The sequence below is a fragment of the Cherax quadricarinatus genome, chromosome 89, assembly GCF_038502225.1.
Source record: "Cherax quadricarinatus isolate ZL_2023a chromosome 89, ASM3850222v1, whole genome shotgun sequence".
In the NCBI taxonomy this organism is placed as follows: domain Eukaryota; kingdom Metazoa; phylum Arthropoda; class Malacostraca; order Decapoda; family Parastacidae; genus Cherax; species Cherax quadricarinatus.
In genome coordinates this window covers 9,698,219-9,932,492 of record NC_091380.1, presented here as the reverse complement: position 1 = coordinate 9,932,492, position 234,274 = coordinate 9,698,219, and the positions used below count along the sequence as shown (strand labels likewise).

The window sequence follows — 234,274 nt, the reverse complement described above, 5'->3', positions numbered from 1 at the left end:
TATTCTGGGTGGATCACCCTCCCTACCCTGGGTTATTCTGGGTGGATCACCCTCCCTACCCTGGGTGGATCACCCTCCCTACCCTGGGTGAATCACCCTCCCTACCCTGAGTTATTCTGGGTGAATCACACTCCCTACCCTGGGTTATCCTGGGTGGTCCTTCCTCCCAACCCTGGGTTATTCTGGGTGGATCGCCCTCCCTACCCTGGGTTATTCTGGGTGGATCACCCTCCCTACCCTGGGTTATTCTGGGTGGATCACCCTCCCTACCCTGGGTTATTCTGTGTGGATCACCCTCCCTACCCTGGGTTATTCTGGGTGGATCACCCTCCCTACCCTGGGTTATTCAGGGTGGATCACCCTCCCTACCCTGGGTTATTCTGGGTGGATCACCCTCCCTACCCTGGGTTATTCTGGGTGGATCACCCTCCCTACCCTGGGTTATTCTGGGTGGATCACCCTCCCTACCCTGGGTTATTCTGGGTGGATCACCCTCCCTACCCTGGGTTATTCTGGGTGGATCACCCTCCCTACCCTGGGTTATTCTGGGTGGATCACCCTCCCTACCCTGGGTTATTCTGGGTGGATCACCCTCCCTACCCTGGGTTATTCTGGATGGATCACCCTCCCTACCCTGGGATATTCTGGGTGGATCACCCTCCCTACCCTGGGTTATTCTAGGTGCATCACCCTCCCTACCCTGGGTTATTCTGGGTGGATCACCCTCCCTACCCTGGGTTATTCTGGGTGGATCACCCTCCCTACCCTGGGTTATTCTGGGTGGATCACCCTCCCAACCCTGGGTTATTCTGGGTGGATCACCCTCCCTACCCTGGGTTATTCTGGGTGGATCACCCTCCCTACCCTGGGTTTTTCTAGGTGGATCACCCTCCCTACCCTGGGTTATTCTGGGTGGATCACCCTCCCTACCCTGGGTTATTCTGGATGGATCACCCTCCCTACCCTGGGTTATTCTGGGTGGATCACCCTCCCTACCCTGGGTTATTCTGGGTGGATCACCCTCCCTACCCTGGGTTATTCTGGGTGGATCACCTTCCCTACCCTGGGTTATTCAGGGTGGATCACCCTCCCTACCCTGGGTTATTCTGGGTGGATCCCCCTCCCTACCCTGGGTTATTCTGGGTGGATCACCCTCCCTACCCTGGGTTATTCTGGGTGGATCACCCTCCCTACCCTGGGTTATTCTGGGTGGATCACCCTCCCTACCCTGGGTGGATCACCCTCCCTACCCTGAGTTATTCTGGGTGAATCACACTCCCTACCCTGGGTTATCCTGGGTGGTCCTTCCTCCCTACCCTGGGTTATTCTGGGTGGATCTCCCTCCCTACCCTGGGTTCTTCTGGGTGGATCACCCTCCCTACCCTGGGTTATTCTGGGTGGATCACCCTCCCTACCCTGGGTAATTCTGGGTGAATCACCCTCCCTACCCTGGGTTATTCTGGGTGGATCACCCTCCCTACCCTGGGTTATTCTGGGTGGATCACCCTCCCTACCCTGGGTTATTCTGGGTGGATTACCCTCCCTACCCTGGGTTATTCTGGGTGGATTACCCTCCCTACCCTGGGTTATTCTGGGTGGATCACCCTCCCTACCCTGGGTTATTCTGGGTGGATCACCCTCCCTACCCTGGGTTATTCTGGGTGGATTACCCTCCCTACCCTGGGTTATTCTGGGTGGATTACCCTCCCTACCCTGGGTTATTCTGGGTGGATCACCCTCCCTACCCTGGGTTATTCTGGGTGGATCACCCTCCCTACCCTGGGTTATTCTGGGTGGATCACCCTCCCTACCCTGGGTTATTCTGGGTGGATCACACTCCCTACCCTGGGTTATCCTGGGTGGTCCTTCCTCCCTACCCTGGGTTATTCTTGGTGGATCACACTCCCTACCCTGGGTTATCCTGGGTGGTCCTTCCTCCCTCCCCTGGGTTATTCTGGGTGGATCGCCCTCCCTACCCTGGGTAATTCTGGGTGGATCACCCTCCCTACCCTGGTTTATTCTGTGTGGATCACCCTCCCTACCCTGGTTTATTCTGTGTGGATCACCCTCCCTACCCTGCGTAATTCTGGGTGGATCACACTCCCTACCCTGGGTTATTCTGGGTGCATCACCCTCCCTACCCTGGGTAATTCTTGGTGGATCACACTCCCTACCCTGGGTTATCCTGGGTGGTCCTTCCTCCCTACCCTGGGTTATTCTGGGTGAATCACCCTCCCTACCCTGGGTAATTCTGGTTGGATCACCCTCCCTACCCTGGGTAATTCTGGGTGGATCACCCTCCTTACCTGGGTTATTCTGGGTGGATCACCCTCCCTACCCTGGGTTATTCTGGGTGGATCACCCTCCCTACCCTGGGTTATTCTGGGTGGATCATCCTCCCTACCCTGGGTTATTCTGGGTGGATCACCCTCCCTACCCTGGTTATTCTGGGTGGATCGCCCTCCCTACCCTGGGTTATTCTGGGTGGATCGCCCTCCCTACCCTGGGTTATTCTGGGTGGATCACCCTCCCTACCCTGGGTTATTCTGGGTGGATCACCCTCCCTACCCTGGGTTATTGTGGGTGGATCACCCTCCCTACCCTGGGTTATTCTGGGTGGATCACCCTCCCTACCCTGGGTTATTCTGGGTGGATCACCCTCCCTACCCTGGGTTATTCTGGGTGGATCACCCTCCCTACCCTGGGTTATTCTGGGTGGATCACCCTCCTTACCCTGGGTTATTCTGGGTGGATCACCCTCCCTACCCTGGGTTATTCGGGGTGGATCACCCTCCCTACCCTGGGTTATTCTGGGTGGATCACCCTCCCTGGGTTATTCTGGGTGGATCACTCTCCCTACCCTGGGTTATTCTGGGTGGATCACCCTCCCTACCCTGGGTTATTCTGGGTGCATCACCCTCCCTACCCTGGGTTATTCTGGGTGGATCACCCTCCCTACCCTGGGTTATTCTGGGTGGATCACACTCCCTACCCTGGGTGGATCACACTCCCTACCCTGGGTGGATCACCCTCCCTACCCTGGGTTATTGTGGGTGGATCACACTCCCTACCCTGGGTGGTCCTTCCTCCCTACCCTGGGTTATTCTGGGTGGATCACCCTCCCTACCCTGGGTTATTCTGGGTGGATCACCCTCCCTACCCTGGGTTATTCTAGGTGGATCACCCTCCCTACCCTGGGTTATTCTGGGTGGATCACCCTCCCTACCCTGGGTTATTCTGGGTGGATCACCCTCCCTACCCTGGGTTATTCTGGGTGGATCACCCTCCCTACCCTGAGTTATTCTGGGTGGATCACCTTCCCTACCCTGGGTTATTCTGGGTGGATCACACTCCCTACCCTGGGTTATCCTGGGTGGTTCTTCCTCCCTACCCTGGGTTATTCTGGGTGGATCACCCTCCCTACCCTGGGTTATTCTGGGTGGATCACACTCCCTACCCTGGGTTATCCTGGGTGGTCCTTCCTCCCTTCCCTGGGTTATTCTGGGTGGATCGCCCTCCCTACCCTGGGTAATTCTGGGTGGATCACCCTCCCTACCCTGGTTTATTCTGGGTGGATCACCCTCCCTACCCTGGGTAATTCTGGGTGGATCACACTCCCTACCCTGGGTTATTCTGGGTGGATCACCCTCCCTACCCTGGGTAATTCTTGGTGGATCACACTCCCTACCCTAGGTGGTCCTTCCTCCCTACCCTGGGTTATTCTGGGTGAATCACCCTCCCTACCCTGGGTAATTCTGGGTGGATCACCCTCCCTACCCTGGGTAATTCTGGGTGGATCACCCTCCCTACCCTGGGTTATTCTGGGTGGATCACCCTCCCTACCCTGGGTAATTCTGGGTGAATCACCCTCCCTACCCTGGGTTATTCTGGGTGGATCACCCTCCCTACCCTGGGTAATTCTGGGTGGATCACACTACCTACCCTGGGTAATTCTGGGTGGATCACACTCCCTACCCTGGGTTTTCCTGGGTGGTCCTACCTCCCTACCCTGGGTTATTCTGGGTGGATCCCACTCCCTACCCTGGGTTATCCTGGGTGGTCCTTCCTCCCTACCCTGGGTTTTTCTGTGTGGATCACACTCCCTACCCTGGGTTATTCTGGGTGGATCACCCTCCCTACCCTGGGTTATCCTGGGTGGATCACACTCCCTACCCTGGGTTATTCTGGGTGGATCACACTCCCTACCCTGGGTTATTCTGGGTGGATCACACTCCCTACACTGGGTTATTCTGGGTGGATCAAACTCCCTACCCTGGGTTATCCTGGGTGGTCCTTCCTCCCTTCCCTAGGTTATTCTGGGTGGATCGCCCTCCCTACCCTGGGTTATTCTGGGTGGATCACACTCCCTACCCTGGGTAATTCTGGGTGGATCACATTCCCTACCCTGGGTTATTCTGGGTGGAACACACTCCCTACCCTGGGTTATCCTGGGGGGTCCTTCCTCCCTACCCTGGGTTATTCTGGGTGGATCACCCTCCCTACCCTGGGTTATCCTAGGTGGATCACCCTCCGTACTCTGGGTTATCCTGGGTGATAAAACACCTCAATTACTGGGAGCGCTTGAGGTTTCTAAACCTGTATTCCCTGGAACGCAGGAGGGAGAGATACATGATTATATACACCTGGAAAATCCTAGAGTGACTAGTACCGAACTTGCACACGAAAATCACTCACTACGAAAGCAAAAGACTTGGCAGACGATGCACCATCCCCCCAATGAAAAGCAGGGGTGTCACTAGCACGTTAAGAGACCATACAATAAGTGTCAGGGGCCCGAGACTGTTCAACTGCCTCCCAGCACACATAAGGGGGATTACCAACAGACCCCTGGCAGAGTTCAAGCTGGCACTGGACAAGCACCTAAAGTCAGTTCCTGATCAGCCGGGCTGTGGCTCGTACGTTGGTTTGCGTGCAGCCAGCAGCAACAGCCTGGTTGATCAGGCGCTGATCCACCAGGAGGCCTGGTCACAGACCGGGCCGCGGGGGCGTTGACCCCCGAAACTCTCTCCAGGTAAACTCCAGGTAAACTCCAGGGTGGCTCAACCTCCCTACCCTGGGTTATTCTGGGTGGATCACCCTCCCTACACTGGCTTATTCTGGGTGGATGAACGTCCCTACCCTGGGTTATTCTGGGTGGATCACCCTCCCTACCCTGGGTTATTCTGGGTGGATCACCCTACCTCCCCTGGGTTATTCTGGGTGGATCACCCTCCCTACCCTGGGTTATTCTGGGTGGATCACCCTCCCTACCCTGGGTTATTCTGGGTGGATCACCCTCCCTACCCTGGGTTATTCTGGGTGGATCACCCTCCCTACCCTGGGTGGATCACCCTCCCTACCCTGGGTTATTCTGGGTGGATCACCCTACCTACCCTGGGTTATTCTGGGTGGATCACCCTCCCTACCCTTGGTTATTCTGGGTGGATCACCCTCCCTACCCTGGGTTATTCTGGGTGGATCACTCTCCCTACCCTGGGTTATTCTGGGTGGATCACCCTCCCTACCCTGGGTTATTCTGGGTGGATCACACTCCTTACCCTGGGTTATCCTGGGTGGTCCTTCCTCTCTACCCTGGGTTATTCTGGGTGAATCACCCTCCCTACCCTGGGTTATTCTGGGTGGATCACACTCCTTACCCTGGGTTATCCTGGGTGGTCCTTCCTCCCTACCCTGGTTTATTCTGGGTGGATCACCCTCCCTACCCTGGGTAATTCTGGATGGATCACACTTCCTACCCTGGGTTATTCTGGGTGGATCACCCTCCCTACCCTGGGTAATTCTTGGTGGATCACACTCCCTACCCTGGGTTATCCTGGGTGGTCCTTCCTCTCTACCCTGGGTTATTCTGGGTGAATCACCCTCCCTACCCTGGGTAATTCTGGGTGGATCACCCTCCCTACCCTGGGTTATTCTGGGTGGATCACCCTCCCTACCCTGGGTAATTCTGGGTGAATCACCCTCCCTACCCTGGGTTATTCTGGGTGGATCACCCTCCCTACCCTGGGTAATTCTGGGTGGATCACACTCCCTACCCTGGGTAATTCTGGGTGGATCACACTCCCTACCCTGGGTTATCCTGGGTGGTCCTTCCTCCCTACCCTGGGTTATTCTGGGTGGATCACACTCCCTACCCTGGGTTATTCTGGGTGGATCACAATCCCTACCCTGGGTTATTCTGGGTGGATCACCCTCCCTACCCTGGGTAATTCTTGGTGGATCACACTCCCTACCCTGGGTGGTCCTTCCTCCCTACCCTGGGTTATTCTGGGTGAATCACCCTCCCTACCCTGGGTAATTCTGGGTGGATCACCCTCCCTACCCTGGGTTATTCTGGGTGGATCACCCTCCCTACCCTGGGTAATTCTGGGTGGATCACACTACCTACCCTGGGTAATTCTGGGTGGATCACACTCCCTACCCTGGGTTTTCCTGGGTGGTCCTACCTCCCTACCCTGGGTTATTCTGGGTGGATCCCACTCCCTACCCTGGGTTATCCTGGGTGGTCCTTCCTCCCTACCCTGGGTTTTTCTGTGTGGATCACACTCCCTACCCTGGGTTATTCTGGGTGGATCACCCTCCCTACCCTGGGTTATCCTGGGTGGATCACACTCCCTACCCTGGGTTATTCTGGGTGGATCACACTCCCTACCCTGGGTTATTCTGGGTGGATCACACTCCCTACACTGGGTTATTCTGGGTGGATCACACTCCCTACCCTGGGTTATCCTGGGTGGTCCTTCCTCCCTACCCTGGGTTATTCTGGGTGGATCACACTCCCTACCCTGGGTAATTCTGGGTGGATCACACTCCCTACCCTGGGTTATTCTGGGTGGAACACACTCCCTACCCTGGGTTATCCTGGGTGGTCCTTCCTCCCTACCCTGGGTTATTCTGGGTGGATCACACTACCTACCCTGGGTAATTCTGGGTGGATCACACTCCCTACCCTGGGTTATTCTGGGTGGAACACACTCCCTACCCTGGGTTATCCTGGGTGGTCCTTCCTCCCTACCCTGGGTAATTCTGGGTGGATCACACTACCTACCCTGGGTAATTCTGGGTGGATCACACTCCCTACCCTGGGTTTTCCTGGGTGGTCCTACCTCCCTACCCTGGGTTATTCTGGGTGGATCCCACTCCCTACCCTGGGTTATCCTGGGTGGTCCTTCCTCCCTACCCTGGGTTTTTCTGTGTGGATCACACTCCCTACCCTGGGTTATTCTGGGTGGATCACCCTCCCTACCCTGGGTTATCCTGGGTGGATCACACTCCCTACCCTGGGTTATTCTGGGTGGATCACACTCCCTACCCTGGGTTATTCTGGGTGGATCACCCTCCCTACCCTGGGTTATTCTGGGTGGATCACACTCCCTACCCTGGGTTATTCTGGGTGGATCACACTCCCTACCCTGGGTTATCCTGGGTGGATCACACTCCCTACCCTGGGTTATTCTGGGTGGATCACCCTCCCTACCCTGGGTTATTCTGGGTGGATCACACTCCCTACCCTGGGTTATCCTGGGTGGATCACCCTCCCTACCCTGGGTTATTCTGGGTGGATCACACTCCCTACCCTGGGTTATCCTGGGTGGATCACACTCCCTACCCTGGGTTATCCTGGGTGGATCACACTCCCTACCCTGGGTTATCCTGGGTGGTCCTTCCTCCCTTCCCTAGGTTATTCTGGGTGGATCACACTCCCTACCCTTGGTTATTCTGGGTGGATCACCCTCTCTACCCTGGGTTATTCTGGGTGGATCACACTCCCTACCCTGGGTTATTCTGGGTGGATCACACTCCCTACCCTGGGTTATCCTGGGTGGTCCTTCCTCCCTTCCCTAGGTTATTCTGGGTGGATCACCCTCCCTACCCTGGGTTATTCTGGGTGGATCACACTCCCTACCCTGGGTTATTCTGGGTGGATCACACTCCCTACCCTGGGTTATTCTGGGTGGATCACACTCCCTACCCTGGGTTATTCTGGGTGGATCACACTCCCTACCCTGGGTTATTCTGGGTGGATCACCCTCCCTACCCTGGGTTATTCTGGGTGGTCCTTCCTCCCTACCCTGGGTTATTCTGGGTGGATCACACTCCCTACCCTGGGTTATCCTGGGTGGTCCTTCCTCCCTTCCCTAGGTTATTCTGGGTGGATCACCCTCCCTACCCTGGGTTATTCTGGGTGGATCACCCTCCCTACCCTGGGTTATTCTGGGTGGATCACCCTCCCTACCCTGGGTTATTCTGGGTGGATCACACTCCCTACCCTGGGTTATTCTGGGTGGATCACACTCCCTACCCTGGGTTATTCTGGGTGGATCACACTCCCTACCCTGGGTTATTCTGGGTGGATCACACTCCCTACCCTGGGTTATCCTGGGTGGTCCTTCCTCCCTTCCCTAGGTTATTCTGGGTGGATCACACTCCCTACCCTGGGTTATTCTGGGTGGATCACACTCCCTACCCTGGGTTATTCTGGGTGGATCACACTCCCTACCCTGGGTTATTCTGGGTGGATCACACTCCCTACCCTGGGTTATTCTGGGTGGATCACACTCCCTACCCTGGGTTATTCTGGGTGGATCACACTCCCTACCCTGGGTTATTCTGGGTGGATCACACTCCCTACCCTGGGTTATTCTGGGTGGTTCACACTCCCTACCCTGGGTTATTCTGGGTGGATCACACTCCCTACCCTGGGTTATTCTGGGTGGATCACACTCCCTACCCTGGGTTATCCTGGGTGGTCCTTCCTCCCTACCCTGGGTTATTCTGGGTGGATCACACTCCCTACCCTGGGTTATTCTGGGTGGATCACACTCCCTACCCTGGGTTATTCTGGGTGGTCCTTCCTCCCTTCCCTAGGTTATTCTGGGTGGATCACACTCCCTACCCTGGGTTATTCTGGGTGGATCACACTCCCTACCCTGGGTTATTCTGGGTGGTTCACACTCCCTACCCTGGGTTATTCTGGGTGGATCACACTCCCTACCCTGGGTTATTCTGGGTGGATCACACTCCCTACCCTGGGTTATTCTGGGTGGTCCTTCCTCCCTTCCCTAGGTTATTCTGGGTGGATCACACTCCCTACCCTGGGTTATTCTGGGTGGATCACACTCCCTACCCTGGGTTATTCTGGGTGGTTCACACTCCCTACCCTGGGTTATTCTGGGTGGATCACACTCCCTACCCTGGGTTATTCTGGGTGGATCACACTCCCTACCCTGGGTTATTCTGGGTGGATCACCCTCCCTACCCTGGGTTATTCTGGGTGGATCACACTCCCTACCCTGGGTTATTCTGGGTGGTCCTTCCTCCCTTCCCTAGGTTATTCTGGGTGGATCACACTCCCTACCCTGGGTTATTCTGGGTGGATCACACTCCCTACCCTGGGTTATTCTGGGTGGTCCTTCCTCCCTTCCCTAGGTTATTCTGGGTGGATCACACTCCCTACCCTGGGTTATTCTGGGTGGATCACACTCCCTACCCTGGGTTATTCTGGGTGGATCACACTCCCTACCCTGGGTTATTCTGGGTGGTCCTTCCTCCCTTCCCTAGGTTATTCTGGGTGGATCACACTCCCTACCCTGGGTTATTCTGGGTGGATCACACTCCCTACCCTGGGTTATTCTGGGTGGTCCTTCCTCCCTTCCCTAGGTTATTCTGGGTGGATCACACTCCCTACCCTGGGTTATTCTGGGTGGATCACACTCCCTACCCTGGGTTATTCTGGGTGGATCACACTCCCTACCCTGGGTTATTCTGGGTGGTCCTTCCTCCCTTCCCTAGGTTATTCTGGGTGGATCACACTCCCTACCCTGGGTTATTCTGGGTGGATCACACTCCCTACCCTGGGTTATTCTGGGTGGTCCTTCCTCCCTTCCCTAGGTTATTCTGGGTGGATCACACTCCCTACCCTGGGTTATTCTGGGTGGATCACACTCCCTACCCTGGGTTATTCTGGGTGGATCACACTCCCTACCCTGGGTTATTCTGGGTGGTCCTTCCTCCCTTCCCTAGGTTATTCTGGGTGGATCACACTCCCTACCCTGGGTTATTCTGGGTGGATCACACTCCCTACCCTGGGTTATTCTGGGTGGTCCTTCCTCCCTTCCCTAGGTTATTCTGGGTGGATCACACTCCCTACCCTGGGTTATTTTGGGTGGATCACACTCCCTACCCTGGGTTATTCTGGGTGGATCACACTCCCTACCCTGGGTTATTCTGGGTGGTCCTTCCTCCCTTCCCTAGGTTATTCTGGGTGGATCACACTCCCTACCCTGGGTTATTCTGGGTGGATCACACTCCCTACCCTGGGTTATTCTGGGTGGTCCTTCCTCCCTTCCCTAGGTTATTCTGGGTGGATCACACTCCCTACCCTGGGTTATTCTGGGTGGATCACACTCCCTACCCTGGGTTATTCTGGGTGGTCCTTCCTCCCTTCCCTAGGTTATTCTGGGTGGATCACACTCCCTACCCTGGGTTATTCTGGGTGGATCACACTCCCTACCCTGGGTTATTCTGGGTGGATCACACTCCCTACCCTGGGTTATCCTGGGTGGTCCTTCCTCCCTTCCCTAGGTTATTCTGGGTGGATCACACTCCCTACCCTGGGTTATTCTGGGTGGATCACACTCCCTACCCTGGGTTATCCTGGGTGGATCACACTCCCTACCCTGGGTTATTCTGGGTGGTCCTTCCTCCCTTCCCTAGGTTATTCTGGGTGGATCACACTCCCTACCCTGGGTTATTCTGGGTGGATCACACTCCCTACCCTGGGTTATTCTGGGTGGTCCTTCCTCCCTTCCCTAGGTTATTCTGGGTGGATCACACTCCCTACCCTGGGTTATTCTGGGTGGATCACCCTCCCTACCCTGGGTTATTCTGGGTGGATCACACTCCCTACCCTGGGTTATTCTGGGTGGATCACACTCCCTACCCTGGGTTATTCTGGGTGGATCACACTCCCTACCCTGGGTTATTCTGGGTGGATCACACTCCCTACCCTGGGTTATCCTGGGTGGTCCTTCCTCCCTTCCCTAGGTTATTCTGGGTGGATCACACTCCCTACCCTGGGTTATTCTGGGTGGATCACCCTCCCTACCATGGGTTATTCTGGGTGGATCACACTCCCTACCCTGGGTTATCCTGGGTGGTCCTTCCTCCCTTCCCTAGGTTATTCTGGGTGGATCACACTCCCTACCCTGGGTTATTCTGGGTGGATCACACTCCCTACCCTGGGTTATTCTGGGTGGTTCACACTCCCTACCCTGGGTTATTCTGGGTGGTCCTTCCTCCCTTCCCTAGGTTATTCTGGGTGGATCACACTCCCTACCCTGGGTTATTCTGGGTGGATCACACTCCCTACCCTAGGTTATTCTGGGTGGATCACACTCCCTACCCTGGGTTATTCTGGGTGGTTCACACTCCCTACCCTGGGTTATTCTGGGTGGATCACACTCCCTACCCTGGGTTATTCTGGGTGGATCACACTCCCTACCCTGGGTTATTCTGGGTGGATCACCCTCCCTACCCTGGGTTATTCTGGGTGGATCACACTCCCTACCCTGGGTTATTCTGGGTGGTCCTTCCTCCCTTCCCTAGGTTATTCTGGGTGGATCACACTCCCTACCCTGGGTTATTCTGGGTGGATCACACTCCCTACCCTGGGTTATTCTGGGTGGTCCTTCCTCCCTTCCCTAGGTTATTCTGGGTGGATCACACTCCCTACCCTGGGTTATTCTGGGTGGATCACACTCCCTACCCTGGGTTATTCTGGGTGGTCCTTCCTCCCTTCCCTAGGTTATTCTGGGTGGATCACACTCCCTACCCTGGGTTATTCTGGGTGGATCACACTCCCTACCCTGGGTTATTCTGGGTGGATCACACTCCCTACCCTGGGTTATTCTGGGTGGATCACACTCCCTACCCTGGGTTATCCTGGGTGGTCCTTCCTCCCTACCCTGGGTTATTCTGGGTGGATCACACTCCCTACCCTGGGTTATCCTGGGTGGTCCTTCCTCCCTACCCTGGGTTATTCTGGGTGGATCACACTCCCTACCCTGGGTTATTCTGGGTGGTTCACACTCCCTACCCTGGGTTATTCTGGGTGGATCACACTCCCTACCCTGGGTTATTCTGGGTGGATCACACTCCCTACCCTGGGTTATTCTGGGTGGATCACACTCCCTACCCTGGGTTATCCTGGGTGGTCCTTCCTCCCTTCCCTAGGTTATTCTGGGTGGATCACACTCCCTACCCTGGGTTATTCTGGGTGGTTCTTCCTCCCTTCCCTAGGTTATTCTGGGTGGATCACACTCCCTACCCTGGGTTATTCTGGGTGGATCACACTCCCTACCCTGGGTTATTCTGTGTGGATCACACTCCCTACCCTGGGTTATCCTGGGTGGATCACACTCCCTACCCTGGGTTATCCTGGGTGGATCACACTCCCTACCCTGGGTTATTCTGGGTGGTCCTTCCTCCCTTCCCTAGGTTATTCTGGGTGGATCACACTCCCTACCCTGGGTTATCCTGGGTGGATCACACTCCCTACCCTGGGTTATTCTGGGTGGTCCTTCCTCCCTTCCCTAGGTTATTCTGGGTGGATCACACTCCCTACCCTGGGTTATTCTGGGTGGATCACACTCCCTACCCTGGGTTATCCTGGGTGGTCCTTCCTCCCTACCCTGGGTTATTCTGGGTGGATCACACTCCCTACCCTGGGTTATTCTGGGTGGTTCACACTCCCTACCCTGGGTTATTCTGGGTGGATCACACTCCCTACCCTGGGTTATTCTGGGTGGATCACACTCCCTACCCTGGGTTATCCTGGGTGGTCCTTCCTCCCTTCCCTAGGTTATTCTGGGTGGATCACACTCCCTACCCTGGGTTATTCTGGGTGGATCACACTCCCTACCCTGGGTTATTCTGGGTGGATCACACTCCCTACCCTGGGTTATCCTGGGTGGATCACACTCCCTACCCTGGGTTATTCTGGGTGGATCACACTCCCTACCCTGGGTTATCCTGGGTGGATCACACTCCCTACCCTGGGTTATCCTGGGTGGATCACACTCCCTACCCTGGGTTATCCTGGGTGGATCACACTCCCTACCCTGGGTTATTCTGGGTGGATCACACTCCCTACCCTGGGTTATCCTGGGTGGATCACACTCCCTACCCTGGGTTATTCTGGGTGGATCACACTCCCTACCCTGGGTTATTCTGGGTGGATCACACTCCCTACCCTGGGTTATTCTGGGTGGATCACACTCCCTACCCTGGGTTATTCTGGGTGGATCACACTCCCTACCCTGGGTTATTCTGGGTGGATCACACTCCCTACCCTGGGTTATCCTGGGTGGATCACACTCCCTACCCTGGGTTATTCTGGGTGGATCACACTCCCTACCCTGGGTTATCCTGGGTGGATCACACTCCCTACCCTGGGTTATCCTGGGTGGATCACACTCCCTACCCTGGGTTATCCTGGGTGGTCCTTCCTCCCTTCCCTAGGTTATTCTGGGTGGATCACACTCCCTACCCTGGGTTATTCTGGGTGGATCACACTCCCTACCCTGGGTTATCCTGGGTGGTCCTTCCTCCCTTCCCTAGGTTATTCTGGGTGGATCACACTCCCTACCCTAGGTTATTCTGGGTGGATCACACTCCCTACCCTGGGTTATTCTGGGTGGATCACACTCCCTACCCTGGGTTATCCTGGGTGGTCCTTCCTCCCTTCCCTAGGTTATTCTGGGTGGATCACACTCCCTACCCTGGGTTATTCTGGGTGGATCACACTCCCTACCCTGGGTTATTCTGGGTGGATCACACTCCCTACCCTGGGTTATCCTGGGTGGTCCTTCCTCCCTACCCTGGGTTATTCTGGGTGGATCACACTCCCTACCCTGGGTTATTCTGGGTGGATCACACTCCCTACCCTGGGTTATTCTGGGTGGATCACACTCCCTACCCTGGGTTATCCTGGGTGGTCCTTCCTCCCTACCCTGGGTTATTCTGGGTGGATCACACTCCCTACCCTGGGTTATTCTGGGTGGATCACACTCCCTACCCTGGGTTATTCTGGGTGGATCACACTCCCTACCCTGGGTTATTCTGGGTGGATCACACTCCCTACCCTGGGTTATCCTGGGTGGATCACACTCCCTACCCTGGGTTATCCTGGGGGGTCCTTCCTCCCTTCCCTAGGTTATTCTGGGTGGATCACACTCCCTACCCTGGGTTATTCTGGGTGGATCACACTCCCTACCCTGGGTTATTCTGGGTGGATCACACTCCCTACCCTGGGTTATTCTGGGTGGTCCTTCCTCCCTTCCCTAGGTTATTCTGGGTGGATCACACTCCCTACCCTGGGTTATTCTGGGTGGATCACACTCCCTACCCTGGGTTATTCTGGGTGGTCCTTCCTCCCTACCCTGGGTTATTCTGGGTGGATCACACTCCCTACCCTGGGTTATTCTGGGTGGATCACACTCCCTACCCTGGGTTATTCTGGGTGGTCCTTCCTCCCTTCCCTAGGTTATCCTGGGTGGATCACACTCCCTACCCTGGGTTATTCTGGGTGGATCACACTCCCTACCCTAGGTTATCCTGGGTGGTCCTTCCTCCCTTCCCTAGGTTATTCTGGGTGGATCACCCTCCCTACCCTGGGTTATTCTGGGTGGATCACACTCCCTACCCTGGGTTATTCTGGGTGGATCACACTCCCTACCCTGGGTTATTCTGGGTGGATCACACTCCCTACCCTGGGTTATTCTGGGTGGATCACACTCCCTACCCTGGGTTATTCTGGGTGGTCCTTCCTCCCTTCCCTAGGTTATTCTGGGTGGATCACACTCCCTACCCTGGGTTATTCTGGGTGGTCCTTCCTCCCTTCCCTAGGTTATTCTGGGTGGATCACACTCCCTACCCTGGGTTATTCTGGGTGGATCACACTCCCTACCCTGGGTTATTCTGGGTGGATCACACTCCCTACCCTGGGTTATTCTGGGTGGATCACACTCCCTACCCTGGGTTATTCTGGGTGGATCACACTCCCTACCCTGGGTTATCCTGGGTGGATCACACTCCCTACCCTGGGTTATTCTGGGTGGATCACACTCCCTACCCTGGGTTATCCTGGGTGGATCACACTCCCTACCCTGGGTTATCCTGGGTGGTCCTTCCTCCCTTCCCTAGGTTATTCTGGGTGGATCACACTCCCTACCCTGGGTTATTCTGGGTGGATCACACTCCCTACCCTGGGTTATTCTGGGTGGTCCTTCCTCCCTTCCCTAGGTTATTCTGGGTGGATCACACTCCCTACCCTGGGTTATTCTGGGTGGATCACACTCCCTACCCTGGGTTATTCTGGGTGGTCCTTCCTCCCTTCCCTAGGTTATTCTGGGTGGATCACACTCCCTACCCTGGGTTATTCTGGGTGGATCACACTCCCTACCCTGGGTTATTCTGGGTGGATCACACTCCCTACCCTGGGTTATTCTGGGTGGATCACACTCCCTACCCTGGGTTATTCTGGGTGGATCACAATCCCTACCCTGGGTTATCCTGGGTGGATCACACTCCCTACCCTGGGTTATTCTGGGTGGATCACACTCCCTACCCTGGGTTATCCTGGGTGGATCACACTCCCTACCCTGGGTTATCCTGGGTGGTCCTTCCTCCCTTCCCTAGGTTATTCTGGGTGGATCACACTCCCTACCCTGGGTTATTCTGGGTGGATCACACTCCCTACCCTGGGTTATTCTGGGTGGTCCTTCCTCCCTTCCCTAGGTTATTCTGGGTGGATCACACTCCCTACCCTGGGTTATTCTGGGTGGATCACACTCCCTACCCTGGGTTATTCTGGGTGGATCACACTCCCTACCCTGGGTTATTCTGGGTGGATCACACTCCCTACCCTGGGTTATCCTGGGTGGTCCTTCCTCCCTTCCCTAGGTTATTCTGGGTGGATCACACTCCCTACCCTGGGTTATTCTGGGTGGATCACCCTCCCTACCCTGGGTTATTCTGGGTGGATCACACTCCCTACCCTGGGTTATCCTGGGTGGTCCTTCCTCCCTTCCCTAGGTTATTCTGGGTGGATCACACTCCCTACCCTGGGTTATTCTGGGTGGATCACACTCCCTACCCTGGGTTATTCTGGGTGGTCCTTCCTCCCTTCCCTAGGTTATTCTGGGTGGATCACCCTCCCTACCCTGGGTTATTCTGGGTGGATCACCCTCCCTACCCTGGGTTATTCTGGGTGGATCACACTCCCTACCCTGGGTTATTCTGGGTGGATCACACTCCCTACCCTGGGTTATTCTGGGTGGATCACACTCCCTACCCTGGGTTATTCTGGGTGGATCACACTCCCTACCCTGGGTTATTCTGGGTGGATCACACTCCCTACCCTGGGTTATTCTGGGTGGTCCTTCCTCCCTTCCCTAGGTTATTCTGTGTGGATCACACTCCCTACCCTGGGTTATTCTGGGTGGTCCCTCCTCCCTTCCCTAGGTTATTCTGGGTGGATCACACTCCCTACCCTGGGTTATTCTGGGTGGTCCTTCCTCCCTTCCCTAGGTTATTCTGGGTGGATCACACTCCCTACCCTGGGTTATTCTGGGTGGATCACACTCCCTACCCTGGGTTATTCTGGGTGGTCCTTCCTCCCTTCCCTAGGTTATTCTGGGTGGATCACCCTCCCTACCCTGGGTTATTCTGGGTGGATCACCCTCCCTACCCTGGGTTATTCTGGGTGGATCACACTCCCTACCCTGGGTTATTCTGGGTGGATCACACTCCCTACCCTGGGTTATTCTGGGTGGATCACACTCCCTACCCTGGGTTATTCTGGGTGGATCACACTCCCTACCCTGGGTTATTCTGGGTGGATCACACTCCCTACCCTGGGTTATTCTGGGTGGATCACACTCCCTACCCTGGGTTATTCTGGGTGGTCCTTCCTCCCTTCCCTAGGTTATTCTGGGTGGATCACACTCCCTACCCTGGGTTATTCTGGGTGGATCACACTCCCTACCCTGGGTTATTCTGGGTGGATCACACTCCCTACCCTGGGTTATTTTGGGTGGATCACACTCCCTACCCTGGGTTATTCTGGGTGGTCCTTCCTCCCTTCCCTAGGTTATTCTGGGTGGATCACACTCCCTACCCTGGGTTATTCTGGGTGGATCACACTCCCTACCCTGGGTTATCCTGGGTGGTCCTTCCTCCCTTCCCTAGGTTATTCTGGGTGGATCACCCTCCCTACCCTGGGTTATTCTGGGTGGATCACACTCCCTACCCTGGGTTATCCTGGGTGGTCCTTCCTCCCTTCCCTAGGTTATTCTGGGTGGATCACCCTCCCTACCCTGGGTTATTCTGGGTGGATCACACTCCCTACCCTGGGTTATTCTGGGTGGATCACACTCCCTACACTGGGTTATTCTGGGTGGATCACACTCCCTACCCTGGGTTATCCTGGGTGGTCCTTCCTCCCTACCCTGGGTTATTCTGGGTGGATCACCCTCCCTACCCTGGGTAATTCTGGGTGGATCACACTACCTACCCTGGGTAATTCTGGGTGGATCACACTCCCTACCCTGGGTTTTCCTGGGTGGTCCTACCTCCCTACCCTGGGTTATTCTGGGTGGATCCCACTCCCTACCCTGGGTTATCCTGGGTGGTCCTTCCTCCCTACCCTGGGTTTTTCTGTGTGGATCACACTCCCTACCCTGGGTTATTCTGGGTGGATCACCCTCCCTACCCTGGGTTATCCTGGGTGGATCACACTCCCTACCCTGGGTTATTCTGGGTGGATCACACTCCCTACCCTGGGTTATTCTGGGTGGATCACCCTCCCTACCCTGGGTTATTCTGGGTGGATCACACTCCCTACCCTGGGTTATTCTGGGTGGATCACACTCCCTACACTGGGTTATTCTGGGTGGATCACACTCCCTACCCTGGGTTATTCTGGGTGGATCATCCTCCCTACCCTGGGTTATTCTGGGTGGATCACACTCCCTACCCTGGGTTATTCTGGGTGGATCACCCTCCCTACCCTGGGTTATTCTGGGTGGATCACACTCCCTACCCTGGGTTATCCTGGGTGGTCCTTCCTCCCTTCCCTAGGTTATTCTGGGTGGATCACACTCCCTACACTGGGTTATTCTGGGTGGATCACACTCCCTACCCTGGGTTATCCTGGGTGGTCCTTCCTCCCTACCCTGGGTTATTCTGGGTGGATCACACTCCCTACCCTGGGTAATTCTGGGTGGATCACACTCCCTACCCTGGGTTATTCTGGGTGGAACACACTCCCTACCCTGGGTTATCCTGGGTGGTCCTTCCTCCCTACCCTAGGTTATTCTGGGTGGATCACCCTCCCTACCCTGGGTTATCCTAGGTGGATCACCCTCCCTACTCTGGGTTATCCTGGGTGGATCAACCTCCCTACCCAGGGTTATTCTGGGTGGATCACCCTCCCTACCCTGGCTTATTCTGGGTGGATGAACGTCCCTACCCTGGGTTATTCTGGGTGGATCACCCTCCCTACCCTGGGTTATTCTGGGTGGATCACCCTACCTCCCCTGGGTTATTCTGGGTGGATCACCCTCCCTACCCTGGGTTATTCTGGGTGGATCACCCTCCCTACCCTGGGTTATTCTGGGTGGATCACCCTCCCTACCCTGGGTTATTCTGGGTGGATCACCCTCCCTACCCTGGGTGGATCACCCTCCCTACCCTGGGTTATTCTGGGTGGATCACCCTACCTACCCTGGGTTATTCTGGGTGGATCACCCTCCCTACCCTTGGTTATTCTGGGTGGATCCCCCTCCCTACCCTGGGTTATTCTGGGTGGATCACCCTCCCTACCCTGGGTTATTCTGGGTGGATCACACTCCTTACCCTGGGTTATCCTGGGTGGTCCTTCCTCCCTACCCTGGGTTATTCTGGGTGGATTGCCCTCCCTACCATGGGTAATTCTGGGTGGATCACCCTCCCTACCCTGGTTTATTCTGGGTGGATCACCCTCCCTACCCTGGGTAATTCTGGGTGGATCACACTTCCTACCCTGGGTTATTCTGGGTGGATCACTCTCCCTACCCTGGGTAATTCTTGGTGGATCACACTCCCTACCCTGGGTTATCCTGGGTGGTCCTTCCTCTCTACCCTGGGTTATTCTGGGTGAATCACCCTCCCTACCCTGGGTAATTCTGGGTGGATCACCCTCCCTACCCTGGGTTATTCTGGGTGGATCACCCTCCCTACCCTGGGTAATTCTGAGTGAATCACCCTCCCTACCCTGGGTTATTCTGGGTGGATCACCCTCCCTACCCTGGGTAATTCTGGGTGGATCACACTCCCTACCCTGGGTAATTCTGGGTGGATCACACTCCCTACCCTGGGTTATCCTGGGTGGTCCTTCCTCCCTACCCTGGGTGGTCCTTCCTCCCTACCCTGGGTTATTCTGGGTGGATCACACTCCCTACCCTGGGTTATTCTGGGTGGATCACAATCCCTACCCTGGGTTATTCTGGGTGGATCACACTCCCTACCCTGGGGTATCCTGGGTGGTCCTTCCTCCCTACCCTGGGTTTTTCTGGGTGGATCACACTCCCTACCCTGGGTTATTCTGGGTGGATCACCCTCCCTACCCTGGGTTATCCTGGGTGGATCACACTCCCTACCCTGGGTTATTCTGGGTGGATCACACTTCCTACCCTGGGTTATTCTGGGTGGATCACACTCCCTACACTGGGTTATTCTGGGTGGATCAAACTCCCTACCCTGGGTTATCCTGGGTGGTCCTTCCTCCCTACCCTGGGTTATTCTGGGTGGATCACACTCCCTACCCTGGGTAATTCTGGGTGGATCACACTCCCTACCCTGGGTTATTCTGGGTGGAACACACTCCCTACCCTGGGTTATCCTGGGTGGTCCTTCCTCCCAACCCTGGGTTATTCTGGGTGGATCACCCTTTCTACCCTGGGTTATCCTAGGTGGATCACCCTACCCTGGGTTATCTTGGGTGGATCACCCTCCCTACCCTGGGTTATTCTGGGTGGATCACCCTCCCTACCCTGGGTTATTCTGGGTGGATCACCCTCCCTACCCTGGGTTATTCTGGGTGGATCACCCTACCCTGGCTTATTCTGGGTGGATCACCGTCCCTACCCTGTGTTATTCTGTGAGGATCACCCTCCCTACCCTGGGTTATTCTGGGTGGATCACCCTACCTCCCCTGGGTTATTCTGGGTGGATCACCCTCCCTACCCTGGGTTATTCTGGGTGGATCACCCTCCCTACCCTGGGTTATTCTGGGTGGATCACCCTCCCTACCCTTGGTTATTCTGGGTGGATCACCCTCCCTACCCTGGGTGGATCACCCTCCCTACCCTGGGTTATTCTGGGTGGATCACCTTACCTACCCTGGGTTATTCTGGGTGGATCACTCTCCCTACCCTGGGTTATTCTGGGTGGATCACCCTCCCTACCCTGGGTTATTCTGGGTGGATCACACTTCCTACCCTGGGTTATCCTGGGTGGTCCTTCCTCCCTACCCTGGGTTATTCTGGGTGGATCGCCCTCCCTACCCTGGGTAATTCTGGATGGATCACACTCCCTACCCTGGGTTATTCTGGGTGGATCACCCTCCCTACCCTGGGTTATTCTGGGTGGATCACCCTCCCTACCCTGGGTTATTCTGGGTGGATCACCCTCCCTACCCTGGGTTATTCTGGGTGGATCACCCTCCCTACCCTGGGTGGATCACCCTCCCTACCCTTGGTTATTCTTGGTGGATCACCCTCCCTACCCTGGGTTATTCTGGGTGGATCACTCTCCCTACCCTGGGTTATTCTGGGTGGATCACCCTCCCTACCCTGGGTTATTCTGGGTGGATCACACTTTCTACCCTGGGTTATGCTGGGTGGTCCTTCCTCCCTACCCTGGGTTATTCTGGGTGGATCGCCCTCCCTACCCTGGGTAATTCTGGATGGATCACACTCCCTACCCTGGGTTATTCTGGGTGGATCACCCTCCCTACCCTGGGTAATTCTTGGTGGATCACACTCCCTACCCTGGGTTATGCTGGGTGGTCCTTCCTCCCTACCCTGGGTAATTCTGGATGGATCACACTCCCTACCCTGGGTTATTCTGGGTGGAACACACTCCCTACCCTGGGTTATTCTGGGTGGATCACACTCCCTACCCTGGGTTATTCTGGGTGGATCACACTCCCTACCCTGGGTAATTCTGGGTGGATCACACTCCCTACCCTGGGTTATTCTGGGTGGAACACACTCCATACCCTGGGTTATCCTGGGTGGTCCTTCCTCCCTACCCTGGGTTATTCTGGGTGGATCACCCTCCCTACCCTGGGTTATCCTAGGTGGATCACCCTCCCTACTCTGGGTTATCCTGGGTGGATCAACCTCCCTACCCAGGGTTATTCTGGGTGGATCACCCTCCCTACCCTGGCTTATTCTGGGTGGATGAACGTCCCTACCCTGGGTTATTCTGGGTGGATCACCCTCCCTACCCTGGGTTATTCTGGGTGGATCACCCTACCTCCCCTGGGTTATTCTGGGTGGATCACCCTCCCTACCCTGGGTTATTCTGGGTGGATCACCCTCCCTACCCTGGGTTATTCTGGGTGGATCACCCTCCCTACCCTGGGTTATTCTGGGTGGATCACCCTCCCTACCCTGGGTGGATCACCCTCCCTACCCTGGGTTATTCTGGGTGGATCACCCTACCTACCCTGGGTTATTCTGGGTGGATCACCCTCCCTACCCTTGGTTATTCTGGGTGGATCCCCCTCCCTACCCTGGGTTATTCTGGGTGGATCACTCTCCCTACCCTGGGTTATTCTGGGTGGATCACCCTCCCTACCCTGGGTTATTCTGGGTGGATCACACTCCTTACCCTGGGTTATCCTGGGTGGTCCTTCCTCCCTACCCTGGGTTATTCTGGGTGGATTGCCTTCCCTACCATGGGTAATTCTGGGTGGATCACCCTCCCTACCCTGGTTTATTCTGGGTGGATCACCCTCCCTACCCTGGGTAATTCTGGGTGGATCACACTTCCTACCCTGGGTTATTCTGGGTGGATCACCCTCCCTACCCTGGGTAATTCTTGGTGGATCACACTCCCTACCCTGGGTTATCCTGGGTGGTCCTTCCTCTCTACCCTGGGTTATTCTGGGTGAATCACCCTCCCTACCCTGGGTAATTCTGGGTGGATCACCCTCCCTACCCTGGGTTATTCTGGGTGGATCACCCTCCCTACCCTGGGTAATTCTGAGTGAATCACCCTCCCTACCCTGGGTTATTCTGGGTGGATCACCCTCCCTACCCTGGGTAATTCTGGGTGGATCACACTCCCTACCCTGGGTAATTCTGGGTGGATCACACTCCCTACCCTGGGTTATCCTGGGTGGTCCTTCCTCCCTACCCTGGGTGGTCCTTCCTCCCTACCCTGGGTTATTCTGGGTGGATCACACTCCCTACCCTGGGTTATTCTGGGTGGATCACAATCCCTACCCTGGGTTATTCTGGGTGGATCACACTCCCTACCCTGGGTTATTCTGGGTGGATCACACTTCCTACCCTGGGTTATTCTGGGTGGATCACACTCCCTACACTGGGTTATTCTGGGTGGATCAAACTCCCTACCCTGGGTTATCCTGGGTGGTCCTTCCTCCCTACCCTGGGTTATTCTGGGTGGATCACACTCCCTACCCTGGGTAATTCTGGGTGGATCACACTCCCTACCCTGGGTTATTCTGGGTGGAACACACTCCCTACCCTGGGTTATCCTGGGTGGTCCTTCCTCCCAACCCTGGGTTATTCTGGGTGGATCACCCTTTCTACCCTGGGTTATCCTAGGTGGATCACCCTACCCTGGGTTATCTTGGGTGGATCACCCTCCCTACCCTGGGTTATTCTGGGTGGATCACCCTCCCTACCCTGGGTTATTCTGGGTGGATCACCCTCCCTACCCTGGGTTATTCTGGGTGGATCACCCTACCCTGGCTTATTCTGGGTGGATCACCGTCCCTACCCTGTGTTATTCTGTGAGGATCACCCTCCCTACCCTGGGTTATTCTGGGTGGATCACCCTACCTCCCCTGGGTTATTCTGGGTGGATCACCCTCCCTACCCTGGGTTATTCTGGGTGGATCACCCTCCCTACCCTGGGTTATTCTGGGTGGATCACCCTCCCTACCCTGGGTTATTCTGGGTGGATCACCCTCCCTACCCTGGGTGGATCACCCTCCCTACCCTGGGTTATTCTGGGTGGATCACCCTACCTACCCTGGGTTATTCTGGGTGGATCACTCTCCCTACCCTGGGTTATTCTGGGTGGATCACCCTCCCTACCCTGGGTTATTCTGGGTGGATCACACTTCCTACCCTGGGTTATCCTGGGTGGTCCTTCCTCCCTACCCTGGGTTATTCTGGGTGGATCGCCCTCCCTACCCTGGGTAATTCTGGATGGATCACACTCCCTACCCTGGGTTATTCTGGGTGGATCACCCTCCCTACCCTGGGTTATTCTGGGTGGATCACCCTCCCTACCCTGGGTTATTCTTGGTGGATCACCCTCCCTACCCTGGGTTATTCTGGGTGGATCACCCTCCCTACCCTGGGTGGATCACCCTCCCTACCCTTGGTTATTCTTGGTGGATCACCCTCCCTACCCTGGGTTATTCTGGGTGGATCACTCTCCCTACCCTGGGTTATTCTGGGTGGATCACCCTCCCTACCCTGGGTTATTCTGGGTGGATCACACTTTCTACCCTGGGTTATGCTGGGTGGTCCTTCCTCCCTACCCTGGGTTATTCTGGGTGGATCGCCCTCCCTACCCTGGGTAATTCTGGATGGATCACACTCCCTACCCTGGGTTATTCTGGGTGGATCACCCTCCCTACCCTGGGTAATTCTTGGTGGATCACACTGCCTACCCTGGGTTATCCTGGGTGGTCCTTCCTCCCTACCCTGGGTAATTCTGTGTGGATCACCCTCCCTACCCTGGGTTATTCTGGGTGGATCACCCTCCCTACCCTGGGTAATTCTGGGTGAATCACCCTCCCTACCCTGGGTTATTCTGGGTGGATCACCCTCCCTACCCTGGGTAATTCTGGGTGGATCACACTCCCTACCCTGGGTAATTCTGGGTGGATCACACTCCATACCCTGGGTTATCCTGGGTGGATCACCCTCCCTACCCTGGGTTATTCTGGGTGGATCACCCTCCCTACCCTGGCTTATTCTGGGTGGATCACCCTCCCTACCCTGGGTTATTCTGGGTGGATCACCCTACCTACCCTGGGTTATTCTGGGTGGATCACTCTCCCTACCCTGGGTTATTCTGGGTGGATCACCCTCCCTACCCTGGGTTATTCTGGGTGGATCACACTTCCTACCCTGGGTTATCCTGGGTGGTCCTTCCTCCCTACCCTGGGTTATTCTGGGTGGATCTCCCTCCCTACCCTGGGTAATTCTGGATGGATCACACTCCCTACCCTGGGTTATTCTGGGTGGATCACCCTCCCTACCCTGGGTTATTCTGGGTGGATCACCCTCCCTACCCTGGGTTATTCTTGGTGGATCACCCTCCCTACCCTGGGTTATTCTGGGTGGATCACCCTCCCTACCCTGGGTGGATCACCCTCCCTACCCTTGGTTATTCTTGGTGGATCACCCTCCCTACCCTGGGTTATTCTGGGTGGATCACTCTCCCTACCCTGGGTTATTCTGGGTGGATCACCCTCCCTACCCTGGGTTATTCTGGGTGGATCACACTTTCTACCCTGGGTTATGCTGGGTGGTCCTTCCTCCCTACCCTGGGTTATTCTGGGTGGATCGCCCTCCCTACCCTGGGTAATTCTGGATGGATCACACTCCCTACCCTGGGTTATTCTGGGTGGATCACCCTCCCTACCCTGGGTAATTCTTGGTGGATCACACTGCCTACCCTGGGTTATCCTGGGTGGTCCTTCCTCCCTACCCTGGGTAATTCTGTGTGGATCACCCTCCCTACCCTGGGTTATTCTGGGTGGATCACCCTCCCTACCCTGGGTAATTCTGGGTGAATCACCCTCCCTACCCTGGGTTATTCTGGGTGGATCACCCTCCCTACCCTGGGTAATTCTGGGTGGATCACACTCCCTACCCTGGGTAATTCTGGGTGGATCACACTCCATACCCTGGGTTATCCTGGGTGGATCACCCTCCCTACCCTGGGTTATTCTGGGTGGATCACCCTCCCTACCCTGGCTTATTCTGGGTGGATCACCCTCCCTACCCTGGCTTATTCTGGGTGGATCACCGTCCCTACCCTGGGTTATTCTGGGTGGATCACCCTCCCTACCCTGGGTTATTCTGGGTGGATCACCCTCCCTACCCTGGGTTATTCTGGGTGGATCACCCTCCCTACCCTGGGTTATTCTAGGTGGATCACCCTCCCTACCCTGGGTTATTCTGGGTGGATCACCCTTCCTACCCTGGGTTATTCTGGGTGGATCACCCTCCCTACCCTGGGTTATTCTGGGTGGATCACCCTCCCTACCCTGGGTTATTCTGGGTGGATCACCCTCCCTACCCTGGGTTATTATGGGTGGATCACCCTCCCTACCCTGGGTTATTCTGGGTGGATCACCCTCCCTACCCTGGGTTATTCTGGGTGGATCACCCTCCCTACCCTTGGTTATTCTGGGTGGATCACCCTCCCTACCCTGGGTTATTCTGGGTGGATCACCCTCCTTACCCTGGGTTATTCTGGGTGGATCACCCTCCCTCCCCTGGGTTATTCTGGGTGGATCACCCTCTCTCCCCTGGGTTATTCTGGGTGGATCACCCTCCCTACCCTGGGTTATTCTGGGTGGATCACCCTCCCTACCCTGGGTTATTCTGGGTGGATCACCCTCCCTAATCTGGGTTATTCTGGGTGAATCACCCTCCCTACCCAGGGTTATTCTGGGTGGATCACCCTCCCTCCCCTGGGTTATTCTGGGTGGATCACCCTCCCTCCCCTGGGTTATTCTGTGTGGATCACCCTCCCTACCCTGGGTTATTCTGGGTGGATCACCCTCCCTACCCTGGGTTATTCTGGGTGGATCACCCTCCCTACCCTGGGTTATTCTGGGTGGATCGCCCTCCCTACCCTGGGTTATTCTGGGTGGATCGCTTTCCCTACCCTGGGTTTTTCTGAGTGGATCGCCCTCCCTACCCTGGGTTATTCTGGGTGGATCACCTTCCCTACCCTGGGTTATTCTGGGTGGATCACCCTCCCTACCCTGGGTTATTCTGGGTGGATCACCCTCCCTACCCTGGGTTATTCTGGGTGGATCACCCTCCCTACCCTGGGTTTTTCTGGGTGGATCACTCTCCCTACCCTGGGTTATTCTGGGTGGATCACCCTCCCTACCCTGGGTTATTCTAGGTGGAACACCCTCCCTACCCTGGGTTATTCTGGGTGGATCACCCTCCCTACCCTGGGTTATTCTGGGTGGATCACCCTCCCTACCCTGGGTTATTCTGGGTGGATCACCCTCACTACCCTGGGTTATTCTGGGTGGATCACCCTCCCTCCCCTGGGTTATTCTGGGTGGATCACCCTCCGTACCCTGGGTTATTCTCGGTGGATCATCCTCCCTACCCTGCGTTGTTCTGGGTGGATCGCCCTCCCTATCCTGGGTTATTCTGGGTGGATTGCCCTCCCTACCCTGGGTTATTCTGGGTGGATCGCCCTCCCTACCCTGGGTTATTCTGGTTGGAGCGCCTCTCTACCCTGGGTTATTCTGGGTGGATCACCCTCCCTACCCTGGGTTATTCTGGGCGGATCACCCTCCCTACCCTGGGTTATTCTGGGTGGATCACCCTCCCTACCCTGGGTTATTCTGGGTGGATCACCCTCCCTACCCTGCGTTATTCTAGGTGTATCACCCTCCCTCCCCTGGGTTATTCTGGGTGGATCACCCTCCCTACCCTGGGTTATTCTGGGTGGATCACCCTCCCTACCCTGGGTTATTCTGGGTGGATCGCCCTCCCTACCCCGGGTTATTCTGGGTGGATCGCTTTCCCTACCCTGGGTTTTTCTGGGTGGATCGCCCTCCCTACCCTGGGTTATTCTGGGTGGATCACCCTCCCTACCCTGGGTTATTCTGGGTGGATCACTCTCCCTACCCTGGGTTATTCTGGGTGGATCACTCTCCCTACCCTGGGTTATTCTGTGTGGATCACCCTCCCTACCCTGGGTTATTCTGTGTGGATCACCCTCCCTACCCTGGGTTATTCTGGGTGGATCACCCTCCCTACCCTGGGTTATTCTGGGTGGATCACCCTCCCTACCCTGGGTTTTTCAGGGTGGATCACTCTCCCTACCCTGGGTTATTCTGGGTGGATCACCCTCCCTACCCTGGGTTATTCTGGGTGGAACACCCTCCCTACCCTGGGTTATTCTGTGTGGATCACCCTCCCTACCCTGGGTTATTCTGGGTGGATTACCCTCCCTACCCTGGGTTATTCTGGGTGGATCACCCTCACTACCCTGGGTTATTCTGGGTGGATCATCCTCCCTCCCCTGGGTTATTCTGGGTGGATCACCCTCCGTACCCTGGGTTATTCTGGGTGGATCATCCTCCCTACCCAGGGTTGTTCTGGGTGGATCACCCTCCCTATCCTGGGTTATTCTGGGTGGATCGCCCTACCTACCCTGGGTTATTCTGGGTGGATCGCCCTCCCTACCCTGGGTTATTCTGGGTGGATCGCCTCTCTACCCTGGGTTATTCTGGGTGGATCACCCTCCCTACCCTGGGTTATTCTGGGCGGATCACCCTCCCTACCCTGGGTTATTCTGGGTGGATCACCCTCCCTACCCTGGGTTATTCTGGGTGGATCACCCTCCCTACCCTGGGTTATTCTGGGTGGATCACCCTCCCTACCCTGGGTTATTCTGGGTGGATCACCCTCCCTACCCTGGGTTATTCTGGGTGGATCACCCTCCCTACCCTGGGTTATTCTGGGTGGATCACCCTCCCTACCCTGGGTTATTCTGGGTGGATCACCCTCCCTACCCTGGGTTATTCTGGGTGGATCACCCTCCCTACCCTGGGTTATTCTGGGTGGATCACCCTCCCTACCCTGGGTTATTCTGGGTGGATCACCCTCCCTTCCCTGGGTTATTCTGGGTGGATTATCCTCTTTACCCTGGGTTATTCTGGGTGGATCACCCTCTTTACCCTGGGTTATTCTGTGTGGCTCACACTCCCTACCCTGGGTTATCCTGGGTGGTCCTTCCTCCCTACCCTGGGTTATTCTGGGTGGATCACCCTCCCTACCCTGGGTTATTCTGGGTGGATCACCCTCCCTACCCTTGGTTATTCTGGGTGGATCACCCTCCCTACCCTGGGTTATTGTGGGTGGATCATCCTCCCTACCCTGGGTTATTCTGGGTGGATCACCCTCCCTACCCTGGGTTATTCTGGGTGGATCACCCTCCCTACCCTGGATTATTCTGGGTGGATCACACTCCCTACCCTGGGTGGTCCTTTCTCCCTACCCTGGGTTATTCTGCGTGGATCACCCTCCCTACCCTGGGTTATTCTGCGTGGATCACCCTCCGTACCCTGGGTTATTCTGGTTGGATCACCCTCCCTACCCTGGGTTATTCTGGGTGGATCACTCTCCCTACCCTGGGTTATTCTGGGTGGATCACCCTCCCTACCCTGGGTTATTCTGGGTGGATCGCTCTCCCTACCTTGGGTAATTCTGGGTGGATCACCCTCCCTACCCTGGTTTATTCTGGGTGGATCACCCTCCCTACCCTGGGTAATTCTGGGTGGATCACACTCACTACCCTGGGTTATTCTGGGTGGATCACCCTCCCTACCCTGGGTAATTCTTGGTGGATCACACTCCCTACCCTGGGTTATCCTGGGTGCTCCTTCCTCCCTACCCTGGGTTATTCTGGGTGAATCACCCTCCCTACCCTGGGTAATTCTGGGTGGATCACCCTCCCTACCCTGGGTAATTCTGGGTTGATCACCCTCCCTACCCTGGGTTATTCTGGGTGGATCACCCTCCCTACCCTGGGTAATTCTGGGTGGATCACCCTCCATACCATGGGTTATTCTGGGTGGATCACCCTCCCTACCCTGGGTAATTCTGGGTGGATCACACTCCCTACGCTGGGTTATCCTGGGTGGTCCTTCCTCCCTACCCTGGGTTATTTTGGGTGGATCACACTCCCTACCCTGGGTTATTCTGGGTGGATCACACTCCCTACCCTGGGTTATCCTGGGTGGTCATTCCTCCCTACCCTGGGTTTTTCTGGGTGGATCACACTCCCTACCCTGGGTTATTCTGGGTGGATCACCCTCCCTACACTGGGTTATTCTGGGTGGATCACACTCCCTACCCTGGGTTATTCTGGGTGGATCACACTCCCTACCCTGGGTTATTCTGGGTGGATCACACTCCCTACACTGGGTTATTCTGGGTGGATCAAACTCCCTACCCTGGGTTATCCTGGGTGGTCCTTCCTCCCTACCCTGGGTTTTTCTGGGTGGATCACACTCCCTACCCTGGGTTATTCTGGGTGGATCACCCTCCCTACCCTGGGTTATTCTGGGTGGATCACACTCCCTACCCTGGATTATTCTGGGTGGATCACACTCCCTACCCTGGGTTATTCTGGGTGGATCACCCTCCCTACCCTGGGTTATTCTGTGTGGATCACACTCCCTACCCTGGATTATTCTGGGTGGATCACACTCCCTACCCTGGGTTATTCTGGGTGGATCACAATCCCTACCCTGGGTGGATCACACTCCCTACACTGGGTTATTCTGGGTGGATCACACTCCCTACCCTGGGTTATTCTGGGTGGATCACATTCCTTACCCTAGGTTATTCTGGGTGGATCACCCTCCCTACCCTGGGTTATTCTGGGTGGATCACACTCCCTACCCTGGGTAATTCTGGGTGGAACACACTCCCTACCCTGGGTAATTCGGGGTGGATCACACTCCCTACCCTGGGTAATTCGGGGTGGATCACACTCCCTACCCTGGGTAATTCTGGGTGGATCACACTCCCTACCCTGGGTAATTCTGGGTGGAACACACTCCCTACCCTGGGTTATTCTGGGTGGATCACACTCTCTACCCTGGGTAATTCTGGGTGGATCACATTCCTTACCCTAGGTTATTCTGGGTGGATCACCCTCCCTACCCTGGGTTATTCTGGGTGGATCACACTCCCTACCCTGGGTAATTCTGGGTGGATCACCCTCCCTACCCTGGGTTATTCTGGGTGGAACACACTCCCTACCCTGGGTTATCCTGGGTGGTCCTTCCTCCCTACCCTGGGTTATTCTGGGTGGATCACACTCCCTACCCTGGGTTATCGTGGGTGGATCACCCTCCCTACCCTGGGTTATCCTGGATGGGTCACCCTCCCTACCCTGATTTATCCTGGGTGGCTCACCCTCCCTACCCTGGGTTATCCTGGGTGGATCACCCTCCCTACCCTGGGTTATCCTAGGTGGATCATCCTCCTTTCCCTGGGTTATCCTGGGTGGATCACCCTCCCTACCCTGGGTTATCCTAGGTGGATCATCCTACCCTGGGTTATCCTGGGTGGATCACCGTCCCTACCCTGGGTTATCCTGGGTGGATCACCCTCCCTACCCTGGGTTATCCTGGGTGGATCACCCTCCCTACCCTGGGTTATCCTGGGTGGCTCACCCTCTCTACCCTGGGTTATCCTGGGTGGATCACCCTCCCTACCCTGGGTTATACTGGGTGGATCACCCTCCCTACCCTGGGTTGTCCTCGGTGGATCACCCTCCCTACCCTGGGTTGTCCTAGGTGGATCACCCTCCCTACTCTGGGTTAGACTAGGTGGATCACCCTCCCTACCCTGGGTTATCCTAGGTGAATCACCCTCCCTACCCTGGGTTATGCTAGGTGGATCACCCTCCCTACCCTGGGTTATCCTAGGTGGATCACCCTCCCTACTTTGGGTTATCCTGGGTGGGTCACCCTCCCTACCCAGGGTTATCCCGGGTGGGTCACCCTCGTTACCCTGGGTTATCCTGGGTGGGTCACCCTCCCTACCCAGGGTTATCCTGGGTGGGTCACCCTCGTTACCCTGGGTTATCCTAGGTGGATAACCCTCCCTACCCTAGGTTAAAAAATCCCACCAATCTTATCCGGTGTCCAGGTTCCTCCCTGGAGTCGGACACCAGGTGTCCAGGTTCCTCCCTGGAGTCGGACACTGGGTGGCCGGGTTCCTCCTTGGAGTGGGACACCGGGTGGCCGGGTTCCTCCCTGGAGTCGGACACCAGGTGTCCAGGTTCCTACCTGGAATCGGACACCGGGTGTCCAGGTTCCTCCCTGGAGTCGGACACTGGGTGTCCAGGTTCCTCCCTGGAGTCGGACACCGGGTTCCCAGGTTCCTCCCTGGAGTCGGACACCAGGTGGCCGGGTTCCTGCTTGGAGTCGGACAACGGGTGTCTAGGTTCCTCCCTGGAGTCAGACACCGGATGTCCAGGTTCCTCCCTGGAGTCGGACACCGGGTGGCCGGGTTCCTCCTTGGAGTCGGACACTGGGTGTCCAGGTTCCTCCCTGGAGTCGGACGCCGGGTTCCTCCCTGGATTCGGACACCAGGTGTCCAGGTTCCACCCTGGAGTCGGACTCCGGGTGGCCGGGTTCCTCCCTGGAGTCGGACACCAGGTGTCCAGGTTCCTCCTTGGAGTTGGACTACGGGTGGCCGGGTTCCTCCCTGGAGTTGGACTCCGGGTGGCCGGGTTCCTCCCTGGAGTTGGACTCCGGGTGGCCGGGTTCCTCCCTGGAGTCGGACAAAAGGTGTCCAGGTTCCTCCCTGGAGTCGGACTCCGGGTGGCCGGGTTCCTCCCTGGAGTCGGACACCAGGTGTCCAGGTTTCTCCTTGGAGTTGGACACCGGGTGGCCGGGTTTCTCCCTGGAGTCGGACACCGGGTGGCCGGGTTCCACCCTGGAGTCGGACTCCGGGTGGCCGGGTTCCACCCCGGAGTCGGACTCCGGGTGGCCGGGTTCCACCCTGGAGTCGGACACCGGGTGGCCGAGTTCCACCCTGGAGTCGGATTCCGGGTGGCCGGTTTCCACCCTGGAGTCGGACACCGGGTGGCAGGGTTCCACCCTGGAGTCGGACACCGGGTGGCAGGGTTCCACCCTGGAGTCGGACTCCGGGTGGCAGGGTTCCACCCTTGAGTCGGACACCGGGTGGCCGGGTTCCACCCTGGAGTCGGACACCGGGTGGCAGGGTTCCACCCTGGAGTTGGACTCCGGATGGCCGGGTTCGTTACGACTCACCACACAGTCGCCCTTAACAACAACAACAACAACAACCCATCAACAACATCGACGGTACAATTATTATTACTATTAAAACTAAGCTGTAAACTCGCATGGGTCATACAGCAGTGCAGGGAGGGATGTGTTAATGAAATGTATGAAGATCAGAGACCAGTGAAGATCAGGATATTGCAAGAACAATGGAAATATCACGAGAATTTACATGTCTTCAAGACTCCTGGTTGTCTTCAAGACTTCTGGTTGTCTTCAAGACTCCTGGTTGTCTTCAAGACTCCTGGTTGTCTTCAAGACTCCTGGTTGTCTTCAAGACTCCTGGTTGTCTTCAAGACTCCTGGTTGTCTTCAAGACTCCTGGTTGTCTTCAAGACTCCTGGTTGTCTTCAAGACTCCTGGTTGTCTTCAAGACTCCTGGTTGTCTTCAAGACTCCTGGTTGTCTTCAAGACTCCTGGTTGTCTTCAAGACTTCTGGTTGTCTTCAAGACTCCTGGTTGTCTTCAAGACTCCTGGTTGTCTTCAAGACTCCTGGTTGTCTTCAAGACTCCTGGCTGTCTTCAAGACTCCTGGCTGTCTTCAAGACTCCTGGTTGTCTTCAAGACTCCTGGTTGTCTTCACGACTCCTGGTTGTCTTCAAGACTCCTGGTTGTCTTCAAGACTCCTGGTTGTCTTCAAGACTCCTGGTTGTCTTCAAGACTTCTGGTTGTCTTCAAGACTCCTGGCTGTCTTCAAGACTCCTGGTTGTCTTCAAGACCCCTGGTTGTCTTCAAGACTTCTGGTTGTCTTCAAGACTCCTGGTTGTCTTCAAGACCCCTGGTTGTCTTCAAGACCCCTGGCTGTCTTCAAGACTTCTGGTTGTCTTCAAGACTCCTGGTTGTCTTCAAGACTCCTGGTTGTCTTCAAGACTCCTGGTTGTCTTCAAGACTCCTGGCTGTCTTCAAGACTCCTGGTTGTCTTCAAGACCCCTGGTTGTCTTCAAGACCCCTGGTTGTCTTCAAGACTCCTGGCTGTCTTCAAGACTCCTGGCTGTCTTCAAGACTCCTGGTTGTCTTCAAGACTCCTGGTTGTCTTCAAGACTCCTGGTTGTCTTCAAGACTCCTGGTTGTCTTCAAGACTTCTGGTTGTCTTCAAGACTCCTGGCTGTCTTCAAGACTCCTGGTTGTCTTCAAGACTCCTGGTTGTCTTCAAGACTTCTGGTTGTCTTCAAGACTCCTGGCTGTCTTCAAGACTCCTGGTTGTCTTCAAGACTCCTGGTTGTCTTCAAGACTCCTGGTTGTTTTCAAGACTCCTGGCTGTCTTCAAGACTCCTGGTTGTTTTCAAGACTTCTGGTTGTCTTCAAGACTCCTGGTTGTCTTCAAGACTATTGGTTGTCTTCAAGACTCCTGGTTGTCTTCAAGACTCTTGGTTGTCTTCAAGACTCCTGGCTGTCTTCAAGATTCCTGGTTGTCTTCAAGACTCTTGGTTGTCTTCAAGACTCCTGGTTGTCTTCAAGACTCCTGGTTGTCTTCAAGACCCCTGGTTGTCTTCAAGACTCCTGGTTGTCTTCAAGACCCCTGGTTGTCTTCAAGACCCCTGGTTGTCTTCAAGACTCCTGGTTGTCTTCAAGACCCCTGGTTGTCTTCAAGACCCCTGGTTGTCTTCAAGACTCCTGGTTGTCTTCAAGACTCCTGGTTGTCTTCAAGACTCCTGGTTGTCTTCAAGACTCCTGGTTGTCTTCAAGACTTCTGGTTGTCTTCAAGACCCCTGGTTGTCTTCAAGACTCCTGGTTGTCTTCAAGACTTCTGGTTGTCTTCAAGACCCCTGGTTGTCTTCAAGACTCCTGGTTGTCTTCAAGACCCCTGGTTGTCTTCACGACCCCTGGTTGTCTTCAAGACTCCTGGTTGTCTTCAAGACCCCTGGTTGTCTTCAAGACTCCTGGTTGTCTTCAAGACTCCTGGTTGTCTTCAAGACTTCTGGTTGTCTTCAAGACTCCTGGTTGTCTTCAAGACTCCTGGTTGTCTTCAAGACTCCTGGTTGTCTTCAAGACTCCTGGTTGTCTTCAAGACTCCTGGCTGTCTTCAAGACTCCTGGTTGTCTTCAAGACTTCTGGTTGTCTTCAAGACTCCTGGTTGTCTTCAAGACTCTTGGTTGTCTTCAAGACTCCTGGTTGTCTTCAAGACTCCTGGTTGTCTTCAAGACTCCTGGTTGTCTTCAAGACCTCTGGTTGTCAAGACCCCTGGTTGTCTTCAAGATCCCCTGGTTGTCTTCAAGACCCCTGGTTGTCTTTGAAGACCACTGGTTGTCTTCAAGACCCCTAGTTGTCTTTAAAGACCCCTCGTTGTCTTTCAAGACCCTTGTTTGTCAAGACCCCTGGTTGTCTTTCAAGACCCCTGGTTGTCTTCAAGACCCCTGGTTGTCTTCTAAATCCCCTGGTTGTCTTCAAAACCCCTGGTTGTCTTCTAGACCCCTGGTTGTCTTCTAGACCCCTGGTTGTCTTTGAAGACCCCTGGTTGTCTTTCAAGACCCCTGGTTGTCTTTCAAGACCCCTGGTTGTCTTTCAAGACCCCTGGTTGTCTATCAAGATATCTGGTTGTCTTTGAAGACCCCTGGTTGTCTTTGAAGACCCCTGGTTGTCTTTCAAGACCCCTGATTGTCTTTCAAGGCCCCTGGTTGTCTTCAAGACCCCTGGTTGTCTTTCAAGATCCCTGGTTGTCTTCAAGACCCCTGGTTGTCTTCAAGACTCCTGGTTGTCTTCAAGACCCCTGGTTGTCAAGACTCCTGGTTGTCTTCAAGACCCCTGGCTGTCTTTCAAGACCCCTGGCTGTCTTTCAAGGCCCCTGGCTGTCTTTCAAGACCCCTAGTTGTCTTTCAAGATCCCTGGCTGTCTTTTAAGACTCCTGGTTGTCTTTCAAGACCCCTGGTTGTCTTCAAGACCCCTGGTTCTCTTTCAAGACCCTTGGTTGTCTTTCAAGACCCCTGGTTGTCTTCAAGATCCCCTGGTTGTCAAGACCCCAGGCTGTCTTTCAAGACCTCAGGTTGTCTTTCAAGACCCCTAGTTGTCTTTCAAGATCCCTGGTTGTCTTTCAAGACCCCTGGTTGTCTTTCAAGACCCCTAGTTGTCTTTCAAGACCCCTAGTTGTCTTTCAAGACCCCTGGTTGTCTTCAAGACCCCAGGTTGTCTTTCTAGACCCCAGGTTGTCTTTCAAGACCCCTAGTTGTCTTTCAAGATCCCTGGTTGTCTTTCAAGACCCCTGGTTGTCTTCAAGACCCCAGGTTGTCTTTCTAGACCCCAGGTTGTCTTTCAAGACCCCTAGTTGTCTTTCAAGACCCCAGGTTGTCTTTCAAGACCCCTGGTTGTCTTCAAGACCCCAGGTTGTCTTTCAAGACCCCTAGTTGTCTTTCAAGACCCCTAGTTGTCTTTCAAGACCCCTAGTTGTCTTTCAAGACCCCTGGTTGTCTTCAAGACCCCAGGTTGTCTTTCAAGACCCCTAGTTGTCTTTCAAGACCCCTAGTTGTCTTTCAAGACCCCAGGTTGTCTTTCAAGACCCCTAGTTGTCTTCAAGACCCCAGGTTGTCTTTCAAGACCCCTAGTTGTCTTTCAAGACCCCTAGTTGTCTTTCAAGACCCCAGGTTGTCTTTCAAGACCCCTGGTTGTCTTCAAGACCCCAGGTTGTCTTTCAAGACCCCTAGTTGTCTTTCAAGACCCCTAGTTGTCTTTCAAGACCCCTGGTTGTCTTCAAGACCCCAGGTTGTCTTTCTAGACCCCAGGTTGTCTTTCAAGACCCCTGGTTGTCTTCAAGACCCCAGGTTGTCTTTCTAGACCCCAGGTTGTCTTTCAAGACCCCTGGCTGTCTTTCAAGATCTCTGATTGTCTTTCAAGATTCCTGATTGTCTTCAAGATCCCCTGGTTGTCTTGAAGATCCCCTGGTTGTCTTGAAGATCCCCTGGTTGTCTTGAAGATCCCCTGGTTGTCTTCAAGACCCCTGGTTGTCTTCCAGATTCCCTGGTTGTCTTCAAGACCCCTGGTTATCTTCAAGACCCTTGGTTGTCTTGAAGATCCCTGGTTGTCTTCAAGACCCCTGGTTGTCTTCCAGATTCCCTGGTTGTCTTCAAGACCCCTGGTTATCTTCAAGACCCCTGGTTGTCTTCCAGATTCCCTGGTTGTCTTCAAGAACCCTGGCTGTCGTCCAGGAGCTGGAGAGAGAAAGTCAGTACGTGACCAGCCCGACTGTGATTCGTACGCTGGTTTACGTGTGGCCAGCAAGCAGTAAGAGCCTGGTTGATCAAGACCTAATGCACCACCAGGCCTGGTCATTGACTGGGCCATGGGGGTGTTGACGCCCGGAACACCCTCCGTATACTCCGGATATGTGTGATAACTGTACTCACGTACTTGTAACTAAAAAAAACTTGCTTCGGTCTCACCTTAATCATTAACTAATGTAATTATTGGTTTAACTGAGACTTTTTTGAAAACATTGTCATAAGTACCTTTCTCCTATGTGCAGTTTATTTGCACACTTAAGTACAGTTATCATACATAATGTGTGTAAATTACCCACCAGGATGACCCAGGATGACGCTTGTTGTTGTGTAAAAAGGATCACAGAGGGAGTTTGTAGACGGTACTGATATATTTATACTTTGAGGGGAACATGATGATGCTTGTGAAACAATTTTGATGTTAGGAATTGGAGCAACCTTCCATTTTCTTTAATCGTAACTGATTACCTCCAGTTCCCCAGGTGCTATGTGACCCTTAAGTGTTTAGCACTTTCCCATTAATGTAAGTCTCCTAACACCTGCTGTCCTTATTCATCTAGCAGGAAGTAGGTACCTGGGCAAGTCTCCAAACACCTGCTACCACTGTTCACCTAGCAGTAATTAGGTACCCGGGTGTTAGTTGACTGTTGTGGGTGGCATCCTGGGTAGGATGAGATGTAAGGAAAAAATGGCCAAAAATCTGTAACTCCGCCTGAAGATCCCCGAGGACTGTTTTCTGCCAACCACTTCAAAACTACTGTTAAAAAACACCTCTTTCTACCTTATTGCAATCCTGACAAAAAAATTATTATGCTAAACAAATCCTGAAACCCTGTCTTTCATCCTATATTGTCCCTGTTCTTATTCCATCCTTCAATTTGTTTACTACTATTATTACTATGCTCAAAACTAATCACTAAACCCACTAAGGTCTACATTTACTACCAGAAAAGTATTTTTTCTTGTATCAATTCAGATAACTAGCATCATCCTTAAGATATACAGTAGACCCCCGCATAACGATATTATTTCAATCCAGAAGTCTGTTTGGGTGCCGTTATAGACCGAATTTGTTCCCATAAGAGATATTGTGAATTAGATTAGTCCGTTTCAGACCCTCAAAAATACACCTACAAAAGCACTTAAAAAAATACACTTACATAATTGGTCGAGTTGGGAGCTGATTGTTATGCGGGGGTCCACTGTAGTAAGATTTATTTGGATTTTTAACCCGGAGGGTTAGCCACCCAGAATAACCTAGGTTAGCCTGGAACCTAACTTGCTGTATAAGCGGGGCCACACAGTAGATCCCTGGCTGTCTTCAAGCAGGCACTGGACAAGCACCTAAAGTTGGTACCTGACCAGCCGGGCTGTGGTTCGTACGTTGGATTGCGTGCACCCAGCAGTAACAGCCTGGTTGATCAGGCCCTGATCCACCATGAGGTCTGGTCACAGACCGGGCCAAGGGGCGTTGAGCCCCGGAACTCTCTCCAGGTAAACTCCAGCCCAGAATCTAACCTGCTGGATAAGTGGGGCCCTATGGTAGCACGGAACCTAACCTGCTGTACAAGTGGGGCCCCACAGTAGCCCAGAATGTAACCTGCTGTACAAGTGGGGCCCCACAGTAGCCCAGAACGTAATGTGCTGTACAAGTGGGGCCCCACAGTAGCCCAGAACGTAACCTGCTGTACAAGTGGGGCCCCACAGTAGCCCGGAACCTAACTTGCTGTACAAGTGGGGCCCCACAGTAGCCCAGAACGTAACTTGCTGTACAAGTGGGGCCCCACAGTAGCCCAGAACCTAACTTGCTGTACAAGTGGGGCCCCACAGTAGCCCAGAACCTAACTTGCTGTACAAGTGGGGCCCTCTTGTATTTCCTTTCTGTGTCAGAGTGAGGCAAGGGGTGGCACAACATACTTGATCCACACACAAGTTTGACTAGATTACAAAAAGCTTGGGCCTGGTCACAGACCGGGCCGCGGGGGCGTTGACCCCCGGAACTCTCTCCAGGTAAACAGTACACTGACTTACAGCAATATTTGAGACAAATGAAGTGGAATAAAATATTACAAGAGATCAATATTTTTTTTTTTTTTAGGTAGACCTTTTATATTTTTGTCAAGTTGGCTAAAACAATTTTTGTTTTACTAGTGAAGTGTTAAAAAAAAAATTTTTTTGCAGTAACTCATGAAAATTAGTCTGAAGATTACAAAAAAAATTGGCAAGTATAGTGTAGCAACTGTTTCCCACCTCGAGAACTGCAATATTTTCCCTTCAGAGTGCAGGATTGTAGTTCTCACCTCCAGAACTGCAATATCTCCCCTTCAGAGTGCAGGATTGTAGTTCTCACCTCCAGAACTGCAATATCTCCCCTTCAGTGTGCAGGATTGTAGTTCTCACCTCCAGAACTGCAATATCTTCCCTTCAGAGTGCAGGATTGTAGTTCTCACCTCCAGAACTGCAATATCTCCCCTTCAGTGTGCAGGATTGTAGTTCTCACCTCCAGAACTGCAATATCTTCCCTTCAGAGTGCAGGATTGTAGTTCTCACCTCCAGAACTGCAATATCTCCCCTTCAGAGTGCAGGATTGTAGTTCCCACCTCCAGAACTGCAATATCTCCCCTTCAGAGTGCAGGATTGTAGTTCCCACCTCCAGAACTGCAATATCTTCCCTTCAGAGTGCAGGATTGTAGTTCCCACCTCCAGAACTGCAATATCTCCCCTTCAGAGTGCAGGATTGTAGTTCCCACCTCCAGAACTGCAATATCTCCCCTTCAGAGTGCAGGATTGTAGTTCCCACCTCCAGAACTGCAATATCTCCCCTTCAGAGTGCAGGATTGTAGTTCCCACCTCCAGAACTGCAATATCTCCCCTTCAGAGTGCAGGATTGTAGTTCCCACCTCCAGAACTGCAATATCTCCCCTTCAGAGTGCAGGATTGTAGTTCCCACCTCCAGAACTGCAATATCTTCCCTTCAGAGTGCAGGATTGTAGTTCCCACCTCCAGAACTGCAATATCTCCCCTTCAGAGTGCAGGATTGTAGTTCCCACCTCCAGAACTGCAATATCTCCCCTTCAGAGTGCAGGATTGTAGTTCCCACCTCCAGAACTGCAATATCTCCCCTTCAGAGTGCAGGATTGTAGTTCCCACCTCCAGAACTGCAATATCTTCCCTTCAGAGTGCAGGATTGTAGTTCCCACCTCCAGAACTGCAATATCTCCCCTTCAGAGTGCAGGATTGTAGTTCCCACCTCCAGAACTGCAATATCTCCCCTTCAGAGTGCAGGATTGTAGTTCCCACCTCCAGAACTGCAATATCTCCCCTTCAGAGTGCAGGATTGTAGTTCTCACCTCCAGAAATGCAATATCTCCCCTTCAGAGTGCAGGATTGTAGTTCCCACCTCCAGAAATGCAATATCTCCCCTTCAGAGTGCGCGATTGTGGTTCCCACCTCGAGAACTGCAATATCTTCCCTTCAGAGTGCAGGATTGTAATTCCCACCTCCAGAACTGCAATATCTCCCCTTCAGAGTGCAGGATTGTAATTCCCACCTCCAGAACTGCAATATCCCCCCTTCAGTGCAGGATTGTAGTTCCCACCTCCAGAACTGCAATATCTCCCCTTCAGAGTGCAGGATTGTAGTTCCCACCTCCAGAAATGCAATATCTCCCCTTCAGAGTGCAGGATTGTAGTTCCCACCTCCAGAAATGCAATATCTCCCCTTCAGAGTGCAGGATTGTAGTTCCCACCTCCAGAAATGCAATATCTCCCCTTCAGAGTGCAGGATTGTAGTTCCCACCTCCAGAAATGCAATATCTCCCCTTCAGAGTGCAGGATTGTAATTCCCACCTCCAGAACTGCAATATCCCCACCCATCCTTGTGCAGGATTGTAGTTCCCACCTCCAGAACTGCAATATCCCCATCCATCCTTGTGCAGGATTGTAGTTCCCATCTCCAGAACTGTAATATCCCCACCCATCCTTGTGCAGGATTGTAGTTCCCATCTCCAGAACTGTAATATCCCCACCCATCCTTGTGCAGGATTGTAGTTCCCATCTCCAGAACTGCAATATCCCCACCCATCCTTGTGCAGGATTGTAGTTCCCATCTCCAGAACTGTAATATCCCCATCCATCCTCCAGAGTGCAGGATTGTAGTTCCCACTTCCAGAACTGTAATATCTCCATCCATCCTTCAGAGTGCAGGATTATAGTTCCCATCTCCAGAACTGCAATATCCCCATCCATCCTTCAGAGTGCAGGATTGTACTTCCCATCTCCAGAACTGTAATATCCCCATCCATCCTTCAGAGTGCAGGATTGTAGTTCCCATCTCCAGAACTGCAATAATCCCATCCATCCTTCAGAGTGCAGGATTATAGTTCACATCTCCAGAACTGCAATATCCCCATCCATCCTTCAGAGTGCAGGATTATAGTTCACATCTCCAGAACTGCAATATCCCCATCCATCCTTCAGAGTGCAGGATTATAGTTCACATCTCCAGAACTGCAATATCCCCATCCATCCTTCAGAGTGCAGGATTGTAGTTCCCACCTCCAGAACTGCAATATCTCCCCTTCATGTTGCAGGATTATAGTTCTCACCTCCAGAACTGCAATATCCCCATCCATCCTTCATTATTATTATTATAATCAAAAAGAAGCGCTAAGCCACAAGGACTATACAGCGCTGCAGGGCAGGAAGGAAGCGAGGGCATCAGGTGGCAAAAGGGAGATGGATGAGCAACAGGTTACGGATAACAGCGGGGCAGTGGATGGTGAAAGGGTAAAGGGCAGCAAGAGACTGAACCAGAAAGGGCTGAGGGGAGTGCGAAAAGTATCATCAGAGTTTGTGGAGTAAATCAGTCGTTGTCAAGAAGTCAATGAGAGAGTCAGGATTAAAGGAGGGTCCATCAGCAAGAAGGGAAGGTAAAGAGAGAGTAGGGGAACGAAGACGACGTTGGAGGTAAATTCTGCGTGCTCGTTGATAGAGAGGGCAGTCTAACAGAATGTGGCTAATCGATACTGGAACTTGACACTGCTCACAGAGAGGAACAGGGTGCCTCTCCATGAGATACCCATGAGTAAGACGAGTGTGGCCAATGCGAAGGCGGGAGAGAGTGGTCTCCCAACCTCGGCACTGATGACAAGAAGACGGCCAGTAACCTATGCTCGGTTTAATAGAATGAAGTTTGTTACCGAGCAGAGTTGACCAACGTTGTTGCCAACGGGTGCGAAGGTGGGTAGCTATTGCAGCAAAATAGTCCAGAAATGGAACACCTCGATAGGAAATTGGTAGGTCATATACTGCTGACCGCGCAGCAGTGTCTGCCTGTTCATTGCCCTGTACGTCGACATGACCAGGGACCCAACAAAAAACAATATCTTTATGTTTGGTAGAGATACGGCGTAGCCAAAGTTGGATACGGAGAACTAGGGGATGAGATGTATCAAATTTTCGTATAGCCTGTAGAGCACTAAGGGAGTCTGAGACTACTACAAATGATGACACAGGCATAGATGCGATACGAATAAGTGCTGCAAGAATGGCATACAGTTCAGCAGTAAAAATGCTAGCTGAAGATAGTAAATGCCCTCGTACGACGCTGTCCGGAAACACTGCTGCGAATCCGACGCCGTCTGAAGACTTAGAGCCATCTGTGTACACAGCGGTGGCATGAGAATGAGAGTGGAAGTGATCAAGAAAAAGAGAGCGGGAAGCCACCGTAGGCAGTTGAGCTTTCGAGCAAGGGAGTGAGAAAGAACAGACCCGAACAGCTGGAACTTCCCAGGGGGGTAGGGAAAAGTGAGATGCTACATGAACATATAAAGGTGGTAACTGAAGGGAAGACAAGAGTGAAAGTAGGCGAAGAGAAAAGGGACGGAGCAAACAGGGGCGGCGAACGAATAAAGAATGTCTACTAATATCGGTGACCATTCTATAAATGGAAGGATTGTGTAGATCGTGAGAGCGTACATAGTAACGAAGGCAATGGGCATCACGGCGATCAGACAAGGATGGAACATTTGCTTCTGTATAGAGGCTCTCAACAGGGGAAGAGCGAAAAGCACCAAGGCACAAACGTAAGCCTTGGTGATGGATAGAGTTAAGGCTAGAGAGAGTAGCAGGAGAGGCCGCGGAATAAATCTGGTCACCATAATCGAGTTTCGATAAAACGAGGGCTGAATGTAGGCGAAGCAGAGTTCGACGATCAGCTCCCCAGGAAAGATGAGCAAGGGTTTTAAGAAGGTTTAGCCGGCTGTGACAAGTTGCCTTCAGAGAGGTAATGTGAGGTTTCCAGGTTAACCGACGGTCAAAGAGAAGGCCTAGAAACCTGACTGTATCACGTTCGGGGATACGGGAGCCATAGAGATACAAAGGATGATCGGAGATAACAGAGCGTCTAGTGAAAGTAATTTGGTGAGTTTTGGTACTTGAAAATTTAAACCCATGTGTGGTGGCCCAAGTGGAAACACGGTCGACCGCATGCTGGAGAGAAACTGCAATAAGGTGACAGTCAGCGCCTGCACAAGCAATAGCGAAGTCATCAACATAGAGTGATGACCAAATATTGGGTGGAAGAACAGAGGCCAAATCATTTATAGCAAGGAGAAAAAGTGTTGTGCTTAGAACACATCCCTGAGGGACACCTTCAGCTTGGACGAAGTCCGGGGAAAGAACATTATTGACTCGAACACGGAAATGTCTGTCAGTTAAAAAGTTCTTAAGGAAGGATGGTAGATTGCCTCGGAGGCCTAAGGAATGGGCCTGGGCCAAAATATTATACCTCCAAGTTGTGTCATATGCCTTCTCAAGGTCAAAAAATATGGCAATAACTGAGTGATTATTCGCAAAGGCATTACGAACATACGTATCCAAGCGTAGTAAGGGGTCTATGGTAGAACGACCCTTACGAAAGCCATATTGACTAGCGGAGAGACTGTTGTGAGTCTCTAAATACCACATTAAACGTCGATTTACGAGGCGTTCCATCACTTTGCAAACTGCACTTGTAAGAGCGATGGGGCGATAGTGGGAGGCATCATGTCCTGTAGTACCCGGTTTGCGGAAAGGGAGAACAATGGCAGATTTCCACAGCTGGGGAAGAACTCCTTGTGCCCAAATAAGATTGAAGAGGTGTAAGAGGACTACAAGGGCTGACCGATGTAAATGTTGTAACATACGAATATGAATGTCATCAGGCCCAGCTGCCGATGATCGGCAAGCTGAGAGCGTTGCCTCCAGTTCTTGAAGTGTAAAAGGCACATTATACTGTTCTTCTCCGAGAGAAGAAAAGTCCAAGGGTACTAACTCTCTGGCAGACTTTGAGGAAAGAAACGAGGGGCATAGATGGAGCCCTCGGGAAATACGGACCAGATGTGTGCCAAGTTCAATGGCAACGTCGAGAGGGTTTGCTATATCAACACCAGTGACCCGTAGAACAGGAGCCGGGTCAGGAGAGTATTTACCACTCAATTTCCTCACTTTTTTCCAGACTGCACTCATAGAAGAAGCAGAGGTGATGGTGGAAACATAGTCTCGCCAACAAGTGCGTTTAGCTTCACGGATGACACGGCGAGCGATCGCACGCTTCTGCTTAAAATCAACAAGTCTCTCAGCGGTTCTATTGTACCGGTACCTGCCCCATGCAGCACGTTTCAAACGTACTGCACGAGCACAAGCAGGAGACCACCAAGGCACACACTTCTGAGAATGCCTGCCTGAGGTGTGGGGTATAGAATGAGAAGCTGCGGTATAAACTGATGTCGAGAAGATGTGTAGGAGCTCATCAATGGAGGATGAAGAAGGAACCTCACTAAAAGCAGTGAGGTGTGAGTAAAGATCCCAATTTGCCCGATCAAATTGCCAGCGAGGGCTACGGGAAGGTGGTGAATAGGAAGGAGAAGTAAGAATGATCGGAAAATGATCGCTGTCATGTAAGTCTGGTAGAACAGACCAGGTGAAGTCTAGTGCAGTGGAGGAAGAGCAGACTGATAGATCGATGCAAGAGAGAGTATGAGTACGAGGATCAAAATGGGTGGGAGTACCCGTATTTAAAACATGGAGGGGGTGAGAGGCAAGAAAAGCCTCCAACTGAATGCCACGTGAGTCACAATGAGACCCCCCCCAGAGGAAATGGTGGGCATTAAAATCACCAAGTAACAGAAGTGGTGGTGGTAAGGATGAAACAAGAAAGGCAAAGTCTGGGATAGAAAATGCTCGAGAAGGAGAGAGATATAAAGAACATATTGTAAACCACTTATTCAAGTGGATACGGGCTGCAGTGTAATGCAGCGAGGTATGGACAAATAGTTGACAGTACGGAATATCATTGCGTAGAAGAAGGGCACTTTCATTAAAGGTCCCATCTGAGAAAGGATCCGAAGAATACAATAAATTATAGCCTGAGATAGGTTGGAAAACAGCCGAGTGTAATTTTGGTTCTTGTAAGCAAGCACCAACAGGGGAAAACCTGGAAAGCAACATCTGAAGCTCACCCCGATTACCCCTGAGGCCGCGGATATTCCACTGTAAATAGGCCATGATTGGCGATGAAGAAAATATCAGGAATCTGTAGGTAAAGGCACCTACGGACTAGAGGGGTTAGAAAAGTCAACGTGTGGTGGCATTGGAAGATGTTCAAGTAGCGAAGGAACGGAGCGTTGCGAAGAATGGGGTTGTGAAGATGGAGGAGAGGGAAGAGAAGGAACAGGAAGTGAATCAGTGTCCATTGAAGGTTTAGTCTCTGCAATATATTCTGAAATGGCTTCAAGTGTTTCTGAATTCAAAGATGTATGGGAAACCATATTGGAGATAGGAGGAGGAGGGTGAGTAAAGATTGGGACAGTAATGGACTGTACCAAAGTAGAGGGGGAGGGAAAAGTGTAAGGGACTGGAGATGAAGTGTGGGGGGGGACAGAAGAGGTAGAAACCTGGGAGGTGACAGAAGAGGGAGAAACTTGGGAGGGGACAGGGGTGGAAGGCATAGTACGAGGAGGAGGGTGAATCTCCACACTTGTAATAGAGCCAGAGAGAGGGGAAGAACTAGGTACAGAGACTGGAAAGGTAACGTGTGGAGGTGGAAGAAGGGAAGGAAGGGGCAAAGAAGATTTGAGCAATGTGGATTTTTTGGACTTCTGAGTAGAGGGGCGATTGGTATTAGGTGTCGTACGAGGTCTTGTCGATACTGGGGCTTGTGAGGAAGGACGCGAAGATGTGAGAACAGACTGAGTTGTAGTCGGGACGTCAGAGCCAAGGACAGCAAAAGGATTAGATGCCGTAATGGCTATGGGAGGGGTAACAACAGAGGAGGCTGCAGAAGATGGGACCCCAGAAGTGGGGGGATGTTTGGAAACACGAGAATAAGAAACACGGGGTAGTCTCCCTTGGAGGCGGAGATGAGTAACTGCCATAGCATAAGGGAGACCTTCTGCCTCTTTGAGGCAACGGATTTCACGTTCATTTAAGTAGACCTGGCAACGGCGGGAGTACGAAGGGTGAGCTTCATTACAATTAAGGCAAGATGGAGGTTGACTGCAAGATGTATTAGAATGGTTGTCGGCACCACAGACTGGGCATTCGGCCATAGATCTGCAATATTTCGCTGGGTGACCAAAACGCCAGCAATTTCTACATTGTTGCGGTGTAGGTATCACCTTTCGAACTTGTAACCGATGTCCCGCGACATATACAGAGGACGGGAGTTCTCGGCTGTCAAAAGTTAAACGAGCCACATTGCAAGGGTAACGTCTCCGCCCCCGGGCAGGAAGGACATAAGTGTCTACTTTGAGGATTGGGAGATCCTGGAGTTCCAGCTGTTCAAAAATGTCATTGCCACATGACTGGAAATTCTGTTGGACTATGGTATGGGGCAGAATGACAGTACCACTACAAGAATTGAGAGAAAGATGTTTTTCAATAGTGATAGGAGTAGTATCGATATTCGAAAGGAGAGAAAGATCATGAGCTTGGGTAGCATTCTGGACAGTGACGATGCGCGTACCGCTCTTGAGAGCGTGAAATGAAATATCTCTGCCAACATGACGCAGGAGCGCTTTGGCAATACTATGGTCAGAAAGGTAGGCAGAAGAAGAAGTTGGTCTTAAAGTAAAGAATTTAGTCCATTGTGTGGTCCGAAACTGAGCGTGGAGAGGGAGTGCTTGACGTGTCGGTCGTTTCCGAGTAGAATGGGAAGGTAACGACGGAGCATCATCAGGAGATTGACGTTGGCGTTTAGGAGTAGGACCGGAGTTGGTCCGGCATGAAATGGGTGGGCGATTCGAAAATTGCCGTACCGTAGAGGGAGAAGCCGGAAGCATAGTCAAAGGAGAGCGGAGTTCAGACAAATCGAAGGAGTCAGTCGAAGCCCCGGTACCTGAAGCGGGTGAGGAAACAGCACCAGCAAGAGGTACAGGGGCATCAGGAGTGTCCGAAGAGTGGTCTAAACACAAGGCAGGGTCAGAATGGGGTGCGGTATCAAGAAGGGGCCCGGGGGTAGTGGTTTCATGGACTAGGGCTGCCATGGTTAGGTTACTCCTTTGCTTTTTGTTTTTAAGAAAAAAAAAGAAAGAAGAAAAGAAAATAAAAACAAAAAAAAGAATAAAAAAAGGGGGGAGCGGGGAGGAATAGTTCCCAGGAGGAATGAAAGGGCCGGAAATCTCCCTCCGCGCCCAAGAGGACTCGACACCGCTAGTAGCGCAGATGCAGCATGGAACCCGTGCCATACCCTACCCTTCATGCCAGTAAACCAGCAATCCGGGATAGCAACCTCACATCTGCCGAGCTACCTCGGTGGACAAAAGAGAGGGCGGCCGGATATCCGCCACAAAGCATACCTCCTTCAGCCACCACCCCCGGAATCCGAAAGGTGGCTTCCAGAGATACACCCGTCGCCCAAAAGACACCCAAAGCTACTCCGGGATACCGGAGAGGGATCGGGACATCCCTAGGCAATCCAGATTCCACGGCAAACTACGCCACCGCCAAGAAACCTCAACGGAATGGGATCGACCCCGGTGTCCTTTCCCCTACCTAGGAACTAGCACGCCTGTGGGAGAAATCACGAAGGCTAAAAAGAGGAAGGGCAAAAGGGAGGGGTGAGGAGGAGGAGGAGGAATGGAAAAAGGGGAGGATGGGGAGGATGGGATAGGGGAGGGGAGAATGGGGGGTAATTAGGTTCGGTCTGAGGAAGAAGACCGACAGGGCTAATTCCTCAGACCAAGAGCCTCTTCACCACGCCAAGGAGCCCCCCTTGAAGAGGATCCATCCTTCAGAGTGCAATCATTGCTCTTCCCACCACCAGAACTACATCTTCACCCCTCCTTCAGAGTGAGGGCACTGAACTTCCCACCTCCAGGACTCAAGTCCATCTAACTGCTTTCCCTGAATCCCTTCTTTTCATTACAGGATATTTCCATAGAACTCAATAATTTGTCTCCACCTCTAGCACTGCCTTTTATCACCTGTGTTGTTTCCAGTAAGCAAGATTCCTCAAATGATTTTCTGAACTTTTATTTCTTGCTATTTGTGTCATCTACGAACTATCTTCAAAGCTTTTTTTTTTTACGGCTGTTATTTAGTTTATCAGCAACAAGCTTACATTTTGGTAAAGTTGTGGTTACATTCTAGTAGAATCAACCTTTCTACGTTTTTAATCTTTGTTTATCGCTGAACTTCTGACTTGAAGACTTATTTCTATAGTCAATAGCAGCTAGAACTGTCAGCTAAACTGAAACCATACCAACATATTTATGGGAGTTCGTATAGATAAAAATCCCACACCAGGATGAGCAGTCAGGAGTGCAACCCACTTAACCCTGGCTGAGCAATGTGTACCAGATATACAGTATTTATTATATACAAAGCAACCTAATACAGTGGGCTCCCGGTTTACGATCAGCTCCCAATGCGAACAATTATGTAAGTGTATTTATGTAAGTGCGTTTTTATGTGTATGTTTGGGGGTCTGAAATGGACTAATCTAATTCACAATATTCCTTATGGGAACAAATTCAGTCAGTACTGGCACCTGAACATACTTCTGGAATGAAATAATATTGTAAACCGGGGTCCACTGTATATTGGAAGTGGTATGGTAGTGTTGAGAGGCTGTAGGTAAGACATGAATGCTCTCATCAAGATAATTATTGTGGAAATATAACAACTCAATGGTTATAATCGTAACCATAATGTTTGAAGAGGTGGAGGGGTATGCCAGTGGAAGGTCTCGGTCAGATGACCTAAAGCTTCAGCTGTGGGTCATCATCTGACTAAGACTTGCATCAGGAAACACTTGTCCTGTTTCCTGACAGACCTTACCTAACCTAAGCTATGGAAATGCTTCATCACAAGTGACTACTTCAGTATCTTAATAAGAACTAAAGAAGCCAGTGGTGAAGAAATATTACCTTAGTGTCTTGAGGAGTGCATGTGTATCTGACCTGAAACAATCATAGTCTCATCAAATCAAACACATTGGGAACATCCTGAATTATGTATAACATTCATAATACAGGAAGTCTTCAACTTACAAACATGTTGTGGACCTCCTGTATTGTGTATAATGATATTCTACACAGTAATGATATTATACACAATACAAAAGATTCTCAACGTGTTGGTAAGCCAAGTACTTGCTGTATATACAAGGGTTTAACCCTTAAACTGTCCAAACATAGATCTACGTTCGCTCACGTAGTGCTCCAAATGTAAATATACGTTTTTTTACATGCTTTCTTATGGAGAAAATCAAGGTCGGAGCGCTACGCACGCAAACGTACATCTATTTTTGGACAATTTAAGGGTTAATGTGGTCTCTCTTGTAGACACAGATCTTAGAGCAACAGCCCTGCCTCTTTTCCCTGTTTACGCCCCTCAGTACATTTTTTCTTTTTAACACATCGGCTGTCTCCCACCAAGGCAGGGTGGCCCGCAAAAGAAAAACTTTCACCATCGTTCACTACATCACTGTCTTGCCAGAGGTGCTCTTACATTAATGTTTTTCACTGATTTCATCATTGCTTAGTTAATCTTAAGTTAATTTTAAGCCAGCCCGTAATGCTATGCATAGTATAAGTGGCTTTGGCATGCTGCTCTTATCTGTATTTTTTTTGTACCTCTGTAAGTGTGCTCAAATTATAAATAAATAAATAAATAAATAAATAAAACTGCAACATTAACACGCCTCCTTCAGAGTGTAGACACATCACATTCAATTTTTTTTTATTCTATTATGCAGTACAAAGATAAAGTTTACATGTAATAAAACATTGTAAGGCAGAAAGAAGTCACTAATATGCAATGCATTTTGGGCAGACTAATACTAATGCTTAACAGACTAGACAGATTATTTAGTGGCGGTTCCTAGATGTACAAAAAAAAAAAAAACTAAATGAACAATAGTACAATAGTAAAAGTACGCATCAATATCTAAAACTGATTCGGTGATCTCCAGTTAAGTATCAGTTCCCAAAATTAATACACAAAACTCTCACTTGGACCATTAACTAGTTAATGGTCGGACCAAAATGGCATCATAAGTTTCTTTCTCCTATGTGCTGGTTATTTGTTTATTGTGCCAGTCATGGTATTGAGACTTTTTATCTCCCCAAAGTAATATTGCAATGGTTATTAAAATACTGATATTGTATTCACAGTGAGGTGCCGTCTCCTGTATCATGTCGCTGGCGTCTAAGGTGACACTGGGTGCAGCGTGCTGTACCACCCTGGGCATCATTGTTTATGTTCACATAAAGCAGAACATTGACAGGTAGGTTCATATGCCCCATCATACCCATCATGTGAACCATCATACACATGTGCACCATCATACCCATCATATGCCCCATCATACCCATCATGTGAACCATCATACACATGTGCACCATCATACCCATCATATGCCCCATCATACCCATCATGTGCCCCATCATACCCATTACAGATGTTTTGTTGGTAGGTAAGACACAGGCAACAGTTGGGCAATTTTATTCCGAAACGTTTCACCTACACAGTAGGCTTCTTCAGTCTATTTTCTGTATTCGACTGAAGAAGCCTACTGTGTAAGCGAAACGTTTCGGAATAAAGTTGCCTAACTGTTCCCTATGTGTCTCACCTACCAACCTGTAGGTATTGTGTATCATTTTGATATTCACAGATGTTTTGTATTTTATTCTATGATCAAGAAATGGTTCACATCCCTGGCATCTGTACTAAGTTTAATCAGGCCATAAACACACATACAGATAATGCAAATAGAAATGCTTAATTTCTTTTATACAGTACACAGATAATGTTGTTTATATGTCACAGAATATTGTTAGGCAAAAAATAAAGCCACTAGTATGTGGTACATTTCTAGCAGACTAATACAGTGGACCCTCGACCAAGAATGGCATCGATTAACGATAAATCCGACTAGCGATACATTTTAATGCAAATATTTTGCCTCGACTAGCACTAAAAAACTTGACCAACACTATTCGTTCCGTCTGAGACGCGTCCACTTCTGGCCAGTGTTTACAAGCCAGCCACCGCGGTCGCTTCTAAACATACAATCGGAACATTTCATATTATCACAGCCTTTTTAGTGATTGCACCTGCAAAATAAGTCACCATGGGCCCCAAGAAAGCTTCTAGTGCCAACCCTACAGCAAAAAGGGTGAGAATTACTATGGATATGAAGAAAGAGATCATTGTTAAGTATGAAAGTACGTAGAGTGCGTGTCTCCGAGCTGGCCAGGTTGTACACAAAACCCCAATCAACCATCGCTACTATTGTGGGCAAGAAAACGGCAATCAAGGAAGCTGTTCTTGCCAAAGGTGCAACTATGTTTTCGAAACTGAAATCGCAAGTGATAGAAGATGTTGAGAGACTGTTATTGGTGTGGATAAACGAAAAACAGATAGCAGGAGATAGCATCTCTCAAGCGATTATATGTGAAAAGGCTAGGAAGTTGCATGACGACTTAATTAAAAAAATGCCAGCAACTAGTGGTGATGTGAGTGAATTTAAGGCCAGCAAAGGTTGGTTTGAGAGATTTAAAGGGAAGGGAAGTAACCCCAGAAAAGGACTTGCCACCTCAAGTCCTAATGGAAGGGGATTCCCCTTCTAAACACTAAGACCATCAACACTCTCCCCTCCTCCCATCCCATCAATCATCACCAGATCTTCAATAAAGGTAAGTGTCATGTAACTGTGCATGTCTTCTTCAGTTTGTGTGTATTAAAATTAATATTTCATGTGGTAAAAACAATTTTTTTTTCATACTTTGGGGTATCCTACACGGATTAATTTGATTTCCATTATTTCTTATGGGGAAAATTAACTTGACTAACGATAATTTTGACTAACGATGAGCTCTCAGGAACGGATTAATAGCGTTAGTCGAGGGTCCACTGTACTACTGCTTAACTCTTAAAATGTCCAAACGTAGATCTACGTTCATGCGCATAGCACTCCAAACGTAGATCTACCTTTTATTCTACATGCTTTCAAATGTGAAAAAACGTAGATCTACTTTCGGAGCGCTACGCACGTGAACGTAGATCTACATTTGGACAGTTTAAGGGTTAAAGACTACAGCAGAACTAGAATTAAGAGTTATTAAATGTACGAAAGGAGACGTAGCTAAATGAACAATGGTACAATTGTACAACCTTAAGAGTATACATTAATACTTCAAACTGATTTAATGATCTTCGGTTAAATATAATTACCTTTGATGAACAGTAGACACCCGTAAGTCATTCAGTAAGTAAGTTTACTCAGGTATACACAAATACAGTTACATAGATTATCATACATACCAGCATATGTGTAGAGAGCCTTAGACAACCCAAAAAAGTTACACTTATTTCCATTGAGTATTCTGCGATTTAAATTTAGTTTTGCCAGTAGATTGCCATTTCCATTAAGGCGTGCCAGAGTGGAATTCATTTCCATTGGCGGTGCATATTTTCATTAACGTTGCGGTAGGCAGGAATTAAACCCCGCACACCACACACTGGACAACCCCATTGTCTTAGCACTGCTGGGGAGGGTGAGGGGATGTAAACAAACAGCTGCCCACATGGGTCAGTATCTGGACACGTATCATACGATTTTCCCCATAGTGCACATCACTCAGCTATTCCCTCTTAATCATCCCATCTCATCTCTGGATATTTATCATGGAATCTAAACAAACTGTCAGTGACACTGTAAACAATGTATGTTAAAATAATTGTGTATTTATATACAGTGGACCCCCGCATAACGATCACCTCCGAATGCGACCAATTATGTAAGTGCGTTTGTATGTGTATGTTTGGGGGTCTGAATTGGACTAATCTAATTCACAATATTCCTTATGGGAACAAATTCGGTCAGTACTGGCACCTGAACATACTTCTGAAGTGAAAAAATATCATTAACCAGGGGTCCACTGTATATACAGTGGTACCTCGAATTTCGGTCATAGTTTGTTCCAAAAGGCTGTTCGAGTGCCATTACCGAACGAATTTGTTCCCATAAGGAATAATATAAATTAGATTAATCCGTTTCAGACCCCCAAAAATACACTTACAAAAGCACTCACAAAAATACACTAACATAATTGGTCGAGTTGGGAGCTGTATGAAACTCGAGGTACTGTTGCCATTGTAGTCTTGAGGTAGCTTTAAGTTTGCTGGAAATGCTCTGCATAACCAGAGGCTTTGTGCATGTACAACCAAATGTCAACCAACACTGTACAAACATAGTGTCATGCGGAAATAAATTTTTTTCTTTGTCTGGTGAAGCAAGATAGAAAATTAAGCATGAAATTCCATCTTAAAAACACTGGAGGTGTTTGAGATGCTGTAGGGTGGTGAGAGAAGATTTGGTCGGATTTTAAACCTGGAGGGTTAGCCACCCAGGAAAGTTAGTGCATCATCAAGGACAGTCTACACCAGGTGACTAACACCTAGATACCTACTTCCTGCTAGGTGAACAGGGGCAGCAGGTTTAGGATAACTAACACCCAGGTACCTACTAATTGCTAGGTGAACTGGGACAGCAGGTGTAAGGAAACATGCCTAATGGTTTCACCTGTGCCGGGAATTGAACCATGGACACTCAAGTGTGTGAGGCGAATGCATCACCAACCAAGCCATGTGTCATGGAGATGATACAAGTGTCTGGTGTTAGAGAATCAAGAAGTTGTTCAGTTAAAGACACGGCAAAGATAACGGTTTCTGCAATAAGTAATCGTCGGTGCGACACAGAAAAAATGAAGAACAGGTCATAACAGCTAAATTGAAGTTTACTAAATATGTAAATTGAAAAAAGGAAGGTATTCACCTGATGGCCTTATTATCAGGGGAAAAAAAATAAGCCTTATTTTACTATATAACAAGTGTGTGAAGTGGAAGGAGGCGTGCACGGTTGTGTGTATCCCGTGGCTTGGTTGACAACGCACTTGCTTCATACACTGAGTGTCCGTGGTTCGATCCCTGGGTGGGTGGAAACACAGGGCGTGTTTCCTTACACCTGTTGTCACTGTTCACCTAGCAGTAAGTAGGTACCTGGGTGTTAGCTACCTTACACTTGCTGTCACTATTCACCTAGCAGTAAGTAGGTACCTGGGTGTTAGCTACCTTACACTTGCTGTCACTATTCACCTAGCAGTAAGTAGGTACCTGGGTGCTAGGTGACTGGTGTGGGTGGCATCCTGGGGGACAAGATTGAAGGCCCACAATGGAAATAAACCTGACAGTCCTCGATGACGCACTGACTTTCTTGTGTTATCCTGGGTGGCTAACACTCCCTACCCTGGGTTATCCTGGGTGGTTAACCCTCCCTACCCTGGGTTATCCTGGATGGCTAACCCTCCATACCCTGGGTTATCCTGGGTGGCTAACCTTCCCTACCCTGGGATATCCTGGGTGGCTAACCCTCCCTACCCTGGGTTATCCTGGATGGCTAACCCTCCCTACCCTGGGTTATCCTGGATGGCTAACCCTCCCTACCCTGGGTTATCCTGGATGGCTAACCCTCCCTACCCTGGGTTATCCTGGGTGGCTAACCTTCCCTACCCTGGGTTATCCTGGGTGGCTAACCTTCCCTACCCTGGGTTATCCTGGGTGGCTAACCCTCCCTACCCTGGGTTATTCTGGGTGGCTAACCTTCCCTACCCTGGGTTATCCTGGGTGGCTAACCCTCCCTACCCTGGGTTATCCTTGGTGGCTGTTGCGAACCCATAAACAAACAAATAAAGGGAGGTGGTTGACTGACCACTTGGGTGCTGCTATAGTTGTTACCTGGCAGTACCCTGTGTGACGTCAGCACACCCAATGTAGGGGGCTGCTTAGCTAGCCTCAGTGTCAGAAAGAGAGTATTCTCCACAGTGCGTTCGCCATCGCTCACTGAGCCTGACGGCCTCAGAGAGAGTGTATTTACCAGTGTGTTCACTTCTGCTGGTCACCACTGCTTGACACGCACCAACGTTACTTGGTTTACTGCTGATTATCCCACAATGTTGTGAAGACACAGTCGAGTTAGTGTCGTGTGAAGACACAGTCGAGTTAGTGTCGTGTGAAGACACGGTCGAGGTGGTGTCGTGTGAATACACAGTCGAGGTAGTGTCATGTGAAGACACAGTTGAGGTAGTGTTGTGTGAATACACAGTCGAGGTAGTGTCATGTGAAGACACAAAGTAGTGTTAACGGTGTTGTGTGTGAGTTTGTCAGTAATAACACAGGTGAAGGTTGTAACACAAATCATATGTCATTAACAAGGTGTCATGTAACCCTGTACAAAAGGTAGTGTCTTGTGACACAGACAAGGAGTATCATGACAGAGAGAACAGGGTGTCAAGTGACAAAGAGGAAGCGTGTTATGACGCAGAGAACAGGGTGTCATGTGACACGGAGAGAAGGCGTGTTGAGTGATACAGAGACAAGGGTGTCTTATGACACGGAGTAGTAGGAGTGTCATAAGACTTAGGGAAAGGTAGTGTCTTGTGACACGGGTTAGGTAGGGTCATGACTACATTGTTAGTGTGACGTGATATTAATGCCAAAGAATATACTCTCATTTTATTATGTTTCTGTGTAAATCAAAAAATACTCTTTTATGTTAAAGAATAATTTTACCATAGTAAAGATTATAAAGTATTGTATGTGTTTTTGTACTACGGACTATGTTGCAAGTTTGGTAATGGGAGACTTTATTAATTATACTATACGCCTGTTAATTTACCTTCCCATAGAAGCTTCATTACCAAATTTGTAATATTGTAGTAGTGGCTAACACTCCCTACCCTGGGTGGCTAACACTCCCTACCCTGGGTTATTCTGGGTGGCTAACCCTCCCTACCCTGGGTTATTCTGGGTGGCTAACACTCCCTACCCTGGGTTATTCTGGGTGGCTAACCCTCCCTACCCTGGGTTATTCTGGGTGGCTAACCCTCCCTACCCTGGGTTATTCTGGGTGGCTAACCCTCCCTACCCTGGGTTATTCTGGGTGGCTAACCCTCCCTACCCTGGGTTATTCTGGGTGGCTAACACTCCCTACCCTGGGTTATTCTGGGTGGCTAACCCTCCCTACCCTGGGTTATTCTGGGTGGCTAACCCTCCCTACCCTGGGTTATTCTGGGTGGCTAACCCTCCCTACCCTGGGTTATTCTGGGTGGCTAACACTCCCTACCCTGGGTTATTCTGGGTGGCTAACACTCCCTACCCTGGGTTATCCTGGGTGGCTAACACTCCCTACCCTGGGTTATTCTGGGTGGCTAACCTTCCCTACCCTGGGTTATCCTGGAAGGCTAACCCTCCCTACCCTGGGTTATCCTGGAAGGCTAACCTTCCCTACCCTGGGTTATCCTGGGTGGCTAACACTCCCTACCCTGAGTTATCCTGGAAGGCTAACCTTCCCTACCCTGGGTTATCCTGGGTGGCTAACCTTCCCTACCCTGGGTTATCCTGGAAGGCTAACCCTCCCTACCCTGGGTTATCCTGGAAGGCTAACCTTCCCTACCCTAGGTTATCCTGGAAGGCTAACCCTCTCTACCCTGGGTTATCCTGGAAGGCTAACCTTCCCTACCCTGGGTTATCCTGGGTGGCTAACCTTCCCTACCCTGGGTTATCCTGGAAGGCTAACCCTCCCTACCCTGGGTTATCCTGGAAGGCTAACCTTCCCTACCCTGGGTTATCCTGGAAGGCTAACCTTCCCTACCCTGGGTTATCCTGGGTGGCTAACCTTCCCTACCCTGGGTTATCCTGGGTGGCTAACCTTCCCTACCCTGGGTTATCCTGGAAGGCTAACCCTCTCTACCCTGGGTTATCCTGGAAGGCTAACCCTCCCTACCCTGGGTTATCCTGGAAGGCTAACCTTCCCTACCCTGGGTTATCCTGGGTGGCTAACCTTCCCTACCCTGGGTTATCCTGGAAGGCTAACCCTCTCTACCCTGGGTTATCCTGGAAGGCTAACCCTCCCTACCCTGGGTTATCCTGGAAGGCTAACCTTCCCTACCCTGGGTTATCCTGGGTGGCTAACCTTCCCTACCCTGGGTTATCCTGGAAGGCTAACCCTCCCTACCCTGGGTTATCCTGGAAGGCTAACCTTCCCTACCCTGGGTTATCCTGGAAGGCTAACCCTCCCTACCCTGGGTTATCCTGGAAGGCTAACCTTCCCTACCCTGGGTTATCCTGGAAGGCTAACCCTCCCTACCCTGGGTTATCCTGGAAGGCTAACCTTCCCTACCCTGGGTTATCCTGGAAGGCTAACCCTCCCTACCCTGGGTTATCCTGGAAGGCTAACCCTCCCTACCCTGGGTTATCCTGGAAGGCTAACCTTCCCTACCCTGGGTTATCCTGGAAGGCTAACCCTCCCTACCCTGGGTTATCCTGGAAGGCTAACCTTCCCTACCCTAGGTTATCCTGGAAGGCTAACCCTCTCTACCCTGGGTTATCCTGGGTGGCTAACCCTCCCTACCCTGGGTTATCCTGGAAGGCTAACCTTCCCTACCCTGGGTTATCCTGGAAGGCTAACCCTCCCTACCCTGGGTTATCCTGGAAGGCTAACCTTCCCTACCCTAGGTTATCCTGGAAGGCTAACCCTCTCTACCCTGGGTTATCCTGGGTGGCTAACCCTCCCTACCCTGGGTTATCCTGGAAGGCTAACCTTCCCTACCCTGGGTTATCCTGGAAGGCTAACCTTCCCTACCCTAGGTTATCCTGGAAGGCTAACCCTCTCTACCCTGGGTTATCCTGGAAGGCTAACCTTCCCTACCCTGGGTTATCCTGGGTGGCTAACCTTCCCTACCCTGGGTTATCCTGGAAGGCTAACCCTCCCTACCCTGGGTTATCCTGGAAGGCTAACCCTCCCTACCCTGGGTTATCCTGGGTGGTTAACCTTCCCTACCCTGGGTTATCCTGGAAGGCTAACCCTCCCTACCCTGGGTTATCCTGGAAGGCTAACCTTCCCTACCCTGGGTTATCCTGGAAGGCTAACCCTCCCTACCCTGGGTTATCCTGGAAGGCTAACCCTCCCTACCCTGGGTTATCCTGGAAGGCTAACCCTCCCTACCCTGGGTTATCCTGGAAGGCTAACCCTCCCTACCCTGGGTTATCCTGGAAGGCTAACCTTCCCTACCCTGGGTTATCCTGGAAGGCTAACCCTCCCTACCCTGGGTTATCCTGGAAGGCTAACCCTCCCTACCCTGGGTTATCCTGGGTGGCTAACCTTCCCTACCCTGGGTTATCCTGGAAGGCTAACCCTCCCTACCCTGGGTTATCCTGGAAGGCTAACCTTCCCTACCCTGGGTTATCCTGGAAGGCTAACCCTCCCTACCCTGGGTTATCCTGGGTGGCTAACCTTCCCTACCCTGGGTTATCCTGGAAGGCTAACCCTCCCTACCCTGGGTTATCCTGGAAGGCTAACCTTCCCTACCCTGGGTTATCCTGGGTGGCTAACCTTCCCTACCCTGGGTTATCCTGGAAGGCTAACCCTCCCTACCCTGGGTTATCCTGGAAGGCTAACCTTCCCTACCCTGGGTTATCCTGGAAGGCTAACCTTCCCTACCCTGGGTTATCCTGGGTGGCTAACCTTCCCTACCCTGGGTTATCCTGGAAGGCTAACCCTCCCTACCCTGGGTTAGAATATGCAGTGCTGACCTGCCTGATATAAATTACAGTGGTGAGTGAGTCCGGCGACAATACAAATACACATTATTTGTTTATTTGGTACAAAATAATGTAATTCACATCTAACATAATACTTGTAGGAACAAAAGAAAGCCACTAGTATACAATATATTTCGGGCAAACTAGTTGATGATGATTGACTGATGATGATTTTTTGACTGATAATTGATGACTGATGGCTGTTGATATTTGATGACTGATGACGATTGATGATGAACTGCCAGATAAACATTGCAGAAAAGTTTGGATGACCAACATTGACACTGCGACACACACGAGTCTTTGCAAATGCTGGTAAACTTGCAGACCTCTTTCGACAAGGACCACCAGTGGTCTCAAAACATCACTGGAAAGCATGCCCTGAGAGCGGGTACTTGCGCCTTATCGTCTGCTATGTACAGAACTGCAGGGTATAGCGAACTAGTGGTGTCAGGTGTAGATAAGAGAGTTAGTTACCATCATCTACAGTGAGGCTACATAACGGTGTTATCACAGTAGATAAGAGTATGACAGTTACCATCCCCTACTACCACATACCTAGCTTCTTCTTTAATATACGCATCTCTTATTACACTTCTGTATTGGATTACTAAATACCTCCAGTATTTTAAAAACTAGGTACACCTACCATCCGGCTTACGACCGAGTTCAGTTTCGAGAAACCGGTCGTAAGTCGAACTTTACTACTGAATATCAACAAAACATTTTTGTAATGACTTTATTTTATTGTTTTATTTTGGTATTTCATGTTTTACTTTACTTTTTATGTTGTTAGTATTGTATTTTATACTGTAAGGTTTAGGATAAACACTGTGTACAACACAAATACTTGTTTATTTCCCAGAAATTTGGCATAAAAAACACAGTCATAAGTCGAGTGGTCATAAGTCGAGCAGGTCGTAAGTCATAAGTCGTAAGTCGGATGGTAGGTGTATTATTATTCTATTTGTAATAATGATTTAATATTAAGGCCGCCCAAAATGCTATGCCTATCAAGGGGCTTTCTATAAATTATAATAATTATAATAAACTGTAGTTGCTCGTTGACTTACATTCCAATGAACCCGATGTAAGTCGAAAATATCATGAGCCGATTGTGAGTACATGATTAAGTAAGTTTATTCAGGTATACACAAATACAGTTACATAGATTATCGTACATGGCAGCATATGTGTAGAGAACCTGGGATAACCCAAAAAAGTCAGACAGAGCGACTTATTTCCATTGGGGTTTTTTGATAAGTAAATGAATAACTGTCACTGAATAAGTAAATTAACAAATAATTACTGTAATTAAATACCATATTGAAAAATAAATAAATGAATACAAGTTTATCCTATCAATAAATGTATTGTATAGTACAAAACACTTTTACAATGCATTGACTTGATTACAAAGGATGTACGGGTACAATACGTGTAGTACTTGTCAATGTATATTGCTGTCGCACCATTGTAAAGTCAAAATATATAAAGTCAAACCATTGTAAAGCTTGAAGCATCTGTAATCCAATTTATAGAAATAATGTTTGCTTGTTATCTACAGAGAGAGACTACACGAAGGTGTCATCAGAGACGTGGAGCGTCAGCAACGACGCAAGACCGAGAACATTTACCTCCTCCAGCAACAAGCTGACCTCACTAAACAACTGCGGAACGACCAAAAAAAGGCAGAGGAGAAAGGATAGGGGTTCAGAATAACAAATATTAACCACCAGGCTGTGGGGAGGCATTGACCCCCTTCATAGTGCAATTTCTTTTGTAAATGCAACTGAGAAAGTACATTCAAAATTGGATAGCACATGGAGAGGTCTTTATTAGTGTAGTGTGCTATTCAATCTTGGATGTGGTCTTTAAAAGAGTATTCATAACAAAGATTGCTACTTAGAGGTGGTTTGTAGGAAAAAAAAAAGGACTGTATTTGTTGTACAGGTTATATAAATTTTTGATTTTTGTTAAACATTGGTTTTACTTACTCCAAAAGATAGCAAAGCATTATACAGCAGTCCTCCGCCCCACCTCCCGTATCTGCAGGGGATGTTTTCCAAGACCTGCCATGGATACCTGAAACCGTGGATGGCAGCGAACAGTATGTACAAGTCTTTTCTCGTTTACATTCATACCTTTGATAAAGTTTAATTGATAAATTATGCAAAATTAAGTCCATAATTAGTACTTTTTCACTGATGGGAAACATGTCACAGCTTTGAAGAACTGCCAGCATCGCTACTTTTGTGCTTTGGCATTATTATTTATTATTATTATCACACTGGCCGATTCCCACCAAGGCAGGGTGGCCCGAAAAAGAAAAACTTTCACCATCATTCACTCCATCACTGTCTTGCCAGAAGGGTGCTTTACACTACAGTTTTTAAACTGCAACATTAACACCCCTCCTTCAGAGTGCAGGCACTGTACTTCCCATCTCCAGGACTCAAGTCCGGCCTGCCGGTTTCCCTGAACCCCTTCATAAATGTTACTTTGCTCACACTCCAACAGCAGGTCAAGTATTAAAAACCATTTGTCTCCATTCACTCCTATCAAACACGCTCACGCATGCCTGCTGGAAGTCCAAGCCCCTCGCACACAAAACCTCCTTTACCCCCTCTCTCCAACCTTTCCTAGGCCGACCCCTACCCCGCCTTCCTTCCACTACAGACTGATACACTCTTGAAGTCATTCTGTTTCGCTCCATTCTCTCTACATGTCCGAACCACCTCAACAACCCTTCCTCAGCCCTCTGGACAACAGTTTTGGTAATCCCACACCTCCTCCTAACTTCCAAACTACGAATTCTCTGCATTATATTCACATCACACATTGCCCTCAGACATGACATCTCCACTGCCTCCAGCCTTCTCCTCGCTGCAACATTCATCACCCATGCTTCACACCCATATAAGAGCGTTGGTAAAACTATACTCTCATACATTCCCCTCTTTGCCTCCAAGGACAAAGTTCTTTGTCTCCACAGACTCCTAAGTGCACCACTCACTCTTTTCCCCTCATCAATTCTATGATTCACCTCATCTTTCATAGACCCACCCGCTGACACGTCCACTCCCAAATATCTGAATACATTCACCTCCTCCATACTCTCTCCCTCCAATCTGATATTCAATCTTTCATCACCTAATCTTTTTGTTATCCTCATAACCTTACTCTTTCCTGTATTCACCTTTAATTTTCTTCTTTTGCACACCCTACCAAATTCATCCACCAATCTCTGCAACTTCTCTTCAGAATCTCCCAAGAGCACAGTGTCATCAGCAAAGAGCAGCTGTGACAACTCCCACTTTGTGTGTGATTCTTTATCTTTTAACTCCACGCCTCTTGCCAAGACCCTCGCATTTACTTCTCTTACAACCCCATCTATAAATATATTAAACAACCACGGTGACATCACACATCCTTGTCTAAGGCCTACTTTTACTGGGAAAAAATTTCCCTCTTTCCTACATACTCTAACTTGAGCCTCACTATCCTCGTAAAAACTCTTCACTGCTTTCAGTAACCTACCTCCTACACCATACACTTGCAACATCTGCCACATTGCCCCCCTATCCACCCTGTCATACGCCTTTTCCAAATCCATAAATGCCACAAAGACCTCTTTAGCCTTATCTAAATACTGTTCACTTATATGTTTCACTGTAAACACCTGGTCCACACACCCCCTACCTTTCCTAAAGCCTCCTTGTTCATCTGCTATCCTATTCTCCATCTTACTCTTAATTCTTTCAATAATAACTCTACCATACACTTTACCAGGTATACTCAGCAGACTTATCCCCCTATAATTTTTGCACACTCTTTTATCCCCTTTGCCTTTATACAAAGGAACTATGCATGCTCTCTGCCAATCCCTAGGTACCTTACCCTCTTCCATACATTTATTAAATAATTGCACCAACCACTCCAAAACTATATCCCCACCTGCTTTTAACATTTCTATCTTTATCCCATCAATCCCGGCTGCCTTACCCCCTTTCATTTTACCTACTGCCTCACGAACTTCCCCCACACTCACAACTGGCTCTTCCTCATTCCTACAAGATGTTATTCCTCCTTGCCCTATACACGAAATCACAGCTTCCCTATCTTCATCAACATTTAACAATTCCTCAAAATATTCCCTCCATCTTCCCAATACCTCTAACTCTCCATTTAATAACTCTCCTCTCCTATTTTTAACTGGCAAATCCATTTGTTCTCTATGCTTTCTTAACTTGTTAATCTAACTCCAAAACTTTTTCTTATTTTCAACAAAATTTGTTGATAACATCTCACCCACTCTCTCATTTGCTCTCTTTTTACATTGCTTCACCACCCTCTTAACCTCTCTCTTTTTCTCCATATACTCTTCCCTCCTTGCATCACTTCTACTTTGTAAAAACTTCTCATATGCTAACTTTTTCTCCCTTACTACTCTCTTTACATCATCATTCCACCAATCGCTCCTCTTCCCTCCCGCACCCACTTTCTTGTAACCACAAACTTCTGCTGAACACTCTAACACTACATTTTTAAACCTACCCCATACCTCTTCGACCCCATTGCCTATGCTCTCATTAGCCCATCTATCCTCCAATAGCTGTTTATATCTTACCCTAACTGCCTCCTCTTTTAGTTTATAAACCTTCACCTCTCTCTTCCCTGATACTTCTATTCTCCTTGTATCCCATCTACCTTTTACTCTCAGTGTAGCTACAACTAAAAAGTGATCTGATATATCTGTGGCCCCTCTATAAACATGTACATCCTGAAGTCTACTCAACAGTCTTTTATCTACCAATACATAATCCAACAAACTACTGTCATTTCGCCCTACATCATATCTTGTATACTTATTTATCCTCTTTTTCTTAAAATATGTATTACCTATAACTAAACCCCTTTCTATACAAAGTTCAATCAAAGGGCTCCCATTATCATTTACACCTGGCACCCCAAACTTACCTACCACACCCTCTCTAAAAGTTTCTCCTACTTTAGCATTCAGGTCCCCTACCACAATTACTCTCTCACTTGGTTCAAAGGCTCCTGTACATTCACTTAACATCTCCCAAAATCTCTCTCTCTCCTCTGCATTCCTCTCTTCTCCAGGTGCATACACGCTTATTATAACCCACTTCTCGCATCCAACCTTTACTTTAATCCACATAATTCTTGAATTTACACATTCATATTCTCTTTTCTCCTTCCATAACTGATCATTCAACATTACTGCTACCCCTTCCTTTGCTCTAACTCTCTCAGATACTCCAGATTTAATCCCATTTATTTCCCCCCACTGAAACTCTCCTACCCCCTTCAGCTTTGTTTCGCTTAGGGCCAGGACATCCAACTTCTTTTCATTCATAACATCAGCAATCATCTGTTTCTTGTCATCCGCACTACATCCACGCACATTTAAGCATCCCAAAATTAAAATTAATTTTTGGGCCACAGTAAACAGTGGATAACTGAGACTGCAGATAATGAATCCACAGACATGGGGGTTGTGCTGTAATCATAAGTAACAGTAGTTGTGGCATTTACAAAGCACTCTGTTTAGGTCACTCATTGCTGACAGTCATAAAAAAAAAAAAAGAACAGTGGAACCTCAATTCTCAAATTCAATTTGTTCCAGATGTCGATTTGACAATCAAAATGGATGACAACCAAAGCAATTTTTCCCATAAAGAATAATGTAAAAAGAATTAATCTGTTCCAGACCCCAAATGACAATACAGTGGACCCCTGGTTTCTGGCCGGTGCGGAAATCGTACAGTTAGGATTTCGAGCACTTTTTTCGGCGAAATTTCCCCCAGGTTTCATACATCAGCTCAGAAATCGATGGTACCGGACGCGTCCATCTGGACCACTCATACATTCGTGACTCACTCTGGGGCATATTAAATGTCTTACTTTACCTTAATACAGTGGACCTTCAACCAACAGCATTAATTCGTTCCAGAGAGCTAGCTGTTAGTCGAATTAATTTTCCCCATAAGAAATAATGGAAATACAATTAATCCGTTTCAGACACCCAAAAATATTAAACAAAATAATTTTTTTTTACATGAAATATACATTTCCCTACACAAAAATGAATGGGACATGCAAAATAAACAATAATTAAATGCCACTTACCTCTATTGTGGAGTTGTTGATGAGTGATGAGACGGTAGGAGGGCAGATGATGCAGGTGTTTTGTTTGGAAGGGGAACCCCCTTTCATAAAGACTTGAGGTACTAAGTCCTTTGGTGGGGTTACTTCCCTTCTTGGTTTTTTAATGCCACTAGGACCAGCTTGAGTGTCACTGGACCCCTGTCGCACCAAAAATCTGTCTAGAGAGCTCTGTTTTTCACGTGCCCTTAGGATTTCCCTAAAATGGGACACAAGAGTGCCATTGTACATGTTGCCAATATGGCTTGCAACTTCGGTGACAGGATAAAAGTCATCCATAAATGCTTGGACCTTTGTAAACACTGAACACATTTCCCTAATCCTTGATAAAGTCATCTTCCTCTGTCTCTCTTCCTCCTGCTCTGAAGAACATTCCTGAGATGTGATCTGTTGCTGTTGCACCTGAAGCTCTTGCAGGTCTGCAGTGGTTAGTTCTTCCTCGTCTTTCTACACCAACTCTTGCACATCCTCGTCACAAACCTCCAACCCCAAGGACTTCCCCAATGACACAATAGCTTCCACTACTGGCATAGGCTCCTGAGGGTAGCCCTAAACCCTTCAAAATCCCTGTCTTGTACACATTGTGGCCACAGTTTCCTCCAAGCAGAGTTCAAAGTCCTGGTAGTCACTCCCTCCCAAGCCTTACCTATAAGGTTTATGCAACTGAGGATATTGAAGTGATTTTTCCAAAACTCTCTTAGGGTCAGTTGAGTGTCTGAGGTCACTTGAAAACACTGCTTTTGTGTAAGTTTTTTGAAGTTTGAAATGACTTGCTGGTCTATGGGGTGGAGGAGAGGAGTTGTGTTAGGAGGCAAAAACTTCACCTTAACGAAACCAAACTCTCCTGCAATTTCCTCTTGCAAGTCATGAGGATGAGCAGGAACACTGTCCATTACCAGGAGGCACTTGAGTGACAATTTCTTTTCCTGGAGGTATTTTGTCACAGTGGGGCCAAACACACCATAAAACCAGTCCAAGAAAAGTTCCCTAGTGACCCATCCCTTACTGTTTGATCTCCACATCACACACAAATTACCCTTGATGATATTGTTTTTCCTGAACACTCTGGGAGTTTCAGAGTGATACACCAATAAAGGCTTCACTTTGCAATCACCACTAGCATTACTACACAACATTAATGTTAGCCTGTCTTTCATAGGCTTATGTCCTGGGAGTGCCTTTTCCTCCTGAGTAATGTAGGTCCTGTTTGGCATTTTCTTCCAAAACAGCCTGTTTTGTCACAATTAAACACTTGTTCAGGTTTTAAGTTTTCAGTCTCTATGTATTCCTTCAAGTCCTTTACATATTTTACAGCCGCTTTTTTGTCAGAACTGGCAGCCTCACCATGCCTTACCATACTGTGTATGCCACTACGAATCTTAAATCTCTCAAACCAGCCTTTGCTGGCCTTAAATTCATCAATATCATCACTATTTTGAGGCATTTTCTTAATGAGATCATCATGCAACTGCCTTGCCTTTTCACAAATTACAGACTGAGAAACACTATCTCCTGATAATTGTTTTTCGTTTATCCATACCAATAAGTCTCTCTACCTCTTCAATTACTTGCAGTCTCCGTTTTGAAAACATACTTGCGCCTTTCACAACAACAGCTTCCTTGATTGCCTTTCTGTTCGCCAAGATAGTACTGATGGTTGAATAGAATTTGTTGTATAGCCTTTCCAACTCGGACATACGCACTCCACTTTCGTATTTTTCAATTATCTCTTTCTTCATTTCCATCGTAATTCTCACCCTTTTTAACACAGGCTTGGCACTAGAAGCTTTCTTGGGGCCCATGGTGGCTTATTTAGTGATTGCAAGCACTAAAAACACTGGAATAATCCAAAATATATGGCAGGCACATGTGGAATCGACCACAACAGCTTGTAAACGATGGCACACTGAGTCTTGGAGTGGCTGGAGCGGTGCTCCCACCGCATGGGCACGTTCCAGACGAATGCCGTTAATGATTTTTTTGCCGTTGGTAGAGCTATTTTTTTATGCCAAAGAGCGCCATTAGACGAATTTGCCATTACTTGATGCCGCCGTTAGTTGAGGGACCACTGTATAGACATTTTCATTAATCCATCTATGATATTTTCTTCAAAATTATGTAAGAAACACGTTACATAGCATATAAACATGCCTTTGTTACTCCTTCACTAAGAGTGTCCTTCTAGTCTTAATGCCATAGTAATACTAATAGTACGTAATAATAATCACTCTTGGGCACATTAACCCTTTCAGGGTCCAGAGGCTAAATTTCAAAGTGCGCACCAGGGTCCAAGAATTTTCCCCCCCCAAAATTTATTTTTTCTTATGAAATGGTAGAGAATCTTTTTCTGAAGGTAATAAAACAAAAAGTATGAAATTTGATGGAAAACTGTTGAAATTATGCTCTCACGAATTTTGACGTGTCGGCGATATTTACCCATCGGCGACTTTGCCGACTTCGGCTCCCATTTTAGGCCAATTACATTATTCCAGTCGACCAAATTCTTAGCTATTTCACTAGTATTACTTCTATTTTATTGACTGAGCACAAGAAATTGCCAGGTCAACTGTTTCAACTACAAAATAAAGTGATCGGAAATTGGTAATTTGGTCAATTTAATGCAAAGTTCAAAATATTCCAATTTCAAAACAGGGTCCAGAATAAACAATGCAGGCATTCCTGGCACTAAACTAACATTTCCTCTGTTCATTAGTTACGTCTTCAGGCTTTACTAATGAATTCCATTTTGATTTTTTATTCACATAATGAATTTTTATTCAAATAAAAAAATAGAAGATTTACTGTTATGCAATATTGTAATAATTGGCATGTATTAGACGTGTGAGGTCATTTGTTTACTCTTGAACATCGGCAAAAATTTAACATTTCCACCACTTTGAGCTCAGTTTCAAGCCATTTCCACTACTAAAACCAATCAAAATCATCTCTGTTTCTGTAATATATCTTCCATTCTATCAAATGAGACCAAAAAACACACGAAAAACACTGCAAAGCCGGTTTTAATCGAAAATTATGGTCTCAGTTTTTTCCTCTCATCATGTACTGCGTGCTGCAGGATTTATGTGGTACACACATACCACATAGATGTATTCTCTCATATCTAGGCCCAAATTTACCGTTCACAGCTTATCAGAGTGAGCTGAGCTCATGGCGTAGAGCTACAGTTTGGAACCTCAACATAAAGCTGTAGATCTACAGCACAGACCCTGAAAGGGTTAAATGTCTTATTTTACGTCAATATAGACATTTTCATTAATCCATCTATGATATTTTCTTCAAAATTATATAAGAAGCAAGTTACATAGCATATAAACATGCAATGATCATATGCTGTCGAGGGGTGAAGTCGGGTGGAGGGTAAACTTTGTTTTTTCTGGTCCAGCTTCAGAGAAAATGTGTATGAATCTGTGTTGGCCCAATAATCACCCTTAATAGTACATAAGGCATGAATTATTCATTATTTCTCCCTTTGTTTATGATGGCATCTAAAGATAGTAGTTGTTAGAAACTATTCATCTCAGTGAACATGGTATGTCGATGGCAATAATATGGCTGTAGGCCGCAGTGTATGTAGCCGGTAGGTATACACCTGGGATGTACAAATGAATACAGTGGACCCTCGGCTAACGCTATTAATCCGTTCCTGAGAGCTCATCGTTAGTCAAAATTATCATTAGTCAAGTTAATTTTCCCCATAAGAAATAATGGAAATCAAATTAATCCATGTAGGACACCCCAAAGTATGAAAAAAAAATTGTTTTTACCACATGAAATATTAATTTTAATACACACAAACTGAAGAAGACATGCACAGTTACATGACACTTACCTTTATTGAAGATCTGGTGATGATTGATGGGATGGGAGGAGGGGAGAGTGTTGATGGTCTTAGTGTTTAGAAGGGGAATCCCCTTCCATTAGGACTTGAGGTGGCAAGTCCTTTTCTGGGGTTACTTCCCTTCCCTTTAAATCTCTCAAACCAACCTTTGCTGGCCTTAAATTCACTCACATCACCACTAGTTGCTGGCATTTTTTGAATTAAATCGTCATGCAACTTCCTAGCCTTTTCACATATGATCGCTTGAGAGATGCTATCTCCTGCTATCTGTTTTTCGTTTATCCACACCAATAACAGTCTCTCAACATTTTCGAGTACTTGCAATCTCAGTTTCGAAAACATAGTTGCACCTTTGGCAAGAACAGCTTCCTTGATTGCCGTTTTCTTGGCCACAATAGTAGCGATGGTTGATTGGGGTTTTGTGTACAACCTGGCCAGCTCGGAGACACGCACTCCACTTTCATACTTAGCAATGATCTCTTTCTTCATATCCATAGTAATTCTCACCCTTTTTGCTGTAGGTTTGGCACTAGAAGCTTTCTTGGGGCCCATGGTGACTTATTTTGCAGGTGGAATCACTAAAAAGGCTGTGATAATATGAAATGTTCCGATTGTATGCTTGGAAGCGAGCACGGTGGCTGGCTGGCTTGTAAACACTGGCCAGAAGTGGACGCATCTCAGACGGAACGAATAGTGCTGGTCGAGTTTTTTAGCACTAGTCGAGGCAAAAATTTTGCATTAAAATGTATCGCTAGTCGAATTTATCGTTAATCGATGCCATCATTGGTCGAGGGTCCACTGTACTACTCACCAACAAGAGTCTTTGGATAATAGTTTTGATAATCCCACACCTCCCAATTTCCAAACTACGAATTCTCTGCATTATATTCACACCACACATTGCCCTCAGACATGACATCTCCACTGCCTCCAGCCTTCTTGTTGCAACATTCATCACCCATGCTGCACACCCATATAAGTGCGCTAGTATAACTATACTCTCATACATTATCCTCTTTGCCTCCAAGGACTAAGTTCTTTGTCTCCACAGACTCCTCAGTGCACCATTCACCTTTTTCCCCCTCATCATTTCTATGATTCACCTCATCCTTCATAGACCCATCTGCTGACACATCCACTCCTAAATATCTAAATACATTCACCTCCATATTCTCCCCCTCCAATCTGATAACCAATCTTTTGTTACCCAATTTTTTTATCCTCATTACCTTACTCTTTCGTATATTCACTTTTAATTTTCTTTTTTTTACATACCCTACCAAACTTATCCACCAACCTCTGCAACTTCTCTTCAGAATCTCCCAAAAGCACAGTGTCATAAGCAAAGAGCAACTGACAACTCCCACTTTGTCTTAGATTCTTTATCTTTTAACTCCACACCTCTTGCCAAGACCCTAGCATTCACTTCTCTTACAACCCCATCTATAAATATATTGAACCACCACGGTGACATCACACATCCTTGTCTAAGGCCTACTTTTACTGGGAAATAATCTCTCTCCCTCCCATACACAATTTTAGGCCAATACCAATAGTATAAAAATCAACCAATACTTTGAGACAGGACAGTCTTTTAAGATATGATGAATCAACAGATCGATCCAGAAAGCCTCACAGAGGCACTGGGCATCTCTTTGTAGAATACATTTGCATACGGTGCCCCGTGGCCTGGTGGCAAAAGCTCTTGCTTCACACGGTGAAGGTCCGGGTTTGATTCACGGCGAAGGAGTGAAAACATTGGACGTGTTTCCTTACACCAGTTGTCTATGTTCACCCATCAGTAAAATGGGTACCTGGGTGTTAGTGGACTGGTGTGGGTCGCATCCTGGGACAAAACTGACCTAATTTGTGGGAAATGCTCTGTATAACAAGCAGCTTTCTATAAAGTAGTATGTCATGGATGTCAACTATGGTCTGTATACCTTGTACATGTACTTGTAGTAAATAAATATATTATTATTATTATTACAGGTGTTCCCCAACTTACAATGGGGTTATGTTCTGATGAACCCATAATAAATCGAAAATATTTTAAGTCTGATAGGAATTCATGTATATAATAAATAAGTAAATAAATAACTACTGTCACTAAATAATAAAAAATTACTGTAATTGCTTTTGTGCCATCGTAAAGTTGAAATATCTTAAGTTGAGAAGCACCTGTATAATACATTTAAAAACTCCTACTTAACCCTATGACTGTCGCAAGCCCCTTTCTGAAACTGTCATTCTATGTCGCAAAATTCCTGGAAAAAAAATTATTTTTTCTTATGAAATGATAGAGAATCTTTTCCTGATGGTAATGACACCAAAAGTACAAAATTTGGTCGAAAACTCACGGAATTACGCGCCTGCAAAGTTACCGGTCTCAGCGACATATATGCATCGGCGATTTTGCCGACTTTGAGCCCTGTTTTTGGCCAATTCTGTTTTTCCAGTTGACCAAACTCATAGCTATTTCTTTAGAACTCCATTTTCTCTATCAGTTGAGTACAAGAAACCGCCCATTTACCGATTTGAACTAGGCAATAAAGTGGTCAGAAATTGGCAATTTGGCCAATTTCATGCAAATTAAAAAAAATGCCAATTTCAAAATAGGGTCCAAAATAAACAATGTAGACATTCTTGGCACTAAAATAACATATCCTCTGTTCATTAGTCACGTCTCTAGGCCCCTCTTATGTTACTCTTGCTTTCTATTTTGATTTTTTATTCATACAAAAAAATAAAAGATTTACTGTTATGCAGACTACTGCATTATTGTAAAAATGGTATGAATAATATCAGTGCTCTCTGGACAGTTTTTTTTGTGAGACAGGACTCCAGTGACTCTCAAGCCGGTCCTAGTGGCATTAACCCTTTCAGGGTCGACAGGCCCTCTCAAGAGACTTGTTTTCAGGGTCGGCCAAATTAAAAAAAAAAAAAAAAAAAAAAAAAAAAAGTTTTCTTATGAAAAGATAGAGAATCTTTTCCCGATCATAATGACACCAAAAGTAAGGAATTTGATGGAAAACTTGCGGAATTATGCTCTTGCGAAGTTAGCGGTCTCAACGATGTTTACGCATCGGCAATTTTGCCCACTTTGAGCCCTATTTTCGGCTAATTCCACTGTACTTGTCAACAAAAGTCATAACTATTTCGCTAGAACTCCATTTTTTTCTATCGAATGAGTACAAGAAACCACCCATTTACCGATTTCAACTACCCAATACAGTGGTCAGAATTTAGCAATTTTGCCAATTTCACACAAATTTCAAAAGATGCCAATTTCCGAATAGGATCCAGAATAAACAAGAAAGACATTCCTGGCACTAAAATAACATTTCCTCTGTTCATTAGTCACGTCCCCAGGCCCCTCTTACATTCTTTTGCTTTCCACTTCGAATTTTTATTCTCATAAAAAATAGAAGATTTACTGTTATGCAAACTACTGCATTGGTGTAGAAATGGTATAAGTATTATCAGCGCACTTGTGAAAGAATATCAGACTCACGAGTTGACGTGTATTGGATGCATAGCATGATTTGTTTACTTTTGAACTTTGGTAAAAATTGAACATTTCTGCTTCTTTGAGCACAATTTCAAGGTAGTTTTCTTTGTAAAACCAGTCAAAATCATCTCAATTTCTGTAATATGTCTTCCATTCTATAAAATGAGACAAGGAAAACTAGAATACAAAAATAAATACCATACGAAAATACAGTGCAAAGTGGCTGTTTTAATCCAAAAACATGGTCAAAGTTTTTTTTTCTCATTACGCACTGTGTGCTGCAGGATTTTTTTATACCATGCACACTGACCACATAGACCCATTCTTTCATATGTAGGCCTAATAGCTTTTTCTCACTAGATTTGAGGGCGCTAGAATTTAGGAGTACTAGTATGTCAAAAACCCTGGTGCGTAAGCCGTACTAGTACGGCCGAAACCCTGAAAGGATTAAGAAACAGAGAAGAGAACCCCAAAAAAGCACTTGGTACCCGAGGTGTTGATGGAAGGGGATTCCCCTTCCAAACAGTAATGCAATCTCTCTCCTCCTCCAGTCTTCCATACACTAAGAAGAATCGCCAATAAAGGTAAGTGTTATGCTGTTAATGTTTCATTCATCATGTTCCATTGTATTGTTTATGTACTACATCTATATTTCATGTAAAAATTTTTTTTGTTTTAATACTTCTGGGTGTCAGGAACGGATTAATTGTATTTACATTATTTCTTATGGGGAAAATTGATTTGAAAATCGTCTATTTTGATAACAGTCCCACTTCCAGGAACAAATTATGGACGATAATTGAGGGACCACTGCATACGTTTGGACCGTTTGCGGGTTAATATAATTACTAAGAAGCAGTAATACTACTATAATATAATTACTAAGAAAAACAATACAGTGGACCTTCCACTTTCGTCGATCTCTGTTATCACCGATTTTGCTTTTGGCAGACTTCTTGGTTTCATTTTCATCGATTACCTCCATTTTCATCGATCATATGGAACCTGTCCAGTGCCCTGCGCGCACACAAAGCCGCCTTCCACACGCATTATCAGCCAGTGTAGCATTATTTCTTGGTGAGTGAACATATCCTGCCAGGACACATGAAACATTTCGTAATCCATTGTTTTTGCCACTTGTTTATTGTGTGAGGCTGCTAAATAAGTGACCATGGCCCAAAAGAAAGCTCCTAGTGCCAGTGCTTTGGTAAAGAAAGTGAGGAACACCGTAGAACTGAAAAAAGAAATCCTAAGAAAATATGATAGTGGCATACGCACTGCTGAACTCAGCGGGATGTATGGCAAGTCACCATCAACAATCAGCTCCATTGTGGCAAAGAGAAAAGAAATCATAGAAGCTGCTGATGTGAAAGGGGTGAATGCAAAAGCCATAGAAACAATTGAAGTGGAGAAATTGTTATTGGTGTGGATCAGAGAGAAAAAGTTAGTAGGAGATAGTTTTGTGCAGTCTATAATTTGTGAAAAGGCAAGGCAGTTGTATGACTATCTCAAAGAAACTGCCTGAAACAAGTGCTGATGTAGGTGAATTTAAGGCCAGCAAGGGCTGGTTCAAAAAATTCAAGAAGCGAAGTGGCATACACAGTGTTGTAAGCCAAGGTGAGGGCGCCAGTTCAAACAAACAAGCAGACGAAAAATTTGTGCTAGAATTCAAATGTCATGTAGAGGCTGAAAAATTCCAACCCCAACAAGTGTTCAATTGTGACAAAACAGGCCTGTTTTGGCAGAAAATGCCAAAGAGGACCTACATTACACAGGAGGAAAAGGCACTGCCAGGACACAAGCCTATGAAAGACAGGCTAACACTCTTGTTGTGTGGTAATGCTAGTGGGGATTTCAAAGTGAAGCCTTTACTGGTGTATCACTCTGAAAATCCCAGTGTTTTCAAGAAAAACAGTGTTGTCAAGAGTAAATTGTGTGTGATGTGGAAGACTAACAGTAAGACATGGGTCACAAGGGAAATTTTCCTGGAATGGCTCAATGCAGTGTTTGACCCGAGTGTGAAAAAATACTTCCTGGATAATAAATTGCCACTCCAGTGCCTCCTGTTAATGGACAATGTTCCTGCTCATCCTCCAGACTTGGAAGACCAATTGTCAAAGGAATTCAGTTTTGTAACAGTAAAGTTCTTGTTTCCTAACACCACTCCTCTCATCCAGCCCATGGACCATTGCAAACTTCAAAAAACTGTGGAAGAGTTGGTGGATGACCACAATCAAGAGCTGACCACTGATGAGCCGAAAGATCATCTGCAACAGCAACAGACCACAGCACAGGAAATTGATGCAGAGGAGGAGGAGGAGGAGGAGGGAGAGAGATGGAAGCAGGTGCCTTCCTCAGAGATTAAGGAGATATGTGCAGTGTGGACTAGGGTACAGTCATTTGTGGAGAAATATCACCCTGAGAAAGCTGTTGCAATCCGTGCTGGCAACTTTTATAATGTCAATGCCATGTCCTATTTTAGGGAAATTTTGAAGAGATGCCAGAAACAGATCTCTACAGATTTTATGCAGCAGGGGTCCAGTGACTCTCAAGCTGGTCATAGTGGCATTTAAAAACAAAGGAGGGAAGTGACCCCAGATAAGGCCTTGGTACCTACAGTCCTTATGGAGGGGGATTCCCCTTCCAAACAATAACCTCTCTTCCCCCTCCCTTCCTCCCTGTCTTCCTTCCAGCAACAACAACCTTCAATAAAGGTAAGTGTCATGTGTAATGTTCACTTTTTTGTGCATGTAAATCTAAGATAAAAAATTTTTTGTTGATTCTTCTGGCTGTCTGGAATGGATTAATTCCATTTATATTATTTCTTATGGGGAAAATGGTTTTGGTTTTGGCTGATTTCAGTTTTGGCCAATGGCTCTGGAACGGATTAAACACGAAAACCGAGGGTCCACTGTACTACCATAATATAATTACTAAGAAGAAACAATACTACCATAATATAATTACTAAGAAGCAATACTACCATAATATAATTATGTACTAAGAAGCAATACTACCATAATATAATTATGTACTAAGAAGCAATACTACCATAATATAATTACCAAGAAGAAAGAATACTACCATAATATAATTACCAAGAAGAAAGAATACTACCATAATATAATTTCTAAGAAACAATCAATACTACCATGAATATATAATTACTAAGGATAAATAATATTGCCAAGAGAAACCATATTATATTTATTGTTAACAAGTGCAAGAGAGAGAGTTAAAGTCACAGTTTATAATACGTCTCGGGAGATACAATCCCACACTAGTCTTCACTAATGAGAGAATATTACCCAGTTCATCATTTCAATGCTATTTAACGTATTTGGGACAAGAAATAACATACACCAAGAGAATACAAAAAAACACGAACCTATGGGAAATTCTGAACATTAAATTCTCAGATTTGTTCAGTTTTTTTTTTTTTTTTTTACAGACGAGTCATTTTCAGTATTGTCAGTTCTGTTATAAAGCTTCTCTATAATATTGTGATTTTTTGTAAATGTACTTGTCAAAGAGCATCCAAAATTGTATAGCACTGGAAATGGCCTTCATATGTGCATACATAAATAACCTGCACATAGGAGAAAGAAGTTAATGACAACATTTCAGTCTGACTTAGACCACTGACTCATCAATGGTCCTTGTCTAACCAAAACATCACAATCTTCTATGTGTAGGTTACTTGTGTATTGTTCCCGTCAAAGTATTTTGCCTCTTTTTTTTCTTGTTCTTTTTTGGATGCACTTTTCCAGTGATGGAGTGAATGATGGTGAGTTTTTCTTTTCCGGGCCACCCTTCCTTGGTGGGAATCGGCCAGTGTGATAATAAAAAATAAAATTTTCCAGGAGCATTACTACAAAAAATCACACTATATAGAATAGCTTTAACCCTTAAACTATCCAAATGTAGATCTACATTTACGTGCGTAGCGCTCCGAACATAGATCTACGTTCGATTTTACATGCTTATGTAAAGAAAAAAAGATCTATGTTTGGAGCGCTACGCACGTGAACGTAGATCAACGTTTGGACAGTTTAAGGGTTAAGAGAGCTTACTGAATATTTTTTCACCTGTAAATAGCATGATGGAAAGGGCACGTGTGTACTTTGTACAACATTTATCGAGGGAAACATTTTGTTTGTGTAAGGGCATTTACTGTTTAGTTCAGGGCATTTACTGAAGGAAATATCTTGCTTGTGTACTGTTTGGGGCATTAGAGAAAACATTTTGCCAGAGTGACTTCAGTCATTACCACTTGTGGTGTAAAGTTCCCCTTAACAAATGTCAGGAAGTGTATACAAACAAGTGTCCTTTTCCTCAGTACTGTTCTAATGTACAACTGCACTTACAAACAAAGTCAGCTTGTAGTGTACAGCTGCACTTACAAACCAAGTCAGCTTGTAGTGTACAGCTGCACTTACAAACCAAGTCAGCTTGTAGTGTACAGCTGCACTTACAAACCAAGTCAGCTTGTAGTGTACAGCTGCACTTACAAACCAAGTCAGCTTGTGGTCTTGTAATGTACAGCTGCACTTACAAACTAAGTCAGCTTGTAGTGTACAGCTGCACTTACAAACCAAGTCAGCTTGTAGTGTACAGCTGCACTTACAAACCAAGTCAGCTTGTGGTCTTGTAATGTTCAGCTGCACTTACAAACTAAGTCAGCTTGTAGTGTACAGCTGCACTTACAAACTAAGTCAGCTTGTAGTGTACAACTGCACTTACAAACTAAGTCAGCTTGTAGTGTACAGCTGCACTTACAAACTAAGTCAGCTTGTAGTGTACAACTGCACTTACAAACTAAGTCAGCTTGTAGTGTACAGCTGCACTTACAAACTAAGTCAGCTTGTAGTGTACAGCTGCACTTACAAACCAAGTCAGCTTGTGGTCTTGTAATGTACAGCTGCACTTACAAACTAAGTCAGCTTGTAGTGTACAGCTGCACTTACAAACTAAGTCAGCTTGTAGTGTACAACTGCACTTACAAACTAAGTCAGCTTGTAGTGTACAGCTGCACTTACAAACTAAGTCAGCTTGTAGTGTACAACTGCACTTACAAACCAAGTCAGCTTGTAGTGTACAACTGCACTTACAAACCAAGTCAGCTTGTAGTGTACAACTGCACTTACAAACCAAGTCAGCTTGTGGTCTTGTAGTGTACAACTGCACTTACAAACCATGTCAGCTTGTGGTCTTGTAGTGTACAGCTGCACTTACAAACCAAGTCAGCTTGTAGTGTACAACTGCACTTACAAAACAAGTCAGCTTGTGGTCTTGTAGTGTACAACTGCACTTACAAACCAAGTCAGCTTGTAGTGTACAGCTGCACTTACAAACCAAGTCAGTTTGTAGTGTACAACTGCACTTACAAACCAAGTCAGCTTGTAGTGTACAGCTGCACTTACAAACCAAGTCAGTTTGTAGTGTACAACTGCACTTACGAACCAAGTCAGCTTGTAGTGTACAACTGCACTTACAAACCAAGTCAGCTTGTGGTCTTGTAGTGTACAGCTGCACTTACAAACCAAGTCAGTTTGTAGTGTACAACTGCACTTACAAACCAAGTCAGCTTGTGGTCTTGTAGTGTACAGCTGCACTTACAAACTAAGTCAGCTTGTAGTGTACAACTGCACTTACAAACCAAGTCAGCTTGTGGTCTTGTAATGTACAGCTGCACTTACAAACTAAGTCAGCTTGTAGTGTACAGCTGCACTTACAAACCAAGTCAGCTTGTAGTGTACAGCTGCACTTACAAACCAAGTCAGCTTGTGGTCTTGTAATGTACAGCTGCACTTACAAACTAAGTCAGCTTGTAGTGTACAGCTGCACTTACAAACTAAGTCAGCTTGTAGTGTACAGCTGCACTTACAAACTAAGTCAGCTTGTAGTGTACAGCTGCACTTACAAACTAAGTCAGCTTGTAGTGTACAGCTGCACTTACAAACCAAGTCAGCTTGTGGTCTTGTAGTGTACAGCTGCACTTACAAACCAAGTCAGCTTGTGGTCTTGTAGTGTACAGCTGCACTTACAAACCAAGTCAGCTTGTAGTGTACAACTGCACTTACAAACCAAGTCAGCTTGTAGTGTACAGCTGCACTTACAAACCAAGTCAGCTTGTGGTCTTGTAATGTACAACTGCACTTACAAAGTCAGCTTGTAGTGTACAACTGCACTTACAAACCAAGTCAGCTTGTGGTCTTGTAATGTACAACTGCACTTACAAAGTCAGCTTGTAGTGTACAACTGCACTTACAAACCAAGTCAGCTTGTGGTCTTGTAATGTACAACTGCACTTACAAAGTCAGCTTGTAGTGTACAACTGCACTTACAAACCAAGTCAGCTTGTGGTCTTGTAATGTACAACAGCACTTACAAACAAGTCAGCTTGTAGTGTACAACTGCACTTACGAACCAAGTCAGCTTGTAGTGTACAACTGCACTTACGAACCAAGTCAGCTTGTAGTGTACAACTGCACTTACGAACAAGTCAGCTTGTAGTGTACAACTGCACTTACGAACCAAGTCAGCTTGTAGTGTACAGCTGCACTTACAAACCAAGTCAGCTTGTAGTCTTACATTTACTTAATACTAAAATACACAATTACATTTTAAGTTTATATGTCACAAATCTCCATAACAAAAATAAACCTTTACAAAATTTAAAAAGTTACGAAATACAACACAACTGTGGGAGAAGTCTGTCAGCTGAACGATGGGCAAGCCAGCCCAGGTCAGTAATTAAATGTGACTACTAATGAGAAACACCTGAACACTGCCTGTAAGTATTGTTTATTGCACAAGCATTTCCAGAGGACGTTCTTCCTCTTACAGTGGACGAGTTTGTGTCAGTCGACTTTGATGCCTTTATTCCTGGCTACTCAGGTTCAAGTAATGGAGGTAGAAAGTGCAGTGCCTGCACTCTCAAGAGGTGGAAGTGAAGCAGTTCAAAGGCTCACGTGAACTGTGATGTCAGAACGCTTCTGGCAAGGCAGTGATTGAATAAATGGTGGTGAGTCTGTTTAATTTGGGGGGGGGGGGGTCACACTACCTTTGTTGGCGCCTGCCAGTGGTTGATTATCTCTTAATGATTCCAGGAAGCATTGCCTCCATGGTCAGGGCTCAGACCAGACCTCCTAACTTATAAAAGAAAATACTGTAGAAATAAAATCCACTAAGAAACAGGAAAGTCAAGTGTACAGGAGAGCCCCACATTTCCATTCCTCTTTTCTGACAGTTGTCAACCGAGTCATTGTTCATTATGATCCATGCTTTTCCGCTATTTTTGTGTAACAGATGCACGTGGGAAGGGCAACCAGTGCCATATTTTAAGTATTAGATATACTGTGTATTTATTTTACTTTTAATATATGATAGTATAAACTTGGTATCAGGCATTTTAGACACGTTCAATCTTGAAAAAAATGCTGTTTTCCACTCACCAAGGATTTTTGTTTATTGGTGAGGGTCAGGAACTGGATAGCTACAAAAATAGGGCCCTCCTGTCTAGAGTAAAGTTTATAAGATTTACCTGTCATCTTAGAAATTCATGAACCAGAGGAAGCCAGCAACCCTGCCATAGTGGTCTTGGTAAAAGGTTATCCACTGGCAAGCAGCCAGAAGCCATTAGGAGTGTTGTTTTTACAGCTGATCCACAATTCGAAAAGAAAGCTTTCAGCTGAACTCTGAGCTGTTGGAGCAACAACCTGGCCGAGCAGACGCCCAACGAGGAAGCACGGCCACAGTCCAGACTGTGAGGGTGGGAGAGCCCTCAAAGCCAGCCACAGGTATGTCTTAGGTACATTTAGATCCATACCGGACCGTTATCAAGTCCAAAGTGCAGGTTAATCGTTATTAATTTTATTCAAGAATGTCTTTTACAGGATACAGTGTTGAATGACTTGATGTGGGTTACAAAAGTTAGCTTCACTTCTCATTAACATAAATCAAAGCTTGTATACATACAGAACTATACATATAATACAGATATAAAGGAATCACTAGGGTCTTTGAAATTATCACAGTGGGGTGTTGCCAGGTACGAAGATTTGAGAGGAACAGATTTTTCCACTATAATCACAACACTTGTTGTCTCAACACATTCAATACAATGAACACTTTCTGTAAATCTACACACAGCTACCAAAAACAATATACATGTTCTACAGTAGACCACTGATTATCTGACTCCCCTTCTGGGTTGAGGGGTAAAGAAGGTGCCAGATTTACAACCACATCCAATGATCACACTAAAGAATAAAAAGATCACAATACACAAATAGAGAGAAAAGCTTACGACGATGTTTCGTTCCAACTTGTAAATGTTCCGTCGGACCAAAACATCATCGTAAGCTTTTTCCTATGTGCGGGTCATTTGTGTAATGATCACACTGTTTCTAGTCTTATTTACTATTATCTGCTTACATGCCGGTAGTTATTACTAAACACTAAATTGCACCAGACCCATTAAAAACTACGAGTCAACTTATTTTCGTGATTTTTGAAGAATTTTTGATACCCTACCAAATTTGTCTTACACCCCTTAATACCTGGAGAGAGTTTCAGGGGACAAAGCCCCCACAGCCCGGTCTGTGACCAGACCTAGTGGTGGATCAGGGTCTGATCAACCAGGCTGTTACTGCTGGCCGCACATAAACCAACGTACGAACCACAGCCCGGCTGGTCAGGTACTGACCAGTAGGTTAGCCCCAAATGCTGTGCATCCTATGGGCTGTCTAATTATATTTTGTAAAATGACCATAAAAAAAATTTGAACTGGAACTTTAAATTGCCAGAAAATCGATGATGTACTATAGTTCTTAGAAAAATTTCCGAGCTTATAGCTAGCTGCTGCAGATATACAGAATACAAAATAAAAAGTATTAATTGCAATCAACAGTCAACATAATCCCAATGACATGGAGAGAGATGCAGTATAGTAGTAGAAAATAGTTAGTAGTGGAAAATAGTATAGTATGGTATACTAGTGCTGTACAGTTAATTTACAAGACCTGGGTAATTCTAGAAGTGAAAATATACGTCTTTATATAAAATCAGGATAAGTACAATGACAGCAGTAATAAAATATGTTGTAATAAGAACTGCAAGTTATATATAAACTGCTGTAATAAAGAGAATTGCAAGTCATATACATATACAGATCAGACCCAGAAGAGAACTGGGTCTTAAAACTAGCCTGGGCATCCATCACTGGCTTGGGCATCCATCACTGGCTTGGGCATCCATCACTGGCTTGGGCATCCATCACTGGCTTGGGCATCCATCACTGGCTTGGGCATCCATCACTGGCTTGGGCATCCATCACCAGCCCGGATATCCATTGCCAGCTTGGCATCTGTCACTGGCTTAGGCATCCATCAACTGCTCGGGCATCCATCATTGGCAGGGGCATCCGTCACCAGCCCAGGCATCCATCAGAAACTTTGCAACTGCACCATGGCAAGCTTGGAAGTCATCCTGTAACATCTGCATATTCTCTAGCAATTCATCCACTATCCGGTGCAGGGGCAGCAGATCCAGTTGCACAATTTATAGATGCTTGGAGAGCACTGCAGTGCAGGAGAAGACTTGCAGATATAGCTATGCAGTCAGAATTGTTGCAAACTTCAGGAGACTATCAATATATTCCTTCGCCCTGGCCTTAACGGCTGCTTGAATCTTGTCAGTGCGACACTAACAGACTGCCAAGAGTCAGAGGCGGGTTTTCACTGCTTAGCCAAGACGTGTTCCATTTTCTTTCAATCTTTATGCAGTGGGTATGACTTTGTTTACTTGTGACATTTTTTCAGCCTTTTTTTTTTTTTTACCCAGCCCAGTGGCCCACTGGGCATTGCCCAAAGGCCTATATGGCCAGTCTGCCTCTGATCAGACCCCATTAATCTGCAAACATGCACACTAACTTTCAAAACCATGGAGTATTAGTTTTCGCAAGCTTGCGGTACTATGTTGCAAGTCCCTTGGCTAGCCCTTGCCCATACTTAATGAAATGGATTCCTGCTTGAGTGATGTTCATTTTTATGACCCCAAGTCCAATACATGTCCAGGTCCAGTGTACGTCTGCCCTGAAATCCATCCTCAAATTTTCTTCACTCGTCCATATACAGGAGTGCCCCGCTTTCCAGCGCTTTACTTTATAGCCATTTCCTAATGCAGTAACTTTCAATTACAGCCATTCTTCATTTATTCAGACTTCCTACAATAAATATATTCACCAGTCACTATAAGCTAAGGTTGAAAATATTTTAAGGTAAGTAATGTGTGTACTGTATATGCATTTTTTAGGTCTAGCTCTATTGCTCGCTTAATATATGATAGTGTAAACATGTTATCGGGCTTTTAAATGCATTTGAAAGTGAAAAAAAGGCCATTTCACTTTATGGTATTTTTTGCTTTACAGCAGTAGCCCAGCACCTAACTTGCTGTATAAGAGGGGCCCCACAGTAGCCCAGCACCTAACCTGCTGTATAAGAGGGGCTCCACAGTAGCCCAGAACCTCACTTGCTGTATAAGAGGGGCTCCACAGTAGCCCAGAACCTCACTTGCTGTATAAGAGGGGCTCCACAGTACAACCTTCTATTTTTTATGTAGAGAAGAGGAGGTTTTTACTTAAATAACTTATGTTTCTGCATGTAACATGCTCTTGGTATACGAGTAACGAATTCACAGAAACTGACTCGACAGATCTGAATGCTTGGATAGGAAGTACAGTGCTGCCATCTGTAGGTGGAGTGGGTATATTGCAGTTCATCGGGTTATTTCCACTGCAACCCACAACCTCTTAACCCATGAACATCTATGTGGATTTCTCTCATATCGTTTGCAACAGTTAGGTTAGGCTGTCCTCTAATGATAAAAAATTACCAATTACAATGGGAAAAATATGAATATAGGACAAAGAAAATTTTCACCACTAAGCATGGTAAATAATCACTATGTCACATTTTCAGTGTTTAAGATGCCTTCATCAGTCACCCATTTGACTGTCTTCACAACAGTGAAATTATGTTTATGAATAAGAGGATGGGCTGTGGAATATGATGTCAGCACACCTCTACCTTTGATGAGTCTCAAGAGTTTGTCTACTCTTGGAGTCTAGCCCAAGAATGGGCTCTGGGATTAAAGACTGAAGATTCTTTATTTTAGCATGATACAATGTTTGTACAAAGGTGAATGACGTTGAGGTGTGCATTCAGAAAGCCCCTTAATATACCTGGAAAGGGTTTTGTGGGGGAATCAATGCCCCCATGACCTGGGCTGTGGCCAGGCCTTGTGGTGGATTAGGGCTTGATCAACCAGGTTACTGCTGGCTTAACAAATCACAGCCCGGCTGATCGGGTACTGTGTGTCTGTCCAGCGCCTTCTTGAAGACAACCAGGGATCTATTGGTAATCCCCCTTATGTATGCTGGGAGGCAGTCGAACAGTCTTGGGCCTTTGACACTTATTGTGTTCTCTCTTAGTGTACTTGTGGTGCCCCTTCTTTTCATTGGGGGAATGTTGCATCTCCTGCCAAGTCTTTTGCTTTTATAGGGAGTGATTTTCATGTGCAGATTTGGGACTAATCCCTCTAGGATTTTCCAAAATGTATATTATCATGTATTTTTATCAACTGTGTTCCATGGAATACAAATAAATGTGCTTTATTTTATTTGTGTGTGCTGTGAAAGTTCACTGTACATTCTCCAGGTCTGCTATTTCACCTGCCTTTAACCCTTTGACTGTTTCGGTTGTATATATACGTCTTACGAGGTACTGATTTGACGTATATATACTCAAATTCTAGCGGCTTGAAATCAAGCAGGAGAGAGCTGGTAGGCCCACATGTGAGAGAATGGGTCTGTGTGGTCAGTGTGCACCATATAAAAAAAAACCTGCAGCACGCAGTGCATGAGAAAAAGAAAACCGACTATTTTTTTTTAATTAAAATGCCGACTTTGTGGTCTATTTTCGTATAGTATTTATGGTTGTATTCTCATTTTCTTGGTCTCATTTGATAGAATGGAAAATATATTATAGAAATAGAGGTGATTTTGATTGGTTTTACTATGAAAAGAACCTGGAAATGGAGCTCAAAGTAGGGGAAATGTTTGATTTTTGCCGATGTTCAAAAGTAAACAAATGATGTCATTGTCCAATAAATGTCCAACTAGCCATTCTAATATGCAGTCATGAATGGGTTGACATTATTTGTACAATTATTACAGTAGTCTGCATAACAGTAAATCTTCTATTTTTTGTTTGAATAAAAATTCAAAATAGAAAGCAAGAGTAATATCAGAGGGGCCTGGAGACATGACTGATGAACAAAGAAAATGTTATTTTAGAGCCAGGAATGTCTGCATTGTTCATTCTGGACCTTATTTTGAAATTGTCATATTTTTTAATTTTCATGAAATTGTCCAAATTGTAAATTTCTGACCACGTTATTGGGTAATTGAAATTGGTAAATGGGCAGTTTCTTGTACTCATTTGATAGAAAAAATGGAGCTCTAAAGAAATAACTATGAGTTTGGTCGACTGGAACAATGGAATTAGCCGAAAATAAGGCTCAAAGTGGGCAAAATCACTGATTTGTAAATATCGCCGAGGTCACTAACTTCGCGAGAGCCTAATTCCATCAGTTTTCCATCAAATTTCGTTTTTTTTTTTTTGGTATCATTACAATCGGGAAAAGATTCTCTAACATTTCATAAGAAAAAATAACTTTTTTTTTTTGAAACTGCAACACCAGGATTGGGGGTTGCAACAGTCAAGGGGTTAAAGGGGCCGCTAGTGTATAGCATTATGTAGAGATTTAGGGCAAACTTAAGAGTTTTTGAACAAGTGATGGTAAATGTTCACTTCTTTGTCTTGTTTTCCTACTCTGTTGCCCGGAAACAACCAATGTGGAGTAAAAAACTTATCAACCATAACGCTGCCTCAAAAATAAATAACTACCAATTCTCATACCATGGTAACCTTAAAATCTCTCTCTCACTCTATCTCAATCTCTCTCTTCCTACTAACACAAATACAAATATAAAAAAAACCCAACCTAGGTTAACACTAGAGCCCTAGAGTAAGCCTACTGGTCCTTGCTATGTAGGCTCTACTCTCACAATTTGCATTACACCAACAATATGTACAAACTGAAAGACGGCAAACTCCCTCACAATTTAACGGAGTAACTGGTGGTAGCAGAGATGGTTGATAATTATTTCCAATTCAACTGACCAAAGGATAATGTTCTGTATTTCCGAAATCGTTAAACTGAGGATCGTGTCTTGGAGTACCAAGCTTTTCACTTTAAGCCTAAATTTTGCTTCGTTTACTACTTCTGTACTCTCTTGTACCTGTTAAAAAAGTTAATACAGTATGTATCTATTTTCCTACTTCCACCCTGTTATACTGTACCTACTGATATTTCATCCCATTACGTATTCTGTACTTAGTGATATCTTACACGCTATCACTCAATGATCACGTCTAATAAATGCCTTGGCATAGCCCATATACAAATACAGTGGACCCCCAGTTAACGAACTTTTTTCACTCCAGAAGTATGTTCAGGTGCCAGTACTGACCGAATTTTTTCCCATAAGGAATATTGTGAAGTAGATTAGTCCATTTCAGACCCCAAACATACACGTACAAACGCACTTACATAAATACACTTACATAATTGGTCGCATTTGGAGGTGATCGTTAAGCGGGGGTCCACTGTACAAATTTTAATTTCTCTATGTGGTACAAAAATAATGTAGTTAACATGTAATAAAAGATTAGTAAGCACAAAAGAAAGCTGCCAGTACACAATGTATTCCAGGCAAACTAAGCTGCAGTTTACTACCAGTACACAATGTATTCCAGGCAAACTAAGCTGCAGTTTACTACCAGTACACAATGTATTCCAGGCAAACTAAGCTGCAGTTTACTACCAGTACACAATGTATTCCAGGCAAACTAAGCTGCAGTTTACTACCAGTACACAATGTATTCCAGGCAAACTAAGCTGCAGTTTACTACCAGTACACAATGTATTCCAGGCAAACTAAGCTGCAGTTTACTACCAGTACACAATGTATTCCAGGCAAACTAAGCTGCAGTTTACTACCAGTACACAATGTATTCCAGGCAAACTAAGCTGCAGTTTACTACCAAAGTTTCTATAATGGTTCAATAGTTGCATTAATTTTCCTGCTACTTACAAACACGCTGAGAATCTTCTGTAGTGTGTATATCATTATTACAGTATCACTGATGACACCATTGCTTAGTTAATCTTAAGTTAATTTTAAGCCAGCCCGTAATGCTATGCATATAAGTGGCTTTGGCATGCTGCTCTTACCTGTATTTTTTTTGTACCTCTGTATGTTCAAATTACTAAATAAATAAATAAATAAATAAACAGTGGACCCCTGGTTTACGATATTTTTTCATTCCAGAAGTATGTTCAGGTGCCAGTACTGACTGAATTTGTTCCCATAAGGAATATTGTGAAGTAGATTAGTCCATTTCAGACCCCCAAACATACACATACAAACGCACTTACATAAATACACTTACATAATTGGTCGCATTGGGAGGTGATCGTAAAGCGGGGGTCCACTGTATATCATTATTGTGTATATCATTATCATATACAATACAGAAGGTCCTCGACATGTTAGTAAATTGTAAACCTCCTGTATTACGAATATTATACAGAATTTAGGAGGTCCCAATGTATTTTTAAGTTGAGGACTTACTGTATAACTTACCTTTCATGAATTATGAGTTTTTCTATGCCCAGTGCCCAGCCATGGGCCAGGCTCATCTGGTGTTTGCTTGGTGGCCTGTTGCCTCACATATCTATCACTGACTGGTTGACTTGGCACCTAATGAAGATACATGCCAGGTTCCTCTTAAGACTTCTAATCCAGGTTCAATTTTGTTGTGCAGGTCACACTTTTCCACAAAATTTGTACAGTGATTTGGCATCTGAGCACTCCCTCAGTCTTTAATGTGTGATGTTAGTGCTACTGGTCAGTTTCTCCAGGGCTTTACTGCCCCCTTTGTGCAGCAGTGAAGGTATGTTGTACTTTTTAACGGCATCTAGGATTTCGCCTAGATCTAAGATCTCCCTCTAAAGAATACTAATTGCTTGTGCTGGTCAAATAGAGAGTCCCATGAGTCAGGCTGCAGCTCTGTATGTATGGGTATGTTTTCTATTTTGCAGGATTTGTGCTTATGACATGTAGTTTGTAGGGTGAGCAGAGGTAATGAAAAACCTAGATCCTCGCTCTCTTGTTGTAAGATAGGGAAGAGGACAATCTCAATTGTGAAACATTCATTTTTTAGTGTATCTTAATTATGCACACCATATCCATCCTGTGGGTGGTAGTCAAAAGATTACAGAAGCATAAAATGGGTCCAGGGATTTAGCCCCAAACAAATGGACAGCCTGGAGAACCTTCGGTCACAAATTTCAGATAAAAGAGGTTTGATTGTGTTGATTAAACATTAAGTTTACTCAAGAGGTATCAGGTGGTAGTAGCAGCTGTGACATCATTTACAGAGCTCTCATATGGGTCGTGTATATTATTCATGGACCCTTAGATGTTCACCGCAAATTTGTGGGCAAGAGATAGCAATTCAAGTGACGCTGAAACGATTCAAAAAGTACACTTAGCGACATACTCATTTGCTGATGCCTTGGACTTACGACAGGATCTCTGACCAGTATTCATACCTAAATAATGTATGTATATCTGAGCTGATTTCCTCTATTCTGTTTATTTCAATATACAGAACACTACTGTATAAACATTTAAAAATATACCAGAAATGTTATAAATGGTGCAAAGGCGACATTAAAACAATATCAAAGATGATTGACACAAACTCACTACCATTATAGTATGCTCCTCACTTAGCAATGAATTCGTTTAACCTTTAAACTGTCCAAATGTAGATATACGCTGATGTGCGGCAGGCTCCGAACGTAGATCTACTTTTTTTTACATGCTTTCAAATGGGGAAAATCAAGGTCGGAGCGCTACGCACGTGAACATAAATCTACGTTTGGACAGTTTATGGGTTAATGACGTGGTCTTAGGAATGGAACTCCGTCATTAAGCGAGGAGAGGCTGTATTTAGTGAACAAGAACACTAGTGTGTACGATGAATTGTTCCCGTGTTGCTAAACAATCTTCAATGTGACTAGAAGTGACAAAAACAGTGTGGATTCATCCTATTACTCACAACCATGAACAAAAAATATTTATTTAAATAATTATTAACATATCAGCTGATTCCCATCAAGGCAGGGTGGCCCGAAAAAGAAAAACTTTCATCACCATTCAATCCATCACTGTCTTGCCAGAGGGGCGCTTTACACTATAGTTATAAATCTGCAACATTAACACCCCTCCTTCAGAGTGCAGACACTGTAATTCCCATCTCCAGGACACGAGTCCGGCCTGCCGGTTTCCCTGAATCCCTTCATAAACAATAAATGCGACAAAAATAAATACCATTACCCCAAGTTAAAATAACCAGCATCAATTAAAAAATGCATTAAATTATTAATATCAAAAACTGCTAATCAAGTTACACTTTATTAAATTACCCCTTTAACTGTCGCAAGTCCCTTTCTGAAAGTGTCATTCTATGTCGCAAAAGTTTGGAAGAAAAAAATTATTTTTTCTTATGAAATGATAGAAAATCTTTTCCCGATGGTAATGACACCAAAAGTATGAAATATGGTCGAAAACTCACGGAATTATGCTCCTGCGAAGTTACCGGTCTCGGCGACATATATGCATCGGCAATTCCGCCGACTTTGAGCCCTGTTTCTGGTCAATTCTGTTCTTACAGTTGACCAAACTCATAGCTATTTCTCTAGAACTCCATTTTTTATATCAGTTGAGTACAAGAAACCGCCCATTTACGTATTTGAACTACCCAATAAAGTGGTCAGAAATTGGCAATTTAGCCAATTTCATGCAAATTAAAAAAGATGCCAATTTCAAAATAGGGTCCAGAATAAACAATGTAGACATTCCTGGCACTAAAATAACATATCCTCTGTTCATCAGTCACATCTCTAGGCCCCTCTTATATTACTATTGCTTTCTATTTTTATTTTTTATTGATACAAAAAAATACAAAATTTACTGTTATGCAGACTACTGCATTATTGTGAAAATGGTATAAATAATATCAGTGCACTAGTGAAAGAATAATAGACTCACCAGTTGACGTGTATTGGACGTGTGGTGTAATTTGCTTACTCGTGAACATTGGTAAAAATCGAACATTTCCGCTACTTTGAGCTCAATTTCAAGGTCGTTTTCATTGTGAAAGTAATGAAAATCATCTCTATTTCTGTAATATGTTTTCCATTTTATCACGTGAGACCATGAAAACGGGAATACAACGATAAATACTATATGAAAATACACCTCAAAGTTAGAGTTTTAATCCCAAAAAACGGTCAGTTTTTTTTCTCATTATGCAATGCATGCTGCAGGATTTTTTTTATGTGGTGCACACTGACCACACAGACCCATTCTCTCACATGTGGGCCTATCAACTTTCTCCTGCTTGATTTGAAGCTGCTAGAATTTACGCGTATAAATACGTCAGAAATAGTGGCGCGTAAGACGAATATATACAATGTAAACAGTCAAAGGGTTAAGAGAAATTCCCCTGACCTGGAACTTAAGATACACGATGACTCGCTCAATGGAGCTCATAGTTACCTTGACGTGAGTCTTCCTCTGGTTGAATAGTCTACTCTATAATGTTAAACAAACTTTTCGTGCTTTCTTTTCTGCCTAGCAATGTTTTATTACATGTACACTATACAGTGGACCCTGGGTATTCGATGGCATCGGTATCCGTTAAATACGGTATTCGATACATTTTAACGCAAAAATTTTGCCTCGCCACTCGTTAAAAAACCCGCCACATGCGATTCGTCCGGGACGCATCCACGTGAGTGCCAGTTTTTACAAGCCAGTGTGCTCGCATCTAAGGATACATTCGGTACATTCCATATTATCACAGTGTTTTTGGTGCTTGTTTCTGCAAAACAAGTCACCATGGGCCCCAAGAAAGCTTCTATTGCCAACCCTTTGAGAAAAAAGGTGCTAATGACTATTGAAATGAAGAAAGAGATAATTGCAAAGTACGAAAGTGGAGTGCGTGTGTCGGAGTTGGCCAGGTTGTATACAAAACCCCAATCAACCATTGCTACTATAGTGACCAGGAAAACGGCAATCAAGGAAGCTGTTGTTGCAAAAGGTGCAACTGTGTTTTCAAAACAAAGACCGCAAGTGTTAAGATGTTGAGAGACTGTTATTGGTGTGGATAAATGAAAAACAGATAGCAGGAGACAGCATCTCTCAAGCGATCATTTGTGAAAAGGCTAGGAAGTTGCATGAGGATTTAATTAGAAAAATGCCTGCAACTAGTGGTGATTTGAGTGAATTTAAGGCCAGCAAAGGTTGGTTTGAGAGATTTAAGAATCGTAGTGGCATACATAGTGTGATTAGACATTACAATGACAATGTTGTGAACCACTTTAGAAAAGTTATAAAGGAACGAGAGGTACAGGCCTCTATGGACAGATATGTTGTGCGACAGAAGTCCAGTGACTCTCAAGCTGGTCCTAGTGGCATTAAAAGAAGAAGCGAAGTAACCCCGGGAAAGGACTTGCTACCTCAAGTCCTAATGGAAGGGGATTCACCTTCTAAACAATAAGTTCGACACACTCCCCTCCTCCCATCCCATCAATCATCACCAGATCTTCATTAAAGGTAAGTGTCATGTATTCTATTGTTAGTAGAGTACTACAAACTGCGCATGTCTTCTTCAGTTTGTGTGCATTAAACTTAATATTTCATGTGGTAATTTTTTTTTTTATACTTTTGGGTGTCTTGCACGGATTAATTTGATTTCCATTATTTCTTATGGGGAAAATTAATTCGCCTTTCGATAATTTCGGTATACGATGAGCTCTCAGGAATGGATTAATATTGAATACCGGGGGTCCACTGTATTATCTTTGTACAGTATAGAAAGAAATATAAATCTGAACTTGATATATGAGAGTGATAGTGGGGATTGTCCTAGTTTTGGAAGACACAGTTATAACTATGACTAATTTTGAAAGTGGTAAGCCAGGGAAAGGCTTTGGTCACATGACCAAAAGCTGCAGCTGTGGGTCATCATATGACTAAGACCCACATTTCCTGACAAACCTTACCTAACCTAATCCATCCGAGTGTCTGTTAACTTAGAATAGTATAAAATAGTAATGAAATGCACTTAAGTTTTCTAAAGTGCACCTAATATAGTACTGTACATATACTTTTCAGATATACTACAATAAACATTAAAAAAAAGGCGTTAGAAATACAGTTTAGCCAGTGGATTTTTTCCATAATTTGAAATGTCCGTTACATCAGAGGTTTATTGTGTATCATAATACCGGGGGCAGTGACAAGTGTGACTTGGGAAGGAAGGTTTTACCTCGGTAGAAATTCCCTCGGCCTCTAAACCCCCAAATAAAATAAGAAATAATAATAATGGTAGAATTCTTCCTCCATAAACCATGCGTGCTGTAAGAGGCGACTAAAATGCCGGGAGCATTTTAGTCGCCTCTTACAGCACGCATGGTTTATGGCTTCTCCTGTATACATTACTAAATATAAAAAAAAAATTTGTTTTTCTTTTCAGGTCACCCTGCCTTAGTGGGATATGGCTGGTGCATTGGGAAAAAAAAATGCTGCTTGAAAACGGGTCTCCAGTTCCCCATCCTCTCCAAACCAGACAGACTGCCCCCCTCCCAAGCCCTCGCAAGAGAAATACTGGAGCCATCCCTACATATGGCATGGCCCATATATTACGACACAGACCCTTTACCCGGCATCACCTCAAAGACTAGATTTTTATGCTCTAAGATTAGAGCGATAAAACTGACATATGAATAAATATAAAGTTACAATACCGCGACTGGAACAAAACACAAATAACGCAAATAAATGTATGCTGCATTTAACTGTATTCTTTTGTACTTCACTGTATCATGTTCAAATTAATAAATAAATAAATAAATAAACGCACACACACTACCACAAGCACCACCACCAATACTACCACAAGCACCACCACCAATACTACCACAAGCACCACCATCAATACTACCACAAGCACCACCATCAATACTACAACAAGCACCACCATGAAAAAATGAAACCAAAATGTTTCAGTCCAACTTGGACCATTAACTAGTCACATTAGCCTAGTTAACCCCATCGGTGTCAGTCCTGTAAAATTACGGCTTTGAAGCCAGTGTTGGCTCCCTAATTCAACACCAAAATTCTAGCGGCTTCAATCTTGCGGGAGAAAGCTGATAGGCCTACATATGAAAGACTGGGTCTGTGTGGTCAGTGCGTGCAGCATAAAAAAAATCTTGCAGCAAGCAGTGCATGAGAGAAAACTGCGACTTTTTTATTTAAAACAACGACTTTGCAGTGCATTTTTGTATGGTATTTATAGTTGTATTCTTGTTTTCTTGGTCTCGTTTGATAAAATGGAAGATACATTACAGAAATAGAGATGATTTTTAATGGTTTACAGACTAAAAGTAACTTGAAATTGAGCTCAAACTAGCAGAGATGTTCGATTATTTATGATGTTCAAAAGCAAACAAATCACGTCATGCATCCAATACACGTCAACTGGTGGGTCTAATATGCATTCACGAATGCGCTGATATTATTGATACAATTATGCAGTACTCTGAATAACGGTAAATCATCTATTTTTTGTGCGAATAAAAATTAAAAACAAAAAGCAAACATAATTTAAGAGGGGCCTGGAGATGTGACTAATGAACAGAGAAAATGTTATTTTAGTGCCAGGAATGTCTGCATTGTTTACTCTGGACCCCATTTTGAAATTGTCAATTTTTGAATTGTGTGTGAAATTGGCCAAATTAGTAATTTCCGATCACTTTGAGTAGTTGAAATAGGTAAAGAGGCAGTTTCTTGTACTCAATCAATAGAATAAAAGGAGTTCTAGCTAAACAGCTATGAGTTCGGTCAACTGGAACAATGGAATTGACCCAAAATAGGAGTCAAAGTGGGCAAAATTGCCAGTGTGTAAATATCTCTGAGACCGCTAACTTCATGAAAGCGTAATTCTGTAAGTTCTCCATCAAAATTCGTGCTTTTGGTTTCATTACCTACGGAAAAAGATTCTCTATCATTACAAAAGAAATTTTTTTTTTTTTTTAATTCAACACTATGAGCTAGTTTACGACAAGGGTCTTGACATTCTAAGGGTTAATATTCATTTATTTTTCAGGTACATTCAAATTTTGATTTAACAGAACACATTTGACAAATTTCAGAAATACAGTGGACCCCCGGTTAACGATATTTTTTCACTCCAGAAGTATGTTCAGGTGCCAGTACTGACCGAATTTGTTCCCATAAGGAATATTGTGAAGTAGATTAGTCCATTTCAGACCCCCAAACATACACGTACAAATGCACTTACATAAATACACTTACATAATTGGTCGCATTCGGAGGTGATCGTTATGCGGGGGTCCACTGTAATATCTGCTAGAAAAACTCATTTCATAAACAATAACATGGACAAAGTCCATTAGGTACAGGACTGCTCAGTATTAAGACACAAAGGTCAAATTACAGAAATAATTGACAAAATCTACTGGGTACAGAATTATCCATTACTGTCACTGCAAAACAATAATAATATCTTTATTTCTACAAGTACATGTACAAGGTATACAGGCCTAACTGACATCAATGACACTACTATACAGAAAGCCCCTTGTTATGCAGAGCATTTTGGGAAAATTAGGTCAATTTTGTCCCAGGATGCGACCCACACCAGTCCACTAACACCTAGGTACCTATTTTACTGATGGGGTGAACACAGGCAACAGGTTTAAGGAAACGCCCAATGTTTCAACCCTTGCCGGAAATCGAACCAGGACCCTCAGCGTGTGAAGCGAGACTTATGCCTACCAGGCCACTGGCCATCTATCTCATCTATCCACCATGAAAGGTAAATAAAATTACTCTACTGTACTTTTAGCTCCTTTATTTTCATGCTTATTACAGTACTGTATATTTATAAACTGATTGCAAGAAGTATTTTTTCTGGCTATTATCATTATAGTGTCTGGACTTACCAGACATCTCCCCCCCATTAGTCTGTTAAACTGAGGTTTTAATCTATTTTTTTGTACCTCTGTATGTATGCTAAAATTTCTAAATAAATAAATAAATAAAATAAATAGTCAGTAGTGTCGGCACACCTCTTGCAAGACAGTAATGGAGTGAGTGATCAAGAAAGTGTTTCTTCTTTTTCAGGTCAGTCGTCACCCGGCCTTGGTGGGGAAACAGCCCAAGTGTTAATATAAAACATCAGTTCCCTTACAAAGCTGCCCTATACAGTACAAGCATAATCTTATGCAGTACAATATAATGAATGCGACTTTGTAAATGGTCCAAGTCGGACCGAAACGTCGTTGTAAGCTCCTCTCTTCTATGTGCAGGTTGTGTATTGTTCCAGTCACAGTATTGTGCCTTTTTTTGTTATTTATGCAGCACAAAATAATCTAGTTTACATGTAAGGCACAAAAGAAAGCCACTAACATGCAGTGTATTTCTGGCAACCTAAGTGAGAGTTCTGATGATCCTCAACTTTCTATGGGGTTACGTTCTGAAGAACCCATCCTAAGTTGAATATAAATACAGCCTCTCCTCACTTATGACATATACTTGTTTACCGACGACTCAGACTTACGATGGTCTCTCTGACCAGTACACCTACCATCCAACTTACGACCTGCTCTACACATGTCCACTCGACTTACGACCATGTATTTTATGCTAAATGTCTGGGAAATAAACAACTGTTGGTGTTGTACACAGTGTTTATCCTAAACCTTACAGTATAAAATACAGTGCTAACGGCATAAAAAAGTAAAGTAAAAAATGAAATACCAAAATAAAATGAAATCATTACAAAAGTGTGAGGTTCGACTTATGTGCATTTTAACTTACGACCGGTTGGTCAGAACCAAGCTTGGTTGTAAGTTTGATGGTACCTATATACATACCTAAATAATGTATACAGCCTCTCCTCACTTAACGACAGAGTTAGGGGCCTAAGACCCTGTCGGTAAACGAATTTGTGGCTAATCAAGGTATCACCCCTTACTGACACTTCAAAAGTGTCACTACCCAAAATTAAAACATTCAGTTTTATTTTTGCTGGGAAATTCCTTACAATCTGTTTATTATTAATTGTAATACAACATAAAATAGGTCAATGACTTACTTCCGAGATATTCCAGGAAACTTGGGAAATTTTTTTTTTGAGAAAATTGCACTTTTTTCAGTCTTTGCATAAGATAAGAATGATCTTCTATAGTTACCCTTCAGACACACAGCGTGTAACATTTTCTGTAATGGTTGCCATCACTTTTTTTTTTATCCCTCCCCATCCTCTATCCTTCCATACCTCTCTATATGTCAGTTTTCATTAATTTGGGCATCTTTATCATGCTTCTACTTTATTTATAACTAATATTATTCTGGAATAAATATGATAGGTAGATAACCTTTATTGATCGTAACAGAATAATTATACAATATTTTATAGTGCCGAGAGACGCACACCCCTCCATGCGTCACGGGCCATCAGGAGTTACTGAGACACTGCTCCTTCTCCCTCTGCTATAGCTCCGCCCACTTTGTAACCATGCCAAGTGGTGAATTAAATACGCATATTAGAAAGAAAAAATTAAATAAAAATGAAACTCCAATTTGATTATTTTAATGTGCATAACTCATATATTAAAGAAAACGATAAGAAAGTAAAATACACATATGAGTTAAGCTTACACAAAAATAGCTTAAGAATCTGGCAACATTTTAATACAAGTATCATCTTACTTTTATGATGTGACGAGTAATATACATCTGAACATGCAGTGAATTTTCAAAATTTTTTCTGAGTTTTTATTTTTTTTTCTAATACATTATATTCACCATGTAATATCGTTACAAAGTGGGAGGAGCTAAATAAGAGAGGGAGAGGCGAGCAATAGCAGTCAGTACCTGGTTAGTCGTCATGGGTGTCAAATGTCAGTCGTGGCGCTAATGTCACGTGGGGGGTTCGAAACGTGGATTGGGTAACAACACTCAGGTAGGCTGTACGTACGTATATTCGACGGACTACATGGGAAGCGCCAAGCCTGACCTGTCTCTCTCCTGTCTATCCTTCCACTGACTCACAGTGGTGCCTAGGGGGTGAGCGGCATTCAAATCATGCTACATCAGCTGTAACAGTGAATAACAGTCAGTGATTCACGCAGCAGCAAAGGATCAGTAATGGTCAGTGTATGAGTCATTACTACTGACACTGGTAACTGGTTACTGGTAATTGATACTACTGAGACTAATAAAATGTGTAATTATGCTAATATTAGTAATAAAGGTTATCTATCACATTTATTCAAAACTGATATCCGAAACATAATAAATACCCTAGAACTGTAATAAAGATGCTGAAATGAATAATATATGCCAGATTATGTGAATCTACCTTCCTAACAATCCTCAAAATAGCGAGGGTCACTCCGATCCATAAAGGAGGTGACCAAGCTGACTTGAATAACTATAGACCAATATCTAACTTACCACTGCTCTCTAAAATCTTTGAAAAATTAATTCATAGACGGATCTATTCCTACCTCGTCTCACACAACATATTAAACCCTTGTCAGTTTGGATTCAGGAACAATAAAAGCACAAATGATGCTATCATACACATGCTAGAACTAATATATACCGCACTTGAAAAGAAAGAAGTCCCGCTGGGCATTTTCATTGATTTATGTAAAGCTTTTGATACAGTCGACCATGAACTGCTGTACTCTAAAATAACGCATTATGGCATCAGAGGCCACTCCCTCAACTACCTAAAGTCATACCTTAGTAGTAGAAATCAATGTGTGTATGCAAATGGTGCAAACTCTTCCACCCAACCAATCACAATAGGAGTCCCACAAGGAAGTGTCCTTGGACCACTCCTCTTTCTCTTCTACATCAATGATCTACCGAATGCATCACAGCTACTCAAACCCATATTAGTTGCAGATGACACTACATACGTCTTCTCCCACCCAAACCCAGTCATACTCACCAACACTGTCAATGCCAAATTGCAGAAAATATCTGCCTGGATGATGACTAATAAAGTTACCCTGAATACTGATAAAACCTATTTCATTCAGTTTGGAAACAAAGCTGCAAATGATCCACTTAACATAATGCTAAACGAATCATCAGTCACAAGACTTGCAGAGGGAAAATTTCTAGGTATCCACCTTGACAGTAGCCTTAAGTTCCAGACACACACACAACAAATCACCAAGAAAATCTCCAAGACTGTAGGCATTCTATCAAAGATAAGGTACTACATTCCACAATCAGCTCTCCTGGCACTGTACCATTCACTCGTATACCCTTATCTCACATATGAAATCTGTGCATGGGGATCAACAACATCCAATCACCTAAAACCCCTAATAACCCAACAAAAGGTAGCAGTCAGAATGATAAAAAATTCCTACTCCCGCCAGCATACTCCACCAATTTTCAGAAGACTAAATCTGCTCACCATTAAGAACATCCATACTTATTCATGTGCCTACTACATACACAGAACAATACACGTAAATATAAACCCTCCACTCAAACTTCTCACCAACCTTAACAGGACACATGACCATAACAGAAGACACATCTCTTTTTGATCTACCTCGTGTCCATATCACACTGTGTAAAAACTCTATGCACATAAAGGGCCCCAAAATATGGAATTCATTACCAGAAGATATTAAAGTAACCTGGTCTGAAAATCAATTTAAGACTCTTCTCAAAAGCCACTTTAATCACCCTAGACTAAATGCTAAATACTCAGTACTCACATACTCAATATGTATTCCCATATCATAATTTCAACAATTACTTTTGAACCCTTTATCCATTGTTGACAGGAATATAACTGAATCGTTGTTTTCACAAAAAGCATTTCTGAATATATGAATATATCTTTTGTCTTATATAAATTAGATTCACTTATAATTAATAATCTACTGTACAACTATGATATAATTAATATTCTACTGTACTGTACAATTCTTAGTGTTAAGTACATAGTCAGTAAGCCAATAATGTTAAGTCGGCCCATAATGCCTAGGCATAATAGAAGCTGTCTTTGCATTGCAACCCATTATTGTAAATACATAATCCCAATGTACTATTTGCAAAGACATACATAAATAAATAAATAAATAAATAAATAAATAAATAAATGGGGTAAACAGTGTAGGCTGCTGCTCTGGGATAAGATCGTAAGATAGATGCGTTTTCTTGTCTGTACCTCTGGTCCATAACGAAAGAAAATGGTGTTTACATCAGGGGTAACACTCCTAGAGCATTCTTGTCATAAGAAAAAATGCAAAAATAACATTATAATAATAATTTATAATAACTATTAATTATAATAGTTTATATGACTAAGAATATAAATAATCGACCTGGAGCGCTTTAAATGTCATAACTATTTCATATAGGCTTGGTAGCTGACATTTAAAGCACTCAAGAGCAATTATTAATTATTATTATTATTATTATTACCATTGACATACCTTGTTCACAGATTTTAATCATTTCTTAAGCTGCCATGATACACTGAGAATGTAAACACAAATAAATAACAAAAAGGCACAATACCGTGACTGGAACGATACACAAATAACCCGCACATAGAAGAGAGGAGCTGACGACGACGTTTCGGTCCGACATGGACCATATACAAAGTCACTTTGTAAATGGTCCAAGTCGGACCGAAACGTCGTCGTAAGCTTCTCTCTTCTATGTGCGGGTTATCTGTGTAATGTAAAAACACATACGAACACTAACCCCAGCTAACCCCTTTACTGTGAACTTCTTTTGTACTTCTTCCATTTTCCTCTTCCAAGTACTGCTGCACTTCTAACTCTATCTTCTACTGTGGGATCCACACTAAAGTACAAATTTAAAGACGAAGTATGTAGTCTTGGAGATTGCTTGATGCTGAGACACATCACTAATGCCTTTACATTTTCCTCTTGTTTTTCCTCTTCCAAGAGGAAAAACAATAGGAAATTTGTAAAAATATGTAGTCTTGGAGACTGTAAAAGCTAGTGTACTGAGTGGCTGTAGGAAGGAGATTGAGATGCTTGATGCTGAGATGCTGCGCTTTCCGTTCATGACCCAAGTTCTCGTATAGTATACAATAACAACTCGTCAGAGTCCGTCGTAACTCCAAGTTGTCGGTAAACGAGTATGTCAGTAAGCGAGGCGAGACTGTATTACAGCTGATTTCCTCTATTACTCAAAAATGATATACACAATACAGAGGACTTAATGTGAGAAGTAAATAAACAACTGTCACTAAATAAGTTAATAAACAAATAATTACTGTAACTAAATACCAGTATTGATAAGTAAATAAATGAATACAAGTTTATCCTATCAATAAATGTACAGTACAGAATGTGCTTCACTATCACACCATCGGAAAGTCAAAATATTGGAAAGCGAGAAACGCCTGTGTTTGCAATTGAAAAATTATATCTAAAACAGAAATGTACTGAAAGGCCTTCATAACATCTGCTATTGTTTTCTGGATGAATTTTTTCAATTATATTTACCAAATATTACACTATATGAGAGAATTATGTTCAATATTGTTACTATATAATAAGTTTCCAACTTACAACTGAGGTGTGTTCCTGGTGGTTCAACTTACAACTGAGGTGTGTTCCTGGTGGTTCAACTTACAACTGAGGTGTGTTCCTGGTGGTTCAACTTACAACTGAGGTGTGTTCCTGGTGGTTCAACTTACAACTGAGGTGTGTTCCTGGTGGTTCAACTTACAACTGAGGTGTGTTCCTGGTGGTTCAACTTACAACTGAGGTGTGTTCCTGGTGGTTCAACTTACAACTGAGGTGTGTTCCTGGTGGTTCAACTTACAACTGAGGTGTGTTCCTGGTGGCTCAACTTACAACTGAGGTGTGTTCCTGGTAGTTCAACTTATAAATGAGGTGTTCCTGGTGGTTCAACTTACAACTGAGGTGTATTCCTGGTTGTTCAACTTACAACTGAGGTGTGTTTCTGGTTGTTCAACTTACAACTGAGGTGTGTTCCTGGTGGTTCAACTTACAACTGAGGCGTGTTCCTGGTGGTTCAGCTTACAACTGAGGTGTGTTTCTGGTTGTTCAACTTACAACTGAGGTTTGTTTCTGGTTGTTCAACTTACAACTGAGGTGTGTTTCTGGTGGTTCAACTTATAAATGAAGTGTTCCTGGTAGTTCAACTTACAACTGAGGTGTGTTCCTGGTGGTTCAACTTATAAATGAAGTGTTCCTGGTAGTTCAACTTACAACTGAGGTGTGTTCCTGGTGGTTCAACTTACAACTGAGGTGTGTTCCTGGTGGTTCAACTTATAAATGAGGTGGGTTCCTGGTGGTTCAACTTACAACTGAGGTGTGTTCCTGGTGGTTCAACTTACAACTGAGGTGTGTTCCTGGTGGCTCAACTTACAACTGAGGTGTGTTCCTGGTAGTTCAACTTATAAATGAGGTGTTCCTGGTGGTTCAACTTACAACTGAGGTGTATTCCTGGTTGTTCAACTTACAACTGAGGTGTGTTCCTGGTGGTTCAACTTACAACTGAGGTGTGTTTCTGGTTGTTCAACTTACAACTGAGGTGTGTTTCCTGGTTGTTCAACTTACAACTGAGGTGTGTTCCTGGTGGTCCAACTTACAACCAAGGTGTGTTCCTGGTGGTTCAACTTACAACCAAGGTGTGTTCCTGGTGGTCCAACTTACAACCAAGGTGTGTTCCTGGTGGTCCAACTTACAACCGAGGTGTGTTCCTGGTGGTCCAACTTACAACCGAGGTGTGTTCCTGGTGGTCCAACTTACAACCAAGGTGTGTTCCTGGTGGTCCAACTTACAACCAAGGTGTGTTCCTGGTGGTCCAACTTACAACCGAGGTGTGTTCCTGGTGATTCAACTTAGAACCAAGCCATGTTCCTGGTGATTCAACTTAGAACCAAGCCATGTTCCTGGTGGTTCAACTTCTGCATTATTCTCAAAGAAAGCCCCCATTACAGAATGTTTCAAACATGGTCACACTGCAACACTTTTCTAGACCCCAATGGGGTCTTGCCTGGTCCCTGACTTTAAGACCCAAACTGTTAGATAAAAGGACACAGGTGCAACTAATGCGATGTTTTATTGTGGCTTGACAAAGCTCCTGGAGAATGAAACATTGCAACAATAAAATGTTGCATTACCTGCACGTATCCTTTAACCTAACAGTGAGTAATTTTGTTTTTCAACACTGGCAATATCCCACCAAGGAGGGCTGACCGAACATGAAAAATCTAGTTTTTCTTTTACAATTAGTAATTTATAGAGAAGGTGTTACTAGCCCCTTACTGTCGGCATTTTAGTCGCCTCTTACGACATGCATAGATTACAGAGGAAGGATTCTTCTCCCCTCCCCATGGAGTAGTCAGTAATTTTATCAACATTGTTAAGATGAACACTGCCATAACAACATGTTACATTAGCTGTTCATGCATAAGAATGCTGCTCTCCTCTGCTCGAGTTATTTTGACTTTTTGGTCGAGTGTGACTCCTGGCGAGCCGGGACATATCTCTCGTAAGCGTGCAACTCTGTTCACAGAGCATTATTTAGACTGTGATATTTGATGTTTTCAGAGGTTGTGCCCTGAGACACTCGCTATTGTACTTTTGCCTAACATTATCGTAATTCTACCCTTATCACAATACAGCAAGTCCTTGACCTACAAACACATTGGGGACCTCCTGAATTTTGTATAATAATATACAATAATGATATTACACACAATAATGATATAATAATGATATTATACTCAATACAGAAGATGCTCAACATATTTGTAAGTTAAGAACTGTACACACATTTACACAAACAGTAAGTCAATAAGCATAATATTAACCTGCATTAAAAACATTGACTTAGAATATAATTAAGCCAAAAATCAGATAGACATACAGGAAGTTCTTCTATAAACCTAGTTTACATAGTTAATTTTTTTTGCAAATGCAACTGAAAAAGGGCAACCAAAATGGAATAGCACATACTATGAAGGCCATTTCACATGATATTCAATTTTGAATGAACTTTTTAAAGTACATTTACAAAAATATAACACTGCAAAGGTGATTGTATTTAGAACTGACACACTCTACAGTATATAATAAAACCATTAAATTCCTAATAAATAGAGAATTGTAAAGTTGATATGTAAAAAAAAATCCCTCCCCCCCCCCAGTCATTTATTAGTTTTGAAGGAACACTTAAAATTTAATCAGATTATTTACATTTGTACCGCCGTATCCGAGACCAGATGAACACTGGAAATGTTACACTTGGGGGACGAGGAATAACAATCAAAAGTGAATCCTCAGTTATCAGATCCAGAGGATACAAACAAGGTCTTCCACGGAGCAGTGGAGAATAACGTGATGTTCAATGGTGAAAAGTTCCAAGTGTTTAGATGGGAAAGAATGAAGAACTCAAAAAAAAAAAAAAAAAAAAGTGTATGCAAAACACAAGATGGTCACCAAACAGGTCAAAAAGGAATGTGTGAAAGATCTGGAACTAAAAATGTCAGCTGATCTTTCTTTCACCAAATACAATAAGGCAGATATCACAAAAGCCAGGCAGGGCTGATAAAGAGAAACTTTTTAAGAGAAAATAGTGCCAGCTTGGTGAAAGTAATAATAATAGTTTATTTTGACATGATACATGTTTGTACAAACGAATATAATAGTTGGGTGTACATGCCAAAAGCTCCTTTGTATACAGAGCATTTCGGGCAAACTTAAAATTAACTTACGATTAATAAGGCAATAACAGTACATATGGTCATTAGATGAGTAACATTGAATACAAGAGAACTGAGTATTGTATTAGGTGATGCTATATGGCTTTAATAAGTCTTGTAGAGAAGACGTACAACTTGATTATTAAATTCTTTCACAAAGGTAATGTCCATAGAAGGAGTTGAAATGAAGGAAATCTGTTTGATTCAATACCAAAAGTAAGAAAAACCAGAATCAGTTATCAAAGGACAGAATTACTACAAATATTAAGGGCAAAATTACTAAAATGTACAAGAAGAACTTTCTGAAAGCACTCCTCCATTTTTTGGGTCACTCTCCACTTGGGTGAGACGGCTGGTGTGTTAAAAATAAAAAATTAAGAGTAAAATCAACAGTGATGATATTAATAAAGACAATGATGATAGAATGACGAAGTACATATGAATTTTTAATACAAGATGATAAAAACCTTGTACAGAGTGATGTACTAGATGAATACAGTGGAACCTCAAAAATCGAACTGCTTCCAACACAACCAATTATGTAAGTGTATTTTTGTAAGTGCTTTTATAAGTGTATTTTTGAGGGTCTGAAATGGACTAATCTAATTTACATTATTCCTGATGGGAATAAATTCATTCGGTAAAGGCACTCGAACAGCCTTCTGGACTGAAGACAGTTCGATATTTGAGGTTCCACTGTAAATTAGTTCTCTTAGTGATGAATATCTGTCACAGTAGAGTATTCTACCAGTTATTACCAAGCATTATTCTGGCTTCCAGTACAGTGGAACCTTGGTACTCGACCAGCTCCCTACTAGAACAAAGCTCAGTACTCGACCAAACAAACACGACCGGCCAGAACTTCGCTGTAAACTATCTCGTGTTTCTTCACATTTTTTTGGCATTTTTTTATACAGTGGACCCCCGGTTAACGATATTTTTTCACTCCAGAAATATGTTCAGGTGCCAGTACTGACCGAATTTGTTCCCATAAGAAATATTGTGAATTAGATTAGTCCATTTCAGACCTCCAAACATACACGTACAAACGCACTTACATAAATACACTTACATAATTGGTCACATTCGGAGGTAATCGTTATGCGGGGGTCCACTGTATTTGTATAAATAAGTCAGCATGGGGCCTACTAAGATTAGTGATAACAGCCAACCAAAAAGAAAATTGGTTGGGAAGAATTCGTTTGATACTCGAATGGATCAGCACTTGAATAGCCTTCTGGAACAAATTAAGTTCAAGTACTGAGGTTCCACTGTACAGTGGTTCCTCGAGATACGAATTTAATTCATTCCAGAAGGCTGTTTGAGTGCCAATACCGAACGAATTTGTTCCCATAAGGAATAATGGAAACTAGATTAATCCGTTTCAGACCCCCAAAAATACACTTACAAAAGCACTTACGTAAATACACTTACATAACTGTTAAGAGTTTTCAGCTGTTCGTATCTCGCGGTACCACTGTACAATGGACCCCCGCTTTACAATCACCTCCCAATGCGACCAATTATGTAAGTGTATTTATGTAAGTGCGCTTGTATGTGTATGTTTGGGGGTCTGAAATGGACTAATCTAATTCACAATATTCCTTATGGGAACAAATTCAGTCAGTACTGGCACCTGAACATACTTCTGGAATGAAATAATATTGTAAACTGGGGGTCCACTGTACATGGAAGAGAAAAGATCCTGCACTGGGAGGGGAACAGATGACCTTCCTGAGTGTCTGGGACCATTACAAAGTTACAACTGACAGAAGTGGTAAAACTGAAAGACAGGTCAGGTAGAGAGTTAAGGAGGAAGATGGGAGACAGGTCAGGCAAAGAAAAATATAAAACAAGTCAGGTGCAAAGGCATGGCTAGACAGGAGACAGGTCAGGTGAAGAAAAATACCATAATCCAGGTCAGGTGAAGAGCAATATCACAGAACAAGTCAGGTGAAAAGGTGAGGCTAGATAGGAGACAGGTGAGGTAAAGAAAAGTGCCACAATTTAGGTTAGGTGAAGAGGCAAGAAGTATGCCAAGGTCATGTCAAGTCCTGACTTAATGTTGTGAAGGCTACAGTATGCATATGACTTATGTTACTCTCTGAAGCAAATTACAAGTGTACTGTATCTGCAACAATCATCCTCAGATAAAAGCTCAACCTCCACCAAGGCCACTAAGAAGGTGTGTGATTTATGTCGCTCTACTGAGATGTTTCAAATATCAGTGACTATCAGAGAATAGAAGAACTGATAAACTTCCAGGTGGATGAAGGGGTTACTAGCACCTTGCTCCTGGCATTTTAGTTGCCTCTTAGGACATGCATGACTTACGGAAGAAGAATTCTGTTCCACTTCCCCATGGAGATAAAATGAAATAAAGAACTATTAAGAACACAGACGAAAACCCAGATGAGTGTACAGTGGACCCCCGGTTAACGATATTTTTTCATTCCAGAAATATGTTCAGGTGCCAGTACTGACCGAATTTGTTCCCATAAGGAATATTGTGAAGTAGATTAGTCCATTTCAGACCCCCAAACATACACGTACAAACGCACTTACATAAATACACTTACATAATTGGTCGCATTCGGAGGTGATCGTTATGCGGGGGTCCACTGTATATATATATATATATACAGTGGACCCCCGACTTACAAACAGCTCCCAACTCGAACAATTATGTAAGTGTATTTTTGTAAGTGCTTTTGTAAGTGTATTTTTTGGGGTCTGAAACGGATTAATCTAATTTACAATATTCCTTATGGGAACAAATTCGTTCGGCAACGGTACCCCAACAGCCTTCTGGAATGAATTAATATCGTAAGTCGGGGGTCCACTGTATATGCATGTACATGAATGTGTTGTACAAACATATATACACACCCCTCTGGGTTTTCTTCTATTTTCTTTCTAGTTATTGTTCTTGTTTATTTCCTCTCATCTCCATGGGGAAGTGGAACAGAATTCTTCCTCCGTAAGCCATGCGTGTCATAAGAGGCGACTAAAATGCCGGGAGCAAGGTGCTAGGAACCCCTTCTCCTGTATATATTACTAAAGTTAAAAGAGAAACTTTTCTTCTCCTTTTTCAGTCACCTTGCTTCAGTGGGATACGGCTGGTTTGTTGAAAGAAGAAGATCATGCATGTGTAGTGTAATATAAGTAGAAGTAGCAAGACACACCTGCTATCCTGCGTATTTCTGGGACAAAAACAAAGACGCCAGCAATCCTACCATCATGTAAAACAATCACAGGTGGATGAAACATTATCTCTATAAAGTGTGATACAGTACATACAGGAGGCTTCACGTATACAGCACCTTCTTTTTTGCTGTTCCACATCTTCATTGGCTTCAAGCTGAGCCATTGTTCATTATGTTCCACCTGCCAACGACTCACCAGCAAGTGGAACGTTAGCTCAAATGAAAGCCAATGAAAATGTGGAACACTGAAAACAGGTGCTGTACATGTAGGGCCTTCCTGTACGTGTTATGTTCCATTAGCATGTGTCACTATATAATACCATTCATACTGAGTTAAGACTAGACAACTAACTAGATAATAGATGCTCGGGAAGCTGGTGGGCAAACAAAAACAGCAACAACAAAGCAACAAATAATTGTAAGTAAATCCCTGTTTACACTTCCCATCACAAACAGAAAATGTGGCTAACTCACGACAGATGAAAACTGGGCGAGGTTTGGGTCCATCCTGGATAAGATCAACTGTGAGCAACAACAACATGGCAGCAAACTATGGCAATCACGATGGTGGTTGTTTATCCTTCAAAAACCTTCTTCATAATGCTGTAGCTGCCAAGACATCCACAGAAACTATATATACAGTAAACTCTACTTATAATAGACCTCAATCTAGCAGACTTCTAAAATAATAAGCAAAATCCACTGAGTGAACAGTAGATTTAACCCCCTTTAGTTACAATGTTTATAGCAGTATATCTGTAAATTGTGCATACAATACTATGTTAGGAACATAGTAGAGCACTTTACTGTTTTTCCTGTGATTTTTCAACATTGTCATGATTTAACGAACACTTGGACAATCCCCAATTACTCTGCCATTTCCAAAATTTACTGTATCTCATTCTTTCACCTATTCACTCATGCCATTTCCTAATCACAGGAAATTTTAAATGCTGTATGTCATTACCTAACAAAGAATATAAGCATAATTTGAGATTTAAATGTATTTCCAGCCAAAAAACATTACCTGGAACACGTTAAGATTACAAAATTTCTAAACGGAGAACATTAACACAGAAGTTAGTATGTAACAGAAGAGCATCTATGAATGTAGCAAGAAATGAGGAGTAACTGAGGTGCTCCTGCTGAGTATTCACAAGTCAGTATGCGGCACAAATTTATACAATCAACCTCTATTGTAAACCTGTATGTATAGTTGAATTTTTTGGAAATATGATTGAAAGTACATCCACAATTGAACAGCGTGTACTAAGGCTTTCATGGTAAGTGCTTTTCAGAACACAAATAACCCGCACATAGGAGAATGAAACTTATGATGGCGTTACAGTCCAACTTGCACCATTAATTCTGGGTTATTTGTGTATTATTCCAGATACGGTATTGTGCCTTCTTATTCTTTAAGTGCTTCTCAATTCTGGCTGTAGTTTTTCAATCATTTCCAAGAAATACACAGCACACAGAAGGTTTATAAGAGAAATGACTGTATATTAACACTCTTAGTCCCGAAGGCTCGTACGCTGCTGTCAGACAATTGTATTACAGTGAATGATTTTATTACCAATAAGATCTACTAAATAAAGTAGGTCTAATGGTAATCCCCCTTATGTATGATAGGGGGCTGTTGAACAGTCTTGGGCCCCTGACACTTATTAGGCAGATTCAACCTTGAGGGAAGAGTAATAAAGGAACTTCCTACTAACATTTGCCTTTATTTCTACTGCCTGAAAACTAAGTTAATATTAAGTATACTGGTATTTAAGTTAATTGATGTTAGAAATTGTCAAATGGTAGTTAAGTTTGTCTGTGTATTGCTGCCGTATTCTTGTTGTCGAGGGGATGTCACATGTTAAGAAAGTTTATCTATGCTTCATATTCATGATGTCATATACAGGTGCTCCTTGACTTATAATATTTTGACTTTACAATTACCTTGGAGATGAAACCTGAATTAATTACCCATAATGAAGGCGGCAAGTCCCTAACTTGAATACATTTTGTTTCTAATTCTCAGTACATACTGGAATTTAGTTACAGTAATTTCTGTTTACTCCATGGGGAAGTGGAACAGAATTCTTCCTCCGTAAGCCATGTGCGTTGTAAGAGGCGACTAAAATGCCGGGAGCAAGGGGCTAGTAACCCCTTCTCCCGTATAAATTACTAAATTTAAGAGAAACTTTCGTTTTTCGATTTGGGCCACCCTGCCTTGGTGGGATACGGCCGGTGTGTTGAATGAAAGAAAGAATTTCTGTTTAGTGACAATAGTTTTTTATTATTTATTTAGCAACTCGTATTCATATTTCACTCACAATATTTTCGACTTACAACGGGTTCGTTGGAACATCGCCCAACTAAGTTGAGGAGCACCTGTACTTGGCGGGAATATCAAAGTCTATGTCTGTGCAAGGGAACTTTATGCTATCAGATGTCAAAATTTTAAAACATTTCCAGTCCAAGACTAAAAGAATATTAAATTCTGCTTACAACTAATTTACAGCTTGAAGGTAAAATTTGATGATATGATCAGGGTACTCATGACTTTATAATAGTCAAAGATAGATAAAAACACTGAGTTTGTTTCAGATTTGTGGGATACGTGTGAATTGTTCCAGTCACAGCATCCAGCTTTTATTCTGCAAAATCTTGTCATGTTTCAGGTGTTTGTTAATATTCTCACCATTTAACAATTTCTTCAAATCATTTCCTGACCAGCCGGGCTGCTGCCTGTATCTTGACTCAGCCAGCTGGCCAAGTGGTTAACATACTGGCCTCTGAATTTTAGGTACCACTTGCCATGGGTTCAAACCCCACCCATTCCACGATTTATTTGCTGCTTGTGCAACCAGCAGTAACAGCCTGGTTGATCAGGCCTTGACCCACCTTGAGGCCTGGTCTGGGACCAGGCAGTATGGGCACCGAACCCCCCCCCCCCCAGACATATCCTTCAAGTCATAAACAAGAGCCGATGCTACAACATGTTGCCAGTAACAAGATGTGAAGGTCAGGCAGCGATATTTACGATGTTCTGAAATTAGCCAATGCTGCCCAGAGTTGACCCCAGTGCTCTCATTATTTCTCGCTATAAAGCCGGTAAAGCTATATGATAAAAAATACTGACTAATCATCATTGGCACAAAGGTTAAAGACTACAGAGTTAAAGCACTTTATCCATGAGGTAGAAAAAAGTGAAATGATAAAGAAATGCCGTCGTAAGTAAATAAACTACTATGGCCATAGTAGTAATGTGGGATTTTTGACATTTAGAATTCAAAGCATATTTACAGTTTGCTTAAGAGTTTTTTCATTACCCGTGACTGATGCCGTCACTCGTGGCAATGTGCAAGATGCAGCAGAAATGTACATAGCGCCTTCTATAGGTAGATCTGGTAACAGTTACAAATCCCAGCACGAGTAGTATACAAAGTGTCTGGTGGTGTACACCCAGCCTGCAGTGCATGCGAGTGTACAATATAATGTATATTATATTCACAAATATTCACTAATCTAATAGACAAATACAAATGCCTTTCACACCAAGACTGGGTGATAAGATTCTTCAGTACCCATGACTGTACCACAGCAAAGTGGATACCTCTGGCTTATAAAACAGAATACACTCAGGTCGTAAACAGAATACACTCAGGTCAAACAGAATACACTCAGGTCAAGCAGAATACACTCAGGTCAAACAGAATACACTCAGGTCAAACAGAATACACTCAGGTCAAACAGAATACACTCAGGTCAAACAGAATACACTCAGGTGGTAAACAGAATACACTCGGCTAGTAACAAAAGACTGCCAGTGAATAAAGAGAATGGACAAGGAGTGATAGAGTCTCTCTGCATCAACCACAGTTCAAGACCCTTTCCATTCTTCCATTTATTCACATGGCATCTTTGCTGACTTAACGCACTAGAGCCGGTTAATAAAGTGATCATATGAGACATTAGTTACACAGCATGCAAGTAATCTTAACTGACCAAACTTAACTGAAACAAAATGTGTCCTAGCACCAACATTACTTATTTTTTTTACTTTATATGAGTCTGCCTCTACGTTAGTTATTACGTCAGTTTGGTTAAGATAACCTAATTTAACCAACTGTATTATATATTATTAATAATAAATGCAATAATACATAAAGGCAAGAGAGTGTTTTCAAGAAGGATGAGTAGCTGATGGATGTAAGACAGGAAGAGATGGAAGTAAGACAGGGAGACAGTAGAAAGACAGGGAGACAGCAGAAACACGGAGACTGAAGCAAGACTTAATACACAGGTGGTCCTAACTGTCTAATCCGATACATCACTAACATAACACACAAGTGGTCATGTACGGTCAAACTTATCCAAGCCATAAACACTGTAGCACATATATTTTTTCCTAGATCTATCATCTCACACATTACATCACATAGGTAGACTTAACTTAATAAAAAATTATGACACATTACTTAGTAAAACTTACGAGAGATGCACCTACATAGCACGCAGGGGTCAGAGATTGTGTGTCTTATTCAAAATGTATCCAGATAGTACAAGATGGGAGGTGATATCTATTAAATATCCACTTGTGATTTCACAAATCGTTGGCTGGGTGGCCCAGCCTCAGGCAGCATTCTAGTGCAATATTCTTTAATATTCTTGCATATTCTTATCAGTGTTCAGTACGGCTGGTGTACCAACAGGACCACTGTATCGTGAACGCATACAGTGTGTCCAAGCTTCAGTCACCAATAATGCTCCCATTAATAACATTGAAAACTAGCTCTTGTGAGTCTGCAGTAAGCTTCAATAAACACAGTATGTCTGAAGAGACATACTGCCTACGTCACTTCAACAGTAAGCTTTTATCAAGCTTCAAGAATAATGAACACAGTATGTCTGAAGAGAGATGATTTTCCCAATACTTACTGCCAAGCTATGAGAACATTTTACAGATTATATTATGAAGAGAAATGGTAACAAGCATGTACAGCAGTTGGGTATCTTCATCGTTGAAACATTTCACCTACACATTAGGCTTCTTCAGTCATATACAGAGGAGACGGCAGAAGCAGTGGAGATGAAAAGATGATATAATCAGTCTGTCATCCTGGAAGACGTAATTTTGAGGTGGTCAACTCCACAGAGCTGAACTCTTCTCCAGGCTGTGGGACTGATCGCTTCAAGATTATGTCTTCCAGCGTGACGGACTGATTATATTGTCTTTTCATCTCCACTGCTTCTGCCGTCTCTTTAAATGACTGAAGAAGCCTGCTGTGTAGGCGAGATGTTTCCACAATAAAGAAACCCAACTGTTGTATATGTATATTACTCATCAACATGTCAGTATTTTATGCCATTTTCAACATGCAAGAGAAATGGTATCCAAGACAATTACTGCAAACCCTGTATGGAGTTTTGGCAATGCCAATTCAATGTCCACAGGGCATTCTCTGATGCCAATGTAAAATTTACGACCACAAAGTCTTCTACATAAACATAAAACTTGCTGGAACATGAATACCGAAGGTCTCGCACTTCCCAGTCCTGCATTAACATTGTGCTTTTTCACACTTTAGGTAGCATACATTATTATATATATTCATACACTATATACACACACACAGGACATACATACACACAGAGGACCATTACAAAGCACTGAGGCATATGAAGTTGTAATGTACACCGTCGACGAGTTGAATGTGAAACTCCAATGACATTCTCTGCCAACAAACCCCTTGTGGTATATCTTTCAAGAAATTCTACATTGATGTTTTTGTCAATTAACATCTCCTCTACCTCTAAGATGGTATCATTCACTGCAGTGTCACAAATGATATACTGTATACCCAGGATGGGTAAGTGGCATCAGACACAGCAGTGCCACAAATCATACACAACTAGGTTTGGTTGAGGTGTTCGCTGGCATATAAGGCGCGCCTTTTTTCCCGCAAAAAGTCTTGGAAAATTAACCTGCGTCTTATATGCTCGAGGTCAGGGTCAAGGGTAGGCGTTTTGTTATGCTTTAGCGTAAAGTAAGAGGGTAATTAGCCCTTGAATACAATTACTGGTTTACCGTTATGATACTTCCGCTGTGTGCCCCTAATGCCGGAAAATACGGCAGGTGGAATTATTCACAAAAGTGCCCACAAAGGTGTAAAGACTGAACTTGCATGTAAAAATAAACCAACAAATTAATTACACCCACAAAAGAAAACATCGTTCACTTAAAACACAACTCAGAATTGCTGTCAACCATCATTTACCATGTGATATTTCAGGAAATGATCTATACCAGCGTTAAAAGTCTGACATTACCTTCATTGTCCTCTGTTTATGCAAACAAATCTAGATTTACCAACCACACATTTAAATGCAACCTTTACGCCCACCATTCCCATGGATAAATACACCTTTCAACAAGGAGATTTAGATTCCTTACTTTAAGCGCAACTTAAAACTACGAGAGATACTTAATCCTTGAGTGCTCTGTACAGTCTGGTTGCTTGTCGCTGGATCTCCGGATCTTCATGGTTTTCAAACAGTGCTTGTGTTTGTGCCACTAGACGGTCTCGGACGTTGACTCCGAACAGACGGGCATACCTATGAAGCAGACATGTACTTATCAATAAAGTATCAGTATGAGGTAGACACATACTTTTATCAACATGGTATCAGTACACGGTAGATGTGTATTTATCAATATGGTATCAGTACAAGGTAGATACACACTTATCAATAAGGTATCAGTATTTACCCTTGGCATAATAAGTCCGGAAGTGCATTATGGAAATTTATAACAGACATCTTCAATATTAAATAATACCAGTAATAAAGAAAGCAAGGGGCTAGTAGTCCCTTCTCCTGTATAAATTACAAAACTGAAAAAGAAAAACTTTTGCTTTTTTTTTTAGGTCACCCTGCCTCGACTGGATTTTTTTTTTTTTTTTAACAAGTCGGCCAAATCCCACCAAGGCAGGGTGACCCAAAAAGAAAGAAAATCCCCAAAAAGAAAATACTTTCATCATCATTCAACACTTTCACCTCACTCACATAATCACTGTTTTTGCAGAGGTGCTCAGAATACAACAGTTTAGAAGTATATACGTATAAAGATAACATCGTCTTCACATCTCTACTGTCCCTGTCTACTTTCTGTACTCGACTGAAGAAGCCTACTGTGTAGGCGAAATGTTTCGGAATAAAGCTGCCTAAATGTTGCCTATGTGTCTTACCTACCAACCTGTCGGTATTGTATACCATTTTGATATTCACTCTGTCAGACACTGCAACACAATGGCATCTTGGTACAGAAGAGAAAACACCTTGGACAACTTTTTCAAGTGAGAATTGTTTGATCTGAGAGGGACGTGACCTCTCAGTGGCTACATTCTCACTACTACTACTCTGCACCTCTCCTTTGGACAGTACTTAAGTCTCAACACTGTCGCTTGATCTTCAGTTAGTTCCAGACTTTGGAACTGAACTTCTCCAGGCTGAGGGAATGACAACCTGAAAACTACAACTTCAAGGGTGATGGACTGATTACATCGTCTTCACATCTCTACTGCTCCTGCCTACTTTCTGTACTTGACTGAAGAAGCCTACTGTGTAGGCAAAACGTTTCTGAATAAAGTTGCCTAAATGTTGTCTATGTGTCTTGCCTACCAACCTATCAGTATTATATACCATTTTGATATTCACTGCTGTATAAGCAGGGCCCTCCTGTACAGCAGTAGCTTGGAACCTAACCTGCTGTATAGGCAGGGCCTCCTGTACAGCAGTAGCCTGGAACCTAACCTGCTGTACAAGCAGGGCCCTCCTGTACAATAGTAGCTTGGAACCTAACCTGCTGCATAGGCAGGGCCCTCCTGTACAGCAGTAGCCTGGAACCTAACCTGCTGTATAGGCAGGGCCCTCCTGTACAGCAGTAGCCTGGAACCTAACCTGCTGTATAGGCAGGGCCTGCCTGTACAACAGTAGGCCAGAACCTAACCTGCTGTATAAGCAGGCCCCTCCTGTACAGCAGTAACCAGAACCTAACCTGCTGTACAAGCAGGGCCCTCCTGTACAATAGTAGCTTGGAACCTAACCTGCTGCATAGGCAGGGCCCTCCTGTACAGCAGTAGCCTGGAACCTAACCTGCTGTATAGGCAGGGCCCTCCTGTACAGCAGTAGCCTGGAACCTAACCTGCTGTATAAGTAGGGCCTGCCTGTACAACAGTAGGCCAGAACCTAACCTGCTGTATAAGCAGGCCCCTCCTGTACAGCAGTAACCAGAACCTAACCTCCTGTATAAGCAGGGCCCTCCTGTACAGCAGTAACCTGGAACCTAACCTGCTGTATAAACAGGGCCTTCCTGTACAGCAGTAGCCCAGAACCTAACCTGCTGTATAAGCAGGGCCTCCTGTACAGCTGTAGCCCAGAACCTAACCTACTGTATAAGCAGGGCCTCCTATACAGCAGTAGCCCAGAACCTAACCTGCTGTATAAGCAGGGCCTCCTATACAGCAGTAGCCCAGAACCTAACCTGCTGTATAAGCAGGGCCTCCTGTAGCTTGCACAGACAGTGGGTCTAATTAAAAACCCAGTACATTTAAACAAACCGAGTAGGTTTAAGCACAGTGCGTAGTTTTAGTTTAAATCTGCACGAAATGCTGTGAAAAATCTGTATCGTACATTTTTTTTTAAGAATAAAAATTATCATTACCTTGTTCAATTATAATCTATAAGAACAATTATAATCTATAAGAACAATTATAATCTATAAGAACAATTATAATCTATAAGAACAATTATAATCTATAAGAACAATTATAATCTATAAGAACAATTATAATCTATAAGAACAATTATAATCTATAAGAACAATTATAATCTATAAGAACAATTATAATCTATAAGAACAATTATAATCTATAAGAACAATTATAATCTATAAGAAAAATTATAATCTATAAGAACAATTATAATCTATAAGAACAATTATAATCTATAAGAACAATTATAATCTATAAGAACAATTATAATCTATAAGAAAAATTATAATCTATAAGAACAATTATAATCTATAAGAACAATTATAATCTATAAGAATAATTATAAGCCACTAGCAATCCTAGGTATTTTGGGTAGACTAATACTATTTCTTACTCCACCTGTTTACTGCCACACTCTTGTTACACAGAATTAATTCCTCACTTAACCCGTAAACGGTCCAAGCAGATCTACGTGTAAATGCGTAGTGCTCCAAAAGGAGATCTACGTTTTTTTTTTACATATTTCCAATTTTTTTTTTTTTCAACAAGTCGGTCGTCTCCCACCGAGGCAGGGTGACCCAAAAAAGAAAGAAAATCCCAAAAAAGAAAATACTTTCATCATCATTCAACACTTTCAAAGTGAATATTTTCAAATATAACAAAAAAAAAGTATATCAAAGTTTTTTTACACGTTTTCAAATGTACAAAAAAGAAAAAATCTACTTTTTTTTACATACTTTCAAATGTTGAAAAAACGTATATACAGGTCTCCCTCAACATTCACATTTTCAGCTTTCGCGGGCTTCACACATTCGCGAATTCCCAACCGCCAAATTCCCAACCGCCAAATTCCCAGCCGCCAAATTCCCAGCCGCCAAATTCCCAGCCACCAAATCATATTCAAGTTTCCCGCCACCTGCGAGTCCCTACTACCCTCCCAACGACCCCCACAACTGGCAGCCAGCCCTCCCACCACTCAGTGTGGTGAGTGTTTTGTTTGTTCATTATTTGTTATTAAACTACAGTATAAATAATGTAAACCCATTCATGACTGCATATTGGAATGGCTATTCGGACGGGTATTGGACGGTGACATCATGTGTTTACTCTTGAACACAGCAAAGAATCAAACATTTCTGCTACTGCTAATAATAACAATAGTAATAATAATAATAATAATAATAATAATAATAATAATAATAATAATAATAATAATACGATATAATTGAAGAAGGAAATTGTACAAAAATACGAGGGAGTGGTTGACACATCGTCAGTGTGGCTTTGTTTATGCTGGAGTGAACATTAGTCTCCCTGCTCTTCCAAACATTTCACAATAATTCATTGTTTGGTGCTTGTAGATTGAGTGTGACTGGAGTGGTAGAGGTGATAGAGGCAGTGATAGAGGCAGTGGTAGAGGCAGTGGTAGAGGCAGTGGTAGAGGCAGTGGTAGAGGCAGTGGTAGAGGCAGCGATAGAGGCAGTGGTAGAGGCAGTGATAGAGGCAGTGGTAGAGGCAGTGGTAGAGGCAGTGGTAGAGGCAGTGGTAGAGGCAGTGATAGAGGCAGTGATATTTACTAACATATATGTTACGTATAAATAATAATAGTACATTATGAATAACATTTATTATTATTATTATAAATGTTATTAATATTAACATGTACTATTATTATTTATAACATACGTATATGTTAGTAAATACCACTGCCTCACCCACTGCCTCTATCACTGCCTCTATCACTGCCTCTACCGCTGAATTATTGTGAAATGTTTGGAAGAGCACGGAGACTAATGTTCACTCCAGCATAAACAAAGCCACACTGACGATGTGTCAACCACTCCCTCGTATTTTTGTACAATTTCCTTCTTCAATTATATCGTATTATTATTATTATTATTATTATTATTATTATTATTATTATTATTATTATTACTATTGTTATTATTAGCAGTAGCAGAAATGTTTGATTCTTTGCTGTGTTCAAGAGTAAACACATGACGTCACCGTCCAATACCTGTCCAAATAGCCATTCCAATATGCAGTCATGAATGTGTTTACATTATTTATACTGTAGTTTAATAGCAAATAATGAACAAACAAAACACTCACCACACTGAGTGGTGGGAGGGCTGGCTGCCAGTTGTGGGGGGTCGGAGGGAGGGTAGTAGGGACTCGCAGTGGTTGAGGAAGTGGTGGAGGCAGTGGTGGAGTCTGTGGTATTTAATAACATACATGTTATTAAAGCATAACATGTATATATTTAGTACAATTTACGACATTTTCATGTATTTTATGATTGTTCATGGTTCAACAAGTTAAGGAAGCAGTATTGTATTATATTTCCCTACAATATATTGAGGCACCAAACATTCACGGTTTTTCAACATTCGCGAGGCTCTTGATCCCCTAACCCTCGCGAATGTTGAGGGACACCTGTATACGTTTGGACCGTTTACGGGTTAAAGAACAAATGGGTAATGTCGTAATGGGAACAATGCATGACTAACCTGCACATAGGAGAGAGAAGGTTACAACGATGTTTTGGTCCATCTTGGACCATTTAAAAGGTTACACTAACACAAGAGAGAGAGAAAGGGAGGCTATATACACTGGCTCCTTCTCTTGTGCTAGTGTGGCTTTGTAAATAGTCCAGGACGGACCAAATCATTGTAAGCTTCTCTCTCCTATGTATGGGTTGAGTATAATTTCACACTTAATGCATTTCATAAACCTTTGTTCTCATATACCCACCTACAACCTCCCATGACAACTCAAAATTAATATTACTATTCTCTAAAAGTATTTAAAAGAAAAAAAAAGCCTTGACATGTCTGCAGGCATAAAACACATGCATTTATGGATTCAAAGCACATTTGTAACTACAAATATCCTTAATATATACAATTTACCGCAGGGGGAAAAAAGCATTTGGAGACTGCTAGCGTTCAGTACTGACAAACAGGCTCAATTGTTTCACATAAACTGACAATATTTACCTAAGATAAATTACAACATCCTAGGCAGTAGGTTGGTAGACAGCAACCACCCAGGGAGGTACTACCGTCCTGTGGTAGTAGGTTGGTACACAGCAACCACCCAGGGAGGTACTACCATCCTGTGGTAGTAGGTTGGTAGACAGCAACCACCCAGGGAGGTACTACCATCCTGTGGTAGTAGGTTGGTAGACAGCAACCACCCAGGGAGGTACTACCGTCCTGTGGTAGTAGGTTGGTAGACAGCAACCACCCAGGGAGGTACTACCGTCCTGCCAAGTGAGTGTAAAACGGAAGCCTGTACAGTGGACCCCCGGTTAATGATATTTTTTTCATTCCAGAAGTATGTTCAGGTGCCAGTACTGACCGAATTTGTTCCCATAAGGAATATTGTGAAGTAGATTAGTCCATTTCAGACCCCCAAACATACACGTACAAACGCACTTACATAAATACACTTACATAATTGGTCGCATTCGGAGGTGATCCTTATGCGGGGGTCCACTGTAATTGTTTTACACGATGGTAGGATTGCTGGTGTCTTTTTTTTTTGTCTCATACACATGCAAGATTTCAGGTATGTCTTGCTACTTCTATTTACACTTAGGTCACACTACACATACATGTACAAGCATATAGTATATATATATATACACACACCCCTCTGGGTTTTCTTCTATTTTCTTTTTAGTTTTTATTCTTGTTTATTTTCTTTTTAGTTTTTATTCTTGTTTATTTCCTCTTACCTCCATGGGGAAGTGGAACAGAATTCTTCCTCTGTAAGCCATGCGTGTTGTAAGAGGTGACTAAAATGCCGGGAACAAGGGGCTAGTAACCCCTTCTCCTGTATATATATATATTACTAAATGTAAAAGGAGAAACTTTCGTTTTTCCTTTTGGGCCACCCCGCCTCGGTGGGATACGGCCGGTGTGTTGAAAGAAAGAAAAGAAATTACAACTTGCAAGATGAGAGGAGAGCATGTAAATATGTACAATATACATGTACTATGTACATGGTAGTTTCAACCCTATAGCATTCACTCATCCCAGAACAGGAGGGATTTAGATAGCCTTCTAATATATTAAAAACTGACCCTTTCCAATGCTTTGTTTTCTTTTAACACGTTGAGCGTCTCCCACCAAGGCAGGGTGACCCGAAAAAAGAGACAAAAGTTTTTTATACGTTTTTTAATTTGTACAGGTGTTACTAGCCACTTGCTGCCGGCATTTTAGTCGCCTCTTACAACACATGATTTACAGAGGAAAGATTCTTCTCCACTTCCATAATATCTTTTTACAATTACAAATTCTGGGGTAACTTTTGTAGTTTTTTATTAAATTTACAAAGCGAATCCATGAATGGATACAAGAATGCTTTAGGGTTAAAAATAGGTTAGAGAAATACATGAAAGGAAATGGTGGCGTGTAAGTAGGGCCCGCCTAGCATGGGCCAGTACTGGAATTTAAAAATGGTATTATGCACTGATAGTGAGTGGGTCATGGTATTTTATGACCAACATGCTGTCATTATCATGGACCAGGTGACCTACTGCAGCTCTTGTAAGCTGAAGATCTACCTAGTATGGGTTTGCATACTTGTATATATCCTTTGGTTATAATCATAATTTTTGAAGCAGTGGAGTGGAAAGCCAGTGGAAGGCCTCGGTCAGATGACCAAAAGCTGCAGCTGTGGATCATCACATGACTAAAACACGCGTCAGGAAACATTCGAGCTTTTTCCTGACAAACTTTACGTAACCTAACCTAGCATGGGCCAGGACTACTGCTGCAATACACAATTCTTCAGACCTGCCAAGCATGGGCCAGGACTACTGCTGCAATACACAATTCTTCAGACCTGCCAAGCATAGACCAGGACTAACACAATGATTCTCTATTTTCACAATTTTTTTGCAAGTCTGAGAAAGTCTGTAGGCCTACCTGAGGCAAAGATGGTCTCCAAAATATTTTTTAATGATTATTTGTGACAATGCAAGTTGATTTTCTTCTAACTCTTAACCCCAGGTCTGTAAGCCAGGGTAACCCAAGAAAGCCACGCAATGTGGCTTTTTCATTATTTCCGTCCTCAGGATGCCACCCACAACAGTCAACTAACACTCAAGCATCTACTTACAGTGGGCAGTAGGTATAGGGAGGTTTGCCCATAAAGTTCCACCCTACCCAGGATGTCACCTACAACAGTCAACTAACACTCAGGCATCTACTTCCAGTGGGCAGTAGGTATAGGGAGGCTTGCCCATAAAGTTCCACCCTACCCAGGATGTCACCTACAACAGTCCACTAACACCCAGGTACCTATTTACTAATAAAAAACTTTGCTGAAACATTCTGCTAGCAGATCAATCTTCCTGAAGTGTAGAGAGAGTACCTGCTAAACAAAGGATAGCAAGTAACGAGAAGGCATGACCTGACCTATGTCAGGTCAGGAGGGTGGTGTGTGTGTGTTAAGGAACCTATATGAGCCAGGAGTTGTGTTGAACATTCCCAGTGTTCAACAGGCTGCCATTTATTTATTTATTTACTTATTTTTTATTTGGACATGATACACAGTTGTAGTCTTAAGCATCAGGGATTGGTTTGTGCTGTCAAGTCTCGACTGAATGAACATCTCTTTTCTAAATATTATGATCATTTTGTTTACAGTTTAATATAAACTGGTATTTCTTCTTCATTGTTGAAATTATGGTTGGACGTGCAAACTTTTGTGAATTCCTTTAACCCTTTCAGGGTTTCGGCCGTACTAGTACGGCTTATGTCCCAGGGTTTTTGATGTACTAGTACGCCTAAATTCTAGTGCCCTCAAATCTAGTGAGAGAAAGCTGGTAGGCCTACATATGAAAGAATGGGTCTATGTGGTCAGTATGTGCAGTATAAACAAAATCCTGCAGCACACAGTGTGCAATGAGAAAAAAAACTTTTACCGTGTTTTCGGATTAAAACAGAGACTTTGCACTGTATTTTCATATGGTATTTATTGTTGAATTCTAGTTTTCCTGGTCTCATTTTATAGAATGGAAGACATATTACAGAAATTGAGATGATTTTGACTGGTTTTACAATGAAAAGTACCTTGAAATTGAGCTCAAAGTAGCAGAAATGTTCGATTTTTACCAAAGTTCAAAAGTAAACAAATCATGCTAAGCGTCCAATACACGTCAACTGGTGAGTCTAATATTCTTTCACAAGTGCGCTGATATTATTTATATCATTTCTACACTAATGCAGTAGTCTGCATAACAGTAAATCTTCTACTTTTTTGTAAGAATAAAAATTCAGAGTGGAAAGCCAAAGAAATATAAGAGGGGCCTGGGGATGTGACTAACGAACAGAGAACTTGTTATTTTAGTGCCAGGAATGTCTTTCTTGTTTATTCTGGACCCTATTCGGAAATTGGCATCTTTTGAAATGTGTGTGAAATTGGCAAAATTGCTAAATTCTGACCCCTTTATTAGATAGTTGAAATCGGTAAATGGGTGGTTTCTTGTACTCATTCGATAGAAAAAATAGAGTTCTAGCGAAATAGTTATGGTTTTTGTCGACTAGTACACTGGAATTGGCCGAAAATAGGGCTCAAATTTGGCAAAATCGCTGATGCGTAAACATCGTCGAGACCACTAACTTCACAAGAGCATAATTCCGTAAGTTTTCCATCAAATTTCATACTTTTGATGTCATCATGATCAGGAAAAGATTCTCTGTCTTTTCATAAGAAAAAATATTTTTTTTTTTTAAATTTGGGGACCCTGAGAACAATTCTCAGAGAGGGCCTGGGGACCCTGAAAGGGTTAAGGAATAGGCACTCAAGAATAACAACTCCCCCTCCCCTTCATGCTTCTGTGTGACTAGTTAACGGTTCAAGTCGGACTGAAGTATCTTCACAAGTTTCCGTCACCTGTGCGTGGGTTGTCTATTATAAATTTATTTATTTAACCCTTAAACTGTCCAAACGTAGATCTACATTTGGACAGTTTGAGGGTTAACACACTGGCCATTTCCCACCTAGGCAGGGTGACCCAAAAACTTCTTTTTCAACTATCCGACAAAAAAAAAGCTCTTTTTACATAAGTGTTACTATCACCATGTTTTCCTGGCAATGCTCCTTCCCACTGATAAAAGTCATCCTATACATCTCATGCAAGAGTTAAGTAATATAAAGTACGTATTTTGTTAATTATCACATCAGCTGTTTCCTACCCAGGTAAAGTAAGCGAAAGAAGGAAACACATCCACCATTGTTCATTTGATAGCTTTTACAATAGAAGTGCAAGGACATCATAATTCAAATTACCCTATGATCATCACTCTTTTGTAATCTGTTTTAACCCTTTCAGGGTTGGGAGGGCCTCTCCTAAACTTGTTTTCAGGGTTGGAAATTTTTCGAGAAAAAAAAATTATTTTTTTCTTATGAAATGACAGAGAATCTTTTCCCTATCATAATGACACCAAAAGTATGAAATCTGATGAAAAACTTCTGAAGTTATGCTCTCGCGAAGTTAGCGGTCTCGACGATGTTTACACATCGGCGATTTCGCCCACTTTGAGCCCTATTTTCAGCCAATTCCAATGTACCAGACGACAAAAATCATACCTATTTCGCTAGAACTACATTTTTTCTATCGAATGAGTACAAGAAATCACCCATTTACCGATTTCCACTATCCAATAAAGTGGTCAGAAATTGGCAATTTTGCCAATTTCACACAAATTTCAAAAGATGCCAATTTCCAAATAGGGTCCAAAATAAACAAGACAGACATTTCTGACACTAAAATAACATTTCCTCTGTTCATTACTCATGTCCCCAGGCCTCTGTTACATTTCTTTTGCTTTCCACTTTGAATTTTTATTCTCACAAAAAATAGAAGATTTATATTATGCAGACTACTGCAATCATGTAGAAGTGGCATAGAAATGGTATAAATAATATCAGTGCACTTGTGAAAGAATATTACACTCACCAGTTGACATGTATTGGACACGTGGCATGATTTGTTTACCTTTGAACTTTGGCAAAAATCGAACATTTCTGATACTTTGAGCTCAATTTCAAGTTATTTTTCATTGTGAAACCAATCAATATCATCTCAATTTCCATAATATGTCTTCCATTCTATAAAATGAGACCAGGAAAACTAGAATACAACCATAAATAGCATACGAAAATACACTGCAAAGTCGCTGTTTTAAACCAAAAACACAGTTTTTTTTTTTCTCATTATGCACTGTGTGCTGCAGGATTTTTTTTTATACCATGCACACTGACCACATAGACCCATTCTTTCATATGTAGGCCTACCAGCTTTCTCTCGCTAGATTTGAAGGTGCTAGAATTTATGCATACTAGTACGGCACCAACCCTGAAAGGATTAACCTGACTAAAATCTGTTAACCCTTAAACTGTGCAAACGTAGATCTACGTTTGTACCGCTAGCGCTCCAAACACAGATTTATGTTTTATTTTACATGCTTTCAAATGTAAAAGAAAACGTAGATCTATGTTTGGAGCGCTATGCGAGTAAACGTAGATCTACGTTCGGACAGTTGAAGAGTTAATGATACTGGCCATCGTCGCCCCTATGACCTAGTTTCATGTCAGGCTCCTCAAACTGAAAAAGAAGCTTTACAGGAATAAAAACTAGAGACCATGGGAAGTAAATTGAAATATACAATGAATATAAGGAAAAGTTTTCTCCATGGGGAAGTGGAACAGAATTCTTCCTCTGCAAGCCATGTGTGTCATAAGAGGCAACTAAAATGCCACAAGTAAGGGGTTAGTAACCCCTTCTCCTGTATAAATTACTAAACTTAGAAAGAGAAACTTTCGTTGCTATTTTTGGTCACTGCGTCAGTGGGATATGGCCAGTTTGTTGAGAAAATATAAAAAAATGAAAAGTTTGCAAGATTTACCTATAATTTGACATGAAAAGATGAGCAATAGCAAAAGAGAGCAAAATGTTTACCAGGCTTCTGTTTAACACTTACGATGAGGATGGTAGTGCCTCCCTGGATGGTTGCTGTCAGTCAACCTGCTACCAACCATATATACAATAAATATTTACCATATCCTGAGCACCGTCCCTGCATGCACCAAACTGCTAAAGTACACCTTTTTCTATGTGATATTCATCCACCATACAAGTGAAAGTTGACTGGCTGATCAACCGGGTCGTTGCTGCTAGTGGCCCGAAGAGAGACAGAGGTAGAGAGAGAGAGAAGAGTGAGAAAGAGATCTTAGGACAATGAACATGTGATGCAACTCACCTGTCGCCTCGCATGCTTGTGGGGGAAGAAGCATCATCATGTCTGCAACATACAATCATGCATCAGCATAGCTACAGGTCGTGGTACACCGTGTGTACTGCCAATCCACACCACGGTGGATAGCTCATACCTTGTAGTTGTTACACACTCCCTAGTCACTACACGAGGTTCCAAACTTACAAAGTGTTCCTGAAGTTCCAACTTACAAACAAGTTGTTCGTACAGACAATAATACCAAGTTGCACATAGGAGAGAGGAGCTTATGACCAAACGTTGTCTTAAGCTCCTCTCTCCTATGTGTGGGTTATTTGTGTGTTGTTTCAGTCACGGTATTGTGACTTTTTTCATGTTTATACTGTAGTTCAGTGCCTGTAAGGCGTTAATTCCTTCCTGAAGGTCACATTTAACTTGTGGATGTTTGTAACTTGGGGGACTTCAGGAATTGTCAAGCTATGTAATTAACTGAACTTCCTGCAAACCCTTTAAAGAATTTTTTATTTGCAAACATTACAATGATTGGAAGAGGCTCTGCCAGAGTCCCACAACTGTAGAGCAGAAGTTGACAAAGAAGTGACCACTGGTCAAACAAGTGCTCACTAAAAAGTACTCGTGCATTTTTTATACAATCAGCTCTCTTAAAAATCTAATTATCATTGTGCAATTATTTTGCAAATGCAGTTGGAAAAGAATATTCAAAATTGAATAGTGTATGGAAAGGCCTTCATACTAAGTGGTATTCAGTTTTCAGCGCACTTTCACAATCACATCTATAAAAATTCTGGTAAATAAAGGAGCTTTATAATAGCTACATAAAGTTGTTCTATATACAGTCTCTCCTCACTTAATGACAGAGTTCCGTTCCTAAGACCACGTCACTAAGTGAGGAGCATACTATAATGGTAATGGGTTTGTGTCAACCATCTTTGATATTGTTTTAATGTCACTTTTGCACCATTTATAACAAGTTTATGTTGAAATGTTTATACAGTAGTGTACTGAATATTGTAATAAACAGAACAGAGGAAATCAGCTGTAATATACATTATTTAGGTATGCATACTGGTCAGAGAGCACGGTGTAAGTCCAATTTGGCAGTAAACGAGTATGTCGCTAAGTGAGGAGAGGCTGTACTGCAATTTTCTGTATATACAACTGGAGAAGTGCATCAGAAATTGAACAGTATATTCTCTGAGGGCCTTTTCAAGTGATATTCAATTTTGAACAAGTCTTCAATTGCATTTACAAAAACAAATCACACTATATAGAGCAGTTTTACAAAAGAGTCGACTATATGAAAAAACTCGCATGCCAGCTCCCGCTGATTGACGACAGTTCGAGCATGCGTTATACCCCGTGACACTTCTCTATCACCTCACTTAAAGTCAAATGAAAACCCAAATGTATCAGCACAACATAACCAAATATGGTTTCGATTTTTCAACACACTGGCTGTCTACCAATCAAAAAAGAGTAAACACATAAATCATTCTTCATTCATCTCTGTCTTGCTAGAAGCAAGGTGGTATCGTAGTTCAGGTGACTCTGTACTGTAACACCCTCACCTCTCTTAAGAGTGCACGAACTGTACAGCTCCCCCATCCCTTCAGAGTGCAGGTAATGTACTTCCCACCACCTCACATCCTTCAGAGTGCAGGTAATGTACTTCCCACCACCTCACATCCTTCAGAGTCCAGGTAATGTACTTCCCACCACCTCACATCCTTCAGAGTGCAGGTACTGCACTTCCCACCACCTCACATCCTTCAGAGTGCAGGTACTGTACTTCCCACCACCTCACATCCTTCAAAGTGCAGGCACTGTACTTCCCACTACCTCACATCCTTCAGAGTGCAGGCACTGTACTTCCCACTACCTCACATCCTTCAGAGTGCAGGCACTGTACTTCCCACTACCTCACATCCTTCAGAGCGCAGGCACTGTACTTCCCACTACCTCACATCCTTCAGAGTGCAGGCACTGTACTTCCCACTACCTCACATCCTTCAGAGTGCAGGCACTGTACTTCCCACTACCTCACTTCCTTCAGAGTGCAGGCACTGTACTTCCCACTACCTCACATCCTTCAGAGTGCAGGCACTGTACTTCCCACTACCTCACATCCTTCAGAGTGCAGGCACTGTACTTCCCACTACCTCACATCCTTCAGAGTGCAGGCACTGTACTTTCCACTCAAGAAATTGTTTCAACCATAAAACAATACAAGACGAAAATTCTGAACTATAGTGAATTTCGAGTGCTTATCTGTCTGCAGGTTCTCTGCCATGAGTGAGAATAAATTTAAAAATAAAAGAAGTATTTACATAATTTTCATGGACGCAATATCTTGTCGAACAAATTAGGCATTGTTAAAAAAAAAAAAAAAACTTGTGTGAGACCATTTGATTAGAGTGGAGACAAGTGGTTGTTGTGATTTGATGTGCTTGTGGAGTGAGTCGAAGGAAATACATTCGGGCTTTGCTTTACAGCGCTCTGCTTTACATCGCTTCGCCAATGCAGCGATTTGCAATTGTCATTCTTCATTTATTCAGACTTTCTACAATAAATATATTCACCACACACTAAAGGCTAAGGACAAAAATATTGTTAGGTAAGTAATGTGTGTACTGTTTATGCATTTTTTAAGCCTTGATCTATTGCTCACTTAATATAGAGTAAACATGTTATCAGGCTTTTATATGCATTTGAAAGTAAAAAAAATGCTATGTTTCACTTTACAGCAGTAGTCCAGTACCTAACCTGCTGTATAAGTGAGGCCCTACAGTAGCCTCGAACCTAACCTGCTGTATAAGCAGGGCCTTACAGTAGTCTGGAGCCTAACCTGCTACGTAAGCAGGGCCCTACAGTAGCCTCGAACCTAACCTGCTGTATAAGCAGGGCCCTACAGTAGCCTCGAACCTAACCTGCTGTATAAGCAGGGCCTTACAGTAGCCTCGAACCTAACCTGCTGTATAAGCAGGGCCCTACAGTAGCCTCGAACCTAACCTGCTGTATAAGCAGGGCCTTACAGTAGTCTGGAGCCTAACCTGCTACGTAAGCAGGGCCCTACAGTAGCCCTGAACCTAACCTGCTGTATAAGCGGGCCATTAACCCTTTGACTGTTCGGTCGTATATAAACGTCTTACGAGCCACCGTGTTAGACGTATATATACTCAAAAATTCTAGCGGCTTCAACTCAAGCAGGAGAAAGTTGGTAGGACCACATGTGAGAGAATGGGTCTGTGTGGTCAATGTACACCATATAAAAGAAATCCTGCAGCACGCAGTGCATAATGAGAAAAAAACTCCGACCGTGTTTTTGGATTAAAATGCCAACTTTGTGGTCTATTTTCGTATAGAATTTACGGTTGTATTCTCATTTTCTTGGTCTCATTTGATAGAATGGAAAACATATTATAGAAATCGAGGTGATTTTGATTGGTTCTACTATGAAAAGAACCTTGAAATGGAGCTCAAACTAAGGGAAATGTTTGATTTTTGCCGATGTTCAAAAGTAAACAAATGATGTCATTGTCCAATAAATGTCCAACTAGCCATTCTAATATGCAGTCATGAATGGGTTGACATTATTTATACAATTATTACAATATTGCAGTAGTCTGTATAACAGTAAATCTATCTTTTTTTTGAAAAAAATCCAAAATAGAAAGCAGAGTAATATCAGAGGGGTCTGGAGACATGACTGATGAACAAAGAAAATGTTATTTTAGAGCCAGGAATGTCTGCATTGTTCATTCTGGACCTTATTTTGAAATTGGTGTATTTTTTAAATTTTCTGGAAATTGGCCAAATTGCAAATTTCTGACCATGTTATTGGGTAGTTGAAATTGGTAAACGGGCAGTTTCTTGTACTCAATCGATAGGACAAACGGAGTTCTAAAGAAATAGCTATGAGTTTGGTCGACTGGAACAATGGAATTAGTTGAAAATAGGGCTGAAATTGGGCAAAATCACCAATTCATAAATATCGTTGAGGTCGCTAACTTCATGAGAGCATATTATTATTATTATAATCAAAAAGAAGCGCTAAGCCACAAGGGCTATACAGCGCTGCAGGGTAGGGAAGGAAGCAAGGGAATTGGATGGCAGAAGGGAGGGGGGATGATCAGCAGGTTACAGAAAACAGCGGGGCAGGGGATAGTACGGGGGTAGAAGGTAGCAAGAGATTGAAGTAGAAAGGGCTGAAGGTATCAGAATTTGTGAAGTAAGTCAGTCGTTGTCAAAAAGTCAATGAGAGAGTCCGGATGAAAGGTGGGTCCATCAGCGAGAAGGGAAGGTAAAGAGAGAGCAGCGGAGCGAAGACGACGACAGAGGTAAATTCTGCGTGCTCGTTGATAAAGTGGGCAGTCCAACAGAATGTGGCTGACTGATAATGGAACTTGGCAATTCTCACAGAGAGGAGCAAGACGCCTCTCCATGAGATATCCATGAGTAAGACGAGTATGGCCAATGCGAAGACGGGAGAGAGTAGTCTCCCAACCTCGACATTGGTGATAAGAAGACGGCCAGTGACCTATACTCGGTTTAATAGACTGAAGTTTGTTGCCGAGCATAGTAGACCAACGTTGTTGCCAACGGGTGTGAAGGTGGGAAGATATTGCAGCAAAATAGTCCGTAAATGGAATACCTCTATAAGAAACTGGTAGGTCATGTACTGCTGACCGCGCAGCAGTGTCTGCCTGTTCATTGCCCTGTACGTCAACATGACCAGGGACCCAACAAAAAACAATATCTTTATGCTTGGTAAAGATGCGGCGTAGCCAAAGTTGGATACGGAGGACTAAGGGGTGAGGTGTATCAAATTTTTGTATAGCCTGTAAAGCACTAAGGGAGTCTGAGACAACCACAAAAGATGACACAGGCATAGATGCAATACGGATAAGTGCTGTAAGGATGGCATATAATTCAGCAGTAAAAATACTAGCCGAAGATAGTAAATGCCCTTGTACGACGCTGTCCGGAAACACTGCTGCGAATCCTACGCCGTCAGAAGACTTAGAGCCATCTGTGTACACAGCAATGGCATGAGAATGAGAGTGAAAGTGGTCAAGAAAAAGAGAGCGGGAAGCGACCGTAGACAGTTGGGCTTTCGAGCAAGGGAGGGGGAAAGAACAGACTCGAACAGCTGGAACTTCCCAGGGGGGTAGGGAAAAGTGAGATGCTACATGTACATAGAAAGGTGGTAGTTGAAGAGAAGACAAGAGCGAATGAAGGCGAAGAGAGAAGGGACGGAGTAAACAGGGGCGTCGAACAAATAAAGAATGTCTACTAATATCAGTGACCATTCTATAAATGGAAGGATTGCGGAGATCATGAGAGCGTACATAGTAGCGCAGGCAATGGGCATCACGGCGATCGGATAAGGATGGAACGTTCGCTTCTGCATAGAGGCTCTCGACAGGGGAAGAGCGGAAAGCACCAAGGCATAAACGTAATCCTTGGTGATGAATGGGGTTAAGGCTAGAGAGAGTAGCAGGAGATGCCGCTGAATAGATCTGGTCACCATAATCAAGTTTCGATAAAATAAGGGTGGAATGTAGGCGAAGGAGGGTTCGACGATCAGCTCCCCACGAAAGATGAGCAAGGGTTTTAAGAAGGTTCAGCCGGCTGTGACAAGTTGCCTTCAGAGAGGTAATGTGAAGTTTCCAGGATAACCTACAATCAAAGAGAAGGCCCAGAAACTTGACTGTATCACGTTCAGGGATACGGGAGCCATAGAGGTACAAAGGATGATCGGAGATGACAGAGCGTCTAGTGAAAGTGATTTGGTGGGTTTTAGTGCTGGAAAATTTAAACCCACGTGTGGTGGCCCAATTGGAAACACGGTCGACTGCATGTTGGAGAGAAACTGTAAGGAGGTGACAGTCAGCGCCTGCACAGGCAATAGCAAAGTCATCAACATAGAGTGATGACCAAATATTTGATGGAAGACTAGAGGCCAAATCATTAATAGCAAGGAGAAAAAGTGTTGTGCTCAGAACACATCCCTGGGGGACACCTTCAGCTTGGATAAAGTCCGGGGAGAGCACATTATTAACCCGAACACGGAAATGCCTGTCAGTTAAAAAGTTCTTAAGGAAGGATGGTAGATTGCCTCGAAGGCCTAAGGAGTGGGCTTGGGCTAAAATATTATACCTCCAAGTTGTGTCATATGCCTTCTCAAGGTCAAAAAATATGGCAATAACTGAGTGGTTATTCGCAAAGGCATTACGAACATACGTATCCAAGCGTAGTAAGGGGTCTATGGTAGAACGTCCCTTACGAAAGCCATATTGACGAGTGGAGAGACTGTTGTGTGTCTCTAAATACCACACTAAACGTCTATTTACTAGGCGTTCCATTACTTTGCAAACTGCACTGGTAAGAGCAATGGGACGATAGTGGGAGGTTTCATGTCCCGTAGTGCCTGGTTTGCGGAAAGGGAGAACAATGGCGGATTTCCACAGCTGTGGAAGAACTCCTTGTGACCAAATAAGATTGTAAAGGCGTAATAGGACTGCAAGGGCTGACTGATGTAAATGTTGTAGCATACGAATATGAATGTCGTCGGGCCCAGCTGCCGATGATCGACAAGCTGAGAGTGTTGCCTCCAGTTTTTGAAGTGTAAAAGGCACATTATACTGTTCTTCTCTGAGAGAAGAAAAGTCCAAGGGTGCTAACTCTCTGGCAGACTTTGAGGAAAGAAATGAGGGGCATAGATGGAGTCCCTGAGAAATACGGACCAGATGATTGCCAATTTCATTGGCAACATCTAGTGGGTTTGCTATATCAACACCGGCAACCCGCAGAACAGGAGCCGGGTCAGGAGAATATTTACCACTCAGTTTTCGTACTTTTTTCCAGACTGCACTCATAGAGGAAGCAGAGGTGATGGTGGAGACATAATCTCGCCAGCAAGTGCGTTTAGCGTCACGGATGACACGGCGAGCGATCGCACGCTTCTGTTTAAAATCAAGGAGTCGCTCTGTGGTTCTATTGTACCGGTACCTGCCCCATGCAGCGCGTTTCAAACGTACTGCACGAGCACAAGCAGGAGACCACCAAGGCACGCATTTCTGAGAATGCCTGCCCGAAGTTTGGGGTATAGAATGAGAAGCTGCGGTGAAAACGGAGGACGAGAAGAGGTGTAAAAGCTCATCGATGGAGGACGAAGAAGGAACCTCTTTAAAAACAGTCAGGTGTGAGTAAAGGTTCCAATTTGCCCGATTAAATTGCCAGCGTGGGGTGCGAAGAGGTGGCGAATATGAAGGGGAAGTAAGAATGATTGGGAAATGATCACTGTCATGTAAGTCCGGGAGAACAGACCAAGTGAAGTCTAATGCGGCGGAGGAAGAGCAAACTGAGAGATCGATGCAAGAGAGAGTATGAGTCCGAGGATCAAAATGGGTGTGAGTACCTGTATTTAAAACATGGAGGGGGTGGGTGGCAAGAAAAGCCTCTAACTGAATTCCACGGGAATCACAGTGAGACCCCCCCCAGAGGAAATGGTGGGCATTAAAATCACCAAGTAACAGAATCGGTGGCGGTAATGACGAAACAAGGAAGGCAAAATCCGGAATAGATAATGCCCGAGAAGGAGAGAGATATAAAGAACAGAGCGTATACCACCTATGTAAGTGGATACGGGCTGCTGTGTAATGTAGCGAAGTATGAACAAATAGCTGATGGTACGGAATATCAGTGCGGAGAAGAAGGGCACTTTCATTAAAGGTCCCATCAGGAAAAGGGTCTGAAGAATACAATAAATTATAGCCTGAGATGTGAGAAATAACAGCAGAGTGTAATTTTGGTTCCTGTAAGCAAACACCAACAGGGGCAAACTGGGAGAGTAACATCTGAAGCTCACCCCGATTACCCCTGAGGCCGCGTATATTCCACTGTAAAAAGGCTATGATTGGTAATGATAAAGATACTTGAAATCCGCAGGAAAGGGTTCCTACGGACTAGAAGGGTTAGAAAAGTCCACATGCGGAGGCAGTGGAAAATGTTCAAGCAGCGAAGGAACGGTGCGCTGTGAAGAAAGGAGTTGCGCAGATGGAGCAGAGGAGAGAGAAAGAGCGGAAGGTGGATCAGTGTCCATTGATGGTTTGGTCTCTGCAATATATTCAGAGATTGCTTCAAGTGTTTCGGAATTCAGAGATGTCGTATGGGAGACAATATTGGGAATGGTAGGGGGAGGATGAGTAAAGATTGGAACTGTATTGGACTGTACCAAGGTAGTGGGGGGCGAAAGGGTGGAGGGAACTGGAGAAGCGTGGCAGGGGACAGAAGAGACAGGAACCTGGGAGGTGGCAGAAGAGGAAGAAACTTGGGAGGGAACAGGGGAGGAAGGTACAGTACGAGGAGGAGGGTGAACCTCTGCACTTGTAACTGAGCCAGTGAGAGGGGAAGAACTAGGGACAGAGACAGGGAGGGTAAAATGAGGAGGTGGAAGATGGGTAGGAGGTGTTACCGGACCTTTTTTTGACTTTTGAGAAGTAGAGGGACGATTGGGAGGAGGTGTCGTACGAGGTCTCGTCGATACTGAGGCTTGTAAGAGAGAACTCGAAGAAGCGAGATTAGACTGAGGCGTTGAAGTAGGGACGTCTGAGCCGAGGACAGCAAAAGGATTAGATACAGGAGTGATTATGGGAGAGGTAACCACAGAGGTGGGTGTAGAAGATGGGATACCAGAAGTGGGGGGGACGTTTTGAAACACGGGAATAAGAAACACGTGGGAGTCTCCCTTGGAGGCGGAGATGAGAAACTGCCATGGCATAAGGGAGACCTTCTGTCTCTTTGAGGTAACGGATTTCCCGCTCGTTTAAATAGACCTGACAATGGCGAGAGTACGAAGGGTGAGCCTCATGACAGTTAAGGCAAGAGGGAGATCGATTGCAAGACGTATTAGAATGGTCATCGGCACCACAGACTGGGCATTCGGCGATAGATCTGCAATATTTCGCTGGATGGCCAAATCGCCAGCAGTTTCTACACTGTTGTGGTGTAGGGATCACGTTTCGAACTTGTAACCGATGTCCTGCTATATAAACTGAGGATGGGAGTTCTCGGCTGTCAAAAGTTAAACGAGCCACATTGCTAGGGTATCGTCTCCGCCCACGGGCAGGAAGAACGTAAGTGTCTACCTTGAGGATTGGGAGATCTTGGAGTTCCAGCTGTTCTAGAATGTCGGTGCCACATGTCTGGAAATTTTGTTGAACTATGGTATGGGGCAGAATGACGGTACCACTACAAGAATTGAGGGAATGATGTTTTTCAAGGGTGACAGGAACAGTATCTATATGGGAAAGACGAGAGAGCTCACGAGCCTGGGTAGCATTCTGTACGGTAATGATGCGCGTACCGCTCTTAAGAGCATGAAAAGAAATATCTTTACCAACATGGCGTAGGAGTGCCTTGCCAATACTATGGTCAGAAAGATAGGCAGTAGAGGAAGTTGGTCGTAAAGTGAAGAATTTAGTCCACTGTTCAGTCTGAAACTGAGCGTGGAAAGGTAGTGAAGGACGTGTCGATCGTTTCTGAGAAGAACGAGAAGGTGAAGGTGGAGAAGTATCATCAGCAGGTAATTGTCGTTGACGTTTAGGCGTGGGACCAGAGTTGGTCCGACGTGGAACGGGTCGGCGATTTGAAAATTGCCGCACCGTAGAGGGAGAGGCCGGAAGCATAGTCAGAGGAGAGCGAAGGTCTGATAAATCGAAGGAGTCAGTCGAGGCCTCAGTACCTGAAGCGGGTGAGGAAACAGCACCGGCAATAGGTACAGAGGCATGAGGAATGTCTGAAGAGTGGTCCAAAGACGAGGCGGGGTCAGAACGGGGTGCGGTATCAAGAAGGGGCCCGGGGGTACCAGGTTCATGGACTAGGGCTGCCATGGTTAGGTTACTTCTTTCTTTTTGTTTTTAAGAAAAAAAAAAGAAAGAAGAAAAGAAAATAAAAATAAAAAAAAGAAAAAAAAAGGGGGGACCGGGGAGGGATAGGTCCTAGGAGGAATGAAAGGGCCAGAAATCTCCCTCCGCGCCCAAGAGGACCTCAGCACCGCAAGTAGCGCAGATGCAGCATGGAACCCATGCCATACCCTACCCATCATGCTAGTAAACTAACAATCCGGGATAGCAACCTCACATCTGCCGAGCTACCTCGGTGGACAAAAGAGAGGGCGGCCGGATATCCGCCACAAAGCATACCTCCTTCGGCCACCACCCCCGGAATCCGAAAGGTGGCTTCCAGAGATACACTCGTCGCCCGAAAGACACCCAAAGCTACTCCGGGATACCGGAGAGGGATTGGGACATCCCCAGGCGATCCAGATTCCACGGCAAACTACGCCACCGCTAAGAACCTCAACGGAATGGGATGGACCCCGGTATCCTTTCTCCTACCCAGGAACTAGCGCGCCTGTGGGAGAAATCCCAAAGGACAAAAAGAGGAAGGGCAAAAGGGAGGAGTGGGGAGGAGGAGGAGGAGGAAAGGAAAAAGGGGAGGATGGGGAGGATGGGATAGGGGAGGGGAGATTGGGGGGTAATTAGGTTCGGTCTGAGGAAGAAGACCGATAGGTCAAATTCCTCAGACCAAGAGCCTCTTCACCACGCCAAGGAGCCCCCCTTGAAGAGGTCATGAGAGCATAATTCTGTAAGTTTTCCATCAAATTTCATTCTTTTGGTGTCATTACCATCGGGAAAAGATTCCCTTTCATTTCATAAGAAATTAATTTTTTTTTTTTTCAAAAATTTTTCAACACCAGGAGACACCTCAGGATTTGGGGTTACGACAGTCAAAGGGTTAAAGTAGCCCAGAAGCTAACCTGCTATATTAATGAGGACCTTCTTTTCAGCATTAGCCTGGAACCTAACCTGCTGTATAGCAGGTTAGGCTTTCATATGCATTTGAAAGGGGAAAAAAAAAAAAAGGGCTATGTTTCACTTTACAGCGGTAGTCCAGAACTCCCACCTACTGTATAAATGGGTCACTACAAAAGCATTCAGGGAAACATGGTAGCCGGATTTCTGGAGGCGGGAAGTACAGTGCCTGCACTCTGAAGGAGGGTCAAGGATGTTGCAGTTTGGGGGTCATCATAGCTGACATGTCAGCATGCTTCTGGCAAGAAAGCAACTGAACGAGTGATGGTGAAAGTGTTTCTTCTTTTCCAGGTTGCCCTATTTTGGTGGAAGATAACCAGTGCATTAAAAAAAAATACTGACAGGGTAATGATTAAGGCACATACACCACTAGATGCCTTCAGTGACAAAATGCCTTGTCTGCACTTCACCCTTCATCTATCAAATACAGAGAATTAGACAAAGTGGAGAAGTAGTCTGACAATCAGTCTCTCAACCTTTTTGGAAGATAATCCTGGCTGCCAGAATTTCAACTACACAGAAACAAGTTGACCCAAAGTCAGCTCTTCAACTACCAGGATGGTGACCAAGCTTCTGGTGCAGCCATCAATAGGGAGCAACACAAACTAGCACTAAGCCTGGCTCAGAGCAACAAACTAGCACTAAGCCTGGCTCAGAGCAACAAACTAGCACTAAGCCTGGCTCAGAGCAACTAGCACTAAGCCTGGCTCAGAGCAACAAACTAGCACTAAGCCTGGCTCAGAGCAACAAACTAGCACTAAGCCTGGCTCAGAGCAACAAACTAGCACTAAGCCTGGCTCAGAGCAACAAACTAGCACTAAGCCTGGCTCAGAGCAACAAACTAGCACTAAGCCTGGCTCAGAGCAACAAACTAGCACTAAGCCTGGCTCGGAGCAACAAACTAGCACTAAGCCTGGCTCATAGCAACACAGAGGAGGATTAAGTCAACTCTTCTGCTAACACAATGCTAACAATGGTGTTTGTGCAGCAGCCAAAAAGAAGTGACAATAGAAACCGACACAAATGCAATAATGAGATCCACTACTGACAACATCCCATCACACAGTATTTGTGACTCACTAAATCATAACACAATTGCAAACAAACCATGGACCAAGGAGGACTTGACCTTGCCATGGGTTTAAATCCCACCCATTCCCTAATTTAACTGTACAGGTGCCCCTCAACTTACAATGGTTCGACTTAAGATAAGATAAGATAAGATAAGATTTCGTTCGGATTTTTAACCCCGGAGGGTTAGCCACCCAGGATAACCCAAGAAAGTCAGTGCGTCATCGAGGACTGTCTAACTTATTTCCATTGTGGTCCTTAATCTTGTCCCCCAGGATGCGACCCACACCAGTCGACTAACACCCAGGTACCAATTTGCTGCTAGGTGAACAGGACAACAGGTGTAAGGAAACGTGCCAAATGTTTCCACCCGCCGGGAATCGAACCCGGGCCCTCCGTGTGTGAAGCGGGAGCTTTAGCCACCAGACCACCGGTACAAAATCTATTATTTTGGAAATAAAACTTAAGATAATTATCCAGCATAAAGGTAACAAGTCCATAACTTGTGTTCATTTATTTACTTTTCGATACTGGTATTTAGTTAGTTATTATTTATTTATTTACTTATTCAGTGACAGTACTTATTTATTTACGTATTTAACATATTGTATATACATTCGACTTACGATATTTTCAAATTACAATGTAACCCCATTCTAAGTCAAGGAGCACCTGTACTCACCTAACTGTGGTTGCAGGGGTTGAGTCATACTTCCTGGCCCTGTGTGTGTGTGTGTGTGTGTGTGTGTGTGTGTGTGTGTGTGTGTGTGTGTGTGTGTGTGTGTGTGTGTGTGTGTGTGTGTGTGTGTGTGTGTGTGTGTGTGTGTGTGTGCGCGCATGTCCACCGTGTCAGTATTTTCAACCACTCATCTCCAGGCATTAAGTCAAGCAAACAAACATGAAGCCTCACTCTGAGCAGCACAGTTGCACACACAACCAACTCTTCACAACACTAAAACATACATCAGGTAAAAGGACATAGGTGCAACTAATGTGACATTTTGTGGCAATGTTTCACTCCTCAGGAGCTTTTTCAAGCCATTACAAACAATACATGGACAGAGTGTATACAGTGGACCCCCGGTTTACGATCACCTCCCAATGCGACCAATTATGTAAGTGTATTTATGTAAGTGCGTTTGTATGTGTATGTTTGAGGGTCTGAAATGGACTAATCTAATTCACAATATTCCTCATGGGAACAAATTCGGTCAGTACTGGCACCTGAACATACATCTGGAATAAAATAATATCGTAAACCGGGGGTCCACTGTATATAGGTTTTAGAGCGAGGCATTTTGCACCTCACTCTACCTATATACAGCAGAACCCCTGTATCCACTCGTTCAATATCTGCAGTTTCAATTATTCAGTTTACCGTGGCCCAAAAATACCTCTGAATTTTGCATAATAATGGCCCCTAAACACAAAAGTCGTGAAGAGAAGCCATAAAGTATTTCCCATTATTGAAAAAGTGATAATTCTCCACTTACTTTGCATAATTTATCGATTAAACTTTATAATAGGTACGTATAGGACTTATATATAGGATTTGCTACTGTCCACGGTTTCGGTATCCACAGCAGATATGGGGGTACTACTGTATACACTCTGTGTCCACATATTATTTGTAACGGCTAGACAAAGCTCCTGGAGAGCAAAACGTTGCCACGATAAAATGTCACATTAGCTGCACTTGTGTCCTTTTACCTAACCTATTGTCAGTAATTCTGCCACCATTATCACACTAAAAATGCTATTTATGCAGCAGTTGAACGGGACAAAATTCAAGCAGTTGTGAAGCCTAGCTCAGAGCAGCACAAAAAAAATAAAATAGTTGGCGGTGTCAACACTAAAATAACACAGACTCTAGCAAACGGTCCACACAAACTATAACTGAAATGCAACAAATAAATAACTAAATGTTTTGAAATAAGCAAGGAAAAATGGCATCAAATGTAATCATAGCTTAACACTATTGAAAGTCATGTCTCAACTGCTGCAACACTTTATTAATAAGTTAAATAAAATTAGCCACGTATTCATTGAGAAAATTAGTTAATAAAAGTATGAACTCAAGTGAAAACAAGAGCAAATTCACAAAGTATATAACATAGGAGGAGTAAAAGGCAAATATTTACAGGGAACAAGAGTTTTTTGTAAGAAATATGTGAGAGAAAAAATGGGAATGAGAGAAAAAATGAGAATGATGAGAAAAATGTGATGGGGAAACTGTCAGCAGCAGTCTCTTACGAGGATCAACACCTGCTCTGAAAATCCATTTTAATTTACATAAAAAAAATTTCCAAAGGAAAGCAACTAAATTAGTGATGGTGAAAGGATTTTCTTTTAGTTTCTTGGATGACTTACTGAGGTGGGAGACAACTAGTTGGTTAAAAAAACAATCTTAGCAGAGATAATGAAAATTACAGTAGAACATCAATTAACACACAATCCTTTACAACATTTTCTTTATTACATTACTGCAAAAGTTGTGGTATATTCCGTTAAACATTCCGTAAAATTCAACTAGCTCGGTGCCACTTCTGGGGGGGGGGGGGAAGCTGGAGCATTGCAAACTGGACTGCAGGATTTTTTCCCTCTGTCTAGTGGGCTTGCAGGCAGCCTGCCTGTGGGTCAACAGCGAGGCCTACCTTCCTCGCCTGCCTGTGGGTCAACAGCGAGGCCTACCTTCCTCGCCTGCCTGTGGATCAACAGCGAGGCCTACCTTCCTCGCCTGCCTGTGGATCAACAGCGAGGCCTACCTTCCTCGCCTGCCTATAGATCAACAGCGAGGCCTACCTTCCTCGCCTGCCTGTGGATCAACAGCGAGGCCTACCTTCCTCACCTGCCTGTAGATCAACAGCGAGGCCTACCTTCCTTGCCTGCCTGTGGATCAACAGCGAGGCCTACCTTCCTCACCTGCCTGTAGATCAACAGCGAGGCCTACCTTCCTTGCCTGCCTGTGGATCAACAGCGAGGCCTACCTTCCTCGCCTGCTGGTGGATCAACAGCGAGGCCTACCTTCTTCACCTGCCTGTGGATCAGTCCACTGTCTTTGTGGGGGAGGCCTAGCTTCCTCACCTGCCTGTGGGTCATTCCATTGTCTTTGTGGGAGTTATTATTATAATTATAATCATGGGGGAGCGTTAAACCCACAAGATTATACAACATACGTGGGGGAGGGGGGATGGAAGGTACTCAGGCTCAATTCAGGGAACTGAAGCACAGATCCAATTCCCTAGATCAAGAGCCCCTTGAGGGGCTGTGGGGGGTTAGACCTAGCTTCCTCGCCTGCCTGTGGGTCAATCTGTTGTCCTTGTGGGGCAGGCCAAGCATCCTCCCTTGCCTACCACCTCTCACTGGTCCATACGTACATGTCCCATACAATTCTCAGATCTGTGTTTGTGATTAAATTAATTTATTCCTGCATACCAGTCAATACATGCAGTGTTCTCATAACATTTGCATCATCTGTGCTCTAACAAGAGCTTGTTGGAGACAATGTTTATATATACAAATTGAGAGAGCAGACATGAACTTTACCTGTCCACAGAAGAGAGGAGCTTACGACAACGTTTCGGCTGGACTTGGACCATTTACAAAGTCACGCTAATGCACTTGTGATCCTCAGTTCCTTGAATCGGAAATTTCTACTCTTCATAACTCATTTTCCCGTCTTGGCTACCCTTCCGATTTCATAGACTCTGCCTTCTCACGTGCTGAACGGAATTTCTTCCCTCCCAAACTCTCTACTCCTGGGAATTCTCCTGTCCTCTGCCTTCCCTACATTTCCAGTCTTTCTAATCTCAATAGCTCTCTCCGTTCCTTAGACATCAAACTTACTTTCCACCAGACTAACACTCTTCGCACTAACCTAGTTCATACCTCTCCTCCCTCTACAGATGCTCCTGGTGTCGACTCTATTTCTTGTTCCTCCTGTCCTCTTCGGTACTTTTGGAGAAACTGGCCGATTTATTTCTGACAGTCTCAGGGGGCACAAAAGCAGTGTTAGGCTTGCCGACACCAACAATGCTCTTTTCTGTTGTATCAGAGATTAAAGTAATCCTACTGACTGGTCTTCTGCTATAACTGTCTACCCTACTTCCAACTTTTACAGTCGCCGTCTGGTTGAATCCTCCCTTATACACAACTTTCCTTGTATGAATCTTAGTTGTGGCTTTGTCTCTGTAGATGCCTTCCTTTCCTGCTACATTGTACAATGCTCCAACCTTCAGAACACCAGTGACTTAACCTGATTCCTTTTTCTTCTTGTCCCTCTTCCCCTTTTCTCTTTCCACTTCCTCCTTTGGGTTGTCTTTCTTCTGCCTTGGGTATTTGTTTCTTCATTATTTTTCCCCCCTCTGTGTTCTTGCTCCTACCCTCTGTAGGGCCCCTAGCTCCCTTACAGTGCTCCTTTCTTAGTACAGTGGTACCTCGGGATATGAACTTAATTCGTTCCAGAAGGCCGTTTGAGTGCCGATGCCGAACGAATTTGTTCCCATGAAGAATAATATAAATTAGATTAATCCATTTCAGACCCCCCAAAAATACACTTACAGGAGCACTTACATAAATGCACTTACATAACTGTTCGAGTTTTGAGCTGTTTGCATCCCGAGGTACCACCGTATTTGACGGGCTCCGCCACTACCATTATTACCTCCCCCACTACCACCTTCTACCTCCACTACTACTACTACCACCACCTACTGGCCTATATATACTTCCTCCTCCTCTCCTTTTCGTTAGTGTGACTTTGTAAATGGTCAAAGTCGGACCGAAATGTCGTTGTAAGCTCCTCTCTTCTACGTGCGAGTTATTTGCGTATCGTTCCAGTCACGGTCATGTGCCTTTTTTTGTTATTTATGAACCTGTCTATGAGATGGACCTTCCCAGTGTTTATATACCCCCTCTGCTTATCTTCCCTTGCAAATATTAAAAAATAACAGGAACCTGGATATAGTGTGTATACAGTACCTACTTCTTATATAGTTTAGATGGTACACTCTTATATTGTAGCAAAGAAAGTAGGATATGTGATAACTGTTTCTGTCTTGTTGTTTTCTTGTGTTGTTTCTGTTGTTGATGTCTTTTGTTACAGTCGTCTTGTTTTTTGTTGATCGTCTTTTTTGGTCTTGTTTTTTGTTGTTCTTGTTTTCTGTTGTTGTTTTTTATGAGCATCTACCCCTCCTTCCTTATACCGATATTTTTTTATTGTTGAAATGCAAGGGAAACTAATTTTATTACAGTCCTTTATTGTAATAAATTTATTAATATGTAATGAACAGTTTATACGTGCAGAAGAATTCTGGTAGTTAATTTCACAGCAGTGAGATGCAGACAACGACCCTGGGGTCGTCACAACCCTAAACTCACAATAACAACATGCCTAGAATCTTGAAAAGCTTTTTCTTTTGAATTGAGCCTATCATAGTCCAGTAGGTCTACTGTAGTGTTGTGTGAGAGTTGAACCTGTCTATCATGGTCCAGTAGGTCTACTGTAGTGTTGTGTGAGAGCTGAACCTGCCTATCATGGTCCAGTAGGTCTACTGTAGTGTTGTGTGAGAGCTGAACCTGCCTATCATGGTCCAGTAGGTCTACTGTAGTGTTGTGTGAGAGCTGAACCTGCCTATCATGGTCCAGTAGGTCTACTGTAGTGTTGTGTGAGAGCTGAACCTGCCTATCATGGTCCAGTAGGTCTACTGTAGTGTTGTGTGAGAGCTGAACCTGCCTATCATGGTCCAGTAGGTCTACTGTAGTGTTGTGTGAGAGCTGAACCTGCCTATCATGGTCTAGTAGGTCTACTGTAGTGTTGTGTGAGAGTTGAACCTGCCTATCATGGTCCAGTAGGTCTACTGTAGTGTTGTGTGAGAGCTGAACCTGCCTATCATGGTCCAGTAGGTCTACTGTAGTGTTGTGTGAGAGCTGAACCTGCCTATCATGGTCCAGTAGATCTACTGTAGTGTTGTGTGAGAGCTGAACCTGCCTATCATGGTGCAGTAGGTCTACTGTAGGGTTGTGTGAGAGTTGAACCTGCCTATCATGGTCCAGTAGGTCTACTGTAGTGTTGTGTGAGAGCTGAACCTGCCTATCATGGTCCAGTAGGTCTACTGTAGTGTTGTGTGAGAGCTGAACCTGCCTATCATGGTCCAGTAGGTCTACTGTAGTGTTGTGTGAGAGCTTAACCTGCCTATCATGGTCTAGTAGGTCTACTGTAGTGTTGTGTGAGAGTTGAACCTAGCAATGGTCCAGTAGGTCTACTTTAGTGTAGCCTGTTTTAATGGCAAATTTTATCACCCTTTGACTGTTTCAGTCATATACATACATCTTACAAGCCAATGTGTTTGACGTATATATACTCAAAAATTCTAGTGGCTTCAAATCAAATGGGACAAAGCTGGTAGGAAAAGATTCTCTATCATTTCGAAAGAAAAAATAATTTTTGTTTTCAAATATTTTGGAACACTGAGACACACACTAGGATTGGGGGGTTGCGACAGTCAAAGGGTTAAGGTGGGTATTACTCCGGACTCATTTATTTAGTAAACAATCGTGTATTGACCGGAAAAATATGGAATTTTGTACTGATATCTGCAAGTGATAGCAGGTGATAGCCTTTCATATGTTTGCACAATTACTGTACAGGGTCACATCAACATTGCCCACACATTTCGTTAACAAGGCCTGTGGTCTGGTAGGCAAAGCTCTTGTTTCACACAGTAAGGGTCTGGGTGCAATTCATGGCAAGGGTGGAAACAATGGATGTGTTTCTTTACACCTGTTGTCCATGTTCATGCATCAGTAAAATGGGTACCTGGGTGTTAGTGGACTGGTGTGGGTACCATCCTGGGACAAAACTGACTTAATTTGCCCGAAATGCTGTGCATAACAAGCGACTTTCTATATCGTAGTATGTCACCGATGTCAGTTAGGCCTGTATACCTTGTACATGTACTTGTATACCTTGTACATGTACTTGTATACCTTGTACATGTACTTGTATACCTTGTACATGTACTTGTATACCTTGTACATGTACTGGTAGAAATAAAGATTATATTATTATTAATGACAACTACATTGAATATATTCTTCTGGGTCCAAGAACAGCTGATGATGCCTTACCATCAGCTGTATAAAGTATTGCATGGTAAAACAAGACCAAAGATACATTACAGAGTTTCAGACTACTCCAGTACAACCATCAACTTTAGTGCCAAACCTCAACCATTCACCTCAGCAAACAATCGACAATCTTCTGCTACAGCCCAGTAGGGCCACAGCATCCCTCTCCACTCTGTTCACAATCACTGACATATACCAGCAACCACAATTTAAGGTAACAAATATTATTTCTGCAACAGTTGTAGCCATAAGCAATGTATTAAACATAATACATCATGACAATATTTCTGCAACAGTTGTAGCCATAAGCAATGTATTAAACATAATACATCACGACAGTGCTGCACTCTGAAGGAGGGGTGTTAATGTTGCAGTTTAAAAACTGTAGTGTAAAGCACCCTTCTGGCAAGACAGTGATGGAGTGAATGATGGTGAAAGTTTTTCTTTTTCGGGCCACCCTGCCTTGGTGGGAATCGGCCAGTGTGATAATAAAAAATAAAAACATCACGACAATATTTCTGCAACAGTTGTCGCCATAAGCAATGTATTAAACATAATACATCACGACAATATTTCTGCAACAGTTGTAGCCATAAGCAATTTTTGTTTATTATTATTATCACACTGGCCGATTCCCACCAAGGCAGGGTGGCCCGAAAAAGAAAAACTTTCACCATCATTCACTCCATCACTGTCTTGCCAGAAGGGTGCTTTACACTACAGTTTTTAAACTGCAACATTAACACCCCTCATTCAGAGTGCAGGCACTGTACTTCCCATCTCCAGGACTCAAGTCCGGCCTGCCGGTTTCCCTGAACCCCTTCATAAATGTTACTTTGCTCACACTCCAACAGCACGTCAAGTATTAAAAACCATTCGTCTCCATTCACTCCTATCAAACACGCTCACGCATGCCTGCTGGAAGTCCAAGCCCCTCGCACACAAAACCTCCTTTACCCCCTCCCTCCAACCTTTCCTAGGGCGACCCCTACCCCGCCTTCCTTCCACTACAGACTGATACACTCTTGAAGTCATTCTGTTTCGCTCCATTCTCTCTACATGTCCGAACCACCTCAACAACCCTTCCTCAGCCCTCTGGACAACAGTTTTGGTAATCCCGCACCTCCTCCTAACTTCCAAACTACGAATTCTCTGCATTATATTCACACCACACATTGCCCTCAGACATGACATCTCCACTGCCTCCAGCCTTCTCCTCGCTGCAACATTCATCACCCACGCTTCACACCCATATAAGAGCGTTGGTAAAACTATACTCTCATACATTCCCCTCTTTGCCTCCAAGGACAAAGTTCTTTGTCTCCACAGACTCCTAAGTGCACCACTCACTCTTTTCCCCTCATCAATTCTATGATTCACCTCATCTTTCACAGACCCATCTGCTGACACGTCCACTCCCAAATATCTGAATACATTCACCTCCTCCATACTCTCTCCCTCCAATCTGATATCCAATCTTTCATCACCTAATATTTTTGTTATCCTCATAACCTTACTCTTTCCTTATTCACTTTTAATTTTCTTCTTTTGCACACCCTACCAAATTCATCCACCAATCTCTGCAACTTCTCTTCAGAATCTCCCAAGAGCACAGTGTCATCAGCAAACAGCAACTGTGACAACTCCCACTTTATGTTTGATTCTTTATCTTTTAACTCCACGCCTCTTGTCAAGACCATAAGCAATGTATTAAACATAATACATCATGACAATTAACTACAATTACATTATCATTTTCAGTTTTTTTTTACACTTTGGAGACCTAGAGGAACGTAACCCTATTTTTCCCATAAGTCCTTCAGTTTGTTTTGTCTTACACTCAATCTTCAGGAACATAACTACTGTGTTAGTTGATGGTCTACTGTACGTGATGAAGAATCTCACTGAAAAACAATCCAAACGGTAAAAGAGCCATCCATGAAAACTTCAACAGAGTGAAGAAATGAAGTGACAGTTGAATGCTGAAATTCATTTGATGAATTTAATATATATTAACATCAAACCCACAAAGGTCCTTAGCCCATAAATTGTCCAAACGTAGGTCTACGTTCGCTTGCGTAACGCTCCAAACGTAGATCTGAATTTTTTACATGCTTTCTTATGGAGAAAATGAAGGTTGGAGCGCTATGCGCACAAACGTAGATCTACGTTTGGACAGTTTAAGGGCTAATATATAAAAATGCAAATGTAAAGAAAATGAGAGAAAGTGATAAAAGAACAAGGAAGAATATGAAGTGATGAAATATTAAAGTTTTCACACAACTAAAGGGGTAAGAACGATTACTGACAAAAGTTTTTCTTAAGAACACTCGGTCAACTTTCTTATAAAACTTTTTATATATTGCAGCTTTTATCAAAAATTGAGTAGCACATGGAAAAAACTTCCTAGGAGCCACCATTCAATTTCTGATAAACTTTTGAGTAATATTTATGAAAAATTGCACTAGAGCATATAGTTGTTATGACCTGACATGCTTTGAAATATGAGCAAGGTGACATGAATGACAGGATTCAGGGACACCAGTTAGCCAGACTTGAGTCCTGGAGGTGGGAAGTACAGTGCCTGCACTCTGAAAGATGGGTGGTGGTAGTGGTGGTAAGTACAGTGCCTGTGCTCTGAAGGAGGGGTGGTGGTGGTAAGTACAGTGCCTGCACTCTGAAGGAGGGGTGGTGGTGGTAAGTACAGTGCCTGCACTCTGAAGGAGGGGTGGTGGTGGTAAGTACAGTGCCTGCACTCTGAAAGATGGGTGGTGGTAGTGGTGGTAAGTACAGTGCCTGTGCTCTGAAGGAGGGGTGGTGGTGGTAAGTACAGTGCCTGCACTCTGAAGGAGGGGTGGTGGTGGTAAGTACAGTGCCTGCACTCTGAAGGAGGGGTGGTGGTGGTGGGAAGTACAGTGCCTGCACTCTGAAGGAGGGGTGGTGGTGGTAAGTACAGTGCCTGCACTCTGAAGGAGGGGTGGTGGTGGTGGGAAGTACAGTGCCTGCACTCTGAAGGAGGGGTGGTGGTGGTGGTGGGAAGTACAGTGCCTGCACTCTGAAGGAGGGGTGGTGGTGGTGGTGGTAAGTACAGTGCCTGCACTCTGAAGGAGGGGTGGTAGTGGTGGTAAGTACAGTGCCTGTGCTCTGAAGGAGGGGTGGTGGTGGTAAGTACAGTGCCTGCACTCTGAAGGAGGGGTGGTGGTGGTGGGAAGTACAGTGCCTGCACTCTGAAGGAGGGGTGGTGGTGGTGGTGGGAAGTACAGTGCCTGCACTCTAAAGGAGGGGTGGTGGTGGTGGGAAGTACAGTGCCTGCACTCTGAAGGAGGGGTGGTGGTGGTGGGAAGTACAGTGCCTGCACTCTAAAGGAGGGGTGGTGGTGATGGAAAGTACAGTGCCTGCACTCTGAAGGACAGGTGGTGGTTGTTGTGGGAAGTACAGTGCCTGCACTATGCAGGAGGCCTCCTTGAGTGCACAGACACCATACATTTTCCTTTACAAGACTCCCATGTGTACAAGAATGGTGAATAGTTACTGTAAAAGAACAATAAGCAACAAGGAAAAAAAAAAAAAAAAAAAAAAAAAAAAGAGAATGGTAATTACTAGAATTTAAAAATCATGCAGAGTCTGGAGTTCAGCGTGAAAGTCTGTGTTGGGAACAACTGAAGGCAACAAAGTAGAGGCCGAGGCAGCAGTGATGAGAGACGTGGAACGCTTGTACACACACAGGGATGTAGAGTCAGTGTCTTGGAGAAGATTTTGTACAGTATTATTCTAAACCAACAGTAAAATTGACAAACACAGTTAATAATGAATACAGAGAGCTCCAACAGCAGATTTTCAAAACAATGAAGGGTATTTATAAAGACTCAAGTATTTACATCTACTTAATTTACAATTTAGATTTCAAATCCTCTAAAGCTTTATTATTTACAGATGAGACATAACTTTTTTTTTGCAAATAATACTGAGTGGCAGGGAAATGCTGATGTAGGGAAGTGTAGACAAACTTACATAGTATCTGGCGATGCTGCCTTGTCCTCCGTGGGAAGGTCCAGGCTAGGGTTAAGCTCATCTTCACACACAGCATTTGCCAGCGTGGCCAGCAGAGTCAGCACCCGGAGGAGGATGGCCTCATTGGTCGTCGCCACAACCAGAGTGGACAATTTTCTGGGGCCCTGAAATAAGTATATATGTAAGCTTGAGCCTTGGAGGTGGGAAGTACAGTGCCTGAACTCTGAAGGAGGAGTGGTGGTGGGAAGTACAGTGCCTGCACTCTGAAGGAGGGGTGGAGGTGGGAAGTACAGTGCCTGAACTCTGAAGGAGGGGCGGAGGTGGGAAGAACAGTGCCTGAACTCTGAAGGAGGAGTGGTGGTGGGAAGTACAGTGCCTGCACTCTGAAGGAGGGGTGGAGGTGGGAAGTACAGTGCCTGAACTCTGAAGGAGGGGTGGTGGTGGGAAGTACAGTGCCTGCACTCTGAAGGAGGGGTGGAGGTGGGAAGTACAGTGCCTGAACTCTGAAGGAGGGGTGGTGGTGGGAAGTACAGTGCCTGCACTCTGAAGGAGGGGTGGAGGTGGGAAGTACAGTGCCTGAACTCTGAAGGAAGGGTGGAGGTGGGAAGTACAGTGCCTGAACTCTGAAGGAGGGGTGGAGGTGTGAAGTACAGTGCCTGAACTCTGAAGGAGGGGTGGAGGTGGGAAGTACAGTGCCTGAACTCTGAAGGAGGGGTGGTGGTGGGAAGTACAGTGCCTGCACTCTGAAGGAGGGGTGGAGGTGGGAAGAACAGTGCCTGAACTCTGAAGGAGGGGCAGAGGTGGGAAGAACAGTGCCTGAACTCTGAAGGAGGGGCGGAGGTGGGAAGAACAGTGCCTGAACTCTGAAGGAGGGGTGGAGGTGGGAAGTACAGTGCCTGAACTCTGAAGGAGGGGTGGTGGTGGGAAGTACAGTGCCTGCACTCTGAAGGAGGGGTGGAGGTGTGAAATACAGTGCCTGCACTCTGAAGGAGGGGAGGAGGTGGGAAGTACAGTGCCTGAACTCTGAAGGAGGGGTGGAGGTGGGAAGTACAGTGCCTGCACTCTGAAGGAGGGGTGGAGGTGGGAAGAACAGTGCCTGAACTCTGAAGGAGGGGTGGAGGTGGGAAGAACAGTGCCTGAACTCTGAAGGACGGGTGGAGGTGGGAAGTACAGTGCCTGAACTCTGAAGGAGGGGTGGAGGTGGGAAGTACAGTGCCTGCACTCTGAAGGAGGGGTGGAGGTGGGAAGTACAGTGCCTGCACTCTGAAGGAGGGGTGGAGGTGGGAAGTACAGTGCCTGCACTCTGAAGGAGGGGTGGAGGTGGGAAGTACAGTGCCTGCACTCTGAAGGAGGGGTGGAGGTGGGAAGTACAGTGCCTGCATGCTGAAGGAGGGGTGGAGGTGGGAAGTACAGTGCCTGAACTCTGAAGGAGGGGTGGAGGTGGGAAGTACAGTGCCTGAACTCTGAAGGAGGGGTGGAGGTGGGAAGTACAGTGCCTGAACTCTGAAGGAGGGGTGGAGGTGGGAAGAACAGTGCCTGAACTCTGAAGGATGGGTGGAGGTGGGAAGTACAGTGCCTGAACTCTGAAGGAGGGGTGGAGGTGGGAAGTACAGTGCCTGCACTCTGAAGGAGGGGTGGAGGTGGGAAGTACAGTGCCTGCACTCTGAAGGAGGGGTGGAGGTGGGAAGTACAGTGCCTGCACTCTGAAGGAGGGGTGGAGGTGGGAAGTACAGTGCCTGCACTCTGAAGGAGGGGTGGAGGTGGGAAGTACAGTGCCTGCATGCTGAAGGAGGGGTGGAGGTGGGAAGTACAGTGCCTGAACTCTGAAGGAGGGGTGGAGGTGGGAAGTACAGTGCCTGAACTCTGAAGGAGGGGTGGAGGTGGGAAGTACAGTGCCTGCACTCTGAAGGAGGGGTGGAGGTGGGAAGAACAGTGCCTGCACTCTGAAGGAGGGGTGGAGGTGGGAAGTACAGTGTCTGCACTCTGAAGGAGGGGTGGAGGTGGGAAGTACAGTGCCTGAACTCTGAAGGAGGGGTGGGTGGAGGTGGGGAGTACAGTGCCTGAACTCTGAAGGAGGGGTCAAGGTGGGAAGTACAGTGCCTGCACTCTGAAGGAGGGGTGGAGATGGGAAGTACAGTGCCTGTACTCTGAAGGACGGGTGGAGGAGGGGAGCACAGCGCCTGCACACTGAAGGAGAGGTGGAGATGGGAAGTACAGTGCCTGCACTCTGAAGGTGGGGTGGAGGTGGGAAGTACAGTGCCTGCACTCTGAAGGAGGGGTGGAGGTGGGAAGTACAGTGCCTGAACTCTGAAGGAGGGGTGGGTGGAGGTGGGAAGTACAGTGCCTGAACTCTGAAGGAGGGGTGGAGGTGGGAAGTACAGTGCCTGCACTCTGAAGGAGGGGTGGAGATGGGAAGTACAGTGCCTGAACTCTGAAGGAGGGGTGGAGGTGGGAAGTACAGTGTCTGCACTCTGAAGGAGGGGTGGAGGTGGGAAGTACAGTGCCTGAACTCTGAAGGAGGGGTGGGTGGAGGTGGGAAGTACAGTGCCTGAACTCTGAAGGAGGGGTGGAGGTGGGAAGTACAGTGCCTGCACTCTGAAGGAGGGGTGGAGATGGGAAGTACAGTGCCTGAACTCTGAAGGAGGGGTGGGTGGAGGTGGGAAGTACAGTGCCTGAACTCTGAAGGAGGGGTGGAGGTGGGAAGTACAGTGCCTGCACTCTGAAGGAGGGGTGGAGGTGGGAAGTACAGTGCCTGCACTCTGAAGGAGGGGTTGAGGTGGGAGGTACAGTGCCTCAACTCTGAAGGAGGGGTAGAGGTGGGAGGTACAGTGCCTTGTCTGGAGCCAGTGCCTGACCCTGGCCCAGACATTCTGGGTCAGAGTCAGCCTATGAGAAGGCAAGCTCTTGAAACCAATCAAAGGTATATCATGTTGACTGCCTGGTCAACCTGGTTTCTAACACTGCCAACATTAAAAGTATCTCGCTCAACCTGTCACATTTACAGGAGGGCCTCGCTTGTATACAGCAGGTTAGGTTCCAGGCTACTGCCGTAAAGCAAATCACTGTTTTTTCATACACAAATAACCTGCACATAAAAGAGAGAAGCTTATGACTGCGTTTCGGTCCGACTTGGACCATTGACAAAGTCACTTTGTCAATGGTCCAAGTCAGACCGAAACGTCGTCGTAAGCTTCTCTCTTTTATGTGCGGGTTATTTGTGTATCGTTCCAGTCACGGTATTGTGCCTTTTTGTTATCACTGTTTTTTCACTTATGAAAGCACAAAAATGCCTCATAACATGTTTACACTATCATATATTAAGTTTACATTAGAACTAGATATAAAAACACAATAACAAAGTAAAATGCACATACTCAATACTTACCCTAAAATATTTGTAGCCTTAATGTAGTGTAGAGGCGAGTAGTATTTATTGTAGGAAGTCAGGTGTGGTAGCTCGCCCAGCTACCACACCTCACAATTATGTTATCAATTTTACAAATCGTTGATTTTACTCGATTTGATTCGATTATATTATACATTGTTATACTACAAATTTGTACAACTTTAATGCTTCTTATTTGAAATATTCATTTGTACTTCATGTTGTAATTTGTTTACTGTAATTTTTACCACTGAATATATCATTGCTTAGTTAATCTGAAGTTAATTTTAACCTGGCCATAATGCTCTAAATACAAAGGGGCTTTTGGCATGTACACTCAACCACTGTAGTTCTTTTGTACAACTAAGTATCATGTCCAAAAAAAAAAAAAAAATATGTAAATATGTATATATTTTATTTATGTATTTAGCACATTAGTTATATAATTTTGAAAAAAATGTCATATATGAATAATGAAAATGTCTATAACAACTTAATATACAACATTTAAAGTGCCCCATAGTGATTATTATTATTATTATTACTATGCTTACTGTGATCAACATACCTTATTCACCAAGTTTAATCATTTCTAACGTGCCATTTAAAGTAAGAGGCTTACAGCTCCTCTTTTTATCACAGCTATTATGATTATTTTTATTATTGTAAATGAGAGAGAACGAGAGACGCAGAGAATGTAAACAACTGAGGGTGGTCAGACGAACGTATATTAAGACCTGTCCACTCTCTGTTCGTACACATTCATTTCACATGCTTTTGTGAAAGTTCCGATCCCCCTCCATTACATTGTGCAAAACTTGTCTTTACAACTCACGAAATCGTAATGACACGACTGCAAACAAACCATACCATGGGCGGGGTTAGAACCTACAATCAGAGAGTCTTTGAGACTCTCTGATCGCGGATTCTAACCCCGCCCATGGTATGGTTGTCCGCACATTGATGCAGCAGAATAAATAACAGCAACAGTCCCAGTCTCATGTAACATACCATTTTTAGAGTGAATGACTCTACGAGTGAAGGCATATGAAAGGAATATTTTCCTAGTTACCCCTGGTAATACTATACTGTAAACAGCTCCTCTGGTGTTGGACTAGAGAAAATGTAGTTCTTGCCATCACTCCTACAAGCTGCCCGGCTACCACATCTCATATCTATGCCAATTGTTACACTATGGTTGAATATATTATGTTTATATGATATGCAGTGTGTTTCTCATATAATTTTGATAAAAGTATCATATATGGATTAATGAAAATGTCTATACTAATGTAACATATGACATTTAACCCTTTCAGGGTCGACAGGCCCTCTCCCAGACTTGTTCTCAGGGTCTACAAATTTTCAAAAAAAGAAAAAAATAATTTTCTCTTATGAAAAGATAGAGAAGCTTTTCCCAATCATAATGACACCAAAAGTATGAAATTTGATGGAAAACTTACGGAATTATGCTCTCACGAAGTTAGCAGTCTCGACGATGTTTACGCATCGACAATTTTGCCCACTTTGAGCCCTATTTTCAGCCAATTCCAGTGTACTAGCCGACAAAAATCATAACTACTTTGCTAGAACTCCATTTTTTCTATCGAATGAGTACAAGAAACCACCCTTTTACAGATTTCAACTATCCAATACAGAGGTCAGAATTTAGCAATTTTGCCAATTTCACACAAATTTCAAAAGATGCTAATTTCCAAATAGGGTCCAGAATAAACAAGAAAGACATTCCTGGCACTAAAATAACATTTCCTCTGTTCATTAGTCACATCCCCACACCCCTCTTACATTCTTATGCTTCCACTTTGAATTTTTATTCTCACAAAAAATAGAAGATTTACTGTTATGCAGACTACTGCATTAGTGTAGAAATGGTATAAATAATATCAGAGCACTTGTGAAAGAATATTAGACTCATCAGTTGACGTGTATTGGACACGTAGCACGATTTGTTTACTGTTGAACTTTGGAAAAATCGAAGAGTTATGCTACTTTGAGCTCAATTTCAAGGTACTTTTCATTGTAAAACCAGTCAAAATTGTCTCAATTTCTGTAATATGTCTTCCATTTTATAAAATGAGACCAGGAAAACTAGAATACCATCATAAATACCACACAAAAATACAGTGCAAAGTCGCTGTTTTAAAAAACCAAAAACACTGTCAAAGTTTTTTTTTTTTTCTCATTATGCACTGTGTGCTGCAGGATTTTTTTTATACTGTGCACACTGACCACATAGACCCATTCTTTCATATGTAGGCCTACCAGCTTTCTCCCACTAGATTTGAGGGCGCTAGAATTTAGGCGTACTAGTACGTCAAAAACCCTGGTGCGTAAGCCGTACTAGTACGTCAGAAATCCTGAAAGGGTTAAAGAACCACTTACTATTACATATTATTATGGCATCTTCAACACTAGTGAGACACTGTTAGTGATTTTAATGTGTATCTACACGGCAGCATAGTGTGTAAGTTTATTTAGGTACAGTTACACAAGTGTAATTATAAAAGTACAGTGGACCCCCGCTTAACGATCACCTCCAAATGCGACCAATTATGTAAGTGTATTTATGTAAGTGCGTTTGTACGTGTATGTTTGGGGGTCTGAAATTGACTAATCTACTTCACAATATTCCTTATGGGAAAAAATTCGGTCAGTACTGGCACCTGAACATACTACTGGAATGAAAAAAGTTCGTTAACCAGGGGTCCACTGTATTTACATATAATATATACAACTTTAAAACTTGAAATTTTGGAGACCATACTATCAACTCGGGGAGCCGTAACAACAAATTTTTCGTCATAATTTGATATGTCCTCCATGGGGAAGTGGAACAAAATTCTTCCTCCGCAAGCCATGCGTGTTGTAAGAGGCGACTAAAATGCAGGGAGCAAGGGGCTAGTAACCCCTTCTCCTGTATAAATTACTAAATTTAAAAAGAGAAACTTTTGTTTTTCTCTTTGGGCCACCCTGCCTCGGCCACCCTGCCTCGGTGGGATACGGCCGGTTTGTTGAAAGAAGAAAGAATTTGAAATGTCCACATTAGTGAAACATTGTAAAGTGAAGCGGTGTAAAGTGAGGTCCTGCTGTACATCGAACCATTTACATCATTCCAGAGGTAACCTTGAACTGTCCAAATGTAGATCTACGTTTACTCGCGTAGCGCTCCGACCCTGATTTTCTCTATTTGAAAGCATGTAAAAAAAACGTAGATCTACGTTCGGAGCGCTATGCGAACAAACTTAATCTACATTTGGACAGTTTAAAGGTTAATAAGCAACTGATGCTCAACCTACCTCAGCAGCCAGCAGTGAAGGAATCATCTCACGGTTACAGGAGAGGTTGACCAGTAGTCTCAGACTCTGGAGTTGAATGTGCAGGTTGTTGCTGTCAACCAGGTTATATAGTCTGTTGAACAATGTCAAGGATTAAAATGATAAAATCTACCTAGTAAATTTGGGTAAATGACTGAAATGTAAATAGATGGGTTCAAGTTGGAAAAATTTAGCTTTAAAAAATGATATAGGAAAGAACTGCTTTGGTAATAGAGTTGTGGATGAGTGGAACAAACTCCCAAGTAGTTATTGAAGTTAAAACCTTGTGTAACTTTGAAAATAGGTTAGACAAGTACACGAGTGTGGGTGAGTGCGAGGTGGACCTGCCTAGCTTAGGTCAGCAGGGCCTGAAGAAATGCTTCTTCTTCTTTAAGAAAGTGTGACTTGGACTTGCCTAGCATGGGCCAGTAGGCCTGCACCAGTGCTCCTCCTCTTTCAGGTTACCCTGATCCTCAAAGAAGGTGATCCACCTGATATGAACAACTATAGGCCTACTTAGAATTCCACAACATGCTTAACCCCTGTCAGTTTGCATTTAGACTGAAAAAAAAAAGTACTAACGATGCAATTACACATATGCTTGAATACATTCGGCACTCAAAAAAAATGAAATTCCCCTAGGACTTTCCATAGATCTACAAAAAGCATTTTACACAGTTGACCATGACCTATTGCACTTAAAACTTGAACATTATGAGGTCAGAGGACACTCTCTCAATTACTTAAAACCTTATCTTAACAAAAGAAACCAGTATGTATACACAAATGGTGCTAACTCCACTACACAATCTGTTCTTGTTGGAGTTCCACTTGGTAGTGTCCTTGGCCCACTTTCTTATTTACATCAATGACCTCTCAAATGCATCTGAACTCCTTAAACCCATTTTATTTGCAGACGACACAACGTAAGTCTTCTCTCACCCAAACCCAACTATACTAACACTGTAAATGACAAACTATTAAAAATATCTACTTGGATGACTACCAACAAACATACTCTCAATATAGACAAGACCTACTTCATGCTACAATGGACCCTCCGTTTTCGTCGATCTCTGTTATCGCCGATTTTGGTTTTGTCCGACTGTTATCGTTGACTTTTTGATACTGTTTTCGTTGATTGCCTCTTTTTTTATCAATCGTATGGAACCTGTCCAGCGCCCAGCACACAGATAAAGCCACCTCCCACACGCATTCTCAGTCAGTGTAGCATTGTTTCTTGGCGAGTGAACATATCCTGCCAGATCATACGAAACATTTTATAATAATCCATTGTTTTTGCCACTTGTTTATTGTGTGTAACTGCTAAATAAGCAACCATGGACCAATAGAAAGCTTCTAGTGCCAGCCCTTTGGTAAAGAATGTGAGAAACATGATGTAATTCAAGAAAAAGTTTGTAGAAAAATACGTAAGTGGTGGTGTAAGTAAGTAAGTAAGTAAATTTATTCAGGTATACACAATACAGTTACATAGAATTATCATACATAGCAGCATATGTGTAGAGAACCTGGGATAACCCAAAAAAGTCAGACAGAGTGACTTATTTCCATTGGGGTCCTTTTACCTTATTATTATAATATAAAGGTTATAATATTTTCTTATTATTCTATAATGAAGATAACATCTTATTATCATACTAAAGAGACTATCTACTACACGAGGGTCATTAAGACTATCTACAATACGAGGGTCATTAAGACTATCTACTACCCGAGGGTCATTACGACTATCTACAATACGAGGGTCATTACTAGGGATAAGGTAAAATTTACACGTATTTTAGCTAAAAAATAGAAAATCATTCCCCTCCCTTTCTGTTGCTTCATTCATCAGACACTTTTTGGCAGTCTTCTTGAACTGGTTCAAGCTATGACTGGCCTTGACATTTGTGGGTAGTCTGTTCCATTCCTTTATTGCTGTACAATAAAAGGTGTTTGAAGCCTGGCCACTGAGTGTGGGTACTACAAAGTTGTGCTCTCTCCCCCTAGTACTATGATTGCTGCGGTTCCCAACCTTGACAAAATTGACAGCAAGATATTCTGGACACTGTTTGTGAGCAATTTTATAAACATGATTTAGCTTCAGTTGTTTTACTCTGTCTTCAACATTCAGCATATCCAACTGCTGTAATTCATCCTGGCCTACATGTTCTCTTGGTCCCAGCCCCAGGATGAATCTTACGATTTTGTTCTGGGTGATTTGCAGTCTATCTTTCAGTTTTTTTGTCAAGGCAGAGTACCAAGAAGAGCAAGCGTAATCCATATGGCATTGTATAAGGGCTAGACATAGGGTCCTGCGAGCCTTAGTAGGTAGACACTGTGCTTGTCTATACAGGAACTTCAGCCTGGCATTCGCTTTCTTTACTACACTGTTCCCTATCAATTCTCCTGACATGCATGGGTCAAAGGGGATTCCCAGATATTTAACTGATGAAACCAAAGTGATGGACTCCCCATTACACTGAACATTAAAATTATTTACCCTTCTCAGTTTATGTTTCGTTCCAAAGAGAATGGCTTCAGTTTTCCCTAGGTGTAATGATAGTTTGTTGTCTACTAACCATTTGCTGCAGGACTCCAGTTCCAGTGTTAAAACATTAGCAATATCTTGTGGGTCTTTACCTGTCACTAACAGAGCACTGTCATCTGCATACAGTAGGAGTTTGCACTTGACACTGATAGGCATATCATTGACATAACATAAGAATAGTAAGGGACCCAGAATACTACCTTGGGGAACTCCACATGTTATCGGCAGGGGTTCTGATTCCGTTTTGTTGATTTTGACTATTTGTCTCCTGTTGCTAAGGTAGGACTTAAACCAGTCTACAGAACCTATACCGATAGATTGAAGTTTATTACATAATATATTGTGGTTGACAGTATCGAAGGCCTTTTGCAGGTCTAAGGTTACCATACCTATGAGGTTCCCTTTTGACATTTCAGTTCTCAGGTAATCCATCAGATTAATAAGGGAGGTATCGGTTGAGTAGGATCTTCTAAAGCCCGATTGATAGCTATGGAGAATGCTGTTGTCATTAAGGTACTTAACTACTTGAGAATACACCGCCCTTTCTAGAATTTTAGATATTATACTGAGTATACTAACAGGCCTATAGTTGCTTACATCAGACCTACTATTTTTCTTGAAGATAGGAGTAACTCTGGCCTCCTTGAACCCCTCCGGTACGGTATTAGTGGTGATTGATAGATTTATTATGTGAGCAATAGGGATTGACAGTTCAGAAGCACCATCTTTTAGGAACTTAGATGGGATGTTATCAGGGCCTGTGCTCTTAGTTGGGTTTAACCTGCTTAGTTCTTTTGAATGAAGTCATGAGATACACTTACTAGTTGACAACTGTTTGGGGTTACCCCTTTATTGGTATAGTATGTTTGAAACTTATCAGAGTCTGTGTTAAAGGTATTTGATGCAGCTGGTAGTTTACTTACTAGTGTTGATGCAACAGATGTGTAGTAGGAATTAAAGCAATTTGCCACCTTAGATGTTTCGTGGCATACCTCATTATCGATAGTGAGTACTATGTTAGACCTATCTACTGGCTTATGGCTATATCCCAACTGTTTTAGTTGTTGCCAGAGCTTTCTGGGGTTATGCTTATATTCTTCAATTTTTGAGCAATAGTGCTTTGCCTTTGCTCCTTTTATAAGCCTCTGTACTCTGTTCCTCACCCTTTGGAATTCATTTAGTGCTGCAATATCCTGTCTGTTTGCTTTAAATCTTTTTAGCAGCTGGTCTCTGAATTTCATATTATCTAATATCTCAGTAGTCATCCAGGGTTCAGTTCTTCGTTTAATCCTAACCTCTTTAACTGGTGCAATATTATTAAGAATGGTAGTGAACATTGTTTTGAATTTTTCCCAGGCATCGTTTACGTCCGTGCAACTTGTTATCTCTGTCCAGTCACAATTGTGTAGCCTATTTACCAGTGTTTCTTTACTGTAGTTTCTAGTTGACCTCATTTTTATTGTCCTGTGTAGGCCTATCCTATCCCTAGTGATTTTCCTGGTGCAGTAAATGATGAAATGATCACTAAGACCTGTGGTAATGACGCCTGACTGACTAATGTTCTCAGCGCGGTTGCAAAGTATGTGGTCAATTAGGGTGGCTGAGAACTGTGTGATCCGGGTTGGTTTATTAATTAGTTGGGTGTAGCTATTTAATCCTAGAATTTGCTTATACCTTTTGCATAGCCCGTTATTCTGTTGCTGAAAACAGATATTGAAGTCACCCAGTATTATTGTTTCGCAATTGCTTTCAACTCTGGACAAGACTCTGGAAAAGTCTTCTAAGAACTGGTCCTGGGTAGGAGGGCGGTAACTAGTTCCTACTAAGATGGGTTTGGTCTTGGGTAGTGATGTGGTAGTGATGGTGGTAGAGGGTGGTAGTGATGGTGGTAGAGGGTGGTAGTGATGGTGGCAGAGGGTGGTAGTGATGGTGGCAGAGGGTGGTAGTGATGGTGGCAGAGGGTGGTAGTGATGGTGGCAGAGGGTGGTAGTGATGGTGGCAGAGGGTGGTAGTGATGGTGGCAGAGGGTGGTAGTGATGGTGGTAGAGGGTGGTAGTGATGGTGGCAGAGGGTGGTAGTGATGGTGGTAGAGGGTGGTAGTGATGGTGGTAGAGGGTGGTAGTGATGGTGGTAGAGGGTGGTAGTGATGGTGGTAGAGGGTGGTAGTGATGGTGGCAGAGGGTGGTAGTGATGGTGGTAGAGGGTGGTAGTGATGGTGGTAGAGGGTGGTACTGATGGTGGTAGTGATGGTGGCAGAGGGTGGTAGTGATGGTGGTAGAGGGTGGTAGTGATGGTGGTAGAGGGTGGTAGTGATGGTGGTAGAGGGTGGTAGTGATGGTGGTAGTGATGGTGGCAGAGGGTGGTAGTGATGGTGGTAGAGGGTGGTAGTGATGGTGGTAGAGGGTGGTAGTGATGGTGGTAGAGGGTGGTAGTGATGGTGGCAGAGGGTGGTAGTGATGGTGGTAGAGGGCAGTAGTGATGGTGGTAGAGGGCAGTAGTGATGGTGGTAGAGGGTGGTAGTGATGGTGGTGATGGTGGTAGAGGGTGGTAGTGATGGTGGTAGAGGGTGGTAGTGATGGTGGTAGAGGGTGGTAGTGATGGTGGTAGAGGGTGGTAGTGATGGTGGTAGAGGGTGGTAGTGATGGTGGTAGAGGGTGGTAGTGATGGTGGTAGAGGGTGGTAGAGGGTGGTAGTGATGGTGGTAGAGGGTGGTAGTGATGGTGGTAGAGGGTGGTAGTGATGGTGGTAGAAGGTGGTAGTGATGGTGGTAGAGGGTGGTAGTGATGGTGGAAGAGGGTGGTAGTGATGGTGGTAGAGGGTGGTAGTGATGGTGGTAGAGGGTGGTAGTGATGGTGGTAGAGGGTGGTAGTGATGGTGGTAGAGGGTGGTAGTGATGGTGGTAGAGGGTGGTAGTGATGGTGGTAGTGATGGTGGTAGAGGGTGGCAGTGATGGTGGTAGAGGGTGGTAGTGATGGTGGTAGAGGGTAGTAGCGATGGTGGTAGTGATGGTGGCAGAGGGTGGTAGTGATGGTGGTAGAGGGTGGTAGTAATGGTGGTAGAGGGTAGTAGTGATGGTGGTAGAGGGTAGTAGTGATGGTGGTAGTGATGGTGGTAGAGGGTGGTAGTGATGGTGGTAGAGGGTGGTAGTGATGGTGGTAGAGGGTAGTAGTGATGGTGGTAGAGGGTGGCAGTGATGGTGGTAGAGGGTGGTAGTGATGGTGGTAGAGGGTAGTAGTGATGGTGGCAGAGGGTGGTAGTGATGGTGGTAGTGATGGTGGTAGTGATGGTGGTAGAGGGTGGTAGTGATGGTGATAGAGGGTGGTAGTTATGGTGGTAGAGGGTGGTAGTGGTGGTGGTAGAGGGTGGCAGTGGTGGTGGTAGAGGGTGGCAGTGATGGTGGTAGTGATGGTGGTAGAGGGTAGTAGTGATGGTGGCAGAGGGTGGTAGTGATGGTGGCAGAGGGTGGTAGTAATGGTGGTAGAGGGCGGTAGTGATGGTGGTAGTGATGGTGGTAGAGGGTGGTAGTTGTGGTGGTAGAGGGTGGTAGTTATGGTGGTAGAGGGTGGTAGTGATGGTGGTAGAGGGTGGTAGTGATGGTGGTAGAGGGTGGTAGTGGTGGTAGAGGGTGGTAGTGGTGGTGGTAGAGGGTGGTAATGATGGTGGTAGAGGGTGGTAGTGATGGTGGTAGAGGGTGGTAGTGATGGTGGTGGAGGGTGGTAGTGATGGTGGTAGAGGGTGGTAGTGATGGTGGTAGAGGGAGAAAGTGATGGTTGTGGAGGGTGGTAGTGAGGGTGGTAGTGAGGGTGGTGGAGGGTGGTAGTGATGGTGGAGGGTGGTAGTGATGGTGGTAAAGGGTGGTAGTGATGGTGGTAAAGGGTGGTAGTGATGGTGGTAGAGGGTAGTAGTGATGGTGGTGGAGGGTACTAGTGATGGTGGAGGGTGGTAGTGATGGTGGTAGAGGGTGGTAGTGATGGTGGTAGAGGGTGGTAGTGATGGTGGTAGAGGGTGGTAGTGATGGTGGTAGAGGGTGGTAGTGATGGTGGTAGAGGGTGGTAGTGATGGTAGTAGAGGGTGGTAGTGATGGTGGTGGAGGGTGGCAGTGACGGTGGTAGAGGGTAGTAGTGACGGTGGTAGAGGGTGGTAGTGATGTTGGTAGAGGGTAGTAGTGATGGTGGTGGAGGGTGGTAGTGATGGTGGTAGGGGGGTAGTAGTGATTGTGATGGTGGTAGAGGGTGGTAGTGATGGTGGTAGAGAGTGGTAGTGATGGTTGTGGAGGGTGGTAGTGATGGTGGTTGAGGGTGGTAGTGATGGTGGTATAGGGTGGTAGTGATGGTGGTAGAGGGTAGTAGTGATGGTGGTGGAGGGTGGCAGTGATGGTAGTAGAGGGTGGTAGTGATGGTGGTAGAGGGTAGTAGTGATGGTGGAGGGTGGTAGTGATGGTGGTGGAGGGTGGTAGTGATGGTGGTGGAGGGTGGTAGTGATGGTGGTGGAGGGTGGTAGTGATGGTGGTGGAGAGTGGTAGTGATGGTGGTGGAGAGTGGTAGTGATGGTGGTGGAGGGTAGTAGTGATGGTGGTGGAGGGTAGTAGTGATGGTGGTGGAGGGTGGTAGTGATGGTGGGGGAAGGTGGTAGTGATGGTGGAGGGTAGTAGTGATGGTGGTGGAGGGTAGTAGTGATGGTCGTGGAGGATAGTAGTGATGGTGGTGGAGGGTGGTAGTGATGGTGGTGATAGAAGGGTGGTAGTGATGGTGGTGATAGAAGGGTGGTAGTGATGGTGGTGATAGAAGGGTGGTAGTGATGGTGGTGATAGAAGGGTGGTAGTGATGGTGGTGATAGAAGGGTGGTAGTGATGGTGGTGAAGGGTGGTAGTGATAATGGTGGAGGGTGGTAGTGATGGTTGTGAAGGGTGGTAGTGATGGTGGTGGAGGGTGGTAGTGATGGTTGTGGAGGGTGGTAGTGAGGGAGGTAGTGATGGTAGTAGAGGGTGGTAGTGATGGTGGTAGAGGATGGTAGTGATGGTGGTGGAGGGTGGTAGTGATGGTTGTGGTAGTGATGGTTGTGGAGGGTGGTAGTGAGGGTGGTAGTGATGCTGGTAGAGGGTAGTAGTGATGGTGGTGGAGGGTGGTAGTGATAGTGGTAGAGGGTGGCAGTGATGGTGGTAGAGGGTGGTAGTGATGGTTGAGGAGGGTGGTAGTGATGGTGGTGGAGGGTGGTAGTGATGGTGGTGGAGGGTGGTAGTGATGGTTGTGGAGGGTGGTAGTGAGGGTGGAAGAGGGCAGTAGTGATGGTGGTAGAGGGTGGTAGTGATGGTTGTGGAGGGTGGTAGTGAGGGTGGAAGTGAGGGTGGTAGTGATGGAGGTAGAGGGTGGTAGTGATGGTGGTAGAGGGTAGTAGTGATGGTGGTGGAGTGGTAGTGATGGTGGTAGAGGGTGGTAGTGATGGTTGTGGAGGGTGGTAGTGATGGTTGTGGAGGGTGGTAGTGATGGTGGTGGAGGGTGGTAGTGAGGGTGGTAGTGATGGTGGTAGAGGGTGGTAGTGATGGTGGTGGAGGGTGGTAGTGATGGTGGTGGAGGGTGGTAGTGAGGGTGGTAGAGGATGGTAGTGATGGTGGTGGAGGGTGGTAGTGAGGGTGGTAGTGATGGTGGTAGAGGGTAGTAGTGATGGTGGTGGAGGGTGGTAGTGATGGTGGTAGAGGGTGGTAGTGATGGTGGTAGAGGGTGGTAGTGATGGTGGTAGAGGGTGGTAGTGATGGTTGTGGAGGGTGGTAGTGATATTGGTGGAGGGTGGTAGTGATGGTGGTGGAGGGTGGTAGTGATGGTGGTAGAGGGCGGTAGTGATGGTGGTGGAGGGTGGTAGTGATGGTGGTAGAGGGTGGTAGTGATGGTGGTAGAGGGTGGTAGTGATGGTGGTAGAGGGTGGTAGTGATGGTGGAGGAGAGTAGTAGTGATGGTGGTGTAGGGTAGTAGTGGTGGTGGTGGAGGGCAGTAGTGATGGTGGTGTAGGGTAGTAGTGATGGTGGTGTAGGGTAGTAGTGATGGTGGTGTAGGGTAGTAGTGATGGTGGTGTAGGGTAGTAGTGATGGTGGTGTAGGGTAGTAGTGATGGTGGTGTAGGGTAGTAGTGATGGTGGTGTAGGGTAGTAGTGATGGTGGGGAAGGGTAGTAGTGATGGTGGTAGAGGGTGGTAGTGATGGTGGTGGAGGGTAGTAGTGATGGTGGTGGAGGGTAGTAGTGATGGTGGTGGAGGGTGGTAGTGATGGTGGGGGAGGGTGGTAGTGATGGTGGGGGAGGGTGGTAGTGATGGTGGTGTAGGGTAGTAGTGATGGTGGTGTAGGGTAGTAGTGATGGTGGTGTAGGGTAGTAGTGATGGTGGTGTAGGGTAGTAGTGATGGTGGTGTTGTGTAGTAGTGATGGTGGTGTAGGGTAGTAGTGATGGTGGTGTAGGGTAGTAGTGATGGTGGTGTAGGGTAGTAGTGATGGTGGTGTAGGGTAGTAGTGATGGTGGGGGAGGGTGGTAGTGATGGTGGTGGAGGGCAGTAGTGATGGTGGTGGAGGGTGGTAGTGATGGTGGCGGAGGGTAGTAGTGATGGTGGTGGAGGGTAGTAGTGATGGTGGTGGAGGGTGGTAGTGATGGTGGGGGAGGGTGGTAGTGATGGTGGGGGAGGGTGGTAGTGATGGTGGTGGAGGGTAGTAGTGATGGTCGTGGAGGGTAGTAGTGATGGTGGTGGAGGGTGGTAGTGATGGTGGTAGAGGGTGGTAGTGATGGTGGTAGAGGGTGGAAGTGATGGTGGTATTGATGGTGGTGAAGGGTGGTAGTGATGGTGGTGGAGGGTGGTAGTGATGGTGGTGGAGGGTGGTAGTGATGGTGGTGGAGGGTGGTAGTGAAGGTGGTGGAGGGTGGTAGTTATGGTGGGAGAGGGTGGTAGTGGTTGTGATGGTGTTGGAGGGTGGTGGAGGGTGGTAGTGATGGTGGTGGAGGGTGGTAGTGATGGTGGTGGAGGGTGTTAGTGATGGTGGTGGAGGGTGATAGTGATGGTGGTGGAGGGTGGTAGTGATGGTGGTAGGGGGTAGTAGTGATTGTGATGGTGGTAGAGGGTGGTAGTGATGGTGGTAGAGGGTGGCAGTGATGGTGGTGGAGGGTGGTAGTGATGGTGGTGGAGGGTGGAAGTGATGGTGGTGGAGGGTGGTAGTGATGGTGTTAGAGGGTAGTAGTGATGGTGGTGGAGGGTGGTAGCGATGGTGGTAGAGGGTAGTAGTTATGGTGGTAGAGGGTAGTAGTGATGGTGGTGGAGGGTGGTAGTGATGGTGGTGGAGGGTGGCAGTGATGGTGGTAGAGGGTGGTAGTGATGGTGGTAAAGGGTGGTAGTGATGGTGGTAGAGGATGGTAGTGATGGTGGTAGAGGATGGTAGTGATGGTGGTAGAGGGTGGTAGTGATGGTGGTAGAGGGTGGTAGTGATGGTGGTAGAGGGTGGTAGTGATGGTGGTAGAGGGTGGTAGTGGTGGTGGTAAAGGGTGGCAGTGATGGTGGTGGAGGGTGGTAGTGAGGGTGGAGGGTGGTAGTGATGGTGTTAGAGGATAGTAGTGATGGTGGTGGAGGGTAGTAGTGATGGTGGTGGAGGGTGGTAGTGATGGTGGTAGAGGGTAGTAGTTATGGTGGTAGAGGGTGGTAGTGATGGTGGTGGAGGGTGGTAGTGATGGTGGTAGAGGGTGGTAGTGATGGTTGTGGAGGGTGGTAGTGATGGTGGTGGAGGGTGGTAGTGATGGAGGTAGAGGGTGGTACTGATGGTGGTAGAGGGTAGTAGTGATGGTGGTAGAGGGTGGTAGTGATGGTGGTAGAGGGTGGTAGTGATGGTGGTAGTGATGGTGGTAGAGGGTGGTAGTGATGGTTGTGGAGGGTGGTAGTGATGGTGGTGGAGGGTGGTAGTGATGGAGGTAGAGGGTGGTACTGATGGTGGTAGAGGGTAGTAGTGATGGTGGTAGAGGGTGGTAGTGATGGTGGTAGTGATGGTGGTAGAGGGTGGTAGTGATGGTGGTGGACAGTGGTAGTGATTGTGGTAGAGGGTTCTAGTGATGGTGGTAGAGGGTAGTAGTGATGGTGGACGGTGGTAGTGATTGTGGTAGAGGGTGGTAGTGATGGTGGTAGAGGGTGGTAGTGATGGTGGTAGAGGGTAGTAATGATGGTGGTAGAGAGTAGTAGTGATGGTGGTAGAGGGTAGTAGTGATGGTGGTAGAGGGTAGTAGTGGTGGTGGTAGAGGGTGGCAGTGGTGGTGGTAGAGGGTGGCAGTGATGGTGGTAGTGATGGTGGTAGAGGGTAGTAGTGATGGTGGCAGAGGGTGGTAGTGATGGTGGCAGAGGGTGGTAGTAATGGTGGTAGAGGGCGGTAGTGATGGTGGTAGTGATGGTGGTAGAGGGTGGTAGTTGTGGTGGTAGAGGGTGGTAGTTATGGTGGTAGAGGGTGGTAGTGATGGTGGTAGAGGGTGGTAGTGATGGTGGTAGAGGGTGGTAGTGGTGGTAGAGGGTGGTAGTGGTGGTGGTAGAGGGTGGTAATGATGGTGGTAGAGGGTGGTAGTGATGGTGGTAGAGGGTGGTAGTGATGGTGGTGGAGGGTGGTAGTGATGGTGGTAGAGGGTGGTAGTGATGGTGGTAGAGGGAGAAAGTGATGGTTGTGGAGGGTGGTAGTGAGGGTGGTAGTGAGGGTGGTGGAGGGTGGTAGTGATGGTGGAGGGTGGTAGTGATGGTGGTAAAGGGTGGTAGTGATGGTGGTAAAGGGTGGTAGTGATGGTGGTAGAGGGTAGTAGTGATGGTGGTGGAGGGTACTAGTGATGGTGGAGGGTGGTAGTGATGGTGGTAGAGGGTGGTAGTGATGGTGGTAGAGGGTGGTAGTGATGGTGGTAGAGGGTGGTAGTGATGGTGGTAGAGGGTGGTAGTGATGGTGGTAGAGGGTGGTAGTGATGGTAGTAGAGGGTGGTAGTGATGGTGGTGGAGGGTGGCAGTGACGGTGGTAGAGGGTAGTAGTGACGGTGGTAGAGGGTGGTAGTGATGTTGGTAGAGGGTAGTAGTGATGGTGGTGGAGGGTGGTAGTGATGGTGGTAGGGGGTAGTAGTGATTGTGATGGTGGTAGAGGGTGGTAGTGATGGTGGTAGAGAGTGGTAGTGATGGTTGTGGAGGGTGGTAGTGATGGTGGTTGAGGGTGGTAGTGATGGTGGTATAGGGTGGTAGTGATGGTGGTAGAGGGTAGTAGTGATGGTGGTGGAGGGTGGCAGTGATGGTAGTAGAGGGTGGTAGTGATGGTGGTAGAGGGTAGTAGTGATGGTGGAGGGTGGTAGTGATGGTGGTGGAGGGTGGTAGTGATGGTGGTGGAGGGTGGTAGTGATGGTGGTGGAGGGTGGTAGTGATGGTGGTGGAGAGTGGTAGTGATGGTGGTGGAGAGTGGTAGTGATGGTGGTGGAGGGTAGTAGTGATGGTGGTGGAGGGTAGTAGTGATGGTGGTGGAGGGTGGTAGTGATGGTGGGGGAAGGTGGTAGTGATGGTGGAGGGTAGTAGTGATGGTGGTGGAGGGTAGTAGTGATGGTCGTGGAGGGTAGTAGTGATGGTGGTGGAGGGTGGTAGTGATGGTGGTGAAGGGTGGTAGTGATGGTGGTGAAGGGTGGTAGTGATGGTGGTGAAGGGTGGTAGTGATAATGGTGGAGGGTGGTAGTGATGGTTGTGAAGGGTGGTAGTGATGGTGGTGAAGGGTGGTAGTGATGGTGGTGAAGGGTGGTAGTGATAATGGTGGAGGGTGGTAGTGATGGTTGTGAAGGGTGGTAGTGATGGTGGTGGAGGGTGGTAGTGATGGTTGTGGAGGGTGGTAGTGAGGGAGGTAGTGATGGTAGTAGAGGGTGGTAGTGATGGTGGTAGAGGATGGTAGTGATGGTGGTGGAGGGTGGTAGTGATGGTTGTGGTAGTGATGGTTGTGGAGGGTGGTAGTGAGGGTGGTAGTGATGCTGGTAGAGGGTAGTAGTGATGGTGGTGGAGGGTGGTAGTGATAGTGGTAGAGGGTGGCAGTGATGGTGGTAGAGGGTGGTAGTGATGGTTGAGGAGGGTGGTAGTGATGGTGGTGGAGGGTGGTAGTGATGGTGGTGGAGGGTGGTAGTGATGGTTGTGGAGGGTGGTAGTGAGGGTGGTAGTGAGGGTGGAAGAGGGCAGTAGTGATGGTGGTAGAGGGTGGTAGTGATGGTTGTGGAGGGTGGTAGTGAGGGTGGAAGTGAGGGTGGTAGTGATGGAGGTAGAGGGTGGTAGTGATGGTGGTAGAGGGTAGTAGTGATGGTGGTGGAGTGGTAGTGATGGTGGTAGAGGGTGGTAGTGATGGTTGTGGAGGGTGGTAGTGATGGTTGTGGAGGGTGGTAGTGATGGTGGTGGAGGGTGGTAGTGAGGGTGGTAGTGATGGTGGTAGAGGGTGGTAGTGATGGTGGTGGAGGGTGGTAGTGATGGTGGTGGAGGGTGGTAGTGAGGGTGGTAGAGGATGGTAGTGATGGTGGTGGAGGGTGGTAGTGAGGGTGGTAGTGATGGTGGTAGAGGGTAGTAGTGATGGTGGTGGAGGGTGGTAGTGATGGTGGTAGAGGGTGGTAGTGATGGTGGTAGAGGGTGGTAGTGATGGTGGTAGAGGGTGGTAGTGATGGTTGTGGAGGGTGGTAGTGATATTGGTGGAGGGTGGTAGTGATGGTGGTGGAGGGTGGTAGTGATGGTGGTAGAGGGCGGTAGTGATGGTGGTGGAGGGTGGTAGTGATGGTGGTAGAGGGTGGTAGTGATGGTGGTAGAGGGTGGTAGTGATGGTGGTAGAGGGTGGTAGTGATGGTGGAGGAGAGTAGTAGTGATGGTGGTGTAGGGTAGTAGTGGTGGTGGTGGAGGGCAGTAGTGATGGTGGTGGAGGGTGGTAGTGATGGTGGCGGAGGGTAGTAGTGATGGTGGTGGAGGGTAGTAGTGATGGTGGTGGAGGGTGGTAGTGATGGTGGCGGAGGGTAGTAGTGATGGTGGTGGAGGGTAGTAGTGATGGTGGTGGAGGGTGGTAGTGATGGTGGGGGAGGGGGGTAGTGATGGTGGGGGAGGGTGGTAGTGATGGTGGTGGAGGGTAGTAGTGATGGTGGTGGAGGGTAGTAGTGATGGTGGTGGAGGGTGGTAGTGATGGTGGGGGAGGGTGGTAGTGATGGTGGGGGAGGGTGGTAGTGATGGTGGTGTAGTGCAGTAGTGATGGTGGTGTAGGGTAGTAGTGATGGTGGTGTAGGGTAGTAGTGATGGTGGTGTAGGGTAGTAGTGATGGTGGTGTAGGGTAGTAGTGATGGTGGTGTAGGGTAGTAGTGATGGTGGTGTAGGGTAGTAGTGATGGTGGTGTAGGGTAGTAGTGATGGTGGTGGAGTGTTGTAGTGATGGTGGGGGAGGGTTGTAGTGATGGTGGTGGAGGGCAGTAGTGATGGTGGTGGAGGGTGGTAGTGATGGTGGGGGAGGGTAGTAGTGATGGTGGTGGAGGGTAGTAGTGATGGTGGTGGAGGGTGGTAGTGATGGTGGGGGAGGGTGGTAGTGATGGTGGGGGAGGGTGGTAGTGATGGTGGTGGAGGGTAGTAGTGATGGTCGTGGAGGGTAGTAGTGATGGTGGTGGAGGGTGGTAGTGATGGTGGTAGAGGGTGGTAGTGATGGTGGTAGAGGGTGGAAGTGATGGTGGTATTGATGGTGGTGAAGGGTGGTAGTGATGGTGGTGGAGGGTGGTAGTGATGGTGGTGGAGGGTGGTAGTGATGGTGGTGGAGGGTGGTAGTGAAGGTGGTGGAGGGTGGTAGTTATGGTGGGAGAGGGTGGTAGTGGTTGTGATGGTGTTGGAGGGTGGTGGAGGGTGGTAGTGATGGTGGTGGAGGGTGGTAGTGATGGTGGTGGAGGGTGTTAGTGATGGTGGTGGAGGGTGATAGTGATGGTGGTGGAGGGTGGTAGTGATGGTGGTAGGGGGTAGTAGTGATTGTGATGGTGGTAGAGGGTGGTAGTGATGGTGGTAGAGGGTGGCAGTGATGGTGGTGGAGGGTGGTAGTGATGGTGGTGGAGGGTGGAAGTGATGGTGGTGGAGGGTGGTAGTGATGGTGTTAGAGGGTAGTAGTGATGGTGGTGGAGGGTGGTAGCGATGGTGGTAGAGGGTAGTAGTTATGGTGGTAGAGGGTAGTAGTGATGGTGGTGGAGGGTGGTAGTGATGGTGGTGGAGGGTGGCAGTGATGGTGGTAGAGGGTGGTAGTGATGGTGGTAAAGGGTGGTAGTGATGGTGGTAGAGGATGGTAGTGATGGTGGTAGAGGATGGTAGTGATGGTGGTAGAGGGTGGTAGTGATGGTGGTAGAGGGTGGTAGTGATGGTGGTAGAGGGTGGTAGTGATGGTGGTAGAGGGTGGTAGTGGTGGTGGTAAAGGGTGGCAGTGATGGTGGTGGAGGGTGGTAGTGAGGGTGGAGGGTGGTAGTGATGGTGTTAGAGGATAGTAGTGATGGTGGTGGAGGGTAGTAGTGATGGTGGTGGAGGGTGGTAGTGATGGTGGTAGAGGGTAGTAGTTATGGTGGTAGAGGGTGGTAGTGATGGTGGTGGAGGGTGGTAGTGATGGTGGTAGAGGGTGGTAGTGATGGTTGTGGAGGGTGGTAGTGATGGTGGTGGAGGGTGGTAGTGATGGAGGTAGAGGGTGGTACTGATGGTGGTAGAGGGTAGTAGTGATGGTGGTAGAGGGTGGTAGTGATGGTGGTAGAGGGTGGTAGTGATGGTGGTAGTGATGGTGGTAGAGGGTGGTAGTGATGGTTGTGGAGGGTGGTAGTGATGGTGGTGGAGGGTGGTAGTGATGGAGGTAGAGGGTGGTACTGATGGTGGTAGAGGGTAGTAGTGATGGTGGTAGAGGGTGGTAGTGATGGTGGTAGAGGGTGGTAGTGATGGTGGTAGAGGGTGGTAGTGATGGTGGTAGAGGGTGGTAGTGATGGTGGTAGAGGGTGGTAGTGATGGTGGTAGTGATGGTGGTAGAGGGTGGTAGTGATGGTGGTGGACAGTGGTAGTGATTGTGGTAGAGGGTTCTAGTGATGGTGGTAGAGGGTAGTAGTGATGGTGGACGGTGGTAGTGATTGTGGTAGAGGGTGGTAGTGATGGTGGTAGAGGGTGGTAGTGATGGTGGTAGAGGGTAGTAATGATGGTGGTAGAGAGTAGTAGTGATGGTGGTAGAGGGTAGTAGTGATGGTGGTAGAGGGTAGTAGTGATGGTGGTAGAGGGTGGTAGTGATGGTGGTAGAGGGTGGTAGTGATGGTGGTAGTGATGGTGGTAGAGGGCAGTAGTGATGGTGGTGGAGGGTGGTAGTGATGGTGGTAGAGGGTGGTAGTAATGGTGGTAGAGGGTGGTAGTAATGGTGGTAGAGGGTGGTAGTGATGGTGGTAGAGGGTAATAGTGATGGTGGTAGAGGGTGGTAGTGATGGTGGTAGAGAGTAGTAATGGTGGAGGGTGGTGGTGATGGTGGTAGAGGGTAGTAGTGGTGGTGGTGGAGGGTAATAGTGATGGTGGTGGAGGGTGAAAGTGATGGTGGTAGAGGGTAGTAGTGATGGTGGTGGTGGGTAATAGTGATGGTGGTGGAGGGTGAAAGTGATGGTGGTAGAGGGTAGTAGTGATGGTGGTGGTGGGTAATAGTGATGGTGGTGGAGGGTGAAAGTGATGGTGGTAGAGGGTAGTAGTGATGGTGGTGGAGAATGGGTCTGCGTGGTTGGTGTGCATGGTAGAAAAAAATTCTGGCACCCAGTGGTGCATTGTGGGAACGCCATTTTAGTAGACCTTGTTCGCAATGCCTCGTGGTAAGAAGCTCCTCGCTCCTCAGCGAATTGGGACACTTTTGTTCCCCAATGACAGTTCTAATACAGATGAAAGTGCCAGTGAAGATGAGTTCCAAGGTTTTGATGAGGTTGTGACTGAAACTAATGACAATAGTACCGGTAATAGTGAGGAAAACCCAGACGGCCCTCAGCCTTCCACCTCTGCTGCTGGGCCGTCTTGTTCACGTTCAGTTGTACCAGAATCAAAGAGGAAACTCCTATTTTCCCAAATCCCAGACTCAGATGTGAGCATTGGTGATGATAGTGATTGCGAATGTGAACTACAAGCTCTTGAAAACAGTTCCAGTAGTGATAGTAAAGTGGAATATTCTCCAGTGAAGCGTCAGTGGTATATATGACGGTATATGCGCTCAGGCAGTGTGCCATATGCTATTCCAAGGGGAAGAAGTACATCTCAGAGCACATCCCGTGGCTGTACAACAGGAACAGACAGTGAAAATGAAGATGATAGTGTTGCAATTGGGATGGAAAATGTGCATGGTGGTGGTAGTGGTGGTGTTGGCCGTGAGGCACCAGCAGTGGGCCATGCTGCCACCCACGCCGCTGCCTCAGCTGATCTACAACAAAGGCCACCATCCAACACCCACCCACAACACCAGCCTCCACAACCACAATCTCCACAACCACCTGTCAATATCCAGTACCCACCAGCAAACCGCACCTGGGATTGGCAGGAAGCTGCCAATTTTGTTCCCAATCCCCATCACTTTGACAAAAGTCAAAGTGGAATACGGCCATCTTGTACACTTCGGAACAATGCCAGTGAACTGGAATGTTTCAAGTTATTCTTTGACGAACCCCTGATGGAAAGTATTGTCAGGGAAAGCAACAGATACTACGAGTACATCATGGCAAACACAATACTTTCACCAAACTAACGCCTACACCAGTGGAAGGAGACAACTGTGGCTGAGATGTATCTTTTGTTTGCTACAATAATGCTTATGCCACATGTCTATAAGCACAGTGTGAAATCATACTGGTCAACAGACCGCCTGATTGCAACCCCAGGTTTCAGTGATATAATGCCAGTGAATCGATTTATGCTACTATTACGTATGCTTCACTTCTCAAGACAAAACCAGGCCTGACAGAAATGACAGGTTATATAAGATTAGCCATGTGTTTGTGTATCTGAAACAGAAATTCAATATGTATTTTTATCTTTTCAGGAAGCTTGTTATTGATGAGTCTTTGATTCTGTTCGCAGGAAGACTCTCATTCAAGCAATACATACCAAGCAAGAGGAAACACTTTGGTATAAAGTTGTTTGTGCTTTGTGATTGTTACAGTGGTCTTGTATTGGATATAACTGTCTACACTGGAAGTAATACATTGCGAGATACCAGGAAGTTACTGGGTATCTCCGGTGATGCGGTTAGAACAATGATGGAACCATATCTTGGTAAGGGACACAAGCCCCTTACTCAGTGATTTCTTGCAAGTGAACATGACAGATGTGTGTGGCACAGTGCGTGGAAATCGTAAACATATGCCTGGGTTCGATGCTGGCACTCGTAGAGGTGAGGTGCAAGCCTTTGCTGCCAATGACATCATGGCATTTTGGTGGCATGACAAACGAGATGTCACACTGTTGTCATCAGTTCACCCTAATGAAATGGCAGACACTGGCAGGCAGCATAGAGAAAGCAATGAACCCATTCTAAAACCTGCAGCTGTGATTGACTACACCCTCAATATGCGTTCAGTGGACAAATGTTACATGATTGTGTTCGCAAAAGCTATAAGTGGTACATAAAACTTTTTTTCCATATTCTGGACATTTCCATGCTGAATGCTTATAATACATATAAGATGAGGACCAGAAACAAACCACCATATGGCGAATTTTGTTTGTCTGTCATCAGACAAATAATAATCACGTACCAAGGAACAGCACCTGCAATAGAAAACCACCCACGTAATTATCAACAACTACCTTCTTGTCTGAGGCATGGTGATCACTTCCTAACAAAACTGCCTGCTACTGCTTTCAAGAAAAAGGCTCAGAAGAGGTGTTATGTCTGTGCACATACAAAAAAACGCCCACAACAACGCAGAGACACTCGTTTTATGTGTGAGGAGTGTAAAACACTACTGTGCATGACACCATGTTTCAAAGACTTCCACAGGCTGCAGAACTTCTAAGAACATGTCCTCTGACTGTATATGTATATATAAAATATAGAAAAATAGTAATAAACAACATTTTGTATTGTTCGTTTGTGTAAATAAGTTTTGTAAACAATATAGTGACAACAGTGTTTGTGCAGTTATTGTGTAGTAGAGAAAAAGAAATAACTTACAAAATAGTGCTCATATTGGTCTCACAGCCCATAAAAGTTACTGGGAAAAAAATTTAAAAATACTAGAAAATAGTACCTAAAAAAGAAAAACTAATACCGGGTGACCGGCAGTCGGCGATGTTACCGTATGCCGGTCATTTTCTGTCAACTTCACGCTTCCATATCTCGGTAAGTACTGATGGTAAAAATTTTTTGTTAAACCTATAAAATTTAGAAAAAAAAAAAACTATCTTTTCATAAGAAAAAATAATTTTTGTTTCTTCGAATTTTTACTGACCCTGAGAACAGGTCTGGGAGAGGGCCTGCCGACCCTGAAAGGGTTAAAGCCATATAGCATGAACTAGTCAAATATTCAGTTTTTCTTGTATTCACTGTAACTCACCTAATGACCGTATGTAAAATTACAACACTGTTATTGCCTTGTTAATTATAAGTTAGTCTTAAGTTTGCCCGAAATGCTCTGCATATAAAGGGGCTTTTGGCAAGTACACCAAATTGTTACACTCCTTTGAACATTAAAATGGTTTAAAATACCGACAGGTTGTTAGGTAAGACACATATGCAACAGTTAGGTATCTTTATTCGAAACGTTTTGCCTACACAGTAGGCTTCTTCAGTCCAGTACAGAAAAGTTGATAGAAGCAGAAGATACTTGAAGACGATGTAATCAGTCCATCACCCTTAAATTTTTGAGGTGGTCAGTCCCTCAGTCTGGAGAAGAGCATTGTTCCATGGAATGAAACAATATGGAGTTGAAGTGACAGGACGGAGCCTTATATAGCGCCAGGAGGTGAGACGTAGGTCACTAGTTGAACGCAGATGTTGGGAGGGTGATGGACTGATTACATCGTCTTCAAGTCTCTTCTGCTTCTATCAACTTTTCTGTACTCGACTGAAGAAGCCTACTGTGTAGGCGAAACGTTTCGAAATAAAGATACCTAACTGTTGCATATGTGTCTTACCTAACGGTTACACTCCTTTGTATAAATATTTATCATGCTAAAATAAACTTGTTATTGTTATAATTAACTATAATGTCAAAGTACATATTTTTTATTTACACAACAGCTGTTTCCCACCAAGGCAGGGTGACCCACCAAGGCAGGGTGACCCACCAAGGCAGGGTGACCCACCAAGGCAGGGTGACCCACCAAGGCAGGGTGACCCACCAAGGCAGGGTGACCCACCAAGGCAGGGTGACCCGGAAAACAAACACTTTCATCATCATTCACTCCATCACCGTCATGCTAGAGGTGAGCCTACACTACATTTATAGAACTGCAACATTAACACCCCTCCTTCAGAGTGCAGGCACTGTACTTCCTACCTTCAGGACTAAAGTCCGGCTTGCCGGTTTCCCTGAATCTCTTCATAGTTATATTGTTCACACTCCAACAGCACGTCAAGTCATAAATACCATACCTCTCCACTCACTCCTATTCAACATGCTAATGCACATTTGCTGGAAGTCCAAGCCCCTCACACACAAAAACTCATTTACCCCCTCCCTCCAACCTTTCCTAGACTGACCCCTACCCCACCTTCCTTCCACTACAGATTTATACACACTACAAGTCATTCTATTTTTTCCATCCTCTCTATATGACCGAACCACCTCAACAACCCCTCCTCAACCCTCTAGATAATTCTTAAAGTAATCCCGCACCCTCCAATTTCCAAATTATGGATTCTCTGCATTATATTTACACCACACATTACTCTCAGACATGACATCATGACATCTCCACTGCCTCCAGCCTTCTCCTTGTTGCAACATTCACCACCCATGCTTCACATCCATATAAGAGCATTGATACAACTATACTCTCATACATTCCCCTCTGTTTTCATGGATACATCAAAGTAACTACTGTAATTTTGTTGTATAACTCATAAGAGTTTTTTTTTTTTATTTAAGCCTATGTTGTTTTAGGTAAGCAAGACTTGCTTTGCCTCTCCTCTCCTTCCTTCAACACTTTCATCTGTCAACCAAAAATCTTTAAAATGTTACCTGTTCCTCACCAGCTTCCATTTTACCTTGACCACTGTCATGTGTCTTGTATCAGGATCAATGCCTTATTCTCTATAAGAGCCTTATAATAAATAACGTAGTCATGTTTCTTTCGGGGAAACCGGCAGGCCAGACTTAAGTCCTGAAGATGGGGAGTACAGCGTCTGCACTGTGAAGGAGGGGTGTTAATGTTGCAGTTTTATAATTGTAGTGTAAGTGTGCCTCTGGCAAGACAGGGAGGGAGTGAATGATGACGAAAGTGTTTCTTCTTTTTCAGGCCATCGTACCTTGGTGGGAAATGGCCAGTGTGTTAATAAAAAAAAATATTCCTTGACTATTCCTTCACTGCAACTCTGGTGTAAGAATCAATTCAATTCTGTTCAGTTCCATGAAGTGTTCTTTCATTGTAAAAACTTTCAGCTTGTTCTACCTGTCTATTAGTTACACCTTTAAAAATTAGAAAATTTAATACACCTACCATCCGACTTACGACCTGCTCGACTTACGACCACTCGACTTACGACCGTGTTTTTTATGCCAAATTTCTGGGAAATAAACAACTATTTGTGTTGTACACAGTGTTTATCCTAAACCTTACAGTATAAAATACAGTACTAACAACATAAAAAGTAAAGTAAAACATGAAATACCAAAATAAAACAATAAAATAAAGTCATTACAAAAATGTTTTGTTGATATTCAGTAGTAAAGTTCGACTTACGACCAGTTTCTCGGAACCGAACTCGGTCGTGAGTCGGATGCTAGGTGTATTTCCTTTCAAAGATGTACTGTATTTTACGGCAAACAAGGCACTCTGATGTTGAGGACCCTCCCCCCCCCATTCTGACTGGCTAAATTTTTGAAAAAAAAAAAAAAAAGATAAACAGTACTTCGGCCTCCAAGACATTTGGTAAATTTTCAAGACTTATTTTGGGAAAAAAAAAAAACTAGTGTCTTTGATGCAATAAATACAGTAAGGACTCTGAAAATCAAAACTTTTCCATCACTCAATATGTTTACACATTTATCTCAGTTTCTGCAGGGTTCAAGTTACCAGACTCGTCTATTACTGGATCATAATACAGTCACTGTATGACACCACACACCACGCTAGTCTCTTCATGTTCAAGTTACTATTTTTTTTAACACACCAGACGTCTCCCACCAAAGCAGGGTTACCCGAATATGAAAAAACACTTCCTTTTTCAATTAGTAATTTATACAGGAGAAAGGGTTAATAGCTCCTTGCTACCGGTAATTTAGTCGCCTCTTATGACACACGACTTAGAGGAAGGATTCTTCTCCATTTCTCAATGGAGTTACTACTGCTAGGTCATAAGCATCCAGTGTATGACACCACACACCATGCTAGTCAAATACCAAAGAAGTTTACTATTATTAGACCACAATACTCCCACTGTATGACACCACACACCATGCCGGTCAGTTGACTTACAAGAGAGGACAAAGAGGTGAAGCTCACTCCCCACACAAACTCAAACCGATAATCACCCTAACATCCTTTGTACATCTAACATCCTTTGCTTTGCCCACCAAAATTGCTGGTTTCTCTTAATTGCTTGCTATAGTATTCAAGCCTCATGCACCTGCCAATAATACCGTCTATAGACCTACGGTGTTTTCTGCAATGAATTTATAGACTAAGAGCTGCTATTGTGCCTATGCTCAGTTTACAGACCATCCCTATTTAAGATATATGTACTACCACCTTGAATTATTCAGATTCTTTTCCTTATCTGGTCATGGACCGGGCTACGGGGGCATTGACCCCCAGAGCACCCTCCAGGTATACCTCAATCAATAAACACCAAGAGCCGACTTACCTGTGTAGGAGAGGGCAGTACTCGTCATGCCATTCACTGATGGTTGCAATATTTGTGAGCACCACCAGGGATGCCAACCGTAAGGCATCGTCAGCGTGACTGTTCTGAACGAAACTCATGAGGATAGGTAGGCAATCCTGGAAAAAATATAAGGTTACAAAAGTCAAGATAATTTTTTGAAAGACTAATGATTTGAATGTAGGAAGAGACAATGAATGATAAATACAGTGTATAGTAAACTTCCAATATAACAGAGTAATAAAGGGTATTTGTTATATCTTAACATTCAAAAAACGGTATACACTCCCCAATATACGAACATTCGTGTTGCAAACTTCGATGATACAATTTGCAGGAAACGCTGAGATGTAAATAATACATAGTAGTTACTCTAGCGGCATCATTCTTACATGTGCTTGTGCTTTCTTCACAAAGTCAGTGTTATTTCTGATTATTATTATACCCCCAATAAGTCTTGTGTTAACCACAAACAAATGAACTTACAAATGACTGAACGTGTTCATAAGTAGGGGAGTATCTGTACAAGTACACTAAACTACTTTACTGTATGCCTAATATAGTACGTACTATACTACTACTTTTAATAAGCCGGCCATATCCCACCGAGACAGGGTGGCTCAAAAAGAAACAAAAAAAGTTTCTCTATTCAACATTTGTAACGTATATAGGAGTAGGGGTTACTAGCCCCTTGCTCCCGGCATTTTAGTCGCCTCTTACGACATGAATGGCTTACAAAGGAAGAATTCTTTTCCACTTCCCCATGGAGATAAGAGGAAATAAACAAAAACAAGAACTAGAAAGAAAATAGAACAAAACCCAGAGGGATGTGTATATATATGCTTGTACATGTATGTGTAGTGTGACCTAAGTGAAAGTAGAAGTAGCAAGACGTACCTGAAATCTTGCATGTTTATGAGACACAAAAAAGACACCAGCAATCTTCTTTCTTTCTTTCAACACACCGGCCGTATCCCACCGAGGCGGGGTGGCCCAAAAGGAAAAACGAAAGTTTCTCCTTTTACATTTAGTAATATATACAGGAGAAGAGGTTACTAGCCCCTTGCTCCCGGCATTTTAGTTGCCTCTTACAACACGCATGGCTTACGGAGGAAGAATTCTGTTCCACTTCCCCATGGAGATAAGAGGAAATAAACAAGAATAAGAACTAGAAAGAAAATAGAAGAAAACCCAGAGGGGTGTGTATATATGTGCTTGTACATGTATGTGTAGTGTGACCTAAGTGTAAGTAGAAGTAGCAAGACGTACCTGAAATCTTGCATGTTCATGAGACAGAAAAAAGGACACCAGCAATCCTACCATCATGTAAAACAATTACAGGCTTTCGTTTTACACTCACTTGGCAGGACGGTAGTACCTCCCTGGGCGGTTGCTGTCTACCAACCTACTACCTAGAATTATTAGAATTGCTAATTTAAAAAGAAAAACTTTTGTTTTCCTTTTTTAGATAACCCTGCCTTGGTGGAATACTGCTGGTGCGTCAAAAAAAATTTATTAGAAAAAGTTTCAGTGATGATAAAATTTTTATTGAGATTTCTTCCTTAGAAACACATCTGTTCACGTATGTGTCAGCTAGACGTCAGTAGATGAATCAGTCAGCTCAGTAGAGCGACAACACCACACAGCTGAGACTGTGCCTGAAATGCTTTGCATATCAAGGGGCTTTCTATACAGTAGCAATACAGTAAGACTCCCGTATCCACAGGGGGTATGTTCCAAGGACCTGCCATGGATATCAAAACGAGTTGTTTTTGCATTTACGTACATACCTATTATAAAGTTTAATCATTTCACTGTGGCGACCACTGCTGCTCACAAACTTGCTCTCAGTATCGAGAATTAAAAAAAAAATTATTTGTCTTATGAAATGATAGAAAATCTTTTCGCATTGGTAATGAAACCAAAAGTACAAAATTTAGTGGAAAACTTACAGAATTATGCTCTCGTGCAGTTAGCAGTCTCAGCGATATTTACGCATTGGCAATTTTGCCCACTTAGAGCCCTATTTTCGGCCAATTCCATTGCTCCAGTCAACCAAATTCATAGCTATTTCACTAGAACTCCTTTTGTTCTATCGACTGAGCACAAGAAACCACCCATTTACCTATTTCAAGTGCCCAATAAAGTGATCAGAAATTGGTAATTTGGCAAATTTCATACACAATTCAAGGAATGCCAATTTCAAAATAGGGTGCAGAATTAACAATGCAAAGATTCCTAGCACTAAAGTAACATTTCCTCTGTTCATCAGTAATGTCTCCAGGCCCCTCTTATATTACACTTGCTTTCCATTTTGAATTTTTATTTATACAAAAAAATAGATTTACTGTTATGCAGATTACTGCATTACTGTGAAAATGGAATAATATCAGAACATTTGTGAAAGCATATTAGACCCACCAGTTCACACACATTGGACGCATAATGTGATTTGTTTAAGAGTAAACAAATCACATTAGCAAAAATCTAACATTTTCACTATTCTGAGCTTAATTTCAAGGTACTTTTAGTCCTTAAACCATTCAAAATCATCTCTAATTCTGTAATATATCTTCCATTCTATCAAATGAGACCAAGAACATAAGAATACAACCATAAATACCATATGAAAATACACCGTAAAGTCGCTGCTTTAAAAATCCTGGAGCACTGCGTGCTGCAGGTTTTTTTTATACTGCACACACTGACCACTCAGACTCATTCTCTTATATGTAGGCCTACCAAGATTAGAAGTCGCTAGGATTTTGGTGTACTATTACATGACTAACACTGGCTTGCAAACCATAATATTATGGGACCGACAGTGAAAGGGTTAATTGATAAATTACACACAATAAGTGGAGAATTTCATGGCTTCTCATAGGCTTTAAAGAACTTCCACTTCACTACTTACATACTTCTGGGCCATTATTAGGCAAAACTAAGTTATTTTTGGGTCACAGCAAACCATGGATAACCGAAACTATGGATACTGGGCTCTTGGATACAGGGGTCCTATTGTATGTCAGTCACCCTGAAGAGAATATAACCACACAATACCGTGACTGAAACAATACGCAAATAACCCACATGTGGATGAAACTTATGACGACATTTTGGTCCCACAGTAGACGATGAATGGAACGGTCTGTTGTATAGCCTGTTGGGGTTTATATTTAGCATCATGTCAGTGCTGCCATCTTGTGGGCTTAGGCCTACCTTGAGCCCACAAGATGCTGTATCTGCCTCATTCGCCCGGCTCTCTCCCTCGCAGGCTGGGGGCTTGGTTGACCCCCAGCGCAATTAAACGCACTGCCTGTAATTAAGAACCAATAAAGTAACACATCGCCTCAGAAGACATTCACTGTTACCATACTTCTTTCAACGCACCAGCTGCATCCCATCGAGACAGGGTGGCCCAAAAAAGAAAGAAAATCCCCAAAAAGAATATATACTTTCATCATCATTCAACACTTTCGCCTCATACATAATCACTGTTTTTGCAGAGGCACCCACATACAACAGTTTAGAAGCATATATAAAGATATATAACATATCCCTCTAAACTGCCAATATCCCAAACCTCTCCTTTAAAGTGCAGGCATTGTACTTCCCATTGCCAAGACTCAGGTACGGCTATATATAAACAACCGGTTTCCCTGAATCCCTTCACTAAATATTACCCTGCTCACACTCCAACAGCTCGTCAGGTCCCAAAAACCATTCGTCTCCATTCACTCCTATCTAACACGATCATGCATGCTTGTACATGTGTAGTGTAACCTAAGTGCAAGTAGAAATAGCAAGATGTACCTGAAATCTTGCATGTGTATGAGACAGAAAAAAGACACCAGCAATCCTACCTATCAGGCATATACCCATTTTATTGTAATACCGCCTAGTAGGGTTATTGAAGTAAAACGTTGGGTAGCTTCAAATATAGGTTATATAAACACATGAATGGGATTGGTTGGATTTGAGTGGGACTTGCACAAATGGGACTGAAATGTCGTAAGTTTTTTCTGCTATGTGCAGGTTATTTGTGAATCAATCACCGTAATTTTATAATATACTGTATTCCACTGTATAGATATAAAGTTCATTTGTGGACTCACTCTGGCTTCCCTGATATTTTCCTCAGATAGGACCACATTTCCCAGTGTCTGGACAGCTGGCAACCGAACATCATCGTCGTCCAGAAGGGTCGTGAGTCGGTGGATGCAACCCATCTCTCTCAAAAAATCCTGAAAAAATCGTAGCTTGGGAATGCTCTTGATGATATAAAGGATAATTTTACCTGTAACAGGTGATAACTTAGTACAAAAGTTAGCTATTAAATTCATTTCTAGTTAGCTATTGAACACATTTCTAGATTAATAAGCAATAACATCTACAATCTAAGATATCAACAATTTGTTTCTGACAATTATAAATTAAAAAAAAAATTTTTGGAGGCCTGAGAAACATAATCCTCTTTTCCATATGTTATTAACATTATATACAGCTATAGTTTTACCTGCTGCAGCAGGTACAAGAGAGGTGAAGGTTTATAAGGTAAAGGAGGAGGCAGTTAGGGTAAGATATAAACAACTATTGGAGGACAGATGGGCTAGTGAGAGCATAGGCAATGGGGTCAAAGATGTGTGGGATAGGTTTAAAAATGTAGTGTTAGTGTGTTCAGCAGAAGTTTGTGGTTACAGGAAAGTGGATGTGGGAGGGAAGAAGAGCGACTGGTGGAATGATGATGTAAAGAGATACACAAATAACCCGCACATAAAAGAGAGAAGCTTGTGACTTTGTCAATGGTCCAAGTCGGACCGAAACGTCGTCGTAAGCTTCTCTCTTTTATGTGCGGGTTATTTGTGTATCGTTCCAGTCACGGTATTGTGCCTTTTTTTTTGTTATTGTGTTATGATGTAAAGAAAGTAGTAAGGGAGAAAAAGTTAGCATATGAGAGGTTTTTACAAAGTAGAAGTGATGCAAGGAGGGAAGAGTATATGGAGAGAAAAAGAGAGGTTAAGAGAGTGGTGAAGCAATGTAAAAAGAGAGCAAATGAGAGAGTGGGCGAGATGTTATCAACAAATTTTGTTGAAAATAACAACAAATTTTGGAGCGAGATTAATAAGCTGAGGAAGCCAAGGGAACGAATGGATTTGATACTAAAAAATAGGAGAGGAGAGTTATTAAATGGAGAGTTAGAGGTATCGGGAAAATGGAGGGAATATTTTGAGAAACTGTTAAATGTTGAAGAAGATAGGAGAGCTGTGATTTCGTGTATAGGGCAAAGAGGAATAATATCTTATAATAGTATTATATTATGAGTATTATATTACTGAGTTTATTATATTATTTCAGGTCACTTTTTATACTGTATCTTTATATATGCTTCTAAACTGTTGTATCTGGACACCTCTGCAAAAACTGTGATTATGTATGAGTGAGGTGAAAGTGTTGAATGATGATGAAAGTATTTTCTTTTTGGGGATTTTCTTTCTTTTTGGGTCACCCTGCCTAGGTGGGAGATGGCCGACTTGTTGAAAAAAAAAAAAGAGAAGCGAGGAAGGGCCAGCTGTGAGTGTGGGGAAAGTTTGTGAGGCAGTGGGTAGAATGAAAGGTGGTAAAGCAGCTGGGACTGATGGGATAAAGATAGAAATGTTAAAAGCAGGTGGGGATATAGTTTTGAGTGGTTGGTGCTTTTATTTAATAAATGTATATAAGAGAGTCCTAGGTAGTAGGTTGGTAGACAGCAACCGCACAGGGAGGTACTACTGTCCTGCCAAGTGAGTGTAAAACGAAAGCCTGTAATTGTTTTACACGATGGTAGGATTGCTGGTGTTTTTTGTGTCTCATAAACATGCAAGAATTCAGGTACGTCTTGCTACTTCTACTTACACTTAGGTCACACTACACATACATGTACAAGCACATATATACACAAACCCCTCTGGGTTTTCTGCTATTTTCTTTCTAGTTCTTGTTCTTGTTTATTTCCTCTCATCTCCATGGGGAAGTGGAACAAAATTCTTCCTCTGTAAGCCATGCGTGTTGTAAGAGGCGACTAAAATGCCAGGAGCAAGGGGCTAGTAACCCCTTCTCCTGTATAAATTACTAAATTTAAAAGGAGAAACTTTAGTTTTTCCTTTTGGGCCACACCGCCTCGGTGGGATAAGGCCGGTGTGTTGAAAGAAAGATATAAGAGAGTAAGGTATCTAGGAATTGGCAGAGCATGCATAGTTCCATTTTCCAAATCAGTAGGAATCCTTTCCAATATACGATAATATGTACCACAAACTACACGCCTTACCCTATACCACTCTCTAATATATCCTTACCTCACCTATGGTATTTGTGCCTGGGGTTCAACCACAGCCAACCACCTTAGACCCTTAATAATCCAACAAAGAGCTGCTGTGCGGGTGATAACCAGCCCCTGTGCTAGACAGCACACCCCACCACTTTTCAAAAGACTCAACTTGCAAAATATACAAGACATACACTTTTATTATTGTGCCTACTACATATACAGAACATTAAACTCCACTGTAAACCCTCCCCTAAAACTGGGGGTTCAACCACAGCCAACCACCTTAGACCCTTAATAATCCAACAAAGAGCTGCTGTGCGGGTGATAACCAGCCCCTGTGCTAGACAGCACACCCCACCACTTTTCAAAAGACTCAACTTGCAAAATATACAAGACATACACTTTTATTATTGTGCCTACTACATATACAGAACATTAAACTCCACTGTAAACCCTCCCCTAAAACTACTCCTTGACAGTTACAACAGAATGCACAGCCACAATACAAGGCATAAGGCACTTTTCAACATCCCTTGAGTCAGTCTCTCACTATGCAAGAACGCTATGCACATAAAAGGTCCGAAGATCTGGAGCTCGCTACCGGAACAGGTCAAGGATCCCCTGACAGCTTATAAATTTAGGACTTTGCTAAAAAAATCATCTTATCTCTCAATATTAACCAAATCAACCATAACACCTTCTAATTCGTTTTATTATGTGACCTCCTGGCTTTTAATTCTACCAATCCATAAAATATTACCACCTGCACCATTACTTGTAAGGTACATTTTGTGTGCAATTTCAAGATTATTTTACCGAACCCTACTCCACCTTACTACCTCTCACTTGAATTAGGTTCAAATAAGATTGTAAAACAGTTAACCACTGCTTCTTGTCTAGTTTTAAGTATAGTTACTAAGTACTATTATCTTATCTAGTTTTAATTTGTTACTATGCACAGTGGTCCCTCGCTTTTCGTAGTTCTCGGCAATCGTAAATTTCGCCAATCATAGGGGTATTTTCGTATAAACATGGACTCGCTTTTCATAGGTTGACTCACGAATAGTAGTTCGTCCGGGACGCGTACGCACGGTGTGAGCCGGGGTAGCCTCCCTACCCAGCCAGTCTGGCATTGTTTACCAGTGAGTGAAGGTCCCCTCAAGGGCTCCTACGAAATATTTCATAATATTCCACTCATTTTAGTGCTTGCAAGTACTAAATAAGCTACCATGGCTCCAAAGAAAGCTCCTAGTGCCAAGCCTGTGGTAAAGAAGGTGAGAAATATGTACAGTGACAAAGTCTTGGGCCATTTTAGGGAAGTGTTAAAGAGACGCCAGAAACAGAGCTCTCTCCACAGTTATTTTGCGAGACAGGACTAGAGTGACTCTCAAGGTGGTCCTAGTGGCATTAAGAAACAGAGAAGAGAAGCAACCCCAGAGAAGCAATTGGTACCTGAGGTGTTGATGGAAGGGGATTCCCCTTCCAAACTGTAAACAATCCAATCTCTCTCCTCCTCCAGTCTCTCATACACTAAGAAGAATCTCCAATAAAGGTAAGTGTTATGCTGTTAATGTTTCATTCATCACTTCCCATTGTATTGTTTATGTACTACATGCATATTTCATGTAAAAAATTTTTTTGTTTTAATACTTCTGGGTGTCAGGAACGGATTAATTGTATTTACATTATTTCTTATGGGGAAAATTGATTCGCAAATCGCAAATTTCGTTTATAGTAGCTCCTCCAGGAACGGATTAATTACGAAAAACGAGGGACCACTGTATTGGGATTAGTCTGCCCAAAATGCCTCGGCATGATAGTGGCTATCTTTGTACTTAACAAATCGAAATTGTAACTACACACTGTAACCTTTACAGAGAAACAAACCTTACTTACTTACTAGACAGAGAGTAGGATAGCAGATAAACGAGTAGGCTATAGGAAAGGTCGGGGTTGTGTAGCCCAAGTGTTTACAGTGAAACATAGTTGAACAGTATATAGATAAGGTTAAAGAGGTTTTGTGGCATTATTGGATTTGGAAAAGGCGTATGACAGGGCGGATAGGGGGGGCAATGTGGCAGTTGTTGCAAATGTATGGAATAGGAGGTAGGTTACTGAAAGCAGTGAAGAGTTTTTACGAGGATAGTGAGGCTCGGTTTAGAGTTTGTAAGAGAAAGGGAGATTATTTCCCAGTAAAAGTAGGCCTTAGACAAGGTTGTGTGATATCACCATGATTGTTCAATATATTTATACATGGGGTTGTAAGAGAAGTAAATGCGAGGGTCTTGGCAAGAGGTGTGGAGTTAAAAGATAAAGAATCTAATACAAAGTGGGAGTTGTCACAGTTGCTCTTTGCTGATGACACTGTGCTTTTGGGAGATTCTGAGAAGTTGCAGAGGCTGGTGGATGAGTTTGGTAGGGTATGTCAAAGAAAAAAATTAAAAGTGAATATAGAAAAGAATAAGGTGATGAGGATAACAAAAAATTAGGTAATGAAAGATTGGATATCAGATTGAAGGGAGAGAGTATGGAGGAGGTGAATGCATTCAGATATTTAGGAGTGGACGTGTCAGCAGATGGGTCTATGAGAGATGAGGTGAATCATAGAATTGATGAGCGGTAAAAAGTGAGTGGTGCACTTAGGAGTCTGTGGAGACAAAGAACTTTGTCCATGGAAGCAAAGAGGGGAATGTATGAGAGTATAGTTATACCAACACTCTTATATGGGTGTGAAGCATGGGTGGTGAATGTTGCAACGAGGAGGAGGCTGGAGGCAGTGGAGTTGTCATGTCTGAGGGCAATGTGTGAATGCAGAGAATTTGTAGTTTGGAAATTAGGAGGAGGTGCAGGATTACCAAACTATTATCCAGAGGGCTGTGAGGAGGGGTTGTTGAGGTGGTTTGGACATGTAGAGAGGGTGGAACAAAATAGAATGACTTCGAGTGTATAAATCTGTAGTGGAGGGAAGGCGGGGTTGGGGTTGGCCTAGGAAAGGTTTTGTGTGAGAGGGGCTTGGACTTCCAGCAAGCATGCCTGAGCGTGTTAGATACGAGCAAATGGAGGCAAGTGATTTTTAGGACTTGAAATGCTGTTGGTGTATGAGCAGATTCAGGGATTCAGGGAAACTGGCAGGCTGGACTTGAGTCCTGGAGATGGGAAGTACAGTTTCTGCACTCTGAAGGAGGGGTGTTAATGTTGCAGTTTTACAACTACTGTAAGTATGCCTCTGGCAAGACAGTGATAGAGTGAATGATGGTGAAAGTTCTTCTTTTTCAAGCCATCCCGTCTTGGTGGGAGATGGCCGATGTGTTAATAAAAAATAAAAAAAAAAAAAATTACACAGCATCAATTTCAGGAACATAACCAACCAGAGATACACAGAACTACGCTACAGTTGCTCCTTGCTTTACAAAGCTTCGACTCATGATATTTTGACTTTACAATGGTGCTATAGCAATGCACATTCAGTACTATACAGTACAGTACATTTATTGATAGGATACGAGCTCTATAATTGAGCTGACTGTAGAGGAATCCATCACAGACTGAGAGATTACTGTACTGTAAAACTAGTGTTATAACTGGCTCCAATATTGCTATATTGTAGTGTTACAACTTTCCAAAATTTGTATATATATTTTGAAGAGAGGAGAAGGCTGGAGGCAGTGGAGATGTCATGTCTGAGGGCAATGTGTGGTGTGAATATAATGCAGAGAATTCGTAGTTTGGAAGTTAGGAGGAGGTGCGGGATTACCAAAACTGTTGTCCAGAGGGCTGAGGAAGGGTTGTTGAGGTGGTTCGGACATGTAGAGAGAATGGAGCGAAACAGAATGACTTCAAGAGTGTATCAGTCTGTAGTGGAAGGAAGGCGGGGTAGGGGTCGGCCTAGGAAAGGTTGGAGGGACTTGGACTTCCAGCAGGCATGCGTGAGCGTGTTTGATAGGAGTGAATGGAGACAAATGGTTTTTTTAATACTTGATGTGCTGTTGGAGTGTGAGGAAAGTAACATTTATGAAGGGGTTCAGGGAAACCGGCAGGCCGGACTTGAGTCCTGGAGATGGGAAGTACAGTGCCTGCACTCTGAAGGAGGGGTGTTAATGTTGCAGTTTAAAAACTGTAGTGTAAAGCACCCTTCTGGCAAGACAGTGATGGAGTGAATGATGGTGAAAGTTTTTCTTTTTCGGGCCACCCTGCCTTGGTGGGAATCGGCCAGTGTGATAATAATAAAAAAAAAAAAAAAATTTGAACTAAGTCAGTTTAATGCATTAAATACATGTTTTTAACCCTTAAACGGTCCAAACAGATCGACGTTCAAATTCGTAGCTACAAAAGTAGATCTACTTTTTTTTACACATTTTCAAATATAAAAAAAAAAATAATGTTTTTTTTACATGTTTTCAAATGTAAAACAAAAAAGATCTACATTTTTTTACATACTTTCAGAAGTTGAAAAAACGTATATATACGTTTGGACCATTTAAGGGTTAAAACTGTACTGTTGTTCATTTAGTTACCTCTCTTTTTGTACAATTAAAAACTCCTACTTAATAATCTATGACTTGTTCTTCAGTGGTTTTAATGTTTTATTAACATGTCGGCCGTCTCCCACCAAGGCAGGGCGGCCCAAAAAGTGAAAAGCTTTCACCATCATTCACACCATCACTGTTTTGCCAGAGGTGCACTTACACTACAGTTATAAAACTGCAACATTAATATTAGTCTGCCGGAAATGCACCACATACTAGTGAGTTTGTGTGTTTAAATCAATGTTTTATGACATGTAAATTATATTATCTGTGTACTGTAGGAAATAAATAAATCAGTTGAACTTATCTTCAAATTTCTTTAATACTGTTGTTATAACTATTAACATGAAAAATAACCAAAGTGAAAAAATAGTGAAATTCCAAGTGATTTTGTGATTTCTCACACGATTGTGGATAATGTGAGAAATAATGAGAGTGCTTGGAATTTCACTTTTTTTTTTTTCACTGTGGTTATTTTACATATTGCCTTTCTACCAAGGACCCCATTGGAAGTAAGTCATTTTGACTTTTTTTTGGGTTATCCTTTTGGGAAATCTACACACAAGCTATGTATAATAATGTAACTGTATTTATGTGTACCTGTACCTGAAAAACTTACTTACGGTGATGTTATTGCAATTTACTGCAATGCTCGTGCATACTAGTGACTTTCTTTGCACTTAATATTACATGTCAACTACAGTTTGTATACTACACAAAGAAATGAAAATTTTGATTAATGTAATTACCAAGTTGACGCTGAAAGCGGCACAGTTGGCAATAGTGACAAGCGTCCTCTCCACCAGCGTCTTGTCCTCAGAGTACAGCAGCGCCACCAGGCTCTTGGCTTCGTAAGGCGTCAGCACTCTGAAAAAAAAGTACCTACTCTATGTTGGAGAACTTGTCACGTTTGAGGGCAGCTTTAATATTTCTACTGGTACCCCATACGTATGACCAATCATATGTTAAATACAGCCTCAGAAGATGCCCACCTGTCCCCCCATTAATGGTTAGGTAAGATCTGTCAGGAAACAGGAAAAGTATTTCCTGACGCAGGTTTTAGTCATACAATGATCCGTCACTAGAGCGTTTGGTTGTCTGACCGACACCTACCACTTTGCTTACCACGCCACCTCTTTAAAAATTAAGATTATCAACCCATAAAAACTTACACAACAAAGAGTAAGTCAAAATACTTCTAGTTGTCAAATGAGTATTTCAACGGTGAAGCAGTAGTAGTGACATATATGGAGTACTTCTGACCACAGAGATAATTCAAGTACAACATGCACAACAGAGTATGAAATCAACAAACAAAAAAAGTGACAAACACTCAACATGGTAAAATTGTCATACCAACAAACATCAACACTCAGTAATACTATCATACCAAGTTAATTAAAATAATCAGCATCCTTGGAATAGAGTAACTGGTATTCAGATCCACTTGAGATCATGACTCGCAAAATCGTAATGATGCTATTGCAAACAAACCACAGTACAGGTGGGGTTAGAACCCATGGCAAGTGAGGGGGACTTAAGTTAGAGTTCATCACGGCTATGCTGGTGGGAGATTCATCTGTTAAAACTTGCATTTGTGTACACAGTGGTGGCCCATGCTAACCTCCCTATGATGTATAAATATACCTACTTGGATGAATCTTACTGTAGCCAGCTGGACCAGTGACTTACACACTGGCCTGGAGTCTTACCACTCACTCGCCGTGGATTCAAACCCCACCCTTAATGTGGTTCCAGAAAGTGGGTTTAAATCCTCGTCACTCCAGTGACCTGCTACATGTTAACTGCAAATTTTTAGTATATTTTATGCAGTATTCAAGTATTTATACCATTGCATTTAGTTGATGAATCTAGTTTTCAAATATACAGTTGCTTGTAGCACCAATACTACAAGAGTTAATGTAAGTATTTTTTTTAACCTTTAAACAGTCCAAACGTATATATACGTTCACTCACGTAGCGCCCCAAATTTTTTGAGAAAAAATAATTTTTTTTTTTAATAGGAAAAAAGAGCATATGGTACCCAGGCATCCCCAATTATTTTAATATGGTGCACCGTGAGTGTGCACACCCATTCTCTCATTTCTAGGTGACTCAGGCTTATCGTGGCAATGTTGAATGAATGACAAAGAAAACGTATATATACGTTCAGGGTGCTACACACGTGAACGTATATATACGTTTGGACCTTTTAAGGGTTAATCCGCTGGCCATCTCATACTGAGGCAGGGTGACCCAAAAACGAAAAACTTTCACCATCATTCACACTGTCTTTCCAGAGGCGAGCAGATACGACAGTTTACATGTCACTCTAAACAGCAAATATCTCAAACCCCTCCTTCAGAGTGCAAGCACTGTACTTTCCACCACCACCACCACCACCCCTCCTTTACAGTGCAGGCACTGTACTTCCCACCACCACCACCACCCCTTGCTAACCAGTACGTACTGTTATTTGCATTTTTAGATACACAAGTATACACATATGCACTGTGATATGCAAAAGTTATTATTATTATTAATATATCTTTCTCACCGTTTCACATTTTTCGTGACTTACACACACTAGACCAATTTCTCAACGATGAAATTAATGTTAACGTGAAAGGGTTAAATACCCCTGAGAACAGTTTGCCATGACCCAGGGACTTTTGTTTAACTGGTCTATTTGTTTGATAACCAAGTGTCCAGTGACTGTTTAATACAATGGCTCTCACACCAAGGTAGATTGACCCAAAAAAGAGGAAACAGTCTCAATGATGTTCACTCAATCACGATACTCCTCTGAGTGGCTGTTGTCTACCAACTTTCTAACCCGCTACAGGCAGAATGTCGCAAAATAAAAACTACTGGCCGAATGCTTGCAGTGAGCCTGTGTTAATGATAGGGAGTATTCACCTGCCCAGTGCTTGCAGTGAGCCTGTGTTAATGATAGGAAGTATTCACCTGCCCAGTGCTTGCAGTGAGCCTGTGTTAATGATAGGAAGTATTCACCTGCCCAGTGCTTGCAGTGAGCCTGTGTTAATGATAGGGAGTATTCACCTGCCCAGTGCTTGCAGTGAGCCTGTGTTAATGATAGGAAGTATTCACCTGCCCAGTGCTTGCAGTGAGCCTGTGTTAATGATAGGGAGTATTCACCTGCCCAGTGCTTGCAGTGAGCCTGTGTTAATGATAGGAAGTATTCACCTGCCCAGTGCTTGCAGTGAGCCTGTGTTAATGATAGGGAGTATTCACCTGCCTCTGGTGCGCAGGTTCTCCAGTCTCTGCGTCAACTCGTGTTTGGTGTTGTCGTAAAGCTCCCGAGCGTCTGCCTCCACTCTTCGCTGCCGCTGCTTGCCATCCAGGTCACTGTTCTGCCCGGCTTTCTTCTTCCGTAAACTTCTGCGTACCCACTTTGGTCTGGTGAGAGAAGGAAAACAGGGCTATATAAAGACCTCCATACGAATTTACTTAGTTTACCCTTCCAGTCTACTCCATGAAAAAGCACACTTAATACAGGTGCGCCTCAACTTACGATGGGGCTGCGTTCCAGCAAGCTCAACGTAAGTTGAAAATGAATATCTTCTTTCAACCAACCAGCCGTATCCCACCAAAACAGGGTGGCTCAAAAAGTTTTTCTTTAACTTTAGTAATGTATACAGGATAAAATGCTCCCAGCATTTAAGTTGCCTCTTACGACACGCACAGGTTATGGAGGAAGAATTCTCTTCTACTTACCCATGGAAATAAGAGGGAATAAACAAGAACTAGTAAGATAATAGAAGAAAACTCAGAGGAGTGTGTGTATATATATGCATGTAAATGCATGTGTAGTGTGACCTAAGTGTAATTACAAGTAGCAAGACATACCTGAAATCTTGAGTGTTTATGAGACAAAAGAAGACACCAGCAACCCTACCATCATGTAAAACAATTACAGGTTTCCGTTTTACACTCGCTCGGCAGGTCGGTAGTACCTCCCTGGGTGGTTGCTGCCTATCAACCTACTACCTAGGGAAAATGAATACAGTGGACCCCCTCATAATGATTACCTCCGAATGTGACCAATTATGTAAGTGTATTTATGTAAGTGCGTTTGTATGTGTATGTTTGGGGGTCTGAAATGGACTAATCTACTTCACAATATTTCTTATGGGAACAAATTCGGTCAGTACTGGCACCTGAACATACTTCTGGAGTGAAAAAATATCGTTAACCGGGGGTCCACTGTATATGCTAAATAAATAACTAAATAAATAAATAACTACAGTAGAACTTTCATGGCCACGGTTCAGTTATCTGCAGTTTACCTTGACCCAAAAATATTAAGGAAGTTGAAAACTGAGGATTCATTTTTTTTTTTATCTTCCGATGTCAATTTTTTTTTGTGTTCGAATAAGAGTGCACGAAACATGGTCACATAAAGTTTCATTAAAATCAATCAACAAACAAATGAATAAAAAACAATATACTGAAAACTGGATTTGGCAGCACACACACACATGCGAGCATTGTCAAAAGTCTTGGTCAGCAGTATCAGGAGGGACGGTGGTAGTGGTGGCAGTGTCATCGCCATCGTTAGTGTTCTGGGTAGGTGGTCGGATATATACACGTTTCATGCCTGTGCATCTGCACTGTTCATACATGTTCACCTGGCATTAGATTTGCATCATCAGTGAAGAAAGACGCAACTGACTTGATACCATCTGGTGTGTGTCACAAACCAGACACAGCAATGGTCCTAATATCAATCAGCGGTGGTACTGGCAGCAGCGGAGTAATGTACATTATTATTATTATTATTATTATTATTATTATTATTATCACACTGGCCGATTCCCACCAAGGCAGGGTGGCCCGAAAAAGAAAAACTTTCACCATCATTCGCTCCATCACTGTCTTGCCAGAAGGGTGCTTTACACTACAGTTTTTAAACTGCAACATTAACACCCCTCCTTCAGAGTGCAGGCACTGTACTTCCCATCTCCAGGACTCAAGTCCGGCCTGCCGGTTTCCCTGAATCCCTTCATAAATGTTACTTTGCTCACACTCCAACAGCACGTCAAGTATTAAAAACCATTTGTCTCCATTCACTCCTATCAAACACGCTCACGCATGCCTGCTGGAAGTCCAAGCCCCTCGCACACAAAACCTCCTTTACCCCCTCCCTCCAACCCTTCCTAGGCCGACCCCTACCCCGCCTTCCTTCCACTACAGACTGATACACTCGTGAAGTCATTCTGTTTCGCTCCATTCTCTCTACATGTCCGAACCACCTCAACAACCCTTCCTCAGCCCTCTGGACAACAGTTTTGGTAATCCCGCACCTCCTCCTAACTTCCAAACTACGAATTCTCTGCATTATATTCACACCACACATTGCCCTCAGACATGACATCTCCACTGCCTCCAGCCTTCTCCTCGCTGCAACATTCATCACCCACGCTTCACACCCATATAAGAGCGTTGGTAAAACTATACTCTCATACATTCCCCTCTTTGCCTCCAAGGACAAAGTTCTTTGTCTCCACAGACTCCTAAGTGCACCACTCACTCTTTTTCCCTCATCAATTCTATGATTCACCTCATCTTTCATAGACCCATCCGCTGACACGTCCACTCCCAAATATCTGAATACGTTCACCTCCTCCATACTCTCTCCCTCCAATCTGATATTCAATCTTTCATCACCTAATCTTTTTGTTATCCTTATAACCTTACTCTTTCCTGTATTCACCTTTAATTTTCTTCTTTTGCACACCCTACCAAATTCATCCACCAATCTCTGCAGCTTCTCTTCAGAATCTCCCAAGAGCACAGTGTCATCAGCAAAGAGCAGCTGTGACAACTCCCACTTTGTGTGTGATTCTTTATCTTTTAACTCCACGCCTCTTGCCAAGACCCTCGCATTTACTTCTCTTACAACCCCATCTATAAATATATTAAACAACCACGGTGACATCACACATCCTTGTCTAAGGCCTACTTTTACTGGGAAAAAATTTCCCTCTTTCCTACATACTCTAACTTGAGCCTCACTATCCTCGTAAAAACTCTTCACTGCTTTCAGTAACCTACCTCCTACACCATACACTTGCAACATCTGCCACATTGCCCCCCTATCCACCCTGTCATACGCCTTTTCCAAATCCATAAATGCCACAAAGACCTCTTTAGCCTTATCTAAATACTGTTCACTTATATGTTTCACTGTAAACACCTGGTCCACACACCCCCTACCTTTCCTAAAGCCTCCTTGTTCATCTGCTATCCTATTCTCCGTCTTACTCTTAATTCTTTCAATTATAACTCTACCATACACTTTACCAGGTACACTCAACAGACTTATCCCCCTATAATTTTTGCACTCTCTTTTATCCCCTTTGCCTTTATACAAAGGAACTATGCATGCTCTCTGCCAATCCCTAGGTACCTTACCCTCTTCCATACATTTATTAAATAATTGCACCAACCACTCCAAAACTATATCCCCACCTGCTTTTAACATTTCTATCTTTATCCCATCAATCCCGGCTGTACATATTTTATTATTATTTAATATTAGTAATGTCTTATTTTGCCTAATTTATCAATTAAATTATCATAGGTATGTACATAACAAAAAATGACTTGTATATAGGGTTCACTACTATCCGTGGTTTCAGGTATCCATTGATGGTCTTGGAATGCATCCCCTGCAAATACGGGGGAACTACCGTACTATCACTGAATAAGGAAATAAACAGATAATTCCTATAACTATATACCAGTATTGAAAATTAAAAAAAAAAATGTATACAAATTATGGACTTGTTGCCTTCATGCTGGATAATTATCTCAAGTTTTATCTCCAAAATAACTGCTTTTGCACTATCAAAAAGTCAAAACAAAGCAAGTCGAACCATCGCAAGTTGAGGAACACTTGTACTGTTATATTCATTAGGAGGAGGCACTAAACCTGTAAGGGTTATACAGTACCTGAGGACTGGGAGATAACCAAGCTTGATCTGAGAAATTAAGAGCATCTGAATTCCCCAGATGAAGAGCCCTCTTCAAGTGACCCGAAGAAGAAACACTTTCATCACCATTCACTCCATCACTGTCTTGCCAGAGGCATGCCTACACTACAGTTAAAAATGGCAACATTATCATATTTTTAATTTAATTTAAATATTCTGTACTGACTGAGAGACAAGAGCACTACTCAGAACCGCCAGCATTCACAACAACAAACAACAGTTTCATTCATTCACTCTTGTTGTAAACAGCGTAAAAAGTGATAAGACACATGAAAAGCAGGGGCGCTACACGCACGCTAAGAAACAACATGACTTAAGAAATCGTAATGACACGATTGCAAACAAACCATACCCCCGGCCGGGATTGAACCCGCGGTCATAGTCTCAAAACTCCAGCCCGTCGCGTTAGCCACTAGACCAGCTAGCCACAATAAGATTCATCCAACTAGGTGAAGGGACTTGAGCTAGAGTTCGTCACGGCCACGCTAGCTGGAGATTCGTCTGTAAAAACTTGCATTTGTGGTCACAGAGGTGCCTGTGCTAACATTCCTATGGTGTAGAAATATACCTAGTTGGATGAATCTTATTGTGGCTAGCTGGTCTAGTGGCTAACGCAACGGGCTGGAGTTTTGAGACTCTATGACCGCAGGTTCAATCCCGGCCGGGGGTATGGTAAGAAACAACATGTTAAGTGTCAGGTGCCTATTATGCCTAGGCATAATCAAGGCTCTCTTTGCATTGCAACCCACTATTGTAAATATAAAATCTCAATGTACTGTTTGCAAAGACACAAAATAAAGAAATAAATAAAAATAAGATTTTTCAACTGCCTCCCAGCATACATAAGGAAGATTACCAACAGACCCCTGGCTGTCTTCAAGAAGGCACTGGACAGGCACCTAAAGTCAGTACCTGATCAGCCAGGTTGTAGTTTGTATGCTGGTTTACCTGCGGCCAGCAGTAACAGCCTGGCTGATCAGACCCTGATCCACCATAAGGCCTGGTCTGGGACTGGGTTGTGGGGGCGTTGACCACCGAAACCCTCTCCAAGTATGTGCAACAGTTCGGTATCTTTATTCCAAAATGTTTCACCTACACAGTAGGCTCCTTCAGCTGAGTACCTTTCACCTACCGTGTAGGTGAAAGGTACTTATCAACATGTCGGTATTGTATACTACCAGATTCACAGACTAGAAAGTGACAAGAAAGAACATTATCTTTCTTTCCATTCCTTGTTCTTGTTGTTCCACAAGTGTGTAGACATACAGTGGTATGTAGAGTTTTGACCATAATTTCATTCCAGAAGGCTGTTCAAGTCCCGTTACCAAACGAATTTGTTCCCATAAGGAATAATGTAAATTAGATTAGTCCATTTCAGACCCCCAAAAATACACTTACAAAAGCACTTACAAAACTACACTAACGTAATTGTTGGAGTTGGGAGCAGTTCGACACTCGAGGTACCACTGTACAGTGGACCCCCGGTTAACGATATTTTTTCACTCCAGAAGTATGTTCAGGTGCCAGTACTGACCGAATTTTTTCCCATAAGAAATATTGTGAAGTAGATTAGTCCATTTCAGACCCCCAAACATACACGTGCAAACGCACTTACATAAATACACTTACATAATTGGTCGCATTCGGAGGTAATCGTTATGCGGGGATCCACTGTACTTGAGGTGGCTCTTATCAGTCAAAATAGCTGACCACGACTTCTGTCTTCACTACATCATAAACTTTACATAATTTTCTCTTCTGGTAACCTTTCCACACTATTATCAATCACCAACATATAAGTACAATAATTATATTATTATTATTATAATTATGTGGAGTGCTAAACCCAAAGGGATTATACAGCACCTGTGGGGGGGGGGGAGTAGAAGGTATTCAGGCTTAATTCAGGGAATTGGAGCACAGATCCAATTCCCTAGATCAAGAGCCCCTCACCAGCATCAATGAACGTCCCCAGAGGGGACAACAATTAAATAAATGCAGCTAGGGTAGGTAAATGACTATTTAAGGCACAAGAATATATAATTGTGTGAGTAACCTACCAGCCATAACCTCCACCACCATCAACATCTACTTTAACCATAATTTCAATCACAATTTTCTTAGAAATTATGAGTTTCAAGTTTGTCTCTTTGACACCAGCATCACTTTTAATCCTCTTAGGTACTACAATTAATAGCCATAGAGGAAGTAAGCTGATTTCTTTTATAACACATCAGCTGTTTCCTATCAAGGCAGGGTGACCCATAAAAAAAAGAAACACTTTCATCATCATTCACTCCATCACTGTCTTGCCAGAGCCGTGCCATGTCACGCATAAACTAAATAATGTAGATCTTAATATTACTGACTACGAAAAGAATTTAGGAGTTCTGGTTAGCAGTAATCTGAAACCAAGACAACAGTGCATAGGTGTTTGCAATGAAGCGAATAGAATTCTTGGTTTCATATCAAAAAGAATAAATAATATTAGTCCTCAGGTCGTTCAACTCCATATATCATTGGTTAGGCTTCGTTTAGATTTTGCTGCACGGTTCTGGTCACCGTATTACAGAATGGATATAAATGCACTGAAAAACGTACAGAAGAGGATGACAAAGTTGATCCCGTGTATCAGAAATCTTCCCTATGAGGATAGACAGAGGGACCTAAATCTGCACTCTCTTGAAGGGCATAGAATTTGGGGGGATATGACTGAGGTGTATAAATGGAAAACAGGAATAAAGGTAATGTAAATAGCATGCTAAAAATATCTAGCCAAGACAGGACTCGCAGCAATGGTTTCAAGTTGGTACAATTCAGATTCAGGAAGGATATAGGAAAGTACTGGTTTGGTAATAGAGTTGTGGGTAAGTGGAACAAACTCCCGAGTACCATCATAGAAGCTAAGACATTGTGTAGTTTTAAAAATAGGTTAGATAAATACACGAGTGGGTGTGGGTGGATGCGAGTTGGACCTAAATAGTTTGTACAAGAGGGTCTGATGCTGTGCTCCTTCCTTAAGTGGATGTGCCCTGACCTGACCAGGTTGGGTCATTGGCTTAAGCCGGTAATAGACTTGGACCTGCCTTGCATGGGCCAGTAGGCCTGCTGCAGTGTTCCTTCTTTTTTATGTTCTTATACTACAGTTAAAAAACTGCAACATATATCCACATCTCCTTCAGAGTGCAAGCACTGTACTTCCCTCCACCAGGACTCAAGTCTGGCTAACCGGTTTCCCTGAATCCCTTCATAAATGTTACTTTGCTCACACTCCAACCGCTGGTGATGATATGAATGAAAATAGAGATAACCACAGACACTATTGTATACTGTGTCCAGAGACTGATGACTAAAGAACAACAAGGTACAATACCATGACTGGAAAAATATATAAATATCCAAAACACAGGAGAGAGAATCTTACGACTTGGTAAATAGTCAAAGTCAGACCAAAACATCATTGTAAGCCCCTCTCCCCTGTGTGCAGTTTATCTGTGTACTGATGACTAGTTTGTTTATGTCAAGCAGTGATGCTAGGCCTCCCCCACACCAAAATAAAAAAAAATGGCCTTGGCCAAGGAAAGAAGGGTCACACCATAATGACAATGGACACCACCTGTTCTACCCTGATGTGACTTAGCGGTAATGGTGCGTTACAACTGGAAATAGAGTGAACTGAAATTGCAGAATAATGAAAACTTAAGCTGGATCACGTGACTTATGAGTACTTACTGTATTTAATGCTATTTAACGAGTGTAAGTGAACATAAACGAGAAAGGATATAACAATTCTGCAAATACCTACCTGCAGAGAGTGCCATCTGGTGGCATATGAGTCAGATTCTCTGTTGATCTTGAAGTGATCAGATGTCTAACATCGACAGGACTGAGGAGTCGGGGGGAACTCCAGGGCGAACACTGAAATTAAAACCATAAATACAGATACTAATTTAAAAAGAGAAACTTTAGTTATTCTTTTTGGGTCATCCCACCTTGGTGAGATACGGCCGGTGTGTTGAAAGTAGAAATACAGATACAGGAGGGCCCCACTTTACAGCACTTTGCTTTACGGCATTTTGTTAATACAGAGGTTTTCAGTCATACCTATTCTTCCTTTATTCAGACTTCTTACAATAAATATATTCACCATGCCCTAAAAGCTAAGGCTGAAAATATTTTAAGGTAAGTAATGTGTGTACTGTATATATATTTTTTAGGCCTAGCACTGTTGTTCACTTAATATATGATAGTGTAAACATGTTACCAGGCTTTTATATGTAGTTGAAAGTTAAAAAAGGCTATATTTCACTTTACAGCAGTAGCCCGGAACCTAACCTGGTGTATAAGTGGGGCCCTACAGTAGCTCAGAATCTAACCTACTGTATAAGCAGGGCCCTACAGTAGCTCAGAATCTAACCTACTGTATAAGCGGAGCCCTACAGTAGCTCAAAGCCTAACCTACTGTATAAGCAGGGCCCCTACAGTAGCTCAGAACCTAACCTACTGTATAAGCGGAGCCCTACAGTAGCTCAAAGCCTAACCTACTGTATAAGCAGGGCCCTACAGTAGCTCAGAACCTAACCTACTGTATAAGCAGAGCCCTACAGTAGCTCCAAGCCTAACCTACTGTATAAGCAGGGCCCCTACAGTAGCTCAGAACCTAACCTGCTGAATAGCTATTTTGCTAGTATTTCTTCTATTCTATTGACCGAGTACAAGAAACTGTCCATTTACCTATTTCAACTCCCCAGTAAAGTGATCAGAAATCAGTAATTTGGCCAATTCAAAAACAGGGTCCAGAATAAACAATGTAGACATTCCTGGCAATAAACAAACATTTCCTCTGTGTCTTAGTCACATCTCTAGGCCTCTCTTATATTACTCTTGCTTTCCATTTTGAATTTTTATTCAAACAAAAAAATAGAAGATTTACTGTTATGCAGACTACTGCATTATTGTAATAACTGTGTAAATAATGTGAGTGCATTGCTAAATCAGTTGGATGTGTATTGGACACCTGGAGTTTACCTGGAGAGAGTTCTGGGGGTCAACGCCCCCGCGGCCCGGTCTGTGACCAGGCCTCCTGGTGGATCAGAGCCTGATCAACCAGGCTGTTGCTGCTGGCTGCACGCAAACCAACGTACGAGCCACAGCCCGGCTGATCAGGAACTGACAAGTGAAGTAATTTGTGTATCCTGGAATATCGGCAAAAAGCAAACATTCCTGCTACTTTGAGCTCAATTTCAAGCTATTTACACTCCTAAAACCAATCAAAATCATCTCTATGTCCGTAATATATCTTCCATTCTATCAAATGAGACAAGAAACTGAGAATATAATAAAAACCATCATATGAAAATACACCGCAAAGTCGCTGTTGTAAACCAAAAACATGGTTGCAGTTTTTTCTCATTATGCAGTGTGTCCTGCAGGATTTTTTTATGTGGTGCACACTTACCACATATATCCATTCTCTCATATCTAGGGCAAAATTTACCACTCACAGCTTATCTGAGTGAGCTGAGCTCATGTTAGTAGTGTTATTGAATTTCTATGTAATGTAGTTGTGTAGTATATGTAGTAAGTACTAGCTATATTATATATAAGATCCCTGTTGAGTTAGGCTCTCTGGCTAGCTGTGACGTCACAGCTAGCCAGAGAGCCTAACTCAACAGGGATCTTATATACAGTGGTACCTCAGGATACGAACGGCTCAAAACGCCAACAATTATGTAAGTGTATTTATGTAAGTGCTTTTGTAAGTGTATTTTTGGGGGTCTGAAACGGATTAATCTAATTTACATTATTCCTCATGGGAACAAATCTGTTTGGTATCGGTACTCAAACAGCCTTCTGGAACAAATTAAGTTCGTATCCCGAGGTACCGCTGTATATTAAAAAAAAATCCATCCTGGAGGTTTATTTCATTTTGAATTTTATAATACACTACAAATACAATGGATATTTTTACAATGTGAATGGGTCCTCTTCAGCAGATCTGCTGAAGAGGACCCCAAAAGGTTGAAATATAGAAATTAATTAATCTCCTGAGTGTCTCCCTCCACGTGCATTATTACTGAGCATACAGTAACAATCTACAACACACAAGGAATTACTGATAGAAATAGGATACCTAACAGTTATTTTTATTAACACATTGGCCGTTTCCCACCAAGGCAGGGCGACCCGAAAAAGAAGAAGCACTTTCATCATCACTCACTCTATCACTGTCTTGGCCAGAGGCGTGCCTACATTACAGTTAACCCTTAAACGGTCCAAACGTATATATACGTTCACTCGCATAGCGCCCCAAATTTTTTGAGGAAAAAAGAAATCTTTTCTTTTAAAAGGAAAAAAGAGCATATGGTACCCAGGCATCCCCAATTATTTTAATATGGAACACAGTGAGTGCACACACCCATTCTCTCATGTCTAGGTGACTCAGGCTTATTGTGGCAATGTTGAATGAATGACAAAGAAAACGTATACATGTATATACGTTTGGGGCGCTACGCGCGTGAACGTATATATACACGTTTGGACTGTTGAAGGGTTAAAAAAAAGAAAACTGCAACATATCAACACCCCTCTATCTAACATTGAGTCCGCATAATGCACACCTAAATGGTAGTACAGCCTCTCCTCACTTAATGATGGAGTTCTGTTCCTAAGACCACGTCGGTAAACGAATTCATCACTAAGTGAGGAGCATACTAGACCCTCAGCTAACGATATTAATTAGTACCTGAGAACGAATATCGTTAGGCGAGTTTTTTAGCGTTAGCTGAGGCAAAAGTTAGCGTTAAAATGTATCGTAAGGCGAATTTAACGTTATGCAATGCGTTCGTTAGGCGAGGGTCCACTGTGTAATGGTACTGAGTTTGTGTCCATCATCCTTGATATTGTTTTAATGTTGCCTCTGTACCATTTATAACATTTCTGGTATATTTTTAAATGTTTATACAGTAGTGTACTGTATATTGTAATAAACAGAATAGAAAACATCAGCTCTAAGATACATTATTTAAGTATACATACTGGTCAGAGAGCCCATCATAAGTCCGAGTCGTCAGTAAACGAGTAGTACATCGCTAAGTGAGGAGAAGCTGTACTCTAAGTCATTTTTATGGTCTATACTTAGTATGTTTGAACTGGTTAGCCGAACAATGGATTCTCGTTAAAATATCCAATACAATGTTTACCTGACACTGCTGACAACTTGTAACGCTAAAAATTGTAGAACCATCCCATGTAATCCTGATGTATTTTAAAGAAAGAAAATCTTTATCCCTAAAGCAAGTTTGCAAAACAGCGAGAGAGACCTGCAGCTGATATTTATATCTACTCTTTTCCTACCAAGGAAGGGTGATCCAAAAAAGAAGAAAGACTTTCATCATCACTCACTCCATTGCTGTCTTGCCAGAGGTATGTCAGTACTACAGTTTATATGTACTATGTTCATATGCATTGCTTTTTTTAACACACCGACCATATCCCACCAAAGCAAGGTGACCTAAATCCAGTAGGTGTTACTAGCCCCTTGCTCCCGGCATTTTAGTCACCTCTTACAACACACACGACTAATGGAGGAAGAATTCAATCACACTTTTCCATGGAGATATTACTGTTATATGTATAATTAAGGCTAATCAAGTTTTAAAATCAAACGTGTACCTGTGTTCCCACCTGTAAGCTCTTAGGATCGTGGATAGCACAGTTGCGAGAGACTGCTTGACCAGAATGACCAGCATGGCCATTACCTGCCTGGATAGCTATGAACGTATCGGCAAACTGTCGTGCCTTAAGGTTCAGCTCACGAATTCTTTCCTGAAATGAAAACTATTATTAAGTGACCTTTCACATATTCTGAAAAAATGAATTACAGTGGAACCTCTACTTGCGAGTTTAATCCGTTCCATGACTTTGCTCGCAACTGGATTTGCTCGTTTGCAGAGTCAATTTTCCTCATTTAAATTAACTGAAATGCAATTAATCCGTTCCAGTGGAATTCTGTAATTCAATAATTTTGCTAATATCAACTCTACTGCTTATTTATCTATCTCACTTCATCTAATATGACATAATAAGCAATATAAATAACACAGAAACCTGATATATACCCTAAAATGAATAAAATATGTCATTCATGTAGTGGTATGGGCGGTGTCGGCGGTGGACGAGTTTGTCTGGAGACCGGGCAAAATACTTCATGAATAATTTCGCTAATATCATCTATATGGCTTATTTATATATCACAGTTCATCTAATATGACATAACAAACAATATAAATAACATAGAAACATGATATATACTCTAGAATGAATAAAATGTGTCATTATGTAACAGGTGGAGGCGGCCACAACCGCTCCCTCTTTGTTGTGGTAAACACTGCCATCTAGTGATGGCCTTTTGAAGCTTCTATTATTATAATTATTATATGTAGCACATTATTATATATGTATTATTATTATACATATATTATTATTATTATGATTATTATTGTATTATACATTATACATACTATTATTATTATATGTATTATTATTATACATATTATTATACATATTATTATTATTATTATTATTATTATATAAATAATTTGTAATTTTTATTCACACAAAAAATATAAGATTTACCATTATTCCTTAATGCAATAATTGTATAAATAATGTCAACCCATTCACGACTGCATATTGGAATGGACAGTGACGTCATTTGTTTACTCTGAAACAGCCAAGCAATGGACCATTTCTCCTAGGTTGAGCTCTATTTCAAGGCACTTTTCATCGTGAAAGCAATTAAAATCATATCTATTTCTGTAATATATCTCCATTCTATCAAACGAGACCAAAAAAATGAGAATACAACCATAAAAACCATTCAAAATTACCGCAAAGGGGCGGCTAATTGTTGAGAAGTGAACTCCGTTATTTATGCTTAGAGTTCTTTCATTTTTGGTATATGTTAAGAAGCGTCTTCCTATCATACATTGCCCAAGTTTCAATAAGATAGTCCAATAAACAAATGAGATACAATTCCCGAGATCAAGAGCAAGAGTCCCTCAACAGTGTCAAGGAACCTGCCTTCAGGTCTGCTCGCTTGTGGAAATTTTGCTCGCTTATGGAAGCAAAAAATCGATCCATCGAATGCTCATATTTGGAAAAACTCGCACATGGACGCGCTCGCAAGTAGAGGTTCCACTGTATTTATAAACGTGTTCAGATATCTGGGAGTGAACTTGTCAGCAGATGGGCCTATGAAAAATGAGGTGACCCATAGAACTGACAAGGAAAAAAAGGCGAGTGGTGCACTGAGGAGTCTCTGGAGACACAGAATGTTATCCAGAGGTAGTGGAGATGATGTGTCTGAGGGCAGTGTGTAGTGTGAATATTATGCAGAGAATCCATAGCTTAGAGATTAAGAGGTGGAGGTTCTAAAAGTATTATCCAGAGGGCTAAGGAGGGGTTGTTGAGGTGGTTCAGACAATTAGAGAAGAGGAAACAAAATGACTTGGAAGGTGTGTAAATCTGTAGCGGAGGGAAGGCGGGGTAGGGGTCGGCCTAGGAAAGGTTAGAGGGAAGGGGTAAAGGTGGTGTGCGTGATAGGAGCAAGTGGAGGGAAATGGCTTTTATGACTTGACGTGCTGTTGGAATATGAGCAATGTAACATTTATGAAGGGATTCAAGGAAACCAGTTAGCCAGAAAGTCCTGGAGGTGGAAAGTACAGTGTCTGCACTCTGAAGGAGGGGTGGATAAGATAAGATAAGATTTCGTTCGGATTTTTAACCCCGGAGGGTTAGCCACCCAGGATAACCCAAGAAAGTCAGTGCGTCATCGAGGACTGTCTAACTTATTTCCATTGGGGTCCTTTAATCTTGTCCCCCAGGATGCGACCCACACCAGTCGACTAACACCCAGGTACCTATTTGCTGCTAGGTGAACAGGACAACAGGTGTAAGGAAACATGGCGAAATGTTTCCACCCGCCGGGAATCGAACCCGGGTCCTCCGTGTGTGAAGCGGGAGCTTTAGCCACCAGGCCACCGGTTGCAGTTTTATTACTGTAGTGTAGAAGTGACAATGGCAAGACAGGGATGAAGTGAGTGATAATGAAAATGTTTCTTCTTTTCCAGGTCACCATGACTCAGTGGCAAACAGTCCATGTATTGAAAATATCATTAACAGAGTTCAATTTTTTTAACACTGGTCATCTCTCACGGAGGCAAGGTGACCCAACAAAGGTGAAAACACGTTTTCACTGTCACTCATTCAATCACTATCTTGCGAGAAGCATGATGACCTCAGAGTTCAGATGACCCTCTGAACTACAACATCCTCACCCCTCCTTCAGAGTGCAGGCACTGTACTTCCCACCACCACCCCTCCTTCAGAGTGCAGGCACTGCACTTCCCACCACCACCACCCCTCCTTCAGAGTGCAGACACTGTACTTCCCACCACCACCCCTCCTTCAGAGTGCAGGCACTGTACTTCCCACCACCACCACCCCTCCTTCAGAGTGCAGACACTGTACTTCCCACCACCACCCCTCCTTCAGAATGCAGGCACTGTACTTCCCACCTCCACCCCTCCTTCAGAGTGCAGGCACTGTACTTCCCACCACCACCACCCATCCTTCAGAGTGCAGGCACTGTACTTCCCACCACCACCCCTCCTTCAGAGTGCAGGCACTGTACTTCCCACCACCACCCCTCCTTCAGAGTGCAGACAGGACTCAAATCAAATCAAATCAAGCTAACCAGTTTTTCTAAATCCTTTAACAAGCATTACCAATCTTGCACTCAAACAGCAAATCAAATCACAAAACCACTTGCCTCCACTCACGCATATTTAACATGTTCACACAAGGCTGTTGAATGTCCAATCCCCTGGCAATCAAATCCTGTTACAAAACAATCAAATTTCCCTAGGATAACCCCAACTCCTCCTTCCCTCCACCCCAGATTTACCGTATTTTCCGGCATGTGAGGCAAACACGTAGGGGCACAATGTTTCCGAGCAGGTGTAATGTAACGTTAGTAAGTAACTGGGGGTAAAAATGTGCACCTCATACACTAAGTCCTCAATTTACAAACGCATTGGGGGCCTTCTGAATTATGTATAATATTCACATTGGGAATCTTCTGTTTTACTTGGAGGATACCTGGAGAGGGTTTCAGGGGTCGACACCCCTGTGGCCTGGTCTATGACCAGGCCTCATGGTGGATCAGAGCCTGATCAACCAGGCTGTTATTGTTGGCCGCACGTAAAGCGATATACGAACCACAGCCCGGCTGATCAGGTACTGACTTTAGGTGCCTGTCCAGAGCCTTCTTGAAGACAACCAGGGGTCTATTGGTAATCCCCCTTATGTATGCTGGGAGGCAGTTGAACAGTCTTGGGCCACTGACACTTATTATGTTGGCTCTTATTGTGTTTGTGTATAATAATGATTTAATAATGATCTTATATACAATATGTAATGATATAATAATGATATTACGTATATGCAATATAGAAGATTCTCAATGTGGTCTTAAATTGTAAACTTACTGTATACCGGAAAATACAATACATGCCCTAGTCGTGGTGGCAAAGTCTCCAAACCTGAACCGTCTTGGGGCGTATGATGAGCTTTCCGGTGGTTCCGCTGACGTCCAGGTTGCCCAAGAGAGCATCTGTCTGCGTGGTCTGTGACAACCTCCGGAACACCACTCTTGACACCTCCGTCTCTTCTTCATCACCTGATTAATGGTACATTAAATGTGATTATTTACGTACAGGTATACAGAAGTGCAGTTACCATACACAGCTTAACATACAGGTGCTCCCTGACTTACAATATTCTCACTTTACAATGGTGTAAAAGTAATTACAATGGTACCTTCAGTTTCGTACAGTTCCCAACTCAAACAATTATGTAAGTGTATTTTTGTAAGTGTATTTTTGTAAGTGTTTTTTGTAAGTGTATTTTTGTAAGTGTTTTTTGTAAGTGTATTTTTGTAAGTGTTTTTTGTAAGTATTTTTGTAAGTGTATTTTTGTAAGTGTTTTTTGTAAGTGTATTTTTGTAAGTGTTTTTTGTAAGTGTATTTTTGTAAGTGTTTTTTGTAAGTATTTTTGTAAGTGTATTTTTGTAAGTGTTTTTTGTAAGTGTATTTTTGTAAGTGTTTTTTGTAAGTGTATTTTTGGAGTCTGAAACAGATTAATCTAATTTGCATTATTCCTTATGGGAACAAATTCGTTCGGTATCGGCACTCGAACAGCCTTCTGGAATGAATTAAGTTCGTAACTCAAGGTACCACTGTACTTGGAAGATGAAACTTGAGATAATTACCCAACATTAAGGCAACACGTCTGTAACTTGTATTCATTTACTTGTCGATACCGGTATTTAGTTACAGTAATTATTTGTTTATTTACTTATCGAGTGACAGCAGTTATTTATTTAGCGTACGTTCATTTTCATCTTACGACATTTTTGACTTACGACGGGTTCGTTGAATCGTAACCCCATTAGAGGTTAAGTTTACCTGGAGAACTTAGGCAGCGCAAGTGTGTGTATATTACCCACAATGGAAATAAGCGACTTATTTCCATCGTGATCCTGGTAATATCTTATTATTTAAAGCCGGACTGTAAATTACGGTAGAAATAAGTCGTAATTATGACCCTGAAAACTAAAATATTAAAAACAAGAATTAAACCAAATAATTTTGTTAATGTGGATAAATATTAATAATTTTTTATCAAAGACTTTATACATGGCAGAATATTAGAGATAATATTGAGTAATAACATAATATGTATTAATTTAATATTACGAAGCTGGTTATTGGTAATTGTTATATAAAAAGTTTTATTCAATTTATGGGTTGTCAGGGTATAAAATGATGGTAATAGTATCTTAAATGAGGTAAATATTGGCAAAATATTAAGTTAAGGTTGAAATATATGGTAAAGATGGAGCTCTTGGGCCCCAGAGCCACTCCCAGTCATCACATATACAACATTATCTACGTTAATAATGTACTTATGCTGGGTTTTATTGATGATTATAATACCACTGCGGTAAATAATGTTGTACATGAAGCAAATAAGGTGAAAGTTGTGATAATTATTAAGAAATCAGATAAAACATGGTGGGAGAGCCACTCCCACAGCCACCATAACATGTCATTATCTCCTGTAATATATAACTCACGCAGCTGGTGTCTGCGTGCCAACTTCCTGCAGAAGGCAGTCTTGGCGTAGGAGTAACCCACGTAGGCGAAACCAGCGAAGACAGCAGAGCAGAGAGCTACTTTGTTCAAGGTTCTGTCCTGCAGTGAACCTCCTCCAGCAGACGACATCTTCCCCATCACTACCAACATTTTATTCCCAGGAGCAACAACAATATTTTATCCCCAGGAGCAACAACAATATTTTATCCCCAGGAGCAACAACAATATTTTATCCCCAGGAGCAACAACAATATTTTATCCCCAGGAGCATCAACAATATTTTATACCCAGGACCAACAACAATATTTTATACCCAGGACCAACAACAATATTTTATACCCAGGACCAACAACAATATTTTATTCCCAGGATCAACAACAATATTTTATCCTCAGGATCAACAATATTTTATCCCAGGATGAACAACAATATTTTATCCCCAGGACCAACAACAACATTTTATCCCCAGTATGTAGCAGTATATATGTATAGAATTTAGGATAACTCAAAAAAGTCAGTCACTTATTTCCACTGTGATCTTTTATTGTCTGTAAAACAATATATTTTGTACTAATCTTAAGCGGGTCAACAGGGAATACTTCTCGTGTATACTTGGAGAATACATTGAATATACCTGGAGTGTTCCGGGGGTCAACGCCCCCGCGGCCCGGTCCATGACCAGGCCTGGTGGTGGATCAGGAGCTTATCAACCAGGTTGTTATTGGTGGCCGCGTGTAAACCAACGTAGGAACCACAGCCTGGTTGATCAGGTACTCCATGTGTCTGTCCAGCTCGCGCATGAAGACAGCCAGGGGTCCTGAAGACAGCCAGGGATCTTGAAGACAACCAAGGGTCCTGAAGACAACCAGGGTCTTGAAGACAACCAGGGGGCCTGAAGACAACCAGGGTCTTGAAGACAACCAGGGGTCCTGAAGACAACCAGGGTCTTGAAGACAACCAGGGGTCCTGAAGACAACCAGGGTCTTGAAGACAACCAGGGGTCCTGAAGACAACCAGGGGTCCTGAAGACAACCAGGGGTCCTGAAGACAACCAGGGGTCTTGAAGACAACCAGGGGTCCTGAAGACAACCAGGGGTCCTGAAGACAACCAGGGGTTCTGAAGACAGCCAGGGGTTTTGAAGACAACCAGGGGTCCTGAAGACAACCAGGGGTCTTGAAGACAACCAGGGGTCTTGAAGACAACCAGGGGTCCTGAAGACAACCAGGGGTTCTGAAGACAGCCAGGGGTCTTGAAGACAACCAGGGGTCCTGAAGACAACCAGGGGTTCTGAAGACAACCAGGGGTCCTGAAGACAGCCAGGGGTCTTGAAGACAACCAGGGGTCCTGAAGACAACCAGGGGTCCTGAAGACAGCCAGGGGTCTTGAAGACAACCAGGGGTCCTGAAGACAACCAGGGGTCCTGAAGACAGCCAGGGGTCTTGAAGACAACCAGGGGTCCTGAAGACAGCCAGGGGTCCTGAAGACAACCAGGGGTCCTGAAGACAACCAGGGGTCCTGAAGACAACCAAGGGTCCTGAAGACAACCAAGGGTCCTGAAGACAACCAGAGTCCTGAAGACAACCAAGGGTCCTGAAGACAACCAAGGGTCCTGAAGACAACCAGGGGTCCTGAAGACAACCAGGGGTCCTGAAGACAACCAGGGGTCCTAAAGACAACCAAGGGTCTTGAAGACAACCAGGGGTCCTAAAGACAGCCAGGGGTCCTGAAGACAACCAGGGATCCTGAAGACAGCCAGGGGTTCTGAAGACAACCAGGGGTCCTGGAGACAGCCAGGGGTCCTGAAGACAGCCAGGGGTCCTGAAGACAACCAGGGGTCCTGAAGACAACCAGGGGTCCTGGAGACAGCCAGGGGTCCTGAAGACAGCCAGGGGTTCTGAAGACAACCAGAGGTCCTGAAGACAACCAGGGGTCCTGGAGACAACCAGGGGTCCTGAAGACAGCCAGGGGTCCTGAAGACAACCAGGGGTCCTGAAGACAACCAGGGGTCGTGGAGACAACCAGGGGTCCTGAAGATAGCCAGGGGTCCTGAAGACAGCCACGGGTCCTGGAGACAACCAGGGGTCCTGAAGACAGCCAGGGGTCCTGAAGACAGCCACGGGTCCTGAAGACAGCCACGGGTCCTGGAGACAACCAGGGGTCCTGAAGACAGCCAGGGGTCCTGAAGACAGCCAGGGGTCCTGAAGACAGCCAGGGGTCCTGAAGACAGCCATAGGTCCTGAAGACAGCCACGGGTCCTGAAGACAGCCACGGGTCCTGAAGACAGCCACGGGTCCTGAAGACAACCAGGGGTCCTGGGGACAACCAGCTAGGCCAATATTTTAACAATCTGCATTTCGTAAATATTGTCTACCCAGTTATTTTTTTAGTCTCATGAGCCACACAAAGTAACATATGGTATATATATATTGTCCCCATATTAAGGTGTTTTCTGCATGTCCATCTACATATCACCCATCACTTAATCTACAATTTATCCTTAATTAACTAAAATTGTGTAGAAAAACATGACTGACTTCACATCTAATCTATCATAAATTCCCATAAACCAATATCTTTATTTTGATGTTTTAGTTGTGTGTAAATGTGTTGATAATAAAATAATTTGCTCCTCAGGAAGATAATATAAGGGAGGTGAGGTTGTGTATCCTGGGGAAAAAATATAGGCGCTCTAGCGGCGGCTGTTGGAACTACGATGTAAACAAATATTACGTTATAATTTTTAAAAAATGGCGGGAATGGTGTGAGTCAGTAAGTCAGTCTGGCGGTGAATAAGTACGTGAGTCAGTGAGTGAATCAGGAGGTGAGTCGGTGAATCAGTCGGTTATTGATTCAGGGATATTATCCCATTACAAACTACCATCCCTCCATCCCCCCCCCTTAAAATTTTAAATCACAAGCAAAGCTTCGCCTTGAAGACAAACATGATGCCTTATGTTATATTAAAAATAATAATAATATAATAATATCTTTATTTACTACATGTACAAGGTATACAAGTACATGTACAAGGTATACAAGTACATGTACAAGGTATACCAGTACATGTACAAGGTATACCAGCACATGTACAAGGTATACCAGTACATGTACAAGGTATACCAGCACATGTACAAGGTATACCAGCACATGTACAAGGTGTACCAGTACATGTACAAGGTATACCAGCACATGTACAAGGTATACCAGCACATGTACAAGGTATACCAGCACATGTACAAGGTATACCAGTACATGTACAAGGTATACCAGCACATGTACAAGGTATACCAGTACATGTACAAGGTATACCAGCACATGTACAAGGTATACCAGTACATGTACAAGGTAAGTAAGTAAGTAAGTTTATTCAGGTATACACAAATACAGTTACATAGAATTATCATACATAGCAGCATATGTGTAGAGAACCTGGGATAACCCAAAAAAGTCAGACAGAGTGACTTATTTCCATTGGGGTCCTTTTACCTTATTATTATAATATAAAGGTTATAATATTTTCTTATTATTCTATAATGAAGATAACATCTTATTATCATACTAAAAAGACTATCTACTACACCAAGGTCATTAAGACTATCTACAATACGAGGGTCATTAAGACTATTTACAATACGAGGGTCATTAAGACTACAATACGAGGGTCATTACTAGGAATATGGTAAAATTTACACGTATGTTAGCTAAAAAATAGAAAATCATTCCCCTCCCTTTCTGTAGCTACATTCATCAGACACCTTTTGACACTCTTCTTGAACTGGTTCATGCTATGACTGGCTTTGACATGTGCGGGCAGTCTGTTCCATTCCTTTATTGCTGTACAATAAAAGGTGTTTGAAGCCTGGCCACTGACTGTGGGTACTACAAAGTTGTGCTCTCTCCCCCTAGTACTATGATTGCTGCGGTTCCCAACCTTGACAAAATTGACAGCAAGATATTCTGGACATTGTTTGTGAGCAATTTTATAAACATGATTTAGCTTCAGTTGTTTTACTCTGTCTTCAACATTCAGCATATCCAACTGCTGTAATTCATCCTGGCCTACATGTTCTCTTGGTCCCAGCCCCAGGATGAATCTTACGATTTTGTTCTGGGTGATTTGCAGTCTATCTTTCAGTTTTTTTGTCAAGGCAGAGTACCAAGAAGAGCAAGCGTAATCCATATGGCATTGTATAAGGGCTAGACATAGGGTCCTGCGAGCCTCAGTAGGTAGACTCTGTGCTTGTCTATACAGTTAGTTTAATATGGTTATTATGCACCCCATACCCATCCTGTGGGCGGTAGTCAAAAGATTACAGAGGTACATAATTGGTCCAGGGACTGGACTCCAAAGTTTTGATAGCTGAGCTATCAAAGTTACCTCTGTAACTTTGTCTATACAGGAACTTCAGTCTGGCATTCGCTTTCTTTACTACACTGTTCCCTATCAATTCTCCTGACATGCATGGGTCAAAGGGGATTCCCAAATATTTTACTGATGAAACCAAAGTGGTGGGCTCCCCATTACATTGAACATTAAAATTATTTACCCTTCTCAGTTTATGTTTCGTGCCAAAGAGAATGGCTTCAGTTTTCCTTAGGTGTAATGATAGTTTGTTGTCTACTAACCATTTGCTGCAGGACTCCAGTTCCAGTGTTAAAACATTAGCAATATCTTGTGGGTCTTTACCTGACACTAACAGAGCACTGTCATCTGCATACAGTAGGAGTTTGCACTTGACACTGATAGGCATGTCATTGACATAACATAAGAATAATAAGGGACCCAGAATACTACCTTGGGGAACTCCACATGTTATCGACAGGGGTTCTGATTCTGTTTTGTTGATTTTGACTATTTGTCTCCTGTTGCTAAGGTAGGACTTAAACCAGTCTACAGAACCTATACCGATAGCTTGAAGTTTATTACATAATATATTGTGGTTGACAGTATCGAAGGCCTTTTGCAGGTCTAAGGTTACCATACCTATGAGGTTCCCCTTTGACATTTCAGTTCTCAGGTAATCCATCAGATTAATAAGGGAGGTGTCGGTTGAGTAGGATCTTCTAAAGCCCGATTGATAGCTATGGAGAATGCTGTTGTCATTAAGGTACTTAACTACTTGAGAATACACCGCCCTCTCTAGAATTTTAGATATTATACTGAGTATACTAACAGGCCTATAGTTGCTTACATCAGACCTACTATTTTTCTTGAAGATAGGAGTAACTCTGGCCTCCTTGAACCCCTCCGGTACGGTATTAGTGGTGATTGATAGATTTATTATGTGAGCAATAGGGATTGACAGTTCAGAAGCACCATCTTTTAGGAACTTAGACGGGATGTTATCAGGGCCTGTGCTCTTAGTTGGGTTTAACCTGCTTAGTTCTTTTTGAATAAAGTCATGAGATACACTTACTAGTTGACAACTGTTTGGGGTTACCCCTTTATTGGTATAGTATGTTTGAAACTTATCAGAGTCTGTGTTAAAGGTATTTGATGCAGCTGGTAGTTTACTTACTAGTGTTGATGCAACAGATGTGTAGTAGGAATTAAAGCAATTTGCCACCTTAGATGTTTCGTGGCATACCTCATTATCGATAGTGAGTACTATGTTAGACCTATCTACTGGCTTATGGCTATACCCCAACTGTTTTAGTTGTTGCCAGAGCTTTCTGGGGTTATGCTTATACTCTTCAATTTTTGAGCAGTAGTGCTTTGCCTTTGCTCCTTTTATAAGTCTCTGTACTCTGTTCCTCACCCTTTGGAATTCATTTAGTGCTGCAATATCCTGTCTGTTTGCTTTAAATCTTTTTAGCAGCTGGTCTCTGAATTTCATATTATCTAATATCTCAGTAGTCATCCAGGGTTCAGTTCTTCGTTTAATCCTAACCTCTTTAACTGGTGCAATATTATCAAGGATGGTAGTGAACATTGTTTTGAATTTTTCCCAGGCATCGTTTACGTCCGTGCAACTTGTTATCTCTGTCCAGTCACAATTGTGTAGCCTATTTACCAGTGTTTCTTTACTGTAGTTTCTAGTTGACCTCATTTTTATTGTCCTGTGTAGGCCTATCCTATCCCTAGTGATTTTCCTGGTGCAGTAAATGATGAAATGATCACTAAGACCTGTGGTAATGACGCCTGACTGACTAATGTTCTCAGAGCGGTTACAAAGTATGTGGTCAATTAGGGTGGCTGAGAACTGTGCGATCCGGGTTGGAGTATTAATTAGTTGAGTGTAACTATTTAATCCTAGAATTTGCTTATACCTTTTGCATAGCCCGTTATTTTGCTGCTGAAAACAGATATTGAAGTCGCCCAGTATTATTGTCTCGCAATTGTTTTCAACTCTGGACAAGACTCTGGAAAAGTCTTCTAAGAACTGGTCCTGGGTAGGAGGGCGGTAACTAGTTCCTACTAAGATGGGTTTGGTCTTAGGAAGCAGCACTTCAAACCATAGAATCTTCAGTTTATTGTTATTTAAATCAGGTCTTGGGTTGTAAGCTAAGTCATTTCTAATGTAGGCACATACTCCACCACCCTTTCTGTTCCTATCTAAGCGTTTTATATTGTAACCATCTATTTTGACCTCGTCGTCAGTCACCGTATCATCCAACCAAGATTCAGAGATGGTTATAACTGCCGCCCTAATTTTGTTGGCTAGAATCCTAATCTCTGCCAATTTAGGAAGAAGTGATCTTGCATTGACATGAATAAAGTGAAGGCCTGTTTTCATAAAACAATCATAATCATCAATATATGGCAATGGGTCATTTGTATTAAAATTAGGTAAATCAATGTCATCACTGCTAAATGGTAACTGTGCCAAAGTGCATTTGTTACACACAAAATGAATTCTGGCACCGTTGTTATAATTGTACATACATCCATCATGTACCCACCCCTTACACATTTTACATAAGGTGCCTTTTCTGTTTTTCATGCGTACTTTAGTACAGTGTATGCATCTGTTTGGTAGTGTTTGAGATAATAATGGCTGTATTGTCTCACATTGACCTATGTATGCATTACATATGGAGTTAACGTTATCATTCCTAGCTACTAGACCGTCATTATCCCCGTCATTTATCTGTCTGTTTTGCCTCTGCACAATAGTTTGAGGTCCTGGATTAATTTGGATATCACCACTTAAGAGTGCTACAATAAGAGCTGTGTGCCACTGTTTTTGTTTGGGTATGCGGTGTTGCCATACCTTGCGGCGATAGTGATATTTACTTTTCTGGTAGGATGGCAACTGTTGGGCTTTTACTGTCCAGGGTGCTGTTACTCCATTCACCTTTTCCAGCCCCCATGACTGATTTCTTTCTTCATGGAATTGAAGAAGAAATATAAATATAATTATGGCAGCCTGTACCCCCTAATGCCTGCCATTTTCACTCTTCGCTCTTTTACTCATATACAATAATATTTATTTCTCTTTTCCAGTCCCTAGTACACTTAGTATCTGCTTTAGCAATCACACTGAATTACTAGTAAAATTTCCTCTTCAAAACCCTCTTCACTGCTCACTTTTCCCTTAACTTCACAAAACCCTTACAGTTAACCCCTTATTACACACTCCCCTACCCACCTCACTTCACAGTCTGGCTTCCCCAATTAACTTCTAACTCCTTTCCATTCTGGTAGACCAGAAAGGTTTAATCAATGGTTTTATCCTTCCTTATCGGGGGTTGTGTGGTGTTGTTGACTCCTGACCTGATCTGCTGACTCAGCCATTTTTAAAACACTGAGGGGAGTAACGCCACCTACAACCTGACTTTCCTTGAGTTTATAGATATATTTGGCGTTTTCTGCTATGATTCTCTCACTGTACACTGGTCAGCTGAATATAGGTCAGCTACTAAAACATTAACCTTGACTATTTAACTATTCACTTCTTTCCCACGACTGGCACTGAGGGATAACCGTCCTATACCTTGGAGTTTTGTACTGTTGATGTTAATGGAGGCATGTGTAAGAGTAGGGGTTAATGGAGGCATGTGTATGGGTAGGGGTTAATGGAGGCATGTGTATGGGTAGGGGTTAATGGAGGCATATGTAAGAGTATGGGTTAATGGAGGCATGCGTAAGAGTAGGGGTTAATGGAGGCATGTGTATGAGTAGAGGTTAATGGAGGCATATGTAAGAGTAGGGGCTAATTTAGGCATATGTAAGAGTAGGGGTTAATGGAGGCATGTGTAAGAATAGATGTTAATGGAGGCATGTGTAAGAGTAGGGGCTAATGGAGGCATGTGTAAGAATAGATGTTAATGGAGGCATGTGTAAGAGTAGGGGGTAATGGAAGCATGTGTAAGAGTAGGGGTTAATGGAGGCATGTGTAAGAGTAGGGGTTAATGGAGGCATGTGTATGGGTAGGGGTTAATGGAGGCATGTGTAAGAGTAGGGGTTAATGGAGGCATGTGTAAGAGTAGGGGTTAATGGAGGCAAGTGTAAGAGTATGGGTTAATGGAGGCAAGTGTAAGAGTAGGGGTTAATGGAGGCAAGTGTAAGAGTAGGGGTTAATGGAGGCAAGTGTAAGAGTAGGGGATAATGGAGGCATGTGTATGGGTAGGGGATAATGGAGGCAAGTGTAAGAGTAGGGGATAATGGAGGCATGTGTATGGGTAGGGGTTAATGGAGGCATGTGTATGGGTAGGGGTTAATGGAGGCATGTGTATGGGTAGGGGTTAATGGAGGCATGTGTATGGGATAATGGAGGCATGTGTATGGGTAGGGGTTAATGGAGGCATATGTAAGGGTAGGGGATAATGGAGGCAGCGGTGAGTACAGAGGAACATTAAATTCCGCTAAAAAATCTAAATTCTCATCGAGGTTGGGACTTTCATCTAGGTGGTCAGTTAGATTGGATGTGTCAGGCCATGGAGACAGTGCTAGGAAATTCTGCATTCCCTATGTAGACAGTGTCCTGTGGCCTGGTAGGCAAAGCTCTCACTTCACACGGTGAGGTTCCGGGTTCGATTCCCGTCAAAGGGTAGAAACTTTGGGAATGCTTCCTTACACCTGCTGTCCATGTTTACCCATCAGTAAAATGGGTACCTGGGTGTTAGTGGACTGGTGTGGGTCGCATCCTGGGTGTTAGTGGACTGGTGTGGGTCACATCCTGGGTGTTAGTGGACTGGTGTGAGTTGCATCCTAGGTGTTAGTGGACTGGTGTGGGTCACATCCTGGGTGTTAGTGGACTGGTGTGGGTCACATCCTGGGTGTTAGTGGACTGGTGTGAGTTGCATCCTAGGTGTTAGTGGACTGGTGTGGGTCACATCCTGGGTGTTAGTGGATTGGTGTGAGTTGCATCCTAGGTGCTAGTGGACTGGTGTGGGTCACATCCTGGGTGTTAGTGGACTGGTGTGGGTCACATCCTGGGTGTTAGTGGACTGGTGTGAGTTGCATCCTAGGTGTTAGTGGACTGGTGTGGGTCACATCCTGGGTGTTAGTGGACTGGTGTGAGTTGCATCCTAGGTGTTAGTGGACTGGTGTGGGTCACATCCTGGGTGTTAGTGGACTGGTGTGAGTTGCATCCTAGGTGTTAGTGGACTGGTGTGGGTCACATCCTGGGTGTTAGTGGACTGGTGTGGGTCACATCCTGGGTGTTAGTGGACTGGTGTGAGTTGCATCCTAGGTGTTAGTGGACTGGTGTGGGTCACATCCTGGGTGTTAGTGGACTGGTGTGAGTTGCATCCTAGGTGTTAGTGGACTGGTGTGGGTCACATCCTGGGTGTTAGTGGACTGGTGTGGGTCACATCCTGGGTGTTAGTGGACTGGTGTGAGTTGCATCCTAGGTGTTAGTGGACTGGTGTGGGTCGCATCCTAGGTGTTAGTGGACTGGTGTGGGTCACATCCTGGGTGTTAGTGGACTGGTGTGAGTTGCATCCTAGGTGTTAGTGGACTGGTGTGGGTCACATCCTGGGTGTTAGTGGACTGGTGTGGGTCACATCCTGGGTGTTAGTGGACTGGTGTGGGTCACATCCTGGGTGTTAGTGGACTGGTGTGGGACACATCTTGGGTGTTAGTAGACTGGTGTGGGTTGTATCCTGGGTGTTAGTGGATTGGTGTAGGTCACATCTTGAGTGTTAGTGGACTGGTGTGGGTCACATCTTGGGTGTTAGTGGACTGGTGTGGGTCGCATCCTGGGTGTTAGTGGACTGGTGTGGGTCACATCCTGGGTGTTAGTGGACTGGTGTGGGTCACATCCTGGGTGTTAGTGGACTGGTGTGGGTCACATCCTGGGTGTTAGTGGACTGGTGTGGGTCGCATCCTGGGTGTTAGTGGACTGGTGTGGGTCACATCCTGGGTGTTAGTGAACTGGTGTGGGTCACATCCTGGGTGTTAGTGGACTGGTGTGAGTCACATCCTGGGTGTTAGTGGACTGGTGTGGGTCACATCCTGGGTGTTAGTGGACTGGTGTGGGTCACATCCTGGGTGTTAGTGGACTGGTGTGGGTCGCATCCTGGGTGTTAGTGGACTGGTGTGGGTCGCATCCTGGGTGTTAGTGGACTGGTGTGGGTGGCATCCTGGGTGTTAGTGGACTGGTGTGGGTCACATCCTGGGTGTTAGTGGACTGGTGTGGGTCGCATCCTGGGTGCTAGTGGACTGGTGTGGGTCACATCCTGGGTGTTAGTGGACTGGTGTGGGTCACATCCTGGGTGCTAGTGGACTGGTGTGGGTCACATCCTGGGTGCTAGTGGACTGGTGTGGGTCACATCCTGGGTGCTAGTGGACTGGTGTGGGTCACATCCTGGGTGCTAGTGGACTGGTGTGGGTCACATCCTGGGTGCTAGTGGACTGGTGTGGGTCACATCCTGGGTGCTAGTGGACTGGTGTGGGTCACATCCTGGGTGCTAGTGGACTGGTGTGGGTCACATCCTGGGTGCTAGTGGACTGGTGTGGGTCGCATCCTGGGTGCTAGTGGACTGGTGTGGGTCACATCCTGGGTGTTAGTGGACTGGTGTGGGTCACATCCTGGGTGCTAGTGGACTGGTGTGGGTCACATCCTGGGTGCTAGTGGACTGGTGTGGGTCACATCCTGGGTGTTAGTGGACTGGTGTGGGTCACATCCTGGGTGCTAGTGGACTGGTGTGGGTCACATCCTGGGTGTTAGTAGACTGGTGTGGGACACATCTTGGGTGTTAGTAGACTGGTGTGGGTCACATCCTGGGTGTTAGTGGACTGGTGTGGGTCACATCCTGGGTGCTAGTGGACTGGTGTGGGTCACATCCTGGGTGTTAGTAGACTGGTGTGGGACACATCTGTGTGTTAATGGACTGGTGTGGGTCACATCCTGGGTGTTAGTGGACTGGTGTGGGTCACATACTGGGTGTTAGTGGATTGGTGTGGGTCACATCCTGGGTGTTAGTGGACTGGTGTGGGTCACATCCTGGGTGTTAGTGGACTGGTGTGGGTCACATCCTGGGTGTTAGTGGACTGGTGTGGGTCACATCCTGGGTGTTAGTGGACTGGTGTGGGTCACATCCTGGGTGTTAGTGGACTGGTGTGGGTCACATCCTGGGTGTTAGTGGACTGGTGTGGGTCACATCCTGGGTGCTAGTGGACTGGTGTGGGTCACATCCTGGGTGTTAGTGGACTGGTGTGGGTCACATCCTGGGTGTTAGTGGACTGGTGTGGGTCACATCCTGGGTGTTAGTGGACTGGTGTGGGTCACATCCTGGGTGTTAGTGGACTGGTGTGGGTCACATCCTGGGTGTTAGTGGACTGGTGTGGGTCACATCCTGGGTGTTAGTGGACTGGTGTGGGTCACATCCTGGGTGTTAGTGGACTGGTGTGGGTCACATCCTGGGTGTTAGTGGACTGGTGTGGGTCACATCCTGGGTGTTAGTGGACTGGTGTGGGTCACATCCTGGGTGTTAGTGGACTGGTGTGGGTCACATCCTGGGTGTTAGTGGACTGGTGTGGGTCACATCCTGGGTGTTAGTGGACTGGTGTGGGTCACATCCTGGGTGTTAGTGGACTGGTGTGGGTCACATCCTGGGTGTCAGTGGACTGGTGTGGGTCACATCCTGGGTGTCAGTGGACTGGTGTGGGTCACATCCTGGGTGTTAGTGGACTGGTGTGGGTCACATCCTGGGTGTTAGTGGACTGGTGTGGGTCACATCCTGGGTGGTAGTGGACTGGTGTGGGTCACATCCTGGGTGGTAGTGGACTGGTGTGGGTCACATCCTGGGTGTTAGTGGACTGGTGTGGGTCACATCCTGGGTGTTAGTGGACTGGTGTGGGTCACATCCTGGGTGTTAGTGGACTGGTGTGGGTCACATCCTGGGTGTTAGTGGACTGGTGTGGGTCACATCCTGGGTGTTAGTGGACTGGTGTGGGTCACATCCTGGGTGTTAGTGGACTGGTGTGGGTCACATCCTGGGTGTTAGTGGACTGGTGTGGGTCACATCCTGGGTGTTAGTGGACTGGTGTGGGTCACATCCTGGGTGTTAGTGGACTGGTGTGGGTCACATCCTGGGTGTTAGTGGACTGGTGTGGGTCACATCCTGGGTGTTAGTGGACTGGTGTGGGTCACATCCTGGGTGTTAGTGGACTGGTGTGGGTCATATCCTGGGTGTTAGTGGACTGGTGTGGGTCACATCCTGGGTGTTAGTGGACTGGTGTGGGTCACATCCTGGGTGTTAGTGGACTGGTGTGGGTCACATCCTGGGACAAAACTGACATAATTTGCCCGAAATGCTCTGCATAACAAGTGGTTTTCTATATAGCAGTATGTCATTGATGTATACCTGGAGAGGGTTCTGGGGGTCAACGTCCCCACGGCCCAGTCTGTGACCAGGCCTCATGGTGGTTCAGGGCCTGATCAACCAGGCTGTTACTGTTGGCTGCATGCAACCCGACGTATGAACCACAGCCCGGCTGGTCAGGTACTGACTTTATGCGCCTGTCCAGCGCCTTGAAAACAACCAGGGGTATTGAAGACAGCCAGGGGTCTATTGGTAATCCCCCTTATGTATGCTGGGAGGCAGTTGAACAGTCTTGGCCCCCTGACTCTTATTGTGTTGTCTCTTATCATGCTAGTGACACCCCTGTTTTTCACCAGGCCCGGTGGCCTGGTGGCTAAAGCTCCCGCTTCACACACGGAGGGCCCGGGTTCGATTCCCGGCGGGTAGAAACATTTCGACACGTTTCCTTACACCTGTTGTCCTGTTCACCTAGCAGCAAATAGGTACCTGGGTGTTAGTCGACTGGTGTGGGTCGCATCCTGGGGGACAAGATTAAGGACCCCAATGGAAATAAGTTAGACAGTCCTCGATGACGCACTGACTTTCTTGGGTTATCCTGGGTGGCTAATCCTCCGGGGTTAAAAATCCGAACGAAATCTTATCTCTCTCTTATCTTATCTTAATGTTGCATCGTCTTCCAAGTATTTTGCTTTCATAGAGAGTGATTTTCGTGTGCAAGTTTGGTACTAATCCCTGTATACCTTTTACATGTATTTACTTGTATAAATAAAGATATTATGAATGCTCTTTATATTAAGGGACTTGTACACCATGTACACCTAAATATTACCCATCACTGTACGAACATTGTATCATGATGAAATAAGGACTGAAATTGAAATAGTCTTATGCAGATGTGTTTGTGTAGCTGCCACACCTATCTGGCCCGGTGGTCTGGTGGCTAAAACTCCCGCTTCACACACGGAGGGCCCGGGTTCGATTCCCGGTGGGTGGAAATTCCAACACGTTTCCTTACACCTATTGTCCTGTTCACCTAGCAGCAAATAGGTACCTGGGTGTTAGTCGACTGGTGTGGGTCGCATCCTGGGGGACAAGATTAAGGACCCCAATGGAAATAAGTTAGACAGTCCTCGATGACGCACTGACTTTCTTGGGTTATCCTGGGTGGGTAACCCTCCGGGGTTAAAAATCCGAACGAAATCTTATCTTATCTTATCTTATCTTATCTGGATTACCTATTTGTAGCTCTTACATTTTTCGTATTTATTATGTAGATTATAAATATTAATGCTTACTTCTGGAGGGAAAATAAAAACTTTGATCAGTAATCTGAGTATTACTTTCAGAATATTCTGATAGTATTACTTTCAGAATTTCTAAAAATGAGTTGCTGGCATTTCAACTCACAAATAAAATGACTTGCTGGTGTTTCAACTCACAAATAAGCTGTGTTGCTGGTGTTTCAACTCACAAATAAGCTGTGTTGCTGGTGTTTCAACTCACAAATAAGCTGTGTTGCTGGTGTTTCAACTCACAAATAAGCTGTGTTGCTGGTGTTTCAACTCACAAATAAGCTGTGTTGCTGGTGTTTCAACTCACAAATAAGCTGTGTTGTTGGTGTTTCAACTCACAAATAAGCTGTGTTGCTGGTGTTTCAACTCACAAATAAGCTGTGTTGCTGGTGTTTCAACTCACAAATAAGCTGTGTTGCTGGTGTTTCAACTCACAAATAAGCTGTGTTGCTGGTGTTTCAACTCACAAATAAGCTGTGTTGCTGGTGTTTCAACTCACAAATAAGCAGCTGTTCTGGCCTTTCGACTTTCAAAGTTGTTCATTCAGACAACAACAGCACAGAGAATGATTTGGTTTCACACTCTTGTATTACGTTATACGTTGGTTCCGGTTCCCGTACATTTGGCTGGTGGACACTCTGCAGACAGATATTTCACCGAAGGGCACTTGACTGAATGGGCATTTCATCAACTGGACATAAGGGTGAACTGGCATTCTTCACCATAACCTAATTATTCGTTCAATCTACTGTTAGTTCGGCCAAATGGCTTACAGTGCAGTGTCCGTTCTGTGGCCAAATTGTTGTCGGCCAAGTGTCTGTCAGTCATCTGTTCAGCCAAGTATACATCCAAGTGCCATGTTTGTAAGCGTGGATATTTGTAACTTGGAGACCTTGTATATACAGTGGACCCCCGGTTAACGATATTTTTTCACTCAAGAAGTATGTTCAGGTGCCAGTACTGACCGAATTTGTTCCCATAAGGAATATTGTGAAGTAGATTAGTCCATTTCAGACCCCCAAACATACATGTACAAACGCACTTACATAAATACACTTACATAATTGGTCGCATTCGGAGGTAATCGTTATGCGGGGGTCCACTGTACTGAAAGTATAGATGGATAAGAGAGGATAATAAATAGCCTGATATTCGTAGCTTGGGAAACTTGTATATACCAAGAGTATAGATGGATAAGAGGGGATAATAAATAGCCTGATATGAAAAGTATTGTTTTGTATTTGTTTTATGAGTGAACATTACAAGGAGGTGAACAAGAACACTATAGATCACACAAACACTTCTTCAACACACACAGGAGTACATATCTTAGTCTTTGTAATGTGTAACACATCTGCTTCCTTTTATTGTTCAAACTTCTTCATAGTACAAAGAAACAAACAAAAACACTCATACATAATCAAACTCTAAATTCTTTTGTCTATTGCTATTGTTAGAGTAGTATACAAAATAGTGAAACAATTACATACATATACAGTTTATATAATATATATATATATATATATATATATATATATATATATATATATATATATATATATATATATATATATATATATATATATATATATATATATATATATATATATATGCAGTAATCACGAACGAGTGAAAAAAGATGCAAAACAACCACAGTGGGACTTGAATGGCAGATCTAGGCCTTTGTGCAACATTGTAAGCTCTTGATACGTTGATTGCAACACAAAAGGCCCAGAGCTATCGTTCAATTCCCCCTGTGGGTATTTTTCACACACACACACACACACACATACATATATATATATACATATATATACATATATATACATACATATATATATATATATATATATATATATATATATATATATATATTATATATATATATATATATATATATATATATATATATATATATATATATATATATATATATATATATATATATATATATATATATATATATATATGAGAGAGAGAGAGAAGGAGAAATGAGAGAGAAATTCAATGATGAGATTTCACAATTCACAAAATCCTTAAAGACTAAATTTCAATGTGTGTTCTTATGGTAGTGATACTTATTGAACTCTCCCAAGAGAGAGAGAGAGAGAGACAGACAGAGAGAGAGAGAGAGAGAGAAATGCCATCAGCTGGTGGGGTCAGGGGGAGCTGGGAGACGGGGATTGAAGAACAATCGACAGCTACACACCCAATATTTACATCCCAAAAAGTGCACAAATTAGTTCACCCTAAACCTGCTAACATTAAAAAAAATAAATTCAAATTCCTCTTTAACCATCCTACTTTATATTTTTGAAATAGATAAAAATATATTTAGTAACTGATAAAAACTCTAATTATTATTTTACCAAACTGCTACAAAGCTTATAAACAAAGATATTTTAAATTTATATATAAATTCATATATATCATGGACTGTTTAGACTGAAGTAGATTTTAAGTACGTACTGCATTAGGATTAGTCTGCCTGACATAACCCAGCATAACGGTGGATTTCTTTGTATCTAACAAATCAAAATTGTAATTACATATTGGAACCTTTGCGAAGAAATAAAATCTCTACCTATTATGCAATATAGGTTTTGTAGATGAATGGCTCAGAGAACCGACATGTTGATAAATTAGACACATGTACAACTCTTGGGTATCTTTATTGAGGAAACGTTTCGCCACACAGTGGCTTCATCAGTCCATACAAAGGGACTGATGAAGCCACTGTGTGGCGAAACGTTTCCTCAATAAAGATACCCAAGAGTTGCACATGTGTCTAATTTATCAATATAGGTTTTGCAGGTTCATGGCAACTGCACAAGGTTTAGTCACACCATCAACACTTAAATCTGCATAATGCAACTCTTCATAATGCTCTGCTACCTGTGCTTACTGTTAACTGTGAATGTATAATGCATGTGTCAAACTATTGATAGAAATGGGTTATCACGTAACAGTGAATTTGAACTGAACCCTCGACTATACAACCATGTACTACAGCAGTAGCCTAGAACCTAACCTGTTGTATAAGCAGGGCCCTCTGGTACAACATTCACCTGGAGACTAACCTGCTGTTTAAGCAGGGCCCTCTGGTACAACAGTCACCTGGAGAATAACCTGCTGTATAAGCAGGGTCCTCTGGTACAACAGTCACCTGGAGACTAACCTGCTGTTTAAGCAGGGCCCTCTGGTACAACAGTCACCTGGAGAATAACCTGCTGTATAAGCAGGGTCCTCTGGTACAACAGTCACCTGGAGACTAACCTGCTGTTTAAGCAGGGCCCTCTGGTACAACAGTCACCTGGAGAATAACCTGCTGTATAAGCAGGGTCCTCTGGTACAACAGTCACCTGGAGACTAACCTGCTGTTTAAGCAGGGCCCTCTGGTACAACAGTCACCTGGAGAATAACCTGCTGTATAAGCAGGGTCCTCTGGTACAACAGTCACCTGGAGACTAACCTGCTGTTTAAGCAGGGCCCTCTGGTACAACAGTCACCTGGAGAATAACCTGCTGTATAAGCAGGGTCCTCTGGTAGAACAGTCACCTGGAGACTAACCTGCTGTTTAAGCAGGGTCCTCCAGTACAACAGTCACATAAAAACAAACCTGCTGTATAAGCAGGGTCCTCTGGTACAACAGTAGCCTGGAAACTAACCTGCTGTATAAGCAGGGTCCTCCGGTACAACAGTAGCCTGGAAACTAACCTGCTGTATAAGCAGGGTCCTCCGGTACAACAGTAGCCTGGAAACTAACCTGCTGTATAAGCAGGGTCCTCCGGTACAACAGTAGCCTGGAAACTAACCTGCTGTATAAGCAGGGTCCTCCAGTACAACAGTAGCCTGGAAACTAACCTGCTGTTTAAGCAGGGTCCTCCAGTACAACAGTAGCCTGGAAACTAACCTGCTGTATAAGCAGGGTCCTCTGGTACAACAGTAGCCTGGAAACCAATCTGCTGTATAAGCAGGGTCCTCTGGTACAACAGTAGCCTGGAAACCAATCTGCTGTATAAGCAGGGCCCTCTGGTACAACAGTAGCCTGGAAACCAATCTGCTGTATAAGCAGGGTCCTCCAGTACAACAGTAGCCTGGAAACCAATCTGCTGTATAAGCAGGGCCCTCTGGTACAACAGTAGCCTGGAAACTAACCTGCTGTATAAGCAGGGTCCTCTGGTACAACAGTAGCCTGGAAAACAATCTGCTGTATAAGCAGGGTCCTCTGGTACAACAGTAGCCTGGAAACTAACCTGCTGTATAAGCAGGGTCCTCCGGTACAACAGTAGCCTGGAAACTAAACTGCTGTTTAAGCAGGGTCCTCCAGTACAACAGTCACATAGAAACTAACCTGCTGTATAAGCAGGGTCCTCTGGTACAACAGTAGCCTGGAAACTAACCTGATGTATAAGCAGGGTCCTCTGGTACAACAGTAGCCTGGAAACTAACCTGCTGTATAAGCAGGGTCCTCTGGTACAACAGTAGCCTGGAAACTAACCTGCTGTATAAGCAGGGTCCTCTGGTACAACAGTAGCCTGAAAACCAATCTGCTGTATAAGCAGGGTCCTCTGGTACAACAGTAGCCTGGAAACCAATCTGCTGTATAAGCAGGGTCCCCTGGTACAACAGTAGCCTGGAAACCAATCTGCTGTATAAGCAGGGCCCTCTGGTACAACAGTAGCCTGGAAACCAATCTGCTGTATAAGCAGGGTCCTCCAGTACAACAGTAGCCTGGAAACCAATCTGCTGTATAAGCAGGGCCCTCTGGAACAACAGTAGCCTGGAAACTAACCTGCTGTATAAGCAGGGTCCTTGGGTACAACAGTAGCCTGGAAACCAATCTGCTGTATAAGCCCCCTCTGGTACAACAGTAGCCTGGAAACTAACCTGCTGTATAAGTAGGGTCCTCCGGTACAACAGTAGCCTGGAAACTAACCTGCTGTTTAAGCAGGGTCCTCCGGTACAACAGTCACATAGAAACTAACCTGCTGTATAAGCAGGGTCCTCTGGTACAACAGTAGCCTGGTAACTAACCTGATGTATAAGCAGGGTCCTCTGGTACAACAGTAGCCTGGAAACTAACCTGCTGTATAAGCAGGGTCCTCTGGTACAACAGTAGCCTGGAAACTAACCTGCTGTATAAGCAGGGTCCTCTGGTACAACAGTAGCCTGGAAACTAACCTGCTGTATAAGCAGGGTCCTCTGGTACAACAGTAGCCTGGAAACCAATCTGCTGTATAAGCAGGGTCCTCTGGTACAACAGTAGCCTGGAAACCAATCTGCTGTATAAGCAGGGTCCTCTGGTACAACAGTAGCCTGGAAACTAACCTGCTGTATAAGGAGGGTCCTCTGGTACAACAGTAGCCTGGAAACTAATCTGCTGTATAAGCAGGGTCCTCTGGTACAACAGTAGCCTGGAAACTAACCTGCTGTATAAGCAGGGTCCTCCAGTACAACAGTAGCCTGGAAACTAACCTGCTGTATAAGCAGGGTCCTCTGGTACAACAGTAGCCTGGAAACTAACCTGCTGTATAAGTAGGGTCCTCCGGTACAACAGTAGCCTGGAAACTAACCTGCTGTTTAAGCAGGGTCCTCCGGTACAACAGTCACATAGAAACTAACCTGCTGTATAAGCAGGGTCCTCTGGTACAACAGTAGCCTGGTAACTAACCTGCTGTATAAGCAGGGTCCTCTGGTACAACAATAGCCTGGAAACTAACCTGCTGTATAAGCAGGGTCCTCTGGTACAACAGTAGCCTGGAAACTAACCTGCTGTATAAGCAGGGTCCTCTGGTACAACAGTAGCCTGGAAACCAATCTGCTGTATAAGCAGGGTCCTCCAGTACAACAGTAGCCTGGAAACCAATCTGCTGTATAAGCAGGGCCCTCTGGAACAACAGTAGCCTGGAAACTAACCTGCTGTATAAGCAGGGTCCTTGGGTACAACAGTAGCCTGGAAACCAATCTGCTGTATAAGCCCCCTCTGGTACAACAGTAGCCTGGAAACTAACCTGCTGTATAAGTAGGGTCCTCCGGTACAACAGTAGCCTGGAAACTAACCTGCTGTTTAAGCAGGGTCCTCCGGTACAACAGTCACATAGAAACTAACCTGCTGTATAAGCAGGGTCCTCTGGTACAACAGTAGCCTGGTAACTAACCTGACGTATAAGCAGGGTCCTCTGGTACAACAGTAGCCTGGAAACTAACCTGCTGTATAAGCAGGGTCCTCTGGTACAACAGTAGCCTGGAAACTAACCTGCTGTATAAGCAGGGTCCTCTGGTACAACAGTAGCCTGGAAACTAACCTGCTGTATAAGCAGGGTCCTCTGGTACAACAGTAGCCTGGAAACCAATCTGCTGTATAAGCAGGGTCCTCTGGTACAACAGTAGCCTGGAAACCAATCTGCTGTATAAGCAGGGTCCTCTGGTACAACAGTAGCCTGGAAACTAACCTGCTGTATAAGCAGGGTCCTCTGGTACAACAGTAGCCTGGAAACTAATCTGCTGTATAAGCACGGTCCTCTGGTACAACAGTAGCCTGGAAACTAACCTGCTGTATAAGCAGGGTCCTCCAGTACAACAGTAGCCTGGAAACTAACCTGCTGTATAAGCAGGGTCCTCTGGTACAACAGTAGCCTGGAAACTAACCTGCTGTATAAGTAGGGTCCTCCGGTACAACAGTAGCCTGGAAACTAACCTGCTGTTTAAGCAGGGTCCTCCGGTACAACAGTCACATAGAAACTAACCTGCTGTATAAGCAGGGTCCTCTGGTACAACAGTAGCCTGGTAACTAACCTGATGTATAAGCAGGGTCCTCTGGTACAACAGTAGCCTGGAAACTAACCTGCTGTATAAGCAGGGTCCTCTGGTACAACAGTAGCCTGGAAACTAACCTGCTGTATAAGCAGGGTCCTCTGGTACAACAGTAGCCTGGAAACTAACCTGCTGTATAAGCAGGGTCCTCTGGTACAACAGTAGCCTGGAAACTAACCTGCTGTATAAGCAGGGTCCTCTGGTACAACAGTAGCCTGGAAACTAACCTGCTGTATAAGCAGGGTCCTCTGGTACAACAGTAGCCTGGAAACTAACCTGCTGTATAAGCAGGGTCCTCTGGTACAACAGTAGCCTGGAAACTAACCTGCTGTATAAGCAGGGTCCTCTGGTACAACAGTAGCCTGGAAACTAACCTGCTGTATAAGCAGGGTCCTCTGGTACAACAGTAGCCTGGTAACTAACCTGCTGTATAAGCAGGGTCCTCTGGTACAGTCGGATCTCTTATAAAGTTTCTATATACGAAAAAATATAAAAGGAAACAAATGATTTATATTAAAGTAGTATACAATACCAAGATGTTGGTATGTAAAACACATAGGCAACATTTAGGCATCTTTTTTTTCTGAAACGTTTCGCCTACACAGTAGGCTTGTTCAGTCGAGTACAGAAAGCAAACCGGAGCAGCAGAGATGTGAAGATGATGTAATCAGTCCATCCTTGAAGATATATTTTTTTTTTCAAGAGAGAATGGTTTGATCTAAGAAGGATGTGACCTGTCAGTGATTAAATTGTCTCTTCTACTACTCTGCACCTCTCCTGCCAACAGTATATAAGTCTCCACACTGTTGCTTGTTCTTCACATTGTTTCAGACTATGAAACAGAATTCTCCAGGCTGAAGGACTGACAACCTCAAATCGACATCTTTAAGGGAGGATTGATTACATCATCTTCATATCTCTACTGCTCCTGCCTGCTTTTTGTATTCAACTGAAGAAGCTTACTGTGTAGGCGAAATATTTCGGAATAAAGTTGCCTAAATATTGCCTATGTGTCTTACTTACCAAATGGTTTATACTCAAAAGCTCCTTTATATAGTGTATTTTTTTAAACGTGGTTATAAAAGAGAATCCAAAATTGAACAGCATGTGTAAAAACTTCATAGAATGTGTTATTAATTCTGGATGCAATTTTTCAGCCACATTTGAAAAAATAAATCATGATGATGGCTTTGAGGGGACTAGAGCTACAGTTCATCACAGCCACACTAATCTCTCTATGGTGTATGACTATACCTACCTGGATAAATCTTAATGTAGCCAGCTGGCCCAGTGGTGTACACGCTGACCTGGAGTTTTGCGACTCACTCATCACAAGTTCAATCTCTGCCCATGGTATGATTTTTTTTTTAAATTATTATTATTATTAGTTACATTTGTCTCCATCTCTATTTAACAGAGTAGTAAGGACAGGGGCGGTGCAAAAATTTCTATACCAGAGGGGGCATAGGGGTGGCTGTCTGGTTGGAATGGAGGGCTATGAGAGCTACTTTGAAGTAGTACTATTATTATTTATATTTAAGGAGCTGAGGGAATTTTGGGGGGACTAAAATTCTCCCTAAGTCTGCCCCCCCCCCCCCGTCCCGTCACCAATGACTAGGGGAAAGAGGTGTCCATAAAAGTGATTATCCATTAAATCCGGGTTACAAGAATGTTTTTATTTCATTGAAGCAATATCAGACAATTAACGAACATAATAAATTTACCCAGTGGACTGAAACAATAAAGATCAATTCTTTCTAACAAACTTGATCAAAAAATTTACTCTACTGACCGCAGCAATAAAGGTCAATTCTGAACTTAACAAAATATTTACCCAGCTGGCTTAAAAAAAAAAAAAAAAAAAAGACAAACAATTCTTGATTTAACAGACTATGAAATCTGTCCAGCCACGAGGTTGATCCGTTATACTGGGGTCCGACACAACGATGTTTTACTTAAAAGTTTTATTTTAGTTTGCATAAAATGTTCTGTATAACCAGGGGCTTTTCTAAATGTATGAAATAAATAGAGGTACCACTGTACTGTTAATTTTTGTAACAATTACGTACATTTATAAAAGATAATTTGTTTTTCTTTGCACAAAGTGAAAGAAATTTGTATCCCAAAAGCAATGAAAAACTGCACATGTTAATTTATTTTTTAACTGCTACTAACGCTAAAATAATAGATGATCCAGATTTGCATTAATATTCAGTATAGCATTAAAATGGATAAGAATGAAAGTGATAAATTATACTGTAAAACTGTAAATTATAATTGACAGACTGGTACCAGCATTAAAAACCCACATTTACATATACTTTATCACATAAATTTATATATTTATATTACAAATCCATAGTTTTGTAATTCATTTGGACTCAAAATTTTTTTTTTTTTTGTGATGGCAGCTAAACACATACAAGAACACAAAACTTGTTTTTGGTATATAAACAAAATATTTTTATTGAAAACATAAAAATAATGAACGGTGAATATCTAATAGTCAATAGGTGAAAAAATGGCCAAAAACTAAAAAGCACTTTTTTTTTTTTTTTAAATATTTGTAATAAATAACCCATTTAGACCACCACCTTTCGTGCTCCAATGTACTGCTTTTTCATTATTTCACCATTCACATTTTGAGCTACACAGCCTACAACAGCCTGGATGATCAGGTCCTGATCCACCATGAGTCCTGGTCACAGACTGGGTCGCACAGGCGCTGACCTCTGAAACAATCTCCAGGTGTACCTTCAGCTTCAGTAATAAGGCAAAATAATGAATAATTAAAATTTACCACTCCAGGACCTATATCTAGTTTTAAGTGCAGTAGAACCCCTGTATCCACTGATTATGTATTCGCAGTTTCAGTTACCCACAGTTTATTATGGCTCAAAAATACCTCTTAATTTTGCATAATAATGGCCCCAAGTACAAAAGTAGAGACACTGGCAGGTCTTTGTAGCCTAAGAGAATGTGAACTGCTTCCCGTCAGTGAAAAAGCGATAATTCTCCACTTAATGAGCATAATTTATCAATTAAACTTTATAATGGATATGTATAGGACTTATATACAGGGTTTGCTGCTATCCACAATTTCGGTATCCATGGCAGGTCCTTGGAACTTATCTCCCGTGGATACAGGGGTCCCACTGTATTGTGTAAGCATTAGTATTAGTCTGCCCAAAATGCCCTGGCATGTTAATGGCTTTCTTAGAGCCTAACATAACATGTAAATCACAATAAAAATTATATTGTATTTGCTGTCTTGTGAGCTTTAGCACTGCCTTCATATTTTTGTAAGTCCAGATTGATTGCTGAATTTTGAATATGTTTATTTTTGGCTAGTTTGTATAACATGCATTCACAGTGTGTATTTTATGCATGTATAGCATACATTTGTGTCATAGAGATTATTAAAAAACCACAGAGTTAGGATTTATACTTTTAAGTAAGACTGAATTATTAGTAACATTGAATTATTAGTAACATTGAATTATTAGTAAGACTAAATTATTAGTAAGATTAAATTATTAGTAAGGTTAAATTATTAGTAGGATTAAATTATTAGTTGGATTAAATTATTAGTAAGATTAAATTATTAGTTGGATTAAATAATTAGTAAGATTAAATTATTAGTAAGACTAAATTATTAGTAAGACTGAATTATTAGTAAAAGTGAATTATTAGCAATACCATCAAAAAACAGCTCCTAAATCTAACTTTAATCATACTTAGAGAATTTATGGTAAAGTTTGGTGCCTCCTCAACAACCTTGTTGATCCAGATCATATTAGCACTGATAATGATGTTCATACTCTCAACTCGTCTGTTTGAACAAGTAATAATCTCAAAATACCATAATTTATATATCAGATTCTTAAGAGTATTTAAATGTCAAATACAGCAGTCTATACACTACTGTATTTTATGTTAATTTTAAGGCTGTTCAAAATACTCTGTATAACAAGGGGCTACTGTATTTAAAGTAGTTTATACAGTAGCTCCCTCGTATCCACAGTTTCAGTTACCCATGGGTTACTGTGGCCCAAAAATAACCCTTATTTTTGCTTAATAATGGCCCCAAAGTGCAAAAATAGAGAAGCTGGCAGTTCTTCAAAGCCTAAGAGAAGCCATAAAGTGATTCCCATTAATGAAAGTGTTAATTCTAGACTTTGCTTAATTTATCAATTAAATTTTATCCACCGTTTGTTATTCATGGTGGGTCTTGGAACATATCCCCTGCAGATACGGGGGAGAGGGGAGGAGGTTGCGACTACTGTACACATCAATTTGTGTTTCTTCTTTTTTTGGGTTCACCCTGCCTTCGTGGGAGACGGCCTTTGTGTTAATAAAAAGAATTATGATGTTAACCGTATACTGGTCTCCATTGTATAGAAATAAGGCTGTTCATACTGTTTATATTATTTCTTCCTTTGGCTAGTTCTTAACAAAATGAATTCGTACTTTGTGTAGGAACATTCTGTGTATGTGTAGTGAGCTCAAGTTTATTTGATAAAGATTGGTCAAGAGCACAAAAGAATAAAAAATAAAGATTTTATTTATTTGCAAAGGTTACAATGTGTAATTATAATTTTGATTTGTTAAGTACAAAGAAAGCCACTATCATACCAGGGCATTTTGGGCAGATTAAACCTAGTACTTTACTAATGTTGACGAGTGACGAGAAGCATGTCCTTGTAGGAGCGTGTAGTTGCCCACCCTGCAGCCGAATCTCAACTCCTGCAACCACAATTAGGTGAGTACAATTAAGTGAGTACTCACCCTGCAACACTCAACCTGCAACACACTCACCCACCCATACACACTGCAACACTCACCACACCCACCTTGCAACACTCACCTACCTACATACCCTGCAATGCTCACCCACCTACACACCCTGCAACACTCACCCACCCACACACCCTGCAACTCACCCACCTACACACCCTGCAACACTCACCCTCCCCTTTATTTTAAACATTTTCATCACCTGGTCTTTATATATAAACTAGTGATGCTGGAAGGGCTAAGATGAATAAGCATGAAAGTCTGGTGCCCATATTTAATGGAAGGAATGCTTATGGATACATGCAATTTTTTTCCATTGATCTACATAGCACACACAGATGTTATAGGTACATAAAAATGTACTTCATGAAAATTTAACCTACTATCACCAAAATGCCCCAAAACACTAGTGGCTTTCTTTGCACCCATCGGCACGCTTCATATGCATTTACACATTGTAACCTATGTAAAGAAATAAAATTGTTCATTGTTTATTTGAAGTCAAATATTATGCACATGTTTGTTTGATCCTTGCTACATTCAACTAAACCTAGCAGAGCAGC

General features: G+C 44.3%; 2 protein-coding genes across 2 annotated transcripts; one reads left to right on the top strand and one right to left on the bottom strand.

Moving 5' to 3' along the window:
• Positions 1-32,394: 32,394 nt before the first annotated feature.
• On the top strand, positions 32,395-60,641 carry LOC128697240 (protein PET117 homolog, mitochondrial). Its single transcript, XM_053788840.2, has 3 exons — positions 32,395-32,446; positions 50,289-50,401; positions 60,344-60,641. The coding sequence occupies exons 2-3, from the start codon at positions 50,310-50,312 to the stop codon at positions 60,483-60,485; spliced, it is 234 nt and encodes a 77-aa protein (XP_053644815.1). The 5' UTR covers positions 32,395-32,446; positions 50,289-50,309; the 3' UTR covers positions 60,486-60,641.
• A 14,889-nt stretch (positions 60,642-75,530) lies between these two features.
• Positions 75,531-208,221, bottom strand: LOC128697305 (uncharacterized). Its single transcript, XM_070104168.1, has 12 exons — positions 208,073-208,221; positions 206,478-206,614; positions 202,558-202,698; positions 198,677-198,789; positions 191,108-191,272; positions 188,602-188,719; positions 181,138-181,266; positions 177,005-177,141; positions 154,417-154,528; positions 147,715-147,878; positions 124,634-124,675; positions 75,531-113,199 (listed from the first exon to the last, which is right to left on the bottom strand). Exons 1-12 carry the CDS (start codon positions 208,218-208,220, stop codon positions 113,070-113,072), a joined length of 1,536 nt encoding a protein of 511 aa, XP_069960269.1. The 5' UTR covers position 208,221; the 3' UTR covers positions 75,531-113,069.
• Between the last annotated feature and the right edge of the window lie 26,053 nt (positions 208,222-234,274).

Coding starts and splice junctions, on each gene's coding strand:
- LOC128697240 (XM_053788840.2), top strand. CDS start 50,310: ATGTCGCTGGCGTCTAAGGTGACACTGGGTGCAGCGTGCTGTACCACC. Junction 50,402..60,343: donor ATAAAGCAGAACATTGACAG/GTAGGTTCATAT, acceptor TGTTATCTACAG/AGAGAGACTACACGAAGGTG.
- LOC128697305 (XM_070104168.1), bottom strand. CDS start 208,220: ATGTCGTCTGCTGGAGGAGGTTCACTGCAGGACAGAACCTTGAACAAA. Junction 198,790..202,557: donor ACGATCCTAAGAGCTTACAG/GTGGGAACACAG, acceptor TTTTAATTTCAG/TGTTCGCCCTGGAGTTCCCC. Junction 188,720..191,107: donor AACCTGCGCACCAGAGGCAG/GTGAATACTCCC, acceptor CTTTTTTTTCAG/AGTGCTGACGCCTTACGAAG.